Source organism: Balaenoptera physalus (assembly GCF_965194825.1).
Source record: "Balaenoptera physalus genome assembly, chromosome: 9".
NCBI classification, from domain to species: Eukaryota; Metazoa; Chordata; class Mammalia; order Artiodactyla; family Balaenopteridae; genus Balaenoptera; species Balaenoptera physalus.
Genome location: NC_138888.1, coordinates 37,249,838 through 37,471,869, shown reverse-complemented (window position 1 = coordinate 37,471,869; position 222,032 = coordinate 37,249,838). Strand labels below are relative to the sequence as shown.

General features: G+C 36.8%; 1 protein-coding gene, 2 long non-coding RNA genes and 1 pseudogene across 6 annotated transcripts; 2 read left to right on the top strand and 2 right to left on the bottom strand.

The window, feature by feature from the left end:
* The first annotated feature begins 17,144 nt into the window (after positions 1–17,144).
* LOC309667424 (inositol-3-phosphate synthase 1 pseudogene) lies at positions 17,145–21,312 on the top strand (annotated as a pseudogene). The gene has a single exon. The product of its transcript is annotated as an inositol-3-phosphate synthase 1 pseudogene (transcript).
* A 69,740-nt stretch (positions 21,313–91,052) lies between these two features.
* LOC309666964 lies at positions 91,053–94,130 on the bottom strand. The gene is made up of 2 exons (XR_014267428.1): positions 94,002–94,130; positions 91,053–91,442 (listed from the first exon to the last, which is right to left on the bottom strand). It is a non-coding gene; the product is annotated as an uncharacterized lncRNA (long non-coding RNA).
* RNF217 (ring finger protein 217) lies at positions 93,097–221,211 on the top strand. Of its 3 annotated transcripts, XM_082474730.1 has the most exons (6): positions 93,097–94,199; positions 174,772–175,005; positions 186,568–186,732; positions 204,822–205,023; positions 209,682–209,753; positions 211,174–221,211. In XM_082474730.1, exons 1-6 carry the CDS (start codon positions 93,324–93,326, stop codon positions 211,245–211,247), a joined length of 1,623 nt encoding a protein of 540 aa, XP_082330856.1. In that variant the 5' UTR covers positions 93,097–93,323; the 3' UTR covers positions 211,248–221,211. The 3 variants fall into 3 exon arrangements, with proteins under 3 accessions (XP_082330856.1, XP_082330858.1, XP_082330857.1); XM_082474732.1 differs by lacking the exon at positions 186,568–186,732; XM_082474731.1 differs by lacking the exon at positions 209,682–209,753.
* Positions 101,605–135,306, bottom strand: LOC309666981. Its single transcript, XR_014267445.1, has 2 exons — positions 129,556–135,306; positions 101,605–109,806 (listed from the first exon to the last, which is right to left on the bottom strand). It is a non-coding gene; the product is annotated as an uncharacterized lncRNA (long non-coding RNA).
* Positions 221,212–222,032: the final 821 nt, after the last annotated feature.

Here is a 222,032-nt window from a genome sequence, read left to right as displayed (position 1 = left end):
TATAGATATGTATGTTCTTATTGCCATTTTGTGAACTGTTTTGGATTTGTTTTTGTAGGGCTTTTTCCTTCCCTTCTTCTTTTGCTCTCTTCTCTTGTGATTTGAGGACTATCTTTAGTGTTGTGTTTGTACTCCTTTTTCTTTTTTGGTTGTGTATCTACTGTAGATTTTTAGTTTGCAGTTACCATGAGGTTTTTATATAACAATCTACATATATATATACAAGATTGTTTTAAGTTTCTGGTCTCTTAATTTCAAATGCATTTCCAATTTCCTGCACTTGTACTCTCTTATTCTCATAATTGCTGATTTTGATATCATATTTGTTTATGGATGATTTCCTGCCTTTACTGTATGTAGCTTTCCCATTCATAATTTTCTTGTTTCTAGTTGTGGCCTTTCCTTTTCACCTAGAGGAGTTCCTTTAGCACTTGTTGTGAATGCTGAATTTGGTGTCTGAATTCTCTTAGCTTTTGCCTGTCTGTAAAGCTTCTGATTTTTCCATCAAATCTGAATGAGAGTCTTGCTGGGTAGAGTATTCTTGGTTGTAGGTTTTCCCTTTCATCACTTTAAATATATCATGCCACTGCCTTCTGGCCTGCAGAATCTCTGCTGATAAGCTTAGGGGGATTCCCTTCTACATTATTTGTTGCTTTTCCGTTACCGCTTTTAATATTTTCTCTTTGTGTTTAATTTTTGTCAATTTGATTAATATGAGAGTCAGCATGTTCCTCCTTGGGTTTATCCTGTATGGGACTCTGCGCTTCCTGGACTTGGGTGACTGTTTCCTTTCCCATGTTAGGGAAGACTTCAGATATTATCTCTTCAAATATCCAATAAATTTAAAATAAGATGGATTTCTTGCTAAAATGATTTTAGAAATGGAAAATATTCCTAATTATAATGTATCATGAATCAAGACAGTGTCAAACGAGTAAATTGAAATAATATATTTTATGTAATTGACTGAGAGATATTATATTTTCTTCCTTCATAGGTCTCTATGTGGGCATATATCCAAAGCATTAGAATAGCAAAGTTACCTCTCTTACTCTTTTTTCTATTATAAACAGTCTGCAATGTAAGATAATATTAAGGATATGATAAGTTCCACACAATATTCTGTATTGCCACAGCATCTAAGTGACAAATCCAAATTTCAAACACAGATTCTGTCCACAGAGCCCACAGTTCTAACTTCTAATAAAGTCTCCAGAGAGCAGATGTAAGTAGCTTGCTATGTTTTTCTGTAACATCAAAGAAGATCTGTCTCTCTGATTATAGTTGATTCTTACTCATTCACTCACAGAATTTGTAGTTCTGACCCTATTCAGGGAATTCACTTCTTTCCACCCACCCCTCCTCCCCAAACACATTTCACTGAGACAAGAAAAAAAAATGGGATTTCTTAATAATGAAGGCCATCAGGCAGAGGGTGGACTTCAGCAGAAAACTCTGGAATTAGCCTTCCCTAAGGGTCTCCATGGCTTAAAAGTGGACCTATCATGACCACAGGACCTCTCTCATCAACATTCTTTCACTGTCTGTATAGGGAGGCAAAAAAAAGCACAGTGAGGAAAAAAAAAGCACAGTGAATCTTGGTAAATATGGTCAATTCTGAAGGAAAATAAGACATTTGTAATATATTATGTTTATAAATTCCCTTCTTCATAAGTCCCACTTGGGCTGTGCTTGACATTTAAAATTGAAACTAACAGAAGTGCTGAGCTAGAGAAAATGGGATGTAGATGGACAGTGAACCAGGACTTGTTAAGTATCTGTTGCCAGTGTTAATCATTCTTACAGGCAGGATTTACTATGACTACAAAAAGTCACATCTTCCTAAAGGATTATTTACATTGGAAGGCTAGGAAAAAACTGAAACAGTTCCGTACAGTTTTCCACCATCCATGCCAAGCATAACAGTATTCCTTCATTCTTATTCTCATCAAATAGCTATTGGCAATTTATCCTTCTGAAACAGTGTACATTTACAATTAAAAGCCAAGCAAGTTCCTTAAAAAACTTACCTACTGATTTATCTTTTCTTATATTTTGTTTATAAAAGTCAACAGCATTTTATCTGTATTATCGATTGTTAGTGAATGATCACAAATTTTCTTCAGTCTTGCTTTGGTTGACAATTTCTGTTTGTATTAAAGGAGATGGAAACACATACAACAACTGATATGACCCTCAAATTTTAATTCTAGATATAAATCACTGTATTAGTTTCCTATTGCTGCTATAACAAATTACCACAACTTAGTGATTTAAAACAACATAAACTTATTAAGTTATTAAGATATGATTCTGGAGATCAGAAGTCCAAAATGGGTTTCACTGGGCTCAAATCAAGGTGTCAGCAGGATTTTGTTCCTTCTGTAGGTTCAAGAGAAGAATCTGTTTCTTTGCCTTTTCCAGCTTCTGGAGACTTCCTGCTTTCCTTGGCTATAGGTCCTTTCTTCTGTCTTCAAAGTCAAAAGTATAGCATCCTTAAATCTCTCTGACTCTGTGACCTCTGATGTCATCTTCACCTCTTCCCCTCTGACACTGACCCTCCTGCCTCCCTCTTACAAAGATCCCTGTGATTATGATATTCCAGAATAATTTTCCCATCTCAAAATCCTTAATCATATCTGCAAAAGGGACTACAAAAATCCCTTTGTTATGTATGGTAACACGTACATAGGTTTCAGGGGTTAAAGCATGGCCATCTTTGGAGGGTCATTATTATACCAACCATAATCGCCAAGTCTCTACCTAGGTACTACCCCACACACACTGGTATAAGAGCCAGCATTCCTAACTGCTGATATATAATATCACATAGGATATTAAAAATCTTTAAATCACAGAACTACTTAAATCAGCATTGAATCATCTGCTTTCTAGCAATAAGAATTAGAATCCTGGAATTCTAAGGGGGACAGAATCTTAAACTAGTCATCTCTTTCTTTGAACACAGAAGATTGCTGTGTCTTAGGCTGAAAGGGCCCAAGTGGAAGTCACAGTGAGACTCTTAGGCTACTACTATTTCCACTGCATCATACTGTTGCTAATAATTTGGAAAATCCAATCATTTTTAATAAATCACTTCTAAAGACTGTGACTAAAAAAAGAAAAGCAAAAGAAAGTGTCTAGAATGGATTGGCTGCTATCTATCTCCCTGTGAAATTTTTACAGGAGTTTTCTATATTATATAATTCATCCACTTGGATTCACATCAGTTTAGGAAAATATGGAATATGACACTAAACATTTTTCACAGAGGCATAACATAACACAAATTAACTATTAGGTGTTCATTAAATAAAAATAACATACACACATATTAAGAATACTCAGAAATTTATGACAAATAAAATCATCCTCTCCATACATTCACCCTCTATTCTCTCCCCATGGCTAATCTCTATTCATCCTTCCATGTGTGTCCTTCCAGAAAAGAACACCCACACATAGAATAGTGTATGTATATACTGCTCTTTGAGTGACCTTTAAAAATGTACAGAAATGAAACTTTGCACATACTGCACTTTGCTTTTGTTCACTTACTACGTTCTCTATGCCTATCTACCTCATTCTTTTTAATAGATGCAGAGTTTATTCCATTAGATGGAGTACCATCTAACCACTTCCCTATTGGTCAACATTAGATGAATTCAGGGTGTTTTTCGTTGTTGTTGTTTAGTAACAAAGAGCTTTTAGAATTTTATTATTTTTATTTATTTCAGAATAGGGAATATATGCACTAGATTCAAAATCAAAAAGCTCTCTCACACACCCAATTTCTAACGCCATACTGCCGTTTTGAAGGCAGCCATAGTTATACATGCTGTGTGGGCACCTTGCTTTTTCACACTTAACAAAATTCCTTGAAGATCTTTCCATAGCAGCACTCATAGTCTTCAGTGAAATCTATTCCATATGCCTTCGATTATTATTAGCTCTGGGAAGAACTGATGCCTTAAAGAAGGACATTTTGGTGGGAAGTTTTGGTTTTGTTTATTTCCAAAAATGTGAGAAATGTACATTTGTCTATAATTCAGATCTTATTAAGACACCCAAGATTTATTAATAAAAATCTATTCTGAAGTGACCTGCCTCCTATGTCACCCATTCAAGGGCCTAACAACACTCCCTACAGAGAAACTCTTGCTTGTGTCTATTCTTAGTGCACTTTCCAGCAATTTAAGCATATTGACAATTACTTTGTCCTTAATGAAGACAGAATAGCTTCTTATTGCTCCCAAAATGGTGATAAATGTCTTTAAAAAATCTCGGCCAGATGGATTCTCATTTGCTTCTTAATATTTCAAAACAGCCCCAATCTTTGATATAACAAACCAGAAAGAGAAACATTTGTACCCAGAAATGAAGCAAAGAAAATCGTATGTGGGTACTTTCCAGGATGGGGCACACAGAAGACAAAGGCTGTTCCTGACAGACGTGGCATATGTATAAGGTGTGGTCGGCAAGGGAGGCAAAAGCTGCCCTGCCTTCATCACAAAGAAGGGATTTATAACCAAGGGCCCCCGGAGAGTATCTATGTATGCAAACGGCAATAAAGATTCCCGAAAGGATTTAGAGTGTCTTTTTCTCTAACTTTGGAAAATGCTTTCGAGTGCAAATCTTATAAAGACAAGCTTTGAAATATATCACCATTCTTTTGTAAATTTCTCATTGCATAAAGAATTGCCCACTTTTCCTAAATAATTTTTGCTAGAATATTCTCGTAGTATCCACCAGACATTTCACTTATCAACGTTCATCCATGTGCAGTTGTACAGACCTCGAATTTTCCAACTGGCGTCATCAACAAATTTGAACCTATCCTCTTTCACAGCTGTATAAATCAACTCCTATGTACTGAGGATTTACTATGTACCATAAATCTAATGGGATACAAAGGAATATTAAGACTGAGATATCTGCCTTAGTGAACATAAAGAATTAATAATGCATGGTAAATATGCAGCGAGTGCTACAGATATGTGTGCTGATCAGAACCATTTATGGCTAAAAATAGTCTAAATTTCAGTGTTTTATGTCTTTCACATGTTACTGAGATTTCACAGCGCAAATAAGAGTGAATGGTCTTGCTGAGGGAAAACAAAATACCCCTGATGATGATAGGCACTTATATTATGAAAAAACTTACAAACTGTTCATAATCTGGTATCATTAAGCAGTAGAAAGAACAAAGCTGTCAAATGCAGAAAATGTAAAATTCATTTTGCTCTCATTTTTTTCTTCTATCCCCTCTTGTATCTTTCCTCTAAGCCTATGGGGGGGTGGGGGGGAGGAAGGGGAAGGAAGGAGGCACAGACCAAAATAACTTGCAGCTAATTATGCAAATGACTTTATCTTTTCGTATGGTATTGTCTTACTTTTCAAAATAGTTGAAGAATCAGAAACCCCTATCCTGGTTCTAGTTGGATCATGCTAGAGGGCTTGACCCAAGCATGTATTAACTAGTCCTAGAGGATTTAGACCAAAGGGGGCTCAAAAGTAAAAATGAAATGTTCTCTATTTCAAGTATTAGGAAAAATACATTCATTTTCATGTTAGACACACTTGATAGATGAGACTCTGAGAAGCTAAACTGTGTGTTCTTCTTCAGGTAATAAAAGCAGTAACTTCAATTTTGGTGCTACTGTGATTAGACCTGGGTGAGAACTAGTGGATCTACAATTATGACTGGATCTTGAATAAAGCCCATTTTTCGCAGTTAAGTGCAACTTTATTCTCATTTCAATTATTTCAGACACATCACCTCTGACAGTTACTGAGATTCCTCCTAAGTACCTCAGGCCCAAGTCCACTCTCCCAGAGCCAGTCAGGGTCCAGATGCTAAATATCTGATGTTTATTTACCCAATCGCAAATCCCATTCCCCCGTACTCTCCTAAACCTCCCCCGCGTGAGCTCTGGAAGCCGCAGGTCTACCGTAAGTAAGCCCTCCTACACACTTATACACTTACTTAAACCTGCTCCTCACTCACTCTCTTGCTCTATCTAAATCGCGATTCTCAAATGCTGGTGTCATAAGCATCACCTGGAGTACTAGAGAAGCTGCAGCAGCCTCTTCTCCCACCACCTTTTGCCTCTGGACTTCTCAGGGGGCAGCAAGCTCTTGATCAGGAGCTCAACCGACTACCATGGTCTCCACGTCAGGCCAGCAGTTCGCAGGTGGCAGCACCAAGGCACCAGAGGTGGTGTCAGAGGACATGGCCCAGATAGCAGCACCATGCCAGCACCTGTAAGTGGGTCCCAGCGGGAGCACAGGTCGTGCTTGCCGTTTGTGACTGCTAGCACCAAGGTCGTGCTGCACTTTGTGCCCCAGAGTAAACTGCACACGGAGGGCTTCCGGAGCCTGAAGGAGGGTGAGGCAATGGAGTTCACCGTTGAGAAGTCCCCTTAGGGACTGGAATCTCTAAGTGTCACCAGCCCCGGTGGGTGTTCGGTATTGGGAGTGTGAGGTGGCCAAAAGGGAAATACATGCAGAAGGAAGATGAAAGAGAGACAGATGAGACAACTGTGGAAGTCTAGACCATCAGGCCAAGGAATGCAAGGAGCCACCCCAGGCCCAGACATGCCACATCTGCCATGTGGCAGCCTCCTGTACACTGAAAATCCCCAGCTCACAAGGAAGGCCAGCATACTTTGGGGAGGAAGAGGAGATCCAGGGCCCTGCCCTGCTTTAGAGGCTAAGAACTGAGCCTCAGTGTGGGGGCCATCCTTTTGCCATCAGGAAGTTTCTAGGAGCGGGCATCAATCTGCAGAGTGACAAAGTGGGGGCAGGGTGGGTAGGGGCAGCTGGCACTACCATGTATCTCTGACTGGGTCCACACCATCGCCCCCTCTTCCCACTTGGGTCAGGGTAGTGGTGAGACAAAGGAAGTCCAACCATACTCTGTTCAAATGCACAGGAGGGCTTTGGAGGAAATCCCTCTAGACTCTGTATGCTTTATCCAAGTCTCCACCCCCAGAATCTCCAGCTTTTGAAAGTGGCCTGAGTAGAGAAGTTGTTTTCCTTTCAAGGAAGGGTATGTAACAATAATATTTGCCATGCCAGAGTGAAAAGATTAGGCATGAGACCACCTCATGCCTAATCTTGATGGGTTCAACCCACAAGCCACTATATTCCAGAGGAGGGAATCTCTCAGGGGTAAGGCTGGATTTTTCCACATCTTGTCTCCTCATAACCCACTCTTGAGATAGGGTGCCAGGAACTGTCCCAAGAAATGGGTTGTGATGATAGGCAAAAGGGGTGCTTGGGGGGACAGCTGCAGACTTGCTGCTCAGCTGCTCACTACCTCCCATATGGTATTCTAAGCCAATACGCTTATATTTATTTGCTCCCTTCAATAACTGCACCTTGGGTCCCGCTGTCTCAGGATGCCAACTGAACTAGTTGTGTGCAAATGGTATATCTTGAGTTAACTTTTTTCTTAATATAAATATTCTGGTTTTATGTTTTAATCTAAGGCCCTCATTCCTGCACGGTGGTCTCAGGGTCTGCACAGCAGGGACACTTTTTGTTCTCTCACCACAGAGAAGGACTATTCGGAGTGCACAACCTATTGAACTACCTCATTTTTGCCAATTAGAGCTGGCTTTTCTGCTATAGTGTCCTCTGGCAACCTCTCTACCTTCAATGTTTCATGGGAGACTAGGTTTTAACTGGGTTGCCCCATGACTTGATCTCCTTCTCCTGGAAGACTGGAAATTGGTATGAACAGGAAAAGGCGAGGCAGAGCAGTTAGGAGAGGCTGAGCCAGGTTAGAAGGGCCAGGTGAAAGGCACCGAGCAAAAGTCAAGAATGGATGTGGGTCACCTATGTGATAAAGGTCTCCCGTTCCAGAGCTCTAATCTCAGGACATGGCACTCACTCTGCATACCAGATCCATCCTTCACTGGATTGGGCCAGGCCTACTATGCACAACAGGGAGAGAGAGGGAGAGAGAGAGAGAGAGAGAGAGAGAGAGAGAGTGTGTGTGTGTGTGTGTGTGTGTGTGTTTTAATGTGAGCTGAGAAGGACAGGTTTTAAGGACGATACCTTTGTACACATCCTGTGCTGCCCAGGAATGGATATATGAAGCAAGGACTAAAATCCTTAACCTTTACAAATTCTGGGCTTTTCCTTCTTGGCTTCCAGACCACAGCAATGACTTCTTCGTGGTGCAAGGAGCCCGTCTCCTGCCATGTCGCAGCAGTGATTAATAGTGTTGTGGAAGCTCGAGGAGAAAAGGGGATTTCCTTTACATGCTGTAAGATCACCACAGACGTACCTCACTGTGTTGAAATCAGCGAATGCAATGGAGAGCACTGGCTGCTGTGTGTCTGATCCTGGATTCTTGTCTCCCCCAAATGCACCCCTCCCCCTCCAGTTACTGTATTTGTCTAGGCCTTGTAGGACTTTACAAGTTACTGATTGGGTGATTGCTAATTGGCCTACTCTGTGGAAATACAATGTGTTGGTCTTTCTCCATGTTCTTTTGGGGTTTTTTTGTTTACAAACTTCTGTGGAGTAGCTCCTACTACCCAATGGGGTGTACATGCTCCAAGAGAGCACTAAGCTCTCAAACACTCTGAAAAAGTGATAGCTCCAAAACTGAAATTTTAGTAGTTCTCTTATTCCCAAGTCATATTTTAAAAGAAAAGATTTGCATTCTCCTATCCAGTCATCTGGCTACCTAACTACCAATAAGATTTATATCAGAGGTCAGCAAAACTTTCTTATTAAAGGACCAGGGGACTTTGAGCTTCAAGATGGCAGAGGAGTAAGATGTGAAGATCACCTTCCTCCCCACAAATACATCAAAAATACATCTACATGAGGAACAACTCCTACAGAACACCTACTGAATGCTGGTAGAAGACCTCAGACTTCCCAAAAGGCAAGAAACTCCCCACGTACCTGGGTAGGGCAAAAGAAAAAAGAAAAAACACAGACAAAAGAATAGGGACGGGACCTGCACCAGTGGGAGGGAGCTGTGAAGGAGGAAAGGTTTCCACACACTAGGAAGCCCCTTCATGGGCGGAGACTGCGGTGGCGGAGGGGGGCAGCTTTGGAGCCACAGAGGAGAGCGCAGCAACAGGGGTGCGGAGGGCAAAGTGGAGAGATTCCCGCACAGAGGATCGGTGTCGACCAGCACTCACCAGCCCGAGAGGCTTGTCTGCTCACCCGCCGGGGCGGGCGGGGGCTGGGAGCTGAGGCTTCGGCTTCAGAGATTGGATCCCAGGGAGAGGACTGGGGTTGGCGGCGTGAACACAGCCTGAAGGGGGCTAGTGCGCCACCCCTAGCCGGGAGGGAGTCCAGGAGAAAGTCTGGACCTGCCTAAGAGGCAAGAGACCATTGTTTCAGGGTGCATGAGGAGAGGGGATTCAGAGCACTGCCTAAACGAGCTCCAGAGACATGCACGAGCCGCAGCTATTGGCGCCAACACCAGAGACCGACATGAAACACTAAGGCTGCTATTGCAGCCACCAAGAAGCCTATGTGCAAGCACAGGTCACTATCCACACCTCACCTCCTGGGAGCCTGTGCAGCCCTCCAATGCCAGAGTCCTGTGATCCAGGGACAACTTCCCCGGGAGAACACACGGCACGCCTCAGGCTGTTGCAATGTCATGCTGGCCTCTGCTGCCGCAGGCTCGCCCCACATTCCGTACCCCTCTCTCCCCACCGGCCTGAGTGAGTCAGAGCCTGCGAATCAGCTGCTCCTTTACCCCGTCCTGTCTGAGCGAAGAACACACGCCCTCAGGCGACCTACATGCAGAGGCGGGTCCAAATCCAAAGCTGAACCCCAGGAGCTGTGCGAACAAAGAAGAGAAAGGGAAATCTCTCCCAGCAGCCTCAGGAGCAGTGGATTAAATCTCTACAATCAAATTGATGTACCCTGCAGCTGTGGCATACCTGAATAGACAACGAATCATCCCAAAATTGAGGCGGTGGACTTTGGGAGCAACTATAGACTTGGGGTTTGCTTTCTGCATCTTATTTGCTTCTGGTTTTATCTTTATCTTAGTTTAGTATTTAGAGTTTATTATCATTGGTAGATTTGTTTATTGATTTGGTTGCTCTCTTCCTTTTTTTTTTTATATATATATTTTTCTTTTTTCTTTTTGTGAGTGTGTATGTGTATGCCTCTTTGTGTAATTTTGTCTGTACAGCTTTCCTTTTACCATTTGTCCTAGGGCTCTGTCTGTCCGGTTTGTTTTTTTTTTTAGTATAGTTTTTAGCACTTGTTATCATTGGTGGATTTTTTTTGGTTTGGTTGCTCTCTTCTTTCTTTCTCTCTTGTTTTTCTATTACGTTTTAATTTTTTTATTTTTAATAATATATATATATTTTTTTACTTTAATAACTTATTTTATTTTATTTTATTTTGTCTTATTTTATTTTATTTTTCTTTCTTTCTTTCTTTTTCTCCCTTTTCTTCTGAGCCGTGTGGCTGACAGGGTCTTGGTGCCCTGGCTGGGTGTCAGGCCTGAGCCTCTGAGGTGGGATACCTGAGTTCAAGACATTGGTCCACCAGAGACCTCCCGGCCCCATGTAATATCAAACAGCGAAAGCTCTCTCAGAGATCTCCATCTCAACACAAAGACCCAGCTCCACTCAATGAGCAGCAAGCTACAGTGCTGGACACCCTATGCCAAACAACTAGCAAGACAGGAACACAACCCCACGCATTAACAGAGAGGCTAAAATCATAATACGTTTACAGACACCCCAAAACACACCACCGGACGTGGTCCTGCCCACCAGAAAGATAACATCCAGCCTCATCCACCAGAACACAGGCAGCAGTCCCCTCCACCAAAAAGCCTACACAATCCACTGAACCAACCACTGGGGGCAGACACCAAAAAAAAAGGGAACTACGAACCTGCAGCCTGCCAAAAGGAGACCCCAAACACAGTAAGTTAAGCAAAATGAGAGACAGAGAAATACACAGATGCAGGGAGCAAGGTAAAAACCCACCAGACGAAACAAAAGAAGAGGAAATAGGCAGTCTACCTGAAAAAGAATTCAGAGTAATGATAGTAAGGATGATCCAAAATCTTGGAAATAGAATGGAGAAAATACAAGAAACATTTAACAAGGACCTAGAAGAACTAAAGAGCAAACAAACAATGATGAACAACACAATAAATGAAATTAAAAATTCTCTAGAAAGAATCAATAGCAGAATAATTGAAGAATGGCAGAAGGTACGGATAAGTGACCTGGAAGATAAAATAGTGGAAATAACTACCGCAGAGCAGAATAAAGAAAAAAGAATGAAAAGAATTGAGGACAGTCTCAGAGACCTCTGGGACAACACTAAAAGCACCAACATTCGAATTATAGAAGAAGAAGAGGAGAAAAAGAAAGGGACTGAGAAAATATTTGAAGAGATTATAGTTGAAAACTTCCCTAATATGGGAAAGGAAATAATCAGTCAAGTCCAGGAAGCACAGAGAGTCCCATACAGGTTAAATCAAAGGAGAAATATGTCAAGACACATATTAATCAAACCATCAAAAATTAAATATAAAGAAAAAATATTAAAAGCAGCAAGGGAAAAGCAACAAATAACATACAAGGGAATCCCCATAAGGTTAACAGCTGATCTTTCAGCAGAAACTGCAAACCAGAAGAGAGTGGCAGGACACATTTAAAGTGATGAAAGAGAAAAACCTACAACCAAGATTACTCTACTCAGCAAGGATCTCATTCAGATTCGATGGAGAAATTAAAACCTTTACAGACAAGCAAAAGACAACAGAATTCAGCACCGCCAAACCAGCTTTACAACATATGCTAAAGGAACTTCTCTAGGCAGGAAACACAAGAGAAGGAAAACACTTGAAATAACAAACCCGAAACAATTAAGAAAATGATAATAGGAACACACATATCAATAACTACCTTAAATGTAAATGGATTAAATGCTCCAACTAAAAGACACAGACTGGCTGAATGGATACAAAAACAAGACCCATATATATACTGTCTACAAGAGACCTACTTCAGACCTAGGGACACATAAAGACTGAAAGTGAGGGGATGGAAAAAGATAGTCCATGCAAATGGAAATCAAAAGAAAGCTGCAGTAGCAATTCTCATATCTCACAAAACAGACTTTAAAATAAAGACTATTACAAGAGACAAAGAAGGACACTACACAGTGATCAAGGGACCGACCCAGGAAGAAGATATAACAATTGTAAATATTTATGCACCCAACATGGCAGCACCTCAATACATAAGGCAAATGCTAACAGCCATAAAAGGGGAAACTGACAGTAACACAATACTAGTAGGGGACTTTAACATCCCACTTTCACCAATGGACAAATAATCCAAAATGAAAATAAATAAGGAAACACAAGCTTTAAATGATACATTAAACAAGATGGACTTAGTTGATATTTATAGGACATTCCACCCAAAAACAACAGAATACACTTTCTTCTCAAGTGCTCATGGAACATTCTCCAGGATAGATCATATCTTGGGTCACAAATCAAGCCTTGGTAAATTTAAGACAATTGAAATCGTATCAAGTATCTTTTCTGACCACAACACTATAAGACTAGGTATCAAATACAGGAAAAAAATCTGTGAATAATACAAACATATGGAGGCTAAACAATACACTACTAAATAACAAAGAGATCACTGAAGAAATCAAAGAGGAAATCAAAAAGTACCTAGAAACAAATGACAATGAAAATATGACGACCCAAAACCTATGGGATGCAGCAAAAGCAGTTCTAAGAGGGAAGTTTATAGCAATACAATCCTACCTCAAGAAACAAGAAACATCTAAAATAAACAACCTAACCTTACATCTAAAGCAATTAGAGAAAGAAGAACAAAAAAACCCCAAAGTTAGCAGAAGGAAAGAAATCATAAAGATCAGATCAGAAATAAATGAAATAGAGATGAAGAAAACAATAGCAAAGATGGATAAAACTAAAAGCTAGTTCTTTGAGAAGATAAAGAAAATTGATAAACCTGTAGCCAGACTCATCAAGAAAAAAAGGGAGAAGACTCAAATCAACAGACTTAGAAATGAAAAAGAAGTAACAACTGACACTGCAGAAATACAAAGGATCATGAGAGATTACTACAAGCAACTATATGCCAAAAAAATGGACAACCTGGAAGAAATGGACAAATTCTTAGAAAAGGACAACCTCCCAAAACTGAACCAGGAAGAAACAGAAAATATGAACAGACCAATCACAAGCACTGAAGTTGAAACTGTGATTAAAAATCTTCCAACAAACAAAAGCCCAGGACCAGATGGCTTCACAGACGAATTCTATCAAACATTTAGAGAAGAGCTAACACCTATCCTTCTCAAACTCTTCCAAAATATAGCAGAGGGAGGAACACTCCCAAACTCATTCTACAAGGCCACCATCACCCTGATACCAAAACCAGACAAAGATGTCACAAAAAAAGAAAACTACAGGCCAATATCACTGATGAACATAGATGCAAAAATCCTCAACAAAATACTAGCAAACAGAATCCAACAGCACATTAAAAGGATCATACACCATGATCAAGTGGGGTTTATCCCAGGAATGCAAGGATTCTTCAATACATGCAAATCAATCACCATGATAAACCATATTAACAAACTGAAGGAGAAAAACCATATGATAATCTCAATAGATGCAGAGAAAGCTTTTGACAAAATTCAACACCCATTTTTGATAAAAACTCTCCAGAAGGTAGGCATAGAGGGAACTTACCTCAACATAATAAAGGCCATATACGACAAACCCACAGCCAACATCGTTCTCAATGGTGAAAACTGAAACCATTTCCACTAAGATCAGGAACAAGACAAGGTTGCCCACTCTCACCACTATTATTCAACATAGTTTTGGAAGTTTTAGCCACAGCCATTCAAGAAAAAAAAGAAATAAAAGGAATCTAAATCAGAAAAGAAGAAGTAAAACTGTCACTGTTTGCAGATGACATGATACTATACATAGAGAATCCCAAAGATGCTACCAGAAAACTACTAAAGCTAAGCAATGAATTTGGTAAAGTAGCAGGATATAAAATTAATGCACAGAAATCTCTTGCAGTCCTACACACTAATGATGAAAAATCTGAAAGAGAAATTAAGGAAACACTCCCATTTACCATTGCAACAAAAAGAATAAAATACCTAGGAATAAATCTACCTAAGGAGACAAAAGACCTGTGTGCAGAAAACTATAAGATACTGATGAAAGAAATTAAAGATGATACAAACAGATGGAGAGATATACCATGTTCTTGGATTGGAAGAATCAACATTGTGAAAATGAGTATACTACCTACAGCAATCTACAGATTCAACGCAATCTCTATCAAATGACCAATGGCATTTTTCATAGAACAAAAAATTTCACAATTTGTATGGAAACACAAAAGACCCCAAATAGCCAAAGCAATCTTGAGAAAGAAAAACAGAGCTGGAGGAATCAGGCTCCCAGACTTCGGACTATGCTACAATGCTACAGTAATCAAGACAGTATGGTACTGGTACAAAAACAGAAATATAGGATCAATGGAACAGGACAGAAAACACAGAGATAAACCCACACACATGTGGTCACCTTATCTTTGATAAAGGGGGCAAGAATATACAATGGAGAAAAGACAGCCTCTTCAAGAAGTGGTGCTGGGAAAACTGGACAGCGACATGTAAAAGAATGAAATTAGAACACTCCCTAACACCATACACAAAAATGAACTCAAAATGGATTAAAGACCTAAATGTAAGGCCAGACACTATCAAACTCTTAGAGGAAAACATAGGCAGAACACTCTATGACATACATCACGGCAAGATCCTTTTGGACCCAGCTCCTAGAGAAATGGAAATAAAAACAAAAATAAGCAAATGGGACCTAATGAAACTTAAAAGCTTTTGCACAGCAAAGGAAACCATAAACAAGACGAAAAGACAACCCTCAGAATGGGAGAAATTATTTGCAAACGAATCAACAGACAAAGGATTAATCTCCAAAATATATAAACAGCTCATGCAGCTCAATATCAAAAAAACAAACAACCCAATCCAAAAATGGACAGAAGACCTAAACAGACATTTCTCCAATGAAGATATACAGATTTCCAACAAACACATGAAAGGATGCTCAACATCACTAATCATTAGAGAAATGCAAATCAAAACTACAATGAGGTATCACCTCACACCAGTCAGAATGGCCATCATCAAAAAATCTACAAACAGTAAATGCTGGGCAGGGTGTGGAGAAAAGGGTACCCTCTTGCACTGTTGGTGGGAATGTAAATTGATACAGCCACTATGGAGAACAGTATGCAGGTTCCTTAAAAATCTAAAAATAGAACTACCATATGACCCAGCAATCCCACTACTGGGCATATACCCTGAGAAGACCATAATTCAAAAAGAGTCATGTACCACAGTGTTCATTGCAGCTCTATTTACAATAGCCAGCACATGGAAGCAACCTAAGTGTCCAACGACAGATGAATGGATAAAGAAGATGTGGCACATACATACAATGGAATATTACTCAGCCATAAAAAGAAACAAAATTGAGTTATCTGTAGTGAGGTGGTTGGACCCAGAGTCTTCATACAGAGTGAAATAAGTCAGAAAGAGAAAAACAAATACCATATGCTAACACATATATATGGAATCTAAAAAAAAAAAGAAAAGAAAAATGGTTCTGAAGAACGTAGTGTCAGGACAAGAATAAAAACGTAGATGTAGAGAATGGACTTGAGGACATGGGGAAGAGGAAGGCTAAGCTGGGTCAAAGTGATAGAGTGGCATGGACATATATACACTGCCAAATGCAAAATAGATAGCTAGTGGGAAGCAGCCACATAGCACAGGGAGATCAGCTCGGTGCTTTGTGTACACCTAGAGGTGTGGGATAGGGAGGGTGGGAGGGAGATGCAAGAGGGAGGAGATATGAGGATATATGTTTATGTATAGCTGATTCACTTTGTTATACAGCAGAAACTAACATACCATTGTAAAGCAACTATAACTCCAATAAAGATGTTAAAAAATAAATAAATAAATAAAGCACCAGATGGTAAAGATTTTAGGCTTTGCTCACTATAACAGTCTCTGTCGAAACTACTCAACTTTGTTTTTGTGGCTTGAAAACAACCACAGACATGATAAAAATGAATGAGCTGTGTTTCAATAAAACTTTACTTCCAAAAACAGGCAGCTGGTTGGATTTAGCCCATGGGCTATAGTTTGATGCCTCCTGATGTAGACTAAATATATGCTGGAAGAGGGATCTATGGTATTGTAATGTTGACTATATCGAGATAGGACCACGATTTCTTGTAAATGTAGAATACGCTCCTTTATTTTCTCCAAGAGTCTGGTTGATGCATATTGTATTTTAAATATAAGCATACACCTAAGACTAAAATATTCAGAGTTCAAATAAACAGGCAGAGAAGAACATATGCTGTGACCCTCAGATCAAACAATGTTCATGCCCTCATTAATTTATTTTACACATATTTGTGGGTTGCCTATAATATATAAATTACTGTGCTAGGTACTACATGGGATGCAAATATGGGTAAGACTGAGACTCTTTCATCAGAAAGTTAAGACCCCAATAGGGGAAAATAACACATTCATAAATATATATAATACAAGATATACAAAGAAATGGGTCACAAAAGAAATAAAAATACATTATTCTAGATGAGGGAGAAATTACTCTTGACTGACTTGAAGTGCGGAGTTTTGGGAAAGAGATCAGAGCCCTTTTCATGAAGGAAATATGATATATGTACCAGGTCTTGTAGACCTAGGCAAGTAGAAATTAGAAAGGCAATACTGAGAGAAAGCGCATTAAAAAACAAAGAAAACAACATAAACAAAAGTCCAATAGTGAAAAAAAAAAGCATAGACTGTATGGAATAAAAATGAATAATTTGTGCAATCTGAAGCTTATACAGTTTTTTGAGCCCTATTTAAGAAAAAGAATACAAAATTACATACAAAAATGAATATGTATTTGTAATGAGAAAAGAAGTCACAACAAATGAGAAACTTTTAAAAGCAGCAAATACCACACATATCACAAGATCCAGACACTATGGAACACTTGAATTATGTTACTATCTAACACACCTCTCTCCAGGGACTGGCTACACTCTTCAATCCTGTCTCCATAGGACAAGGAAGATAACTCAGGCTTTCCTCTAGCACAGCTGATCATAATGTGTTTACCAGCAATAGTATATAAAAGTTTCTTTCAACTTCACAAAATATCTATTAATAATGGGTAAAATTTTAGGACTACTGTCAAATTGAGGAAACCCTTTAAATTGTGTGACATTGCGTGTCATTTCAAAGCATTCTGTGCACTAATTGTAAATATTCCTTGAACTGATGACAAATCAATCATGAATCACTGATGTCCTCATGTAGTGGCATATCATTAGTTTTATGTTATCTTTGTTGGAGGAAGTATCACGTGTCAAGAATTTAAATCTTGGGGCTTCCCTGGTGGCGCAGTGGTTGAGAATCTGCCTGCCAATGCAGGGGACACGGGTTCGAGCGCTGGTCTGGGAAGATCCCACATGCCGCGGAGCAACTGGGCCCGTGAGCCACAACTGCTGAGCCTGCGCGTCTGGAGCCTGTGCTCCACAACAAGAGAGGCCGCGATAGTGAGAGGCCCACGCACCGCGATGACGAGTGGCCCCCGCTTGCCACAACTAGAGAAAGCCGTCACACAGAAACGAAGACCCAACACAGCCAAAAATAAATAAATAAAATAAATAAATAAACTCCAATCTCTTAAAAAAAAAAAATAAAGCTTTCCTTTGTTTTAAAAAAAAAAAGAATTTAAATCTTTTATCAATGTGTTCACACGTCACGCCTCATCATTAATCAGATTATCAAATAGTTCATGAACCTATTCATTATGTCCATTTGCAAAGTATTTCTTCCTCTTAGTGAATTTAGAGGAGAGGAACCTTATATGATGAGAAAGCCTGCGTAAGGCAGTATCTGTGGGCCACCAAAATAACACTTTGAATAATTTTAATTACAAATTCTGTATTTCTACAGTTTGGTGATTTTATTACCTATTTCAATAATCAATTACACTAGCAGCACTTAAGTTGTTTCAAATGTTTAAAAAATATAAAGAAAGAATGCACCAACTTACGAGGTCATAAAATTAATATAACCTCTTGATGAATAACAAAATTTATCATGATATATTTTTAGCGCCATCTAGTGTTTAAAAGACTTCATAGAGTAAATAAATATGCAAACAATTTAGTTTTAAAACTTTTGTCAACATATACTCTTTGATTCTACATCCCAGTCATACCATCTAAGATTTTCCATTAAATATTGACAATAAAATAATTGATTGTAAGGTTATGTGGGCTTCTAGAAATTAAATTATTATGAAATAAAAGGAATTAAGTCATCCCTTCACTATTTTACAGGTGATGTCAGTCAGGACCTCAGCTACCATAAAACAAAGGGACTAGTTCTCATTGAAATGCCCAATCAGATAAATATTTTCAGAGTCTTCGGTCTATGAGGATATGTTTGATTCAAACCAAGCTGAATTTAAACTGTTATGTGATATCTTTTTAAATAAAAATTTATTTTATGACTCACTTTATAGCTCTATTAAAAGTTTTCTAAAGTTTTACTTAGCTGTCCGCCGCTGTCCCAGCTGACTCGGAGCCGCTCGTCGCGATGGAGGCCGCCACCGAGTTTGTGGTCGAGAGTCCAACACGGTCTACAGTCCGAGGCCAGCGAGGTGCAGTAAGCACCGGATGACGTGCATCAGCCGCGAAGCCGCCATCCTCAAGATGCACCCCAGGTCCACGCTTCACCTTCCAGACCGCCCGGCAGGTGCCCGGGCTCGCGGTCGTGCTCCTGGGCTGGGGCGGGAACAACGGCTCCAGACTGACGGCTGCAGTGCTGGCGCACCGACTGCGCCTGTCCTGGCCCACGCGCACCTGCCACAAGGAGGCCAACTACAGCGCCTCGCTGACGCAGGCGGCCCCGTTAACCTGGGCCTGGTCAACGAAGGCCAGGAGGTATTCATGCCCTTCAGCTCGCTGCTGCCCATGGTGGCGCCCGACGACCTCGTATTCGACGGCTGGGCCATAATCGTCTCTGAACCTGGCGGAGGCGATGCAGTGCAAACAGGAGCCACAGGAAAAACCGCGGCTGCACCTGGAGGCCCTGCTCCCACGGCCCTCCGTCTACCTCCCAGAGTTCCTCGCGGCTAACTAACCAGAGCGCGCGGGCCGACTACGTCATCCTGGGCACGCGCGCACAGCAGCTGCAGCGGATCTGTACCGACTTCTGCAGCTTCCAGTCCGGCGCCGGGCTGGCTGAAGTCGTCAGGCGGAAGACAGCGAATACCGAGCACTTCTCCGAAGTGATCCAGGGCTTCAGTGACACCGCTGAGAACCTGCTGCGCACCATCCAGCTGGGCCTGCAAGTGTCGCCCTCCACGCTCTTTGCGGTGGCCAGCGTCTTGGAGGGCTGCTCCTTCCTCGGTGGGTCCCCACTGACCACGCTGGTGCCTGGTGCCCTCGAGTTCAAGTGGCAGTGCAGCCTCTTTGTGGGTGGAGACGACTAAAGGTCGGGCCAGACCAAGGTCAAGTCCGTGCTCGTGGATTTGCTTATCTGCTCTGGCCACGAGACCACGTCCATCGTGAGGTACAACCACTTGGGCAACAATGACCGGCAGAACCTGTCAACCCCGCCACAGTTCCGCTCCAAGGAGGTGTCCAAGAGCAGCGTGGTGGACGACACAGGGCTCAGCAACCCAGCGCTCTACTAGCAGGTCGTGGAGCCCGGTCACTGTGTGGTCATCAAGTATGTGCCATACGTGGGCGACAGCAAGCGTGCCCTGCATGAGCACATCAGAGCCGATGCTGGGCGGTACCAACACGCTGGTGCTGCTCAACACGTGCGAGGACTCGCTCCTGGCCGCGCCCATCATGCTGGACCTGGCGCTGCTGACAGAACTGTGCCAGCGCGTGAGCTTCTGCACCGACGTCGACCCGGAGCCGCAGAGCTTCCACCCCGTGCTGTCGCTGCTCAACTTGGCTTCCTCTTCCAGGTGCCGCTTGTTCCGCCAGGCAGCCAGGTGGTCAATGTGTCCTTCTGACCCTGCAGCTGCATGGAAAATATCCTCACGGCCTGCGTGGGACTCCGGCCGCAGAACCACAAGCTTCTGGAGCGCAAGATGGAGTGCCCTGGCCTCAAGCGAGTTGGGCTTGTGGCTGCCAGCTGTGCCTTGCAAGAAAGGACCAGTGCCCACTGCCCCCAGTGGCTATACTGGTGACGCCAACAGGCACTTGTAGGCTGAGTCACCCCAGATGCCCACCACCTAAGGCCAGGGCCATACAGCTCCCCCGTAACTCCTGTCCCCATTGCTCCTCAGAACCCAACCCTTCCAGGCCCCCCAAAGATAATAAAGCTAGTACCCCTATCAAAAAAAAAAAAGTTTTATGCAGCAAATCAGTAGATTTACGATCACCATCACCAAAACCAAACTAAGTTCTTTAATCAAAACAACACAGCTTTCTTGGTTTTACTATTTTTATCCTATAACAAACAATACTGGGTTAACAAAACAGAAGTTAATTTAAACTGTGTTATTGTTATGTGTGAAACATAAAACTAAAAAAAACAAAAAATTCTGCGGTCACCATGAGAAACAAGGGATAGGATTCGTTCTTTCTCCTTTTACTATTAATTCACTGACCATCTAAAACAGCTGAATTTACATGCTATTAAATTCCTATTGCTCTTAGAATCAGAGGATTAGACTGAGAAAGTCAAAACAAGTTACAAGTTTTTAAAAGTGATACATACTACAGATACCACAAGATCCAGAAAATATCATCATAATTTTACCCTAGGCTAATTTTTTAAAAAATTCAGAGTATTATAGGACTAAATCTTTATGGTCCCCCAGGAAGTTATGGAAACAGAGGTTATTTCAAGAAGTTATCAATCAACAGTGTGACATACTGAAGGCCAGTCAATCAGAAGGGAGGAGAGAGAACAGGAGGTGAAAGGCAAGTGAGTAGTGCCTGGCTGGAAATTCCCTTGGTGGAAATTTAAAACTGAATTTTGGAGAGCAGCAGTAACAGTAGGTGCGTATGGGTGTATGTGAGAATCTGTGTATATTAAGTGACAAGCAACACAGATAAGCCTCTTTGACTAGTAGCCCAATAGAGTACATTTTGCTGTGAATTCAAAAGCATAAAAGCATTCAAAAGCATATATCTTTTCTGTCATGTGGGAGGCTCTCAAGTAACTTGCTATACCTTCTGTGTACTCAAAAAATATAATCTGAATGATTTCTCCCTTTAAAATTTCCTAGTGCAAATGAGAACATTTTTTTGTAGGTAGAGAGGAAGAAATTTTTACCTCATTAGTTTCTGCCTAATCCAGGTGCTATTAAATTCCATCTGCTGATTAGAGTTGCAATGTGAAAAGAGCTCCCCCAAAATATTTCTTGAATTATTCATCCTTAACCCTAATATGTATTCTGGTTTAAGTGAATGGTTGAATCTGGTCTGGCAATTCTAACAATCAGTTAGAGCACTAGTCGTCAAACTGACTGTAGAGACAAAAACAGGAAAAAGGAATCATAAATTTGACTTGCTGTTGTGTTTTGCCCATAGTTTATGATTTTATTCCTTTAAATATCCCATTTAAAATTGCTTCAAATGAGATGCAATGCATTATATAACCAAAAGTTTTATCGTTAAAACATTTTAAAACTACATGTTACTTTTAAAATTTTTTCCAAAAATAAATTTATTGGAAAGTCACATTTTAATTGTATCTTTTATTTATAAAAATTATTTTTATTTAACCCATCTATTCTATCTTCTTTTCCACGTAGAATTGCAAGTAGTCTCATGCAGAAGAAAACAAGTTACTTTAAAGAATCATCTAAAAAGTCCCAGTCACAACTACCTTCATTAATTCTTCCCAATATTTCACAATTGTCTTTGTATAGAAATTCTTCCTAATAAATACATCTTCTATTCTTGGGTATTTATGATATATACTCAAGGTCATACAGGTGCTAATTATCACTACTATGGCAATCACATTATAATATATAAATGTATCAAATTAACATGTTGTATGCTTTAAATTTACACAGTGTTATATGTCAAATATATTTCAATTTGAAAAAAATACCCAAGATCATTTTCTGAGGTCCTATATTTAAAGAAGTTCAATATTTGTTCATCATTCCCTTTCATACACATGAAAATAAGCTTTAAGATGCCTCATGAAGCTTTCCTCTCTAAGGTAAATAATTGTTTCTTTTTTCTAAGTCTTCATTTTAAGCTAAGACAAAGTATTTTATTTACTTAAATATTCATTCATTTGTTCATTTAATATTGGACTCCTTTCTTGATTCCAAAAAAGCTTGAGGCATTTTACAGATTTAAAAGACAATTTCCAGGATAAAGCACAAAGGCAAGTAAATATTTAAGTATTAAATAAATGAGCGTCATTATAAAATGATGCCTTCGGATATAAGACAGTGAATCTTATTGTACAATTCACCATAAGCTGGTTTCATTTTTTAAAGTTCTAAGATTGCTACAACGGTGAAAATCATTAACTGATGTACCGGAGCTTAAAGATAACCGTACCACACAGATTCTCAACATTCTGTTGCCCCCACTACCTCAGGGACTCTTGGGGAATGGGCTGTCATTGGGTAGTGCCTCAACACAACATATCCAGTACTGCCTGGATAGCAGAGGGATGGGGTCAACAGCGTCCTTTTGCTTAAGAGATCAAGAAGCATCATGGGGAAAGAAAAATAATAATCACTCGAGAAACAGAGAGACAAGGCACACATGCTGGAATCAAGCACGGTGAGTCACGTCAGAGAGGCAGGAAGCATGTTCTCTCCACTTTGGTGAGGCAACACATGATATGATAGGAGAGGGCATTTTATGGACCAGGTGAGCAATAGGAGCACAGTAGCCTGGGAAGTGAATCAAACCAGCTCATTCCAGGCGGTGACTGTGGCAGGGCGGATGGAAACCGCAATGCTATAGGATGACCTGGAAGAGAGAGGGTTTTTTGTAGGCTTCACCTTCAAACTCTATCCCAAATCTGATTGTTCTCAGTATCTCTGCCTCCATCGGTCTGATCTAAGCACTGTTTTCTCTTTCTGGATTTCTGCAATAACCTCCTTCCTAGCTTCCTTGCTCCCACTCTTAACCCCTCCTAGCTTGTTTTCACACAGCAGCCAGACAGATCCATTTAAAATATATTTAGGATCATGTCATTCTTCTACCTGAAATTGCTGATAGCTTCCTATTGCATTTAAAATAAAGTCAACCTTCCTTGCCATGACTAAGTGGCCCTCCACGAGCTAGTCCCTGGATATATCAGCAACCTCATCTACCACTTTCTCTCCAGTCAAACTGGCCACCTTGTTCTTTCTCAAATATATCAAGAGCACACCTAACTTAGGCTTTTACAACTGCCTCTCCCTTTGCTTCAAACATTCTTCCCACAGGTAATTGCATGCTGGCACTCCACTTCAATCAAGTCATCAGACATTTGGAGTATGTGCTTGGCTGAGGAACCAATAGGATGAAGCTCTTGTCTATGGAGTCATGACTGAACACTTCCAAGTCAGAATCCTGCTCAGGTGGATCAATACAGCAGCTCAGTTGGTCAAAGATAGTCTTTCTCCCACCATCCCCACCAGCAGGCCGCTATTAAAGATCATTTCATTAAAGATGTCTTCCCTTTAAAGTCTAAAATGACTGCCACCTGTCACTCTCTAGTACCATATATGCCTTGCCTTTTCTCTTCATAGCACTTACAGTTATTTATACAGCCAGCTCTCCTTATCTATAGGCTCTGCATCCAAGGATTCAACCAATGTGGATCAAAAATATTTGGAAAAGATTATAAAACATTCCAAAAGGCAAAACTTGAATTTGTAGCATGGTGACAACTGTTTTCTGATTTCTTCCCAACAGTATCACTTGTACTTAGAACAGTAATTGGTACTTATGGTGCTCAATATTTACTTATTGCTTAAAGGAAGGACTAAATGAGAAACTTTTGATATGCCAGAGTAATTTAAGGAAGATTGGACTTTCCAGTTTATAAGTGGAGACTGAACCATGGGAAAATCTATTTGTATAGTCTGATGAAATACTTTGAGTTCCTAGCCCTGCAAACTGACATTTGAATTTGAGTGTTTAAAATCATCTCAAAGCAAAACTCTACACTTGATCTTCCATCAGAACTGGTGTTTCCTGTCTCATTAAATAGTACCACTCCTCTCTCCAGGTGTGCAAGACCTCTGTGGTCCTCTTTCCTTCTGTTAGAACGCTCTTCCTCTTCGTCCTATCTCACACCCACTCCTTCTTAGCTCAGTTAATTTCTACTCATTCTTCAGATCTGTGATAGGTTATCATTCACAAAAAATGGTCATAACAATACTTCCTGTCCCCTGTGAGCTTTCCCAGAACCTTGCCTTTCTCCGTAAAGAGGAAGATTCGATTTCCACTTCCCTTGAACCTGGGCTGGCCTTTGTGGCTGCCTTGAGAACAGAATGTAGTAGAAGCAACACCATCATATAGCTTCTGTCTAGCTCTCTCTTTCTCAGCAAGTTTGGAACTAGAACCCAGCCATTATGTGTGGGGAAGTCCAGGCTTTATGGAGAGGCCACGTGTGGGTGCTCTGGTCAAAAGTCCCAAAAGAAGTCCCAAGCTACAGCCAGCTGGGTGACTGAGCACTTAGAAGGCTCTGATTCCCAGCCTTAGAATCCACCTCCCACCCTCCCCACCCCCGAACCCCCACCAATACACACACTGGGCCTTTGGATCTTCCGTTTAAGCCTCCAGACACCATGGAGCAGAAACAAATATATCTGCTATGTCCTGACCAAATTCATCACCCCCAGAACTTATGAGCAAGATAAATGGTTGTTTCATGCCACCAAACTGGGCCAATTTTTTACCTAACAGTGGATAACTGAAAGAGATCTCACTCAAAGTTCCTATCTCAAAGGAAGCCTCCTCTAGCTGGGGCAGAACCTTCTTTCGAACTCTATATACCTCTCTCTCATTGGAAAATTTTATGTTGATTTTTGTGATTATTTTAGATTCTTGAGTATGGTGAGTCTATCTTTTGCTCACTGGTTTCCATCTTTTGACTTGATTCCTTAAATCAAATATAATCAGAAAGCAAGATGTTGAGTTTTTTTATTATTTAAATGTGAGTGACAATCCCAGGTGGCCTATTGCCCAAGATCTATGACTTTCTTTGGGTGAAAGTCTACCAAACATCTACCATTTCTCTATCTTAGTTATCATATTTGCAATATTCTTTTATCTCACTGAGTGACTCTATGTAAAATTTTAATGCTACTAAACATATTAGTATACAATTTTATTAGCTAATATCTGGTTATTAATATTATAATACCTTCAACTACCTGATAAACATTAAACTGTTTTATGATCTCTTATTTCTTATGCAAATCCAAAATTTTGTTTTTATAATTGCTCTGATTATGTTAGAAAATACAAGGTCTGATTATACCTGTTCCAGGCATTATGAAAATTCATTTTAGGGTTTCCTAATAACCTCTTTTAAGATATGATAGTAAGAACATGGACCTTGGAGACAGAAATTCCTAGATTTAAATCCTGTTTGAGCCATTCAACAGCTGTGTGATCTTGGGAAAGAAGCTTACTTTTTCTAAGGCGTATTATCTTCATAAGGTGTAAATCTAGAAGTTAATAATGTCCACCCAGTTCATAAGGTAGTTATGAAAAAATACCCAGTAAAAAGTAGTTGCTTAACAAGGGATAAGTAGACACCTTATCTTGAGTCACATATACAGATATGCTTTTAAATTTCATTGTGTCACCAAAAAATGTATGAAAGGATTGTACAGATTTACCATCTGCAACTACAAATGATAATAATTAGTATTAAGACAACTAAAGTCAAATTGTTTTTGTGCAAAAATCCTTCCCAAAAGATAGATTATTTAGCCATACATTTTTAAAGATACATGCTTAAACTTAAATATGCTAATGGGAGCTATCCTTCAAGTTCATCTTCTGATGGATCCTAATGTTAGTGTCATTTCTGCAAACACTTTTCTGCTACATTTGCTTTCTGGAAGAATTCAAGGACTTGGAAGTAGGTCATTTATTGGGGAGTTGTTCCAAGGAAGTAGGAAAAAAATAAGAAAAAAGAAAAGAAAAAAATGGCAATAGAGACTTTGTTATCACTGATCCTCTGAGAGGGGTAGAAAATGCCTCCCTGGAATTACTACTCAGAGAACTGGAATCTGGAGCATTCATCTACTGGTTCCCATCATCACCTTTTGGATGAGAGCTGTCCCTGGGGGCACTCTAACTCCCCCTGCACTTCTGAGCTACCCTTACCCAAGGGCCAAGTAGGGTGCCATGGCATTAGAGAAGACCCTGAAAGTGCAAAGGTATACAGTATACTCTTAAGATGGAACAGCTGCCAGCACAGGTTGAATAAGAGCTCATACAAAACTACCCACCTGGGCAATGGCTGAGATTGGAGGTAGACCAAGGAGACATGGTGGGGGCCAATAAAGGCATCTGCTGTAACACTCCTTGCACCTCTCATATCTGCTCATACCTCACACTGAGCCCCACTCCGTCACAGATTTCTTGAGAGGTAGCTGAGAAGTACTAACTAGTAATCAGGCTGTAATTAGTATTCATCATCTCCTTATTCTCTAGTCTGCTCTAGATTTCCCTCACTTCTGCCTCATCTTCAGCTGGCCTAGGGTGCTTATCTGGTGGGATGACCCAGACCTTCACCACTGAGGAGCCTTGGTTCTTTGCTCTTTGCCAGGCCTTGGTTTTTGCAATTGTCCATCAAGTTATTATCATGCCTGGCAGTACCAAGAAACACTCCAGTGAATCCGAGTTCTAGACATAATTCTCCCTGTTTCCATATGTAACAACAATTCCATTGCCTCTTGAAAGAGGACAGATCAATTACCCCTGCCAGTTGTAGTACTCCTTTCTATGCCTCCTGGTCCCTTGGCATGAGAACCCCTAAGTGACCAGGTGGCAGTTTATAGTTTCAGGTTCAGTGGGTCACTTACTGTATCTTTTGTAGGAAACCCTCCTCACACTCCAGCCCCCAGGAACCAGGATCTCCAGCCTATCAGAGCCCACAGGAATGAGAAACATGAAGTCTGCAAATGAGTCACTGGAAGTGATGGGAGAACATCACTTGGCAAGTCAAGAATCCTGATAAACAAAAAACAAAAAACATTTCTTAGCTTATCTTGACCTGCAAGAGTCCTAGAATTCTTATTTTGAATTAAAAAGGACTGTACAGTAACAAAAAGATAAATCATTATATAATTCCACTTATATGTGGTACCTCAAATTCTTAGAGACAAAAAGTAGAATGGTGGTTGCCAGGAGCTGGGGGAAGGAGGGCAATGGGAAGTTACTATTTAATGGGTACAGCATTTCAGTTTTGGAAGATGAAAAGGGTTCTAGAGATGGATGATGGTAATGGTTGCACAAGAATATCAATGTACTTAATACCACTGAACTGTACAATTAAAAATGGTTAAGAGGCAAATTTTATGTTATGTATATTTTACAAAATTTTTTAAAATGGAGGAGGAGAAAGAACTGTATACTAGTCTTCTCCAAGTACCTTTGTGGGGTCGTTTGAGAACTCAGAAGAAAACAGCAGCTACCTTGGGATTAGAAAGCATTAATGTGAATCTCATCTTCACCACTCCTTAACGAATGACCTTTGGAGTGATGTAACTATTTGAGACTTTGCTTCTTTTAATTTGTAACATGGAAATAATAATGATATCTACCTCACAGTGCTCTTGTGAGAAGGTTTTGTAAGTGAGAATTTTTAAAATAAATTCTAAGACTCCCCACATTCACAAAGTATTTTTAATATCATAAATAACGATGATGATGATAAAAAGTTCAGCCCCAGGAAATTCTTGACTTTATTCTAAGCTGTACATTCTCACATTATACATTGATATCTTCTGATCACCTTCCATATGTCAGATGTAAACTTGCATTACCCCAAAGTGATCACTTTCAGTCTGGGAGTCTACTTTCCTCTATGACCAGCTTAGACTTTATGGTGCAAAATTATGCTTGCTACTTTGCAAATATCCTCTGTTCCCAAGATGTTCATCTGGAAAAAACTCTACTCATTTAAACCTGAGATGCTGAATATGCTGAAGAGAGGACCCAACCAAGACAGATTGGTTTCTAGGGAGGCCCTAACATAGAGACCTCCACTAAGGTCATACAGGATGTGGCTTAACATTCCAGATCCATTTCACTTCCCACTTAAACACATCACGACCTTCTATCATCAGCTGTTTTTATCTAAGGGATGCATTTGGCTTGGGAGGATGTCATCTATTATATGATGCTATAGTGGACCTGGGCACTTCACATGTTGAATATCAACCCATTAAGAGGAGGAAACCTTGATGGTAAGACAGACATTGGGCACTAATGACTCTGACCTTGATGAGGATGTTCATAGATTTCCATCCTTTGTACAAACTCATGATTGCTACTTTCTCAATCACCTCCACTATGTTTTACAAAAATAAGCAAGTACTACATTAGAAATAAGCCTATTCCTAAGACACTTGCACCTTTTTCTTTCTTTGTTTTAATTTATAAAATTTGCTTTAACCTAAGAACAGGGTACCGGGGTTGGGGGGGCGGGTTATGTAAAGAAACAGTGAAATGTTTCTTCTCCCATGCCCTAAATAATCTTGGTCATACTTCCGGCCACTACAGCCTATCTATCACTTTGAACCTGCTGGGGGAAGAGGAGATGAGGATGAACAAGACAAGGGGAGAGAGAGAGCAGCATTCTTTTTCTCTTACTCCTTCTGATTGCAAGTACAATATGTAATAACAACAAATTACCAATAATGGAGGAAGAGAGCAATGATAAATGGGAGATGGGGGCAGTGCGGAAAGAGGAAGAAAAGGAAAGACATGCATTGCTCATTCCTTTGTGCCTGTATTAGTTTTCTATTGATGCCATAACAAATTACCATAAATCTAGCTGCTTAAAACAACACAGATTGATTATCTCAGAGTTCTTGGAGTCAGATAGCTTCTCTGGGTCCCACAGTGCTGAAATCAAGGCGTTAGCAGGCTGCATTCCTTTCTGGAAGCTCTGGAGAGAAGTCTGTTTCCAAGCTCACTTGGTTGTTAGTGGAATTCAGCTCCACACAGTTGTAGGACTGGAGTACCTGTCTCCATGTTAGCTGTTGTCCAGGGGAAGCTTCTGGAGGCTGCCCACATTCCTTGGCTCGTAAATGTTGGACTGAATTTTTCTTACACTTCAGATATCTCTGACTTCTGTCACATCCCTCTGACTGATGTAACTGATATTTCTGCCTTCCTCTTCTGCTTCTCAGGGTCCATCCAGGTAACCCCAGACAATCTATTTTAGGGTCAGCTGATTAGTAACCTTAATTACATTTGTAGAGTCTCTCCTAGATTGCTCTGTAGAGCAATGTCTAGATTAGTCTTTGGTTGAATAACCAGGGAATGGGAGTCTTAAGAGGCAGCTTTAGAAATCTGCCTGCTTGTTAAAAGCCATGCTGAATGCTTGACATATATTATAGTATTTAATTATACGAAAATAATATAACCAGGGAGTAGGTACTGTTATCACTAACAACAATTGCAACAACAAAAATCTCCATTTTCTTTGTTTCCAGATTAGCTAACAATAACTATCAGGCTTCTTTAATGTATCTATAACAGGATTTTATTTTTTTTATTTATGAAAAATAAACTCTTTAAAGGAAGTATCTGTTGCATAAGCAAGGTATGAGTATAACTGAGGTTATTTTGGATCCTTTTAAAGAAAATCTCAACTTGTCTTCTCTCTATGCTTATTTCCACAGTGTGGCCAAAAATCCTCATGCTCAATCAGTGCTCATGGCATCTCCATGGCAACACACCAGGGTACCTCCAGCATAAGGCCGTCTTCACTTAACAGCAGCATAAACAATTCACCTGATTATGGGCTATTAAGAGGCTAGACACAAGGATATGTGAGTAGAGAAGAAAGGGAGGCTTCTTTTAATGTATTTTGTAATGCATTTTGGCAATCCCTAATAAGCCAAGATAAGAAAGAAGATGCTGATAAAATGGTAAATAATTCTTCCAGTTGGACTTTGCAAAAATTTGAAAGCTTCTCAGCTTGCTGACTTTGTAGAAGTGCTTCTGCAAAATCCAGGATGGTTTTTCTCTGTACTAAGTGTAGATTTTGAAATATTTCTCTCTCCTTCTCCCTCATTATCCACCAGAAATTCCTTTTCTCCCCACATAAAACACAAAAGTGTTTCTCACACAAATGTGAGAAAGTTTATGATAACACTTGTATTATGTATATGTTATTTTAAGCCGAGAGAGAGAGAAAAAAATAGTATATAATTGGGAATTTTATGTCAAGAACAGAGCCCAGAAAGGGAACAGCTTTTTAAAATCATCATTCATAATATTTCTTTAAGTCCACCTAAATGCATGTGCTGTCCTGAGAGACACCCCACCAACTGCCAGATAAAAGAGCATTCATCTCTGCATTGAGACTTTGCAGGCAGACCCCTCATTGAAGGGTGTCTAGGCTGTCAACCTATGTTGAAATTTCTGTCTATATTCTCATTTTTTTAATATCTGGGAGAAAGAAAAGAAAAAAAAATACTCCTGGGAGAAGAAATGTGTTAAGTCACATTAAAGTTAATGAGTTTTATCAAGCATAATATTTTACTATCTGGCTGTTCAGTTCCCCCACCCTCAACTACCTTTAAGCAAAAGGGGGTAAAACCACGTCCCTTTAGGTACACACCTCGATACAGCCCCGAAGCTGACTTTTGGTAAGTTTTTCCCCGAAGGGCATTCTTGCTGTGCATTTCACATTTTGGCTTCAACTTACTCCTTACCCTCCACCCCTCACCCTATATTCATACAGCATGCTTCACCTGTGGACAGCTTTCCTGAGGATAAATTTCAAGGATCTGGTTTACTTGACATTTGACGACCCCAGCATTGATAGTTTTAATTCAAATGATTCTGTCTTCTCTAATAATGACACAATTTTACCAGGAACTCATTAGCAAAATTATTATTCAACCAAGTTAACACTTTGATCTGATAGAGCACTAGAGAAAGGGCAGAATATTAAATAAAGATAATACAGCCTTTCAATACCACAAGAAGCTTCTGATATGACCTAGTTAAGCACTGTATGTTGATGGCTTTACAAAGCAACTGGAGGAAGCAGTTTTAAAAGGCTGTTAGCATTCATGAGTGGTCCTATCAGCAAGATCTGTGTTTCCTTTTGAAAATGAAATTATATTTTATGTGGAATGTTTAATGGCAGTTATGACTTAGCCTATAAAGCCTACAAGATAAGCAGTAAATCATATGCCTCAATAGGCAAGGGAGAGTCAAAAAGGCTCTGAAGAAATTCTGAAGATGTTGTGACAGACACAACCTTGGCCCAGTAAGAAGAGTACGGGTTTTAGGGTCAGGCAGAGTTTTCTCCCAGTCGTTACGTGGCAACTTACAAACTGATCACCTTGGCCAGGTTGCTTAACATCTCTGGGTCTTGGTTTCTACAGGTACAGAACAGAGATAATTTGAAGGACATATAGTACGTTGTCCAAATTGGGATATTTTTAAGAGTGAAAGGAGGCGCTATTAATCGTTATCTCAGGACAACAAGAGTAAAACAGGACTATCCAGCAAGCCAGGATGTGTGGTTATTTTATCAGGATAATTAAAAATCAATGCCTCACACCACGGGGTTGTTGAGACAATTAATAAAAACAAAATACATAAAACACTTACAGGTAGTCAGCACTAGGTAAAAATCAGCGTCTTTCTATCCTGTCTCTTTTTTTCCCCTTCCTCTGGGGGATAAGAAAAACACAATTTTTGTGTGTGTGTTAAAATAAAGAATAAGAAGAATGCAATTTGTTCTTACTTGCTCTTACTTGTTACTTTGTGTTATTACTATGTAATGAAGAGATTATCTGACATCTGACACTGTTTATAGCTCAGTCTAAATGCCCACTAAAATATTGTAAATTAGAATATGTTTAAATTATTTTAACAATATATACTCCACAATCCACAAATTGAATTGTGCTCATTAAATGCGTAATTGAATAAATAAATCACTAACTCTTCTCTGCCGTAGGTCACTCTTTTTCTGCTTCTCTACCTTTTATTATGTATTAGTGAAGAGAGGACAGGATTTGGAGTCAAGAAAGCATCATATGCCTGGCTCTACCAGTTATGTGATCTTGGGAAATTCACTTAAGCTCTTTGAACCTCAATTTCCTTTTTTGTCAAATCAGCAACCATTGATCTCTTTGAGATGATGGCTGGGAAATACCTAGTACTTCATTTGACATATAGCAACTACTGAATTACCTCCATTTTCTTCCTTCTTTCTTTTTCCCTTATGGTGTTCCCATTTGACCCCCGAGGTTCAAAGCATCTTGACTCCCAGAAGGAAGCTTCTTAGAGGTTCCTGGTGCATACAGATGGGTTCCTGATCATCACACACTGTACTTCAGGTAAACTGGTCAATCGCCGACTATCAAAAGTGGTGATTTACAGTCACGTTTCAGAAATTTAATTATAAAAATACGGAAATAGAAATGTTGACACAAATCTTGGAATCCATTGAGAAAATTCAGAATTTTTTATACTTATCAGTAACCAGAAGAGGGCGTACTAAGATTGGAATATAAACTCTCGCCTTCCCAAAGCTAAAACTATCAAATTTTCAATATAAGCAAATGCTGAACCCAAAATACCTAAATTATATAATAAATCCAGAAAAAGTTAAAAAAAATCTGGATCTTAATCCAAATATTTAAATATGGAATAACTTATTTTTTTCAAATGCAATGTAAACTCTAATTTTATTAACATGAAATATTTTCTTTCTATGCATGTTTATAAAAGAGCATGTCCACTCATATACTTGAATATACAAGTATTTAAAAGGTTTACCAATGTATTATTATATGTCATTTTTTGACGTTTAACTATGTTTGAGAATTGTGGAGGGTGGAGTCATTTTCCCCTCTGTTACATCCTCCTGCTAGTTTAACTTCTCCTGGCTGCTAAAGTTTAAGAGCACATACCTAAGACTTCACAAATGCCCAAGTTTCTAAATTCTCATCAGAATTAGTCTTTTACCCATTTGTGGTCAAGCCAGACTGGCTCTTATTTTTCCTAGTAGCTATATCTATCTATCTATCATCTACCTATCTATCCATCTATCTATCTATCCATCTAACTATAATTTCATCAGTCAAACCTTGCAACCTATATATTGGTAGTTTATCAGAGATCAACCAGAAACTACGAAAACAATAATTGTTTCATGACTTATTTCCAGCATAGCTACGTACACAACAGCAGGAATAAAAGATTACATCATGACCTGCTTCAATCAGTTAACTTAGTGGAAGCAACAAAATGAGGAAAAGTTAATCTCCATTCAATCAATATTATAGCTTAATCATATTTTCTACAAGAAAGTAAAAATAGGGACTTGAGGGGATTTGAATATGATTCTGCCACTAAGTATCTGTGTGACTCTTGAAACAGGATTTCTCTTATCTCAATTCTGAAATGAAAAGAATATTACTGTCCTATGGGACTCTTGTGCACATAAAGTGAGATAATATATGTGAAATATGAAATAATATATGAGATAAAATACGTGAAAGTTCTTTACACAGTCCTGTAACACAGCAGCTCAATATAAATGGCTTTCTTATTTTCTAATTTTATAAGAACCCCATCATTAAAGTTTGCATTTTCATAACAACCACATACAGAAAACTCTATTAATCAGATTTCCATATCAAAGCTGTCTCATAAGTAGAATTGATAGCTGACTATATCATGATAGCACTGAGGCAATGACAAATTCTAATAAAACCTAACACTATTTTGAGCAGTTTATCAGGAATTGTGCATCGCAAGCTGGAGTTAATTCAATCAGCAGAATTTTTTGAGATAAAGTTCTCCTACTGCCACCCATGAAGGCATGAAAAGGCTACTTTAATTGACTCAAAACCACACAACTAGCGATCAACAGAGCAGATGTGTTTGACCACAAAAGCCGGAATTCTTTAACCATTGCCCTTTACTGCTCAAGTATATTATGAAACAGAAAGTTTGCTTAAACATTATTGGCAGTAGAGTTCCAGCTCTCAGTACATTTTAACAAATTGGTAAACGAATTGATTTTATATACATGCCACCTCTGTTAATTTCACTAAGCTAAGCATCACGATTTCCAACCCTATTATTTCAGACAGAGGTTTCTATATTATCATTACAATGTTGTCCTAGAAAACAGAAGATCTAGTAAATAAGTAAACTAATAGTAAAGTTATAAACTTATTGACACTGGCACAATATATTCATGTATAAATAAGTGAGGACATCCCCTTCATTCATTACTGGTTAAAATTCAGTAGAATTATTTGCAAAAATAGCCCATTTTGTTTGAGTAATACTGAAAAGGAAAATATGTTGAACAGTGAATGCTTCCCTGCCATCAACCATTATTAACTCTAGTAATGTGCTCTGCTCTATCAAGAATAAGTTAGTAGCTACCCAAAAGCAACTAACTTATTTCACTTATTCTCTAAAAATAATTTCTCTTTAATGAGCTACTTGTCAGGATAAAATACTCACTTGTTGCAGTGTAATCAAGAGCTTTTATGTGACCGAACCATCATGCCACACCTTATCATATGATCCTGTAGGAGTTTGGGCAAAAACAAATGCTTTGAATTCTTAATATTGGTCTTCATCTATTCCACACTAAGCTCAAATTAGTTGGCAATCAATCCTTCTGACATGTAGATCAAAATTTCTGCTTTTCCACTTTTGGAAAATTTCTACCACATTTATGGGCTTTAGTGTTCTCCTCTGTAAAACAAGGTCCTTCCAGCATGTTGCTTGCTCCTGAGGCCCTGGCTCTTACTCATAACTGAAAGCTGGGCATCCAACTTAAATATTCTGCAGGTAGTTCAAATTTCCACTGTCTTCCAAGATAGAGATCTCAGACCCGTCTTCAATAATAACCCCCTCTCACACTTCCCATGTACTTTTTATAATCGAATCCTGTAGAGTCTGTATTTTGAGCCTATTTTCTTTATGTTCCTTAATTTCAGCCTTCATCATCTCTGAACTGTTCTTTTATATTTTCCTCAGATCTCTCTTCTGGTTCATTAAATTCCTCTTTAGTTATGTCTAACTATAAGCTATTTAGCTTATTCACAGAGTTATTTTACTAAATATACTTTTATGTCTGTACTTGCCATTTGGTTTTATTTTTCAATCCTCCTGATTTTTTTCCAGAATATCATTCTGCTTTTTTTTTTTTTTAAGTCTTTATTGAATTTGTTACAATATTGCTTCTGTTTTTTTATGTTTTGGTTTTTTGGCCACGAGGCATGTGGGATCTTAGCTCCCCAACCAGGGATCAAACCTGCACCCCCTACATTGGAAGGTGAAGTCTTAACCACTGGACCACCAGGGAAGCCCCCTTGTCATTCTGTTCTTTTTTTTTTTTTCTTATAAATTTATTTATTTTGTCTATTTATTTTTGGTGCATTGGGTCTTCATTGCTGCACACCGGCTTTTCTCTAGTTGCAGCGAGCAGGGGCTACTCTTCGTCGCAGTGCATGGGCTTCTCATTGCAGTGGCTTCTCTTGTTGCGGAGCATGGGCTCTAGGTGCACGGGCTTCAGTAGTTGCAGCACACGGGATCAGTAGTTGTGGCTCACAGGCCCTAGAGTGCAGGCTCAGTAGTTGTGGCACATGGGCTTAGTTGCTCCGTGGCATGTGGAATCTTCCCTGACCAGGGCTCAAACCCACGTGCCCTGCATTGGCAGGTGGATTCTTAACCACTGCACCACCAGGGAAGCCCTATCATTCTGTTCTTGATTCACAGTTTTTTTCTTCCCTTCTAAGATTTCCTAGAAAATTTTGAACAAGCTAATTTTAAACTTTTTTTTCCAGATTGTTCTGTCTCAAATTGTTAGATGTGAATCTTACATTTATTACATCTGCTGATCTTTTCATAGTAGTTCATTTTCTCATGTGATTGGAAATTTCTGACTGTAAGCTCCTCTTCAACAGTGCTGTTTTCATGAACCAAGAGTCTCAACGGGCCTACTTTGTGGAAACGTTTCTATGGAATCACAACTCTCTTTTCTCTGCCAAGGCCCCTGTGGCTTCACCATTTCAGGACTGGTCTTTGGAGATCGTTATGCATATACATTCACATGCAGTTGTAAGAAATAATACTGAGAGATCTCATGCACCGTTTACTCAGTTTCTCTCAAAGGTAACAACTTGCAGAATGATAATAGAGTATCACAACCAAAATATTGACATTGATACAATTCATCAAGTTTATTGAGATTTCCCCTAGTTGTACTCAGCTGTGTGTTTGGTATATTATTTACATATACATGTATATATAAAATATGTACTTAGTTTTATGGTTTCATCATTTATATTTATATTGGTTTTGAGTTACATTTTATATGTTTGAGGTATAGGTAGAGGTTCATTTCTGTGCTTATTGATGTTCAAATGCTCCAGCACCATTTGTTGAAAAGGCTATCCTTTCTCCCATGAATTGTTTTTCACCTTTGTCAAAAATCAGTTGAGCATATTTGAGTGAGTCGGTTTCTGGTTTCTCTGTTTTGTCATATAGATCTGTGTCTGTCCCTCTGCCAACCATACTGTCTTGATTACTATGGTGAGGCTTATCATTAGGTTGAGTCATTCCTCTCATGTCATTCTTCTCTGTAATCATTGCTTTAGCTATTCTAAGTCCTATATCTTCCCACATAATTTTAAAAATAAATTTGACTATGTCTAATAAATAATACTATTAGGATTTTGATTGAAATTGTATTGAGTCAATACATCAATCTGAGGAGAATTTATATCTTTACCATGTTGAGCTTTTCAATCCATGAACTAGGATATGTCTACTTATTTAGTCTTCTTTGATTTCTTTCATCAGCATTTAAAGATTTTCAACATACAGAGACTGTACATGTTTTAAGTATATACCTAAGTATTTAATTTTCTTTTGAATGTTTATAAATGTTATTATGTCTTTAATTTATGCTTCTACATCTTCATTGTTAGGATATAGAAATACCATTAATTTTTCTGTGTTATTCCTATATTGTACAACCTTACTGAACTCGCTTATTAGTTACAGGAGGGGTTTTGGTGTGTGCGGTTTCCTTGGCATTTTCTACATAGACAATAATTTTATCTTCAAATAGGGACAGTTTTATTTCTTCATTTTTAACCTGTATGCATTTTATTTCTTTTTCTTGCATGATTGCTCTCAGTACTATATTGTACTTTCAGTACTCTCTTGAATTCAGAGTGGTGAGAGCAGACATCCCTGCCTTATTTCCTATCTTGTTCAGTTTTTCAAACCACGTATAAAATTAGGTGTGGATTGTTTTTGTATTTGTTCTTTAACAAGTTAGGTAATTTCCATCTATTCCTAATGAGCTAAGTTTTTGTTTGTTTGTTCGCTTTTGTTTATCATGAATGGGTGTTAGACTTTGTCAAATGCTTTTTCTGTGTCAACTGATGTGATCATATGAGTTTTCTTCTCTAACATGGTAATATGGTAGGTTACATGATTGATTTTCAAATGTTAAACTAGCCTTGCACACCTGGAACAAATCCCACTCAGTCACAGTTTATTATTTTTTATACATTGCTAGATTTCATTTGCTAATATTTTACTGAAGATTTTTGCATCTAGATTCAAAAGAGAAATTGTAGCTTTTTTTTTTTTTTGTACTATATTTGACTGGTTTTGGTATCAGAGTAATATTAGCCTCATAAAATGAATTGGAAAGTTTTCCCCTCTTCTACTTTCTGAGAGAGATTGTGTAAAATTGGTGTTAATTCTTCTTTAGACATTTGGTAGAATTCACCAGTGAAACCATCTGGGCCTAGAGATCTTTTTTTAAGAGAGCTTTTTAATTATGAATTTCATTTCTTTACTGGTTATAGGACTGTTCAGATTAACTATCTCTTTATGGCTGAGTTGTACTACTTTAAGTTTTTCAAAGAATGAGTCAGTTTCTTCCAAACTGTCAAATTTATGAGCATAATATTGTCTGTAATATTCTCTTATTATCCTTTTAAAGGGCTGCTGCATAAGGAGTGATGTCACCTATCTCATTCTTTATATTGTTGATCACTATTTTTCACTTACTATTTTTATCAATCTTACTAGAGTTTTATCAGTTTTATTGTTTTTGTTTTGAACAACTAGCTTTTTGGTTCATTAATTTTCTCTATTGTTTTCCTATTTTCAATTTTATTGATTTCTGCTCCGTATTATTTCTTATGCTGCTTTGGATTTATTTTGCTCTTTTTCTAGTTTCTTGATGTAGAAACTTAAATTACTAATTTTAAAACTCTCTTCATTTCTCACATAAGCATTTAATGCTATAAATTTCTTTTCAGAACTGCTTTAACAACATCTCATATAGCATTTTGATATGCTGCATTTTCATTTTCATTCTGTTCTTTTTTGTTTTTGTTTCTGTCTAAACTTGCTCTTTGGCCCATGAATTTTTAGAAGTGTGTTGTTTAATTTACATGTGTTTGAAGATATTCCTATTGTCTTTCTACTGTTGATCTCTAGTTTGATTTTATTATGGTCAGAAAATATACTCTATATGATTTAAATTTGTTGTGTTATATGGTCTATCTTGGCTACTCTTCCATGGAAGCTTTAAAAATCTATATATTCTGGGACTTCCCTGGTGGGGCAGTGGTTAAGAATCCACCTGCCAATGCAGGGGACATGGGTTTGAGCCCTGGCCCGGGAAGATCCCACATGCCGTGGAGTAACTAAGCCCGTGCACCACAACTACTGAGCCTGCATGCCACAACTACTGAAGCCCGCGCACCTAGAGCCCGTGCTCCGCAACAAGAGAAGCCACTGCAATGAGAAGCCTGCACACCGCAACAAAGAATAGCCCCCACTCACCGCAACTAGAGAAAGCCTGTGCACAGCAACGAAGACCCAACACAGCCAAAAATAAATAGATAAATATTTAAATATTTAAAAAATAATAAATAAACATATATTCTGCTGTTGTTGAGTTAAATGCTCTACATATGCCATTTAGAGCTTCTGGTTGATTGTATTGTTCAGATCATCTATATCCTAGATAATTATAATTTTGGATTTGTCTACTTTCCTTTTCAGCTCTATTTATTTTTGCTTCATGATTTTTTTCTTCATGTATGTTGTTTGGTATGTATACAGTTACGTTTGTTATGTCTTCCTGGTGAATTAGTCCTTTTATCATTATGTAATGTCTCTCCTTTTCTCTAGCAATTTTTGTTGTTCTGAAGTCTACTTTATCAGATATGAAAAGAGCCACTCCTTTTTAAAAAATGAATATTGGCATGGTATATCTTTTTCTATCTTTTTATTTTCAGCTTACCCGTGGAGTTGAATTTGAAGTGTGTTTCTTATATAGCACATAGTTGGGTTGTTCATGAACACTTTTTATGTTCATTTCATCAGTGTAAAATCTCCATAACTTGTAGGTAATATTCATTAGGACCCCACAGCTGCTTTGCATACCTATTTGTTTTGCACATGGCACTTTTTCCATCTATGGAGCTGAATACGTAGAATAAAAATGTCCTTCTCACATCTCCCAGGCCAGGAGATAGGTTTTCTGGCCCCATTTTCATAGCTTGAGCAGCTCTTCAATGTTTCCAGCTTTACACAGATAGCTTAATTTCAGCTCTCTGTGTGCTTATGCCTAGAAGCTTGCCCTTTCCGCCTCTTGCTGGTCCCAGTCCCCAGCAATAGGACTAGATCTGGTTTACATACTACTATGTGTTTTTGTGCATTTGCCCCCGATCACTGATAGTTCAAGCTCACCTATGTTTCAAGAAATATTGTCATTTTATTCAGATTTCTCTGTGTTTTGAACCAGACAAATTTCTTTCTGCATTTTGCAGTCCACTAAAATGACTGTCTAAGTCTGAGACTTGATCCTCACTTGCCACCCGTCTGGGTTTTGCCTCCATGTTATCCACTTTCTATTTTATATGATTATTTAACCAACACTTATTTATAACACTTCTTATGTGCCAGGCACTATTCTAATCAGAGGTTAACTCACTTAAACCTCACAATAACTTTGTGAAGAACGTATTTTTACTATCCCCATTTTACAGCTGGGAAAACTGAGGCACAGAGTTGCAGTAACTTGCCCTAAAGTCATAGGGCAAGCTCTAGACTCCATCCTTTTAACCACTATTCTGTCATACACACTACCTCTTGAGTTAACTTTCCAAAACATAGATCTAATTACAGAAAATTAAATTGAATTCCTTGGCTTACCATACAAATTCCTTCACATCTGTCTTCAACAAACTTTACCCGCTTCTTCAACCACCTCTCTCCCACCTCCACTTTGGCTAAACCGTCACTGAAGGTTCTGGTCACTCTGAACTTCTATTTCATGAATACCCACTGCCTAAAATGACCCTCTTAATTTTCTTTGTCTGGTACATTTATACCCATTCTTCAAGTCCGAAATCAAAATTCCATTCTCTAGGAAGTCTTCATGGAGTATCCTTGGATGAAGTTAATCACCATGTTCTTAAGCACTTCAATTCATTTATTATTATCACCCAGTTGCATTATGATCTGTTTATTTACGTGCTGGGACTGTTGCTGCTTGAGAGTAAAGTCAATGTATTATTCCTTTGTAGTGTCTCTGCCATAAACCCATACAATACTAATAATCGGCAACTTTGAGCAGAATACTTACAATGTGCAGAAATTTTCAGGGTTTTTATATGGGTTCTTTTGAATATTACTAACTCTTCAGAAGGTAAATATTATCCCCATTTTCTACATGTGAAAACTGAGGGTCAGAAAAAGACACACAACAATTAAGCTGGAGAGACAAAATAAATATACAGATGGGGAAAAAGTTATTAATGTCCATGCAAAAGAGTTCAGTGATAAGGAACTTTTTGGAATTCTCTAAGCATCCCTACTTAGCAAAAAGTAATGAAAAAGCTATTTATAATCTGGAAATATTATTGAAACTGTCTTTTACAATATGCTTTTGAAATTTAATAATTCAGTTCAACAATAATACTAATAGAACACCAAGTAGGTATAAGGAATTAGAGCAGAAGGAAACTCCAAATAAAAATTATGATGCAAACCACAAAGTTCCTGTTTTCTGAATCTTGGGATGAGCATACAAGAATATTTACTGGGGAATAATGGCATATCTCTGACATTAGAAGGACTGAGGACCTGAAGCTAGCTGTTTTACCAGAATCAGTAGCTGTTATGAAAGTGGCTTGAGGGCAGAGGCCTTATCTTAACCCCTCTGCACATGCAATATACATTGACATTAATAAAGGTGAGGAAAAAAGAAATCGCTGGAAGAGTTTGCCCAGTGTTCTTTTTTCTTCCCAGAATAACATCAAAAGCTCCTCTTGAAAGTCTGCAATTTATTCATTCATTCATGCTTTCCTTTGATAAATATTATATAGTCCCTACTTCATGCCAGGCACTGTTCTATATGCCAGAGACACAGGGAAAATGAGGCAAACAGCATCTTTGCTTATGCAACAGGCCCATGTCCTCTTCCTTAGAGGTAAAATCTCCTGTAGTGGAAGTTCACCACAATCGCATTAGAACTTTAATTTCTCCTACTTGTGCTTTTGCTTAATGAAAATCCTTAATGATCAAAGAATTCAACTAAGTTCCAAAAAGATCAAATAACATTTAAGTTGAGAATCAAGATAGTCAATAGAGCAAGGACTTTTTTAAAACTATGGCTTTTAAAACTGTGAGCTCTGATATAACGTTAAGTTGTCATGCTCACACTTTCTGAAGTGACAAAAACAGCAAATTTGGGGAAACAGCTATAGAAAGAGAAGATCTGATTAGGAGAGTGAGAAGTCTGCCTTCTTTACAAAGAAAGGGAATCTGAGAATGAGTGCCATTTGAATACCCAAAAACGATCATAGACAAATACATATAATATAAAAGGTGTGGTTTTGTCTCTGAATTACAATAATAATGTTTCCTTCCAAATAAAATGTACTTAGAGCAATTGATTTACCTAGCTAATTCTTCATTCCCAGGTGGTAACAAACGGCCTCCATCCCTCCCAGGATAGAATATGTTATACGTAGAACACAAATGGTTGAAAGTTACCGGAGAATAGATGTGCCGCCAGGGTACCATTTATAGAACTGACTCACCATGTGTCCTTAGACATGCTGGGGAGTTTCCCTATTTATAACATGGGGTTCATAGAAATTGCCGGTAAGAATGTGTGAACCCTCAAGTAAAATTTAGTGCATGGCGCCCAGAGCTCAGAGTTACCATATTATTACCCAAATTGGAATTGGCTTTGTGACAGATTTCGAATACCAGAATCCTGCACGACAACTGCAACGTCTGTACATTCCTAGCAAACCTGACAGCACATTCAAAATCTTGGTGCATCTGGTTTTCCCTCAGGCAGCAGCTGCAGCTGCTCAAGTCGCGGTGGAATCTGAAGTGACAGCCCCCTCCTGGCTGGCAGTGTTGCTGTCATTCAGGAGAGAGATCACAGAGCCTCGATCCTTTCTGCCTTTGATGCACAGTTCACAGACGTCAGCAGGAGACCTGATGGCATGTCAGGCAAGAGATTAGAAACCTGCAAAGCTGGAATGCCTTCTCCTGCACATGGACATTCAACCATCCCTGTTGAGACTGGGCAGACCTAGAAATGATGGGGAAATGTATCTGAAACCTCCGCCTTCTTAGTTTTTCAACAACAAGAGGCAAGCAAACCCAAAAATATGAACTTTGGTGCTGACATCTATGGTTAAAAAAAAAAAGTGAGACCGTATTTTAAATGGCTCCAGGGGTGGGGCAGGAGAAGTTTAAGAAAACATGAGCAGACTACATTTTTTTTTTCCTCCTTTTTCTGCAACGTTTTTTCTACAACAGGATTTCCTGGTCACATCATGAGGAACTATGTAAATATGCCTCCTTTGACTTAGTGGTAAGAATCATTTCCTGTCAGGTTCTTTCAAGGAAGAAAAAAGACCAGACCCCCCAAACAGCCAAAAATAGAAAGGTACAAATTATCATATAAGACTGAATCAGGAAAATTTGTTGAGAGAGACAAGCATTATTCTATAATTTTTTCTTAACTTGGTTGCTTTTGCTTTGTTGCATTTTGTTTTGTATTGTTCTTTTGGTCAAACATACTACTTATATTATAATTCACTGGTATTTCCATCTTATAAGCATTGCGCAAAATAAATTTCACTTCTTAAAAGGTTTAGGCTTTATATCATGCCCAGGGTGATTTATTGTTAAAAACACTTTCTCTCTTCCCATTCTTATTCCCACCTTTTGTCTGGTTCATTGTGAAAGTAGGAAATCTTCAGCTGACACGGATGTGGGCATTTAGTTTAAGACAGAAAAATATTCCAAAATGTTTTTCCACACAAAAACAGAAAAAGAAAACCAAACTCATGGAACCAGATGGATCATTTTTCTTCTTATCTAGATGATTCTCTCTCTCCTTCTCTCTCTCTCTATCTTGAACTTACAACATTTAATACTTCCATGTTAGTGCCATTCAAATCCTTTAAGCAGTAGCCTGAAGGTCTCAGCCATTTCTGCCACTTGAGGTGTTCTTGGTATTTCCCTCGCTCAAAAATTCCTTACAATTTTTCAGTTGTTCACTGCTTTGTTAGGCAAATGTCTTCTCTCTCTCTCTCTCTCTCTGTCTCTCTCTCTCTCCATCTCTCTCAATATATCTAGGGAGTCCTACTGTTAAATGAAACACTCTTTGGGAAAACTAGTGGTTACCAGTGGTTACCAGTGGGGGAGAGCAGTGGAGGGAGAGGCACGATCAGGGCAGGAGATTAAGAGGTACAAACTACAATGTAGAAGATAAATAAGGTACAAGGATATATTGTACAACATAGGGAATACAACCAATATTTTATAATAACTTTAAATGGATTATAATTCATAAAAATATTGAATCACTATGTTGTATACCTGAAATTAATATAATGTTGTAAATCGACTATACCTTAATAAAAAAGAAATACACTTTTCTCAACAGTTTTTATGTGGAAGGTACTAGTAAGGTGTAGCTTCATCCACATGTAAGCTGCCCTTATTACTCCAAAGTCTGCTGCTATCAATAGGAATCCATACTCTCCCTCTCCTTCTGTGACAAAACAGCTTCTTTAAGATTAGAGAGACACAAAATCTACACTAGGAATAAGGCATAAGGTTTGACCCAGAATATAATTTTCTGACTTGGGAACAGTCAGAAAACCACCTTTGAAAACTTTTCCTTCTATTCTTTTCTGGCCAAGGGTGAACTTTTAAAGCATTACATAGTCCCATAGGGCGATTAGATTCAATTCAGCAAAATTTGATTGTGCGTTGAAAAAGAAAACCAGACAGGTGAAACCTCGTTATAATTGGAAGGGAAATAGGTTGCAAAGCCTTGCACGCAGCCTTAGGAATGTGGAAAGAAGTAGTAGTAGGGCCACAGTGGATGGAACTGATAATCCCAGACAAATAATCATCTTCTTACCTCAGTTACTTCATTATCAATGCATGAAATGAAAGTCAGAGCAGAGTCGCCTTTACATGACACACGTCAGAGCTTAAATGAGATAGTGTGCTCAAGAAGTGCGCTCTGGAAACAAAACCATGTTCTACAAATTTTAGTTGTTCTTACTAACTGTAAACATATGCCTCTGCCTTTTAAACACTGGCTTACAGAATCATTTTCCCTCTGCTGTCACCCCATTAATCAGTGTGCACACCCTTTCTGCAATGAGAAGTCCTATTCCAGAATTTTCTATGTGGTCCTTCATGCCCTAGGGTCAAGGCATTTTCTTGCCCTCATATTCAAGCACTATAAGAAAGGCTTTCAGTGATGTAGTTATAGGTATAAGTCTATTCATTTTCTATTCTAATCTCCAAGTTTTTTCTACCTGTAGTTCTCTATGTCATTCCTTTACCCTAAGATGTTCCTACTGGCTTTTAGAACTGTTCCTCTTCTGGACTGTTCACCCTTATTGACTATTTCTTATGCATTCCTTTGGGCATAGCTTTTCCTTCCTTTCACTAAGCTGAGTGCCCTCCAAGCAAGGATTGCTGGTTATTTTCTTCCTTCCTTGAGAAAGCCCATCTGTTTCAGGTCTGTAGCCATCGCTTTTTTGTGTGAATGATTTACCCACTGACCCATGACCCCATCAAGTCCCACATTTCTTCCTGTTTTCTGATGGTAACACCCTCTGCCTACCCTCTCAATTGAAAAGAATAAACACTCAAGTCTCCATTTCCTCCCAAGTTTTGTCCAGTCTCACAAACAGGACCCTTCTCAATTGCACTAACTCTGTAGAATCATCTCTCCATTCTCTTCTGTCTCCTAGAAGCTTTTTTTTCCCCCTATCACACTTAACCAGTTGCCAGATTCTGCTGTTATTTCCTCTGCGTTATCTTGGAGATCTGCTCCTTCCTCTCAATGCAGCAGACAGATACCTGAATCAGATTTTCTTGTCCTTGGCTACATTGGCTCTCATTTTCCTACGTGCCACAAGTTCTCATTTTCAAAATCTTGAATTTTTTTTGGTTATCAGTTAGTATCACCTTTTCACCCATTTATTTGTTCACATTTTCCTCCAGCCTTTCTTTTCATTCTGCACTCAGTTCTATTTCATTTGTACTTGGTTTGGAGACCTTCCTCCAAAACATTCTGCAAATGTTATCTGTCTTCTTCACACTTCTTTCCTTTACAACCCAGTTGAAAGAATTTTCAGTACTTCATAACTCACTTGATTTGTAGTCTGCAGATAGCATCAGTGTCCGCACTTCCAGGGCTACGATTAGCCTAGATCAGCATCGTCCAATAAAACTTTCTATGATGATGGAAATGTTCTATACCTGCATTCTTCAATATGGTAGCCATTAAACACATGTGAGACTATTGGACACCAGAAATATGGCTAGGGCATCTGAGGACCTGAATTTTAAATTTTACTTGTTTTTAATTTAAATAGCACGTGTAGCTAGTGGCTACTCTACTGGACAACACAGCTTAATTCTAGGCCCTCAGCTTTCAAATGATACTATGAGAGTTCAACCCATTAAACACAATAAGCTTTTTCAAGGACCTGGGAAAATACATGAGACTTGAAAATATTATTACAAAATAACAATAAACCTCAAATTCAAAATTAATAAATGTTTAAATATTGCAAAACATATTGTGTCGGTTTTTAAAAATTATTTAAGGACTCAAGAAAATTGCATTGCGTTTCCACAATAATTTATTTTTTCCTCTTCACAAGAATTCCAAGTATACATAATAATCACCAAGAAATCAAACCATAGCCAGTTACAAATTAAATGAGTTTCTCATGGCCAAATTCTGTGAAAAACAAAACTATAAAAAACCTGTAAAATTTTTATAGCAAAAATTAATATTAATATGTACTTTTTAAATATGTTTGATATGATATGAGATGGGGCCTCTACAAGTGTGTCTAGTCCGCGTTGAAAAGTAACCTACTGACCTGCCTAAGTACAAGTAGTTTCCGAACCAGGCACGCAGTCTCTCTACCCCTTTATCCAGGCCCATCCTCAACATTTATAGGACAAAGCAGAGCATAAATGGATTCTCTTGCCACATGCCTACCTTCCTCCCCATTCCACTTCATCCTGCACCAAGAAAGACCTCATGCTCTTATGGACAGCTCAGTCCAGCCTCCTTGTTTCCAGAAATTGTCCTAGGAATGTCCACACCTGTGGCTCATTCTTCCCCTTACAATACAAACACCATTAGGAGGCCCTGAGAATGAGGAATTTGGAGATTGTGATTTCAGGTGGCCATGAACCTTGGTCCCGTGGATTCTTTGTTTGGTGGGCAGAGGTATGGCTAAAGGGCCTTTATTTTCGAGTGGAGACCTTTAAAGCTTGGGGCCTGGATAGTACGGCTCTTACTTTTCCATACTCCCATCATAGACTTTAATACTACCTGAAATATTATTTTATTTGGTTTTTTATATACTTTTAAAAAAATATTGCTACCACGGGACTAACAGCAGATTTTGCCTGTTACAATACCTAGAATAATAGGAATCCCGATAATAAAATAGCTTCTGGCTTATAGCAGATACTAAATAAATATTTGTTGAAAAATAAATAATTTTTTTTCACAACAATTTCCTGTAAAAGGACGGCATTTATATTGGAAAGAACACGATCTTTGAAATTGGATAAACTTAAATTGAATTCCCTCTCATCCAATTATTAGCCATGACCTTGGTTGGTGGGGATAAAACTAAAATCTAGTTCAATGATACTTCTTTCATTTCCTTCAGATTTCTTTCTTTTTAAATTTTCCTGCCTTAGAATGTTCTCTGTGTCAAACTGTGGTTTGCCACCTGTTAGTGGGTTGCCAAACCAATTTAACATTGCAGTTCCCAAAGTGTGATCTGTAGAGCCCTGGCAGAAGAGAGGTCCCAAGATATTTTCAGGGATTCACAAAGCCAAAACTACTTTCCTGATGAAATGCACGGTGATATTAACAAATGCAATTTTTTGATATTATATAATGAAATGTCTAAACCATCTGGAAAATCTTCGTAACTCGGTAAACCAATATTTTCCAAATGACCAGTGCATGACATTCCAAAATCATGCATTGGTAAAAGATCCATTTAAATTACAAGACAAGCCAATGGATTTAAATGAAAATGTACTAAAAGTTCATTGACACAGTTTCAGATTTCATGATGCAAATAACGTTTTAGAAACTACCACTCACTGAATTTTGTGTAACAAAGCATATCCATGATTACCTTCAAAAGACCATTAAAATGCTCCTCCCTTTTCTAACTATGTATCTGTATAAGGCCAGACTTTCTTCATATATAGTCAACCTTGAACAATAAAAGTTTGAACTTTGAGGATCCACTTATACACAGATATTTTTCGATAATAAAGACTACAATACTACATGGTCCATGGATGGTTGAATCCATGGATGTGGAGGAACTGCGCATAAGGAGTGTAAGTTAAATTCAGATTAACCTCTGCGTTGTTCAAGGGTCACCTATACTTCGATTTAAACAATATATCTCAACCAGCTGAACACAGAAGCAGATATGAAAATCTAGCTGTCTTATACATTAAAGGGATTTTCAAAAGTGTAACACAATGTGTCTTTTCACTAATTTTTGCATAAGTTTGTTTAAGAATATTTTTCAATAAAAATGTTATGTTAACCTATAATGGGTTTATTATTGTCATTTTTAGATCAATTAAATATTTTTTAGTTATCTATTTTAATTTACAATGTGGTAAATCAAAAGATATAGCCATATAAACAAAAGCTTTTGAGGGTCTTGTTAATTTTTAAGAGTGTAAAATGTTCCTAAGACCAAATGTTTGAGAACCACTGATTTAATGGATTGTGACCAGCCTTTTTTTTTAATGAAATAGAATATAAAAGAATACTATATTTTTATATTACTAAAATTATATTTTAAATTAAAGTTTTACATCACATAGATAAATATAGTTTCTTGAAACCTCCATTTCAGTTATGCAGGTATATGTAAGTGCATACTGGGTCACAGGATAAAATTTATTTTCTTCCTGTTGTTATCAAAATGTTTGGGGGAAAAAAATGTACTAGGTTATCTGCTTTTTAAGAACAGGGACTGTGCTTTTTTATCTTTCTAGGCCAAGATACTTAGCACAATGTTTGACACATATACTGACTCAATAAATATAGAAGGGATACTCTCTTTCTCTCAATTTCCACATCTTATGTATCAGCAAATCCTGTTGGCTCTGCCTTGAAACCCTACCCAGTATCTGACCACTTACCAGTAAATACATGACACTCTCATTTCTACCCTGTATTATTGTAATGGCCTCCTGTTCAGCTTTTTTTTTTTTTTTTCACACACACACACCATATTTTCTTTTCTTTTCTTTTTTATTTTTTTGTATTTTATTTTTACAAGAGATAAATAAACTGACACCAAGTATTGTAAATGGATGACCACAACAAAAGCAACAATGATTGCAATTACCAAACATGAAACACACTCATACTATGTCATAATATTGACATTCAGTCCAGTAATCCTCCACTGTAACAGCTCCTTTACTTTGCAGTGAAAATTGATTTGTATATTTTTTGCCTCTGAGTCCTTGTGGGATTTTTTTTTTTTATTCAAACAGAAAGTCACAAAAATTATAATCATCCTCATCAGTTCACTCAGACCCATGTAATTAATTTTTTTTTCATCTTGATCTTTTGTTAGCACTTTCATGAATTCATCAGTTTTCCATTAGAGTTCTGAAAATGCTTATTCATTCAGTTCATCAGTATAGTCAGTTACCAGAAACCTGTACTTGTCAGAGTCTTTTCCATGAATTCCTTGAAGATGAAACCCTTTTATAGGAACATTTTTGCAAAAGCATCAGAGTACGCCCAGAACTGTCTGTAAATGACAAAAGACTTAAAAATGACCACGGTTAAAGATTTGATGAAAATTCATAATAATGCAATTGACAAGGAAATTTAGTTATTTCTGAGATATACATTTTAAAGTAATAACTAGAATTACGACTTATAACATTATACCAGAACATGTAAGATTTTTAGAAATTTCATGTAATGCCTGAAACATTTATATTAACATATTTCCATACAAATAACCCAAAGAAAGTTTAGTATTAGTTGTTTTTTCTGTTTGTTTTTTTATACTGCAGGTTCTTATTAGTCATCAATTTTATACACATCAGTGTATACATGTCAATCCCAATCGCCCAATTCAGCACACCACCATTGCCACCCCACTGCAGTTTTCCCCCCTTGGTGTCCATACGTTTGTTCTCTACATCTGTGTCTCAACTTCTGCCCTGCAAACCCGTTCATCTGTACCATTTTTCTAGGTTCCACCTCCTGTTCATCTTGATTCAACTTTGTTGCCAATAGTCTATTTTTCATACAGACGTTACAATGATCCTGTTACCTATCTCCGATGTCAACTCTTATTATTCTCCTCTATCTTTGCTCTTTCTCCTCCAGCTACCCTGGCCTCCTCCTTATTCTTAGAACATGCCAGCCTCTCAGTAGGACCTAGATTCCATCAACATAAATTCTCCATTTGCATCAAAGACAATCAATTAGCACCCCCTCCTTTTGCCACTTGCTTCCCTACATCACATTTTCCATATCTTTGGATGAGTTCTTCCACTATTCCCTTTAATTGCCTACATTGCCAATTGCACTCATCTTCTTAGTGCTGTGTAAATGATAATGCCCATGCATGTCACTGAATCACCTTAAGTAAATGCTAATGAGAGCTTGGCAGAAAGCAGTGGAGAAATTAGCAGCCCTTGCATCTGGCTATTGCCCATAAATCAGATGTCAACATAAACCAAAGGGAAGCTTAACTGAGGTAATGTGAAATTCAATAATAATTCAAATACCATTTTCTGGAACAAAAAACAAAATTCTTCAGATGGACCAGTTCTAAACTAGACAACAGGAAAGTTAGAAAACAGAAATATAAATAGACATGTTAAGGAAATAATTTCAGTAAATTAATCCATGTCTTAATTAAGAGAGAGCTATGAGTTCATCAATGAAGTGGTGCCAGAGAAAGACATGTGACAAGGGTCACAGAGATGCTGACTCTATACCGTTTCCTTAACCTCGACCAAATTCTTAAAGTTCTTATTTTAAAAATGACGTAAGAGTTTAGATGTTAAATTGTTTGACCAACTAGGCTTTTAGACATTTTTTATTTCATTATGCTTCTATGTTTTCTGAACATACACAGGGCTGTCTGTCAAATGTAGGTAGTAATTATTTTTTCTAGAAGTAATATATGACCATACACTTCATTTCTGTAGTAATTGTAATCCCTTTCTCGGAAAAGTCACAGAGAACAGTAGACTTAGCAGTTATTTCCCAGATAGCAGCAAATAAAATGTTTTTCTATACATGACTAACTCTTGGTCCTACTCCAGCTCCAAAATGATTGTAAACCACATCCGATTTCTGCAACATTTCTTTCACAAAGTAATTGTACTTTGTGAATATTCTTACAGGCTTTGAGGGACAGAAAGCAAAGCTGGAAGAAACTTTTATCTTATTTATGATAAAGGAAAAGACCCAAAACAGAAAGTGAGGGGCAAAAGGAAAGAAATCAATATTCCGACAAATATAATTTAATGTAAAAAAGTGTATTAATTAAGATGGCTACAGATAAAAAGAAAGCAAGTTCACAATAGAAAGAAAACCAATTGGCAGCTTTTTCAGATCAGTCCACACAGGAGTCTAATACTCACTGATGTCACCTTAAGCCTGAGACCTAGTCCTACATACTTTGCAAGTTCATTGTTTCAACTCACTCTGGGATGTCCCTAAGCTGCTTTTTTCCCCACCTCCAGTGCGTGGGATGACCCATGTTCTTAATCAACACGGGATACAGGATTGTGGTCAGGATAAATCTACTCTGGTAGAACAGACATATTGAGCCCAGGGTTAAAGGTCGTCCAGCATTGTGGCATTATTGCCTTAACTAATTTTTTAGTGAAAGAACTTAAAATGATAGTACATAAAAGATGACTGGGAAATACACAATGGAAAAAATAATCAAGGCTATACCAATATTAATGAGCAATGAACAGGTAGTTCATTATTTCTCTATTCATTCTATTACTTATCCAACAACCATCTATCATATGCCTACAACCACTTGTTAAGAGAACCATAAATGGGACAATGTTCTTTCCCTTAAAGATTTTACAGTCTACTACCTGGTTGTACCTGCAAACCTCAACTTACCATAGCTAATAAATTTAATAAGTTTCTAATAAGCATAAATCATTTTGAATAAGTTTACTGTTTAATACTTCTTAAGTCTTTCAAACAAAGGAGTGAATATCTTAAGAATAATATGTCTTAGCACAATTTCCCAGACATTTAAGGTAGCAAATTGGTGAACAAAATTCATAAATAAGGGGAAAAAAACCCAAGATTATAGCACAATAATTTTACAGTTTGGGGTTTGTGATATCATAGCCATTCTATGAATTTGGGTTGCTCATTTTTAGACTAAAAGAATCAGAAACAACAAGAATAGACCATTCCACAGAGCCATCTGAAAGTACCAGCTCATCTAAAAGCACCATCTCATTTAATCTCACAGGAGCTCTATGATGGATGCCCTGCAATTATGCTCAATTTGCAGCAGAGGGAAGTGAGCAGTTAGTTGAGTGCCCTTGAGCATTGCAACAGGGGATCAGAGGCCCTAACATCCTCTAACATGGCAAAATGTACTGCCCCGAGGCTTCTTTGAGCCCTGTCCTAATCCTGTTTTCCTAATGGCTGTTTTGTTTACTGAATTTGTCAGTACTTTGTTTTCCTGGCTAATATGATTTGCACCACAAGAAGCACACAGCCTGTAAACCTGTTTTCTGTTAGAACAGTAATGCCAGTGGACCCACAGCGTCAGAGAGCGGTTTATGTTATCTCCCCAAGTCACGAAATACCCCCAGGTCTCAGCATCCTTGTCTGTAAAACTCAGGAGTTAGATTAGATTATTTTTGAGCTCAAGGGTTCTGTTGTTGATTTTCCATTCTGGGAAAAATTATAGACGTCACAGATGTTTCCAGAGTATAATTGATTAAATCTCACTAGATCATTTTTGTTCAAGAATAAGGTCCAGAAAGATGCTAGTAAACACAAAAATAAGAAAACATTTCTCTTTATTTCTCATCATCTAAAAATACTGTCTACTTTTAGACAGCTAGAAAAAGAAAGAATATAAGGCTGAACAGCAAAAATTTAAATTTTGTGGTAAAATACACATAACATAAAATTTAAGTTCTGACTGTTTTTAAGTGTACAGGTCTGTGGCATTCAGTACGTTCACACTGTTGTGCAATCACCATCACCACCTATCTTCTTCCCCAGCTGAAGCTCTTTAAACATTAATTCCTCATTCCTCTTTTCCCCAGCCCCTGGCAACCATCATGCTACTTTTTGTTTCTATGAATGACTACTCTAGGAAGCTCATATGAGTGAAATGATATATTATTTGTCTTTTAGTTATTGACTACATCACTTATAACATTTTCAAGGTTCATCCATGTTGTAGGATGAGTCAGAATCTCCTTCCATTTTAAGACTGAATAGTATTCTACTGTATGTATATACCACATTTTTTTAATCCATTCATTTATCGATGAACACTTGGGTTGCTTCCAATTTTTGGCTATTGTGAATAATACTGCTATGAGTATGAGTGGATTCATAATTACCAAAACTTGGAAGCAATCAAGATGTCTTTTGGTAGGTGAGTGGATAAATAAACTGTGGTATATCCAGACAATGGAATATTATTCAGCCCTAAAAAGAAATAAATCCAAAGAAGCTAATCTGAAAAGCCTACATAGTTGGAGTCATATGACACTATATGACACTCTGGAAAAGGCAAACCTATGGAGTGAAAAGAACAGTGGTTGCTAGGGACTGGGGGGAAGGAAGAATGAAAAGGTGGAACACAGAGAATTTTCAGGAGAGTGAAAATACTCTACATGATATTATAAAGATGGATACATGTTATTATACTTTTGTCCAAATGCATACAATATACAACACCAAGAGTGAACCCTAATGTAAACTATGGACTTTGAGTAATTATGATGTACCAATGTAGGTTCATCAGTTGTAAAAAATGTACCTCTCTGGTGGGAAATGTTAATAATGGGGGAGGCTATGCATATGTGGGAGTATATGTAGGTATATGGGAAATCTCTGTACTTTCCACACAATTTTGCTGTGAACCTAAAACTCCTCTACAAAATAAAGTCTATTATTTTTTAAAAAAAATAAAGGCCTGCTTTAAGTTTCTGTTTAAGCTGACAAAAAAGTTCTGGAATTAGATAGTGATGATGGTTATATGACATTATGAGTGTACATAATGCCACTGCATTATACACTTAAAAATGGTTAAAATGCTAAAATTTATGTTATGTATATTTAGCATTGTTTTTTAAGTCCTGCTATTGTCTCAGATATAATAATATTTTGCTAAATGGAAACTTTCTACAGATGTTGTACAGAATAAAAAAATTATTGCATGTAATTGAGGACCTGTGGGAAATATAAAGGGTATCGATAGTGAACTTAGTAGACTTGGTAATTGCTGCTTATATGACTGACTTTATGCTCCAGGGCAGGTAAACTGATGTTTCTTTCTTTCATTCAAAGAAACAAAAAGGCTGCCAGGAAATTCTGGTAAGTTTACTAGAAGATTTTAATTTAAATGATATGTTTAAAAGCAATTAAAGAGGAAGATGATTATCTAATTCCTCAAGATAAATACCCAGACTAGATAGATGAAATAATTTTTGACATGAAAATAAAGATATAGAAATTTGTGCTTAGTTAAGATTTTTTTTCTCCAAGAATCCAGAGGAGTAGAAGAGAGAACTCAATCCAGGCCTGGGGACCAACCAGAAAGGACCTCAAAGGCTTTCTCTTAACTGTCAGTGGATCCTTCCTCCCTTGAGGCTTCTCTCAAAGGTGAGTCATGGGTCCGGGCTCCAGCTCCCCCTTCCTTAGTAGTCCTCGAACAAACATTCTACATCCAAAATGTCACAAGGAGCTAGAGGATTATTTTGGTGTTTTAAAATGGTAACAGCCTGCCTGAGAGAAATGAGGCTGTGAGCTTCTCATTCTACCCATAGTGGACCTTCAGTATTTGCTAGTTCAGGGGCCAGGCAGTGGAGGAGGGGAAATATTACAAAGGGTCAAAAAAGAAGATGTGGAGCGTGATGGTTATATTCGCTAATCTGATGAAGTGATGATTTCAGTGATATATACATAGGTCAGTTGTCATCAAACTGTTCTACTTAAGCATGTGAGGTTTAACGTATGCCAATAATTCTTCAATAAACCTCTAAAACTAAACTTAAATAAAATAAATACATTTCAATAAAATATTTTTTTAAAGAAGTTGCTCCTTCAGATTACTTTCCACTGAAGTAAAGGTTAGCTCTGGGCTTGACTAGATTAGGTTAAAAGACCCACTTTACGTGCTGAAGAGAAGAAAATGGATAGAACAGTGTCTTCAGGAGCTTTCAGCATAAAAAGAACTTGATGTACTCAATCACTGCAAAGCATCTCAATATGTATTAAACTTGTGGTGTTTTCATTCACTCGGTAATCACGGATTAAGCACCTTCCGTGAACCATGACCTGTTCTAGGATGTGGAAAGGTATAAATAAGTAACATGGTTTGTGCCACTGTGGAACCCTGGAAGTGAAGTACAACCAGACAAGAGAAAGTGAGCACATCTGTGTATAACATTCAGCATTATTGAGCCCTTTCCATAGTCCAGTCTCTTCCCCCATCACTTGGCTTCTGTTAACTCATTGAATCCTCATCAAACTTCTTTGAAATAGGAATTAACATCCTCATTTTAAAGTGGAGGACTTTTAAGGCAAAAGGTTAAGTAATCCACCCATCTAATTACATAATTTTCAGTAGAAGTACTTCTGTCTAATAAATTAAATCCTTTTTTTGTTGTTGCTTAAAATAAATAGCATCCACATGATGGAAAAACGGTAGGATGTATAGGAAAAGGTCCCTGTGGACATACTGCAAATATGATTTCCTCTGGGCAGTCAGTGTAAAAGAGAAAAAGAAATTATCCATTTTTACCCTGTTTTTGTTAGATATAGTTTGAATATTTTTATTACAACTGCCACGCATTGTTTTGTATCAAAAATGTTTTGCTTAAAAAACAAAAAACAAAAAACAAAAAAACAAGGAGTTCTCCAAGGTCACGCAGCAAGAATAATTCAAACTCTGAGTTCTCTTACTGCAAATGTTATACCTTTAGGCATCATATTGCTTTGTGTCCCAGTTCCAGTATAAAATATGTAGAAGACAAGTCTTTGCTCCCTCTACCCCCTTTTAAGTAATTCATCAGAAAAAGTTCTTGAGCCCCTGTTTGACCATAATGAAATCCTGTTTACTGAAAGAAATGTAAGAAGTGCCCAGTGATATTAAAACATGCTCAAATGCTCCTCCTGAGCCTTCTGAGACAGGTGCTAGCAGTCCCTTAGGAGCCCTGGGCTGCATAGGAAGATCTTGCCTCGTGACAAGACACAGCAGGGAAATTATGCTCTGAGAGTGCACAAGCAGAAGGTCTGCATCGTCTTTGGTTGTTTGTTTGCTTTTGGATTTATTTTCTTGACAGTTGGAAGCAGTTTATCTATATAATTCTCTGAGATTTATTTACCACCATTTCAGTAATAAAAGAGACCTAGAAGAAAAGGAAACAGATATGGCAAGTCTTTACGTTTGCAGAATTATTTTTCCCTGCACAAAAACAGAACGGTATTTCTACAGTCTCCTCCATCTAAGCTGGGTTAGGATTATCTTCCCTTATAAAACAAAATACCGGAAAAAATTAAACAACTGGCATATAATTAAAGAGAACAATAAATACATCAATATTAAATTTGGGAAGTCCTGTCATTGGTTCCAACCATAAAGTCATTCTCTTTCTATTTATTTTCATTGCACACACATAAGAAAGGCTTTTTAACAGAAAAAGTCAAACTAGAGGTTTCAGGAAATTAAGATACTTTAAAATAGCAGTAATAATAGTTTTTAAATGGTAAACTTTGTAATGCATTAATAAGCTTAGAATTAGAATGGTGTAGTCTAACTTCCCTTGAGTGTCCTTGCTCTGCTTAAGTAAAAGCCAGCATCACCGGATCCATTTTCCTTTTCCCTTGAGCTTGCCTTCCCTAATTAAGGGAGATAGTAATGGCACTTAGATTTCATCTAATCTGACTTTAGGTAATTATGGTTCATTGTAGCAATTACAAGTTACATTTATAAGGAACAATAAAAGGGAAGAAACCTTTCAAATTCAGTTTATTAGGCTTTGGAAACCTGCGACAGAATGAGCAGTCAAGATATATTTACTGGACAATCAAATATTCAGTGAGAATGTTGAATTAAGTCTAAGTAATTCATGCCAAAGGCTCTCTTTATACTGTAACTCTAAACCCATTTTCTCCACAATCCTCCCCTAATTTAGCCCAGAATAGTACTGCCATTCTAATGCTTCCTCAACATCGTATATAGTCCACAATGTTAATTTGAATTGTCCATAAATTATGACTCTTTTAAATATTTCATGGGATTTTTTTTTCCTGTGCAGATAGTCCTTCATTTATATGTAAATTCTAGGAGGGCAGAAATCATCTTCTCTATTTCTTTTGTTTCTTTTTGCAGCTTCTATGAAAAGTCTCCTCTTGTCCGCGTATCTCACTTAAATTCCTTCACTAGGAAGGCCCCTCAGTCATCTCAAGATCCAACTGGAATCCTAATTCATTTCAGAAGTTTTTCCTGACTGTTCTAAGACTAGACCCTTCCTCCTACTGAACCCCTGCAACATTTCCCGCATCTACCACTTTTTTGACTCCTAAAGCATATTGTGTCATATTATTAAGAATTGTTAGTCCCTTAAAAAGAAAACAAAAAATATTGGCCCATCTGCCTGTCATGTATTATCAAATTTTGCCCATGCATTCAAAGAGTATTTATTAGCTTTGCTTAAAAAAAAATGACTACACAGAACAATAGCTCTTGTAAGTTCATTTGTCTAAACATTGTCACTTTTGAAACAATTAATTTATGCACATCTTCAAATCCCCTATCTATAGATGGAAGATTGATTGCATACGGATGATTTTTTGCTAAGTTGTCTCTAAGTCCTGATATTTTAAATAAAATTTTGAGTCATGCTTGTAAACTCTAAGTGAAGCATACATTAATAGAAATTCCTTTGAACGTTTCTCCTATTATTTTTCAAATGCTATTTATAATTGATATGGTAAACTTTAAAATTTGTTTCACTAAATTTATTCTTCAATATATTTAAGTCATTGTGCTATCATGAGAAAGTATAATTTAGTAAGTTCTGCCTCTGTTATATGTTCTTTTGCCAAGATATTCTGTTTGTCTGTTTTTAAAGTTATGTAACCTTTAAGGAACAGTGTATTAGGCCCCATCTGTTTGGGAAAAAAATCTGGTTATGATCTTGGAACTTGAAAATAAGATAAATTATTATCTTCTGTACCCTCATATGCCAAGAACTCACCAAAATCTTCTCTTGGTATAAAGTCTGTCACCACTTTTCAAAGATGTTAAATTAATACTTAAAATATAGTCTCATTATGGCGAGCTGGTTATAGAGCTAAACTGTACATTCCCAAATAACAAAACAAAATAGTAGACTTGTAATTATGCTGATCTTTAAATCTTTGCAACGTCTCCCTTTTGGGAGAAATCACTTAAAAACCAAATTAATCTCTTTGGTAAATCTACATAGTACTTTCCTGGATAAGGCTCAATACTGATTGGAATGAAACCAAAGTCTATTCTGTAGGAGGGTGTGTCATCACAAGGTCCTGATCTCCTTTAGAAATACAATGCTGAGTTCCAGACAGTCCCCATGTTGGCCAAGTTCATGGCCCTATTAAGGGAATCTACCTGGCTAGCAGCCCTTACTGTTAAAGAAGCCCCTGGCCAATCATGTTTTTGCTATGTTTGGTCACCCTCCAGACACCATTTCCAATGTTCTATGTTTACTCTCAATTACATATGTTTTTTACATGTTTAGGGACCTGCAGACGCAATCCCAGAGACTCAACACATGAAACATAGCCTTCATATATATTGGATTTTCAACTCATCTAGGCTCTAAAACAAGTTAATAGTGTGAAGGATTTTACAAATGGATCAGGTAGAACTGTTTTCTTTCCAGTTCTAAGTACAGTCTTCTATTCTCTTCCTGTCTGAGAAGGAAAATTTATAGCAATAAACAAAGTTAGCTTGTTCTTTTCACTTAGGTCTTTTTTATTCTATGAAACTAGTGCTTTAAACACTAAGTATTTGGGTATGAAAATAAACCCTGAATTGGGGTTTGCCCACATTGGGCAAACAAAAGGGAAATCACAACAAAGCAGTTGCTGCCGGGACCACCTCTACATTGCCTGGCTCTGGTGGCCAGCGGGGCTTACGCTCATGGGTCCTACAGGGCTGTATCCGGTGAAGAAAGTGTTCTTAAACAGCTACCTCCCCTAGTGCACTAGGGGCAACCGATCCAGGAGCTCAGTCTTTCTGTGGAAGAAGCCTATTAGCTTATTATCACAACTGCAGCCTGAGGGGTAGGATTCTAATTAAACACATATCTAAAGACTGACTGTAAACCTTCTCTGAGACCTGGGAGGATGGGCACTACCTTTACACTCTCCCTCTGTCATACTCCAGAGCACTAGCATCTCTCATTCACCTCACTTCTTCTCATCATGTAGGCATTTTATCATCTCACATCATCACAAGAAGAAACGTGAGTACCGTACAATAAGATATTTTGAGAGAGAGAAAGAGAAAACCACATCCACATAACTTTTATTACAATATACTGTTATAATTGTTCTATTTTATTTTTGCTTATTGTCATTAATTCTTACTGTGCCTAATTTATAAATTAAACTTTATCATTGGGATGTATTAAGGGAAAAACACAGTATATACAAGGTTCAGTACTCTGCAATTCCAGGCATCCACTGGGGGTCTTAGAATGTATCCCCTGTGCATAAGGGAGGACTCTTTTACTCTACCAAGCAAAGGTATCATTCAGAATTGAAGGAGAGATTAAAAGTTTTCCAGACAAGTGAAAGCTAAAGGAGTTGAGCACCACTAAACCAACCTCACAAGAAATGTTAAAGAGATTTTTTTTAAGCTGAAAAGAAAGGATGTTAATTAGTAACAAGAAAGCATATGAAAGTCTGTCTCACTGGTAAAGGTAAATATATAGTAAACTTAGTAGATTAATCACTTAAAGCTAGTGTGAAGGTTAAAAGACAAAAGTAGTAAAAATAGCTGAAACTACAATAATTAGCTAAGAGATACACAAGATAAAAAGATGTAAAATGGGACAGCATTTTAAAGCATGGTAGAGAGAGTAAAAATGTAGAGTTTTAGGATGTGTTCAAACTTAAGTTGTTATCAACTTAAAATAGACTGTTACAAATATAAGTTGTTATATGTAACCCTCCTAGTAACCACAAAGCGAAAACCCAGATACACAAAAGATAATGAAAAAGGAATCCAAGCATACCACTAAAGAAAATCATCAAACCACAAAGGAGGAGAGCAAGAGAAGAAGAAAGGAACAGAGAAACTACAAAACAGCCAGAAATCAATTAACAAAATGACAATGTGTACACACCTTGCTATTTCTTTAAATGTAAATTACTTCAAATGTAAATGGACTAAATTCTCCAATCAAAATCCATAGAGTGGCTGAATGGAAAAACAAGCAAGACCTACCTATATGCTGCTTACAAGAGACTCACTTTAGTTGTAAGGACACAGGCAGTCTGGAAGTGAAGGGGTGGAAAAAAATATTCCATGCAAATGAAAAGCCAAAGAAAGCTGGAGTAGCTATACTTACGTCAGACAGAATACACTTTAAAAACAAAGACTGTAATAACAGACAAAGAAGGGCATTACATAATGATAAAGGGGTGAGTCCAACAGGAGGATATAACTTGTAAATATTTATGCACCCAACATAGGAACACCTATAAAGCAAATATTAGTAGACTTCAAGGAAGAAATAGGCAGCCATACAATAATAGTAGGGGACTTTAATACCCGACTCATGTCAATGGATAGATCATCCAGACAGAAAATCAATAAGAAAATATCAGCCTTAAATGACATGTTAGACCAGATGGAAAAATAGCTTGATTTGTAATATTAAAGGGGCAGAAGCCAAATTAAGTGTGAGGGGTTACCAAACAGAGCTCCTAAAGAGCAACATGGACATCTTATCCCATTAAATTCCAACAATGCAGTGATTGTGGTGATGGTTTGGAACTGCAGTTGTGACATGACTCCAATAGGACTCAACTGATAAGCAAATTATGTTAAAGGACACAAAGGAATGACTTTAGTAAATGGTGCATTCTTTAAACCTTTTCATTGCTTGTGAAATTTGTCCAGAAGCAGCGAAATTATAACCAAAAATACATGGCAATTTTGTTCACCCTTCTGTTAATTATCTTTCAACCTAAAATCCTTCAATTTCAGGATTACAGGCAATTATTTCAAGAGAACTGAAGCTATTTCTCCAATCATTATCATTTTACTTAGAGCAGAGCTAGTAGTGTTGAGATTCATTCCTTATGGGCCTGACTCTAGTCCTACATGGAGAGTCATTACATTGAAGGGTGTGGTTAGTCACCCATCCCTTTTCCCATCCCCATTCCTCCCCATGAATCAAGGTCCCCAGGAGGAGTCATTAGTCATCCTATCCTCTCACATGCACCTTGCTGGACATTGGTGCACACTCCACTCTGGAAGACACTCCAGCTTCTGTAAAACCCCATCTTATCTAATTTAGGACACATCTATAAAATGCACCTACATATGCATTTAAATCCACTGGCTTATATAATTCCATTTAAAAGCAACAGAATTGAGACCTTTTAAACAATGTGTGCCTGCAGTAAATGCTGTAGCAGTAAAATAAGTGGGTCACACACATGACTGCCAGCATTCTACAATGTAGAGCAGTGAAGGAGGGCATTCCTGGCAGTGCTGAGGTATAGCAAAGCTCACAACGGGGTTCCTTTTGGAAATGTGTGGGCTGCTTCTTGCTCTGCACTCTAAATACCCTGCAGAAGGTCAGGATTTAAGTTACCAGCCTTTCAGGGTAATTTGAAACATGCTTCTTATAGTTCTCCCCTCCCCCAATATGATGAAATTTAGCCCATAGAGCATATTTCCACGAGAAAGAGACATCTGCAGTTCTGCCGTTACACAGGCGTCACCTCAGCATTCCTTTCTACCTACCAAAAACTTTTTGAAAAAGGGATTCATTTAACTCCTTTTTAATGTGACCCAATATGTTTGCACAAACGGGAGGTTTTCTCAAATGTGGCATATTCATAACAGTCTGCGTGGGTTTGTGTGGCATGGGTAAGTCGAACAGGGAACCTCACCATTTTGACAGTCTGATTTAACTGGACCGTTTTAAAGCACCGTGAGCAGTAAAAGCAAATACAGACAAACCAACCAAGGAATTTTTAAGCGGGTCCAATTGAACCGCATGTTTATTCACACAGACACCCTCAATCACCTGAAAAACTCTGAATTTAATTATATGCCATGCTTTTAGGGATTTCATTAGAGATTTTAAAGACAAAAATTACTCTGTGCCTTACTAAAAGAAATATTTGTGGTTAGCATAGATGCATGGTTTAGCTCCACCACTCCCACTCTTAATCACTACATCATCTATCCAAAAATCCCTGAGAGCATGTCTGGGCCACAACAAGATACAGTTGTTTGATTAATTCCATAGGAAGCCCGGTTCACTGAAGTTAATTTGAGCCAGTCTACACTATCGATTTTCTATTTAAGCATCAAAAGGCAAGTGAGCCAATTGTGTTTCATGTAGAATAATTAGCTTATAATCTGTGCATTTACACAGAAGGTTGACTTGGAGGGACTAGCTTTGATCAGACTTATTCAACCAAAATGGATTCAACTTCCATCCTAGTCTTATAATTTGGTGACTTTGGTAGTTGATACTGCAGTCCTGTGTTGCCAGGACTTTGTCTTCTGAAGATGTATCCCAGAATATGTGAGGATCCCAAAGGGATAACCGAGAAAACGTGCTCACTCCAGAAACCAGTTAGCAATTTCCCAACTGCTCCAGAGATAAGAGAAATTCTCTAACACTTTGCAGCCAACTCTTAAGCCTTCATGGTTCATGTAAAGGGAGGAATTGGTTACTAAGTAATCAAAGGGTCTCTTTACTGTCAATAGAACTGGATAGAAGTTCTAGTAGCTAGAAGGACATTTATAACCAAGATGCCTTATGATGAGGAAACATAGATCTATTGTTCTCCCAACTCCACAAAAACACCAAAAAAAGAAACTTTGTTCAGAAAAATTAAGTACAGGTAAAAAGAGGGAAGAATCTATTTGATAAAAAGAAAGAAAAGAAAAATCCACTCCAGGAATCTTTAATATATGAAGAGAGTCTCTTTCTGATATTTTAGATACTAGCCTCAATGAGGCTGGAAGCCTGGGCACGAGGAGATCTTAAAACATTGTTCACTTCTAAGAATCTATAATTCTATATTCAGACATGGTAGTATAATTGACCTGATAGTAACAGGAACTATTCTTTGCATCAAGTTAGCAAATATTTTTAAGAGCTTACTATGTTTTCAGCTTTGCTTATCATAGACCTTGTAATATTTGTTTTTCCGTGGTCTGTGTAAAATTTCTCTTTGTGATTCTATTCCCTGAGAGTCACGCTACCTACATTCTGCTTTAATTCTATCACTTTGTATATACAAGAGTGATTATGTCACTTACCTGCCTTGAAACTCCATTTCTCATATTGTTTTCAGCTCAAGATCTAAAGCCAAAAACACCAAAGTTTGAATCCTGTACCAAATATTTAATACTTATGTGACCTAAGGCAAATTATTTAATGTCTACAAGCTTTGACTTCCCCACCTGGAAATGATGACGATAACAGTATTTTTCTAGTATGGTTATTATGAAGATAAAATGAGAAAATGAATGTAAAGCACTTATAATGCAGGAATTACAGTAAATGCAAAAGAAACCTTACTCTTCTTATGTAAGTGGAAACATATATGTTCTCATAAGTGTTCGTTTCTGCCTTTATGAAGGTTATATTCTCATGGGAGAGACAGGCAATAGATAACTTAATTCCAGGTAGTGATAAGCGCTGGGTAGAAAATCAAATAGGATAAAGATATCGAAGTTGTGTGGGAGGATGTTTCAGATAGTAGGAAAGTCTGCTCTGCAAGGGTGACATCTGCTGAGAGATCTAAATGGCATGCAGGAGTCAACCATGCTGTTATCTGGGGGCACAGCAAGAAAGGCAGCAGGAAGCGAAGAAAATAGGCCCTGAGGAGGAAATGACTTTGGGAAAAAGAGACAAGGTGTCCACAGTGGAGGAGGGGGAGAGAAAGGTCATCTTAGAGGAGGCAGGTTGACCTCGTTGGCCATGGTGAGGACTTTTTGTTTACTTGGCTTCAAAAAGCCAATGAACGAACATTCTTGAGCAAGAGCAAGACTTGATCTGATTTGTTTTTAAAAATCACTCTAGTGGCTTCCTTAAACTAGTCAATTACAAAGGATAACTGAATGTTTTTCTGTTTTCTTTAGATCTTTCCTGTGCCTTTATGAGCCTTTTCCTGAGCACCTATTTTCTTTCTCAAAAGACTCCTGTTTCTGTCTCAAAATAACTTCAAGAGAAAATAAACTTGTATTTCAGATGGGGAAATAGTCTTGGCTTTGGTATGTCTTGGGAAGAAGTGGCATTTTTTGCCATCGAATATGCTACATTAACATTTTTAAATGAAACCGATCAATTTAGTTATCCTAATAAAGTTTTTAATGTGTTTTCTCTACGTTATTACTAATATTTACAAGTTTGCTCAAATACTCATGAATGTATTAATTAGGATGTTATTGGAAGCTAATTACTATAATCCTACATGTGAAAAATATGTTCTCTAATCAAAATGCTGCAAACTTATAACTCTTATAACTGTTTTTTAACATTATTGGTTAAAGAATTCGTTTTTTTAATATATACTGTTTTATTATCTGCTCTAGTTAGCATTAGATCAGGGACCAAGAAATCAATTCAACCATTCAACCATACGAGCTGTGTGACAGCAAGTGACTCTCTTACCCACTTATTACCTGGGTTTTCTAATCTTCAAAATGAGGATGTTAGATAGAAAATGATAGGTTTTTTCTATGAATGTTATATCTAGACAAGTTGTAAACATTCAACTTAGCATATACAGCATGTCGTTTATTATTTAATCTTCTCATTTAGTCTGATTTTCCAATGTATCCCTTAACTTAAAGGGTTTTTTAACTTTTTATATAGGGCCTTCTTTCTTAGATAACACCTGACTAGCTCCATGTAGAGTGAAAATGAATTTTTTAAACTAATATTATTTGTTTATTGATCTTTATTACATTCCACACAAATTAACCTTTCTTGATTTTTCTATATGACAATATGTTGCTTTTAAATTCTCAATGGAAAATTATATCTTGAGCAAGCTTCTGGGAAATGATGTAATGGTATCTTATTGCCATTAACTCAACAAATTTTGCCTGAACCTAAAATTTTCTTTATATTCCAACCTAATGTTCCTTATATCAAACTGCAAAGTACCTTGTATTTTTAAAAGTTAAAACTTATTTTAACTCCTCATATTATAAGCACATATTGAACACCTAAATAGTGTCTTGAAATCTTGTGCTTGGAAAATTCTTACTGCTGAATTTCTTCTTCTGGAAATCTGGCCTTAATTTGCATTGAATTTCAATGACTTCCTTAAGCAAACATGTGGAGGTCCTCCAGTCTAATGGAAAAGTGGGTCCACAGACACAATTCTGCAAAAACAGTGAGCTCGTTGGCAGTTTTAGAAAGGTTGAAGGTTGACCATCATCCAGACCTCAAGCTGTTCACAGTTTTTTTTCCCAGACAGTCAGTGCAAGCAAGGTACACAATGGCCCTTGCTTGAGTGAAAGGATTAGAGCCCAGACACTGCTGGTATTTGTATAGTGGGACAGTTTCATTGTCAAGATGGGTCATGCTCATGACTCAGGATGCTCCTAAACACTGCGGTTTTGGATGTCCGCCAAGTCTCTCAGCCCCCAAATGGTCCTCCCTCCAGAGCCACTCAAATGGTCTAGATTTTAGACTATGTCAAGAATGGGAGAGAAAAGCTTAGCGCAAACACTACTATGTTTCTCTGCCTCTATTCTAGGAGCCTAGATTTCAAGGATTTCTTGATTTCCCTTCTACATCTATTATAAACCAGCTACAAGAGTTAGAGTTAGCCCAAAGAAAAGTAATCATTGGTAGTGGATTTAGAAAAAAGAGAAAAAGGCTACTGCTCAACGGCAACAAAAAAGAGGAAATGAAGCAAAGTTCACTACATGCCTGGAAAATATTAAATGATGCAGAACAATAGGAAATTTAGATGGAGTATAAAAGCATAAATCAGGAGAAAAGGAAATGGACTCACGGCAGACAAGATTCTAGAAGCGTGTTTCTCAACCATACATGCTGTGTTCCATGGAGTTACTGGAACTTCACAGTGCTTTATAGAGTGCTGTGAAATTTTTTATAGTGTGGAAAATCACTTCTGTTAGAAATGAAACTACATACATTACCATGTGAACATTTAGATGAGTAGGTTTGACAAAATGATATAAAGCTGGCTCTAAGGAAGAAAACATATTATAATATCCAACTGGTTTTAAGGAAAAATCATGTATTTACAAGGATATCCATGAAATTTGCTTTGTGAATATATGACAGAGCTTACAGCAGTAAAGAATTTTTCTCAAAGGCATATTTCAGTAAGCTCTCAAAGACGTAATGTAGTTCTATAGATGCTTTTCTAAACTCTGTGGGATCTTGTTACACGCAGGTTGCTTTCTTGTAAATTTTGCCGATTTGTTTCGAGAATTTTTTTTTTATATAGTAATCTTTTATTTATTTATTTATTTATTTATTTATTTATTTATTTATTTATTTATATTTTTTTATTTTTGGCTGTGTTGGGTCTTCGTTTCTGTGCGAGGGCTTTCTCCAGTTGCGGCAAGTGGGGGCCACTCTTCATCGCGGTGCGCGGGCCTCTTCACCATCGCGGCCTCTCTTGTTGCGGAGCACAGGCTCCAGACGCGCAGGCTCAGTAGCTGTGGCTCACGGGCCCAGTTGCTCCGCGGCATGTGGGATCTTCCCAGACCAGGGCTCGAACCCGTGTTCACTGCATTGGCAGGCAGATTCTCAACCACTGCGCCACCAGGGAAGCCCCGTTTCGAGAATTTTAATTGTTCCAAGTTTTGAACATTTTGTATTCAAAAGGGTGTCTCAAATACAAAAAAAATTTGTGAAGCAATGACCAAGAAGAGTTATTTTAATTTGAGGTGAAGGAGATAAGCATCACCCTAGGCCCAGTTTCTGATACATTCCCCAGCAGACCTGACCACCAAGACCCTCCCAGAACTGTTTACATGTGCTGGAGAAAAAAAAATTTTTTTTGAGAAAATATTATCTAAAAATTATTTCTAACATTGAGATTAATCTGACTGTAATTACCTGGCCAGTTTTAAAGATATCACTGGATTATTTTAAATGAAATATAAATGATATATTGACAAAATGTCCTGGGGATTAAACTCTTCATAAGAAATAGGAGTGAGTCCATAAATTACAATTTTTTTCCTTATTATTCAAATATAATTTTATTTTTGGATTTGTATTACATGAGGAATTAACTTCAAATTTATTGACGTTTAGCTACTACCTCATTTGAAGATTTGTACTATAATTAACAGAAAAGCTTTGGAGAATAAAGTGAAATTCTTTAGGAAACAAATAGATTATATGAAGTCAGGCAACAAAGGAAATTTTATTTCATCTACTCATGTAAGTATAAAGGCTTTTTAAAAAAAAAATCTAATTCTCAAATTTTTGCCTGAAAGATAAGAAAAATGCAATTACATGGCAAATCTGAGCCATTTCATGTATCCATATAGATTGATCATATTTAATTGCTTAATTTGATTATCTTCTAGAATATTTAAAAATTATTAATATTGTGAAACTCATATTCTGAATGGACTCTGTAATATTACCACTCTATTTTCTTACCAGTGTTCAATGCTTAATAAGGTTTCAAGTAAGAATAAAAGAAATAAAAGAGGGAAATGATAAGCTGTTCTGTTGAGAATTATACATGATCTAATTGGGTAATAAGGTGACTTAGTCTTAATTTATTCCAACATTCACTCGTATATTAGAATGAACAGCTGGTTAATTTAATGATTTCTGCTATAATTCATTTGCTTCTTGGTTATCGTTTTCATCTGCCTCTTGTTTGTCATGTAATACTATGAAAATATTTCTTAATTTCAATATAGCATTAAAAAGCTATTGCCCAGTGTTTCTCTATGAAACGAAAAATTCCTGTTAGTATGCCTCCTCTTCTCATGTGATTGCAACTCTCAATAAATTAGATTATCATTTTAGAGTTCTCCAAAAGCTTTTCCAAAGAACATAAAACTAAGCAAAGTCTATTCATTCTGATTTTACAATTCTAGTTCTAAAACTATGCTCTCATTTTACTGGACTATTTTAGAGGTGACATAAAGTCAAGACAACGCATCTGTAGAAATGTCTTCCATTTCTTTGCCCTCATTGCCAGCGATGGTTCCTCTCTTTCATTTACTTTTCTCGGGTTCCTGTTGAAATTCTGGCACTTTTAGTATTTCTAAATTCTTGAAGAATAAAGTTCTGCATGCTGGAAAGCTTTCACAGAGTACGTATAACACATTAAACATGATTATTTGGGAAGATGCTATGAGGTATACAGAAACAGAAGAGGCCAGCTCTGGAGGCCAGTGCAGTGAAAGCACTGTGCTATAATCCTACTGGTTCAAGTTAGTAATGGAAGCCTTTGAAAACTGTAACTTGCTACACGATGTGTATGAGACCTTTAGAGATATTTCCTATGAATACTGACATATAGGCTGATATCTGATTTGTTGCACCAATAAAATCATGGGTGCCTATAAGCAATAATTTTTGAATAAAATAAAATGTGATTAGCTATCATTACATTTCTGATCTACAATGCAAATTAGTATATTTATAGTAGACAACAGTTTAATATCTTTAAAATACATAAGTCAATAAATAGAAAAATAACCAAAGATTATGATAGGAGAACTACAGATAGTGAATAAAGATATGCTAAGACTTTCAATGTTACTAGTAATCAAAGAATTACAAGCTATTTAGGACAGGGAGGAGGGGTTTCGCAAATTAAAAAGGCAGGCAGGTCATTCTCTCACGGTTGGTTTGTGGGCTTAGACAGAAGAAACAAGTGTCTCTCTATACTATGTCACATCAGTTGTGGAATCTTTTTTCCTCTTATCCTTATAGGAACCAAAATCAATTCTTGCCTCAATTCTCCCTTTTGTTTTGACTATGAAGTTTTGGTCTTAAACAATAAATATAACTTACAAATAAACTTGGGAAATTTTATTAGGCATTTATCTTATCCTTTTGTTTTTGAGGATTCTTTTTAGTGTGCTATGTGTTTTATTTATCTGGCAGAAAAGAGAAGAAATATGAAATTTCTCAATGCAAATAATTGAGTAATTAAGAAATTATTAAGTGATCTAGAAATGTGGAAACCAAAAAAAAGGAAAGATTGTTCAGTGGGCTCTATATCTACATAGGAAAGCTAGCAGGCTGATCTTTCCACTTATTTATTTTATTATTTATTTTGGCATATTCCAACTTTCTTCTCCAAGGAATCACTGAATGTTAGATCTCAATGAGACCTTAGAGGTCACATTGTCCAACCCTTCTTCACTCAAACGTGAGAACTGAAGAAGTGAAAGCTTAATGACTGGTCTAATTCATCTAACCAGTTCATGAAAGACCTGGCACTAGAACCCCAACTTGATTGGACTGATAAATTAATTGCTTCAAAGAGAGGTACAAAGTTTTTTCACACGCATTCCAAGGGTCTAATGTTCCTGGAAAGCTTTGCTCTCCTCCTAGTCACTTTCTCAAGGGCATCCCAACATATGTTGGGTAGCTCTTCAGTAGACACATCCCACTCCCCTTCTTAAGGTGACAATGGAGCTATGTTACCTACTATATCTTACCTCCTTTTCTATGGACATTAAGTCTCTTCTCTGAGATCTCTTCAGTAGTATTTCCCAAGGAACCATCAATCCCACTTGTCATTTTATTTTTTTTTAATTGAAGTATACTTGATTTACAATGTTGTGTTAGTTTCAGGTGCACAGCAAAGTTATTTTATATATATATATTCTTTTTCATATTCTTTTCCCTTAAAGCTTATTACAAAATATTGAGTATAGTTCCCTGTGCTATACAGTAGGCCCTTGTTGGTTATGTATTGATAATAGATCTACTAGGATCATATGGTAGCTCTATTTTTAGTTTTTTAAGGAACCTCCATACTGTTCTCCATAGTGGCTACACCAATTTACATTCCCACCAACAGTGTAGGAGGGTTTCTTCTTCTCCGTACTCTCTCCAGCATTTATTATTTGCAGATTTTTTGATGATGGCCATTCTGATTCACATTTCTCTAATATGATTCACATTTCTCTAATAATTAGTGATGTTGAGCATCTTTTCATGCGCCTATTGGCCATCTGTACATCTTCTTTGGAGAAATGTCTATTTAGATCTTCTGCCCATTTTTTGATTGGGTTATTTTTTTTTTTAATATTGAGCTATATGAGCTGTTTGTATGTTTTGGAGATTAATTCCTTGTCAGTCACATCATTTGCAAATATTTTCTCCCATTCTGTAGGTTGTCCCCACTTGGCATTTTAAAATGACTTCAGGAGTGGTCTAGAGGCAAAAGGAAAGGCAGTAAAAAGTATGAGGCTATCAAGAAAGGAAATGAATAAAGCACAGATAAATGGAGAACATCCAGATACAATTACAGTTGGAACCAATAAATCTAAGGAAATAGAAATACATTTGTGTGGATGTTCCTTCTGGAAAACCAGGTCAGACAACTTAGTCCATTAAATCACAATAATTTATTCAATATTTTGCTTGCTAAGGAAGTAAAGAAGGAATTTTTAATGCCAAAAATATGGCTAAACACTCTCCCTGTTCCAGACTCTTTGTAATCAGGATTTGATCCCACAGCTTTAGTGAAACTATTTCTTCTGGCCAATTCACTATTAATTACTCTGTAAAATCCTAGCCTCCTTTATATCCTGCTTCCCCCTTCCCAACAGTTCTCTTATACCAAGTGAGTTTGCTCCTATTCTGCTTCTTACCTCTCCTACTTTACCTCCACAGAGTTCCTGGCTAGGCCTCTTTGCTCTTTTCTCTCCACACCCAACTGTCCATGAGAGTTTTTCCCCATAGCTTTATCCCTATGTGATCATCCCAATCTGAATGCCCTGTTCCTCACAGCAGAGTAGTTCCATATTTCCAGCTCTCTAGAGGGCATCTGCCCTTGCATGGACCACCATCAAACAATCAACACACATTCACTACTGAGGGGACAATACAGGCATATGTCAGAGATATTGCCGACTCAGTTCCAGACCACCACAATAAAGCAAATATAGCAATTAAGGGAATCTACTAATTTTTTGGCTTCTTAGTACATATAAAAGTTATGTTTACACTATACTGTAGTCTATAGTGTGCAATGGCTTTATGTCTAAAAAAACTAATCTATGTGCCTAAATTTAAAAAATACTTTATTGCTAAAAATGCTAACCATCATCTGAGTCTTCAGCAAGTTGTAATCTTTTTGCTGTGTAAGTGAATATTAATACAACCCAAGAATAACTTCAAATCAAGCTAGAGAGGTCAGGAAAAAGAAGGGGACTCTTTGCTTAGCCAAAAACACAATTATTCCAACTCATTAAACTTTTCTTTCCCTAAAACTAACAATAGGATGCTATTGATAAATACTAAAATGCAATGTAATACAATTAAAAATTTTCCAGGAAATACGTATTTGGAGAAAAAAATGTATCTAAAGTCAGCAGCAGCACCATGGTGAATGTTGGTTTGATTCCACTGAAAATGCTCCTGTGACTGCTCAGGCATTGGAGATGTGCCGTGGGCCTATGCCATCTGTTTAGTAGATCATTTATTGTCTTCTGATTCAAGGCTAATAGTAAGATAGTTTAGTAATAGCTGGAAAATTCCTTTTTCCTGGAAAGTGGTCAAAGGAGCTGCACAGATGCAATTATTAAAACATTTATATTTTAAAAAACAGAATATCTTTCATGTCTAAATTCCTGTAGCTAGCCAAATACAGCAAGAAGACAGTTGTTACTGGACAATGCCTATCAGGGGCTCTGTGATTTCTCTTCTCATGGGAGCCTGTCTGGACACACTTCTCCCAGAGCCCATCTTCTCAAGTTTTCTTAAATTTCTGGATTAAGTCTACATTTCTATACAAAGCAATTAGGCCTAGTGTCTTAGTCCATTCAGGCTACCATAACAGAATACCATAGATTATAAACAATGGGAATTTATTTCTCACATTTCCAGAGACTGAGAAGTCCAAGATCAAGGCACCTGCAAATTCTTTGTCTGGTGAGAGCCTGTTTCCTGGTTTATAGATGGCTGTCTTCTCACTATAACCTCAGGTGGTGGAAAGGGCAAGACAGCTCTCTAGGGTCTCTTTCATAATCCCATTCATGAGGGCTCCCAAAGGCCCCACCTCCAAATACTATCACACTGGGAGAATAGATTTTAGTATATGAATTTTGAAGAGACACAAACATGCAGTCTATAGCATCTTGTTTGTACTTTCCTCTCCCTTTTATAAAACATTCATTTCATTTTTACCTGTAAATAACTGAGGAGTTTGTTAATAATTTTAGAAAAATACCATTAGAATTAACTTTAAGATTCTGTAGATTAATATGGAATTTAATTTTCCCTCAAGTAGATGCCTGGGATATAAAGAGACTTTCCAAAGTGCCTTTAAGTAAACTCAAGAATTTTAAATAAGACAAACTCTTGGTCATTCCCACAATATAATTCCTGGTTATGATTTTTTTTTCTAACATTTTATTATGAAACTTTTCTAATTTGAAAGAATATAACAGTGAACACCCACGTACCCACCATCTAGATTCTACCGTTGACATTTTATTATGCTTGTTTTATCACATACCTATTTATCTAGCCACCTTTCTATCCATTTGTTAATTGCTCTTATGTTTCTGATGCAATTCAGAGTAAATTACTGACATTTATACATTTCCCTCAAATACTTAAGCTTGCATATTTAGAGTTCAAAATTTATTTACAGTCACATTTTTATTTCTGAGCTTTGACAAATGTATATACTGGTATAATCCAACCCTTTACCAAGACATTACCATCCCCTTAGAAAATTTCCTCATGCTTCTTCCCAAGCAATCTCTTCCTCTATCCCAAAAGGCAACTAGTGTTCGGATTTGTTTTCTACTATGTATTAGATTTGCCTGCTGTAGAACTTCATATAAATGAAATAATACAGTAGGTACATTTTTGTGTAAAGTGTCTCTCACTTAGCATATTAAAAAAATTTATCTATGTTAATGTGTGTATCAATAGTTCATTCTTTATGTTTTTATTTTAAAATGTATATTATATAAATATGCCATAGATTTTAAAATACATTCCTTTATACTTCAAGTTTTTGACTATTATGAATGGAGCTCTTATGATCACTCTTGTGATAGTCTTTATCTAGACATTTGCTCCTGTTTCTCTTGGGTAAATATCTAAGATTGGAAGTACTGGGTCATAGAATAGGAAACTGTGTAGCTTTACAGCAAATTGACATAACTTTTTATGAAGTAGTTATACCTTTGTACATTACCAGCAAGTATGTATGAGAATTCCACTCATGTAACTTCCTCACCAACATTTAGTATTATTAGTCTTTTTAATTCTAGCCACTCTCATGATTATGTAGACATATTTCCGTGAAGTTTTAATCTGCATTTCCCTGACAACTAATGATGCACATACTTTTTCCTGTGCTTATTGGTCATTCATATATCTCTTTTGTGAAATTTTTTCTTCAAATTCTTTGCCCACTTTTTATTGGATTGTTTGACCTTCTTATTATCAACTCATAGGAGTTATTTTTACAACTTGGATACCAGTCTATTAGTATCAGATACATGTTTTTAAAATATTTTCTCCCAGACTTCAGTTTGATGGCTCATGTGTGTCTTTCGATGAGAAGTCTTAAGTTTGATAAATTGAGAGTTAGCAATTCATTTTTTATAGTTATTGTTTTTTCATAATCTAAGAAATCTTTGCCTATGTTCAAGTCACAAAAATATTCTCCTATGATTTCCTTAAAAGCCCAATGATTAAGGCTTTTGTACTCAGGTCTAAGAGCCATTTCCAATTAATTATCATGTATGACATGAGAGTAGGGGTCAAATTTCATTTTTTCCAAATGTATATCTAGTTATTCCAGCACAATTTATTGAAAATACCGTCTTTTCTTCAGTATATTGGTTTGGGAATTTTGTAAAAAATCACGTGACTATATAAATCATGGGCTTATTTCTGAGGTGTTCGTTCTGTTCATTTACTCTGTTGGTTTATCCTTATGCCGATACCACACCATCTTGATTTATGAAGTGTCATGAAGTTATGTGAGTCATGAAGTCAGGAAATATGTGTCCTCCAATTTTGTTTTTCTTTTCCAAGATTGCTTTAGATATTCATATCTTTTGCATTTACATATAAATTTTTAAATCAATTTGTTAATTTTTAGTCAAAACAAAGACTTTGGGTTTATGATTGGAATTGTATTGTCTATAGATCCATTGAGGAGAATTAACTTCTTAATAATACTGAGTCTTCCAATTCATGAACATGGTTTATCTCTCCATTTATTCAGCTTTTCTTTAATTTCCATCAGCAGTATTCTGTAATTTTCAGTGTAGAGGTCTTTGATATTTTTTGTTAAATTTAACAAAAATCTTTAACAAAATCTTTCAGATTTTTCATCATTAGTGTATAGGAATGCAAGACATTTCTGTGCATTAATTGTGTTTCCTGCAACTTTACCAAATTCATTTATTAGCTCTAGTAGTTTTCTGGTGGCATCTTTAGGATTCTCTATGTATAGTATCATGTCATCTGCAAACAGTGACAGTTTTATGTCTTCTTTTCCAATTTGTATTCCTTTTATTTCTTTTTCTTCTCTGATTGCCATGGCTAGGACTTCCAAAACTATGTTGAGTAATAGTAGTGAGAGTGGATATCCTTGTCTCATTCCTGATCTTAGAGGAAATGCTTTCAGTTTTTCACTATTGAGAATGATGTTTGCTGTGGGTTTGTCGTATATGGCCTTTATTAGGTTGAGGTAGGTTCCCTCTATGCCCACTTTCTGGAGAGTTTTTATCATAAATGGGTGTTGAATTTTGTCAAAAGCTTTTTCTGCATCTATTGAGATGATCATATGGTTTTTATTCTTCAATTTGTTAATATGGTTTATCACATTGATTGATTTACGTATATTGAAGAATCCTTGCATCCCTGGGATAAATCCCACTTGATCATGGTGTATGATCCTTTTAATGTGTTGTTGGATTCTGTTTGCTAGTATTTTGTTGAGGATTTTTGCATCTATATTCATCAGTGATATTGGTCTGTAATTTTCTGTTTTTGTAGTATCTTTGTCTGGTTTTGGTATCAGGGTGATGGTGGCCTCATAGAATGAGTTTGGGAGTGTTCCTTCCTCTGCAATTTTTTGGAAGTGTTTGAGGAGGATGGGTGTTAGCTGTTCTCTAAATGTTTGATAGAATTCACCTGTGAAGCCATGTGGTCCTGGACTTTTGTTTGTTGGAAGATTTTTGATCACAGTTTCAATTTCATTACTTGTGATTGATCTGTTCATATCTTCTATTTCTTCCTGGTTCAGTCTTGGAAGGTTATACCTTTTTAAGAATTTGTCCATTTCTTCCAGGTTGTCCATTTTATTGGCATAGAGTTGCTTACAGTAGTCTCTTAGGATGCTTTGTATTTCTGCGGTGTCTGTTGTAACTTCTCCTTTTTCATTTCTAATTTTATTGATTTGAGTCCTCTCCCTCTTTATCTTGATGAATCTGGCTAATGGTTTATCAATTTTGTTTATCTCCTCAAAGAAGCAGCTTTTAGTTTTATTGATCTTTGCTATTGTTTTCTTTGTTTCTATTTCATTTATTTCTGCTCTGATCTTTATGATTTCTTTCCTTCTGCTAACTTTGGGTTTTGTTTGTTCTTCTTTCTCTAGTTCCTTTAGGTGTAAGGTTAGATTATTTATGTGAGATTTCTCTTGTTTCTTGAGGTAGGCTTGTATAGCTATAAACTTCCCTCTTAGAACTGCTTTTGCTGCATCCCATAGGTTTTGGATTGTCATGTTTTCATTGTCATTTGTCTCTAGGCATTTTTTGATTTCCTCTTTGATTTCTTCAGTGATCTCTTGGTCATTTACTAATGTACTGTTAGCCCTCATGTGTTTGTGTTTTTTACGTTTTTTCCCCTGTAATTCATTTCTAATCTCATAGCATTGTGGTCAAAAAAGATGCTTGATATGATTTCAATTTTCTTAAATTTACTGAGGCTTGATTTGTGAATCAAGATGTGATCTATCCTGGAGAATGTTCCGTGCGCACTTGAGAAGAAAGTGTAATCTGCTGTTTTGGGATGGAATGTCCTATAAATATCAATTAAATCTATCTGGTCTATTGTGTCATTTAAAGCTTCTGTTTCCTTATTTATTTTCATTTTGGATGATCTGTCCATCGGTGTAAGTGAGGTGTTACAAAGTCCCCCGCTATTATTGTGTTACTGTCGATTTGCTCTTTTATAGCTGTTAGCAGTTGCCTTATGTATTGAGGTGCTCCTATGTTGGGTGCATATATATTATAATTGTTATATCTTCTTCTTGGATTGATCCCTTGATCATTATGTAGTATCCTTCCTTGTCTCTTGTAACAATCTTTATTTTAAAGTCTATTTTATCTGATATGAGTATTGCTACTCCAGCTTCCTTTTGGTTTCCATTTGTATGGAATATCTTTTTCCATCCCTTCACTTTCAGTCTGTATGTGTCCCTTGGTCTGAAGTGGGTGTCTTGTAGGCAGCATGTATATGGGTCTTGTTTTTGTATCCATTCAGCAAGCCTGTGTCTTTTGGTTGGAGCATTTAATCCATTCACGTTTAAGGTAATTATCGATATGTATGTTCCTACGACCATTTTCTTATTTGTTTTGGGTTTGTCTTTGTAGGTCTTTTTCTTCTCTTGTGTTTCTCACTTAGAGAAGTTCCTTTAGCATTTGTTGTAGAGCTGGTTTGATGGTGCTGAATTCTCTTAGCTTTTGCTTGTCTGTAAAACTTTTGATTTCTCCATTGAATCTGAATGAGATCCTTGCTGGGTAGAGTAATCTTGGTTGTAGGTTCTTCCCTTCCATCACTTTAAGCATATCATGCCACTCCCTTCTGGCTTGTAGAGTTTCTGCTGAGAAATCAGCTCTTAACCTTATGGGAGTTCCCTTTTATGTTATTTGTCATTTTTCCCTTGCTGCTTTGAATAATTTTTCTTTGTCTTTAACTTTTGCCAGTTTGATTACTGTGTGTCCCGGCATGTTTCTTTTTGGGTTTATCCTGTATGGGACTCTCTGTGCTTCCTGGACTTGGGTGGCTATTTCCTTTCCCATGTTAGGGAAGTTTTCGACTCTAATCTCTTCAAATATTTTCCCTGGTCCTTTCTCTCTCTCTTCTCCTTCTGGGGGCCTTATAATGTGAAGGTTGTTGTGTTTAATGTTGTCCCAGAGGTCTCTTAGGCTGTCTTCATTTCTTTTCATTCTTATTTCTTTATTCTGTTCCTCAGCAGTGAATTCCACCAGTCTGTCTTCCAGGTCACTTATCCGTTCTTCTGCCTCAGTTATTCTGCTATTGAATACCTCTAGTGTTGTTTTCATTTCAGTTATTGTATTGTTCATCTCTGTTTGTTTGTTCTTTAATTCTTCTAGGTCTTTGTTAAACATTTCTTGCATTTTCTCGATCTTTGCCTCCATTCTTTTTCCGAGGTCCTGGATCATCTTCACTATCATTATTCTGAATTCTTTTTCTGGAAAGTTGCCTATCTCCACTTCATTTAGTTGTTTTTCCTGGGTTTTATCTTGTTCCTTCATCTGGTACATAGCCCTCTGCCTTTTCATCTTGTCTTTCTTTCTGTGAATGTGGTTTTTGTTCCACAGGCTGCAGGATTGTAGTTCTTCTTGCTTCTGCTGTCTGCCCTCTTGTGGATGAGACTATCTAAGAGGCTTGTGCAAGTTTCCTGATGGGAGGGACTGGTGGTGGGTAGAGCTGACTGTTGCTCTGGTGGGCAGAGCTCAGTAAAACTTTAATCCGCTTGACTGCTGATGGGTGGGGCTGGGTTCCCTCCCTGTTGGTTGTTTGGCCTGAGGTGACCCAACGCTGAAGCCTAACCGGGCTCTTTGGTGGGGCTAATGGCAGACTCTGGGAGGGCTCACGCCAAGGAGTACTTTTTAGAACTTCTGCTGCCAGTGGCCATGTCCTCACAGTGAGACACAGCCACCCCCTGCCTCTGCAGGAGACCCTCCAACACTAGCAGGTAGGTCTGGTTCAGTCTCCCCCGGGGTCACTGCTCCTTCCCCTGGGTCCCGATGCGCACACCACTTTGTGCGTTCCCTCCAAGAGTGGAGTCTCTGTTTCTCCCAGTCCTGTCAAAGTCCTGCAATCAAATCCCACTAGCCTTCAAAGTCTGATTCTCTAGGAATTCCTCCTCCCATTGCTGGACCCCCAGATTGGGAAGCCTGACTTGGGGCTCAGAACCTTTACTCCTGTGGTTGGACTTCTGTGGTATGAGTGTTCTCCAGTTTGTGAGTCACCCAACTGGCAGTTATGGAATTTGATTTTATTGTGATTGTGCCCCTCCTACCATATCATTGTGGCTTCTCCTTTGTCTTTGGATGTGGGGTATTATTTTTGGTGAGTTCCAGTGTCTTCTTGTCAATGTTTATTCAGCAGTTAGTTGTGATTCTGGTGTTCTTGCAAGAGGGAGTGAGAGCATGTCCTTCTACTCCGCCATCTTGAACCAATCTCCATTTGGTTCTATTTTGTAGTTTCTGTACATTTGCTGAGAGTTTAAAATTCATTATGAGAAGATTTTCCTTTACCTCATTGAGCATAATTATAATATCTGCTTTAAATGTCCTTGTCTGCTAATTCCGACATCTGGGTTATTTTGTGTTTGCTCTCTGTTGATGTTTTGTCTTATGCAAATGGGTCATATTTTCCTTGTTGTTCATGTCAAATAATTTTGGATTGTATGCTGGACATTGGGAATGATATGTTGTAGGTTTCTCAATTCTCTATACTTCTCCAAATTGTTGATATTTAATGATATTTGGATTTAGCTATTTGTAACTGCTTATTGATTTTGTTTGAACAAGCAATTAACTTGGCTGGATTTAAACTACAAATGTTGTCTCTTTGTAGCAGCTTTCATCTCATTTTAACTATTTTATCCTTAGCTGGACTGCTTACAGTGTGCCCCATTCATGTGTGTTTCAGGGTCAGCCAGAGATTCTGGCAGAACTAATACATAGAGTTTGTGGCTTACCCTACTGGCTCTCTCTTTATGAGGTTTCCCCCTTACTTTCTGGCAGCTGATGTTGTCCAAACTCTCCTCCAGTCATTCAAACCTCTGAGTTTCATTCAAGCTTCTGAGTTTTCTAACATGTTTCCTGCCACCCTGTGCAGCGCAGACCATGGTCTGTCCTAGGGATAAACCTATAGAAACAGGAGACATCCTGAGCCAATTCCTTCTTTCAAGGTTGACTCTCCTCCAGAATCTGTCTGCTTTTGCTCACTGTGCAGAGCTTTCAGTAATTGTTTTTGTTTTTTGGTCTGTGTGTTGTTGTTTGTTTTATTTTTGGTTTTGATTCAGAGTTTATATCTGTTACATGAGGGAGAGTCAGTCCCCTAAGAACTTACGTGACTATAGAAGCAGAACCTGATTGTCAGTTTTTGAAATTTTAGAATCATATAGAACTGTTAAGTCTCTAGGAGAAAAAGTCCAATAATAGTGTCTAAAATGTCAAAGAAAGTAGGTATTTCAAAAAGTTTTATTTCATATTGAACTCAATCTCAGTTTATTTTCAGAGCCTTCAGGAGAATCAAAGTCATGATACAATTCCCTTGCAACATTTTATTGTTTTAACTAATGGTATATTTTGGACTTGGAAGGATGTCATTCTCTACAGTTTAGCCAGTGGAGGCATTTCAGACTTACAGGCCTTAGAGATGGAACAGATTCAAGTATCCAGATAAACCCTCTAATTTTGCAGATTAGAAATTGAAGACCAAATGATTACGTGATTTAAACATTAGCACAAATGGGCATTAGACAAAGTTTCCTGATGTTGCATGTCCAATAAAAGCTATTTGTATCATACCCTAGGGATTATATTTCTGTGGTATGTCACTACATATTATTAACTCTATCTACTCTATCCCTCTGTTGGATGTCTTTAGGGCTGTGTTATTTCCTGAGCTGCTAAGAATCAGAGAGGGTTCCTGAGTAGTTGTTATACATAGGATAATACTGGATAAATTAAGAATTAAGTTAGATGATGTTAAAAAAAGAAAAACACATCCTAAAGTTCTTGGTACAAAATAAGTGTAAGTACTGATTCTTCATCTTTCTACTTCTCATATTTCTTATTAATTGCTCATGCCCTCATGACACATTTGAATTCAGGGAGAGCAAGGGAAAGTAGCACTCTTATTCTGTTTTGGAATTTTTATTTTATTCCTGTTCTAAAATAATACAACTCTCCCATATGCCCATCCTTTCTTCTCTCCTTGTCTTGTTTATCCCTACTATTTCATTGCCTTCACCCTACTACAGATTCAAAGAGACAGATAAGTAAGGAGGATGAGGTCAGCAGGGTCTCAGGCTGTGGTTAGTGAGAAGGGAGTACTCGTTCTCACTCCTTTCTAAGCAAAAGAAACAGAGAGAGAGAGAGAAAGAAAGGGAGTTCATTGAAAATACTGTGTTTAATGCAGATGGTAAATTGAATCGTTTTGCAATTTTCTTTCTTTGCTTAGCAATGTTTTTGAGATCTAGCATGTTGCTAAGTGTAGATGCAGTTCATCCTTTGTAATTGTTATGTAGATTGGCATGATGTGACTCTGCCACATTTTATTTACCCATTTCTCATGTGATAGACAGTAAGACTTTTCTGTTTTTGCTGTTATAGGATACTACGCAGGAGCGTCGTGTGTGTGTGTGTGTGTGTGTGTGTGTGTGTGTGTGTGTGAAAATTTACTGAGGGTTGATTCCTACAAGTTGAATTGCAGAACCGTAGGTTATTTATATTTTTGTTTTTAATAGATACTTCCAAATTTCCTTCTTGTACTATTTATTCAATATTTTCCTTGAGGTTGTCTTAGGTCTAATATAGTTATCTACTTCAATTTCATCCTGAGTAGCGATTACTGTGAAACCATGGGTTTGATGTGCTAAGTACGTATTTTCTAATACATATTAAAAGGGATAGCTATCAAAACAAAATAAATTTGCCTGTGTCCAACCAAAAATAAAATTAAAAAAGAAAGGGAGAGACAGAGCACACTAGTTTCTTGGCATTGTTAAAAATAGATTTAAAGTCAAAGGCTTCTAGCTTTTAACCTGTATGTAGCTTTGTCTCTGTTTAGTCATCTGTTAATGAATGTTATAATGCTGATCCAGAGATAGGGAAACTTTACCTGTAAAGTGACTGTAAATATTGTAGACTTTGTGGGCAACATTCTGCTTCATGGCCCCTTTTATTTTTTCTATAGCTCCTTAAAAATATAAAAACCATTCTTTGCTTGAAAGCTCTACAAGTGGCTTTCGGTAGTTTGCTGGTTTATGTGTATTAGACATTCCTATTGTACAATGTTGAAGAATCGGATGAGTTAATGCATGTGAAAATATGTTGTGAATCATGCTATAGATAAGTGATATTATTATTAATGATAATAATTACCCCTTGTCATTTTGAGGGCAACACAAAGGTCTGAGGGAACTGGACATAGGTAAGGTTAAGTTTTGATGAAGGGAATGATAAGGGAATGTTTTGAGTCTTGCCGGATGAATTTGGCATGCAACGTTATTTTTCCAGGTACTACCAGCATAAGATCCTACCACTTACACCATGAACAAGGCAAGGTACACCAACACACACATTGTTCACTTCACAATATTTTTCCAAATCTAACCTTAGCAAAAATAATCTGGCTGCTTTGGAATTAGAGAAAAATGGCATAAAATCAACAGTCATAATCCTCCGTAGCCAGGAGGGTGATATACTTTGACTTCTTCATAATCTGATTTTAACATAACTGTTCAGTAAACAATTGAAGTAAACTTGAATTTCCAAGTTCCTAGTTTTAACTTTTATTTGTTTTTCAAATGAATATTATATATTAAAAAGTGAATGATTATATACTCTGAGTCTTCACTGCTGCATTTTAGGGAACATAAAAAGTAGGAATTATATCTAGACTTTAAAATACTTTATTAATCATAACATTTTCTAGCGGGAAAAAAAGAAGGTCTTTTCCCTGACTTAAGTCTTGTTTGATTCAAGTTTGTTGACAGTTATTTATCACTAGTAACATTGAAAATTATCCTAATTTTATTACTTCATAGTCCCTATGAATTTTAAAGGATTCTTAAAATAATAGCATAAATAGTCTCTAGAGTCCAGGCTCTGAGAGGTTTTGCAGATTCGTGACTCACTGGGACAATTAGAGGTCAACAGATCGCGTCTCCACCTGCCTGCAGAATTTCATCCACCAACGCCATTTTGAGAAGTGCTGGCTCGACGCCATTTTGTGAGGTGCTGGCTCGATGCTGGATAGTCTCTTAGGTGTGGGAACACCTGTCCCATAAAGCGTTGTTGAGTTGTAATTTCACAATATCTCTTAGTCATGCCTAAATCTGGAAGCAAGTAATTAAGTAACAAATGTCATGCAGCACAGAGCAAGCTGGATAATCATGTTAAACATACTGATGAATTCTCTAACTTGACTATTTGATGTAAAGAAGGAAGCACTGAGTCAGCTGGTGAGGCATAGGCATAGTAAGACTGTTACATGAAGTTAAAGGAAAGGAGGAAAAAAGCACTAGAACTCTCCGCCACAACCCACAGACAGAATCGTATCAATAGAATCTGATAATAGAATAACAGCATACAAATCGGAAGCACAATCTTAAAAATGTATTTATGAGTCACAACCTACTCACATTTCTCATAAGAATTACTGATTTCGATGACTAACATTAGAACTTTTAAAATGACACTGAAAATAAAAGAAACTTTTTTTTTTAATGTAAAATGAAAAAATAACTAAACTGGGTTACCACACATTCCCATCTTTGAAAGGCATTAAAATTGACTTGTATGAAATCAGGTTTACCTAAGAGGAAAAAAAACCCTTTGGAGCCATATTCAGTTCCTTTTTGTCATCCTTTTCACCACGTTACATCTATTACCATATCCCACAGATTCTGCCTCTAATGGTGACTACCATTAGAGGTAGTTTCATTTAATGAAACTAACATTTAACATTCATTTAATGAATGTTTGTTGTGCCAGGTACAGTTCTATCCCCTGGGGCAGAATAGGAGACAAACAGAAAATATCCCTGTTCTCACGGAGCTTAAATTCTAAGGAGGGAGAGACAATTAACAAATGAAGAAATAAGTACTACCTCACTTGGTGATCACATTAAGGAAAAACAAATAAAGGGTTGGAGACGACTGGGGATGAGGTATATGAAGGTGACTGTATTTTACCAAAGTCCGTTACTGAAGGCCTCTATTGGAAGAGGAACATTTTGAGCAGAGACCAGAAGGAAGTGAGAGGGGGTCGTGCCTATGCCAGGGAGCAAGAGGGAATATGGATCAAGGCTCTGGGCTAGGGGTATGACTGGGACATTTGAGGAAAAGCAAAGGGCCAGTGAGTCTGTGTGATGAATGAGGGGGAGATGAGGGTCAGGGGTAGGAAAAGGTGAAACCACATGGAAGGCCTTAAGGAAGACCGGATTTTACTCTGGGATGCAGGAAGCCTTTGGTGGCCCTTCCCACTTCAGACCCCGTCGGGACACAACATGGCAACATAACAATAAGCTACTACCTCATGTCTTGTCCCCTGGGTCTCCTTCCTCTATTGCATATTTACTTTGCTACAGTATCTATTTTTTTTTAAACCCAGAACTTAAACTATTAAATATATCCCACTGTCTAAAGCAAAACAAAATGGTTGGTCCAATCATTGTCAGGGAAATCGAATCTATACCATCAGAATCCCTGAAGAAAACAGACTGTACAAACAAACTGGGTAACATAGTAGAGTTTAGTCCTGGGACCAATTACAAAGGTGTGGATAGGGTTTAGGACTTGCGTAAGAGATAGCACAGTACCTCGGTATTAGCAACTGCAGGGAGACTTATCTCCTGTTATAAGTTGAATTGTGTCCCTCAAACAGACACATGAAGTACTAACCCCCTGTACTTCAGAATGTCATCTTCTTATAACAGAGGCAAAGATTTGAGTGATGCTTCTACAAGCCAAGGAATGCCAAAGATTGCTAGCAAATGTAAAAAGCTAGAAAAGGCGAAGAAGGATTCTCCCTTACAGATTTCAGAGGGAGCATGGCCCTGCTGACAGCTTTATTTCAGACTTCTAGTCTCCAGAACTATGAGACAATAAATTATTGTTATTTTAAGCCTTCCTGTTTTCAGTATTTTGTTATAGCAGCCCTGGAAAACTAACACACCTCCTCTTGATCTGAAGGGAGAAATTCTCAGAACCCAGAGATGATAGCACCTATGGCCTTTGATAGAGGGGCACAGACAGCATGCAGCATGCAGGGAACTGGCAGATCGAGAGCTAGAAAAATAAACACACCAACTCTCTGATCACCTGCCAGTGCCTTCCCTTGGCTGACCTGCTTTGGAAGGCAGAGGGTGATTGAGGCCATTGATGTGTGCCCCTAGGCATCAGCCTCTAGAGGCAGAGAGGGTAGACAAAAGCAGAGAGTGGATCTAAAAGGACAAATAGAACTATCCAGTACAAAGTTCCTAAATAATTTTGTGTCAGCTTATCTTTCTTGCCTCCCTCCTGTCCTTTCTCCATGCATCACATATGATCAGACACCCAGGACCACAAGCTGCCACCCAAGGCACCATATGTGATCTGCCATCATGTTTGCTCATTCAGTCCTCCTACTGAAATGTTTACTATCCTCACCAACTTCTCCATCTGTAAGAATCTAATTTATCTTCCAGGCTCTTCATAAAACTTTCTATGATCCACCAAGGCAGAAATCCCCCCTGCATTGCAACTCCCATAATCCTGAATTTACGGTTCTATACAATCCACTAAAATCTGCCTGATATTATAGTTAGGCATCACTCTTTTCCATTTAATTGCAAGATTCTTCAAGGCATGGATTGATTTACATTCACCATTTATACACCTTATACATTTCACAACAATGTACACAAAATAGGGCTTGATGTCTATTGGTTAAATTGAAAATGATAATTTTAGTATTGAAATGAACCTTAGAGTCATCCAGTTCAATCTGCCCGTTTTACAGAAGTAAAAACTGAGGCCCGGAAATAGACAATGGCAAAATATGACTATGATACAGATATTAAATTACCCAGTCTTGTGCTTTTTCTATTATATAATTATGGAATAAAGCATTATTCTCATAAAGCTTATAATAACAGCTCCAAAGTCTTATAAATATAAGAAAAAAATGTAAATGAGTTAGGAATTTGTGAATAAAAAGCTTTTTAAGATACTTACACGCTGAGAAATTTTTTAAAAGTATTTGAGAAAATATTTTGCACTTTATTGATTCCACAGTGTTTGAGAAACAGCTTGTGGTATTTAACATCCTCCAAAGGCAGCTGGGTTCTCCCATTCCAACTTGGTAGCAAGTGTGTTAAGGGATAAATAGGTAAAATTATTTGCCATAATTTAAAAATAAATGTAACTGAATGGCTTAAACTGTCAGCTTAGAACATTTCAGAATCATTTAATATTTTCCTAGATTTTGTCAAGTGAAATGTCATAATGAATTTCAAGCACCTCATAAATTAAAAGGGTCACTTACTTACCTATATTTTCTGACACAATCAACTTTCTTGTGTGCCAAGAACAAGGTCATGAATTTTCTCTTATTCTGTTTTTATATTAAACTTGTCTTGTTCTTGCCTTAGTGGATACTGTACCTTCTCAATGACATCTTTCTGCTTGGGGAAACGGAAACTCATAAAAGTTAGTCGATTTCTGTTTTTGCAGTGGTGTATTTCAGGAAGTTCCCATGACCACCCTCAGATTGAATAATTCTCTAGAAGGACTTTTAAGAACTCAGCAAAAATGTCTACTCACAGTTATGGTTTATTACAATGAAAGGACACGGATTCAAATCAGCAACAGGCAAAGGTACATAGGGCAGGGTTCAGGAGAGGCTGGGCATGGAGCCACCAGTTGTCTCCTTCCAGTGGAGTTGTGTGGACAGTGCTTATTTCTCCCAGCAATGATGTGTGACAACATGCATGGAATTTTGCCAACCACAGAAGCTCATCAAACCTTGGTATCCAGGCTTTTTATGGGAAGTCAGTGATGTAGACATGGCAGACCACGCAAGTGGCTCAGCTTAGTTCCCAGCCCCTCCAGAAGTCAAGCTGATACCACGTGACCCAAGGACACCCTCCGCCACCCCATACATGACATTGTTAGCAGAGACTCTGTGGCATGGTTTATGTGAGGTCTAAGGTCCTCACATAAACAGAGAGACTCATTCCTGTAGTCAGGGCCTATACCTACCTTCCAGGAGCTGGCAGCAAAGACCGAAACTTTTCTTAGGCAAGGTTAATCCTTTATGACATAGGTGTCTCATACATTTAAAATATAAATCTCTAAGAGGTTAGCATCTTGATCCTGTTGTTTCTGCTCTATACCTGCGGTTTCCAACCTGAGGTTCCAAACTTTCTCAGATTGTGGCACCCTCGTGTCTCAGTTATTTTTCATGGTGCCCTTTAACTTAGGCAAAAAGAAATTCCTAATAGTAATTAGGTCCAAACAACTCAACAGCAGTAGTTTACATGGTGTTCAACAGGTAATGCTGTGATTCCCTGAAGAATTCTAAATATCCTAAGAGTTTTAATAAACTAGAAACTAGGAGTTTACTGCTGTGCCTCAAGGCCCCTTGGCACACAATTTGAGAACCATAGTTCTATATAACGATTAAGTCACTACAGAAGATCATTTTTTCGTGGTTTCTTTCCTTTAAAAATGTTTTGTTGAGAACTAAATGTGTGCAGAATGCTAGGAACTGGGCTTCCACATATAGCTAAGATATGCTCTGGCTCTGGACAGCTTAAAGTGTCTCATAGATGTTATGAAGTTAAAAATGAAGGAAAATTTGGGGAACAAATTAGTAAATTGAATTTTCCACAGTTTGACACAGGATCTAATAGACTTTCAGGAAATGGTTGTTGGACTGAATTGTAACACAAATGGGAGGACTTGCTTACCTTAACTATCACGAGTGTACATGCAAACAACATCTATTAACACCAAATCTATTTCCCAGTTCATTAGGATGAAACTGTTTCACTCTTTTAAAAAAAAATCTTGTTTTTCTCTCTTGTCCATTATAAAAGCAACATAATATTTTAGAAATTTTAGGAAATGAAAAAAAAATCATAACCACATCACCCTTATACAATAACTCCTATTACTTTTGTCCTTATTTTATCATATACATCCCAACACAGGTGTAATCATATATATTAGATTTTTCTTGTCTTTTTTCATTTAACATAGTTTTGTAAGCACTTCGCCATTGTTCTAAATAAATCTTCTCTAAGTTACCTTTTACTTCTTCCCTAATTTGGAAGAGATTTGCTTTTCCTTTTGCTAAGAAAATCTCTACTCTTTTCAGAATTAAAGTGTCATTTTGTAAAAGTGCATCTTCAGTTCTGTTACATTGATGCTTGATTACCCTTTTGTTTGGACAAAATGATTTCCTTTACTGTGAATTACCCAGCAAGGAGGTACTGGGTACTGAGAGTTGTACAAGAAGAGATTTATCTTGCTCTTGCTTACCGAACCAACGAGGCATTCCAGTCTCAGGGCCAAGAAGGAGCCGGGCTGTAAATTTTTCTGACTCCTGCTATAAACAAAGCCTGTCAGGAGGAGGCTGTGACTTGACACCCCTTTCAGAAAGGGAAGCTGGGAAACAGAGAGAATAGAATGCATCTCTCTCTTTATGTCACTCTGTATCTTGGGAAGAGGAGACCAGGGATTTCTAGATGCAGAGCCAGGGTTGACATCTTTCTGGTAAACCAAAGCCACCATAGTAGAAACTCTGAGTTGCCTTTAAACTCCAAGGTGACTTTTTCTGTGAGGAGGGAACGGGCTTTTCTCAGGTCAAGAAGAGTCGATCTTGCACTATTAAGTGGATCTCTTCTTGTCTTAATTCAAAGAGCTTCCACAGTGAGGGTTGAAAGATGGGGTTTCCTTGGCACCGTATTCATTTGGAAATGAGTCTGGGGCACTCAAATAAGTGCACCTGTATTTAGGTGCACCTGTATTTAGGAAATGAGGAATTGGTATCATAGACTTAGAAGTATTACCTATGACTGAGGTTACCTCTGAGTATTTTTAGAGCATTACTGTCACTAGAAGAGGTAATGAGGAAATTTTTTAAAAAGATGAGGAAGGAAAGCTGTTAGAACCATAACCTCAGGAATAGAGAACCATAACATGCAATGCTAAATTATATATATCCAAAGGGAATCGACAGTTAATATTTGATTTTTCCCTTTTTATCTAAAAGAATGTGCTCATTAATTTAAAAGTAAGATGTTATTTACAGCATTTTTAATTTTTAAAAATCTCCTTAGAATGATTAGGGATGTAGACTCTCTCATACCCTCACTGTTAATGGGGTTATAAATTGGTGCTAAATTTCTCTGATATGTGTGCCAAAACCTCAAAATTACATCTACTCTTTTGAGCAGCTATTTAATTTTTAGGACTTTATGCTATGGTATATTAGGAATGTACACAAAGGTTATAATACATATTCATATATATTAAATGTTATATTGTATGTTTTCTTAAAATCATAAATAATCTACTTTTTTAAAATAAAATGGAATTAGTTAAATAAATTGTGATGCATCTATATAGTAAAATTCTATATTGTCACAAATCATGATGATATACAGATGTCTTAATAGTGTGAAAATGGTCAGGATATATTACTAATTTTAAAAATGTAGGAAAAGGAGCATATATCATTTGACATTTTTTTATACACACAGATGTAAACACTAGAATGAAGTTTATCACTATGTTAAAGTAGTTTAAGTGGTTATTTTGGGTAGTGGATAATAAAGTTCTTCCCTTCCTTTCTTCCTTCCCTCCTTTCCTCCTTCCCTCTCTCCTTCTCTCCTTCCTTTTTTTTCCCCCCTTCCTCCCTTCCATTTGTCTTCTTTTTCCTTCCTCATCTTCCTTTTTATTCTTGGTTTCCTCTGTTTTCCAAGCATTTGGGCTTTAATTTTATAATTTGAAGGAATGTACTGTTTCATTTTATTTTTAACTTTATCTCATTTGGATTTTCCTTAGGAAATTTGGGTGGAAAAATAAAGCGAAACAATTGTGTTGTACTAATGCCCCTTTTCCTTGATGATTCCAGGTTCTCTCCCTCCATGGGTGAAGAGGAGAGACAATAGGAGAGTGAGGACCAACATTCCACTGTGTCTTTCAGAAGCAGACCTAGAAATTCGTTCCACTGTGTTCATTCCTCTTCAGGAAATGAATTAAAAAAAAAAAAAAAAATATATATATATATATATATATACACACATATATATTTGATAGTTGAAGGACTGATGGAAAAACAAGTCAGGTATTTGCTGTATAATTATTTCATGGTGTTTAAACATTATGTATTTTTTCTCCACAACAGTTATGAAGAAATCCGCTTTACCTTTAGTATGTAAAATTAAAATGATTCACAGCTTTTCTGATTTTTCATAACACTTTTTAATAAATTAATAAATCTAGGGTCTTTAATTATTGGACTAAAGTCTGAATAAAAATTTTCCAGGGAAGCAAAAACAAGTCATGCTTAAAAGCCAGGATAGGAAAGTTGGTAATAGAAAAAATAACGTTCAGTAATGACCAAAAGTAATTGACTATGTCAATTCTCAAACTTGACATTGTCTCCCAATATTCAAGTCTTGGTTTTAGGGAATGTGCACAGCCCATTGCAAATTACAAAACATTGAAAGTTGAAACTGGTAGCGACAGAATATTGGTGATAGAGTTTATACTGTACTAACAACTGTATACAGCCTGACATGGAGCAGTTGGTCTGAGTTTTGAGAATATTAAGCTTGTGTTAGATAAGTGAAATTTTTGCTACAGTAACTATATTTTCAATCAATTTTATTTTAATGAATCCTATCAGTACAACTATCATAGGTGCTTCATGTGTTTCATTTTAGGGGAAATTGATAGTAGGATCACCATATTAACTTTGCATTTTAAGTCCATGTTACTGGTGTCCCATGGGTCCCAGATTGAACACCAGGGGTGCTGGGCCCAGGATTGAGGCAAGTCTGAGTCTGTCTGGAGGCTGGAGATATGGCATGCCATGGTTCTATTTTCACAAACACCAGACAAATCCCATGGGGAGGAAGTCATGGTAAGGAGAAGGGCTGCAGAGCTACAGGGCAGCCTTCAAAAATCCCACCGGTGACTTGATTCAGTGTCAAGGAAAGCCACTTTCAGTGAACCAAATCTGAGGGATAAGGAACAAAATGGTGGGCACTGCAAGAACAAGTTCTTGGAACACCTACGACAAATATGTGTGGAGGAGGGAGTCCCAAAACTATGGGAAGACCTTGAGGGGTTTGATTCCTAGAGACACTGTGGAGATATACTTTTTTTTTTTTTTTTAATTTTATTTATTTATTTATTTATGGCTGTGTTGGGTCTTCGTTTCTGTGCGAGGGCTTTCTCTAGTTGCGGCAAGTGGGGGGTCACTCTTAATCGCGGTGCACAGGCCTCTCACTATCGCGGCCTCTCCCGTTGCGGAGCACAGGCTCCAGACGCGTAGACTCAGTAGCTGTGGCGCACGGGCCCAGTTGCTCCGCGGCATGTGGGATCTTCCCAGACCAGGACTTGAACCCGTGTCCCCTGCATTGGCAGGCGGATTCTCAACCACTGCGCCACCAGGGAAGCCCCGGAGATATACTTTTTTGTATCCATTATTGTTACTCTGGTCTTACTCTCAGACTGTTGTCACCCAGAAAACACGGATTACTTTTATATCCCTTTAGAAAGAATAGAAAAGTAGTTATAAGATGGCATACAAAAAAAGACACAAACATGTAGGCTTCTTGTCCCTGTGTTTAAAACAATGAACACTAGGATCGTTTGGAAGAAAAATAGCAGTTACTAGGAAATCAATTAGCCAAGATGAAAAAAAAAAATCCCTAAATAGCATTTAATCTTCCAAATAAGAATTCTTCATTCTTGGGTCAGACTGATAAATGAGGTGGGCATTTAGACTGATTGATTAGATTCATCCATTTGTGGTGCCACTGAACATCAGACATACACGATAGACATGTTCTTTGGTGTTACCCTCCTTTCTTAGTACTGCATAGCTAGTCACCTTTCTAGCATTTGTTATCTGATTTGGAAAATATTTTAGAACAACCCAATAACAACTTCGAGATAAAAAAATTCTACACACTTCACAGCTCCTTCCTATTACATGAATGTGTAAATTGAATTCCCTCTCAAGATGAAAAAAACAAAGGTTGGCTTCCCAAAAATGTTTTCATTGGCTTTAGGGAACTAACATGCACCAGTCTGGGTGACTAATACTTCCTGGAAAATAAAGATAGATCAACACATAATTAAGTTCTGGCTCAACTATAAGTGTTGTCTTGGAAACAGTTTTGGGGATAAATATGGTTGTGCTAATGAAACTTTTCATGATTTCCACCAACGATCCGGTTTATTAATTAGGCCAGACCATCTTACTACCTTAATGCTACCCATTTTGGAATATTCAAAGGGTTAAAAAAAAAAAAAAGTTCCTAAGAGGACACTGAAAAGGAGGAAAGGGGGATAAATCTTAAATTCGTTATTTACCAGCTCTCATAAGGATTCTAGTTAAAGGAGTAGGTTAAACGTGCTTTTCGGCACTTTTGTGGGTTTCAAACATCCTTCCTACCTCATTAAGCAGAGAGCAGAGAGTTGTACACACAGCATTTTGAACTAATAATTCCTAGCGTTAATTCTCTGAACTCCCTCTTTGGAGGATTTAAAATCGGACGAACGCAAGAGAAACAAGCGAAACCAAAATCCTAACTAGCCAGGGTTTTCTAGCTCTAGCTTTCAGTAAAGAGGAGTTTTGTAGGAAGTTCTGCTTAAAGCGTAGCCCGAAGGGCAGCCTGCCGGCTCTGGAGGGTTTGGTGGAGGCCGAGCGTGAACCCTGGGGGCGAGAGCGCATCCTGGTCTGAGATCACACCCACTCGGGGTGTGCGTGAGTGAGTGCGCGGTGCCCGCGCGCGTGTGTACGTGTGGGGAGGTGTGTGCCAAAGGGGTGGGGTGAGGGGCGGTGAGGAGGGCGCTAGGTGAAGCACGAGGAGCGGGAGCGGGAGGTGGCGCGCTCCGGCCTCTCCCCCAGGGGCCGCGGCGGCTGGCTCGCGCTCCGGCTGCCCCTCCTGGTGCGCGCCGCGGCGGCGCCACAGGCCCCTCGACCCTTTGACCACCGCCCTCCGGCCGCCCGGCCCCCAGCGGGGACCGGCGATGGCGCGGGACTGACGGCCTCCTCCCTCCGGACCCTTCTGTCCCTCCAGGGGCTCCCGGGGGCCGCGGCGCCGCCCCGACCTGCATGTGGGGCGGGCGCGCCGGCGGCCCGAGCGAGCGGCCCTCGGCGCCCCCGAGGCGGTGCCCGGCCGCGCGGGAGGACCAGGAGGAGGAGGAGGAGGAGCAGCGGGCCGGGCCGGGCTCCCCGCGCGCCGCCGCCCGGGAGCACGGGCTCCCCCGAGGGAGCTCGGGGCGTCCCAGCCCCGGAGGAGGGACCCGGAAGCAGAAGCGGAGCCGCGAGTCGAGCCGAGCCGCTGCCCCCGCTGCCCGCCGGCGCCGGGTGGGGGTCCCGGCGGCTGGATGGGCGGCGGCGGCTTCGGCCGCGGGCGGCGATGGGCGAGGAGCAGAGCACGGTGAGCGGCAGCGGCGGGCCCCTGGAGGCGAGGACCCCCCCTGGCGGCGCCACGGGCCACCCCGAGCCCCCGAGGCCGCCGGGGGACAGCACCGGGGCGCCCGGGCCGCGCGCCTCCTCCGCCGAGCCGAGCGGCGGCAGCTGCGGAAGCGATTCGGGCTGCGCGCACACGAGCCTCCCGGAGCCCGCGAGGAGCCGGGGGGCCCCGAGCTGGAAGAAGAACCAGGCACCGGCGCAGCCCGCAGGACTGGCCTACACCGGGCCCCTCAACCCCCAGGCTTTGCAACAGCAGCTGGCAAGGGAGGAGGAGGAAGCGGGGGACCGAAAGGAGAGAGGGGATGAACAGCAGGAGGCGCCCCCCGGCGAGCAGCCGGAGCCCCGGACCTGCGTCGGGGCCCCAGACGGACTGGTCCTGGACGTGCTGGGCCAGCGGCGCCCGCCCCCCGCCAAGAGACAAGTCTTCTGCTCTGTGTTCTGCGTGGAGAACGACCTTCCCGAGGCCCCCTCGGCGGAGCGGCTCTCGCTGCCCGCGTCGCCACCCCGGGCTCCGCCGGTGACCAACCCTCCCAGCACCCCCTCCTCCTTCCCCAGCCCCCGGCTGTCGCTCCCAGCGGACCCCCTGTCCCCCGACGGCGGCAGCATCGAGCTGGAGTTCTACCTGGCGCCCGAGCCGTTCTCCGTGCCCAGCCTGCTGGGAGCTCCACCCTACTCTGGCCTGGGTGGGGTCGGGGATCCCTATGCGCCCCTCATGGTGCTGATGTGCCGGGTGTGCCTGGAAGACAAGCCCATCAAGCCCTTGCCCTGCTGCAAGAAGGCCGTGTGCGAGGAGTGCCTCAAAGTCTACCTGAGCTCCCAGGTAACCTCAGCCCCTCTGTCCCTCCCCTGTCCTCCATTCAGCATTCCAAATCACTGGCCAGGAAGTCCAGCTCGCCAGCTCCCTGCTCACAGGAAGAGGTGATGAACACCCTTATGGAGGACCTCTATCAGTTTCTTACATCTCGGTTGTTGGTTTAAGTGTGTTTGTCTTCGCCGGTTAACTTGACTGGAATTTAACTCTGCTTGAGCTTCGAGCTTTGATTGGCAACCATAGAAGGAACAGGGTACAAGTGAATTGCCTTCTGCTATTTCTTTTATTAGATTGCAAGCAAGGAGCTTGCTCAAAGAGGAGGGCAATGAGAGTGCCTCAGAGGCCTGGTATCCCAGAAACTAACAAATAGTGGGTATAAAATAAATATGTATTGAGTTGGTGGAGAGAAGAGTTGGAATGAATGATACCGAATTTGAAATTTTGCTCCATTTAAATAATCCAGAAAAAGTGTTATTAATCTATTTATTCCTTGGCCCTGGTCCGCTTTTCAGTTTCTTTTTCCTTAGTAAAGTTGAAGTACTTTTTCTCACTGAAGTTTTATGCCAGCAGAGTGCTTTATTTCTCTGAGAGGGAACAAAACAGAAAGAGCAAAACAAAGCAAAGCGAGGCTAAGAGGCTTAACAAAACAAGTGCTGGTGAAACTTTCCTCCTCAGCTCCTTATTTGAAAACTTGTTTTTTTTCTTGGAAAGTTTAAGAGTGCAGTAGACTGGCTTTCCTTCCCTGGTGGTGAATGCGTCCTTCCAGCAGTTTTCAGTCTGTTATGTTTCTGCCAGTGTTTTGCACAATCCGGAATGCCCTTTGATCCCGTGTCTGATTGTCCTACGCCTATTCATCTTTCAAAACTCTGGCTGTTCAGGTGCCAACTTTTCCGTGAAGCCTTACCTCACCTCCAGGCCACTGCTTGTATACTTTCAAAGTACTTCTGCATGTCTTGCATGCACTGAAGTTGTTCCATATGTGTCTGTTTGTCTGGCTAGACTGTATGGACAGGGTTTTACAGCCCCTGTGTCTGGTAGTTTCATGTTGGTATCCTTTCCCGTAATAGTGTTTAATAACATTGGCTGAAGCGAACTGAAGAGGATTTCACACGGTGCAGTTCCTCTGTGTATTGTGGCTCATCCATGCTTGTGTCTAGACTGAAAGTGTGTAACGTGCCCAACGGCAAACGCAAAGGGGAATTTAGACAGAATGGAATGCTACACAAACAGTGACTTGGCCAAGATGGCTGAGATTATCCAAACGCCTGTGAGAGACTGTGATGTCTCTTTCATGCTTTATCGGCAGACAGATACTTGAAAAAGGAGGAAAGCCTGCTGTTCATTGTGTCGGTTTCTATGACATCACTGTCAAACAGCCCAACAGATATCGGTGCCATCCATGTGCAAAGCCCTGTGGTGGGATTCAGACATTCCCAAGGTATGGGCCCTGCTCCAAGGAAGTCCCCTTGTGTGTATACAAGATGTGTACACAAGAACAAGGTAGCATATAATAAGATGTAAACACAGTAACAATATCATGTAGCACTTACTCTTAAGGGCTGGGAGTTCAAGAGAGGTGGTCATTATAGGTTGGGGTACTCTGCAGTTTGATTCCCTTAAGGTGGGTCCTTTCCCCAAAGCAAAAATTTTTTTGCCTCCATAAGTTAGTTTTAGGAAGTCAGTGTTTTGATCTCCAGTGGAGACAGAGAAGGAATGGGGGTGGGGAGTGGGAGGGTGGCAAGGTGAGTGAAGAATCATTGCCGTGCACAACTGTGAAAAGCTCCTCTGAAGTAACATAGTATCTGAAGGTTATCGGCAGTATTTAGGATTGTATGTATGTTCCTGACCTTCTTCTAAAGTATTTGACAGAACTTTTAATAAAGAAAAAATATACTTTATTTGAAATAATAAACAACAACAAAAAGATGAATCATGCAGGCCAGGCATGCTTCCACTTCAGGGCTTTGTGTGTGTTGTTCCTTGTGCCTGGACTATCCCCCTGGAGTCCCCACCCCCACCCCCCATTCCCTTGCTTACTCCTTCCCCTTCTCCCTTTCAGGTCTGTATTCAGATGTCGCCTGTGTGACCTTCACTGACCACCTTTTTGGTGGTCACCCAAAGTTGAGCCTCACCCAACACTCTAGATCTCCTTTCCAGCTATTTATTTTCTCCATAGTGATAAAAATACTCTGTCTTGTACTTATGCAGTTGATTTCCATGAAGACAGGAGTTTTCACATGATTTGTTCCCTACTGTGGCTTTGGCACCTAGAATGTTGTCTGACACATAACAGATGCTCAACTAATTAGTTATTGCGTTTATGAAGAGCTGAGCGACAAAGAGATGATGAAACTGCCCCCAGAAACCACGGCTAGAAGGAGGTGATCTGCTTGAGCACTGAATTCTACTCTGAGATTCTTGATGTTTAAGACAAAAGACAAAGACTTAAAGTAGACAAAAATAATAGGTTTGCTAAGTTTGTTATTAAACTTAAAATTAAAGAGTTTTAAAACAAACTTTTAGCTTATACAAAAATGGCATTTCTTTCACTTGCATAAAACTAGGCCTGTGGTTATAATTCTGATCTGTGTTAATGATAAGGTCCCTTCTACTTAAAGAGGCTGTGTTTCCACATCACTTAACCTCTCTGTGTCTTAATTTCCTCATCAATGAAATGGGATTGCAGACCATGATCTGTAATGACACACCAATTCTAAAGCAAAACAAAATCAAACTGCAGAGTTGTTTTGTTGCATTACTGAACCAGGTCAAAGGGCATGGAGAGTGCCCTCTTTCTCATTTTATAAGGCTTCTTGGTTTTGACAGAAGTAAATCTGTCAAGCTTGAACATGCAAGACTCTTTAAGACCTTTTAAAGTAAAATGATATATTTGAAATAAAAAGTTATTAGTGACTTTTTTCATCATCTTTTGGATCTGTGCCAAATAGTATATTATTTAACATCATTTAAGAAAACAAAGCAGAGTCCCTATTAAGCATTTTATGCAAACATTAAAAATGCATACTAAATGTGAGTTGGAATATTGCCTGGTTAAATTAATATTCTTCTAAAAGGAGATGCTGAGTTCTTTGAAAGAAGGTACAAAGTTGGAAGACAGGAATGCAGGTTTTTAGATGATAAATCTTATTTCCATTAGTGCCGTGGACTGAATATGTGGCAAAGGCTGATAGATAGGTGTCTTCATTATTTCAGTGCAGACATAAGGTGGTGACTTAAATACCTCCATACTGTGGTTTAAAAATAATAGTTTTAGTTTTTCAAAACATAATTCTTCTTCAGTTATCACTGTGACTGGGGCTGTTGGAGAATCCTTCTTAGTGGAATGACTTTACTGGCCGATAGGTACCATCCAGTTTCCAGTTGCCATGGTGAAGGATTGAACTGATACATTATAATCTTTGGCACTTACATAGGGGAGTTACTTAAAGGCTCTAGAGTACCATGATGGAGATAGTGGGAGTTTAACTGGTTTGTGTTGCCTGGGTACATAAATGGTACATACATTTTAGAAGTACGTTTCCTAGTAACCTAAGTGTGCATGTATGACCATGGCTTAGAGCACACAATCCCAGGGATGTCTGCAGTCTCCTGCAGGTCGCTGGGCCATTCTGAGTACTGACCTCAGCTGGTTTGGCCTTTACCACATTTTCTAGGAGGAAAGATTGTTGCTTTCCTTGTTTCATAGAATGATATTGCGCTCATTTCAAAAATCCTCCACAGGTATCTTTCTTTTATGATTTTGGTTTGAGACAGTAAAATATGATGTGAAATATTAATATTTAGTACTTTACATAAAGAAAGAAGAGAATTGGGCATGCTAAGGGCTTTCTAAAGGTAACAGCTGTTGCAGCTTTCATCACTCTGCTTCAAAGTGCTCACGATTGGCAGATGCATATGACTTGGAATGTATACACCTGTCAAATGAGTATTAATAGAGACAAGCAACACATTTCTTCTGCAGTTTGTGAACAAAACAGCTGCTAGATGGTAATGTCCTAGAATGACTGTCTACCATAGTCACCCTCGAATCAGTGACCTAGGGATGAAAGCTTCTGTATCCTATTATTAAACTCTGAGTCATCCAGACTTTTATGGGTAAAAGTGTAACCTACTTTTTCCCTTTAAACCTTAAAACAACCTGGATATTTTTAGAATCTGTCCCGTTCAATATGGAGTTTGCATGCAGCCGTCTTCACACAGGTAATTTACAGATCCTATCATGCCAGGTGTGATTTTGGTAGTCTTAAAAATGTGAAGAATAAAAGAGACTGAACTCTGTTAAATCACTCTGAGAATTTGAAAAGTGAGAATTCAGGCATATGTAAGCTTATTTTTTTGTGTACAGAATGAGTGTGTGTGTGTGTGTGTGTGTGTGTGTGTGTGTGTGTGTACTGGGGGGCTGTGGTAACATTTGCTTTTATACCTTCCTGACTCATGCACTTACTTATTTTCCTCTTCTGACTCTTTACTGATATCTCTTTTAATAATTTCTTCATTTCTCTTTAATAATTTCTTTTTTCTCTTACTTTTCGAAATTTGATTTTAAGTAGTACTTGATTTCTGCGGAGGAATCAATCCCCTATCAAGGGTTCATCTCTGGGCCAGCAGGACCTGGTCCAGGCACTGCCTGGGTGTCTTCCTTCCCGTCGCTTCCAGCATCTGGAGATGACGACACCACGTGGAGATACCCTGCATTGTGCTCCACTGCCTACAAGATCTCAAATAACATGACTAGTACTACTTACCTCGGGCGTCAACTGAAACCTTTACAGTAGTGATTTTTTTTTTTCTCCTAGAGTAGATAGAGCTCAGCTTTTACACTTGAAGGCTCTTCCTTACTCCTCATGTGAGAGACGGCAAAAGGAGAACATTAGGACTTCAGCTCCCAGCTTTTCGTTAAGAGTTTGTGATGGGGATGTAGACAGATACTTGAGTCATAATTTCTTCTAATTAACTTTTTCATTTGTTAATGTACCATTTACGCATTTAACAAACATTTATTGAGTACCTGTGTGTCAAGGACCATGAGATAATCTATAAATGTATTAAATGCCCCCAAGGAGCCATCTTAGAGACTAGTTGGCAGTGTTTCTTCCAAGCTTTGTCTTCCAAGCATAAATAAGCTTTCCTTTAAGATCTCAGACAGCTGTGGGTCTCCCCTCTTCTGCTGCCTTTCTGGGAGGATTTTCTTAAGCCGATTCTGGAATACCAGTTAACCTTTTAGTAAGCATATTACTATTCCTCCTATTATGTTTATTTCAAAGTAATAAATCCACTCATTACTTTTTTCTTAATAAACATTTCTCAGAGTTCTTTGTAATTGTGATAAATAGAAATTAGTTAATACTTTGCTTCTTTCAAAATATTTATTACCTTTGCTTAAAAGAAAACATAATTTTGCTAAGTTTGTTTTGGATCATTCTTGACAATGTGGCAAATCTTTAAAGTTATGATACTTTCAAAGAATTGGGTTTTTTTGTTCAAATTCACTGTGTCAGAAGTGTTTTATGTGATAAACGAAATGAACCTTCCCAAATCAAGTTCTGTCTTAAAACAAAAATTCAGTGTCTGCAGGACAATTAATTCCTAGAATAATATTCTCTTTCAATGTTATCAGTACTGTTTGCCCTATCAAATTTGGGTAATTACACTTGAGTTTCCACAAATAATAACAACCATTAATTGAGCATCTATATTCCAAGCATTTTTACACATGTTTTATTATTTAATTTTAATTCCCTTACTATATTAAATACTTATTACATATGAGACACTGTTGGAGGTGTTGGGGATAGAGAGAACAGTAACAGATAAAGCCCCATATTTCATGGAGTTTATATACTAGGCTGGGGAGAGATTGATAATAAAATAAGTAAATTATTTAGTATATTAGGAGATAATAAGGGCTATAGAGAAAGAAAAACAAGGGAAGGGTGATAAGAAATATTGGGGAGGAGGTTTTTCTTTATATATTTATAGTGTTTTTAGGAGTTGTCAGGGAGGGTTTATTTTACAAGGTGACTTTTGAGCAGAGATCTTTCTGACGGCCGTGAGAGAGCAAACCATGAGGATATCTAAGGGAACAGCAAGTATAAAGTTCCAGAGACAGGAGCATACTTGGGGGGGGGCGGTTCCAGGAATGGCAAAAAGATCCATGCGGCTGAAGCATAGGGAATGAGGTGGTGAGCGATAAGAAGAAACCAGCAGGAAGAGTGGGGAAAGCTGATCGGAAAGGGCTTTAAGGCCATAGAGAATTTGTGTTTCCTCTGAATCAGATTGGAAGCTGTAAGATGGTTTTGAGCTAATCAGATATGACTTTACCTTTATGAGAAAGTACTCTGGCTCTCTGTGGAGAATATACTATGCGAGTCAAGAATGGATGTTAAAAGACCAGTTAGAAGACTATGGCAGTAAGCCAGAGGAGAGGTGTGACAGTTCAGACTAGGGTGATAGAGGTGAATATGGTTTGCACTGGTGGAATTTTGAATATATTGTGACAATAGAGCTGACAGAATGTGCTGATGATTGGGTGTGGGATGAGAGAAAAAAAGAGTCCAGGATGATTCAGGTTTTGAGCCCAAGCAATTAGAAGAATGGGTTTGTCATTTAATAAGGTGAGGAATACTGTAGGAGGACTAATTTTAAGGAGAATCAGGAGTTCATGCTAAGTTTGAAAAGGTATTTAGACATTCATAAAAGGATGTTGAATAGGCAGTTGGTGTGTGGCATTCAGCAGAGCAATCTTAAGAAGATGTAAATTTGAACATTTTTGACATATAGATGATATTTAAAGCCATGAGACCAGATGAGGTCACCTGGGGTGTGATAGTTGATAGGCAAGGATTGAGGACTGAGTCTGGGCATACCAGTGTTTGCAGATATAGAGTCTGGGACGTATGAAAGAACCAGCAAAAAGTCTGAAAGGGAGAGGGCCAGATAGGCAAGAAGAAAACCAAGGCAGAGTGGTTACCCAAAGGCCAAACAAAGGTGATGTTTTAAAAAGGAAAGAGTCATCATTTTTGTCTAATGCTTCCGATAGTTTCAGCAGGATAAAGATTAAAATTGACCATTGGATTTCCCAACAAGGAGATTATTTGTAAGTGTGAACAGTGCTGTTTTCATTGGCACTGGTGGGGGTGGCTTTCTGATTAGAATGGGTTCAAGAAGACAGGAACAGTTCAGTTTCTGTACTGTAGGTAGTAGAATGTTATGTGAGGAAACTCAAGGTTAGAGAGATTAAATAACTCGCCCTAAATCACACAGCTAGGAAATGGCAAAGGTGAGATTTCAATTCAGGTCCATTTGGCTCTAAAACCCAAGGTCTTTTTACAGTCTTTGCATTTATTATCTTATTTATAGGTTAAATATATATTTATTTCATTTTTCTTTTAAGTTTATATCTGTATTGTACAAAATCACAAGTCTTCCAGTCCAAGAAGAAACTTAATTACATGTTTTGAGGAAGTGGAAGTCTCTTGCCCAGATTTAGATCCAGAGAAAGATTTCTACCAAAGTCAGCCTCATCTTCATGTACGAAAATCAAGAGGAGTTTAGCTTAGAGGAGCTATGATTTGACTTACTATTAAGTTTTAATGGCAGCACACTCTCCTGTTTTCTTCCTAATTCTCTTGGCCATTCCTTTTTGTTTCCGTTTGAGCTTTTTCTTATGTTACCATCGCTTAATGTTGGTGTCTACATGGTCCTATATTAAACCCTCTCTCTCCTCTCCTCACACTGTGTACTAGTCGTGGGGCCATGTTGTCCACTCCCATGGTTTTAGGTAACACCTATATGCTCTTGACTTCCAAATCTTTGTCTCTAGCCCGGATGACTCTTCTCACCTGCAGTACCAGGTAGCTGTTTGTCTCCTCGACATTGCCACCTGCATGTACTACCCACAGCCACCTTAAACCTCTCAGGATGAAATCTCCCTTTCCTTCTCTTCCTTCCCACACCCCTAAAGCTTTGCCCTTCCTTTGGGCTTCCGTGTTTCCATCAGTTATACCCAGGCCAGAAACTTGGGCATTGTCCCTGAATTCTTCCTCTCCCTCACCCCCCAGATCTAATTAATCACCAAGTTCTTTCAGTTCTACCTCCTGAAATTATTTTTATATTTTCTCTACTCTACTTTTCTTCATTTCTACTGGCATTTGCTCAGGCTCCACCATTTCTCTTCCGGATTCCAACCACAGCTTCCTGCTTGGTCCTAGTGCTCCAATCTTGACCATTTCCAATCTGTCCTTCACACTACAGTCAGCATTGTCTTATAAACTGCACGACTGGTCTTAGCATTCCCCTTCTTTGCCTTTCAGTCTGCCTGTTGCTTGTAGAATAGAATCTAAACATGATTTACATGTGCCTGAGTGATCTAACTCCTGTTTACCACTCTTAACTTTGTTTCTCATCAAGTACCCCCCTAAGCCTATAGCCATATTAAACTTCTTTTTGTTCCTTGAGCACTCTATGACACTCTTAATTATGATCCTTTAGTTTAGTGACATTAGGTTCTGTCTTGGGGGGGGAGGTCTACTTTTTTTCCCACACTCCCCCAACTCTGTTTGACTCTTTCACACTGATTCATTCTTCTATCTTAGCTTAGACATTTCTTCCTTTGAGAATTCTTCTTGCCCCCCTATATCTGGATTAAGCATCCTTCCTATATTCTGTGACAACTCTTTGACTCACTATAAGATTCTTCTCATTTCACTATATTTAAATCATCTGTTTCCTGCTCTATGCTCCCATTAGACTGTAGAGCTTGATGCATGCAGAAACCTTATTCATTTTTTTTGATTGATTTCTTAGCTCTTGGTTGGCATATTGTACACATGAAATGAGTATTTGTGTAGTGGACTTATGTAGTTCGTCTATAAATAATTAATAAATCAGAGGCTAGTTGTCAATATACAGAGTATGAGAATAGATAGCCAAGATGGTATTTAAGATGAAAATCTCAACATTTCATTATCTTGCTTAAACACCTACAAGACCTTCCCATTTCTGTACAGAAAGATTCCAGTTCATAACACTGTTGATGAGGTTTGGCCTCTGCTCTCTTCAGTCTCTTCTCTGTCCCTCCAGCTCTACATCAGACGTGTGTCAGGCGTGTAGCCTTCCCTCTGTTAATTTTCCTCTTCTTCAGATGTCAGCCATCCTTGGGTCTCCAGACTGAATCAGTCCTGCCGTTTATGCTTTTAGAGTCCTTTTTACTCTGCAGCCATTGTATCTTTATCCCCTTTTGTAATTATATGTTTGTGTGATTATTTGATGTTTGATTAATTATCTCCCCTTCCCCACTATTATTTGAGCTGCTTTTATAACTAGCATTTAGCATGGAGCCCAGAATAGAATAGGTGCTCAATAAGTATTTGTTAAAAGACTGAGTGAATGATTGATAGTAAATTATAGTAAGTTTAGGTTGGTAGGAAAAATAAGGTAAGATTTTGAACCTGAATTTTTGATATCTTATTTCACAATAGATTTAAAATTTTAATGCAACAGAATGCTATGGCCTGAGTCTTTATCCTGGCATCCCACCTATCACTTAGATGCTTCTTTAATTATAAAACCTTTTCTGGTTACTATGTCTTCTGCTTAACAAATTCCTCCGGAACCTGGGGACTTAAGACAACCATTTTTTTTTTTTTTTTTTTTTTTGATCATGGCATGTGGGTCAGGAATTTGGGAAGGGCTCAGCTGGTCAGTTCACACTTGGGGCTTCTCATGCAGTTGTAGTCAGATGTCAGCTTGCTCACTTGGCTGTCAGCTGATGCTGGCTGGCCTTTGTCAGGATGCTCAGCTGCGGCTGTGTACAGAAGTGCCTACAGGTGGCCTTGACAGCAAGATAGTCTCAGGGAAGTGGGCTTCTTACATGGAGGCTGGCTTCCCCTGGGGCAAGAGTCTCAAGTAAGCCATGTGGAAGCTGCATGATCTTTTCTGTCTTAACTTTGGAAGTCACTCAGCATCACCAGGGCAAAGGAGGTGCTTTCATAGGCTGCCTAGATTCAAGGGGAAGAGACTTAGACCCCAGCTTTTTTTGTGAACATGTAAAAGAATTTGGGGCCATATTTGTAATCCACCACACTACTTCAGACAAAAATCAGGAATGTTGTGAATTTAGGTAGTAAAGGTTTTGAGCCTGAATTTTAATTTTTTTTTTTTTAATTTCATGTCTTTTCAATCATTTAATTACATATTTCCTATTCATATCATTATATTGATTTTATACTTTGGTGTTGTGGGTCTTTTTGGGCTTTATCCTTGAATAATTTAACAGTAAAGCTTCATTTAGTTTTAAGTAAAGCTTACATAAAAGTTGTTCCCTTTTAAAATTAAATATTTTAGATAATTCCATTGTAACTGAAATATCTTGAGATCAGGGTCAGCTTCTAATTATTAACACCACTTAAAATTATTCTACGTAATGTAATTTCCATTATATCAAAACTTTAGCTTCATTAGAGGTTAAAATATTATTTGAAAAGATTGAATACCTTGCTGAATAAAGAGAGTTGGTGTAACAGATAGTTTTTGTAGTCCAGGGATATTCTATACAGAAATTATATTATATTTAACGATACCTAAGCATTAACCACCCTAGTTAACCTTTGTTAAATTGACCCACTGTTGGTTTTTTATTGTTTATGATATTCCAATTTGGCTGATTTTATCATTTGATTAACGTCCTCTCAAATAGGTAAGCCTTACGTTTCCAGAACCAAACATGTTGTGCTCAGAAATCTCTTCCTGGTTGAGGATATGTGCACCCTGAAACAAAGGAGGTGTATTGCTTTTATGATGGGCCTTTTTCTTTTCCCCCAGCTGACGTAACTAAATTCTGCGCTTATGCATTCATCTGAATGACTGATCCCTTTTTAAATCTTCCTAAGCTGTTTGTCTCAATGATATTCTCTACTGTAAGATTCAGAGGCTAATTATAGGCTACCTAGCAAATTACTTCCCTTTTTGTTGTGTTGATTCTTGCCTTATTGCCTCACTTGATTATTGGACATATTCAGTGTTCCTGAATCTCCAAGATGTAAGAGGCAAGTTAAATCACCGCAGCTTTTTCCTCTGGTTGCTTAACAATTTAAAACAGCAGGTAAAATAAGACAATTGGTCATAGTATTTCACTAGTGTTTTGTTTCCTTTGATAATGCCATTTTTCCTAATGTTTACAGTTTAGTTTATTATTAGTTTATGTCTAAGTAGAGCTGTTGGGTCAAATCAGAAATGACTTTGATATGGCTAGATCTTAGTGTACCATGTTTGTATGAGCATATGACCTCGGCAGGGAAAGTGAGTTTCTTTCATTAGTTCTATAGAGAGTAGGGGGGGTTTATTCTTCTGCTAGAGATGCCCTTGGTGGGAAATGATAGGTGCAATCCCAAGAGTTCTAATTTAATCCTACTTTTAACTAGTCTTACTATTAACTTTAGTGTTTTTTTCTTATATTACCATTTTTCCTCCTCAAGGTTGTTTGTTTGTGAAAGAAACATTTTGAAAATAATAGGCTCCTAAAAATAAAAGAAATATTCTGTGTTCAGTGTGCTGGTGCTTTATGTTAAAACTGTGTGTGTGTGTGTGTGTGTGTGTGTGTGTGTGTGTGTGTGAACGTCTCAAGTTTATTTGTGTGTTACAAGAAGATTATTTGCTGATCTTGATTTGTAAAAATCTAAGTATAGTCATTCAGGTAAATTCATGTATTCCAGGTTTAGTTTGAATCAACCTAAAATAGATGTCCCTTGAGCTTACTTTTTTCTGTTGTTAGTTTTTAATATGTCACTTTGTGAGTCACTGAGGGCTTCACCTTTAGGATAAAGGGAGAGTTTAGAGGAATGCTTGAAAAGAAAACATTTGAAACAATAGTAATTCTTTTCCCAAGAGTTTGCTTCTTTTTTTTTTTTTTCAGTTTTTAGGATTTCTGAAAAATACTGTTTGTCCAGATATGCTTTTCTCTTTAAAAATCACTACAAACTTATAAAATTTGGAAATAGAATTTTCAATCTTGCTTGAAAATTACCCAAATGAATTGCTTCAGAGAGTTTTGACCCACTTGTTTAAAAAATAGCACTTTGTGATTAGCTGCAAGAATAGCTGATTGACATTAGGGAAGATGTACATCTACTAGCTGAATTTCATCAGCAATCTTTGACTACTTGATAGATGAGGTGTAAAAATAAGTATAATGACTTAGTAAGCCCAGGCAACAGGTTTTTTTTTTTTTTTTTGCCTTTCTGTGTCTGTGTGTGGTGCTTTTTCAAGCAGTATATCAAAATAAATTGAACATAAACCTTAGAGACCCAGTGTCACTAAATGCTGAACAAAGATTTTTAAAAATAAGAAAGCTGGTTCTAACACACTGCTTTCGCAATTATTATTAATTCTATTAGTGATGATAAAATGTTTTGTATCATTAATTAATACAATAAAATTAAGATTCAGATGTTAAAAAAATCACTGGAACTTTTGGATTCTTTTGGCTTGTTATAATCTAGATGGATTGGACAAAACCTTGTTGGTTTGCTCAGGGTGCTAATGAGGTCAAGGTAAAGCAGGCCATCTCATCACAGGCTGGTTAAGGACGCTGATCTGGGACCATAACCCTACCCTTAACCCTGCACAGTCAGATATAAAGTGTCTGCTTCTGATCATAAGACTGTAGCTGAGACAAGATGGAAGAATTACTATTAATCATTTCATCACCACTTCTGGAAAAACACACGACAAAAAAAGTTCTACTAGATAATTGGTGAGTTGCAGAGACCTTTACGTAGACAAATCTTTTCAAGTGGACAAGACTTTCCTTTCTTTCACTGTAGTCACACTGTAGAAGATCTGTTCTCTAGCACTCAGTAGGTTAAGGGAATCAAAGGGGAGGCGGAACTAGAGCATTCTTATTCTCTTAAAAACATTTACTGAGCACAAAATATTTGTTTAGAGCTATGCTGATCACTATGAGAAGAGACAGGGTAGTCTATGATCCATCCTCAGCGAGTTTAGAAATTCAATAGGTGAAAAGTAAACTGTCCAGCAAATATTAGGGCAAGTTTATAATTACATTGTGTGATGCTGATTGTTGACTTAAGTGGTTCTAGGAAGAGAAAGCTGTGTTTATCGGGGTAGAAAAAGTTGGAACTTGGCTAGTATCTAAAAAGTGGTGGTTGTTGCACAGGGAGAGTAGAAGGGAGTTAGGGGTGGGGCGTGTCTCCAAGTGAGGTGGGGTGAGCAAGCACACGTACACACTCAAAATTACATTTGTGGAAATAAAGAGGGAGGGCGTGCAAGTCACCACGGCTAGAGAGAGGGATTGGGAAGGACAGTATGGCAAATACAGGTAGAGAGGTGAGAGCTGAATGGTGAGCCGGAGTCTGGAACAGAGGCTTCAGTACAGAGCAGAGCACCACAGGCAGCTGGACGGAGCATCCCTCTGCAAACAGACCCACGGGCGTGCTGTGTCTCAAGAACAGGGAACAGAGGGAGCCTGGTCAGAGATGGCTCATCGAGGGAGATGTGGGTCAGATCACGTACAGCTGTGATGCCCCTCTGTGGAAGTGGTGCTTTATTCCAACTGTAATAAGAAGTCATTGGAAAGTTTAGTAGAGCTGTCAAATGATAATTAATGCTCCGAAAAGAGTCTGGCTTCAGTGTGGAGAATAAACTGTGTTTGGGGGGTGAGGTGGCAGGAAGAGAAGCAGGGAAATGGGTTAAGAGGCGTCTGCAGCAGTCCAGGCCAGAGATGACAGTGGTCTGCACTAGTGTGGAAATGGTTCTGTCTCCTGTCCTAGCACTTATTGGGCTTTTGGTTTTAAAAGGTGCAGAGAGTGCCTTGCCTTTGGTCTAGTAGAATGTCCTGCCAGTCCTTGCAGCCTTTAATGTTCAGAGGTCCACGTTGTATAACTCTGGACCAGCTGCCGTCTTTATCTTTCAAGCAGTGTATGATCAACCTCTGTTCAGCTTGATTGCCTCTTGCATTTTGCCTGTCTGCAATGGGTTTGTTTGTTTGGTTTTAATTGTTTGGTTCCAGAGACACCATGTAGAAAATCACTGACCGAAAAATATGAAAACATCTTTTGAATAGGTGTCCATAGTTGTTATTTTAATGATTGTCAGAATCAATTTATCAAAGAAGTTGAGCTATTTTCTGCTACCTACTTTTTTGCAATTTGCCGTTCTTAGTCTTTCCTCATTTTATGCTCACCAGTTTGCTTACGTCATTACTTAAAACAAATAGGAACTCCCACCATCCCTTTCCCACAGATGGCGAAGGTCTCACTGGTCCACCAGTAAGTTCTGAGAGGAAGTTAGGATTATTTCATAACTCTATTTAGTTCTTGTCCTTATGGTTTTGCATTGTTTTGAATGACTGTCCTTTGCTTCCTCAATTAATTCTTATTTTATTACACTCATCTCTTACTCCTAATTCTTGTTTTTGTAACAGTATTCTCCTTGGGTGTCAGTTCCACTTCCTCTACCTTTAATGGGAAAGGCCCTGGGGTCATTGCTTAACTGTACAATGGCTGTTTTATTTTGATTGTGGTTGTCCTTTTCTTTGTTTTTAGTAAGGGTACACTGATAAAGTAATTACTTAAACAAAGATTTGCTTTGTTGATTTTATGCTGAGTAACTGAGTTCCCCCTCTCTCCTATATGAACCTTCATTTGTTTATTTCAGAGTCCTGAAGTGTTTCCTCTAATTACATTCTATTATTCATCATAGAACCAGTAATATTTCAGTTGGAGGTAGTAAAATATCGATTTTTTAAATTATTTATGAGAAAACCTCAAGTATTTATTTTTAAAATAGATTTGTTCCATGTGTGGGTTGTGTAAATTTTAGACGAATATAAACCTTATGCATTTGTATCATGACAGGTTTTTCAGTTGTCTTGCCATGTAACACCTCTGGATAAAAGTGATTTAAAGACCAGTAGTGTTTACTAAATTTAAAATATTTTCAAATTAGGTAGTGTGAGCAATCACAGATATCGGGTAGCATCTAGGAGTACTTTGTTTATAAAACAATTTGAGAAAAATTTAAGTAGTTAGAAAAGTTGGACTTTATAGTTTATGTTTAGAACATCCATTAAGTTTGTAATACTTCAATTGTTTGCAAAGAATTTAGCTCTTTTTTTTCCTCTGTATTAATCTTCTTGTCAAGAACAACTCATTTCAATGTCAATTCATTATTTTTCCTCTATAAATATGAATGGGATTTAATTTTGTATCCCAACACTTTAACATTTTTTCTTGGAAGTACCTATTTTATTTTATTTTTTTAAACAATTAATTTATGTTTTTAAAAATTTTATTTATTTATTTTTGGCTGCATTGGGTCTTTGTTGCTGCACGCAGGCTTTCTCTAGTTGTGAAGAGCGGGACCTACTCTTTGTTGCGGTGCGAGGGCTTCTCACTGCGGTGGCTTCTCTTGTTGTGGAGCACGGGCTCTAGGCATGCGGGCTTCAGTAGTTGTGGCACGTGGGCTTAGTTGCTCTGTGGCATGTGGGATCTTCCCCGGGCCAGAGATCGAACCTGTGTCCCCTGCATTGGCAGGCGGGTTCTTAACCACTGCACCACCAGGGAGGTCCCAGAAGTACCTATTTTATTAAAAAATAAAAGCTAGTTCATGAGGTGATATAAGATATTTTTTCAGTGTTTATCTCACTTTATAGATACTTTAATATTTTCTAAAGCAAAAAATGTGGTTGATATTTCAAAAATTCCATAGTCAAAACCCTATCCCCATCCACCAAAATATATATATACATATTCTTGCATTGCATTTTGTATAAATAACACATTTCACATAATAATTTATAACCATTGCCATCTTGTAGACTATTTATCATTAATAATCTATTTATATATGATGCGATGGTAGATTCTACCTGAAAACAAAAAATTGTTTTACCTACATACCTACTCTCTCAAGACTTGAAAAATTTCTATATGGTATGCTAACGCTTGTTTACCAGGTCACCTTGGGTATACCATTGATAAATTTGTAAAGAAAAAAATGTCAAAAGTTGATGACTTTATAGTATGTGAAAGTTATTTACTCAGTTTCTGGTGAGAAGAATGAAAATGGGTTTGTATTACTCAAATGTTTTCTTTGAATAAGATTGAAGAACTGTAAAGGGAGTCATTCATCCTTCCTTGGCTTGCAGGTTTGTTGTCTGGTGAGAAAAGGGAAGAAACAGATGTAACGTCAGAGTGGAAGGGCCACTTTAGAGAGTACTTTGTTTTAAAGGAAAAGAAAAGCTTTCTATGTATTTTCTGTTCAACATCACTTCAGCATCCCCTTTTCCAAATAGGGGTTCTTACCTTGGTAGTCATGATAGTTCATGTATTGTCTTCAGAAGGGTTATAAATGCCCTGAGATCCTATGCAAAATCCATTTTCTCTTGTGGTTAGGTTAATAACATTTACTGGTTTTTAGACCATTACCCAAAAAAGGTTAGAGCTACTAACTTTGAAAGATTTTCATGTCTTGGGAGCTAAAGACAAATTCTGGTGTTCGTATTTATGATAACCAAGATATGGGCTAGATATGAATATGTGGAATATTCAGTCTATTTAGTGTACAGAGGAAGGCACAGTAAGTAGAAGATTGAGGTAGTGGATGGAATATGAGCAGGACAAGTGTAAATTTAGAGCCTGACTGGTGGTTTAGTGGATTTATGTCCTAACCTCTCACTACTGGAAGGAACCTTAGAGGTCATCTAATTCGAGGTAGATATCTATGTGTCAAAGCTACCTTCTTTTCAGTCATACACTTATGTGAACAGAGATGACCAGTAAAAAATACTAATACTCATACGGGTCATTCTGTGTCTTCGTCTATGGTAGCCCTCACTTTTGTGGGGGGGGGGTGCACATAATAGTGACCTTTCACCCCTAGTAAACTGATTAATTAATTAATTAATCTCCTGCAGTGCTTTGTGGACCTGTTTCAAATGTAGTGCTTCTTACTGGACCAGTAAAAAGGAAGTCTGGAGTTAGAACATTTGAGTTTCAGTCTTTGCTATATTATAAGCCTATGACTATTGGAAAAGTTAATTAATGGGTTGATGTATGTGAAACCTTTACACATTGTAAAATGTTTATATTATGAAGCTCATATGAGCTTGATAAATAAAGGCAGACTGGGAGAATACAAAAATAAGAGTAAGAAAAAGGAGATTGTAGTCCCATTTACATCATTTACATTAATTTTTAAAATCCTAACTAAATGCTAGCAAATAAAATCCAGCAAATGCATTTTGAAAAACCACAATTACATCATGATCAAAGGCAATTTATCTCAGGAATGCAAAATGCTTTATTTAACATAGAGAGATCTATTTCATTTTATTTATCACATTAATAGATTGAAAGAGAGAAACTATACAATAATTTCAATAGGTGAGGAAAATACATTCATTAAAATTAAAAGTAAGAAGTTTTCATCTAAGTGAAAAATCTCTGAGGGAAGAAAATGATACTATAAATTAGGGTTAAAGTCAATTCACATCCTGCAAGTACATTTTCTAAAATACACAAGTCATAAAGAATTACTATCCGTTATACAGAAAAACTCTTAGAATTCAATAAGAAAAAGACTAGTTACTCATTGGAAAATGCAAAGTTTAATGACATAAATGGCCAGTAAATGTATACAAAAAAGTTCATACTCATTATTAAGATACATTACAATTTATACTAATGAGGAAAACACAAATTAGCAACAACAAAACAAGATAACAAACCAAGTGATGCAAACCAAGTGCTGGTTAGGATATGGGGCAAAGGGACGTTTAGACACTGCTTGTTCCCCAAAAAACTCTTGCACATATGTGAGAGTTATGTACAAGGTATGTATTGCAACATTATTTATAATAGTTGAAAAATTGGAAACAAATTTCTATCATTAGGAAATGGATGAGTGAATTCTAGTATATTCATAAGTACACTATTCAACTGCACTTAAACTTAATCAACTAAATCTCTCTATATGTATTAACATAAATATAGATACTGAAAATGCAATATTAAGTAAAAACCAACCAAATTTCAGAATTCAAGCAGTTTCAATGCAATGAAATTTTAAAAAACATGTAAAGTCATGATATGTTGTTCAAAGATATGTTTTTAGTGTAGTATTAAAAAATAAACGTAAGCCAGATTTATAAGAGTGCATAATTCTGCAGCAGGAGAGAAGAATCGTAAGTACTTTTTATCTGTAATGTTCTATCTTTTTATATAAAAAATAGGAAGCAGAATGATAAAATGTGAGCATTTGTTAATAATGGGTGTTGTGAAAACATGTATGTTACATTAATCTACTTTTTAAAATTTGTTTGATTTTTGGAAAATAAATATTTTTTATTTTTTAAGTTCATTTTAAGCACTCAGGGATATGAATACTATAATTTCCAAGATTTCTTCTAGCTCTAATATTCTGTAATCATTGTCCTCTTATGGCATCCCTGGTGACAGGTAATATAGGTTTATTTTGTAAGTAAACTAGCACTTTTTTTTTTTATTGTGATAATTTGTTTTTTAACATCTTTATTGGAGTATAATTGCTTTACATTGTTGTGTTAGTTACTGCTGTATAACAAAGTGAATCAGCTATACGCATACATATATCCCCATATCCCCTCCCTCTTGCATCTCCCTCTCACCCTCCCTATCCCACCCCTCTAGGTGGTCACAAAGCACCCTGCTGATCTCCCTGTGCAATGCAGCTGCTTCCCACTAGCTATCTATTTTACATTTGGTAGTGTATATATGTCCATGCCACTCTCTCACTTCGTCTCAGCTTACCCTTCCCCCCCCCCCCCCCCCCGTGTCCTCAAGTCCATTCTCTACGTCTGAGTCTTTATCCCTGTCCTGCCCCTAGGTTCATCAGAACCATTTATTTTTCTTTTTTTTAATTTAATTTTATTTTTTTTAAATTTATTTTTGGCTGTGTTGGGTCTTCGTTTCTGTGCGAGGGCTTTCTTTAGTTGTGGCAAGTGGGGGCCACTCTTCATCGCGGCGCGCGGGCCTCTCACTATCGCGGCCTCTCTTGTTGCGGAGCACAAGCTACAGACGCACAGGCTCAGTTGTGGCTCACGGGCCTAGTTGCTCCGCGGCATGTGGGATCTTCCCAGACCAGGGCTCGAACCCATGTCCCCTGCATTAGCAGGCAGATTCTCAACCACTGCGCCACCAGGGAAGCCCCCATTTATTTTTCTTTATAGTCCATATATGTGTGTTAGCATAAGGTATTTGTTTTTCTCTTTCTGACTTACTTCACTCTGTATGACAGTCTCTAGGTCCATCCACCTTATGACAAATAACTCAATTTTGTTTCCGTTTATGGCTGAGTAATATTCCATTGTATATATATGCCACATCTTCTTTATCCATTCATCTGTTGATGGACACTTAGGTTGCTTCCATGTCCTGGCTATTGTAAATAGTGCTGCAGTGAATATTGTGATATATGGCTCTTTTTGAATTATGGTTTTCTCAGGGTATATGTCCAGTACGGGGATTGCTGGGTCATATGGTAGTTCTGTTTTTAGTTTTTTAAGGAACCTCCATACTGTTCTCCATAGTGGCTGTATCAATTTACATTCCCACCAACAGTGCAAGAGGGTTCCCTTTTCTCTACACCCTCCCCAGCATTTATTGTTTGTAGATTTTTTGATGATGGCCATTCTGATGGTGTGAGGTGATACATCATTGTAGTTTTGATTGGCATTTCTCTAATGATTAGTGATGTTGAGCATCCTTTCATGTGTTTGTTGGCAATCTGTATATCTTCTTTGGAGAAACGTCTATTTAGATCTTCTGCCCATTTTTGGATTGGGTTGTTTTTTGTTTTGATATTGAGCTGCATGAGCTGCTTATATATTTTGGAGATTAATCCTTTGTCAGTTGCTTCGTTTGCAAATATTTTCTCCCATTCTGAGGGTTGTCTTTTCGTCTTGTTTATGGTTTCCTTTGCTGTGCAAAAGCTCTTAAGTTTCATTAGGTCCCATTTGTTTATTTTTGTTTTTATTTCCATTTCTCTAGGGGGTGGGTCAAAAAGGATCTTGCTGTGATTTATGTCAAAGAGTGTTCTTCCTATGTTTTCCTCTAAGAGTTTTATAGTGTCTGGACTTACATTTAGTTCTTTAATCCATTTTGAGTTTATTTTTGTGTATGGTGTTAGGGAGTGTTCTAATTTCATTCTTTTACATGTAGCTGTCCAGTTTTCCCAGCACCACTTATTGAAGAGGCTGTCTATTCTCCATTGTATATTCTTGCCTCCTTTATCAAAGATAAGGTGACCATATGTGCATGGGTTTATCTCTGGGCTTTCTGTCCTGTTCCATTGATCTATATTTCTGTTTTTGTGCCAGTACCATATTGTCTTGATTACTGTAGCTTTGTAGTATAGTCTGAAGTCATGGAGCCTGATTCCTCCAGCTCCATTTTTCTTTCTCAAGGTTTCTTTGGCTCTTCGGAGTCTTTTGTGTTTCCATACAAATTGTGAAATTTTTTGTTCTAGTTCTGTGAAAAATGCCATTGGTAGTTTGATAGGGAGTGCACTGAAGCTGTAGCTTGCTTTGGGTAGTATAGTCATTTTTGCAATGTTGATTCTTCCAAATGAAGAGCCTGGTATATCGCTCCATCTGTTTGTATTATCTTTAATTTCTTTCATCAGTGTCTTATAGATTTCTGCATACAGGTCTTTTGTCTCCTTAGGTAGGTTTATTCCTAGACATTTTATTCTTTTTGTTGCAATGGTAAATGGGAGAGTTTCATTAATTTCTCTTTCAGATTTTTCATCATTAGTGTATAGGACTGCAAAAGATTTCTGTGCATTAATTTTGTACCCTGCAACTTTACCAAATTCATTGATTAGCTCTAGTAGTTTTCTGGTAGCATCTTTAGGATTCTCTATGTATAGTATCATGTCATCTGCAAACAGTGACAGCTTTACTTTTTCTTTTCCGATTTGGATTCCTGTTATTTCTTTTTCTTCTCTGATTGCTGTGGCTGAAAGTTCCAAAACTATGTTGAATAATGGTGGTGAGAGTGGGCATCCTTGTCTTGTACCTGATTTTAGAAGGAATGGCTTCAGTTTTTCCACCATTGAGAATGATGTTGGCTGTCGGTTTGTCATACGTGGCCTTTATTATGTTGAGGTAAGTTCCCTCTATGCCTATTTTCTGGAGAGTTTTTATTATAAATGGGTGTTAAATTTTGTCAAAAGCTTTTTCTGCATCTATTGAGATTATCATATGGTTTTTATCCTTCAGTTTGTTAATATGGTGTATCACATTGATTGATTTGTGAATATTGAAGAATCCTTGCATTCCTGGGATAAACTCCACTTGATCATCATATATGATCCTTTTAATGTGCTGTTGGATTTTGTTTGCTAGTATTTTGTTGAGGATTTTTGCATCTATGTTCATCAGTGATATTTGCCTGTAGTTTTCTTTTTTTGTGACATCTTTGTCTGGTTTTGGTATCAGGGTGATGGTGGCCTTGTAGAATGAGTTTGGGATTGTTCCTCCTTCTGCTATATTTTGGAAGAGTCTGAGAAGGATAGGTGTTAGCTCTTCTCTAAATGTTTTATAGAATTCGCCTGTGAAGCAATCTGGTCCTGGGCTTTTGTTTGTTGGAAGATTTTTAATCACAGTTTCAATTTCAATGCTTGTGATTTGTTTGTTTATATTTTCTATTTCTTCCTGGTTCAGTCTCGGAAGGTTGTGCTTTTCTAAGTATTTGTCCATTTCTTCCAGGTTGTCCATTTTATTGGCATACAGTTGCTTGTAGTAATCTCTCATGATCCTTTGTATTTCTGCAGTGTCAGTTGTTACTTCTTTTTCATTTCTAATTCTATTGATTTGAGTCTTCTCCCTTTTTTTCTTGATGAGTCTGGCTACAGGTTTATCAATTTTGTTTATCTTCTCAAAGAACCAGCTTTTAGTTTTATTCATTTTTATTATCATTTCCTTCATTTCTTTTTCACTTATTTCTGATCTGATCTTTATGATTTCTTTCCTTTTGCTAACTTTGGGGGGGGGGTTTGTTTTTCTTTCTCTAATTGCTTTATGTGTAAGGTTAGGTTGTTTATTTGAGATTTTTCTTGTTCCTTGAGGTAGGATTGTATTGCTATAAACGTCCCTCTTAGAACTGCTTTTGCTGCATCCCATAGGTTTTGGGTCATCGTGTTTTCATTGTCATTTGTTTCTAGGTGTTTTTTGATTTCCTCTTTGATTTCTTCAGTGATCTCTTGGTTATTTAGTGGCGTATTGTTTAGCCTCCATGTGTTTGTATTTTTTACAGTTTTTTTTCCTGTAATTGATCTCTAGTCTCATAGCATTGTGGTCGGAAAAGATACTTGATACGATTTCAATTTTCTTAAATTTACTGTGGCTTGATTTGTGACCCAGGATATGATCTATCCTGGAGAATGTTCCATGAGCACTTGAGAAGAAAGTGTATTCTGTTGTTTTTGGATGGAATGTCCTATAAATATCAATTAAGTCCATCTTGTTTAACATGTTATTTAAAGCTTGTGCTTCCTTTTTTTTTTCATTTTGGATGATCTGTCCATTGGTGAAAGTGGGGTGTTAATGTCCCCTACTATGATTGTGTTACTGTTGATTTCCCCTTTTATGGCTGTTAGCATTTGCCTTATGTATTGAGGTGCTCCTGTATTGGGTGCATAAATATTTACAATTGTTACATCTTCTTCTTGGATTGATCCCTTGATCATTATGTAGTGTCTTTCTTTGTCTCTTGTAATAGACTTTATTTTAAAGTCTGTTTTGTCTGATATGAGAATTGCTACTCCAGCTTTCTTTTGATATCCATGTGCATGGAATATCTTTTTACTTTTTACTGAATATCTTTTTACTCTCCTCACTTTCAGTCTGTATGTGTCCCTAGGTCTGAAGTGGGTCTCTTGTGGACAGCATATATGTGGGTCTTGTTTTTGTATCCATTCAGCCAGTCTCTGTCTTTTGGCTGGAGCATTTAATCATTTACTAGCATTGATACATAGCATCTTAGCATTGAGATGTAAATCTCTGGGAGAGCTCTCACCGATTGATATTATGTGGGGCCAGGAGGTCTCTGGCAGTCGAATGTCCTGAACTCAGCTCTCCATCCTCAGAGGCTCAGGCCTGACACCAGGCTGGAGCACCAAGACCCTGTCAGCCACACGGCTGCTACTATTGGAGGGTCTCCTGCAGAGGCGGCGGGTGGCTGTGGCTCACTGCAGGGACCAAACTAGCACTTTTTTCTAGATAGCACACATCTACAAAATACAGTGTAGCGTATCGCAGTAGAGGTAATTGGGTTTAAACTCACCCTCTTGGGTCTCTTGCCCTACCACTGTCGGGTGTGTATTTGCAAAAGCTCTGGAGACCTCTCTGATAGAAGTTATGGATGATAGTCCATAATTAGTCACCATGTTTTTAATGAAAACTATATCTTCCACTCTTCTCTGCTTTCAGTTCTTTCATTTTTTAAAATGAATTCTAGATAGGTTACAAAAGTAGAAATAATCATCTCCATTAAAGGAGCATAATTCTCAATTTCTTGTCCAAGTGGAAGTACACATCTGTCTTCACTGCCAAGTTGACATTATTCTTGATCTTAAACTATTTCTATTTATAAAGCTAAAGATCACTACTTCTATAAATACCTCACCTTCTTTTGTGACCTTGTTTCTGGGTGTTGCCATGTTGGCATATTTTTTTCACATTTAGAAAGATACAGTTTTGTGGTTAGCAGAAAAGGGGGACAACCATCAGACCACAAACTTTCTTTGATATTATTTTCAACTAGTGATCTCAAATATCCTTCGAATTTTACAAAGATATTGTATGCATGGCTTCCACCATTGATTTCTTCCCCCAGTTGTCTTTGACCTTTGCTGTAATCTGTTTTGATTATTGTAAGTCCTACCTTCATGCTAGGTCATTGTATCTAATCATTTCAAATAGATTTTTTTAAAGGCTGAATTAAATCTCTCCAGTGGTGCAAGAACTTCCCTTTTTTGCTTTCTCAAAACGATTTTCCAACATCTATATCTTCTTTCTTCTATATCATTAGATGACAAATATTTTCAGTAAAGGACTACATAGTAAATATTTTAGGTTTTGCAGGCCAAGAGACAAATTCAAGAATATTATGTAAGAACTTCTAAGAGAATAAAACAAATTTCCACATATTTTTATTGACAAAAATAAAAATAATAGAGGATTTTTATATGTAATACAGATCTACTAATAAGAATAGAATTTTTCTTTTGGGTTAACATTTTGCTTAATTGGGGTTCAAAGTTAGTGTCCCCTATCATCAGTATTAATTGCAAATAAGTCTTCTGTCAATGTTGATCTGTCTTGAGATTTTACATATTTCATCTTTAAAATGTCTTTTCACACAGATAGGCATTGTCAAACACTGGTATCAACCTACTGGCCTGTATATATATTCATATTTATCTTTGGAAGTCCTTTATAGGATTTAGTAGATTTTTCTCTTTATTATTTGCATTTGGAATGTCATTATGTTGCAAATTGATTACTTCCAATTGAAAGTTATGTGGAAGCTCCTTGATGCACAATTAAATGGATTTTTAAAAACATTTTTATTGAAATGTACTTCACATATCATACAGTTCACCTATTTAAAGTATATAATTAAACGTTATTTAGTATATTCACAGGGTTGTAAAACCATTACTACTATCTAATTTTAGAACATTTTAGTTCTCTCTTAAAGAGATCCCATACCCATTAGCAGTCACTCCCTGCCCCCTCGATATCCCTCCCAGTTCTAAGAAATCATTAATCTACTTTCTGCCTGTATAGATTTGCTTATTCTGGACATTTCATGTAAATAGAATCATACAATATGTGGTCCTTTGTGACTGACTGAATTTTGAAATATGAAATTTCTATTGCATTGCAATCAGGGTCCCAAAAAAATGCTGACTGAATTGTAGTTTGAGCTCAGAAAGAATATCAGCTGCAAATTTATGTGGGAATGGATATTTTACTTCTAGTTTTAATTTTTAACAGTACAAGAAATTTATAGAGCAGCTTGACATTACTTGTGATTCAAATGGTAGTTGTCAAAATGATTTTACTATAGTATAACTCTTGAATACAAGTGCTGTCTTGTCTGTGATTTTAGGTTGAATTCATTAATAAGCATAAGGTTTTCAGCAAAATCTAATTTCCAAAGGTGGTTAAAGGTGGTTCTTGTCATTCAGAAAAATTTCAAACTGATCTGAGCTAAAAAAATTGCAATTAAATTTTACCACTACTAGCCCATCACACTACTGTGTACTGTGTGGTGAGGTAAGTCAGTATATTCAGCTTCTATTCCTGACAAAATGCACAGAGGTAATCATAATTCACTTCATGAAAGCAAATTAATTCCACTGTTAACACTATTTGTTCAATAACATGATAGATTTGAATATTTTTCATAAAGTACCTGTTAATGAATAAAACAGTGAGTAACCCTAGCCTTTAAACACATTAAATTTTCACTAGCTTTGTTAATTTGACAAACTAAACCTTTTTCTATTCTATGTATATTTTTACCACAAATCCATTGTAATATATCTTAGCAGATTCCACTTCAGGTTATACTGAATTTATGTTTTCTCAACGTCTTTAAAAATATTCTTGCCTGTAGTTTATTTCATGCAGACTATTCATATGAGGCTAATTTTCCTATCGCTTCAAAAAGCATTGACTCCTCAAAAAAATAGCAACAATTAATTAGTATCTGTACATCTATTGACACGTAAAGAGCTAAGGAAATGACTTGAAATCATTTGCCTTGTTTTTAAATTAATTGACTGTTGATGTTGCTTCCAATTTCTTCAACTCTTTGGAGCAGTGTTCTTACCAAAAGGCTTAGTCTTAAATAAGTTTATTCTCTCTAGAAACATATCTTTGGCAACTGCAGTGTAATATAATTTAATTAATATGCAATTGGTAAACAGCTTTCTTTGCTTGTCTAACAAATATGCCGTTTGCAAAATTAACTTTGTTGCAGCCTCATTTTACTTTTTACATTTGTGAAGAAATTCACAAAATGTTTTAAATCTTCTAATTTTCCTGACTATTGCTTTCCTATGAGTTGGGAGTATTGTGATGAGTGCGTAGGCTGGTAATGTTGACATATACTGTATTCTTTTAGCATGGCTATCATGTTACTACATAATAAAATGCTTTGCCATCTAATTCAATAACAAAATAATCCACACTGCACTGTGCCTTCAAAGCATGACATTCCAAGTCCATTTTATCTCCTTTTGCATTCGTAATAAGAAAATACAGTGCATGGTATGGCGATATATATGACACTTGAAATACTGTTAAGTTATAACAGTAACTATCATTGTGATTCATAGAGCTCTGTGCAACAGTGGGAATCAATGAAAATGTCACATATAATCCCTTATCACAACAACTCAACTCAGCCATAATGAGCAAAAGCACTCATACACAATGCGTAAAGGATGAGCATGGCTGTGTTCCAATAAAGCTTTATTTTAGACAATGAAATTTGAATTTGAAGTGATTTTCTTATTTCATGAAATATTATTCTTCTTTTGATTTTTCTTTTCAAACATTTAGAAATGTAGAAATCACTCAGCTCATGGGCTGTAAAAATAGTCAATGGGCCAGATTTGGCCCATGTGTCAAATAGTTTGCTGAACTCTGTCCCACATCATTGATTTTTCCCTTTCCTGGGTCTTTCTCATCAGCATACAAACTCTCTGTTATTGCTCTTTTCTTTAAAAACAACAACAACAACAAAATAAAGACAAAAACCCTCATATGGCCCCATTTTCCATTGTAGCTAGCATTCCTTTCCTCCACTCTCCTTACAGTCCAGTTCTTTGCAAAAGTTGTCTATATTCCCCATTTCTTATTTCCTTTCTTTTCATTGTCTCTTGAACACACTTCAATCAAGCTTTCCCTCTACCTCTTCATTATAACTGCTCTTGTAAAGGTCACCATTGGCCTTGATATTGCTTAATCTAATGGTAATTTTTTCACTCTCACATTACTTAATTTCTTAACAGTATTTGACATAATTGATCACTCGCTTTTGAACACTTTCTTCACTTTACTTCAAGGACACCATAGTCTCTTGATTTTTTTCCTTTCTACTCTGGATATTTCTTGTATGATTCTTTCTTAATTCCTCCTTTCCTGAGTTACTTCTTAACTTTTGTTTTAACTCTCAACGGCCTTGGTCCTCTTCTCTTCTCTGTTTATGTTCACTGCTCTTGTCATCTTATTCAATTTCTAGCAAATATTCTCCACATACCATGGATTCTCTAATTTATATCACCTGCTCTGGCTGTTCCATTGAAATCCAGACTGGTTTATCCTTCTGCGTAACACTTCTCTACTTGGATGTATAATAGCCATGTCAAATACTCCACCCTTTATATTTCCCTCTAAATGTGTTCCACCCATAGTTTTTCCCATCTCAGTTGATGGCCATTCCATTTTTCTAGTTGTTTAGACAAAAACTTTGGAAACAACTTTGACTCTTCTCTTTCTCTCATACTACATTCTTAATTTTCATGCACTATTGTTAGTTCTACCTTTAAAATATATCCAGAATCCAGCCATTTCTCACCATTTCTCCTGCTACCGCTGTGAACCAAGCCACTATCATTTCTGACCAGGAATCCAGCAATAGGAGCCTAACTATTCCTCCTGCTTCTGCCCTGGAGCCTTTGTGGAATGATCTCAAGAGTGAAGCCAGAGAGATCGTTTTAAAAATTGTGATCTGACACATTACTCTTTTATAGTGGCTCCTCAGAATAAAAGTTAAAAGACTTATAGTGGCCTGAAGCCCCTGCATGACCCATGACCCTCTCCTCCCTGCTGTTCCCTCTCTGATCCATCTCCCATTACTCCTGCCATGGCTCACTCAGGTCCAGCTTCCGGAGACTCTTTACTGTTTCTCATTCACATCAGCCCCTTACTCACATTGTGACCTTTGCAGTAGCTTTTTTTTTTTTTTTTTAATTTATTTATTTATTTTTGGCTGCGTTGGGTCTTCATTGCTGCGCGCGGGCTTTCTCTAGTTGCGGCGAGCGGGGGCTACTCTTCGTTGTGGTGCGCGGGCTTCTCCTTGCAGTAGCTTTTTACTCTCTCTGGGTGCATTCTTCCTCCTGATATTTACATGTTTAACTCCTATCTGCTTCCAGGCTGTGCTCCAATGTCAGCTTCTCCTGGTGGCCTCTTCTCTGCAAGCACCTCATATAAAATGCTACCAGCCCTCATGCCTGCACCACCATTCTTCATCCTTTCTTTTCTCCTCTATTTCCCATAGCCTTATTATCTTCTAATAATGTTACATTTTATTTATTGTATTTATTTTATTGTCTTTCTCTCCCTGCAAGGTTGTAAGCCATGAGGACAAGGATTTTGTTCCGTTTGTTCATTAATGAAGCCTGAGTGCTTGACACATCGTAGGAACTCAACAGATACTTGTTTTAAATACAGTCCTGAATATGATTTTGTAAATCATTTTTCTGGATCTAGTTTGTAAGAAGTTAGAGCTGGATGGGATTTTATACTATCGGTACTTTCTAGATTTGTACTAATAGCCACATGGCACTATTTAAATATAAATTGAAAATTAAATAAAATTGAAGATTCAGTTCCTCATTCTCAATAGCAACATTTCAAGTGCTCGTGTGACCAGTGGCTACTGTGTTTGACGGCCCAGGGATAGAACATTTCCATCATCACAGAAAGTTCACAGAAAGTTCTATTAGACAGCACTGCTCAGAGTCAGGTAAATTCCTCCAAGGTCACACAGGTTGTTAATCCAGAATTGAGATGGAACTCAGGGGACTCAAATGATTTATGAAAACTATAAAACAACGCTTCCAAGGCCCAGGGCATCTTGTTAACATTGCAAATTCTGATTCAGTAGGTCTGGGTTGGGGCTCAAGTTCTGCATTTCTACCAAACTCCCAGGGAACGGCAGTGCTGCTGGTCTGGGACATCACATATTGAGTAGTAAGGCTAGAGAGTACTCTCTACATGTGAAGAAATACTTCCTTTTAATATTATTTTAGTAGGACACTTATTCATTATTATCACAAAGGTGTACTTTTGTAATTAGGATGTTTCCTAAATAAAACGAGCTGGTATCTTAAATACTGGTCTCACAGACAGCTACATATATTAAAATGTGTTCCCTATTCTCAGATGAAAGCTTCATAAATAATATAGTCAAGCAGGAACAAGCAAGAAACCTAGAAGCTGCAGAATATTCATTTTAAGAATGTACTTGACTTAGGATGCTTTGTGACGCTTTATATTTCTAATGGTGTGTAGATGTAAAGTAATGGCCAGTTTGCTGATTCCTAGAGCAAAATAATGAAAGTTTAGAATAGTGGGAGGAGAGAAGAATTTTCTTGTTGAAATTGGCGTGTTTTTTGTTTTTGTTCAGAATTTGTATTTGGTTTTAGGAAGTTGGAAATTAACTTTTTTTTTTTAAATTTTATTTACTTATTTATTTATTTATGGCTGTGTTGAGTCTTCATTTCTGTGCGAGGGCTTTCTCTAGTTGCGGCAAGCGGGGGCCACTCCTCATCGCGATGCGCGGACCTCTCACTGTCGCGGCCTCTCCTGTTGCGGAGCACAGGCTCCACACGCGCAGGCTCAGTAGTCGTGGCTCACGGGCCCAGTTGCTCCGCGGCATGTGGGATCTTCCCAGACCAGGGCTCGAACCCGTGTCCCCTGCATTGGCAGGCAGATTCTCAACCACTGCGCCACCAGGGAAGCCCGGAAATTAACTTTTGAATGATAAAACACTGGGGATTTCTATTCCAAGTCTTTGTAAATTATTCAGCAGGATATTATTCTTTGTTATAATATAATTTGTTGTCAAATTCTAACTTTAAAGTAATTGGAAGTTTATTAATCTTATCCTTACTTGCTAAACGACCAGCCATCGCTTACCTAAAACAATTTGTTTCCTTGATGATGTCGTAATTAGAGATTAAAAAAAGACATTGCTGTGAAGCCTCTTAAATTCTCCAATTTAACAGAATATTTGTCCATTTTACAGGCTGAGAAACCAATGTCATTGACTCTGCCTACACTAGGATTATTCACAAGTTTATAGAATATCATGGAATAATAAATATTATGTAACAGTGAACTTCAAAATGAAAACTGTGCATGCTATCATATGCACTTTCTTTGGCTCTGTACTGCTAGGCCAGTTATTCCTAAAGCTGACTTAACATCAGAAATGTATGAGGCACCTTTTCAAAATAGATTCCTGAGTCCAGCCCTAAGAAATTCTGATTCAGTAATTCTGGGATGGTCCCAGGAATCCGTATTTTTAACAAGAGGTTTGGGTTTTCTGGTTAAATGAATTAATATAAATAGAATGCTTGGAACAATAACTGGCAGGTAGTAAGCACTAATACATATTAGCTCTTCTTCTCTCCCACCTTTCTATTGTTATTATTAAAAGTATTATCCTTAGCCCATCCTGACCACCATTTGCTTAGCTCTCCTTTTTTTTGATGAAAAGGCTAAGGAAATATGAGAGAATAAGATTATTCCCTAATTGCACAAATATTCACTGAGTGCTTTCTAGATACTACACATACTATTCCAGGTCCTGGGGATGCAAAGCAAACATACCATGTTTTTAAGTCAAGGAATTACAGACTAGACAGATAGGCATATAAGTAAAAGCCCTTGTCTTGCAGTGTAGTAGTTGCTACATTAGAGGTGGGTGCAGGTGCTGGGACAGCACACAGGAGGGATAGGTAGGCTATTTGTTAGGAAGGGTTTTATTAAAACCCAGTCAGGCTTCAGGTGAGATCTGAGGGTAAGAAGGAATTAGCCAGATGTGGAAGGGGCTACTGAAGAGTTTCCAGGCCTGAGAGAACCACGACTGCAAAAACATAGCTCTTCCACGGAATGGAAGTGACTTTAGTAGAAGCAGGAGACACAGTTGATCAGTGAGGAGGACTCAGTCCGTCACAGAGCTGCATCTGTAATCAAGGGCAGGGAATTTGGGCCTTTATCCTGCAGGCCGTGAGGAGTCATTGAAGCAACAGTGTTTTACATTTTAGAAAATGAATTGCTCTCCTTGAGTGTAAAGGTTGGAGAAGGGGAGGGGATCATGATGGGAGGAGGAGGAAAAAGTGAGGCTAGAAGAAATGGTGATTTTTAAGTGTTAGCCTAGAGAAAAAAGTGTGTAAGCGTTATGTGTGTGTTATAAATCTGTGTATGCATCTTTTTATTATAGAAGAATTCAAACATAAAAAAATGGACAGAGTAGTGTAATCCCCTCATGCCCATCACCGAACTACGATAGTCAGTGACCCGTGACCAATTTTGTTCTGTCTTTATTCTCACTAATTTCCCCTCTCTTTATTATTTTGAAGCAAATTCCTGACATAATTTCATCTTCAAATACCTCAGTATGTATCTCTATAAAGACTTTCTTTTAAATATAACCAGAATATATTATTGCACCTAAACAATTAACACTAATTTCTTAATATCATCATATATCTAGTCAGTGTTAAAATTTCCAATTGCCTCATAAGTGCCATAGTTCACAAGCTTGTAAGTGAAATAACCAAGATTGCCCAGACTTCTGACTCCAAACCTCCCTCAGTTGCAATTGCTGCTTCAGATTTGGAGAAAGAAGATAGTTACTAGCATGACTTTAAGTAGGTAACAAAAATTTCTACAACCAACTTTTGAATGTATTTTGAAACTAATGTATCCTGAGCTGCCCTGTGTTTTCTTCAGTGCCCACAGTGCTACAGTAGGCAGTTTTGTGGCATTATATTTCTAACTATGCTTTCATCTTTTTAGGAGTAAGAATTATACTTGAAAATTTACACCTGCTACTTGACTCTGAACTTTATAGCTCTGTGGCTGACTGTTGACAGCCTCAGGGATTTGGAGCTCACTGTCTGAAAGAGAGAGCATTGAGATAGTCAAGGATATAGTACAAGAATTTCTGATGGTATAGCTGTATAAAATATCATTTGTAAATCCAGGCTGCTAGCATTCTGCAAAACCGTGATGCTAGGTACTCAAATATTACCTAAGGAAAACTTATATATCCATTAAGAAAGAATTGAAACAAGATTACTGCTAATTCTTGATGGTATTTAGGACCCTGAATAGGGAGATGTTTGGGACTTGTTATTTATACCTTTATCTTCTTGACACCATGTTTTAAGTTAATATTGTCTTATTGCCTCGTGATACCCATCCAAAACATTCTGTGCTCTTTCCTTGAGAGATAATTAATATCCCAGATTTTATTGAATCATTTATTAATATATTCTCACCACAAATATCTGTATCCCTAAACAGTATTGATTATTTTTGCCTAATTTCACCTTTATATAAATGAAAACATACGTTGTATATTCTTTTATGCCACGCTTTTTAAACTCAACGTTAAATTCCTGAGATTCATCCATATTGAAGTGCATGACAGCAATTTGCTCATTCTCATCGCTGTTTTGTAGTTCATTGTATGAATAAACCCCAATTTACTCAGGCATTATACTATTGATAAACATTTGAATTGTTTCTGATGTTGTTGTTTACTGTTTCTATTACAACACACATGTCCTAGAATTTCTCCAGGGTTTATATCCAGGAAGGTATCGATGCTTCATAAGAATGTGCATCTTTAGCTTGGCTTGGTATTGCCAAATTGTTTTCCAAAGTCATTGTGCCAGTTTATACTTGCTCTCACAACTGATGAAAGCCCTTGTTGCTCCATAACCTCAACAGCACTTTGTAGTACTTTAAGTGTTTGACTAATCTGGTGGGTATGAAAAAAAATCTCGTAATTTAATGTGTGCATGAGGCTGAACATTTTTTTTTTTTTTACATTATGCTTCCTTCGTGTTTTCTTTGAAGTGACTTTTCAGGTCTAGCACATTTTTTCTCTTTGTCTCTTGGGTTACTTGTCTCTTCCTTATTGATTCATGGGAGTTGTATTTTTATACTCACAGTACTAATCCTTTGTTAGTTATGAGCGTTGCCAATATCTTTCCCCAGTTTATGGTTTTCCTTTTGTTATTTTTATGATGTTCTTTTTATGAAGAGTTTTAAATCTCTTTAATCCATTGCAGTCTGAGTTCTGCCCCCACCATTCTACTGATACAGCTGTCTTGAGAGTAAGATCTGTAATCAGGAGTAGACCTAGGTTTTTGGACTCTGAAGCTTATGCCATGTGGGTGTAGTCTTTAAGACAAAGAACTGTAAATTGTGAATATAAAATTAGGTGCAAAAGAAAATGGTTAGAAAAATCAAAACAAATTACAAATTTAGAAAGCTGAAAAATACTACAAAGTCACACAATTTTAAAATATAATATGGTATTAACTGCTTCATACATCTGTAATATGTTTTTAGTATTGATAGTTGGGATGCGTGAAACATGTCTCTCCTCATACAAACTTGCCTGTAGTACTCCTACAAATTTGTGTCCTATAGACAAAGGCATGCTGATAAATTCTATGTCGTATTTCTATAAAAAAGAAAAAGTATGATGTGTTTTTAATTGTTAAACTGATTGAAGCGAACTTCCATTTTGACCTAAGCATAGCGAATAAAATCCCTGTTTAAATGTTTTGTGTTTGATGATGAGAAGGAGTTTTCCACAGATAAATGTCTGCCTCCCTACGTTTCAAACCTCTTTTCTCTTGCACGGCATGCGTATCTCCCACCCTGAGCTCTGTAGGACATGACGGTGTGTGATACAATCCTTGTACCTTACGTCATGATCCAGGTGAGTCATTACAGGAGGAAGTAAGACATTCCTGGAAGTTGTTCCTACCCTGGGGCCTACCAATTAGTTAACTATACTCAAAAGTGACGGCAGATCACATAGACATATATCCCCCCAAACACACACTTCTTATATCACCAACTCAAATTCTCAGATCTGAAAAACGTTCACTCATAGCTGCAATAACAACAGCTGACCCAGTGATGGGGAGAGGTCAGAGTGGAAGGCGAAAGTGGTGTTAACCAGTTGCAGTTGAAATCTTATTTCTGCAAAAACGTGACCCTTTGAGTACATTCCTAGGACCTTGAAGGGAGCCAGTGCACATGAGAAACGCTGACATTGGTTTCAGGGTAATGCTCTGCCTTCTATCTGTTCACCCTCTACAGCCCTGAACACTGCTGTCTCTGCTGTCTTTCCATTCTCTCTACCTTTAGCTTTATTGCTGTCTCGCCCTTGATGGCGTCTCTAGACCCTGTCTTCTCAGTTAGTGTATTTCTCCATGATCTGCCTACAGACTTTTGTTTTCCACCCTGTACGTACTCCTTTGACCTCATTGTTCCCATCCCTTCAGCTGCCCTTTTGCAGGAGTGACTCCAGAATTTCTGTGTTTAGCCCTGATCTCTGTTGCAGGCTCCAGAGTCCCTTTTCTGATTGTGAGCTGGGGGCATCTCCTAAGAGACATTGCTTCTGACATACCTCAAATTAAATATGTCCAAAAAGAAAGTTTTTATGTTTTCTCCAGAACATTCACCACTTCATCCTCCTATGTTCCTTTCTCAGTTACTGTCATCTCTATCCTCCTAGTCGCTTAGCCTCAAATCTTAGTCATCTCTGACTATTACCTCATTTTTTCGCACGTCACTTTCCCCTTTGCACCTTTGTTATCCCACTCTGTGGATGACACCTTATGTGTCACTTACATCTGCCTTTTTTCCTCAGTCTGAAACAGGGGAAAGGAACTGAGGAAAAAAACTGCCATGGGGTATAGACAAGGGGGAGTGAAGACTCATTTGACTGGAGGTTTCCTAAATGCTAATGTAAATCCATAAGCTTACCTAAATCTTCAGTTTGCCCAACATCTCAAAATTCTAAATTCTCTAAATACCATTTTCCATACATATTATGTTTATATTGGTCATAGCCCTTATCAAATTTATAGCAATTATTTGTCAACATAAGATTATAAGCGCCTATGAGATTATAAACTTGTAGTTGACAAGGAATCTATATTCTCATTTTGGTGAAGAACAATGCCTTGCATATAGTAGGCACTAAATAAGTACATGTTGAATTGAGTCCTTCAAAAGTGCTTTTTGCTGCCACTTTTTGTTTTCAAGTGTAAACATGTCTTCTTACACCTTTACCTATGGTCTAGAACCTGTAGTTGATGTATAGCAGAATTTGACATCAAACACACCTTCCTGTTTCAGGGTGACTTGGATCCTCTGATGAATGAACAAGGAAAAACACAGCGCATAGGACAATGAGGGCAAGCAGGGCCTGCTGGCTCCTCTTACCTCTGATTCTGAGTCTCCTAGTCGAGTCCTGAGAGTGGTTGGTCTTGGGATATTTTATTTTAAATTTCCTCTTGTAGAAACGCCATTCCATTTTTAGCCTGCTCGTGATATCAGTGGCTAACCGCAGGTGCACAGGGAAGTTGGTGCTTGGAGCTGGCAGGGATTCATTGCTTCCTCAGCTGACAGGCCCAGCAGAGCTCTTCTTCGGTTTCACTGGATGCTTTCTGCCTTGTGAATACCTATAAGTGTATCTCTTCTTTCATCTCTCCCACTTCTCTTAGAAAAATAGCAAATACAAATGGAATCTTTTTTTTTCTCCCAAGGTTTAAAATTGTAGTTCAGACTCACTGATATGTTTGTGGTATTATGGAAAAAGCACTGTACTTAGCCAGAGCCTAAAGTATAACTGCAGGCAGGACAGGTAAGCCGACTGTGCCACATTTGCCTAATCTTGAAAATGTCGAGATAAGCCCTGCAGGGCTGCTCTGAGGATCAGATGAAGACTGCTTAGGAAAGTATGCAGCAGTATTTCTTAAAATTGAGAAATACTCAGACCACCTTTAAAGGAGAAAATTGTCATGGACTCCCTGCTGTTGACTTAACATTATAATATACATAAACATGCAGTTATACTTTCCACATACTTTATACTTATTCCCCTCATGCAGTTCTACAGCTGTAAAACAGAAACAGATTTTAACATAGGTCCCAACACAGTTATACAACCAGTAACTTAACTACAAATTTACAAGATCAGTTTAATGCAATGAATATTTTTTTTTCCTGAAACTAAATCAGTGTAGATGAATGTTATCCTTATTAGTCTGCCATTGGTCATGTGATGACTCAATTCTCTCAAGCATTTCTCCATTCAGACTACTGAGAAACCCTGGTTATATAATGGGGTTTCATCATTTAATATTTACTTTCTGCATTAACAACTCGGTTCCTTTCCCTTTAGCCCTTGGCAATTGGTAGTACAAAACCTTGCCATGTTGTACCATTATCTTGATCTTAAAGCAGTGTTTTAATTTATTTAAGAATCTAGAAGCTAGACATATTCTATTAAATGGTGTAAGACATGGATAATCACTCAAAAAGGAGTTTTGTCTTTAAAACCGGTTTTTAAAAAAACTCCGTGAGTATAGTGATGATCACTGTATATTGGATTCCAGTTTCAGAAACACTAACACATAATGTTATAATATATGAGGTGTTATATATAACACATAATGTATAAATGCAAGGGGTGTGTATTAGAGGTATCAGACAACAGTTACAATTCGTTCGCTGTCATTTTATATGAATGTAAATGCTGTAAAGAAAACTTTTTCTTATTTTTTGAAAAACACAACTATTGATTCTTTTACCTTTAAATATTATTCTTTCTTGATTTCCTAAGGAAATTTTGGTCCTCATGTTAATCACATATTCTAGGAAAACCTGGTGCATTTCAGATTTGTATTCATTAGAGAAATAGACACTCTAGAATATATTTTATCTAAATATATTGACTGAAGTATGGGAGCATCTGCATGTTTTAAAGGGAATGGAAATAATTTTGTGACCCAATACATTTTGAGGAAGTTTTTCATATTCTAGTTTGAATCAGGCTTTGTAGTCCGGCAGCATGCTCCACTAATGGGAAGAGAGAGTCCTGAACGGATTACTATGTAAAACGATTTTTTAAAAAGAGGGTAAACTTAAACGGTAACATGCTTTTACTAAGCATTTTTTGTTCTTCCTTTTACTTTTAATGTTATAAGGCGTTTCATATGTATAAAAGTATAATGTATGAGAACTATACTTCAGTTACACCTAATTTAAAAATTCCAAAAAGACCTTGGAATATAGAGTCTCAAATTTTCAGTCATCAACTCAGAGATTACCTTTTACTTATTGATTTGGCATTTTGCAGAATATTAATTTTTAAATTGTCCTTTGATTTCCTTATTAATTAATACGGACCTACTGCTTATTTATGAGACTTTTCTCATGAGGAAAATAAATGAAGGCAAAAGTATTCTGAAGATTAGAGTTCTGTTAGGGAATGCTGAGTCTAGTATTGATGTGAAATTTTAAATAAATTTTCTAGTATTCTCACTGTATTTTTTTTCTTGTTATTGGTCTTCCTGTGTGTTTATTCTTCTACTATACTCCATTCTTGCTACCATTTATTTTTAGAGGCTATGCCTTTGAGGTCAGCAATAAATAGAACTGTGCTTTTAAGCTTGTTGGACTTAATTTAAGAACTATAGAATGAAGGCTCTAGTGCCGGCTGAGGTACACAGAATCCCATATTAATGTTACCACCTGTTAGTATCTTATGATAAAGATGTACTAATACATTTTCAACTAGTAATTAAATATGACAATAAAAGTAAATTGAAATAAGTTAGTTTCTTCGTAATTATAAATACACTTTTTTAGTGTTAAAATGTGAAGTTAAAAATTGAATCACAAGTCGTTAAATTTAGGGATTATTTACTTACTAGTCCAGAATTCACACACTTGTCTTGGTTTTCTCCTTTAATTTTACAGTGTTGAAAGAAGTATAGGATTTCTTCCTCGTGTGATAGGAATACATTGTAACGGAATCCTCCGTGCATCGCTGCATGGATTCCTTATTATTTGTGCTGAGAGAGGGAAACGAAGTGATTATCTTTTAATCCTCAGTGGTGTGATTCAAAGCAACGATAAGTGAAAAAATGCACAGCAGCTGAAGAACAAATGTTACTGCCATCAATTATCTCTGACAGATGAGGGAGTATTCTGAAGCCGACCTCTAGAATTCCTGTGTTTCCAGCTAGGCAGGGCATACTAAAATAATTTGTGCAGGTATATTTTAAGTGCTTTTGTATTCTAAATATGAAATAGGATCTTTAATGACAGAAGTTTTTGTAAACTCCAATCTTCTAAGGGTTGGTATACATTGAATTATTTTGGTATTGTCAGAGAGTAAAATACTGAAAAGAATAACAATCCTTGCGGTGGCCTGCTTTGATTATCCCAACTGGAACATCTTTGTCTAGCTGTTAGCTTCTAAATGAAGTGTCTTTCTGTCTGGTCCGCCGCTCTTGAGTGTGAGGAAGCTTGCTTGGCTGCTGAGGAATTTAGCTGCCACTTTCCAGGCACTGCAACAATGTGCTCATTTGTGGAGTAAGTCATCGATGACCTTAAGTCTTCTAATCCTCCTCATCACTGGAGGTGGTGAGGTTTCTAACTGGCCCAGGTCTCTTTGAATGACTGTCCTACGTTTGCCTCCATCTCAATATTTAAATGCTCTCCTGGCCACTTCTCACCTCCCTATGGGACTTAGAAGAATTGCTTGTTTCTCTGTGCTTTGTTTCGGTTGCATTTCCTCATTTACTTCCAATCTGGATCCCTTCCCTGACTTTTCATCTGGAAAGTTATTATTTCTTTTGACCCTATTATTGATGCCTACCTACCGCTGCCCCCTATTTTCCTTTGCTGCTTTCTGTTGGCCCTACCCTTTCCTGTTGGCAGTCTCCCTCCTCTTCTCTACTTTCTGCCAGTGTCCACGTGACTTTTGTGTTGGCTTATGAAGCTTCATATCCCTCATTATAGTAGACTCTTCCCTATTATGTTACTTTGTAACCAAGTACTTTGATGTATATTGTAGAATCTGTTTTGTTCTATTGTATGTAGAGGAGTTTTGAGGACTCTTGTTAGTCAGAGGAGGCTACTCGTTATATTGTTATAGTTCTGGAGTCATGGTATGAGGCAGATATGTCAGATGAATAAGAGCAACCAGCACGCCATGGAGTCTGGGAACCTTACTGTAGGATAAGGAGAAAGTGAAAAAATTTGGTCGTATATTGGAAAGATTGATCTAGTAGTGAGCTTCCTGTCATTTTATACACACACACACGTGCACATGTGTTTAGACAGGTAAAGGTGGCTAAGAATCACATATTTGGGTATCGTAGGGGATGTTTAAAGTCTTGACTTGCAGTGTTGAGAGCATATGATTTAGCGATTAGCGTTGGCGTTTAGTCTAGAATGAATTGATTGGAATGAAACAGATTTCTCATTTTTCATCATTTCCTCTCATTTTAATATTTTTCTGTATTTGTTACCAAAATGTGGCATACATAGCTGTGATTGGCAATCCAGGATTTATTCTTTTAAAATCAAACTAAAATACATTGTTACATATGATAGGTTTATTCAAGGTGGGGTCAGTAAGAAGCAGAATGGAGAGGCCACATGTTTCTTCAACAACTGTTAAGAAGAGGGAGTAAGCATCGTAGTGGCAAACAGGACTGGCTCTGGGGTAAGGCAGATATGGAGTAAACTCCCAGCACTGCTGCTTGTGGACTTGTGACCTTGGAAAAGGTATTTAACTTCCCCAAGTCTCCGGGTCCTCATGTTATAATGGAGATACAGTAGCTAGTACATGATGAACGCTCGAGGATTGGTAGACAGCAATGTCATCATCATCATGATGAAAGGTAATTGTAGTAAAGGAAAAGCTAAATGTTTACTGAGTGTTTGTGAGTAGCTGTTGTCAGATCTCACACTGTGCCCCTTCATTTATGCTGTCCTTTTTAGTCCTGAAATCTCCTTGTGAGGTAAATGGTTTGGGAGGAAGAAATTGAGGTTCAGAGAAGTTAGGGAAGGCCTGTGATGGGAACTTAGAACTAATTGATCCCAACATCTATGTTTAGTTTCATTGTCCAGCAGCCAAATGACATCAAGCTCTGCAAAACTCTGTACTTGAAATACATGTTTTAAAATTGCTTCTGATCTTTTTTCTTTAATGGTGAGTTAAAATTTTTTTCTTTAAAATTCAGCAATCAAATAAGGTTACCTCTCTCAGAGGTAAGTTTTGGAAAAAATCCAGTAGGAAAGTTTTAGAGAAATGTATAAATAAGATCTAAAACCAATTATTAAAAGAAACAATATATACCACTGATAGTATTTCTCTTTTGACTTACGGTCTACATCCTATCTTAACCCTGTCACTAAGGTCCAGTTGTGTGCCTAAGAGTGGGAGGCGGCTGGTGTAGGAATGGCTGTCATCACACTGCAGTTCTAGCCTGCGTCCTAGCCTTTTCCTCTGCCTTCACCCTCAAACCACACCCACCAGCATCCAGATAGGATAGTTTTCCTGTGGCTGGTGAATCACAGGCAAGAGGTATGGGGGTGGAAGTTGAGGGGAGATAAGCAGTGCAGTCAAGCCCTAGCCCTAGGGAGAATAAATGCCTGGCAGGTTCAAGATAATGAGAGTGATTTTCTTGCCTGGCTAGGAAATTGTCCCCAAAGGCAGGTACAGAAGTGTTCTGAGCCATGATAGCATCCGTAGAAGAAGAACAAAGCTCTTAGTGAGGTTCTGTGAGGGTCTGAATCTTTTTTAATGATCCTCTGTTGTGTTCATTACAAGCCTTTTGTGTAAAGGGAAAGGTAAAATTATAAATGCAAAATATATACACAAAGGACAAGAGCCACACTCATTTTGAAATGTTAATTCTGACTTGTTCCTTTGAAAGTTAGTCTCTTATTTTTTATTTTTTTAAATAAGCTTTTATTTTAGGACAGTTGTAGATTTACAGAATTATTACAAAGATAGTACAGTTTCTGTATAACCCATACCCAGTACCCCCTATTATTAACATCTTACATTAGTATGGTGCATTTGTCACATGAACCGATATTGATACATTGTTATTTACCAAAGTACATACCTTATTCAGATTTCCTCAGTTTTTCCCTAATGTCCTTTTTCTCCTCCAGGATCCCATCCAGGTTACCACCTTACATTTAGTCATCATGTCTCTCCGTAGGCTCCTCTTGGCTGTGACAGTTTTTCAGACTTTCCCTGTTTGTTTGTTTTTTTAAATAAAATTTTGTTATGATTATGTGTACAGTATTATATTTTGACTTCTGTATATACTACAGTGATCTCACTACTCTATAGTCACATGAATATTCAGGTTTTTTTCAGTAGTTGACAAAAGGAAGAAAAATAAAAGGTATTTTCTAAGGGCTTGTATGTAGGATTTATAGCCGCAATGGAAAGGATTGATTTTGTAAACTCAGCCTCAGACCTGGTGCCTCAGGTCATTCAGGGAAGTATCTGAAGCTTTTTGACATTGAAATATCAGCATATTGAGACATCAAAGGATAAAAAATTCCATGCAAGAATGTTGACTCTGCAATTTAAAGACAGATCTTGCATAACATAAGGGTATAAGGTGAAACTTCTTAAAGATGATGAGAAAGCAGAAAGACTTTCTGTTTTGCAGGCAACAGAATGAGAAACTTGATCTTTGCAGGAAAATCTTTCTTGATAAAAGCAGATATCTGGATAGGATTTTCAGTCATCAAGCGGTCATTGCCTAAGCTTCCAATAACAGATCTTCAAAGCTTCCTTTGAAAATCTTTTGAAAGAATTTTTTTCTTAAATCCAAATCTTTGCAATCTTGAAGAGACATTTAATCTTTAAGAATTTTTAGGATGTAATGCTAGAAATTCATGTATCATGTTATATTCTAAAAATATGAATTTGTGCTATTCTCCTTGAACTGTATGCAGTAGAAAGCTTTCATGTATAGATTGCTAATTAATTAAATATGGTTTTCTCTAGAGCATAAGGCATTGGAGCATAATTAGGAATTATGGGAAGTTGTTACTTACGTAGCAAATTCAGGCTTGATTTATATCACACTTTCTAGGAGTAATATTTAAACTGCAGGTAAAGAAGATTTATACTCTGTCCTACAGCCTTGAAAAATCAGTAAGAAAATGTGTCCATTTCTAAGGACTCAATAATGGTCTATTGAGTCAACAGATATTTTTTGAGGCACTCTGCCAGGCCCAGGCAAGAGCTGTCAAAGTCTGCATCATCTCTGGCAGTTCCTGCAAAGGACCAGAGGTCTGAGCACACTTCCCAGAGAGCTCCTGCTTCTTTATAGAGGGCTTTTTCCCATAACAGCATCATTTAAAGTGTGAATGAAGAATGGGGCATAGAAGTAGAGCACGCCTTTTGTTGGAGATGTTAAGTCGTATTTAATGAAGAGAAAAGAGGCCTGAACTTTTTTCCCTAGATTCCAAACTTTACATTATAACTGTGATGTTGGGAGTTGAGAAATTTTAGTTAGGGGACTTATCTAATACAGGTGATTAGTAATACTCAACTCCTAACTACAGGGCTATAGAAGAGATTAAAGTATATAACCTCACTTCCCTAGCACAGTCACTAGTACGATGTTGTTTTGCTATATATATTTCTATATATGTTATATACTCATAATTATTGCATAGAAATTACTATCCTTTCTTTCACTTAGATTTCTTTTATATGGATTTACCAATTTGCTCCACAGACTTTGTAATTAATTTTAAAGAAAGCATGCTATTCCACTAAATGGATTTATAACAACTTCACAGTCTTATCAGTGTATGTTACAATTATTTTGGGGTTTTGATTTTTATTATTGAAATTGAATTCAATGATGAACATCTTTGTATAATATATATAGCTTTATCAATATTTTGGATATGTTTGATAAATACAATTATTGAATATATACATATATTTAATACGTGTATATATTCAACATATATATAAAATTAAATTCTAGATAATTTTCTGAGATCTATCATCTAATTCTTTAATTTTGTCTTCAACTCTGTTGAGCCTAGAAATCAACTTGTTGGTTGAGTTATTTCAATGACTGTGCTTTTCATCTAGAATTTCTATGTACTTCATTTTGACCTCTTTTACTTTTTTTTTCCTGTGGCAACCTTATCCTTGCCTAATAGTTTCTACTCTTCCCTTACTCAATTTGAAGGTTTTAAACCTACTTACCTTAAAGTCTTTTTTCATTTATTCAGCTGTGTCCATTGCTTGGGCTGCAAAAATCCCATTTGTGGTGACTGTTGCTTCGTGCATGTGTGTTTCCTCGTTCTTAACCTTGCACTTTCTTATGGTTACATGCATCGTTACTGGGATTGTGTTCCACAAACATCCCTTGTGCTCCAGGTTAGAGAGCCATACTTACAAAGAAGTTAAGCATTACCTAATCCCAGACCAGTCATCATATCCAGTTTTTGCTCGGGGTCCACGAATCACAGAGTGCTATGAGTCTGGACATCCCAGTCCTGAGCACAGTTTAAGCCTTGGTTTCCAACTTTTTGGAATGATTCTCTTTCTACCATCCAGCAAGGCTGATGGCCTCCCCTCTTGCCTTTGGTGGGGTATTGATTAGTCCTGCAAATGGAGCAGCCCTCTGTGGCCTTGTACATTTAGCTCAGATCAAGATCTCCTTGTGATTGGATCCTTTCCCCTCCCTTGATTGCCCTCAGCTATAGCCTGTATCTGGCCCCTTCCTTGGAGACCCCTCTTTCTTCTGGATCCTGGTGATTTCCCTCTCTTGGTTTCAAGCTTAATTAGATAGTAAAAATGTTTCATTTTATTCAGTATTTTTATGTGTTTGTGTATGATAAATTTTTCATATCAGCTGAGTTCATCATATTGAACTGAAGTCACTAGATTATTTGCAAAAAAGGTTTATAATTTACTATGCTACGAGCAATACATGAGACTATTAGTTTCTTCATGCTGATATTAACATTCACTGCTATCAATTAAAATGTTTTTACTTGATTTAATGGTTGAAAATGATACCTTATTAATATGTATTTTTATACCACATTGCATGTAATTTTATATAATTAGTTCACAAAGAACAAAAAAGTAGGTAGAGTGGGCTTCCCTGAGCAGAGGTGTCTGAAATGTACATATAAGAGTATATGTTCTTTGACCTGGAACCATTTTTTTTCTCTATTTGTATTCATGGGTCTGTTGCTAGAACTTGGATAAAGGCGTAGGATGAAAATCAAGGCTCTTGTATAACTAGTTTTTTTTCTCTTCTCATCCACCCTCACAAGCCAGTTCAAGAAAGGGATAAAGGTAGGTTATGTAGACAAAGGGAGCATTTAATTGTGCTGCAAGAGCCCTTGTGATTTCTTCAAAACACTTCCTGTCAAGCCCTCTCGCAGACATGGCACCTGGACAGTAAATTTTTTTCACTTTCTTAGAAGCAGAGGTGATTGTCTTTCAAATGATGCCATGTCTTTCTAGAAAGAATAAGAAGGAGGCAAGAGACAGAGAGAGAGAGAGAGAGGGAGGGAAGTAGAGAAAGAGAGAGAGAATGAATATGAATATATGCCATGGAGAGCTATATCCATGTAATAATGCATCATGATGCCACAGGACTTTGGTTCATGGCAGCTGACTCTTCTCCTGGCATTATAATTTGATATTGACTGCCTTTCTCTCTCTTTTCTTACTCTCTCTTTTATTTCTCCTCTCTGTCTCTTCCTCCTTCCTTACTTTCTTCCATCCCTCCCTTCCTCCCTCCTTCCCTCCTTCCCTTTTTTTCTATCATTTCTATTGTGTTATTCCCCTGAAAGATATAGACAAATATAAAAACCTTTGTTTTCCTAACTAGTAGACATAAACTGCTACAAGCTGCAGTCTCTCCATGCATATTCATTGGGAGAAATTTCTGAAAAAACTGTTTATACCCTTGCAATTTTATTTCCAGTTGATCTTACCCTTGTTATAGAATCTTTAAAAATGGTCAGATTTCTCTATTGCTCCAGTTATTTTAGACTAGTTTCAGTAAATAGTTTTCTTGGTTCATGCTTGTCTTCCTCCACCTCTGTTTGCTGATGCAAAAACAGCTTAGCAATTTTTTTTTTTTTTTTACGCAATCTAAGGGTCAGACAGGTTTTCAGACGCATAGGTGTGGCTTTCACAGAGAAAAGAAGAAAGGACAGCAGTTGCCCTCTGGGTGTACTGTCTTCTTTGCATCTCATACATTTCACATAATTGAAATGAACAGCATTTTCTTAAATTATTATTCTTGAGTGTTTGCTCTAAATGAATGAGGATGGTGTTTAAGTAACAGACACAAAGCTACTAGTACGACTAGAAATTATTTTCTCTTAAGATAGGAACTGCCAGAACATAATGATTTACCAAGTTTTGTTTATATTATTCTTGGTTTATTAGTAATCGTATATGTTTAACTTTAGTGTCAGTTGAGCTTCCTTGTTGGAGTGTGCTAATGAAGTCTAATGTATGAACCGATTTGATATTTAATATTTAATTAAATATCTACATTACTATTACTGCCTTCTAAATAAGCCGTTCACAAAGTAGCTCAAGAGAGAATTGCATTTTGCAGATTTGAATGCCTGTACCAATTTCTATTCTTCTGACACAAACTATTTCACATTGAATCTCTAGGAAATGTTCAAAAATGCTTCAACTGAGGGTTTTTTTTAACTCAATAAAAAGTTTGCTGTGTAAAAAATAGTGTACCTTTTAGAATTTAAGGAAAAAGGCAACTGCTTTTGTTTAAATATATACTGGCTCTTAGACCCAACTATTTAATATCTTAGGCAAAATTTACAGAAAGAGTGCATTTTGCTTCTTTGCTCCTAGCCACCCCATGACATCCCAGTTCAGCCAGAGACTCTGGGGTCCAAGTGCCTTTAGTAGTCTCCCTAGCCTGCTATGTTTGGGTGCAGCAGAAAAGAGGTCTGAGAAATGATCTAAGATCTGCCAGCTCCCAAGTCTGCCCCTCCCTGGTCTGCCATGGAACCTAAAATTTTGCTGTTAGATTCATGATTTCAATTAAGATGTGTCTCCAAAAAGACAGGGGGTGAAATTCAGTAAAAACCTGGGAAGGTTAACACACTAAGCTACTGGCATCTCAGACACATTAGTACAGGCTCTTTAGACTTAAATCACTCTGGAAAGCAGTAACTTTGAAGATATACTTATGGTGGTGATAAAAGGGAACCAAGAATTCAAGAAATGACCAGGGGAAGATAAAAGGGAAGGAGGCAGAACACATAAGACAAAGTTTTCTTCTTTTAAAGTTTGCCTAGGTTTTGCTCCACAAAAACTTTAATCTTCAGGGACAGTAGACAGCTAAAGACTAAAAGCAAATCCTGAGTGTTAAATGGGCTGTCACCTTCAATGATACAGGCAATAATAATAGCCACTGTTTGTTGAGTATCTACTGTGTGTCAGTCAGATGCCATTGTCTATGCTTTTCCGTTTCTTGATCTGATTATCTTAGCCTTGTGAACAATTTTCTTCATGTAATTACTCAAAAATCACTTGGTTAGGTAATGTCTTAAAGCATCTGCCAACATTCATTAGTGTGGATGCGTCTTCCATTGAATTAGATCCAAAAGTTTTACATGAGAGAACAAGGAAATGTTAGGTTCTGAAAAAGTCACTTTTAGTTTAAAAATGAGCGTTTAATCGGAACGAATATTATTTCTTTCATGGTATTTTCCACTTAGTTCTCTATTTGGCATTGCGTTTTGTTTTTTCTTTACTCCTCCTCCTCTGTATCTCCTTCCTCAACTCTGGTATTTAAAGAAATTCTTCCTGGTAGGGTATTAACTGCCAGCCCTAGTTTTTGCTACTGAGTTCTTGTCTTTTTCCTTTGTCTTCACATGCATTTTAGTGGGAGCTAAAAGGGTCACATCAGGAGGTGCTGGCCAGATGTCAATTTTAAATCAAGCCACTTTCTCCTTTTAAAAGGACACTTATTGAACAAATAGATATTGAATTTGATTAAAGGCCTTGATTAAACAAAAGAGATAATCAAAGGTAGTTTGGCATCTAGTTCTTTAAAGCATCCTTAAAAAGAAGCAATAAGAAATTTCCAAAGAATAGAAAGGAATTAGGCATTCTAGATGTTTCTAAGTATTTAAAATATATTTAAATATATATAATACTAAAATAGAAAGCATTATAAAGACCTATCCTGGTAAACAGAACAGATTGAGGGCTTTTAAGTTTGAATAGCTCACCTGACAGAATTTGGGAAATTTTTGTAAATTAACATTCACTGATAAATATAAGGTATCTATAATGAATATAACATTTTAAATGTACTCCATCATCTCTGCAGTGTGTTTTCATATATTAATTGTATTAACACTGCATATATCCATTTTGCCTAGTGGTTCACAATTGTATATACTGCTTTTGGGCTTCTATTTAAAATATATTTTGATAATTACTGTAATTTAACATGAGCTTTATTGATAAAGGTAGGTTTATAACTCAAGTATTTTATATTCTTAGAAAGCATTAGTTTTGTGTTTTACAGAAATTTTTTTCTATTTGAAATTTTCCAAGAATTTGTCCCGTGTTTTCCTTTGGTGCTCCTTGGCAAAATTATGGTAGCAGACAGCCTGTGGGATTTCAAGTTATATTTTACTTTTGTAATGTGCTTGTGTCATTAATATTTGAATAAATTAGAAATAATGATTTAGTTTAATTTGATTTTTGGCTTTATTGACTAATCTCTGATCATTGAATTTCTTATTCAATGTTCATTATATTTTGATGACTGTATTCCATGTCCTTTTTAAATGCCTATTTCATACCTCAAGTTGAAAGTATCTTTTCAGAGCTTTGAGTAAAATATCTTTGAACAACACATTCATTTGTCATGGTGGTTTTTCAGATATAGAATATTAAATGTTTGTTTCCTGAAAGTTACCATTTCTTAAAAGTTATTCTTAAAAGCCCATTGGGGAAAAAAAGATAGAAAAATATTTGAAATAACTGATATTTAATGTTGATGTTTTCACTGATTCAGCATTATATTACTGAGCACCTACTATATATAACATAGACTGGTCATGGTTCTAGGGATATAGCAGTTTTTGGAGCTTACATTCTCATAGGAAGAAACAGATAATAAATAAATATACATAGCAGGACAGTGGTGATAATGGTTATTGCCAGAAGAACAGAACCAAGGTAAGAGGAAAGGTAGATAGGTAGATGTAGGTAACGTAGGGGTGGGTGTGTGTGTGTGTGTGTGTGTGTGTGTGTGTGTGCGCGCGCATGCACACGAGCTCACGTGCTGTTTTTGGAAGGCTTTGTGCGTGATGGGATGGTTCAGAAGAGCCCTGAGTGAAGCAGGGGAATGAGGCATGTGAACACCCAGAGGAGGAGACTTCCAGGGAGAAGGGTGAGCAGGCACAAAAGTGCTGAGGCCAGAGTATATTTGTGCTAAAAAAAAAAAAAAGTCTAAAAGCTTTGGCTATGTTTAATGCCAATTTATTCATTGCACAGTTCTTATTCATCTACCATATCTAATTCATATTAAATAATATAGTAAAAGAGAAGTATGTGGATTCTGAAAGAAAGGACATAACAAGAATACTCCATGTATACTCATTGTATTTTAATAATTCAGTGTGTCATCTCACTGAGTGGCAACAGGAAAAGAGCACAATATTTTTCACCTAGCAGATCAAGGTTCAAATCACCACTTGGCTGTTATTTACCTACTGGATAATGTTTATAAGATAAATGACATAAAACAGCACCAAGAAGTAAAAGCAGTTATTATTTGTTGCTGTAAGATAGAAAATTACTTTGTGAAATGTTAGTATAAATCCTAGAAATATAATGCCCTCCAAGCTACATATGCAAGTTATACTAAGTCAGCCAGCCCTTTTTACTCATCATCTTGTTATTTTCTAAATAGGAACTGTCTCTGGACCAAATTCAAGGCTAATATGTTACACAACTCCAGAGGGTGCTGTTTAGGTAGACAGCCCCAGGTAGTACATTTATAACATATTCCCTGGCTTTGGGCAAAATGGATGGCCCTCACTAAACTAGGTGATCCCAGAATACATTGAAATTTCTTCTGTGCTTTTAACAAAATACCACTGTAGAGTAGATAGGAAAAGATTTTGAATAATGATGATAATCATTAACACTTAATTGAGTTTATACTGCATTCCAGGCTCTACTCTAAATGCCTTGAATGGATTAGCTCACAAAATCCTTGGAAAAACTCTGTGAGCTATGTACAGATGATGAAACTAAGGAACAGATAGAAAAATAAAATTATAATTGTTATAAAGCTCTGCTTTCCACTAGTTAATATTAGGATTAAATTATTTGATATAGCTATTAATTGAACAGTATCCTTTCTGATGATGGAACTAGGATATGAATTCTTCTCTACACAGATTCCATCATCCAACTATAGGTAGAATAATTAACCTTGAAAGGTAACTCAATCTTTCAGTCAATTATTGTCAGAAACAGTTCAAAAATCAAACACACCAAAACTAAGCTTTTCGTGTTGGTTAGATGCTTGGCATTCTGATGGACGGTAACAAAGGCTTCCTTCCTCCAATGAATCTTTCATTTACCTAGGGTACAATTTTCTGAAGAATCCATTTTTGTAATGAAGGGAAATTACTTTTTACTTAAAAACTAATACTATTTCAGGTTAAGGTCATCTCTTGACGTATGTTATAGTACGGTATTGATGGGAACTTAGTCATTTGCTTGATTGAACTTTTGAGCAAATCCAAAGCTGCTTCCTGATGAATCATATTGACCCTGCTCATGATATTGTTTAGGCCACCTGTGTCCTGAGATGAACTGGCCCTGCAACTATATACGTTCATTAGTAGTGTGTTTTCATTCTCACAGAAAGCCACCAAAATTACCATTTAAATCCTAGTGTCCGAATTTACACACTTTCACCTAACACTTAGCGGCCACATAGCAGTTTTCTTGATATCAATGTGTATGCTAGCTAGTTATTAGAAGGTCAACAAAATATGTTGATACTCCAGAAAAGGAAGCAAAGGGACACATTAAGTGTCCTGTCTGAAGTCACATCTTCAGAAAGCTACAAACCTGAACTGCATTACTTTATGTCCTTGTAAAAAATCTCTTCATAGAATTAGTGTTGATTTTTTAAATAGCCATATATTAGATGTATGAGATGTTTTACAAAATTCATACTTTGTAAAAAAATTTTTAAATTTAATTTTATTTATTTTTTTATACAGCAGGTCCTTATTAGTCATCAATTTTATACACATCAGTGTATACATGTCAATCCCAATCTCCCAATTCATCACACCACCACCACCACCCCCGGCTGCTTTCCCCCCTTGGTGTCCATATGTTTGTTCTCTACATCTGTGTCTCAATTTCTGCCCTGCAAACCGGTTCATCTGTACTATTTTTCTAGGTTCCACATATATGCATTAATATATGATATTTGTTTTTCTCTTTCTGACTTCACTCTGTATGACAGTTTCTAGGTCCATCCACATCTCTACAAATGACCCAATTTCGTTCCTTTTTTTATGGCTGAGTAATATTCCATTGTGTATATGTACCACATCTTCCTTCTTTATCCATTCATCTGTCGATGGTCTTTTAGGTTGCTTCCTGGCTATTGTAAATAGTGCTGCAGTGAACATTGGGGTGCATGTGTCTTTTTGAATTATGGTTTTCTCTGGGTATATGCCCAGTAGTGGGATTGCTGGGTCATATGGTAATTCTATTTTTAGATTTTTAAGGAACCTCCATACTGTTCTCCATAGTGGCTGTATCAATTTACATTCCCACCAACAGTGCAAGAGGGTTCCCTTTTCTCCACACCCTCTCCAGCATTTGTTTGTAGATTTTCTGATGATACCTATTCGAACTGGTGTGAGGTGATACCTCATTGTAGTTTTGATTAGCATTTCTCTAATAATTAGTGATGTTGAGCAGCTTTTCATGTGCTTCTTGGCCAACTGTATGTCTTCTTGGGAGAAATGTCTATTTAGGTCTTCTGCCCATTTTTGGATTGGGTTGTTTGTTTTTTTAATATTGAGCTGCATGAGCTATTTATATATTTTGGAAATTAATCCTTTGTCCGTTGTTTCGTTTGCAAATATTTTCTCCCATTCTGACGGTTGTCTTTTCATCTTGTTTGTGGTTTCCTTTGCTGTGCAAAAGCTTTGAAGTTTCATTAGGTCCCATTTGTTTATTTTTGTTTTTATTTCCATTACCCTAGGAGGTGGATCAAAAAAGGTCTTGCTGTGATTTATGTCAAAGAGTGTTCTTCCTATGTTTTCCTCTAAGAGTTTTATGGTGTCCGGTCTTACATTTAGGTCTCGAATCCATTTTGAGTTTATTTTTGTGTATGGTGTTAGGGAGTGTTCTAATTTCATTCTTTTACACGTAGCTGTCCAGTTTTCCCAGCACCACTTATTGAAGACACTGTCTTTTCTCCATTGTATATCCTTGCCTCCTTTGTCATAGATTAGTTGACCGTACGTGTGTGGGTTTATCTCCGGGCTTTCTATCTTGTTCCATTGATCTAGGTTTCTGTTTTTGTTCCAGTACCATATTGTCTTGATTACTGTAGCTTTGTAGTATAGTCTGAAGTCAGGGAGTCTGATTCCTCCAGCTCCGTTTTTTCCCCTCAAGACTGCTTTGGCTATTCGGGGTCTTTTGTGTCTCCATACAGCTTTTAAGATTTTTTTGTTCTGGTTCCATAAAAAATGCCATTGGTAATTTGATAGGGATTGCATTGAATCTGTAGATTGCTTTGGGTAGTATAGTCATTTTCACAATATTGATTCTTCCAATCCAAGAACATGGTATGTCTCTCCATCTGTTGGTATCATCTTTAATTTCTTTCATCAGTGTCTTATAGTTTTCTGCATACCAGTCTTTTGTCTCCCTAGGTAGGTTTATTCCTAGCTATTTTATTCTTTTTGTTGCAGTGGTAACTGGGAGTGTTCCCTTAATTTCTCTTTCAGATTTTTCATCATTAGTGTATAGGAATGCAAGAGATTTCTGTGCATTAATTTTGTATCCTGCAACTTTACCAAATTCATTGATTAGCTCTAGTCGTTTTCTGGTGGCATCTTTAGGATTCTCTATGTATAGTATCATGTCATCTGCAAACAGTGACAGTTTTATGTCTTCTTTTACAATTTGTATTCCTTTTATTTCTTTTTCTTCTCTGATTGCCATGGCTAGTACTTCCAAACTATGTTGAATAATAGTGGTGAGAGTGGACATCCTTATCTTGTTCCTGATCTTAGAGGAAATGCTTTCAGTTTTTCACCGTTGAGAATGATGTTTGCTGTGGGTTGGTCGTATATGGCCTTTATTATGTTGAGGTAGGTTCCCTCTATGCCCACTTTCTGGAGAGTTTTTATCATAAGTGGATGTTGAATTTTGTCAAAAGCTTTTTCTGCATCTATTGAGATGATCATATGGTTTCTATTCTTCAGTTTGTTAATATGGTTTATCACATTGATTGATTTACGTATATTGAAGAATCCTTGCATCCCTGGGATAAATCCCACTTGATCATGGTGTATGATCCTTTTAATGTGTTGTTGGATTCTGTTTGCTAGCATTTTGTTGAGAATTTTTGCATCTATATTCATCAGTGATATTGGTCTGTAATTTTCTTTTTTTGTAATATATTTGTCTGGTTTTGGTATCAGGATGATGATGGCCTCATAGAATGAGTTCGGGAGTGTTCCTTCCTCTGCAATTGTTTGGAAGAGTTTGAGAAGGATGGGTGTTAGCTCTTCTCTAAATGTTTGATAGAATTCACCTGTGAAGCCATGTGGTCCTGGACTTTTGTTTGTTGGAAGATTTTTAATCACAGTTTCAATTTCATTCCTTGTGATTGATCTGTTCATATTTTCTATTTCTTCCTGGTTCAGTCTTGGAAGGTTATACCTTTCTAAGAATTTGTCCATTTCTTCCAGGTTGTCCATTTTATTGGTATAGAGTTGCTTGTAGTAGTCTCTTAGGATGCTTTGTATTTCTGCAGTGTCTGTTGTAACTTCTCCTTTTTCATTTCTAATTTTATTGATTTGAGTCCTCTCCCTCTTTTTCTTGATGAATCTGGCTAATGGTTTATCAATTTTATCTTCTCAAAGAACCAGCTTTTAGTTTTATTGACCTTTGCTATTGTTTTGTTTCTATTTCATTTATTTCTGCTCTGATCTTTATGATTTCCTTCCTTCTGCTAACTTTGGGTTTTGTTTGTTCTTCTTTCTCTAGTTCCTTTAGGTGTAAGGTTAGATTATTTATGTGAGATTTCTCTTGTTTCTTGAGGTAGGCTTGTATAGGTATAAACTTCCCTCTTAGAACTGCTTTTGCTGCATCCCATAGGTTTTGGATCATCGTGTTTTCATTGTCATTTGTCTCTAGGCATTTTTTGATTTCCTCTTTGATTTCTTCAATGATCTCTTGGTCATTTACTAATGTATTGTTAACCCTCATGTGTTTGTATTTTTTACTTTTTTTCCCCTGTAATTCATTTCTACTCTCATAGTGTTGTGGTCAAAAAAGATGCTTGATATGATTTCAATTTTCTTAAATTTACTGAGGCTTGATTTGTGACGCAAGATGTGATCTATCCTGGAGAATGTTCCATGCGCACTTGAGAAGAAAGTGTAATCTGCTGTTTTGGGATGGAATGTCCTATAAATATCAATTAAATCTATCTGGTCTATTGTGTCATTTAACGCTTCTGTTTCCTTATTTATTTTCATTTTGGATGATATGTCCATTGGTGTAAGTGAGGTGTTAAAGTCCCATACTATTATTGCGTTACTGTCGATTTCCTCTTTTATAGCTGTTAGCAGTTGCCTTATGTATTGAGGTGCTCCTATGTTTGGTTCATATATATTTATAATTGTTATATCTTCTTCTTGGATTGATCCCTTGATCATTAGTAGTGTCCTTCCTTGTCTCTTGTAACATTCTTTATTTTAAAGTCTATTTTATCTGATATGAGTATTGCTACTCCAGCTTTCTTTTGACTTCCATTTGCATGGAATATCTTTTTCCATCCCCTCACTTTCAGTCTGTATGTGTCCCTAGGTCTGAAGTGGGTCTCTTGTAGACAGCATATATATGGGTCTTGTTTTTGTATCCATTCAGCAAGCCTTTTTTTTTTGTTTGGAGCATTTAATCCATTCACGTTTACGGTAATTATCGATATGTATGTTTCTATGACCATTTTCTTAATTGTTTTCGGTTTGTTTTTGTAGGTCCTTTTCTTTTCTTGTTTTTCCCACTTAGAGAAGTTTCTTTAGCATTTGTTGTAGAGTTGGTTTGGTGGTGCTGCATTCTCTTAGCTTTTGCTTGTCTGTAAAGCTTTTGATTTCTCCATCAAATCTGAATGAGATCCTTGCTGGGTAGAGTAATCTTGGTTGTAGGTTCTTACTTTTCATCACTTTAAGTATATCATGCCACTCCCTTCTGGCTTGTAAAGTTTCTGCTGAGAAATCAGCTGTTAACCTTATGGGAGTTCCCTTGTATGTTATTTGTCATTTTTCCCTTGCTGCTTTCAATAATTTTTCTTTGTCTTTAATTTTTGCCAGTTTGATTACTGTGTGTCCCGGCATGTTTCTTTTTGGGTTTATCCTGTATGGGACTCTCTGTGCTTCCTGGACTTGGGTGGCTATTTCCTTTCCCATGTTAGGGAATTTTTTGACTCTAATCTTTTCAAATATTTTCCCTGGTCCTTTCTCTCTCTCTTCTCCTTCTGGGGCCCCTATAATGTGAATGTTGTGTTTAATGTTGTCCCAGAGGTCTCTTAGGCTGTCTTCATTTCTTTTCATTCTTATTTCTTTATGCTGTTCCTCAGCAGTGAATTCCACCATTCTGTCTTCCAGGTCACTTATCCGTTCTTCTGCCTCAGTTATTCTGCTATTGATTCCTTCTAGTGTAGTTTTCACTTCAGTTATTGTGTTGTTCATCTCTGTTTGTTTGTTCTTTAATTCTTCTAGGTCTTTGTTAAACATTTCTTGCATTTTCTCGATCTTTGCCTCCATTCTTTTTCCGAGGTCCTGGATCATCTTCACTATCATTATTCTGAATTCTTTTTCTGGAAAGTTGCCTATCTCCACTTCATTTAGTTGTTTTTCCTGGGTTTTATCTTGGTCCTTCATCTGGTACATAGCCCTCTGCCTTTTCATCTTGTCTATCTTTCTGTGAATGTGGTTTTTGTTCCACAGGCTGCAGGATTGTAGTTCTTCTTGCTTCTGCTGTCTGCCCTCTTGTGGATGAGGCTATCTAAGAGGCTTGTGCAAGTTTCCTGATGGGAGGGACTGGTGGTGGGTAGAGCTGACTGTTGCTCTGGTGGGCAGAGCTCAGTAAAACTTTAATCTCCTTGACTGCTGATGGGTGGGGCTGGGTTCCCTCCCTGTTGGTTGTTTGGCCTGCGGCAACCCAACACTGGAATTTACCTGGGCTCTTAGGTGGGGCTAATGGCGGACTCTGGGAGGGCTCACGCCAAAGAGTACTTCCCACAACTTCTGCTGCCAGTGTCCTTGTCCCTATGGTGAGCCACAGCCACCGCCAGCCTCTGCAGGAGACCCTCCAACACTAGCAGGTAGGTCTGGTTCAGTCTCCCCTGGGGTCACTGCTCCTTCCTCTGAGTCCCGGTGCGCACACTACTTTGTGTGTGCCCTCCAAGAGTGGAGTCTCTGTTTCCCCCAGTCCTGTCAAAGTCCTGCAATCAAATCCCACTAGCCTTCAAAGTCTGATTCTCTAGGAATTCCTCCTCCCGTTTCCGGACCCCCAGGTTGGGAACCTGACGTGGGGCTCAGAACCTTCACTCCAGTGGGTGGACTTCTGTGGTATAAGTGTTCTCCAGTCTATGAGTCACCCACCCAGCAGTTATGGGATTTGATTTTGCTGTGATTGCACCCCTCGTACTGTCTCATTGTGGCTTCTCCTTTGTCTTTGGTTGTGGGGTGTCTTTTTTGGTGAGTTCCAGTGTCTTCCTGTTGATGATTGTCCAGCAGCTAGTTGTGATTCTGGTGTTCTCGCAAGAGGGAGTGAGAGCACATCCTTCTACTCCGCCATCTTGGTTCCAGGACCTCAAAATTCATACTTTTAAAGTTAGGAATTTTATGATTTTTTGTAAGAAAATAATCAGAAATGCACACACACACACAAATACTTATCACTAGGATATTCATCAATATATTATATAATAGAGAAAGCGAGGAAAACTCTAAATGCTGAATGGTAGATGTTGGTTAAATAAATAATGGGACTCCCATATATGCAGACACTTTAAAATATTTTAGGAAATATGATTATGATATAATAAGTATAAATGCAAGTCATAATAGTGTATATAGTATGATCTGTATTTTATTTAAAATATATATGCATATAATCATATAGAGTTATAAATATGGATACTATAAAATTATAGATACTACTATATATCATTTTTTTGTATTTTCCATGTTTTCACATTATCTTAAAAAAAAATAATAATGTAAGAAGAGACGTAGTTCCCCTAAGACCCAAGAATTTTAATTCTGAAGATACTCATTCACACATATATTAACATGTACAGGCATTTTCATTGCTATACTATTTCTAAGAACTAACTTTGGAAACAACCTTGAGTCTGCTAAAAACATGTTGGATTAATAAAATATGACATATCATATGATAAAACATTATATATAGCATTTCAGCCAAAAAATTAAATCTTCATCTACCAACATAAGTAGGTCTCAAAAAATGCTGAGTTAAAAAAGGCATAATATAGAACAATACATGTTGACTATACAGGCAAATAATACACTTTTACCTAAAAGTATAAAGAGAACTAGAAGGAGGCCTGCCAATCTAATGACTGTTGATGCTACTGGGAGAAGAAATAAGAAAATGGGGCTAGTTAAAGGTGACTTCAGTATATGTACTATTTTATTTCTTTAAATAAATAAATAGATAACTAAATAAATCATATACACACACATAAATGAAAGTTTAAGGAAATATAACATCTTAATAGTTATTATTACTAGATGACAGGAATATGTTTCATTCATTATTTTTTTACTTTTCTAGATTTTAAAAATTTTACAGTGAAAGAAAGCAAAGAAAAAAATTGTAAGGTTTCGGGGAATGTGGTGTCAAGAAAGGGATTTTTTGTTTGTTTCTTTGTTTAAGATGGGAAATATTAAAACTGCATTTTCAAACTGGCATGACTCATTAATAGGTTGTAGGTCAGTTTCGTGGGTCATTAGTGCATCATTTTCATGGAATCTTTGCAGAAAGGAGTTAACATAGCAGGCTTGAGCCCACCATCCTTAGAAAGTCCGACTTGCAAGTTGGACCCTTGGCTGACATACGGGAACTTGAGTGGGAAACATTTTCCTACACTGAAGTAAAACCTTCCCCAAATGGTAAGGGTGGGTCACTGTCCCTAAACTGTCTGTGCACAGAATACAATTTATCCTGAAAACCTGCCTATCTTCTGGGAGTCTGGAATTTGGGTTTGTGCTAGGCAGAGGGAGCTAACATGAGCAGTCCCCAGTAAAACCTTGGGCCCTGAATCTGTAACGGAGTATGAGGCTTCACATGCATTGTCTGTTGCTGGCAGAATTACTTGCCCTCTGTGTGACTCCGCTGCGAGAGCACTCTTGGAAACTTGCACCTGATTTTCTCTGGACTTCACTCCATGTGCCTTTTCCCTTTGTTTATTTTCCCTTTTGCTGAAATAAGTCTTAGCTGTGAATACAACTAAAGAGAAAAAAAGACATGGCCACGTGAAAACATCTTTCAAAAAATATTTTTGGTGACTCTGCCTTTCATGGTATTCAGTGTTTTATATGAAGAGTCATACAGATTTTCTTAGAATTTCATGTAGAAAAAAATGTAGTGAGTTGGTATGCTTTTCTTTACTGAACACTAACAGACGTTCACCCCACTGCTTTTCACGTTTGTCTTTGCACTGGGAAGCACGGAGTTAAATTTGGGGATTAATTGGAGTTGTCCTGAGCAAGATTAGTCAGGGGTTCTTTTGCCTTTATTTTGCAGCTTTATTTTATTTGTATGTCTTACCATAAGCTATAAGTTAAGTATAGAAAACATGTACATGGAGGCATAAAATGATAAAAATAACCTACATGGAGTAAAAAGATTTCTGGGTAAGTAATGTTGTTTTAGGGAGTGTACACGTTTCTCTCCACTTGGTACTAGGATCATGTGTTTTGTAGGTCTTTAAGCTCAAGTGTATATAATCCTATGATTAAAATAGGGATTAAATTCTTTCCTTAGTTATGTATATATAAATGTCATTGACTTTTTCGGAAGTTATTATTAAATTTTTACTGAGTGTATATTTTTACAGTGTGAGCACCAATCACATTAATCTTTCTATTCAAATTGTATTCAGTGGTTATTTTGGCACAAGCAAAGCATTATAAATAGATTAACACATTCAGTGGTTAAAGGTTAAGGTAAAACATATAGAATTACAAAGTCAGTGATACAGAGAAGCATTTATTCACTTTTCAAAAGAGGTTACCACATATTTCCTTTAATCAGATTTTCTGATGCATTTAAACATATGTTTACACTCAACCTTCTAATAGTACCCAGTAGAATTAGAGTTTTTATAAGTATAACCACTAGTCATTTCTAATGCTGACTATTCAAGAGTTTGTGATAGAGTAACTTGTAAGTATTAAAGAAAAGCTTTATATTCTTTTTTTTTTTTTTTTAATGCTTCGGAACTTTTTATTATTTATTTATTTATCTGGCTGTGTTGGGTCTTCATTTCTGTGAGAGGGCTTTCTCTAGTTGCGGCGAGCGGGGGCCACTCTTCATCGCGGTGCGCGGGCCTCTCACTGTCGTGGCCTCTCTTGTTGCGGAGCACAGGCTCCAGACGTGCAGCAGGCTCAGTAGTTGTGGCTCACGGTCCCCGTTGCTCCACGGCACGTGGGATCTTCCCAGACTAGGGATCGAACCCGTGTCTCCTGCATTGGCAGGCAGATTCTCAACCACTGCGCCACCAGGGAAGCCCAAGCTTTATATTCTTTATAGAAGCATGGTAAATTGGCTCCTTTCTTTGGCATTAGCATCAGTTAATGAAGAACAGAACCGAAAAATGCTACTGCATTATATCTGTATTTTGTATGGCGTTTTTAATAATTTCTTAGTCAAGCCTTCCATTTTACATTTGAGGAAAGTTACAATTATCTTTATTTTCGTAAGATCAAGTGACTTGCTGGAAATGCAGGGGTCACTAGTATTGTGTTAAAAATTAGAATTATTTACCCTTTTTTTCCAAAACTTGGTCTAATTCATACCTCATTTTGATACAACAGAATGAGCTCATTGTATTATTTCAAGGACAAATCTCCTTGAGTAGAAGAATTTTCATTGAAAACATAACATCTTGTTTGTTTTAGTTGAAGTCTTTCCAAACACATTAGCATTCACAAAACTTGGATTTCAACTCAGAAGGACAATGAGAACTAGGGAGAAGACAACAGTGGACCAGAAATCCAGACCCATTTTTAGAAGGAGAAAATGGATGGAGGGATAACGGACTTAGAGCTAGTTGAAACTTGGATGACTAAAAAAAGGAAAGAGGTTAGTCTGCACCAGTGAATCTCAGAAAGTCTTTGGAACAGGAAGCCTCAGAATATTTTTAAGATGGTGGTGTATTGTAGGGCTGAAGGTAGCAGGATTAGTTGAAAATCTGAATAAAGTGTAGGAACTCCACCCCCCTCACCTTTCTGAACCTTACACAGCAAGGTGATTGCCTCTCTCCCAGAGTAATCAGATTTCTAGCAGGGATGCTGCAGGCCCAGTGTGATGAGATAGAGGCTCTGCACTGACAGTACAGATCTGTGGACAAGTCCACACAAAGGGCAACAAATCCGCCACACCCGGTTTGGCCACATGCTCTGGCACTGGCTGTTGGACATACGCTTCCAGGCATAAAGCCAGAGGATTCTTCCCTGGAGAATGTGTATAGCTCCAGGGAAAATACCTAAGGTTACTGGTACTTGGTGGTTTCCCAGCAAAAAGGCCAGCTTGCCACCTGATTTTAACAGTGCAGTCAGCCAGTGAGGCTGGCTCACAGATGTCCCCATCAGCTCCTTACTCTCTCACTCTGAAATGTGGATTGCATGACTCCTCCATGGAGATGTTCTTCAGCAAAACAGGAGAAATGAAGCAAGATAGTGTTTAACATGAACTCCAGGAAGCTATGGGCTCCAACAAAAGGCAAAAGTATTAGGCTTAGCAACAGTCCATATTGGAGCAGGACAGAGGGCTCCAGAAAGTATGCTCTGAGAAAGAAGAAATGGAATTTGATAAACTGGTTCATCTGATTATGTGCAAAATAATCTTCAAGAGAAGTTTGTAATACAGTTGCAGAGTTTTAAGAAATATTAGTAATAGGGATATAAAAAGCTAAAAAATAAAAATAAATAAAAATTATAAGCCCTAGAAATGTAAGAGTTATGTGAGAAATGAAATGACATTGTACTATAATATTAGGCTCACTAGTAAATAGTAAATATCACTTACATAGTCACAATATTTTAAAATGAATTTTTAATTAACAAAAACATGTGTTATAACTACAGAGAGGATGGAAATAAGGAAAATGATGAGAAAAGTAGGAGTTCTAAATTCTAATCTTCGAATATTAGGAGCATAAGCATATCCTCTAGAAACAAAAAGGTAACAAAAGAAACAGTTATGTTAAAAACTGTTTCCCTCTCAGAATAGGGGTTAGAGTTGGATGTCTGTTTTTATTACCTACCTTGTAAGAATCATTTGATTTTTTAAAATAACAGGCAAGTATGCTATTGATAAAAATAGAGTGAACAATCACATATAGGTGACTTACCTAACTCTAATTTTTCAGTTGCATAGACAGTATTGTATCGCTCTGTGACCCTGGGAAAGCTACTTAACTTTTGAGAAGCCTTAGTTTCCTCATTTGCAAAATGGAGATGATGATGATGATTATAACAATAAAAATAACCTCATATGAATGTTATAAAGAGAGAACAGAATGCTGCATACAAGGCATTTGGTATAGTGCTTGGTACCTATTGTCCATGTTGGGTATTATTAATACTACTTTAATACAGATGTATTTGCCTCTCTAATCCATTAAGTTTTTGATAAGCTATGGGAAAGCAGATTACATCTGAATAGCACTTAACTGAATAGTTACTTAATTAACCTTTAAAACCAGAAATGATCATGTCTGGATATTTAATCAATTTCTAGCCAAAGGTCATATCACTAATAAAGTTTTTACTTCTAAGGCCAGTTAGAGTTATTTATGAGAACTCTTTAAGTTTGCTGTTTTAAAGTGAAGAATTAGCTAGTGTATTCTATTTTGAAATAGAAAAAATAATAAAGCTTTTAGCGTATATCGACTTCTATTGCTAAATGTTTAAAAATTCTAAGGTGGACTTTCATGATTTCCACTGTCTTTTGTATAATGATAACTATTCCTTCTTGTCATGTACATGACAGATTGTGAATGCTCATTTGATGGTGAAGAATAAGTGCAAATAATGACTACAACTTGCTTTAGCTAATTTTGAAAATGTTATTCTTACTGTATTATGTGTTCGGCAATGCAAAGCTCTGGATGTTTATAGCTTTTTTAATCCTGTGCATGAATAAACAGATTATTAAAATCTGTCCCTGAATACCTCTTAGAGATGTACTAAAGAAAACCTCCAGAGCATTTAGTACTAGTGCATGTATTTTCTGGACTATTTTGTCACTAATATTCTGCCTTGTATTCTTTAGTTAACTTTTTACGTGGGAATGCTTCAACTAGACTGAAAACACTTTAGGGCAAAATACAAAAAAAATGTGAATATATGAATATATCTGCCTATTTTTGCAAAAAGAAGCATAGGAGGGATACACAAGACAGTGAAATGGTTACCTGTAGAGGCGGGTGGGAATGGGGTGGAAGGTAGAGGAGTAGGGGTAAAAATACTCTGCATATGCCTTTCCATGTAGTTTTGACTTTTGAACCATGTTAATGTTCTACTTATCAAAAATAAAATTCAATCAAAAAGAACTTTAGAAAAAATTTCTTAAAGAAGTAAGCCTGAAGATAGAGTATGAACAGAAGCAAAGGGGATAACTCTTTATCACATTGCATAGACACAGAAGAATGAGTTCAGGCAACTTTAAACACAGTACTCTGAGTGTATGCTCAGTAGGATATATTATGAGCAGAAAGAGAATTTCAGACAAATCTTTATCTTTCTGTAGTGGTTTGTTGTTGCTAATTTGTTGATAAGGTAATTAGGAAATTCTTATTTATGTACTGGAAGGTAAAGCAAATAAATAAATATGTTGATATCAGTTTTCTAACCATGGCAGAAGAGAGTTATAAGTACGGAATGAGGGAAAGTGAGAAAGAACCCTTGTAGCGTTGGGTTATAAGTGGAAGCATCAGTATGAAATGCTGATTTAAAATAAAAAAAATTAATAATATATGTATTTAAAATATATTAAATTTATAATATATACATGTATAAAATTATATATATATATATATTTAATAACTCTGATGACTGAAAGGGCCTAGAGACAATGATGCTCAGTGGTTTTTGATACCCAGTGGTAAAACTACTGAGTAAAGTGTTTTGGGGGAATAAAATATAGTCCCATAGTCAAGTATCAATCAGATTATTGATTAATTACAAGGGAAAAGTACTTTTAAAATAGAGAGAGCTGGCACAGGCATCACCATAACCAAGTGATCAAAACTGTCACCACCAACAATGGAGAAAACTGAAAGTACATGCTTCTTGATCTGACACCATGGGAAGTACACATCACCCAAAATGTTTAAGTCAGATTTGTTTATGGGGAAATAGCAAACAATTCCAGATTGTGAGACATTCCACAAAACAACTCGCCTGAATTTCTTAAAATGTTAGTAACAAATTATGTTATTTAAAAAACTGAAAGATTAAAACAGATGAAAGAGAAATGACAACAAAATGTACTATATGATCCTTGACTGGATCCTGAATGATTTTTAAAAATCAACTATGAAGAACATTTTGGGGACAATTAGGGAAATATGAATATAGAATGTGTATTGGGTAGGAATATTTTATCTATGCTGTTTCCTGATGAGATGATTATATTATGATTAAGTAAAATAATGCCCCTATTCTCTTAAGTGGTTAAGCAAAAAAGAAGAAAAAAGTAAGAGGCGTGTGTGTGTGTGTGTGTGTGTGTGTGTGTGAGAGAGAGAGAGAGAGAGAGAGAGACAGAGACAGAGACAGAGACTTGAAATGTTTCATTAATTGAAAGCTGGAAGGAAATAATTTGAGGGACAGATTATGCCATGCATTCTTTTTTTAAAAAGTGCTTTAGTAAATTCTTTGCCAGAACAGATTTAGTGAAGATTTTAATATTGCAAAAGAAACGATGTGGATTGGAGTCAATTAGCATGTTTCCTAAAATGTGGGATAGATGTTAGTTAAATGTTTTGAAAATATTCGATCAAATAATACTGAGAAATTTAAATGAAAATCTCTCTAAGTTGGTAATTCAGGTGGGCAATCCTCGCTTTCCCTTTGAGAATTGCCTGTCACCATCTGCTTTTCGGGAAGATGAATAATCCTTAGCTAAAATAATGTATATTAAAATAATAGTATATTGCCATTTTGCACATGAAATTGAAGTCACTGTTTGCCACCTAGCTCAGTCAGCTTTGTGAAGAACCACACAGCACACCTGGGCAAGCACCATACGTGCTGTGAAGGCGCTCCACCTGCCTCAGAAGCCAAGGGCTGGTCTGTCTTTACATTGCTTTTCACTGCAGCACTGCTGTGCTTTCCTGTGCCGGACTTCCCACCATCAGCGGGGCTTTAGACAGAGCTGTTTATCGTAATGGTAAACAACTACCAGTGCAATTAAGAGACACCCTCTGGCTTGGGGTCAGACATCTGCCGAGGCTTTGATTCTTCTATTTCAATTTATTTCAACGAACAGATACAAAGTGCTTACTGTATACAGGGCAGGGTCCTGGTGCTCTCTAGGATACCAAGATTAATCAAATGTGGTATGTGCCTAAGAGAAGTATATAATCCAGGGAAAGAGGGCTTGAGACAGTTACATCAATAGCCGTTATTAAAAGGTAGGGAATGAGAAGTGATTTAAGAGGCAGCAAACAATATCCTATGAGCATTTGGTATTCAGAGGTCCCTTGTCTTTAGGACTATCGTTCAGGTCTTTCTCAAAATGGAGGATTGGAGCCCAGTCACCCAGATGGTTTGGGACATTTGCAGAACCATGATTCATAGATGTGAGATCTGGTTGTATTTTTTTTTAATTGCCCTGCTTTCTGATGTTAATTATCGCAGCTAGGCTGCCAAGCAAACATCTGTTCAGGGTTGGATTCTGGATACAGGCTTGTTGCTTTGGCTCATCTTGCTGGAAACTATTCTGACTTCACATGGAGTATTATATAATCTTCCTGAATACTGAATAGTATGTATAGGTCATCAAACTCTTTCAGGTCAGCACATAGCTAGAAGATTCACAGGAAAGGAGAAAACAACAAATAAATATACTGACGTATATATTAAAGCCTACAATTAGTAAAAGTAAATGTTTAAACGACACATGTAAAAAGAAAAGTATTGCCATTTTTGCTTATCACATTAAAGGCAAAAGTATCGGAGGTTTTCTTTTGTTGTTTTACTTTGCATGCTTGTTTTTTTAATGATCAGAGCAAGTTGTGGTGAAATGGTTAGTATCATGGACTGTAAATAAATACGGCTTTTGGAGAGCAGTTTGGCAATATGTGTCAGGAGTCTTATAATAATCGTGTTCTTTGACCCAATAATTCCAATTCTGGGAATCTATCCTAAGGAAATAATCTGAAATACAGAAGAAGCTTCATGCATGAAGTTATTCATCACCACATTATTTATAATAGCATAAAATTGGAAGGAGTCTCCACAGGTTAACTGTGGGTCCTCTACTTTCTGAAATATTATACAACATTCTGAAACGATGATTATAAGTGGTAATAACATGGAAAATGCTCATGTTGTGTTATGTGGAAAGGCAGGATACCAAATTGAATTTAGTGTGCGTGTAGAATAAATACAGTATATTCTAGAAGGATATATATGAAGGTGTTAATATTGTTCACATTTGGATGATAAGACAAAACCTAATTTTTCCCCTTTTTCTGTTTTCCACATTTCCTTTATAAAATCATTTATGCACAAACACAAGAGACCCCAAGACTATTATCAAACACTTCCCTACACTCCAGGGCCCCAGTATGATTGATATCTGATTTCCAGTTAGTTCTAGCAAGTGAGAAATAGGTCTGCCAGACCTATTTCGTTTAGGGAGAAAAAATATGCTTCTATTCTTCCTCAAAATGATGAGATTATTCAACAGTTAACAAAACTTACATAGTTCCATTATATATAGTAAGGATCTAGTGAAATTTTGGTCAGCCAGTAACACTTTTGGCAGCTAGTGCATTAAAACACAAACAAAAGCAAAAAAAAAAAAAAATCAATGCCCCTTAATCGGAGCAGCCTAGGGACACTTTAGAGGAGTTGGACTAGGAAGGATGGGTTGACCAATAGAGAGGCCCAGAAGTGTTTCCTTTCCTACATCCCAGCCTTTTTTCTTTCCATTAACATGTTGGGTACAATAGCTGAGCCTGTGGCCAGTCAAGGATGTGTCTGTTCCCCTTAAGGAAGGCTGGGCTTCCAGCCCATGTGAGTTCTCTGCCCTGGTAGTTATAACTGATCTTTTTATCTTCTTAGAACTATTGATCAAGGCTAATTTGACTGTCACCCCCCTCCCTCCCAGAACCCCTTAGAATGATCCAGAACAGGACATTAATTATTCTTCCTACAAGGCTACATTATACACAAGACAAAACAAATAAAATCACATTTCCTCCCCTATAATTAATGCTGCACTTGGGCTAGTGGCCCCGTGCTCCCCTTTATCATCTCTATCTATGCTCCCTGCTTGACCCTTAGCCTTCTGTGGCTGGAGATCCATTACCTGAAAACTACCTGGAAAACCAACACTAGTTATATTAACCTCTTTTTGAATTTCAGCAAATATTCATTAAGCACCTACCCTGTGCCAGGTAGTGAGTGAGGTATATGAAATGCAAGAATAAACAAGGCAGAGTTCCTGCCCTCAAAAAAATTTATAGGATAATGGAAAATACAAGCAATCAGTCTGTAATGGGATAAATAAAATGACAGGAATGAGCACAGGCTGCTACAGATTTGACATCTAAGCTAAGACCTGCAGAATTTAGGCAAGACGCATGTGCATGAATCATGTCCGAGGTAGAAGGAACAGCAGGTCCTAGAGGCAAACTAGTGTATGACTGGGGCATAGCTTGCGATGGGGCAATGGCAATAGGGAATCCAGAAAAGCCATCAAATCATTAATTGGGTCTTTATTTCATATACAAAGGGGTTTTCACTTAATCCTGAAGCACAAATTTATCATCATTGAAATTTTAATTAGTGGAGTATCATGACCAGATTTGTGTTTTAGAAAGAGTACTCCAGAGCCTGGGCTAACTTAGTGGCAGTGGAGATCAAAAGATATAAGTGGTTCTTTGAAGTATGAATAAAATGGAATTTTGTTGATTCATTGGTTGAGGGAGGGACGAGGCAAAGAAAAGTCAGGAGAGAGAATACCTTGTTTTCTGGTTTCTGTGCCACTCACAGGAATAAGGAACATGAAGGACAGTGGGCTGTCAGGGAGAGATGGGGAGGTGATGAGTTTGGTTTTAGGCTGAGTTTGAGGTATGTGACTGAAGACATCAAGTAAGGAATTGCATGTAGATATCAGAAGCTCAGTAGAGAGATCTGGGCTGGAGGTTTACGTGGGGAAGCCTTCGGCATATGTGTGGACTTGAAACCATAGGGGTGAAGGAATAACTCTCAGAGAACAATCTGTAATAAACAGAGCCTTGGAAACCCAGGAAGTTTTAAGAGATAGACATAGGAAGAATTCCTATGAATTTTTTGTGAATACAAAAGGGACAGTAAGAAGTACTGAGAACCAAGAGAATGTGATGTCCTAGGGGTCAAGAAAGAAGCAGAGGTCAGCAGGGTCAGTGCTGCAGAGGAGGCGAGTAAGATAAGGATTCATGAGGGCAGTTAGGAAGGAGAAGGTCATTGGTAATTTTGTAGAGAGTGACTTAAAGTGGAGGGGTGAGACAGATTGTAGTGGGTTTTTAAATGTGGACACAGAGACAAGAACATCAGATAATCTTTCAGTTAGCTTGGCTGAAAAATGGAGGGAGACTAAGATGTAGAGACTAAGGCATATAGGGGTCCTAATGAGTTTTTATTTCGTTTTGCTTTTATGATGGGAGAAACTTGAGCACGTCATATGCTTGATCGTCTGAAGTTACCAGAGAGAGTTGAGATTCCTGACAAGGCAGGTAGAAATATTCATCTTGGGAAGCTTGGAAGGTCTTGCTTTCTACCAAAGAGGAAGGAAGGGTGGAAGAGAACGTATGGGGAACAGAAGGTTGAAGGGGTTCTCCACTGAACACATTATATTTTACCGTGTCAAGTGGGAGTGAGGTTGTTGATTGCGTGTGTATCAGTCACCTGAAAGGAAAGGTTGGGGTGAGGACTTGAGGAGGAGGTGGAAATTGGAAATGTTTCATAGGTAAGGAAGGAGTGACCTAGAGGGACCCAGAGAAGGGCTGCTGCTCAGTGATGACGGCCCAGATGCGCTTGGGACCATCTGCTTGTCTACAGACTGCTTATGTTCATCCAAGTATCATGTTCATAAAGGCATGTACTGCTTTTCATTAGGCATTTAAGAATTCTGGGTGGCCTCTAGCAACATGGCATTATTATTCCAAGTGACTAATTTTGCCAAGTCTGGAGAGGCATCTGCAGGGGCTTGACAATGTGTCCAGGCTCTGGCAGTGACTGGGTTTGGATTAAAGCTTCAATAAATATTAGCTGTTGCTGTCATCATCACCATCACTCAGTTCACTGTGACAATACCAGAAGTTTCAGGAAGGTTTACAATTTAAGCCTTCACTATAGAGCACAAACATGTCATCAGAGCTCCACTTTTCCGTGCTAGAAAGAATGACAAAAGGCACTGGGCATTCCTGTTTTGAGAGGACAAAACTAAAACAAATATTAAAGACCTTTCTCAAAAAAAAAAAAGAATCAAAGTTAGATGTTTATCAGTTGAGTCTTTTTAGTAGGCAGGTTTCCATATGCAATCCCTAAACTCTCTAAGAATCGCATTGCTTTCCTGGATGACCCTTGATTTCATGGAAGAGCAGGTGGGTATGTAAATGATTTAACTGCCCAAATCTGTCTCCCTTACTGGATGAAAAAAATTAAAACAAATACAAAGGAACCACAATGTACTCATAGTACAGTAGCATTTTTTTCACATTCAAAGAGTAATAGTAAAGTAATAGTAATAGTAAAAGATAATTTCAGGATCCCATGTTAGGATCCCCTGATAGATAGATATATATATATATATATATATATATACACTCTGAGTAGTTCTAAGAGGATTTAATTTCTGGAATATAATGGCAAAATTTATTGTAATTCAATATAAAAATGAGGTAAGAACGTATAATAAAACTGGAAATAGTACTAATACAAAACAGTATTAGTATATATATAAAGTATTTTTATATAGTATTCATAAGTGCTTTATAAAAAACTTTTAAATTATGTTGTTATTCTCCATTTACACTTTTTCCTATGTTTGGCTTAGAAGAGAAAAGTATAAGGGTTTTTAAAAACAACTTGAGTTTCATTTTTACTTATGATTATTTTCTCTGTTAGAATATGGTGATGTGTTCTACTCTTTCCATAGAGCTCACAGTCTTCTGTTGTGGTCTCTGTTTTACCATCTTCCTCTATACTTTATCTTAGCTAATTTTCTTAAGTGATTTGTTATTTCAATCAAAACAATCTCATTTGAGCTGTCTCAGTTCTAATGCAAGAGCAGTATTTACCTCGTTGGCCAGCAGCAAAGTCAAGAGGTTTTCATCGTTGTATTGTGGTCTCCTAAGGAAAGGGAGCTCAGTTGAAGCAGGATGGGATTTTCTCAAGTGCATGTGCAGTAAATCAAGACATTTAACACTGTGGGTATACCAGGCATTCCAACTCTTTTTCACTCTAACCACAAAACTTTTCATTCACCAGGCTAGCCTTTTGTGGATACCTCTCTAGCTCAGTCATATTTTTAAAAGAGATTTCTATACTCCTAGGCAAAGATTTCTCCCTACTTTGGAGGTATTAAAATTCAAACATCAAAAGAGAAGACACTTAAAAAAAAAACATATATTTTTCTCTTTTCATATTCATATACATTTTAACTTTATTCCTGGGAGATAGAAAGGAAAATTTGGTCACTCTACACTAAACAGTGTTTTGTATCTGCAAATAATGAATAGAAGCCAGGAATGGAATTATATTTTTCTTTCTCGAACCTAAAAACTCCAGGTAATGAACAGACTATTCCTAGAACTGGGTTCATGGTGCACAAAGATACTTTGTTTTTGGCATGAAAAGGCTCTGTTGAAATTGCTCTTTTTAAGTTCAAAAACGATGTTAACTTGGTTTAAAGTCTAGGAAAGCACTGATGCTTGCCAGTATTGAAAGACCAAAACCTGTAGGGGAAAAAAAACCCCCACCAAATATTGAAATGGCTGTGAATAAAAATACAGAACATGTATTTTTAAAGTTTGTCAAACTTGGACTACCTCCAGGTTTACAAGTAGTATCGTAAGGAGTGATTTTGTTGTTCTATTTGTTAAACAAGTTTCAAGAGGAAAGGTTTCTGGATATTATTAAAAAAAAAAACAAAAAACTATTTTGACATGAGCTCCGTGAAAGGAATGTTGCTTTCTGTGAAGTAGCTGTGATGATGGCAGGGCTGTGTGGGATGAGATTCCCACAGCGTTTAGTTGACTTACGAAATGTCTGCTTTCTCCACTGCACCCTGCAGAGGGTTAGGACAGAGCCCAGAATCATCAGTGCAATGGTAGAGGCTATAAACTTAGACCACCAAGTGTGTTCAGAAACAAACTTAAATAATGTTCATGATTTAGTTTTGATAAGTAAAATCCTGGACCCATAATTCTCAGTATTCTCTCTTGTTTTCAAGACCAACGCAAAGTTTTGGTTTACTGGTGTCGCTATCCATTCTGTATCTGTCACCTATTAAGAGTCAGAAAACACTGATGCAAAAAAAATTTACTAATGATAAAAATTGTAACAAAACTACTAGAACATTAAATAAGAAAAAAAATAATTCCACAACCTGAAAAATAGTTTTAGTAATTCTTTCTTCTTCCCTCTCAGTTTATATGTTTTTTCACATATGCTTTTACATATTTATAATATACAAATACAATGTTTATTATGTTTTCTGACCTAACATTATCAGATATGTATTTCATATTATTTTTCTTTTTTTTTTCTATTTAAGAAATAAGACATAGTCAAATCTACTCATTGTGATCCTTTTCATTCTTCATAGTTTAACTAAAATACCTTCTTTTCCATGAGCAGTCAAACCCAGTTCTCCTTTGTGCTTCTCTGCCTGAACCGTGGTTATTTATGCCCAAGTCTCTCTCCCCTAATAAACTGAAAATTGTTTGAAGGTAGTTTATTCATTTTTAAATTCTCCCCAGTAGCTAGTAGAGTGCCTTGTCCATGGTAGGCACTGAATAAATATTTGAGTATTTAATTAATCCATAGAATCATTTCCAGCAAAGTGATTTAAAATGAAGTTGAGGTGAGAAGAAATGAGCAGAGCCATAGGAGGAAAATGACAATAAAAAGAGGAAGTGGTAGTATTAATTTCTGATGAAGTTGAGGTAGAATTTAAATGTAAAAACACCAGATAGAGAGAAGACTGTTTATGAAGATATGTCACAAGCCTGTATGCACAAGAAACACTGCAGTCAAATATATAAACCAAAAATATAAAAACTAGAAGTGCAAAGATAATTTGAAAAAAATTATAGTAAGCAATTTCAATATTCCTCTTTCAGAATCAGATTGAGTAGATAAATAATTAATGAGCCCATAGAGAAGTTGACTTTAATCATCAAAGCTGTGATTTAATAGAAATCTATATAGAATCTTACTTCTCGTGATTAAATATTTTTAATATCCAAAAAACATTTTTAAAAGATTATGTAATTGGCTAGAAAAGAACCTTAATACATCAAAATTAAGATTTTTTTACAGTCTACTTACTCTATTCATAATCAAGTAGAGTTGAAAATAAATTTTAGAAAAAAAGTTACCAAAAAAAGTTTTAACTGCATAGAAATTAAGAAACAGTTAAATAGGAAGTAAAAACAGACTATAAACTACCTAGAAAGTAATGAAGAGAGAACATTTCATACCAAAATTTTTGGAACGTAGCAAAAACTGTATTCATTACTAAAGAGTAAAAGCAAAAAACAAAGTGATCATAAGAAACTAGAAAAAGAATAACAAAATGAGACAAATAAAAGCAGGGAGAGCATAATACTAAATGTAAAAATCAAAAGAAAGGAAAACTAAAAAAGAAAAAAGCAGTATAAAGGATAAGCAAGCCCAAAGCTAATTATTTTAAGAAACAAAAGATTAATTGTTTGGGGAGCCTGATTTAGGGACCAAAGTAAAAGTAATAAAAATGAGAAAGAGACAAGATGAGAAAAGAAATAAAAACCACAGAGAGAAAGAGAATATTATTTTTCATCAAGAATATTCTCAGTGAGAGAATATTCAATTGCAACAAAGGTGAAAATCTAGGAAGTAGATGGCCTTCCTAGAAGACATACCCTCATGTCTTCTATTATAATTGGCCTGTTCACGTTTTCTACTTCTTCTTGGGTTAATTTTGGTAACTTATAATTCCTGAGGACTTTTTTCTTTTCATTTTCCTTTCTTTCAGTTTACTGTGGTTGAGGATAATCCTGTTTCCCCAGTAGCCAGACCACACCTGCATGATGGCTTTGGTTTCTGGGTATCACACTTTTACAAACCAACAACGTAGGAAGAAGGAAAGTCTTCAAACAATAGGTGAGGAATAGTTAAAGAAGTGGGATGTTTTCCTGAGAAAAAAGACTGAAGGGACATGACAGCTATCTTCAAGTATTTAACAATCCCTTACCAAGAAGAGTGGGTAAACATGCTACAAGACCCAAGAGAGAATTAAAATTACCTTGGTGTGTACAGGGAAAAAAACTGGAGGAGCTACTACATTACCCATGTCTGGGCTGACACGTCTGTTTTGCAATAATTTTCCTTGAATCCAGTACCTTAAATATACCCACACTTGAGTCAATGGCTCTAACTGGGCACTAATACTCGTAAATCCTCAAAATCACCTGTATCTGCAAAATTTTGCTTTCTTATGTCACTTTTCAGACTTGTTAAATGAATTTAATATGATTTGTGGAAGGGCAAAATACTTTTCCATAACTAGACCACCAATGGCTTTTGCTTTTGTTTGCTTTTGGCATTTTTAGGATATTTAAGCATAGTTTGAAAGCCAAGGGAAAGACACCAATGAAGATGGGGAGAGAGAAGTTATAAAAGGTCTCTTGTGAGCTTCGTAATATTTTTTTTTAAAGCTTCCAAAGTTGTTTCTAGTCTCTGAAATTTTCACTTGCCCCCTTTAAATGAAATTAAACCTCTGAGGAAAACAAAATTTAAGGCTTCCCTCTCCCACTAGAGTAATACTGATTATTAATCTGTGGTACTGGATTGACTAAAATATTTCCAAAGTGATTTTATGTCTATTAATGTGAACTATATATTTACCTTTCCATAATTATTCATCTGTATTTCCATTCTTGGTTAAATTTATTTAAAAAATGGGGACACTTTTGATGTAATATATATGATTTGTTTTTCTTTTGTATCTCAGCATTTCGTTCTACAGTGTATTCATGTAATTTGTACTTTTAGTTATCTTCCTTTACATATACGCTTTTGGAGGAAGAACACTGAATTATGAATGAGAGTACTGAATTATGAATTACGGATTATTACAGAATTTAAAATGTTCTCCTTATATAAGAAATAAGCATAAAAGAGTTTCTAATTTCTGAAATTAATTTTGTGAAATACTGCTTTCTGAATATCAACAAAGGTAAATATTAGCAAACTTTTATTGAGTATCCCTATCAGGTACTGTTCCAGGTATTTTATGTAAATCAACTCATACAGTCCTCTAAACAACCAAATTCGATTGGTAAATTCCGATTTTTACAGATACAGATGCTGGGCAAGAGAAAGATTTAGCAACTAGTAGTAAGGAGCAGAGCCAATTTGAGTCTGGAATCTACTCTTTTAACTATTAACCTCTACAGCTTTTTAAGCTAGAGCTAAAGCTTTAGAGCTTACATACACTTTCGGTCTTTTTGTAAGTTAGAGCATATATTATAATTATACCATTTTAGTGCCAGCAGGGAATCCTAAAGGTGAATCAGTCCATCTCTAAGAGATTTGGTTTTGTGTGTCCCTGGAACTCAAGGACATGCAGCCACATAAATATCAATAACACCAGAATCCTATATCTGATTTCCATTCCAGGGTTCTTTTCATAAATTACCTGTGTAGTGTCTTTATTTTCTGATTGTAATAAATTGGAATATCTGATTTAGATGAGTGTACTGATGAAAAAAAAAGTGGATAACATTTAAACAAAGTAAGCTCAAATTTTTTTCTTTTAGAAATATTTCCCTCTCTAAAGTGTATCCAAATATCTAGCCTGTTCTAAAATTTCTACCTTTCAAAAGGTAAAATTGATTATAGTTAATTGAATATATACTCGTTCTGTTTATCTGAGCACACTATGCATTTCTCTCTCAGTCTAAATACTTACTCAGTGATTTGCATTGAAAAAGCCCTCCATATTAATATTCTTTGAGGATGGATTCGAATTTGGGTGTTATCTTCTTAGAGAATCAAGATAAGCTATAGAATCCTAAAAAATTTTTGCTTACAACCTAATAATATATCTCAGTGTGCTTTTCAAGGAGAAAAATTGGATTAAGTTTATAATTCTTTCCACATATTAAGAAACATTTTTTACTGCTTGAGTTCCCAAATCTGAATGTGCAATTCACCTGTTGGATCAAATTTTACTTAAGTGGATAAGGGAGCATGAAAGTTTGGGTAGTGAGGAAAGAAGAAAGAAGTTTAAGTAACATAAAGGAGGACTGTATATAGAAAAATACGTTTGGCATGATTGAGTAGAAAATTAATACTGCACTAATTGTATAGTTATTGTTTTAACTATTTAAACATTATTTTGCTGAATCTTTGAGAGTTATGAGAGCTCAATTAATTAATTCCTTCAAAATTACATGTCATTTTGGTTTTAATGTTCATTTCCCTGACAACTCATGAAGTTAAACATATTTTCATATGTTTATTGGTCACTTGAACATCCTCTTGACCATTTATCTGTTGGGTTGGTTGTCTGCCTTTTTTTTACTGATTTGGAAGGGCTCTTTATGTATTCTGGATAAGCAAAACCTTATTCTTTACATATTGCAAATATCTTTTCCAATTCTCATTTGCATTTTCATTCTCTTAACAGTATCTATTGATGAACAGAAGTTTTAAATTTTACTTAGTCAAATTTATCACTTTTTTTAAATGGTGAGTTTTTTTAGTGTCATGTGTAAGCAATCTTTCCCTTCCCTAAGGACATGAAGATATTCTTCTTTATCATCTTTAGAAGTTTTATTGTTTCACCTTTTATAATTATAGCTACAGTCTACCTGGTTTGGGGTAGGAATCAAACAGATTTTTTTAATAGATATTTAAGTGACCCAGCACACTTTATTGAAGAATAACATTGTCCCCACTGCTCTATAATTTTGAAACATCTAGTGTTCGTATGTAAGTGGTTCTGTTCTGTACTCTTTTTCTGTTCTATTTTTCTGATATCTATCCTTATCTATCCTTGTGCCAGTGTCACACTATTGTAATTACTATAGTTTTAGAATCATCTTCTAATTTTGAATTAGAAGATGATTCCCCTCAAAAAAGAGAGAGAGAGAGCAAGAGGGAGAGTGAGAAAGAGAGAGAGAAAATTGCTGGAAATTTTATTAAAATGGCCTGGAATCTGTAGGTCAATATGGACCATATTTACATCTTTAATGAGTCTTCCAGTTCAAGAACTTGATATATTTCTCCATTAATTTGCTTCTTTCCATTTTCCCAAAAATATTTCAGCTATTTCTATACAGGGGTATTGAACATTGTTTGTTGCAGTTATTCATATTTGATGTTTTTAATATGTTATAAGTGATACTATTTCTTAAATATTATTTTGAAATTGCTTGTTACTAGTGTATAGAAGTAAGTTTGATTTTTGTGTATTGACCTATTCAGCAAATTTTCTAAATTCACTTATTTATCCTAATAGTTTATCTGTAGATTATGTTGGATTTTCTGCATATACAATATGCAATCTGCAAAAAATGGGGGATTTTATATCTTCATTTCTAATTATTTTATTTTCATTTTTCTTTTTCTCTTCTTGCATTGGTTAGCTCTAGTCAATGTTTAGTAATGGTGGCAGTGCATACTCACCCAATTTCCAGTCTTAAGAAAAAAGCTTTCAATATTCCACCATTGAGTGTTAGGTTTACTGTAGATTTTCTTATATATACTCTTTATTAGATTAAGGAATTTTCATCCTAGTTTGCTAAGATTTTAACATGAATGAATGTTGAATTTATCAAATAACCTTTCCTCTTTCTATAGAGATAATCATATGATGTTTCTCCTTTATTTTATTAATGTGTGAGTTATAGCAATTGATTTTTGAATGTTAAACCAATCTTGCATTCTTAGAATAAGCCCACTTTGATTATGATATATTATCTTTTTCATGTATTGTCTAGATTGGTTTGCCAATGTTTTGTTTAGGATTTTTGCATCTGTGTTTACAAAAAGATTAGCAGTAGTTTTCCTTTCTTGAAATGTCCTTATCAGGTTTTGGTATCATGATTATGCTGACCTCATAAAACAACCTGAATAGTGATCCCCGCCTTTTTATCACTATTCGCTAAGAGTAGTTTTGTAATATCAGTGTTATTTCATCCTTAAATTCTCGGTAGAATTTACCAGCAAGGGACCTGGGGCTGAAGTGTTCTATGTGGGAATGTCTTTTTCCTCTGTTGCTTTTAAGATACTTTCTTTGTATTTGGTACTTGGCACTTTTACTTGATGTGCCTTAGTGGATTTTCTTTATATTTTTCTGGCTTGGGGTTGAGAGAACTTCTGGGATATTTGACTTGATGGTTTTCATTAGTTTTTTAAAAAAATCAAAGGCATCTAGCACAATGCTCTGTAATACCTGCTGAGTCAATAAAGAAGCATATTTATCAGTAAAGCAGCCTTATGGAGAAATGCAGAACCTAAAAATGACTCTGCTCTATGGTATTCCACGAAGTAATTAATGCACAGAAAGTGCTTCTAAGAGTGCCTGGCGTGGAGGAGGTGCTGCGTACATTTCATGACTATTGTTAGTGCTTTTGTTGTGGTATCTCTTCTCCTCTGCCATATTAATATGTTTCTTTTTAATGATAGAGGAAATCTGAAATCCCTTGGTATTAAGTGAACAGAAGGCCAAGGCACACTGTAAACTATCATGATCAACACTTAAAACCAAGATCAAATTCATAAACCATGCATTTGATAAACTGAGCTTCGAATCCAAGGTGTATATTTTCTCTCTTCTTTTGTTTTTTGGAAGAGTTAATTAATCTGTCACTTTTCCAGTGGTTTCCTTCACCTGTGGCATTAAATTACTTTTGAGTTCTCCCAAGTGACAAATTAGCCATCTAGCTTGAGGTAGTGGATAATTATCTAGTGGATAATTGTGTCTCTTGCTAACACCCTTGGAGATTGTTTTAGAATTAAGTAATTTTGTCTTACAAGAATGGACATGTTTTCGTTCAGAATTGGAGAGCATATTTTTCAGTGATGTAAATAGTAGTATTAACATTGAACACAACAGAAATTTAGACCTTTGTTTTAAGGATATTAAGTACATAAAATCCTATAAATAGAAGTTAGATGATGTTATTGAAACTGTTAAATTGATATTAAAGAATTATTGTCATTTTGGAAAATATTTAGTATCATGATTATGTTTTTTAAAGATTTCTTATTTTCTTTAGACCCATACTGAAATATTTATGAATTGATGAAATATGTACCTTGTTGAATAAGTAAATGAATGCACTTTGCTTAATCATGATTATTGGTTTTTAGTGATCTTTTGAGGAAATTATTCAGAAATTGAGGAAATTATTCGGAAAAGATAGACATGTAGAGGCCAAGAGATTGCATAGGTCATGAGTAGCATTTTATTATGAAAAAGGGGATATTGTTAGTATGAAGAAGTATGAGTAATTCAAAGGATTGTATGAGTAATTGTTCCAAACTGCCAAATATTAGCTTACCAGCAATAATTCAATTGTATAAGCCGTAGGTGGGCCAGGAAATTTGAATTCTCAACAAACACTTCAAGAGACTCATGCAGTTGTCCTGGAAGTAGATTCAGGCCTTATGCTGTAAAAGGAGGGAAGACAGAAATAAACTAGGGGGTTGGGATTAACATATACACACTACTATATACAAAATAAATAATCAACAAGGACCTACTGTATAGCACAGGGAACTCCACTCAATACTCTGTAATAACCTATATGGGTAAAGATTCTGAAAAAGAATAGATATATGTAGATGTATAACTAAATCACTTTGCTGTACACCTGAAACTAACACAATATTGTAAATCAACTATACTCCAATATAAAATAAAAATTAAAAACAAACAATGAAAGAAAAACATAAAAGCTAAAAAAAAAGGGAAGACTTGGGACTTCTCTGGTGGTCCAGTGGCTAAGACTCCACGCTCCTAATACAGGGGCCTGGGTTCGATCCCTGGTCAGGGAACTAAATTCCACATGCTGCAGCTAAGAGTTCACATGCTGCAACTAAAGATCCCTCAGGCCGCAACGAAGATCCCGAGTGCTGCCACCAAGACCCGAAGCAGCCAAATAAATAAATATATATATATTTTTAAATAACTGTAAAAAAATCTGATGAAGAGAATAGATCAAGCTGCGTGATCCTTAAAAAAATAACAGGGAAGAATACAAAAAAAGGAAGGAAGACAGAAAAGATGGAGACAGACATAGATTGGGAGAGTTTGTAGTGGGAAGATAAAGGAACGTGATCATATTGCTTCTGTCTGTTTAATAAAATATGAGATCATTTGGCTCAGTGTAGTGGGATAGGGATTTTGGAGCTTTCAGAGAGAAGAGCAGGTATGGAATACGCAAAATGCAGAGTGTGTGAAGCATAAGGAAATTGTGTGTGCTATGGAAATAGAATAGACTTACAGGCAGATTTGAGAGACACTGCAGGAGAAGATAAGGCGCTTGGTTGGACGTTGGATGGTAGGTGTCCCAGTGCGGTGTGGTAATGAACACCCACTGCAGGAAGAGTGACCAGATTACTCTCTCCCTTGAGCTGCCTTGGTTGGTTCTGGTCCCTATACCACATTCCATTTCTATACGACCTGACTCTCTGGGTGGTTGTGAAATTACTGCTTCCATTGTTATTATCTATATACTTAAAATAAATAAACTTAGAGGCAAGGGAGGCCAGGTTAAAACATTGACCTGGGAGTAAAACATTCCAGCTCTTACTCCCAAAAGTGTGCAGCTCTTCAATAAATGAGAGTCCCTTGAGATTATCCAAGTGGACTCCTTCTATGTGGAATGAAAGGAAATTGTGTTTCACATGCTGCAAACTGAAGTCTCTTTTCATAGGCATCTGCTTCAGACTCCTAACATGGCTTCATGCTCTGCCCTCCTGCTCTGATCCCAGGTCATCTGGACAGCCTCTGCCTTCAGCTGTAACTGAAAATAATTCATTACAAAACATAATTTGGGTTATAATAACTCTGTAACATATAAAAATAAAATCTGATTGTAACTATAAGCAGACTCATCAAAAAAAGTAGAAAAAATTGCTTTGGGCTAATATTTGAAAGACCTCTCTGGACTATGTTTTGTACAATTGTAGCATAAGATGATAGAGCAACTTACATTTCAACAGGTCAGTACTAGTAAGATGGTTTACCCAAAGCCAGATTTTTTCATTTCATTATCAGCCTGGTTCATGTCCTTTACTAGCATTAAATATCTTGTTCCCAGGCATCCTTCAGCCTGTAGCTTCTTAACTGCCTTTCCTCAAGTCTGTGCCAGAGAAACAGCAAAGTTAAAAGAAAAGTTACTATGAATTTAGGGTTTTTGTTAATTGCTCACTGCAGAGATTTTCTTTCCCTGGATCATGTGGCTTTTCTTCATTCCTCCCTCCATTTTCATAGCGTGCTTTTCTCATTCAGGTCAATGTGTTATGCCTTCTCAGAATGTCAGGTTCACCCAAGTGAAAAAGAAATGGTTTAGTGTTGTTTGCCTTTTGGAGCTTTCACTACCTCCCTCTGCTACCCTAAGATGAGCAAAAAGAGATTATGATGCCATGAATATAAAGAGTTCTTGCTCTACTTGTGGAAAACAATTCCAGGTCCTCCTTACTTCAAAGTAGCTTATTTTCTTCATCTTTTAAGATTTAATTGTGTCCACACTTTGTACTTGAATCTTACACTGTAATTTTTAATGCTAACCATTTCTAGAATCCCCTACCAAATAAATGTAACATTCCAGTATATTCCTTCTCCTCTCTCCTAATCTAACTCTGTAGTTCTTTGAAGAAATTCATTTTATAAATTACCTCAGTAGTAGCCAGATCTCATAGGGATTATTTTACAACATTATGATTGGTTTAATTTTCTTACTTGTTCCTATGATTCTGATGACATGGGAACAGTTATATGTTCTCTGCCTGGAAGAGCCAGGGAAAATAGAGGGTTTTTCTAGCAATGATTTTTAAACTACTAGATGTAGTATATGTAAGTACTTTCAAAATCCTCTTTTTTTGTCTTTTTAACGTAGTTAAATGTGCCCTAAGTTTACTGCTGAGTAAGCTTGTAGTAAGGAAACTTTGTAGTAAGGTTGAAAAATCTGAAACACATTTTCATCCTAGCTGTTCCTTTAGTTGGCTCTTGTCTGAATGCTGTCTCATCCTGCAGTTTCCAGAGGATGGAATGAGAATTTGCTTCCTAGGTGAGCCTGTGGCTTAGGCCCATTTAAGTTCTCATATTTGATTATCATTATATTTAATGATAGAGAATGCTTAAAGATGCTATCAATCATTTTGGAAACATTATATAGTAATTAATTATTTGGTACTGCCTGATATAGGTACCAAAGTGATTATCATTTATTATGTTAGGAATCATGAAAAATGACAGATAATCCTTTACAGTAATCATGAAATAAGCAGTACTGTATGAAAAAAGAAAAAGAACAAAGAAGAGAAGCTTAATAACTGGTGCCTTTTTTCTCTCCCATTTGCTCTTTCACACAGGTACAACTTGGCCAAGTGGAAATCAAATGCCCTATCACAGAATGTTTTGAATTCTTGGAAGAAACAACGGTTATCTATAACTTAACGCATGAAGACTCCATCAAATACAAGTACTTCTTGGAACTTGGCCGTATTGATTCCAGCACCAAGCCATGTCCTCAGTGCAAGCACTTTACAACCTTCAAGAAAAAAGGACATATTCCCACCCCTTCCAGATCAGAAAGCAAATACAAAGTAAGCATGTTCACCAGAGTTGTGGGTTAGATGGCACATGTTGGGAGCAGCCAAATTAGGCCAACTTGTGGTAGGCATTAAGTGGGCTTCCTTCCCTTATCGGAGTCCGAGGTGAGTATACAATGGCTATGATTCTGAAAATGTATGGTTTGGGGATGCTATGATTATCATCATTAGAGCACTATTGAGGATTTAATTAAACTTCTTTGGCTTTAACCTGTTTAAAATTCACTAATATGAAGACTAATCTTTAAAGTAATTATCATTGCTATTACTAAATATTAAATAAATACTAAGACTTTTAAAAAATTTTAGTACAAACTTAAATTTTTCAGTGAACCCAACTTGAGTCTCCTTCCAGTTCTGTCTATAATAAGTGAAAATAGTATAATATGCTATTTATTCATTTATTCAGCAAATACAAAATGCCAGTATATGCTAGACAGTGTGCTAAGTTTTGGGTATACAGTGGCAAATGTGACACAGTCCTTGCTCATAAAAATGTCTAATGAAGATGAGAGAGACATATGTTCTAAAATGACAGTTCAATATGAGTAGTCAAAAAACAAAAACGTGAAACCCAATACACTTGTACTTTGAGAACACTGACCGAGGAGGGGGGCTAGCGTGTCAGGAAAGGCTTCATGGAGAAGATGCAGTTCTCCAGGCAGATAAACAGTGGAGAGCATTTCAGAGCAAGGGATGAGTAAGCGTCAGGCCTGGAGGCTGAGGCAGGCGTGTTGGAAATGAGTGCTTGATAGAGCTAGGGAGAGAGAGTAGCGGGGAGGCAGCTGGTCAGGTATTTAAGAGCAGATCATGTTGAGTCTTTTACACTGTGCTCAGGCTTGAATTTAATTCTGTGGGCATTGCAGGAAGATCATTCTGGCAGCACATAGAGGATGTCAGAGGAGGGCAAGACTGAAGGCATGGAAACCATGACAACAACTGTGGGAGCAAATCCTTGATTCAAAGTCCTAACTGTACATTAGAATCACCTGGCGAGCTTTTAGACACACCAGTACCTGGTCTCCAGCCCACAACCCTCTCGCCCCGGAACAACTGTCTTGCAAATATTTGAACCTAACCAGGTGGCTCTAATATGTAGCAGAATTGGGAACCTTTGCAGTAAATGAAGCAGAAATCAATACAAACTAGATGTTGTTGATCATGAAGCAATTAAAATCGTTGGTAACAGGTGAGGGATGAAAAATCTCAAACTAAAGTGAAACTATTAAGCAGCTCTCAAGAAAAATAAAGCTACTGCAGAATTTGGGGATGATTATTGTTGTTACTCTTATTTACTCTTACAGAAAAGATGATCTATAACAGAAGAGGTAAATTATCCATCCTCCTGTTCTATAGTCTACATAGTTCTACACAATTCCTGAAGCAATGATTTTTACTATTTAGTACAATGTTTATATAGCATTTTCATCATTAAACTCCAAGTTCTCACATTAGTATTAACTACCTGATTCACATGCCCATACCTGTCTGGATATTATGAGTAAAGGGAGCGCAGGCATGGATACTCCAGCAAAGCCACTGTGATATTCATGATTACAGTATAGCACCCTAAACTGAGACTAATATCATCATTCTTTGTGGCTAACCAATGGATATTTTTTAGGTTTGCTGTATTTTTTAAAATTCAGTTTTCCCAATAACAGAACCCACTTCCAAATTGGTATAGTTTGTCATAACTTTCAGAGCAGTGAATTCAAGTACTTGAATAAAATAAATTGAGTCAGAAGGCAACAGAAATGGAAAATAAGTTTACTACTAATGTCTAACATGTCTGAGCAATTTAAACTCTCTTCATAATATTGCTTAGAGCCTAAATTGTGTTTTGTATCTATTAATAAAACCCTTGTAATGTATATTTCAATATTATTCTTTGTGAGTCGAGTTATAATGTCCTGATCCAAGATGTCATTCTTTGAGCATTTATTATGGTTTCTGCTGTCAATTCAGAAGCACTTAACATACAAGGTTAAAATTGCTTGAAAATATTATAGCTATTTTATAGCAGGAAATACCTTTGAGTATATCAGATATGAAATTTGAGATATAAAATATCATGTTTGGGTACTTCATTTGAATAGGTTTTTGTAAATTTTTTGTGCACTGCAGGTGGAAAAGGGATAAACAGAATATATCAACAAGCAGTAACAAGAACTTTTAGGTGCCAGTTTAACCTTCTAGGATAAACTCATCCCTCACTCAACATCTTCTGGCAAAAATTTAGTAAATAGAGCTTTTCATTATGTTCTGAACGCAATAAAACTCTTACTATATGAAAGAGTACAAGCATATTCCTGAATTGAGAAATTTACATTGAGACAACCTTGCCTTTGGTCAAATCCAGTCTTTCTCATTCATAACATTTGCCTTCTCATCCCTGCAACTCATGAAGCCAAAAAGTTTTACCACTCCATTTCTACAAGATTGATTTCAGTTTCCATTTAGAAATCTAATTTCTAACCTAAACAGTTCCTATAATTTATTAATGCAGCTCCAAATGAATGTTAATACAGAGAACAAGTTAGCATCGAGAAAATAAAAATGTTGAAGTTATGGCTATAATGGTTCTCAGGTGATGCCTGGAGACAGACACATCAGCAGCACCTGAAGGTTTTCTCCATAGCAATTATCAGCTAAGATTTTATGCTGCATTCGTGTGGTTATTTGCTTAAAGTCTCTCCCACTGGTCTCTAGGAGACCAGGTCCAGACTTGCTTACTGCTGACAACCTGTGTCAAGCACTTTGGTAGAGTATTCTCTCAAAATATATGTCTTGAGGGAACTAATAAATGGGCCAATGCATAATAAATGTGGGTGGAATATGCTGAGAGCACAGGAGAAGAAAAGACAGGAGAGATTGGGAAGGCTTCAGTAAAGGGCAAACACATGAAACTAAGCCTTGAAATGTTGAATTTGCTATGCTAGAAAAGGTGGGTCAGAGCACAACGCTGGGTTATTAGGGAAGGGACTAAGGAGTCAAAAAGAATAGAGGTGGAATAAAAGATTGGGTGACTGATGGATGGTCAGAGTAAAGAGGGGATGAAATAGACTATGTCTTGAGGAAGAGGAGCAGGTTTGAGGAGTAGAAAACTAATTCATTTGAAATGTGGGATAAAGTTAAGTTTGAAGACCCTTTGGGGCATCAAAGAGATATCCAAGAAGCATGGATCTAACGCTAGGAGTGGATGGAAAGCATTAATATTTGAGGAGGGGAGGAGGTCCCTGAATTCACAGAAATTAAAAATATATGTTTTGGGACGTGGGAAAAGTTACAGTTTCTCATGGGAGAGAGGAGAGGATTGCAGATACTAAATGTACTTATTTTACTCCTAGGAGTTTTACTGAGGTAGGGGCAGTTCTGGGTTTCCTTCTTATTTCCAAGTGTAGACCAAGAAACGATCCCCCTTTTCATATTGATTTGGAGTAAGTTGAAGGGCATGCATAAATCAACACAGGGAACATGTTGGAGATAATCCTCTTTATGGTTTCCTTGAGGCAAAACTAATAATAATCCCCACTCTTCTCCCACAAATATTGAGCAGAACCTTGATAATTCACAAAACAGGGCTTTGACTCATCATAAGGTGAAAAAAGCCAATAATATGTCCTGAGGAAACTCCCTCTATGTTCTTACCTTGTATCTTATGCATTACTTTTTCTCTCTTGTAATCATAAATTTTCTGGGTTGAAATCACAGTTTATATTATAAAACTGCACAAATACATTATTTCCTCATGTGGAAAAGAACTTTTCTAAGGTCTTTAAGAATATAATCAAGTCGATGGGTTTGTTGTTCCTAATTGGTATACTTTAAAATATGCTTAAGTGAAAGGCTGGAATTCTAGTAATACCCTGTTTACCCTCTTACTTTGTCAGTTTTTCAAACCTCGATGACCTGTCCTAAACTCCAGAAAGATACCTCTTTGGACTGCTTCTCCCGACTCCCTTACCATCTCAATCTCTATTTGGGTTCAACCAAGGGTTAGCATTGGCAGGAAATGGGAGGATGGAAAGGAGAATAGTTGATGCATTACTTCCTTACTCCCTTCCTAATTCAGTGCAAAGCTCTGGCAGTAGCTATGTCCCTCCATGACTGTGGCTTCCCCCTAGGTAGTCCCTCCCCCATGTTTCTAATTCTCACTAGGCTCCAGAAAATTCTTTCTCCCCTTGTCTCTTTGGCCCTAGGGGTGGCAATGGTTTCCCATTATTTCTGCTTCTGGGGGCCTGCCTGTCCTTTGTTTATTCAAATCCCAGCTGTACCTCTTCAGTTGTACTTCCAATGAACAATTTTCATTTATATAGAAATAGATAAAAAATAAATGAATAAAATGTGCTTAAGCTTCCTTCTTGTAAACATGATTTGAGAAATTTTTTCCATCTATAAAAACGTTTAAAGCTTTCACATGAAAGTGTAGTTAGCATGCTGCTCTGCTCTTCAGTTTTCCCTCGACACCATCACTTTAAGTTGACAGTGTTTACAAATCGGGAGTCAGATTGTGCATCAGCCTGGCAAGATCAGTTTAGCTTACGACACACACTGAATTCTTTTGGCAGTAATGCATCATTGATGTCAGGAGCTGATAGAAAACAAGTGTAGTTTCTTAAGTGATTGTTGCTAGCATAGATTTGTGAGGGAGATAAAGATAAAAGTCCTCTAGCCCAGTTTAAAGAAACCATCTTGTGGGGGAGGGATAAATTAGGAGGTTGGGATTAACATACACACACTACTGTATATACAGTAGATAATCAACAAGGACCTACTGTATAGCACAGGGAGCTCTACTCAATAGTCTGTAATAACCTAAGTGCGAAAAGAATCTGAAAAAGAATAGATATATGTATATGTATAACTAAATCACTTTGCTGTACACCTGAAACTAACACAACATTGTAAATCAACTATACTCCAATATAAAATAAAAATTAAAAAAAAAATAAAGAAGTCATCTTAAACAAAGGGTGTGTTATATATGTTTCCACTAAAAAAATGTATAGCGCTCAGCTATGATGCAAGCCTACTAAATTTTATTAGGATGCATTTCTCCCTCTAGTTACTAATGAGATGCTTTGCTAAAGTTGTTCTTTGTTTCCTGTCTTGATGCATAAGTTAGCCGTAGTATTTTATAGAGTCTTTACTTGTACTTGGAACTTCTAACAACAAAAGCCAAATATTGGAATTCATTTGAAATTTTAGCCTTCATCTGACCTTAAAAAAGAAAAAACTACAATAATTGTAATAATAGAGGCTCATGGCTACCATAAATTGACCAGCCATGGGATGGAGAACTGTTTGTTTTTTTCACTTCATCACATCATCCCTTGTATCTTCAGCACAAGAGACAAGTGAAGAATCATTTCTCTTTGACGACCTGCTGAATAGTGGGTAAAAGTAAGCCAAGCCTTGTGCCCATTATAAAATGATCTGGAAGATGTTAGGACTGTGCATTTCTCACCTACTTTACTCTGTATTTCTACTTTTCCATATTTGCCATCTCAGAACTGTAAGGGAACCCCATGCATTAGTCTAAATGCCTACCAAGTGGCCATTCAGACACTGAACACTTCCATTGTTAGGGAACTTGCTACTTATAGAATCATTCCCTTCCATTTTGAAAGATTCATTGTTACCTTCAGGCTGAGATCTCTTTCTCCTGGTTCACCTATTGGCTACAGAGAATACTCCCATTTTCTCATGCACACTCTGTACTTAGCCCTCTTGCTTCTTTCCGTGGGTATCTCTGTGAGATGTTAGCCTTTTGTGTTGTGTTCAGAATAGGGTGTCCTTTTGAAAACAGGATGATGCCATCCTGCTCTGGCTAGTGAATTTGGGTTATACAAATCAGCAGAATCTTCCAGTACACTTTATATTCATCTATGAAGAGGTGGAAGAGATAGACTCAGATATTCCTCTGGGTCTTGCTCTCTAGGTTTAGAGGAAGAGTCTATAAATGCTTAAAGATGATTCCTGGCAATACAAGCAAGATGGATTTGTATGGAACAGTGATTCTCAAATTAGAGAGGAAGGACTCTTGTCAAAGAACAAAACCCCCATTCCCAAGTTCCGATATACTGCCCTAGAAAAGCATGCCTCTCCGTTGAAAATAAAAGCTAGTATTGAAGTGAATGTATTGTGCAATAAATAGTGTGTTGCACATGTAAAAGGAGCCTGGAAACCATAAGAGGGATGTCGGTAAGGTTATTTATGTGAATAAACACTCTATCTCCATTTAGGTTATCTTGTCATGAGTTACTGTGCATTCTTGTCCTTATTTGGTCCCCAACCTTTAGGAAAGTTTCCCTTTCATTTTCCAGTTTAGTTTAAGCTATGCTGTGAGAAATTAAGGGAAGGCTCCCTTGACCACGTTTGGAGTATGTTCAGGGAGCAGTGTCTCACGAAGCCCATGTGTTATTGGCACTACATTCAGGGAGAGGTTCCCAAGTCGGAGGTAAAATCTTGGGGAATAAAATCAAGGCAAGAAGTCAAGTCATCTTTCCCACTTGGGGAACCTTCCCCCACTGCCACTCTTGCTCTAGGATTTGATCTTATAAGGGAGCAGATCGTGCTTCCTTGAAAGTATTTGAAGTCACGCATAAGAGACTTCTTTTCTCCTCTCTGTAATACCCAGCACTTCCTCACAATCTTCTTCTCTTCAAGAAAACCTCCTTAAGTTGTTACAAAACTTTTTATAACTACAAGATGTCGTGATTATTTACATGTGTATTGATCAGTTTCTTTAGGACATACTAGTCAGACAGCCATAAGTTCTATATGGTTCATATAAGAAGTTTCTGGACCACAGTGTATTTTGAAAGACACATCAGAGTATAGGAACCTTAATGTAAGACTAATTGGAGCCTGTTTTTGGGCACGTCTACAAGGCTCAGGGTTGACCCAGCTGAAGTGACACCTCTATTCGGGCCCCACTGGAGCACTTACTATTTCCCCAATGCACCATGTGCTCTCAGGCCTCGATGGTGGCTCAGGCTGGACTCTGCCTGAAGTGTTATCCCGTCACCTGTCCCAGTGACATCCCACTTATCTTCCAAGGCCGTATTCTCTCTGACTTCTACTCTTTAGCCTTCCCTGAGGCACATTTCTCACGGCACCCCCTTGTCCAAGCGTCTACTCTAGCAGTTGTTACATGGTTTTATAGCTCTTGGGGTTTATTATATCTGTCTGCCTTCAGTAATTTTTTTGAGGACTGAAGTATTTTCATTCTTTTTGATGTGCCTAAAATCAGTACACTCAGTATCTGTTACTTGAAGGTGCTCAATAAATATCTGTTGAATGGGCAAATGAATTGATGAATGTTTCATTCTTGAGTATTTGTCTGAATCTGAATTTCTAATAAAGCAGATTCTTCTTGGAAAATCGAGTTAATTCATATTGGCAATGCTACATTTATACATGGATGTTGTCTAATATTTTGAGTTTGATAAGTAATGATTTTGTGATTTATTTGAAATAATTATGTATATAGGAGTGTATAGTATTTAGGCAAGAAAAGACTTATTTCAGGTGCTCTTTGGTTTTGAATTCTGTTTTTGTTTTGTGGGTTATTTCTTTTTTGGCATGATGAACTGTCAAGAGAATATACCATTTGCTTCGGGCAAGTGGGTTGGTTTAATTTGTCATCTGAGTGTCACTGTAGCCCAGAATTCTAGAAAAACTAAGGAAATTCAAAAGTAAAAAAAATGTAATATAAGGTTCTTTTATCGTTCATGGATTATAGAACAAGTTAATCAAGATTCCTAACTCTGATAACTTTATTTTTGAAACACTTGTAGCCTTTCCTCTTGTAGAAGAGTTTGCACATTAATCATGATGTTCAGTAAAATGTTATGTGGATAAAATATTTAGTAAACATCATTTGGTAATCTAAGAAGCAATGATACCATCTCAGCCACTGGTCATAAATTAGACATGTTGGGTTTTCTTGGAATTCATGTAATGTTAGCCGATATGCAGTACTTGCTCTGTGCAAAATAATTCATTTTACAGAGAACTTACTGAGTGCCTACCATGTGCCACAAGTTCTGTGTTACTTGACTCAGGAAACACAGAGTGAATGAGAAGCAGCCTTTGCCCTCAGTGAACCTGTAGGCTGTTAGGGAGATTAGACAGCTACATGTAATGTAGCTGTAATGTAAGTTCTGCAAGATGCTGAATCTGGTTGGGAGAAATAGGGAAGACATCTTGGAGCAAGTAGCATTTCATCTGGTTAAGATTTCAGTAGACAGATTGTGTTCATTGGACCTTCTCCAATTACAAGAAGCAGAGCTTTGCTGTCCTTCAAGCCCCCTCACTTAACGCGTTTTACTCTAAGGTTGCACGGGAAGTAGTAGGAAGGGCAAGGAAGCAGTCTCAGCTGCCACGCAGGCGGGCCTCGTGGAGAACCAGACACTAGCTCTGAGGGCATGAGAGCCCCTCTGTTGTGTTACTAGAAGTGAAAATGACTGCTGTTCCCTTCTCCAGTGATCTGCACTGTGTTCACTTGGCTTTTCTCTGTCTTTGCCTCTGCAGCCAAGGTAGAGTGCATGTGTGTCCCTTTTTCATTCCTCAAGAGAGAAAATCTGTCTTGGCTAATCACTGTTCAACAAGGAACATGCTCTGCCCAAAGCTCCTGCCAGCCACCTCGTAGGCTTCTTGCCCACAAGTAGATCCCTGCTTTTAGCCTGGGGACTCATCCCTGGTGTAATCAGTTGTGGCCAGTGCTATGGGGTCACATACTTTAACGTGGGGACGCAAATGCAGGCTCTGGCTCAGTAGGTCGGGGGTGTGACATGAATTCTTTGTCTCCAACGAGCTCCCAGGTGTGGCTGAGGCTGCCGCTCCCCCAGCTGCCCTTTGAGTAGCCAGGGTAGAGTGTGGTGACCTCCGTGTGAACATAATGACTCAGGAGGCAGGCACTCTGTGCCGGAGGGCTGTGGCTGTGAGATGGCATTTCGTGTGGCGGAAGATGCAGTGTTCGTGTCTACAGTTTTGAATATGGTTACGGTTGGAATAAATAAGGCATCTTCAAACCAAAAAGTCAGTATTTAAACAATTCAGGTGCAGTCTTTGAATAACAAGGTGGTTGGGATTGGTGATTAGCCCTTGTATTATTTTAATCCAAAGCAAGGCAGTAGTTATTTTAATGTTTTCAGTGAGACAGTAAGCAGGCCAGTCTGAATTTAACTTATTTATCTTCACTTGAGAGCTTGCCGCAAAACTCCTTTCATAGTTTGCAACCAAGTCAGTGTTGTCTGTGAGGACTGGCAGTGAAACTTAGTTGTTTATTATGTGAAGTTGGAAGCCAGAGTCCCTGGGAAGGACACCGAGTATTAGATTCCTTATCATTCTTAGGAGAACCTACATTTCTAATTGTCTTCCTTAGAGATCCATAGATATGATAGTTCAGCACTTGGTCACAGAGATCCTTGAACCATTATAATGTCTGACATCCTTTGAGTTAATCCCAGTTTCAAAGCACCCATCACAGTCATTCTTCTACTATTCATTTCATAAGTATAATCTAAGACTGACTGATTAAAAACCAAAGAGGTTTGTTTTTTTTTAATTCAACAATGCTAGAGTTCAGTAATTTAGAATTATGTATAATGTCTGATAGAAGAGAGCTGAATTAAATATTCCAGCCCTTCTGATGTAGTGGCAGAAGCAGGAGGAAAAGTGAGTCTTTTTGACTTCCCCATTTCATTCATTACATTCAAAAATTACATTCACATAGGCCCCCATGTGATATTCACATGTATTCTTCATTGTTTTAAGTGATCTTGTTACATTGTTTTATTATCTGGAGTTTACCCACTTGGACTCATTCTTCTTATTCTTCTTACTTTAAAAATAACTTATTTTAACTTTAATGATCAGAAAAGGCAAAAATGGTTATTTTAAATGACTAAATAGTATCATCCTTTTATTAGGGGTCTCCTAATTTATGAGAGTAAAATCTTGAAAGGGATTTTCAAAATTCACCTTATGTTGATAGTCATATAGAATTCTGATTTACTGAATAGATTAACCACATGACCTTCTTTGAGTTTTACACTTTGGTTTTCAGTCATCAAAGCAAGAATGCTGTTTAGTATGAGGAATTGTTTTGGCACAATGAAAAGAATGCTGGCCTTGAAGTCAGACAACTTTACTTGCTATGTTTCTTTGGGCAAGTTACTTAATCTCTGTGGGCATTAGTTTCCTCATCTGTAAACTTATGATGTTCATATCGACTTTACAGCATTATTTTGTTGATAAAAATAAATTATGCATGTAATGCAGCAGTATAAACATTACCATATAACAGCACTTTAATAAATAAATAAACATGAAGATTTTTAGAATTTTATGACAAAATACTATTTTGTTTTGATATAAAGTAAAAGAGAAAGTATTTTTGTTACTCATATTTCCATAGGAATAACATTATCTATTCTTGACATAGATGAATACTGCCATGCTTTGAGGTATAAACAAAAGAGCTGATTGTAATTGCCACTCAGTTAATCTATAGATTGGAGCCACCATTGTCAAAAAAGTGGTTTTCCAAAAGAGAAAGTAGTGATATTGTATACAGTTTACCAAAAGAAATTCTAACTAATCTTCAAAGTGTAGTCAGTAAATTCAGTCATGCTCAGTGAAGTAATTTGCAGGAGCACAGAGAATAGTCAGTTGTTGTTTACAGTGAGACATTTTATTAATTCACTTTAATCAAACAGAACTGGGAAAGTCAAGTTATACTCATATGTTTTTAGAGAGTGAGGACCAGAAATATGGTGAGAGAATGGGATGCTGCACTGTTATTCAAAATACAGGAAGTCAGATAAAGTGTCTTTCATGTCAAGTGGAAGACAGATATTTTCAAAACATACACATGCATTTTCACATACACCTCCACATAGTGAACATACAAAGACATCTTCTGATGGTTTCCTAGGTACAGGCCACAGGACCACCATACGTATATATTTCTAATAAGATCCTTTATATTATTTTTATAATGAACCTCCCTTAGATTAATAGCAAACCATGGATATCCATTATCATAGCAAATTCTGGTATAGTAGTTTATTTGCCAGTGCATTTTTCATTTGATGACGCATCTGTGGAACTTTGATTTTATAAAAGTGAATGAAGCCATTGGTAAGAAGAGCAATGGAAATGCCTGGAAAATTGGTTCAAGGGACAGGCGAGTTCAAGGGCAGAAGCCTGAGTGTGGGTCTGGGGCATTGTGAGCCTTCAGATTTTACTCTGTGCTTCAATCTAGGGGGTTTTCTTAAGGCCAAATTGATTTCCAGAATATCCGAAGGGTTTAATTCTAGTGTGGCCTACAATCAGTCAAATCACCCATGCCAAAGCAATTCTTTCCTCCTTTAATAACAGAACAGTCATATCTTATTCTAGTTTCAGTTTTGTGTAGGGGGAGGCATTTTAAATTTGGACCAATTATAGCCTTTTAGCTAATTTCCCTAAGCATCACCATTCTTATCTTTTTAGACAATTTAATATATCTACTAGTACTTAATATTACTTTTCCTTATGCAGATCCAGTGCCCCACTTGCCAATTCGTCTGGTGTTTTAAGTGCCACTCTCCTTGGCATGAAGGTGTTAACTGCAAGGAGTACAAAAAAGGAGACAAATTATTGCGTCACTGGGCCAGCGAAATTGAGCATGGGCAGAGGAATGCCCAGAAGTGTCCAAAGTGCAAGGTGAGACAACCTTTAGAAGGAAAGGAAAGAAACATGTGCATCTGGGTATCACTGAACAATACTATTTACAATATTGAAGTGAATTCTATGTATAACTTTCTTAATGCAGATGTGGAGAAAAAGAATATTTGCTGTTTCATTTTAGAAGAGTAATTATATTACATAACTAAAATGAAGATTTTTATATATAAACAATGTATATTCTTATTCACATTACATTTCAAAATTTAAGGAGGCTACGTATAAATATGGATCTTAAACTTCAGAATTCTAATTTTCCATTTAAAAATGGAGATGTGTGTACAGGAAAAAGCTCATATGAAAATGGTATAAAGTATTATTTCTAGTTTGCCAACATGTACTATAATCACTTCTCAATTAGGTAGGCTCTGAATCCTTGTAATCCTTTGGTTTTTTTCCCCTCTGCCATTGCTTATCACTTTAGGATTACATTAAACTGGTCATTTCCCTTTTTGTAAATCTGGTGAGGTAGAAGCTAAGAGCTAAAATCAGGACTTTATGAATCCCATTTTTCAATTTTCTCTTGATGATCATGCAAGTAATCAAGAGTTAGCAGGCATTTGAGCAGAGACCTAGATGTTGAAAGTCAACCATGCAGACAGCCAGGGAACGATCTCCTACAGACAAATCAGCACGTAAATCCAGCCAGAAAACTTTGGATTTGACTCTTACAGGATAGGGATCTGTTGAAGTTTGAAGTTTGTTTGTTTGTTTTTAAAGCTCACCTTAGAAAATTATGTGTATGTATATGCATATGTACACTCCACCATGTGTGGTTTCCATTTTTTGCCAAATTTATTTTTGATAATCATGTCTAAATCGGGCCTAATTTTCTTTCAAGAATAATTTTGCAATTCCTTCCAGGAGACTTAGCACCAAGACAAATGAAATTTGAATATCAGGAAAATTTTTAAAATTAATCATGTGAATGCAGCTTGAAGTAGTAAAAGTATATTCTGAAGCCTATAAATGAGAATAAATATAATGCACAGATTCACTACACCAAATTCACATACTAGTTTATATGTATAGTAAGTAAAGCATTGCCTGAAATAACATGTTATGTTCTTAGCAATTGGAAGAAATTTTTGAAATAGTTTGGATGGCCTGGCTTTCTTAAAAGTGATGTCTACAGATGTTTGAGTTAAAGCTTTCTCTGTTTTCCCTGTAGAAGGCAAATTCATCTACAATTATCCCTTTGATTTTTTTTTTTAACATCTTTATTGGAGTATAATTGCTTGACAATGGTGTGTTAGTAAGGCTGCTTCAGATCACTGCATCAATTGCTCAGTAGATTTTTATTTTTTACCCATTGAAGAACAAGGGGAAGATGAGGACTTTCCCCCTTTCTGTTGCCTTTCCAATTTATTCAGAGGTACTGCTCAGTTTCAAACTAAATAAAGGCCAGTAGGAATTCAGGAGCGCTGTTTAAGTCATTCTGCTTGACACTTTGTTCATACGTATACTTTATATCTGTCTGGAAAGCTGTGAAACAATTACCAGTTGGCCTGGCTCTAAGAATGAGCGCTAAATGAGGACTACTGCAGCATTATATGTTAGGGATTTTCTGAATGAGTTGAGGTAATACATAAAAACATACATTTGTTACTGTAATCCCTCAATCTAACATTAAATGGATTCTTAATGTAGTGAAAGAAAAAGCACCCAGCTGTAAGGAATTTACTGAATGCACTAACAGCTCCCACAGTTTTTACAAATATAGATAAACAGCTAAGAGGACGCATACACGCTGGTTCTCTTTTGAAATAATAGCTAAAATGTTGGGGTTTGAAAATGAACTACCTTTAAAATAGCTGAAGGGAAAGGAGCCAAAGAACCCTGGAATGAGTTTACACGACTACCTTGTAGTGGAGAATCTACTTGCTGGTGAGATCCAGGTTCCATAAAATTTATGTCAGTTTAAGTCGTATTTTATGACTCGTTTTGAATACAGATAGTTTCAGGGCTTTTATAAGCATATGACTTTAAAGTTTTGCATTTTCTTAATTGTGATTTTTTTGTCATTGTTGTTGGACCATAAAATTATATTTTTGCCCATGAAGCCTCTCTAACACTAGAAATCTGCAGAGAGATATTATTCAGTGTATTAATATTTTATATTCCAAGGCTTTATTTTTATAAATAATCTTTTAAAATTTATAAATATGAAAAAGGAAGATGCTAGGAGTTTATGAAAAAAATTTCACACAGTGCTTCCAGGTGAACAAAACAATTATCATATATTTTCATGTGAATATGTTTTCAATAATGATCAAATGTGTTTAAAATTTTGTTGTGACCAAAGTATATTTATGTACCCTGCACAGGTATATTTGCTTAGATTGATTCATAATTTTAATAATTATTTTGATTTTTAAATGATTGTTTTGTTCATAAAGGTCATATAACATATGATAGAAATTTGGAAAAGAGAAGGAAAGAATTCACCAGAGTCCTGCCACTCCAATATACTCACTGTTAACATATTAGTGTCTCCTCAGTCTCTCCCCTATTTAAGTAACTTTAAAAAAAAAAGAATCGTAGTATGGGGATAATTTGACATGCTTTGTTTTTCCATTTAACATGTCAAACCTTTCTTATGTTACTAAATAGTTTTTGTAACATTTATTAACTAAGTAATATTTGCTTAAATATCCTTCTGCTATTAGTTACCAAACCTGGCTTTGTTTGGGTTCGGGGTTTTTAAAAAACTATCTATATATTATAAATAATATATTGATATTCATCTTGAATATGTATTTTTCCATATTTTGGACCTTTAAAAGCATATAGTCCTGAAGACAGAATTACTAGGTTAAAGGATATCAGTGTTTTCAGTATTTGGTACATAGTGCCAATTTGCTTTCGAAAAAGACTGAAACAATTTATAATTCCACCAGAAAAATCTGAGAACCTATTTCTGTATGATCATTTCTTATTAGCATTTCAAGTATTTTTAAATGCATATTTAATACTTTAAAAATATTTTGTTCTTGTATTTTGAATTGTCTTGTTTGCTTTTAGATTGAGTACAAATTCATGTATTTTTGAGTTTGAAATGCCCCTTTTTGAATTATCTGTTCATATGCTTTGCCCACTTGTTTGGGCCAATTTGGGGATATTTTTTATTATCAAATTATATGAGCTCTCTATTTTCTATTTGAAAATATTAATTCCTTTTCTGACATATTTTCTCCTATCTTTTATTACTTTCTTTTATATCAGTGATAATTTTTTTTTAAACTTAATTGGTTTATGTGTGTGCATTTTTTTAATTTTTAAAAATTTGTGTTTGGCCAAATATATCATTCTTTTTATTTTTGGAAAGAAAGAACACACACACATAAACACACACATATATATGATATGTGCATATATTTATATTTATATATCTTTTATAAATATTTCACTCCTAAGCCTAAAAAGTTATCTATCATCCAGAAGCTTGATAAATGGTCTATTTTCTTTCTTTCTTTTTAGTATATAATTTCTAAATATTTTAACTCTTTGATCTACCCATTACTTATTTTGATGTTTATTATGCATTGGATACATACACTAATTTTTTCCAAATTAATAGCATCTAATCGAAATGCGTCCCCCTACCCATTGATTTGTAATTTTTCTCTAAACATATGTTAAATTAATATATATAAGAGCTCTTTTCTGAGCTCCCTAATCTTGTAGCTGCTAATTTTTTTAAAAAATTCTGTGCTTGTACTGGTGAGTGTTAAATGATCATGCTTTTGTAAAATTTTCCCATCCATACAGGGTTTGATAATCAATTCATTATTTCAATTAGTATTCCAAATAAACCGACTTTTCTTTCATTAGCTTATAATTATTATTTATCCTGTAATGAGTTTTTATCTTTATCTCAAGTGGAAAGATCAGTTTAATATATGGTTTAGTATTATGAAGAGATTTGACTTATGATGAGAAATCAAAATTATTATTTACAATTGAATTTTGGCAGATAATCAGAATGAGTATTAAAACATTTTTTTCTCCCATATACAATCAAGATACTTATTCATAAGTGTGGATTTTTTTAATACTAGGGTAAAAATATACAAGCATTTATGGAAGTCATTTATTTATAGGACATTTTTATGAAAAATTAATAGTAGCATAGTAAGATCAACTTTCCTTAGCCATTTTTTTTGAGTCTCATTGCTTCCTTAATTCATAGTATTCTTCAGTCACTTGTGAGACACCAATTTTTATCTTAAAAATGTGTCTTCTATTTTGTATAAATTCTTAACCTACCAGAAATATATGCTAATTTAAAAATGTCTCTCTGGAAAATAGTTACCACAAGACTAAATCTAGTTCATGATAACTTTAAATTTAAATTAAATTTAAAGCGAATAGCAGATTTAAATTTTGTTGTAGGTATTAGAATATTTGTTCAGTTTTATGCAAAAATTCATGTGAGACTTGTGTCTTATAGCACAGATTAGATACTAAACTCTGACTTAATAAGAAAAAAAACTGTTAAGTCAAAGAAAATGAAAAGTGAGATGCACACCTAAAAATTAACAAACATGAGATTATACAATACAAAACAAATAAGTAAGCAGTTGTAAGCAATTTCACTTGTATACTTTAGATTTAAATTGTTCATGAAAATTTTTGGAAACAATATTAAGTGCAAATTTTTTTTTAATATATATTATCATTTGAAAGCCTGAAATACTTAAACTATTCCAAAGTATACACTGATAGTTCTTTAAATGGTAGAGTAATACCCCACTAACTAAATTAAAAGCAAAAAACAAAGAAATTATTTTATCATTTCCTTTTTTCCAGAAAATGGCAACCACCTATAATTTTATTGTTCAACACATACTTTATAAAAAGTCTTTTTTCTTTTTGGCAGCACTGTGCAGCTTGCAGGATCTCATTTCCCCAATCAGGGATTGAACCTTGGCCACAGCAGTGAAAGCCCAGAATCCTAACAACTAGGCCACCAGGGAACTCCCCAAAAGTCTTTTTATTATTTATTTTAGTTTATTAATAAATGTGTGTTAGGTAATAGCAAACCCCAGCCGGATGATTCTAAAGGCCTGAACAATTTTAGATTTTAGAAGAATTAGAAATCTCTAATATTATTGTTTAATATTATAATAAGCATCATTAAAGATAAAAACAATCATGAACCTTCAAGAATGTGAATGAGAACTCTGTAAGAATGGTTAATGATCCAATCTTCTGATTGTTCCTCAAAAGGTTTAATACTAGTCAATTAGTGTTAATTAACTAGGTTTTATCTTTTAGCTATATCATGTTTTTCTATTTAAAATGTTTTTTAAAATGGGGTTTTAACATTCAAAACTCTACAAAGGCCAGATTTCTGCCCTCTGAGTATATTTTTTTAACATACGTACTTTCAAAAGAGAGCTGGACACACCTTCAGGCCCTTTTACCCAATAATTTGAGGCAAGCCAGTTTAAAGCCAGCAGGAAGTTAAAGTTAAGAAACAATTTTATTAAAAAGGCAGTATATAAAGAAAGTTTTATCTCTTCAAAAATATTTCTGAAAGAAATATTGTAATATGTTAACATTATTAAATATCGGTGGTAAATCCATGCATGTCTGTTACACTATCATCTTTAAATTTTAAATGTTGGAAATAGTTCATGAGTAAAAATAAATAAAACCTAACAAGAGAACAGAAGGACTCTGACATCACAGCTTTCTGGAGCTGCTTACACATCTCTATTTGCCTATGCAACCGCTAAGGATTTGGCTAGTACATTTTCTTTTTCCTTCCTCAGGTAAAAGTTAAATGTTTCTAAGAATACTGGGCTTACTAAAGCAAAGTTGGGGTTAATATTTCTCAAAATGGTTAGCTTTTTATAATTTGGAAAATTAAAGGGGAATTCCTCAAACATCCCTACCCCAAATTACCTTCTTCCTTAATGTCAGATAAGAGAAATACTTATGTAAACATTTATATAATGTGGTACAAATACAGTCATAGCCAACTAGATGACATGCAGCTGACCACTTTAATTTTTCTCTTATATAAATAATAACATATCTCCAGTTAGGACATTTTACAAAATATTGAATAGGGATAATTAATTAGGAAGTTATACATTTTCATAGGCTAATATATAAGTAATGTGATTTATGAATTAAGGGTAATTAAGTCATTTATTTTATTCCAAGGTCAACATATATCCTATTTTTAGGAGGCAGGACAGTCACTTTTTTTTTTTTTTTAAGAAATGCCAAGATATCAACAGGGAGTGCTGAGTTCTAATATGCCAGCTTTATTTTATTCATAAAAATGCCTTTGTACAAAGCTCTTTCTTTGTAGTGTTAGCACAGTAATAATAATGGCAATACTATCTACATGTATTGATATTTACTACATATTACTCTCCATTGCAGTTTTTTTTTTTAAACATCTTTATTGAAGTATAATTGCTTCACAATGGTGTGTTAGTTTCTGCTTTATAACAAAGTGAATCAGCTACACATATACACACGTTCCCATATCTCCTCCCTCCTGCATCTCCCTCCCTCCCACCCTCCCCATCCCACCCCCCCAGGCGGTCACAAAGCACTGAGCTGATCTCCCTGTGCTTCCATTGCAGTTTTACACGCATATTATCTCATCAAATCCTCAGATGTGATACTAAGATGCTGAGTTCCAATGTGCCATCCAAATCTTAATTATTAAATGCCTTTTGATAAAACTTTAAGGTGTTTCACAGTAATAATAAAATGATAGGTTCAATAGTATGTGAGTTACATTTGTTGTCTCATTTAAATCTCAAAAAGTTGTAAGAAAGGGGTAATTACCACCACTTCAAGGTATAGAAACAGTTTCAGAGAGGTTAAGTAACTGAACCAAGAGGCAGGCAGGGGAAAGTACATTATATTCATCCATAATTTACTGAGAATTTGGAATTAAAGGAATTTGCTTGTCAAGATATTTCCTTTCAGATATTGTATTCTCTTAAATCCTGTAATAGGATGCTTTTGGCAAAAATGTATTGATTCAGAGAAAAGATTAATTTGCTTCTGTTCACATCAAATTAGCACAAACCCTGTCTGTGGGCTCTTGTATCTGAGCTATAGCTACATAGCCTATGGTTGCTGAGGAAAGAACTTAGGGTATTAATGTTGGATTTTATAGATAATCCTGCAATTCTCTAGCACTTCACACATCGCTGTAAAAGTATGTTCAGCAGCTGGTGACTGCTTTTAAATAGTGCCCGTTGTAGAAAATAAAACAGCTTCTCCTTGACCACTAATTACCCACTTTAACTCTCCAGATTGCTTGAAATCACTAAATTTGAAGTAGTGGTTATCACTGCTACTGTTTTCTTGAAGTGCCAAAGCCTAGACCTTAGTTGTGAGAAGAGCCTGATTGTTTGGTGACAAATATTTTCTAGGATATAAACTGTATTTCATCCAATGCCCTATTTTTATGACCAATAACTTCAATATTTGTTTACTGAGATTAAATGCATAATGTGAGTACATGTAACATTTCATTAAAAATCAATATATTGTCCTCGTAATATAGAATAAAAATAAGTGCAAATATAATGAAATAATATGTATTTCAACATGTAAATGCTCAGGTACCATGACATTAAAAGACAAAAAGTAGCAGTCAGATTTTTGAACCCATTTAAAATGCATAAATTTGGATTTAAGAAACCATGAAGTGAAGCTTAAATATTATCAATAGCTATCCTTTTTATCTGACATTTTAAAATGAGGACAAAATTAGTGTATATGTATATATATATGTGTATATATATATATGTATGCTTATATATGTATGCATATGTACATATAAATGTATACAATTATATTGCTAGAAAATTCAAGATACATTAAAATCATACATACCTCTTTGGGGCTTATATATAAAATGAAGTTAGATTCTAAATACAATCACTCTTTCTCAGTTTACACCGTAGTTATACAGTAACTAAAAAATTATCTAGTAAAACCATACAAACATTATTTTGCATTTATATATAAAATGAAGTTAGGTAACATGTTCAGATATTTATAAACAGATTTTCACCTATATGAATGTCTAGTGTGTCTGAAAATTGTATGGGTGGAACCTAATTCTCTTCTGTGTGGGATGTCCCAAACATTGAAGAACAGCCCGACATGCCAGCATCAGCCACCTCTGTGACAACCAAACATTCCCCTACCAAAGAAATTCTGAAGCATCTCCAGGGGCCTGAGAGCCCCTGTGGAGAGCCTCTGTTAGAGATGAGGGCTTCTGAGAGGAATGAAGTCCAGTGAGCTGTGTAGACAGGGAATAATTGAGTAAAAATCTGCCCATTTTCCATTTGGATACCTATGGGGCCAGTTTTGCTAAAGGATCTAAAGCCTTCTAAGATGGTTCATTTATTTTTCTTCTCATTTGATTTCATGCTTTAAGAATTGCTTTTTCTTTCTGCAGCAAACTCAACTTAGAATTCCAAACAGGATACAAGTTTTGCTGGTAGCAGCAATCAGTAGGCCGATCAACAAAGTCTGGAGAACTATGAGAAAAGGTCTATATCCAAATTCCTAAGCAATGTCTTCACTTGCCTTAGTGAGCTTCTCCAGCACAGGGCACTCTCCCGTCCCCAAGATGGGCCTTCTCATAGCTTCTCCATCTCAGTAAATGGCAACTGCAACCTTCTAGCTGCTCAAGTCAAGAATTTGACCTCTTTCTCTCACACCCACACATACTGTCAGTCATTAACTTTTGTAGATTGTACCATCGAAATATATGTGGAATTTGACAACATCTCAGCACCCTTGCTGTCACTAATCTGGTACAGGACGTCATCATCTTTCTCCCTCTAAGATTTTTGCAATAGCCTCCTGAATGGATTCTTACTCTTCACAATGTTCCTAACCCAGCAGCCCAGCAGCCAGAACGAGACTACTAAACATAAGGCAAATTACGTACCCCTCTGCTCAAAATCCTCCATGGCTCCCATCTCACACAAAGCAAAAGCTAGTCCTTACGGTGGCCATGTGCCCCATCACACTCTGCTCGCGCCCGCACCCCATTATTCCTCCGACCTCATCTTCTACTTCCTTCACCCTCCTCCAGCCACACTGCCCTCCTGGCTGTGTTTCAAAAACATGAGCCATGTTTCCTTCTCAGGGTGTCCATGCCTGCTCTTCCCTTTGAAATATTCTTTCCCCAGATATCTACACACCCAGCTCTCTCCCTTCATGTCTTTGAGCAAAATTCAGCTTCTCAGTAATCACTTTCCCCTACCTCAATAGGTAATATGCTCCTTATAGGCTTTATTTTTTTCCATAGCACCATATTGCTTATCACTGTTTAAAATAGTGGATATATTTTGCATCATGAGAGCAGGGATTTTGATCTGTTTTGATCCTTGAGGTACCTTGTGCATTTAGAGCAGTTCTGGGCACTGTTTAGCACTAAATAGAAAATGGTTGAATGAATGAATGTCATTTTTCTTTCCTCCTTATATGTACTTTTAGTGAGAATCCATTATGTGCTCTGTACAGCATGGTCCTTTTTCTCTTGAAACCCGCAGAAGGGGAGACGCAGTGGTTACACGGAAGATGATAAAACACTGTTGCACTTCAGCAGGGCTTTGCGTAGAGTATTATAAGAGAGTTCATGGTAAAGGGGACATCTCCGTTCATCTCGGGGAAAGCAGGGAGAGCTAGGTTGTTGAGGATTATTGGGTGGATTTTGGCATGATGAAAGGTATCCAGGAGTGGGAGTATTACACTTAAAGGACAGGGCACAGAGCCAGGAAATGAGTGCTGTGTACCAGAGCCACAAGCGCTTTGTGGTTCCCTTAGAGTAGGGTTCACAGAAGGAAGTGGTGAAAGGTGGGGCTGTAGAAACAAACAGAAGCCTGGGCTTTGCATGCAATGTTAAGAAACTTGGATTTCATCCTCCAGACTGAAAAGTTATAAACAAGGGAATGGTGGTAACCAATTTATATTTTAGGTTGGTTGCTGTTGATTATATGAAGGTAGTTGTAGACATCTAGAAGGAAATGATGATAGTATGAGCTAAGGTAATGGTCAAAGGCTGGAGAAGAGGAGACGTATTCGATAAATATCTTGGGGCTAAAACTGTCTGATTTTGTTCAATAGCTGGATGTGAGTAGTGAGAAGAGGATAACAACAGGATATTTAGCTTGAGTATCTAAATGGATGGTGATACCATAAACTGTGATAAAATCATGGAGATGGACTTAGTTTTGTTGTTGTTGGGCTAGGGAGCCTTGGAATGGTTATGAGTTTGGTTTTGCTTATTTGACTTTGAAATGGCTGTAAGGCATACGGGTGCATATGACCCCCAAACAATTGCTACATGACTCTGCAGCTCAGGAGCCAGGTCTGCAGTGGAAATTAGGAAATGAGATCCAGTGGAGGGAAGTTGAAGCCATTTGAGTATGGAAGAGATCACCCAAAGAGTATGTGCAAAGTGGTGATTCATGGATGGAATTAAGAGATAAGTGAAGAAACGAAATTAAGTTATTTGTAGTGAGGTGGACGGACCTAGAGTCTGTCATACAGAGTGAAGTAAGTCAGAGAGAGAAAAACAAATACCGTATGCTAACACATATATATGGAATTAAAAAAAAAATGGTTCTGAAGAACCTAGGGGCAGGACAGGAATAAAGATGCAGATGTAGAGAATGGACTTGAGGACACGGGGAGGGGGAGGGTAAGCTGGGACGAAGTGAGAGAGTCGCATGGACATATATACACTACCAAATGTAAAACACATAGCTAGTGGGAAGCAGCCGCATAGCACAGGGAGATCAGCTCAGTGCTTTGTGACCACCTAGAGGGGTGGGATATCGAGGGTGAGAGGGAGACGCAAGGGAGAGGAGATATGGGGATATATGCATATATATAGCAGATTCACTTTGTTATAAAGCAGGAACTAACACACCATTGTAAAGCAATTATATTCCAATAAAGTTGTTAAAAAAAAAAAAGAGAGATAAGTGAAGAAATAGGAACCTAAGAGAGGTAAGAGGAGCACCTGGAAAAAAGGTGTCGCTGAAGCAAGAGTTTATCAAAGGTCAGAGGGAAGTAGTGATCAACTGATTAAATGACACAGAGATACAAGAAGATAAGAATTAAAAACATGTTCATTGGATTTGGCAATTAGAGGGTCATGGATAATACTCATTTGTTCTTTTAATATTTATTGAGAACATGCTATGTGACAGGATCAGTGCAACTCCCTTTAATAAAATAACAAACAAGATGTACATGATCTGGGCCCTTTCAGATCTTATCGACTGGGAGAGAGTTTGAGCAGAGACATATAATTAAAGAGTTTTAAAATAGAGAGTGAGAAATACTCACTCAAGCTAGTACAGCTTGCTTCGCATTTCATGGATACAGTGCCTTGAATACTGCTGTGCTGGGAATGGTCTCCCTACCTCCAAGTCTTCTTAACTGGTGAACTTAACTTGTTCGTCATTTCTCAGATCAACTGACACTTCCTTAGAGGAGCCTCTTCTGACCCTTAGACCAGATCAAGCTTCTTAAGTATTCTCTTCATACCTTATCCTTTTCCTTCATAGCATTTTTCATAGCTTATGAGTGTCTATTTATTTGCAGAATTGATTATGTCTATCTACAGCTTAGACTAAAAGCTCCTTAATGGCAGAAGCCATGTCAGATTTTATCAATGAACAAATAAATATTTATTGTGTGAATGAATGAATGTTTCCTGGAGAAAGAGAGTTGATCTGGATGTTTCAGTAACATGGGGTTGTCGGGATATAGCTCAGCAGTAGAACGTTTGACTGTAGTAACATGGGGTTGCTGTCAACTGAGGAAGAATTGAGAGGTGAGTAAGAAAAGCAGTGAAAATATTCTTTTAAGAAGCTTGGTTAAAATGGAAGGGTGGGGGTAATCATTGGCTAGAAGGTCATGTGGAATTAAAGGAAGGATTTATTAGGATGGGGAGACACCTGAGCTATTAGCAGGCTAAGTGGTGCACAGTCACAGAGGGGAAAGGGTAAAGATGAACGGGAAGGAGGGGAAAACTGACATCTGGAGATTTCTGAGAACATGGGGTGTGGGGCTAAGGGAAGTATGGTAAAGAAGAAGGAAGAAAATTAGGGGCTAATTTGTAGTACACTCTACCTTGAGGAATGAGAATCGGACAGTATTCTACACTCTTCTTCAAAGAATTTGTCATCATAAATCAATCATAAGACTGAAATATGTATGAAATTTCCTATAACTAAGAAAACCAGGACATTGGAGGACAATTAGAGTATTGGCTTTAAAAAGCTAACATAGCAGGAGACACCAAATGATTCTGAAATCATCTTATATATTTTTTGCAATATAGTTTACCATTACAGAGGCCACCACGTTTGACATGACAGACGAGGATTCATTCTGCTTATCTATCCCTTCCCTTTCTTCTCCTTCTAATTTTTGATAATTATTATTTTAGTTCTTCTTTTGATTATCTTTTACCTTTAAATAATATACTGTAACCTTGGTTCAACAGTCTAACAATTTTAGGTGATATATGAGGATCTAGCCCTCCTACAATTCTTTCCACTTCTCTATTTCCCATTTTCTGTAAGCTGTAACTTTGTTTTTATATTGTCAAATTTAATAACATTCACATTCTATTCTAATATAATATTTAATACTTCTGTTATTTCTAAAGGATAATTCTAACATGGGAAAACCAATTGGGTATTTACATAATCAAGAACATATAATTATGGAGCAAAGATTACATTTCCTTTTCCATAAGATCACAACTTCTAGGAAAAATGCCTTTTGCATCTTTGCTTACTGTCAATTACTTAATCATGCTGTAGTTTGTTACGCCTCATATTTGGAACTTACATGCCTTTCATTTTGTTTTGCTTTTCCTGAAAGTCCTTACTGTTTTTCTTTCTTCCTTATTGGGAATAGAAATACCACTTTATTTATCATGTTATTTAATATTTAGCTCCTCAGGAATTTTATTGCTTGGTGTATATTCCATTGTTATTTTTTGAAGATGTTCTTGAAACCAGCTGACTTCCTGTTCTAAATTGGACTGATTGCTTTGCAGCTCTTTCGCTGTGATTTCTTACACCTTTTTTGGTATGTGGTAACACTGTCTTTTCTTGGCTTGCGCATTCACTTAATGAAGTGCTTCCTTAAGTCATGGCACCAGAAAAGGAACAGAGGAGTCTTAGCATCTCTGGAATTGTTTCATTTTTACCCCCATATATTATTTATTTTGTAATTGGACCAGAATTCTAGGTTCATATTTTTAATGAGGTCTTTGAAGGCTTTGCATAGATGTTTGCTTTTTAAAAATCCCTGTGTTGAAGAACCTAGGGGCAAGACAGGAATAAAGACGAAGACGTAGAGAATCCGACTTGAGGACACGGGGAGGAGGAAGGGTAAGCTGGGATGAAGTGAGAGAGTAGCATGGACATATACACACTACCAAATGTAAAATAGATAGCTAGTGGGAAGCAGCCACATAGCACAGGGAGATCAGCTCGGTGCTTTGTGACCACCTAGAGGGGTGGGATAGTGAGGGTGAGAGGGAGACGCAAGAGGGAGGGATATGGGGATATATGTATACGTATAGGTGATTCACTTTGTTATACAGCAGAAACTAACACACATTGTAAAGCAATTATACTGCAATAAAGATGTTAAAAAAAAAATCCCTGTGTTATGTAGAATTGGTATAGTGAGATAAGTAAGGAACTGAGAGTTACTTGTGGGATTTTTTAAAACTTTCCTCATAATTATTGCTTCTAATTAATTCCTCCCATATCAAAGCCATTGAGGCAAATACATGTATTAAAATAATTTTATACATAGAGTAAATTATTTGTTGGGAACAATAATACATAACAGTTAATTTAGTTATAATTTCCTGCTTAAAGACTAAAATAAGCCTTCAATTCTTGGTGAAAGTGGAGATAAATTCTTGTGGGCAGATGTGTACTGATTTAGTTATAAAATGGGTTGGATATTTAGCAGTTCATTTATTGCTATTCTCCTACCTTATAATTAAGTAGAATCTGTATGAAAATAAAAAGCTGAATTCTAGTTCTATTTTTCAAGATAATTTGTGGGCATTTTATTAAACTAAATGTAAACAACTTGAAGAGGGCAGGTACATATATTGATTACTCTTTTATTACAGGTGTTGATATGTACTATAATGAATGTCATAGACTCAAAAATGATCCGTGCTGTCATTTCTGACTACTGCTATGTGGACTTAATATCAAACTCATATTAAAGAAATATCTGGCATATCCTGAACATTTTATCTCATGGCTTGTAAATGTAGAGCTATATAAGCAACATTTAGTGCTTAAATATTCAACTCCTTACGTATCAGCCATCCTTATTTGGTATAGATGGAGAGAAGGAACCCTGTCAGTGATAAAAAATCAAATGATGTTTGTGACTTATGGGTAGTCAGTTTAATCTAATGGGTTAGAAATATCTCATCTGTCTTACTCTGTCTCCATCCCTTAAGTAAGAACAGAATTTTGATGCTGAATTACAGCCACTTGGGTGATTGGTATGTTTTTTAGCAGAGCTAAACTGATGAATGTTTTGAAGCTATAATTAAAAAAACTTTTAAAGCTTCACTGAAAAATAAAATGGACTTTACATAAATGTAATTTAAACCTACTTTTTAAGGCTCTATGTTTTAAAAACAAAAATGGCATTGTCAAAGTGTGACCTTTAAAGTTATATTCAGGGAAGTCGTTTATTATATGAAATTTATTAGCCTCTGGGTGTTAGGAGTTCAAAATTACAACTTGCCTCTTAGCAAATGTGAAAAGTAATGTCTTCTGTTACAAGTTAACTTGCATTATGTCAGTTCATTTCTCTTAGCATGAAGTTATAAAATATTCATATATAATCAAGATATATTTGCAATAGTATTGAAGGAAGCACTGTGCACTTGACAGTTGGAAATTATGAAACCATTTTCATGATTAAATCATTGCCATTATATGAGTAAAATATTGAAATTAATCTATAGAACTATATAATCCTGCAACGTACAAGGTTCCTGTAGAGTATTGTCAGAACTTAGAATTTTATCTCTTCCTGTGCAGAAATATTTTTGGACTAACAGTATTTTAGTTGCCTGCTGTGTTTCAAATATTATTTTAGAAATGAGAAAGACTGTTAAAAGAGGCTAAAAATTGCAGTCTTCACTATTTAAATGAAATAATAAGTATACCACATAAAGATTTTAGAACACAATGAAACAATATTACAAGCAGATATAAAACGACAGTAAAAATTGTATGTGAAATTTTGAGGCAAATGAACTGTCAGTGACAAGTTTAACTTATTAGAGCAAGTTTCTTGTCAGAAAAATTTTTGACATTATTTTAAAGGAAGAACGTGAACTGGCCCAGAGAGCAGCTAAAACAAGCAGAAAAACTCGAACATGCCTTGTACAGGAGGGCAGACATGACTACTCTGTCAGTTAGCAAAGAATACAATTGACCCTCTGGTTTTATCTTTAAGTTTATAATAAGAGGCTGCTTAGCATAATAAAGAAACAGACAAGAATCAAAATACTTTCTCCATTCATTCAAGCAGATTACTTTTCTGAGCTCTGGTTATGAATAAGCATGCCAGTCTCATGGTGTGGTCATGAGGCTTAAAGGCGCTAATCTAGGTACAGTGCTTGGCATTTAGTAGGCTCTAAACAAATATTAGTCCTTTTCCCTTTACAGGTCACATACAACACTATGCTATGTGGCCAGGAAATCTGTTAAGCTTTAATTACCTCCATATTAAGAGCAATTACAATATACAGTCGAAAAGTTGAGCATATGATGAAGTAACCTTTATATTGGGTGCTCAGCTGTTGTCTCTGAACACGTTTTCTCCTAGTGCTCAGGTAGTTTAAAGGATGAGAAATAGTTCAAAGGTTCAGTAGGGCCTTAGCCTACCTCATTTCTTAATGCCATCTGCTGTGCTAAATGGATGTGGTCATAGGAATTGTTCTTCAGAATCATTCATAGAAACAGGTGCAATGGGGAGACTAAGGGAGAAATTACCAGGAAGCTAAAGAGCTCAAGCTGCAGAGACCCTCACCTGCACAGGTCTCTTCTTAGGCCTTGTATCTAATTTGCATTTGTAATTTACACGCTTCTCCTTTAGAGGGCCCCCCAATTAGATAACCTTCAGGCCCCACAAAACCTGGGTCCACTGTCACTGGAGTGTCAGGTAAAAGAAAAAGAATTCAACGTAATTGAAAAAGATGAGGTGGCCAATAGCAGAAAAAGCAAATTTTGCTTCTATTCACCAAATATTGATTGGTAGTTACCCTTGACCACAGATGCTTATATGCCCTTAACCACAAGCTAGCCCTCACCTATCCAGGAAGGCACTCTAGGCTAGCATCAGCCTAAGAATCAGCCAATTGAAGAAGTGAGAAAGGAGATCACCTGGCCATCAGGGAGTGTCAGTTGCATTGCCCTGGTATTTGGTTTCTCACATTTTTAGGTGGGTGAAGGGGAAGGGATAGATGGAACCAATATTATACTGATCTGACTCAATATGTGCCCCCAAAATGTTTTAGTCCCTGTATGTATATTATCACATTTTTATTCTCATGTAAGTAATATCATCTAAATTGTAGCTTGGATAAGAAGTAACCTCCGTACTTACCTGTAACTTGCCAGCAACAACAGAGGGAGGTGCTTAGTTGCACAGGTAGCATTGTATACACAGTCCTGTACAAGCATTTGCAAATAAAATTAGAGCTGGAAACTAAAATGGTACTGCAAATACACTTACACCTGCTCTCATTTCCATCCACAACAGGATTTCTTTTCCTTGACATTTATTTACAAAAAGTTTTACATAATCCTTTCTTTTAAGGAATCCTCTTCATCTCTTCTTATTCCCCAAGCCACCTCGTTCTTGCTGATCATAGCATCAACAAAACATACCTTCACAGCATTTTTTTTTAATTTGAATTTTATTTATTTTTTTATACAGCAGGTTCTTATTAGTTATCTATTTTATACATATTAGTGTATATATGTCCATCCCAATCTCCCAATTCATGCGACCACTACCACCAACCCCCCCCACCCGGCTTTCCCCCCTTGGTGTCCATACGTTTGTTCTCTACATCTGTGTCTCTATTTCTGCCTTGCAAACCGGTTCACCTGTACCATTTTTCTAGATTCCACATATATGCATTAATATATGATATTTGTTTTTCTCTTTCTGACTTACTTCACTCTGTATGACAGTCTCTAGGTCCATCCACGTCTCTACAAATGACCCAATTTCATTCCTTTTTTTATGGCTGAGTAATATTCCATTGTGTATATGTACCACATCTTCTTTATCCATTCATCTGTCGAAGGTCTTTTAGGTTGCTTCCTGGCTATTGTAAATAGTGCTGCAGTGAACATTGGGGCGCATGTGTCTTTTTGAATTATGGTTTTCTCTGGGTATATGCCCAGTAGTGGGATTGCTGGGTCATATGGTAATTCTATTTTTAGTTTTTTAAGGAACCTCCATACTGTTCTCCATAGTGGCTGTATCAATTTACATTCCCACCAACAGTGCAAGAGGGTTCCCTTTTCTCCACACCCTCTCCAGAATTTGTTGTTTGTAGATTTTCTGATGTTGCCCATTCTAACCGGTGTGAGGTGATACCTCCTTGTAGTTTTGATTTGCATTTCTCACCTTCACAGCATTTTAAATTGCCTCCTAATCATTGAGTTCGATGCATGTCTGAAAAGATAAGTGAGTTTTCTTTGGGATGTGTTTGTTTATATCTGTATTATTCAAAATAAGCCAACAGCTTGAGCACCTGAAATGTTATTGAGCTTTACACATCACATGTTTAAAGTGTTTGATACAAAGGTGGCCTGGGAAACCGTGATAATAAGCAAGCTTACGGCCTCAGGAATGCTTTGTAAGGCTTCTATTTTGGTGAAACTAGTAACTGTTATTCCATACATTTGCCAGATTCTACTTTATAAAAAATTTAATAACCTTTTTTATCTTTCCCTCTTTCGCTGGTACAGATCCATATCCAGAGAACGGAAGGGTGTGACCATATGACCTGTTCACAATGTAACACTAATTTTTGTTATCGATGTGGGGAGAGATACCGCCAGCTCCGTTTCTTTGGAGACCACACATCAAACCTCAGTATATTTGGATGCAAATACCGCTACCTCCCAGAGAGACCTCATCTAAGGAGACTAGTGCGAGGGTCAGTCTGTGGTGAGTGTCTGACGTGACTTATACAGTCTTCCCCAGGAAGGAAGCAGTGATGATGATAGAACTTAGGAATGTAATAGAATAGCCGTGACAAATCTCAGCACCTGCCAGGTATTCTAGTAGAGCCTTTAGCTCAAAATAGGAGGAAGATGTTTTCTCTCCCTTTGAGTTTAAAATAAAAAACTTGTTTATTAGCAGGGCACTGCTTACATGAGCAAGCAGATTTTGTTCGAAAAACAAATAATTTATTACACTGCAGAAATATGAAGTCATTAGTCTTCTGAAAGCCTTGTAAGCCACTTGATGAAAGAGGATGATGTCACATTTCTTTTGTAGTGAGAGTACCTAGCAGTGGGTCTTAGGCATATCCTCTATTCATCCATGGAAGACAAACAGTGCAATTTTAAAAATCCCTATGCTTCAGAGTCTTGTAATGGAGTTCCATTGTACCTATATAGTTGATAAGCCATTGTATATATTTGTATGTATTTTCTGTTGTATTAGTAGTTAATATTAATAGCTAACAGTTAATGAAATGAGCATCAATTGCCCTCATTGCATATAAACCCAAGTTTAAATATCCAAGTGCAATGCTTTTATGGATTGACTTTTTTACCCTTTTCTTCGTCCTCAACAACGCACAGTCTCATATACAAATATGCAAAGATAAACACAGATTCCTGCTCTGGCCTAATGTCACCACCTTTGAGTGATGCAGTGTTCTTCTGGCCTAATAGTTCTTCCAATGTCTCCCTACTCCTCTGGAATATACCTACTGTGAGATTTCTTTCTTTTTCATCATGCAGAACTCCATTATTTCTTTCTCTGGCAGTCTTTCTCATGTATACACAATACTTTTTAACATTGTCTACGTTTCTTCCTTTCTACTTACTTGCGCCTAGTTACTTCGTGAGACTATCTCTATATCACTCTTTAGCCCTCCATCACTTCATTGCTGTTGTAAACCGCTCTCCTCGCTAGAATCATGTCAGGCTAATCAGAACAAAGCTGATGGTAATAATTTACTTCTGTCAGGTAAACAATAGAACATATATTTTAAATTTCATTTTATCATGTGGAAGCCAGTGCCATCATTTTCTAAAATCTTACATGATATCTATAAAAACACCCTTACTGAGCTTTAATTAAACATAATTTCCCACAACCAACAGCATTCAATATAGTCAAGATTGGCTTTAATGATTTTCAGTGCTTTTCTGTTTAGTTGCTTATAATGGTATATATTATAATTATATAACCAATATATACTTACTAGTTAAACAGACTTTAGAGGGATAGCTAGGGAATCTAACCACTATTTATAGCAATATTACCATGAGAAAACTAACTGCAAAATTAAGTTTTGAGCTGTAACCTATTTGTAAGTCCGTACATACAGAAAGCAACCTAAAAACCAAAATCCTTATATCTCCTGCACTGTTAGTCCTTTTCTTTCCTACTTCAATGCCATTTTGTGGCAAAGTGTTTCCTTCCATTTTTGTTTTAAATAATCTTTGATTTGACCATGCTTTTTTTTTTTTTTTCCTTTTCGTTTTTCTGTTTAGTCATTCTTAAATAAGGAAAGTCATTTCCTGCCCTATTTGTTCAATAATATTTTGGGTGCATTCTCTTTGAGTCCTTTCACCATTTGCCTAGATGCCACTAGAATTCTCTTTCCAGGTCATAAAATAGAGTCAAGATATTTAACAGCCTGTAGAATGGGCAGCACATAAACATGTCAGCAGGGAAATATTTTCTTTGCACAGTCTTCTCTGTTTTTATTTTTAATTTTATGGTCAGCTTTCTATAAATGGTTTTCTTTTTGGCCCATTTTCTTTTCTGTGTATGTGTGTGTACTCGTGTGTGTCAGGATGAACCTGACAAAGGAGGGAGCAGCTGGCCTTATGATAAGCTCTCCCTCCTACACATATTTTTGCACCTCCAGCACAGCTGCCTCGAACTGCTGTTGGACCATCACTCCAAGTATAGCAGGGAAATGTGGACTTTTTTCCTGTGGACAAACAAGGAAAAAATACAATAATTCATGTTACCCATTACATTTTACAGAATCAGACAGAATGATTTTATAAGCGATGTTTTTAAATAAAAAGAGCAATTTAATTTCAAACATCTCATCCCTACAAAAGGCAGGAAAAGGAGTTACTCTGTAAGTCCCAAGCTTACCTTCTCCCTGCCATGGAAGAGAGTAGATGGATGACAGCAAAACCCTCCTGCCCTCCATCCTTGCGTGATGGAACCCAGTTTGCTCCTCAGTTTGGGACCACAGCCTGCAGATGTCCTTGGACAGAGACAGAGAAAGGGCCTGCCCTCCTCTCACAGCCGGAGGTTGGAAAACAAGGATGGTCATGTGACCATCTGCCCAGCTACAGATCCGAGGTTCTGCCTCTAGAGAATAAGGGAGAACAGCGATTTGAGGATAATTAGCAGCCTCTGACATGCAGGTATCTCCCTGGTAGGGAGTAGGTAGGTTATTCAGTGAATGGTGTTGGGAATAAAAGTGACAGAAAGAATGCTTTGTTCTCATATAATTCCATACAAATATTGAAAATATTACATTAAAACATATAATAGTAAAGAAAATACAGGTCCTTAACTGATTTCTAGTTGGCAAATAATTCATATGAACAAAAGCAATGGAGCCCCCCTTCCGAAAATAAATATCACATTTTTCAAAAAGAAAAGAAGTCTGGAACCAGAATTGAAGAAATACAGATAGTCAATAAACATGTTTTAAAAGATTCAGTGTTATTAGTAGTCAGAGAAATGTAAAAAAATGAAATTTTTTTTGGATATTAATTAGCAAATATTTTGTCAAGTTAATACTCTATGCTGGACATCCATACTCTACTGAATGAACTGGGAATTTTGTGCATTTCTTTTACAAAGAAATTTGATAGTAATGTGAAGGATATTTTAAAACATGATAAAAAATCTAGGTTGACAGTGGTTTATTTGCAAATATAATTTAAAATAGCAGAAAAGGGAACAAAAAATAATTACTAAAATATTTAAATAAGCTAGAATATATGGATATAATAGAATACTATTTCAGCTATTGAGAATGGTATTTTAAAAGAATTATTATTGATCTAGGAATAAGAGAATCTGTGCTTAACTGTCCTCAAGACAGTTTCAAAGGTAGACTTAATGTGCATTGAACATTGATTGCATATTGTAATAAGTTTATTACTTCCCAAAGAGAGAGAGCACATATCTGGTTCTTTGAGTTCTGTGATATTTGAAAAAAAAAAAAAAACTAGTGCTGTTACTTTGCAGTCATGTTTCATCACTATTATGAAAATATATTGATAATTACTTAAAAAGGAAACATGAATGAGCACACTGAGCTACATGTGTAGGAAAAAAACCAGATTCTTTTACAATATGCAAATCAATATACTATAAACTCAAGTGTAGCTTTAAGAATGTACAAAGTGTAATTGTTCAATGCGATTTAGCATTACTTGATTGATTCTGTCATTGGTGAAAAATGTAAGTAAACCCCATGGTTAGACATTGTGTCAATTGAATGGCAGTTTTTTCAAAATTAGATATTAAAATCTGTATTTTTTATCTATGTTTTTTCTGTGGCTCCAAAGCCCCTTTCTTAAGAATAAAGAAGTTAATATTTTTCTGACAAATTTCCAACAAATGGCTGCATTATGTTTCTGTTTTTTAATGTAATTGGTTATTCCAAATTACTGTCCTTATTTATAGAATGGTGTTGCTGCTTTATTTTCAACAGCTAAGGGAGTCTACTGCAAAGTCCCTCCATTCCTTCCTCTTCTCTTGCTGTGTTTGGGGTGTACAGCTATTGCTGTGTCACGTGCCTTAAGATCAAGATTACTATGTAATGAGAAGATATTAACTACTAGCCTCTATTTTTGTGCTAGTGCCTTTTAACGCTAGTAGGATTCCAGTTGTGAACTCTGTGATATAACTAGAGTTTATTGTAATCACTGCCTAGTTATTCATTTAGAAAAAAAAGTGCTGGTTGATGCCATTTGGCATCCTTATAAGTGCTTCCTTTCTAAGTTTGTTAAAATGATTCATTTGAAAAACCTTCAATATATTGTATGTTTATTGGTAATTTTCTCTAACAATGGTATTGAAACATCCCATTTGTAATTCAGTGTATTAGGTGTTCATATAGTTAGTTTATTTTGGACCCAGGAAATAAATAAATCACATTTTCAGATGTGGACTTGGGCACAGCCCTCTGTAGCACCTACTAGCTCTCCATTTTGTGAGCTAATTAGATTTTCTCCTGCCAGCTCAGAATGTGTCACTCCTTTCTTAATCTCTTAGAATTTTAAAAATTTAAAATGGAAGAGATCTAAAGGAAAAACACAAAGATGAATGGTCCTGGTGGAATAAAGTGAACCAGTAGCTTTGGAATTTTCTTGGTTGTTAAGGATGATTTATGCGACGTATGACACGTGTGCCCAGGACTTGAGTGAAGTTACTGAACTTACATATGTGTATTTGTTCTACACCTGATACATTTCCTTAGAGAAATATTGCCTTAATTTTAATGACTCCTTAAAAAATAACATACATTGTGATATTAAAAAGCATTGCTGAAATTGTTTTTAGTTTTAGTTTAAGACTCTCTAAATGGTTTGCCTTTTGTTTTCCAGCTGGAAAATTATTCATTGCACCTCTAATTCTGGTCTTGGGATTAGCACTAGGGGCCATAGCAGTTGTAATCGGTAAGAAATACTTAATGTATCTGAGATGAGAATTCTCTGAGTGCCACAGAGAGAATATGAGTGTAAATGTAATAGTGAGTCAGTATTAAGTGTAGATGGTACGTGTTCCATGCTTGCTCTAGATAAGCAATCAGCACATGATTTATAGATTCAGAGGAGCGTATTTCGTACAGGGTGTATTTGTGTGACACTTTTTCAGTCCATGAACACTTTGATTCATGTTTCTTATAAAGCATTATTAATCCCCTTTTAATACAAAAGTTAATGTAACTAGTATTTTAGCAAAAGATTCCAGTAGACGAGAACCCAGATTTTCCAATTCTGAGTTCAGGTTGGAACATCAAAGGAAAGAGGCTCTGGGAGCCTTTGGGTCTTGGGTGAGTTCTAGTAAAAGGGTCCCCTGGGTCAAAAAGATACTTTTGATGTGTATAGGAACACGTACCCAACATATACTTGAGCACTAACAAATAGAAAATGTATCAGTGATAAATATAGTTTTATTCATACAAGTATATTAAAATATGTATTTTCGAGCAATGGTTCTCAGACTCCGGAGTGCTTTATAAGAACCTGGAGGGCTGGTTAAAAAACAGGTTCCTGGTTCCTACTCACAGTTTCTGATTCAGTGTAGGGGCCTAGTTCTAAAAAGTTAGGTGATGCTGATGCGGACGGTCCAAGGATCACACTTTGAGAACCATTGCTGTAGAGGATTTAAAATTAAACACTATAGCTAAAGGCTGCTTTGATGATTGTTCCACATAGTAGATGGGATTTCTCTTTTTTCCTAAATAAATTGATTCTTATATGTAAAGTTCTGTTTAGCAAGTAATTTGCATGTGCAGGACAGATAGAATTATAAGGTAACTAACATTTAAGTTTTTACAATGAATGAGGCTTTATGAAGTAGATACTATTATTATCTGCATTTTACAGTTGAGGAAATTAAGGCTTTACTAGGACCTCGCAAGTGGTAGAACTGGGAATCAAAACAGACATTTGCTCCACCGCCCATGTTCTTAAATAACATGCTATATGGCCTGAAACCGAAGCATGAATATCAGTGTGCAAGTGATATGACTAGGGATAATAAAGAAGACTTAAACCTAAGTTTTGATATTTTGATAAAAAACATTCATGTCCAAACTGGTGTCACAGACTTTGTTAAAAGGGGGAGAGGGAGCTGAAGAAAAATAATAAAGAATGAAATCTTGAAGAACTAAGTACATTTCATAGCATAGGTATCTTCCCTCTTTTCATAGCATAGGTATCTTCCCTCTTTTCATTTTCATGTATTACTAAATAATGATTATTTATAAATAGCTTGCAAAATAAAAATTTGAAAATAGAAAATTTTCAGATCTATGATACTAAAAGCCTGTCCTCTTAATTAGCTTTAATCTTTTTTTTTTTTAATCCCCAGGTTTATTTGTATTTCCTATCTATTGCCTTTGTAAAAAACAGAGAAAACGATCACGGACAGGAATGCACTGGTAAATGCAGGTGATTTCATCTGACTACGCTGGTCCGGGTAGGAGCTACACAGAATTATACACCTGTCTGAGGGTCACTTCTTGAAAACTGCCAGGAGGACCCTTTTGCCATCTCTTCTCCCATGTTCTCTGCAGGCCACAATGCCTCTAGCTCCGGTGCATTCCCGACATGGTATCCTGTCCTTTCCTTATACAGATTGCTGCTTTTACAAAATGGTCACTTTCATAGACTATAAACATCTATATCATAACTCTGATCTTCTTAATGGTTCTTGGAAGAAAGTATTTTAATTAGAACCAGTTATCCTCAGAACTGTCTGAGCATGCATCTCCTGAGCATTGCTTGGACTGTCTTTGTACCTGAATCTCCCTCCATGCCCTCTTCTGAGACTTGGTGTGAATAACTGAAGGTCCCACCTGTACCAACAAGCAAGGCCACTTTTCAGAAGATGAAGGCTCACCATATGCACCAATTTTCATCCGTGACCCAAGCAGTACAATTCCTTCATCCTTCAGATGCTATAATTGTTAAAAATCTCAATGCCCAAAAGGGAACTAATGAAACTAAACTAATGAGAAGAATCATAGTTACTGAAGTGTATACGTGTAGGGGTGTGAATGTGTGTGTATATACATATCTGTATTGAAACTAGGTCCAATACCTTGTACTTGTCAAGTTCGATGCCTACACTATTTTTCCACATTTTCATAGACGTATTTAAAAATGATTGTTCCTTTGTGGGCATAATTTGGTAATGTACTGAATTAAAGTCAACGTACACAACAGGCTATTTTGATGTTGACCCTTTCTATTTCTTGCTCTCTTTCTCTCTCTCTCTCTCTCTGTCCCACACACACACACAGAAATTTGTGCAGTGTCACCTCAAGGATTATCAAACTTTATAAACTGATAAAACTAATAGGCTGCTTCTAGGAAATTCTCAAGACCTAAATGTTCTGTCTTCTTTTTCAGATTTCTTATATGTTGGCATACTTGCTTCACTCTATAATTAATTTAAATAAGTGTGCTGTAGAGAGAACTGCTGAGGCCTTTAAACATATCCCTATTCTGCTAATTTTTAACCAACTTGTGATTATAATAATTATGCTTTAGGTTAAGCATATGATATTGTTTAAAACCCCACCCTCTCACCTCTCCTTTCCCTCTCTCTCTTTTACTTCTCAAGTTTTTCATAAAAACAAATACTGCTTTTGAAGGATTTTTCTTATGTTTATTGCTCAAATGCATAATAATGTGTTGGTATCTTCTTATGGAGGGGTGATTTAAAACAAAACTTTTTGTGTTCATGGGTTTATCTAAAATATAAACTGCTTTTGGAGAAGGAAACAAAAAAAAATGAAAAAAATATTTTCAGGATGTTTTACCAAGCTGAGAAATCTTTAAAAATAAGAAAAGGACAAGTAACTAAACTGTGTTTTTTTTTTTGTTTTCATCACGAATGTTCATCAGCAGAAGGGAATTAAAGACCTCTAAGAAGCTTAAAGTTTCCACTTGTCTCCAGATCCTTAACATTAGCTATTGGCGTAGATGTAGCATTTATTTTTCAACAACCTTTTCTGAATTGAAATAGATTATGTGATAAAACATGCATTAGCATGGATAGTTTGTCTTGTTGGGCTCCAGAGTATAAGAACATTTATCATTTTTACTTGATCTGGAAAGTCCGTAATAGTGAAGTTTGCTTTCATGGATAACAAGCCGGCACTTCCATTCTTTCTGAGTAACGCTCAGAAAAGCTATACTGCTGGACTAGTCTATTTCCAGTTAAAGGAGGGTGTGCCATTTATGGCCTGGAATAGCATATTTCTAAAGCATAACATGATACAAGAAGAATCTAGTTTCACAAATTCATCTTTCCATTCATCCAACCATCTGTCCATCCAACAAATATTTATTGAGTGCCTATTCTACTTGCTCTAGTATTAAAACTGAGAGAATGGGAGTTTCTAGCCCTAAATCCTTGTAATTCTGTTATAAAAGTGCTTAATTTTTGTAAATTGGACTTTCCTAGACTTGGGTGTTAGTTTGACGATGTGTGAATATGATGAATTCTAAATCTAGTGGATGTGTTTATGTATGATATGTGTATGTATATATACTTAGACATATACATAGCTGTATATGAATACATATATACCATCTAGCTAAATAATATACTCTCTGGTCCTGGATAATCTATTTTCTTAGGTTATTGTATCTGTTGTCTTTGGCCTACTCAGGGATTTTTATTCCTTTCTTTGAATAATTTATCTTTTGGAGATATTTTTATATTATTTGGAAATGTTCCAATTTTCCACTTACAGAGCGGCGTTTGTTATCAGTGAAGGCTCTTTCATCAGCACTCGCAATAGTGTGCACAGTACTGCACAGGATTTTCATTTTTCTATTGCATAGATTTAAAAAAATTAACAGATGCATTTTTTGCTTTCAAAGTTGGTATATATCAGGCCTTTCCCTGCTAGTGACTTAAAGTAGTTATTTGTGAATTTTTTTGCTAAGTATCATTAAGATCTTAAAAAGGGAGAAGAAAAATAAAAGATTATTTATATGTTAGTGCTAACTTGAAGGTAAAACAATCGCACCTTTTGGGGTAAATTCTAAAAACGACTTTAACAAAAGCAGCATGCATGTAAGATGAATATCTTTTTATCCAAGGCTTGTCATTTTTTAATATGTTTTCATTGTAAATTTAATATATGTTCCTCTTAAAAAAATCAAACTATATTGAATTATAAAATACAACTTCCTCTGCTTTTCCCCACCCCTTATTTTCTAGGGGTAACCACTGTTAATAGTTTGGTATGTGTCTTTCCAGATACTATCTATAAATATACAAATAAGTATGCGTGTGTGTGTGTGTATCTGTGTGTGTATTCATTTTGTATAAATAGAATAATATGCTTACTGTCCTGTGACTATTTTTCATTTTACTATGAATTGGTAGACATCTTTCCATAAGAGTTTAAATAGATTTACCTCATTCTTTTGTAAATTACTACATATTCCATTGTGGGGCTATACTTTATTTAATCAGTCTCCTATTGAATGAACATCAAGATTGTTTTCACTTCCCTATTACAAAGCATTAGTGAAGATCCTTTACATATAGTTTTGTCACTGTGTGAACATTTTCATAAGTTTTTAAATTCGGTTTTTATATTAGTAATAAAATTTTAATGCATTTTCAATGAATGAGATCATAGAGATAATATATTTAAGGCCCTTTTCTTGGAGAAAGACTTGTGTAAAAGTGCATAATTTTTAAAGAAAAGCATCTTTTGCAGGATAATTCCCCCCCCCATGCTTGATTAGCCAAATAAATATCTTGCCAACACTTGCAAAAGAAAATTCATCTTATTCCAATAAAAATAAAATGCAATGAGATGTCTATAAGATAATGTGAGAAAGATGCATTGATGTTTGGATTGCCTAGTTTTAAAACTTGAGGGATTTAAATGAAATAGCCAAAGTGATCATGTTTGTCACGTTTTTTAAAACACTATGCATGTTCATGCATGTTGCTCCACAAGGAACTTAATTATGCCATTGTGAAAAGTAGGAAGCAACATGTTGGTAATTATGAATGACCACATTCTCCATAGAAAAATAATTTTGACTGTATGTGAGGTTTGGTGGTTTGTTGGGATGCTCATAAACTTGGAATAATGTGAAACCTTTATTTTACAATGAATCCCAGCATTTCCCTAAGAACTTCTGTATGTGAAGTTAAGAAAAGAGGGGTCAAACCTTTTGGCACAAACACCATTCTGTTGCCACCACCTTGATGTTCTGATAAGTGCTATTGTATCCTAAAGGTAGAACAGACTGGAAAACAATCAAAGATAAATTAAACACTGGTCGGGTTACAACCTGGTATCTTTAATTGTACTTTCCTTGCTGTGATATCAGGATTCAGTGGTGCCTGTCAGGAAATTCCCTGTCTTGTGTCACCCACCATCTCTTGAGTCCCAAGGCCACAGGTAGTCTTTATCTTTCAATCCTATCACCCAAATACATGGCCCATGGATCCCCTAAAGGACCTTCAAAATACTCTTCCAGTCCCAAAACAATCCAACCTCATTTTTCTACACTCCTTTGAGATTCTAACCAGCTCCTCTACTCTAGAAAAGAGGAGGAGAGAAAGGAGTGGGTTAAAAACTCACTCAGGCACGTGCAAAGCGCTAGCATTCCTTCCAGACCTTTGTCAAATTGAGTACACGTGCCACCAAATGGATCTGGTTTCTCTCTTGTTAAACATCGCAGTTGTTCTTAACACTAGACTTTTATGAACTCTATTAAATTCATAACCATAAAAAGTTAGTGGCCTAAATAATATCCATTGGTATACTTCATTAAGTACCAAAATAAAAATTCATGGCAAATGCCATTTTATATTTGAATTTTATATGCAGGCTGCATATATGCCTTAATGTGAGTCTTCCCATTGGATTGTATGCTTAACCTTTCATATTTGTGGCTGAAATCTATCCCAACTATTGAAAGTAATCTTTCCTGTGGTCAACTTTATTGCTTTGTGTTAATGCTTAGTATAAATATAGCCTTAAGATCCAATAATGCACTTTAAAATACTTGTGCCATTTAAGCAATTTGACAGAGTTGAAGAAACTAATTGCAATATTTTGATGGAGACAGTAGAATAACAGTATTAGCAAATATATGTCACCTCTTTAAATTTGGCAAGGGGGCAGGGAGGCGTGGGTGGAATCAGAAGCTGAAAATTTAAAACAAGTAAAACATACCTGGAAAAGATGTAGCCAAGTTTCTGAAATTATAGTAATCCTAGAAATTGGTATTAGGAGGTCAAACGTAGCAAGTAATTAATACATGTTACCTAATAACCTAGTTGGAATGTTTGTTTAAAATATCAAGTTAGTTTCTACTGAAAGTTTTAGCTGCATTATTATTTTTCATGAAATCTATAAAAGAAATTCCACTGATTAGTAACATAGTAAATCAAAACTACCATCAACAGCCAGTTTAAGCATATTTTGTTTTTCAAATCATTGTGTTTTAATTATGACATTTTCCTCCTCTGGAAAATAAGTTGCAAGTCCCATTTTAATATGAATATCTATAATTATTACTTTAATAAAACTGAAATAATTTTATAGAGGCATTAAACTATGGTCTGAACAAAATCAGAGTTCCAAATTTGGGGAGTATTCCAGATTGTGAAATGCTACCTTTTCAATGCAAACCTCTTTATAAGAGAAAGGCACTCCTTCGTAACTCTGGTTTAGAGGGTAGAACTAATACTCATTTCATAGCCAACTGTTGTGTGGGACTTTTATTGTACATCACTGTTCTGAGGCTGGACTGTAGTCACTTTATCAAAATCCAAGAAGCAGAGAGTCACAGAAGTGTGAGACTTGTAATTGTCTATTTGGGGCATTAGCTGAAGTCTTCATATATCACATACCTTACATTTTCTCATACGTAGTGCCAATTTAAGCAGCATGTAATTATGCATATTATAAACTATATTCTTCTTTGACTAAAGAAGTGACTATTTTCAGAATAACAATATGGACTTAAAAGGCAATAAATTTAAAAGAAAACATAAAAAATTACTACTGCCTTTTATTTTGGCCACTTCCTTTTAGCTTATAAAAGAAATTTCATTGGGTGTATTTACTTACTGCATTACTTAGATTACACAGACTTATTAGCATAGAAAAATTTTTTTTGTTTTTCAGGTCTATCCCACATTTTTGTCACACTGTTCCATCGTATTAAATGACTTTCTTCCCTGCTTATCAAGTGATACTCACATACTTCAACATCAAGTTTCTGTTTTCTTTTTAGATTTCCTAGTTATCTTGCTTTTTCCCTTGCAGTCTCCTTCCCATCTTGATGAAGTGTGGGATAAACTCTGTCACCATTAACTTTTTTGACTCTAATGAAATTCAAACTGAAAGGACTCCAGAATTTGGCCCTGGTAGTAAACATAATATACCTTGGCTTCTTTTATCTGTAAGTTGAAACATCTCAGGAATACTTGGAACATGTCCCTCTTCCTGATAGGAGTTGGAGAACCCTGCCCAGCCCTCTGACAAGAAGTAAAATGAATGAGACGTTATTTGAATCAGAGAGCCTAGAAATAGTCTGAAACCAAGCTTCAGAAATTGTTTCATGATTATTATAAGGTCAATATTGTTTGCCTATTAGTTGGACAGAAAGCACGTGTGGACATTCATCCAGTCTGACCCCAGATCATCCTTGATTCATCCAAAATGACCAAATGTGTGGTTTGGGGGTCTTTGTTTCAGCAAAAAGTACCACAGCTTGGACTTAGGGCTGGATTCATAATATTGTCACATTTGTACTTGACTGTGGATTCTTAATTCTGGGAATGTTATTAGACTTCCTGATAATCTAAAGTGGATGGTATTGCATGTAACTAATATCAGCCCTATTCTAGAGAAACCACGCATCATTTGCAAACGTTCAACTTTTTCATTGATATGATTTAGATATAAGCCACACTCAAGATATATTTAGCATAGGTTTATTACATGATATGAAAAAATTCAAGGGATAGTCAAACTTGGGTGTTAAAAATCCCTGCAAATTGCTGAGATGATGTTACTTCAGATTTTTCCTTGTAGCTGGCAAACTACATCGGTCATCAGTTCCCTGTAAAGTTAGGTGTTCACCTCATGCCCCAGCTGGAGAAATCATGTCAATAATCCAGTCAAGTTCTTAAAAATAATATTTTTTCATTAATATATTACTTCCTCTATGTCCAAATATAACTTTATTGTTTCCCTTGAGTAAATACTGTCTAAATATTTGATACAAATATCTGATTTTTTTTCAGTTTAATCAAAATTAGCATGCTTTATGTTCCTTTATAAAGAAAATTCTAGATAAAGTATGACTTTATCAGCTGATTACAAACCCTTTCTCTAAGACCTATTTTTTTTTTAACATCTTTATTGGAGTATAATTGCTTTACAATGGTGTGTTAGTTTTTGCTTTATAACAAAGTGAATCATCTATACATATACATATATCCCCATACCTCCTCCCTCTTGCATCTCCCTCCTACCCTCCCTATCCCACCCCTCTAGGTGGACACAAAGCACCGAGCTAATCTCCCTGTGCTATGTGGCTGCTTCCCACTAGGTATCTATTTTACATTTGGTAGTGTATGTATGTCCATGCCACTTTCTCACTCCGTCCTAGCTTACCCTTCCCCCTCCCCGTGTCCTCATGTCCATTCTCTACGTCTGCGTAAGACCTATTTTTTTAATTCCACGTGGCAACAGCTTTATTTTGTTAGTTGATCATTTTCATCATAATTAAAATTCTGTAGATGGTCTTGAAAAAAGTAAACCAACCTTATATTTTGTATGAAACTTAGAACACTAATTGGTATATATATATATGTTGCTTATGAAAGAAATTATTAATTTAATAAGTAGTAAATTCCAAGAGAACATAGAAATAGTTCTGTGTAGAAGGAACACAAAAACAGTGGCACAAAAATGTTGTTATGTTAACACATTTTAACATAACAACATTATTTATTAAGAAGCCACAACAGTTAGTTGTTTTGTTTCTATTGTAAACAAAATTGATTATAAGATATATTCATGAAACAAATTTATTTATATGTATATATATATTGCAAAATTGTGGGCCTGTTAAATTACTGTATTCACATTCTCCTTTTTCTCAAAGAATGTAAGATGCTAAAAAGAAAAACATTTGGGTGTTTACGCTGTCATTACTGTATATTTAGAAATTGCAGTTCTAAAGAATAATTTTTACCTCCTGTTTGAATTACCAGAATATATCCCATTTTATCAATAATTACATCCTCACAAACAATAGCAAATGAGAAGAATTTCTTAATTTTAAGATGAATGACTTTCACTAGGAGTTTGTACTAGATCTTGTCCATAGTTTCATTACATTACACGTTTTTCATTTTCTGTAAAACTTGTAGCCATTTTCCAAATAATGTCATAATATTTTTCATATTTATATATGAGCCTGGTTGAAAAGAGATTTTCTTTACCTTTTCGATGATACTGAAAGTATTTATATAATTTTACTTTTTAACTTTGTCTACATTTCATTAGTCATACTGTTAACTTTGGTATTCATAAAACTATGTGGAGGAAACCATTATGAATATATTTTAAGAAAGAGGCATGTAGAAATAAAATAAGAAAATAGAAAATATTAATACTCTTTTGTAGAAATTCCTAAAAGAAAACTGGAAAGGAAACAAATTCTTTTGTGATGAAAATGTTGAAAATTCAGGAGTATTTAAGACCTTAATTTCTTACATTTTTAGAGCAATCTGCTTCTTATCTCCAAATGATTATTTCATGCTGTTGTTTCCATGAATTGTGCTTTTAGCATAATATATAATTTCCCCCCACCATTTTAGTGTTTAGACATTAATCACTTATAAGAAAAGAAGAAATTAGTGAATAAAAGTCAGGGAAACTGGGTTTATTACCATTTTCCAATAGCACTAATGTATAGTCCCTTTAACCCTCCATACGGTGCTTTGTGTGATGAGAATATAAAACATTTATATATGTTCTTAGTGCCTTATTTTTTTCACTTGACTTTATTTCTTATCTAAAGAGCCATATATTTTTTGTGAGTGTTCTTTTGTCCTTCTATTTAAAGTGCTGATGAGACAGTGTATCTCTAGGAATATATATATATAGGCTGCATTTGCTACTTTCATTCACTGTATTATCTCTAGAACAGCAGGTTAGCCAATATATTTTTCTTAAATTCATTGTTCATTTTTAAGCTAAAGTATTTTAAAAAGGATCTTAAACACCATAAATTGAAGCCATTATAATTGAAATGTATTTTTAAACCACCAAAAAGAATGCTGATTATTAAAGTTTAAAACAGGAGTTGGAATGGTTATCAGTCTTTATCTATAGCTCCAATTAGGGTAAAATTACTTTACAAAAAGCATTAAAAATAAAAGTAATTATATAGTACTTCAGGAATTCGACCAGTTCACTACCACTTGTCTTTGGTAATATTTCGTCTGTAATCTACTTCCACACAGATGCTGAAGAATGATGGTGTTTGCTATTTACATAGATTTATTAACTCACAGTGGGCTTTATCGACATCGAGACATTTTGTACAATATATTATCTTGCTCTTCTCGGTCTTTGCCTTTTGTGTTATACCAAAAGCTGGTTTTGTTGTATTCTTTATGTACTATAGTATGTAATTCAACTTTTCCTGATGAATGTATAGTGAATAATTAAAATAAATCATGTGCTTAGAAAAGACAAAGACACAGGTTGTATATGCAAATATGTGTAAATATTTGACAAAGAAAAAAAGAGGAAAAGAATCTTCCTGCCAACAGATATGTCCTGCTGGACAGGATGTGGAAATTAACAGATTTTTTTTTTTTTTTAAGCAATGAGATTTAAAAATCTATTACCTCAAGAATTTTCAGTGGATATATATCAGTGTAATGATCCTTCGTAAATACAATCTTACTTGCTGCTGGCGGTAAAAGCAACCCAAGTGTCAGATCACACAAATTTTAGGCGCTACCCTAAAATTTAGGGGCTAGTCTTTCAAAAGATTGATACTTTGTGAAATTTTGGAGTCCAATTTTGGACTTTCAGTAACATCCCTATGGCTTTTTGTTGTGGTTGGGCTTCTATTTTTTTTTTTTTATTGTTTTTGGTTGATTGTTTTAGAATGGAAGGGTAATCTAAATTGTGAGATCAGATCTCATGGAGGGGTGTAACGACATTCACTCTACTTGGATGCAAACTATAATGGGAATCAACTACTTTGATTGTCACTGTATGAACTGTTGTACGGATTCCTGTGGAGTGCTGTTTACTCGCATGATGTGTGCAAGACATCGTGCAGCATCATCTAGCAATGCCTAATAAAAGTTTTTAAAAGAGAAGTCTCTTGGGGTTTTTTTCCAATAGATTTGGAATTTAAAGAAATTAAAAGATAAAATTTGGCAGTGCCAAAATTACACGTACATAAGTAAATTTGGAAAGTTTTCGAAGTCATTTCTGCACTAGATTCTAAGAATGGAGAAGCAGGAATGCATAGAAATTCATGAGTGTGTGTTTTGGAAGGTGGATTGTGTTGTGTCGCTGTGGCATGTTTTGAGGAAAGCGCACAGAACAGTGACGATCATTCTGCATGGGGTGTGATAAAGAAGCAAATACTGTGAAATTAAGAATTTGGCTTAGGGTGGTGATTGCTCTTTAGACAAAAGAGGCTGGACTGGAGTGGGGAAAGTAGAAACCAGTAAACCATTAGAGCTAAATATATATGCCTTCTCTTTAACCTAGCAAGTCTTTTCCTAGATCTATACTTAGGGAAACAAGGGCATTTGTTGACCAAAGGACATGTATAAGGATTCCCATCAACAGTAAAGTGGATAAGTAATACTGGGGTAGATTTATACCATGGAATACTACAGAGCAATAACAATGAAAAAATAATAATTTCTTAAAAATCTACAGGGCAATGCACAAAAATATGGTTGAATCTCACAGACCTGTTGAGCAAATGAAGCCAGACACAAAAGGGGATATATTTATATGATGGTAAAACTAATCGGTGATGACAGAAGTCACAACACTAGTTACTTTAGGGGTGCGGGTTATTGACTTGGAAGGGATGATAAAAATATTGTATCACTTCATATGGGTGTTAGACAAGGTACTATTAGGAACTTAATATAAAATAACTAGATTATTAGAAATGAAA

Bases quoted from the DNA above. Each gene is read 5' to 3' on its own strand.
- RNF217 (XM_082474730.1), top strand. From the start codon at position 93,324: ATGGGCGAGGAGCAGAGCACGGTGAGCGGCAGCGGCGGGCCCCTGGAG. The intron at 175,006-186,567 runs GTAAGCATGTTC...TTCCTTATGCAG, and splicing joins GATCAGAAAGCAAATACAAA to ATCCAGTGCCCCACTTGCCA. The intron at 205,024-209,681 runs GTGAGTGTCTGA...TTTGTTTTCCAG, and splicing joins AGTGCGAGGGTCAGTCTGTG to CTGGAAAATTATTCATTGCA.